Source organism: Chaetodon trifascialis, chromosome 12 (genome assembly GCF_039877785.1).
Source record: "Chaetodon trifascialis isolate fChaTrf1 chromosome 12, fChaTrf1.hap1, whole genome shotgun sequence".
Lineage (NCBI taxonomy): Eukaryota > Metazoa > Chordata > Actinopteri > Chaetodontiformes > Chaetodontidae > Chaetodon > Chaetodon trifascialis.
Genome location: NC_092067.1, coordinates 14,472,738 through 14,703,691, shown reverse-complemented (window position 1 = coordinate 14,703,691; position 230,954 = coordinate 14,472,738). Strand labels below are relative to the sequence as shown.

General features: G+C 41.5%; 15 protein-coding genes across 27 annotated transcripts; 9 read left to right on the top strand and 6 right to left on the bottom strand.

Annotated features, from left to right (window-relative positions):
- The first annotated feature begins 251 nt into the window (after window positions 1–251).
- On the top strand, window positions 252–14,142 carry LOC139339956 (glutamate decarboxylase 1). 3 transcript variants are annotated; one of them, XM_070975429.1, is made up of 17 exons: window positions 252–780; window positions 1,781–1,869; window positions 3,554–3,616; window positions 4,695–4,850; window positions 5,243–5,485; window positions 5,657–5,747; window positions 8,213–8,325; window positions 8,955–9,070; window positions 9,768–9,847; window positions 9,931–9,985; window positions 10,392–10,508; window positions 10,606–10,670; window positions 11,156–11,234; window positions 11,366–11,515; window positions 11,620–11,727; window positions 12,054–12,143; window positions 12,276–14,142. In XM_070975429.1, exons 2-17 carry the CDS (start codon window positions 1,794–1,796, stop codon window positions 12,447–12,449), a joined length of 1,776 nt encoding a protein of 591 aa, XP_070831530.1. In that variant the 5' UTR covers window positions 252–780; window positions 1,781–1,793; the 3' UTR covers window positions 12,450–14,142. The 3 variants fall into 3 exon arrangements, with proteins under 3 accessions (XP_070831530.1, XP_070831529.1, XP_070831531.1); XM_070975428.1 differs by having other exon boundaries at window positions 273–780; window positions 1,707–1,869; XM_070975430.1 differs by having other exon boundaries at window positions 279–635; window positions 1,714–1,869.
- Window positions 14,143–20,357: 6,215 nt separating this feature from the next.
- LOC139340756 (Golgi reassembly-stacking protein 2-like) lies at window positions 20,358–28,172 on the top strand. The gene is made up of 10 exons (XM_070976715.1): window positions 20,358–20,544; window positions 23,682–23,762; window positions 23,876–24,079; window positions 24,275–24,361; window positions 24,446–24,576; window positions 24,745–24,874; window positions 24,970–25,102; window positions 25,313–25,396; window positions 25,518–25,634; window positions 26,670–28,172. Exons 1-10 carry the CDS (start codon window positions 20,482–20,484, stop codon window positions 26,894–26,896), a joined length of 1,257 nt encoding a protein of 418 aa, XP_070832816.1. The 5' UTR covers window positions 20,358–20,481; the 3' UTR covers window positions 26,897–28,172.
- Window positions 28,173–28,535: 363 nt separating this feature from the next.
- On the bottom strand, window positions 28,536–41,811 carry tlk1a (tousled-like kinase 1a). The gene is given in 23 exon segments (XM_070975735.1): window positions 28,536–29,597; window positions 29,715–29,822; window positions 29,905–30,016; window positions 30,462–30,597; window positions 30,715–30,884; window positions 31,003–31,092; window positions 31,308–31,399; window positions 31,498–31,579; window positions 31,808–31,905; window positions 32,434–32,500; window positions 32,723–32,911; window positions 33,695–33,831; window positions 33,916–34,026; window positions 34,204–34,296; window positions 34,406–34,492; window positions 34,586–34,681; window positions 34,863–34,906; window positions 35,008–35,083; window positions 36,912–36,983; window positions 37,097–37,218; window positions 41,638–41,680; window positions 41,682–41,714; window positions 41,716–41,811. Coding segments are annotated over 23 exon segments (2,286 nt in total). The 5' UTR covers window positions 41,773–41,811; the 3' UTR covers window positions 28,536–29,426.
- Window positions 41,812–43,041: 1,230 nt separating this feature from the next.
- mettl8 (methyltransferase 8, methylcytidine) lies at window positions 43,042–48,042 on the bottom strand. The gene is made up of 10 exons (XM_070976548.1): window positions 47,932–48,042; window positions 46,979–47,135; window positions 46,634–46,725; window positions 46,199–46,539; window positions 45,991–46,040; window positions 45,084–45,144; window positions 44,185–44,324; window positions 43,851–43,957; window positions 43,650–43,715; window positions 43,042–43,316 (listed from the first exon to the last, which is right to left on the bottom strand). Exons 2-10 carry the CDS (start codon window positions 47,128–47,130, stop codon window positions 43,162–43,164), a joined length of 1,164 nt encoding a protein of 387 aa, XP_070832649.1. The 5' UTR covers window positions 47,131–47,135; window positions 47,932–48,042; the 3' UTR covers window positions 43,042–43,161.
- Window positions 47,550–53,382, top strand: dcaf17 (ddb1 and cul4 associated factor 17). The gene is made up of 14 exons (XM_070976547.1): window positions 47,550–48,153; window positions 48,237–48,340; window positions 48,543–48,633; window positions 48,737–48,873; window positions 48,974–49,052; window positions 49,488–49,577; window positions 49,665–49,772; window positions 49,927–50,029; window positions 50,442–50,584; window positions 51,447–51,556; window positions 51,679–51,766; window positions 51,951–52,034; window positions 52,756–52,911; window positions 52,997–53,382. The coding sequence occupies exons 1-14, from the start codon at window positions 47,905–47,907 to the stop codon at window positions 53,102–53,104; spliced, it is 1,650 nt and encodes a 549-aa protein (XP_070832648.1). The 5' UTR covers window positions 47,550–47,904; the 3' UTR covers window positions 53,105–53,382.
- A 978-nt stretch (window positions 53,383–54,360) lies between these two features.
- Window positions 54,361–56,617, top strand: cybrd1 (cytochrome b reductase 1). The gene is made up of 4 exons (XM_070976118.1): window positions 54,361–54,616; window positions 55,153–55,361; window positions 55,680–55,834; window positions 55,949–56,617. The coding sequence occupies exons 1-4, from the start codon at window positions 54,430–54,432 to the stop codon at window positions 56,226–56,228; spliced, it is 831 nt and encodes a 276-aa protein (XP_070832219.1). The 5' UTR covers window positions 54,361–54,429; the 3' UTR covers window positions 56,229–56,617.
- Window positions 56,618–56,984: 367 nt separating this feature from the next.
- LOC139340571 (dynein, cytoplasmic 1, intermediate chain 2a) lies at window positions 56,985–74,769 on the top strand. Of its 3 annotated transcripts, none has more exons than XM_070976479.1 (17): window positions 56,985–57,072; window positions 58,106–58,223; window positions 59,121–59,235; window positions 60,587–60,674; window positions 61,775–61,834; window positions 62,195–62,310; window positions 66,602–66,688; window positions 66,837–66,999; window positions 67,099–67,198; window positions 68,055–68,180; window positions 70,229–70,375; window positions 70,461–70,574; window positions 71,078–71,211; window positions 72,211–72,355; window positions 73,089–73,229; window positions 73,376–73,501; window positions 73,799–74,769. In XM_070976479.1, the coding sequence occupies exons 2-17, from the start codon at window positions 58,116–58,118 to the stop codon at window positions 73,910–73,912; spliced, it is 1,884 nt and encodes a 627-aa protein (XP_070832580.1). In that variant the 5' UTR covers window positions 56,985–57,072; window positions 58,106–58,115; the 3' UTR covers window positions 73,913–74,769. The 3 variants fall into 3 exon arrangements, with proteins under 3 accessions (XP_070832580.1, XP_070832579.1, XP_070832581.1); XM_070976478.1 differs by having other exon boundaries at window positions 57,006–57,072; window positions 61,775–61,864; XM_070976480.1 differs by lacking the exon at window positions 61,775–61,834 and having other exon boundaries at window positions 57,006–57,072.
- LOC139340570 (electrogenic aspartate/glutamate antiporter SLC25A12, mitochondrial-like) lies at window positions 74,721–109,128 on the bottom strand. Of its 4 annotated transcripts, none has more exons than XM_070976473.1 (18): window positions 108,846–109,128; window positions 108,337–108,390; window positions 105,912–106,054; window positions 103,944–104,059; window positions 103,035–103,174; window positions 99,712–99,858; window positions 98,811–98,949; window positions 97,314–97,407; window positions 96,125–96,209; window positions 94,828–94,909; window positions 93,594–93,752; window positions 92,575–92,627; window positions 92,278–92,358; window positions 89,939–90,079; window positions 76,093–76,231; window positions 75,653–75,811; window positions 75,405–75,495; window positions 74,721–75,317 (listed from the first exon to the last, which is right to left on the bottom strand). In XM_070976473.1, the coding sequence occupies exons 1-18, from the start codon at window positions 108,855–108,857 to the stop codon at window positions 75,110–75,112; spliced, it is 2,043 nt and encodes a 680-aa protein (XP_070832574.1). In that variant the 5' UTR covers window positions 108,858–109,128; the 3' UTR covers window positions 74,721–75,109. The 4 variants fall into 4 exon arrangements, with proteins under 4 accessions (XP_070832574.1, XP_070832576.1, XP_070832575.1 ...); XM_070976475.1 differs by having other exon boundaries at window positions 108,632–108,872; XM_070976474.1 differs by having other exon boundaries at window positions 108,765–108,869.
- Window positions 109,129–111,377: 2,249 nt separating this feature from the next.
- Window positions 111,378–127,646, top strand: hat1 (histone acetyltransferase 1). The gene is made up of 11 exons (XM_070976472.1): window positions 111,378–111,532; window positions 112,632–112,703; window positions 113,063–113,138; window positions 116,143–116,263; window positions 120,210–120,386; window positions 120,555–120,676; window positions 121,264–121,368; window positions 121,755–121,861; window positions 122,427–122,578; window positions 123,255–123,371; window positions 127,007–127,646. Exons 1-11 carry the CDS (start codon window positions 111,526–111,528, stop codon window positions 127,175–127,177), a joined length of 1,227 nt encoding a protein of 408 aa, XP_070832573.1. The 5' UTR covers window positions 111,378–111,525; the 3' UTR covers window positions 127,178–127,646.
- A 21,802-nt stretch (window positions 127,647–149,448) lies between these two features.
- dlx1a (distal-less homeobox 1a) lies at window positions 149,449–153,876 on the top strand. Its single transcript, XM_070975896.1, has 4 exons — window positions 149,449–149,681; window positions 151,087–151,679; window positions 151,974–152,173; window positions 152,615–153,876. Exons 2-4 carry the CDS (start codon window positions 151,370–151,372, stop codon window positions 152,864–152,866), a joined length of 762 nt encoding a protein of 253 aa, XP_070831997.1. The 5' UTR covers window positions 149,449–149,681; window positions 151,087–151,369; the 3' UTR covers window positions 152,867–153,876.
- A 5,060-nt stretch (window positions 153,877–158,936) lies between these two features.
- dlx2a (distal-less homeobox 2a) lies at window positions 158,937–161,321 on the bottom strand. Its single transcript, XM_070976001.1, has 3 exons — window positions 160,687–161,321; window positions 160,075–160,259; window positions 158,937–159,929 (listed from the first exon to the last, which is right to left on the bottom strand). Exons 1-3 carry the CDS (start codon window positions 161,003–161,005, stop codon window positions 159,606–159,608), a joined length of 828 nt encoding a protein of 275 aa, XP_070832102.1. The 5' UTR covers window positions 161,006–161,321; the 3' UTR covers window positions 158,937–159,605.
- A 10,382-nt stretch (window positions 161,322–171,703) lies between these two features.
- Window positions 171,704–190,319, top strand: itga6a (integrin, alpha 6a). Of its 3 annotated transcripts, XM_070976244.1 has the most exons (26): window positions 171,704–171,925; window positions 180,258–180,382; window positions 180,523–180,602; window positions 180,708–180,969; window positions 181,145–181,276; window positions 181,971–182,184; window positions 182,388–182,581; window positions 182,669–182,763; window positions 183,101–183,228; window positions 183,313–183,402; window positions 183,487–183,548; window positions 183,632–183,801; window positions 184,202–184,345; window positions 184,444–184,559; window positions 185,114–185,276; window positions 186,079–186,165; window positions 186,256–186,335; window positions 186,445–186,522; window positions 186,612–186,714; window positions 186,804–186,980; window positions 187,097–187,186; window positions 187,269–187,376; window positions 187,468–187,566; window positions 188,106–188,231; window positions 188,753–188,880; window positions 189,942–190,077. In XM_070976244.1, the coding sequence occupies exons 1-25, from the start codon at window positions 171,735–171,737 to the stop codon at window positions 188,858–188,860; spliced, it is 3,222 nt and encodes a 1,073-aa protein (XP_070832345.1). In that variant the 5' UTR covers window positions 171,704–171,734; the 3' UTR covers window positions 188,861–188,880; window positions 189,942–190,077. The 3 variants fall into 3 exon arrangements, with proteins under 3 accessions (XP_070832345.1, XP_070832344.1, XP_070832343.1); XM_070976243.1 differs by lacking the exon at window positions 188,753–188,880 and having other exon boundaries at window positions 187,100–187,186; window positions 189,942–190,319; XM_070976242.1 differs by lacking the exon at window positions 188,753–188,880 and having other exon boundaries at window positions 189,942–190,319.
- Window positions 190,307–193,764, bottom strand: nup62l (nucleoporin 62 like). Its single transcript, XM_070976245.1, has 2 exons — window positions 191,852–193,764; window positions 190,307–191,733 (listed from the first exon to the last, which is right to left on the bottom strand). The coding sequence occupies exons 1-2, from the start codon at window positions 193,472–193,474 to the stop codon at window positions 191,575–191,577; spliced, it is 1,782 nt and encodes a 593-aa protein (XP_070832346.1). The 5' UTR covers window positions 193,475–193,764; the 3' UTR covers window positions 190,307–191,574.
- A 773-nt stretch (window positions 193,765–194,537) lies between these two features.
- pdk1 (pyruvate dehydrogenase kinase, isozyme 1) lies at window positions 194,538–200,637 on the top strand. 2 transcript variants are annotated; one of them, XM_070976247.1, is made up of 12 exons: window positions 194,538–195,025; window positions 195,456–195,597; window positions 195,686–195,757; window positions 195,844–196,028; window positions 196,777–196,872; window positions 196,994–197,071; window positions 197,208–197,284; window positions 197,377–197,475; window positions 197,591–197,701; window positions 197,924–198,037; window positions 198,132–198,316; window positions 198,485–200,637. In XM_070976247.1, exons 1-11 carry the CDS (start codon window positions 194,917–194,919, stop codon window positions 198,270–198,272), a joined length of 1,224 nt encoding a protein of 407 aa, XP_070832348.1. In that variant the 5' UTR covers window positions 194,538–194,916; the 3' UTR covers window positions 198,273–198,316; window positions 198,485–200,637. The 2 variants fall into 2 exon arrangements, with proteins under 2 accessions (XP_070832348.1, XP_070832347.1); XM_070976246.1 differs by having other exon boundaries at window positions 198,132–200,637.
- On the bottom strand, window positions 200,218–224,305 carry ppp1r9ala (protein phosphatase 1 regulatory subunit 9A-like A). 3 transcript variants are annotated; one of them, XM_070976238.1, is made up of 20 exons: window positions 224,131–224,305; window positions 221,518–223,613; window positions 211,899–212,031; window positions 211,596–211,716; window positions 211,108–211,212; window positions 210,664–210,799; window positions 209,556–209,714; window positions 209,356–209,409; window positions 208,739–208,968; window positions 207,188–207,284; window positions 206,955–207,081; window positions 206,648–206,799; window positions 205,991–206,315; window positions 205,847–205,904; window positions 205,693–205,764; window positions 205,206–205,407; window positions 204,516–204,560; window positions 203,472–203,588; window positions 202,293–202,481; window positions 200,218–201,483 (listed from the first exon to the last, which is right to left on the bottom strand). In XM_070976238.1, exons 2-20 carry the CDS (start codon window positions 223,444–223,446, stop codon window positions 201,325–201,327), a joined length of 4,410 nt encoding a protein of 1,469 aa, XP_070832339.1. In that variant the 5' UTR covers window positions 223,447–223,613; window positions 224,131–224,305; the 3' UTR covers window positions 200,218–201,324. The 3 variants fall into 3 exon arrangements, with proteins under 3 accessions (XP_070832339.1, XP_070832340.1, XP_070832341.1); XM_070976239.1 differs by lacking the exon at window positions 204,516–204,560 and having other exon boundaries at window positions 224,131–224,281; XM_070976240.1 differs by lacking the exons at window positions 203,472–203,588; window positions 204,516–204,560 and having other exon boundaries at window positions 224,131–224,281.
- Between the last annotated feature and the right edge of the window lie 6,649 nt (window positions 224,306–230,954).

The following is a 230,954-nucleotide window of genomic DNA, read 5'->3' as shown; positions in this document are numbered from 1 at the left end:
TCAAGCCCCATCCTGTCTGCACAAGAAGTGGCAAAATAAGGCGCATACTCCTGATTTAATCCCAATTAGCGATGAGATTATCTGCAAATGTGTTTACTAATCTGGCAAAATCAGTCACGGGATTGGAGTAATAGAAATAAATAAACTAATGAAAGCAATTAAGAGAATTTAGGCTCGTGATTGTGACGCTTTCTCCATTGTTGTCCTCTTGGTTTTTTTTGTTGTTTTTTTTTTAATTTCCCCACAAGAACAAAACCAGCGATCCACCCCACACCCCCACCCCACGGATGCTGATCCCTCCTCACGTAATGTGTTGCTAGAGCAAACTTCAAGTTCATGTTCGTGACCAGGATTCAAACCAGAGCTATATAGATCCGGAGACAATCAGCACTTCCAAAAAGTCATACTTTAGGGGCCGAAAGCGACGCCATTCAGTGTCCGACCTGCAGACAGCCTGCAGACGGGTCTGCTCCACAGATATGCAGCACCGGTGGAGGTAGTAGGTACTCGCCGTGACTCATTCGTGCGCAATGACAATAAACAGACAAGGCTCGCTTTAAATATCAGCAAATCAAACCCACTTCAACAACAGCAAGGTCACCTTGTATGGGATCTAGCGGAGAACTGGAGCTCAGGTCTGTTTTCTTCTTCCTCTTTTTCTTGGAGTGTACCAAAGAGCGCAGCAGTCGCTCCTCCAGGACTTAATTTGGTGCTAAATTCACTTTTTTTTCTTTTCTTTTTTGGACTGCACCTGTTCTTTCCTGGACCAACATAATCACGGTGAGTGGCTTTATTCATCTGTGGGGCGGGTTAAGGAGTCCAAACTGAACGAACTCTTCCTTATTGTCGTTGGAGATGCTCTAACAGGTGTTTTATAAGGTTTACTCCCTGCAAAATACCACATTCAAGTAACATGATCTGCCTGTTTGGATATGAATTTGCATGTGTGCACAAGCTGTTTGTGTTGCACAGGTTTAACGATCATTTAGCCTTTAATGACAGGCTGGTGCTTTGGAAACAGTGATGCACGTCGTCCTTCTCTACAACCTGCATCACGGTCAACAATGAAATTATCACCTTGGACTGATAGCTGTTTGTCAGGCAAGTTAGTGAAGCCAAAGCAGGCTTCTGATGACCGAATGTGTCAAAGTAGAAATTTAATAAACTAGAACATAATCTTCCCTTTTTAGGCTTTTGTTTGCATTTTTCTGTTTTTATTGCGCGTGGCCTTACCTCCAGATGTTCCATATGTGTGCCAGTTTTGATGATGCGACAGCTTTGTTTTTCATAACCTTGGCTACACCAATTAGGGATGTGCTGTTTATGATGAAGATGATAAACATGAAGCTGTGTGGCGGCTGGTCCCCATCATCCATCCTGAGCAGGATCAGGGTATGATGCTGAAATAATGTGCTCCTGTCAGTGGTCAGCAAACGGTTAAAGCAGGTGCTGGAGGCTTGATTTTAAAATCTGTCATAACTGAACTTGTCATCCGCGATTTCTTGTTTTTCTCTTCGAGCCTCGTGTGGACTAATTGAATCTCAACTTGTGTGAGACAGGCTGTGTCCTTGTCGTCTACAGGTCTGTGTCGCCAACTTGAGCATCTCTTTAACTGTAATGAGCAGGAGGCAGATGTTAGAAAACTAGGCGCTCTGTGGCTTGTTTCCCTTCCCCTGCCAGTGAGCCTTACTTTTCCTCTCTCATAGTGTTAAGAGAGATTTTGGGGGGCATTTAAGAAAAAAAAGTGACCAGGCTTTTTGAGGTGAAGACTTTGGCACAGGGTCTCGGGAGTGATGGCGGCGTCTGCACCCTCCTCCTCTGGCGGCGAACCGGATCCCAACTCGACAAATTTACGACCACCGGGCTCAAGTAAGGTCCATCACAGATAAAATGCTATTTCACGTGTGCTATTTACTTTGTGGGCAATGCCATTAATCATTTTCATCGAGGGAGAGGGGGGGGGGGGGGGGGGGGGAGAAAAAATCCGCTGCCATTTGAGAGGGCTTCCTTCGCCACAAATCACCGCTGCATTTCATTCACCATACGGACCTCCCGGCATCTGCGTGACAGACGAATGCTGCTGTCAAAAACTGATGTCCTCTGCAAACATTACACTGAAGGCAATTAGCCTGGAAAACAAGCCCGAGGCTGCACCGGGGCATCTTATCAGAAAGGCTGGAAATGCTTCAAATGTCTCTATATTTATTGGCAAACAATTAAAATTATTATTAGCATTATTAGTATTAGCATTATTATTATTATTATTAAGGGTGGTGTGTTCATGCATTCATGTTCTTTTTCTTTATTTTTTTTATTGGTTTGGCTAAATGTGTTCTGGCTGAATAAAGTGCCTGCATGGAAAAGCATGGAAAATTGCCCCTGAAGTGGCTGTTAATTCAGCCATACTAAATTGCCCCTAATGGCACACTTAAGCATTGTAGCCTTCATGAAGGGGGCAGTGTGGAAACCATACAGCCACCACAGTCCTTTCATTGTCAGCTGGTAGCAAAACTGAGTCTGATTCACCCAGTGAATACGGGTCTAAAATTAGGTTACATGCGCAGATGCGCTCCTGATACCGAGATATTGTTGAATTTTTACCTTTTGAAAATCCAAATCTCATGCATTTCTGCACAGTGCAAACACGAACCTTTTCTACACACTAATGTTTCATTTAAATATTGGGAGGGCTTTGCATGTATGTGGTGAAAAGCAGTGATTATTATTATTATTATTATTATTATTATTATTATTATTATTATTATTATTATTAATAGGCCCATGCAGAAATTGCCTTGCCTAGGAAGCCCAAGCTGCTGCACATGTATAGTCTGGTCTGAATGCTACGTGTCAGCACCTATGCTCTTGTTTCTTTCTTTCTTTTTTCCTTCTTTCTTTTTTTTTTCTTTTTTTCTTTTTTGGTCGTGTCTTTGTTGTCCATCTCATCATCTCCTCTGGCTCGGAGAAAATCATTGCGAGGACTGACTTAAAGTGCGTCCAATGAGCTGAGCAGGGCAATGATTTATCTAATGATCCAAAGCAAGGGTTAAATTGGGATGTGGGAACCCTCCCACCCCTCCTCCCTTAAATTGCTGCTTTTGAGGATTTCGTCTATGCTTCCCATCCAAGGTGCCCCATCCCCTCTCTGGCTGGAAGCCCTTGATAACGCAGTAATTCTCTATCTGTCACCGGCCAGCCGCTTCATGTCTACTGATGCTCGCATTTTAACCAGCATCTTTTCACTCAATTAGATCTTTAAGGCTGGCGTGGATCCAAACGGCTAATTAATTTGAAGTCCTTGCTTAGGTCATGAACGGTGACATAGAGTGGAAATAGGCTAATCCAGATCCAGGGGCCCGGGGAAGGCGGGTTAATGTTTAAATAATCCCAAGACGCCCAATGATAGCTATTTTTATTTCAGCTTAACATCACTCGACCTCATACGTCTCTCCATTTATTTCCAACATTAAATTGCTCAAGATAAAAATGGACACTGGAGCTTGATTATTTTAGGCTGGGAGGCCCTCTAATCGGTGTGTTAAAATCATTTCAGGCTATGACGCATGGTGTGGAGTTGCACATGGGTGTACAAGAAAATTGGGAATGAAGATATGTGGTAAGTTCGCGTTTTTTCCTATATTTTTTTAATACAACTATGCAAATATTCCTGAATTGTCAGGGAGAGATCAAACGTGCATGGTTTTTAGTTTCCGCAGGCATGACTGAAGGCTGTGGCCTGCATCATTTCAGTCGCGGCTCAATGGGAAACCACGGATCTCCATCGAAACAAAGATTCACCATTCACGATTAACTCCTATTATTAAATTTCCATCACTACCGATCTTGGTAATTTAAACAAAATGGGTGGGGGGGGGGGGGGGGGGGGGGGGGGACATCAAGTGCTAAAGCCACCCATTTACCCCTTGAAATTAAAGAAGGAATTATGCAGAATGGATTTCCACATTGAGAGTCTGTTTCAGGCTCATGGCACACTAACCAAAGACGGACCGACTGCTCCCATGATGCTGAATGTCTCGCTCCAGTGCACAGTACAATTTTCTGGTATTTTTGACCGACACGTTCTGCTGCGTTCACTGAGGCCATTTAATTACCAAGGACCATGAAGCTGCAAAACACAATGGGGAAAAAAACTGCATTCATGTTGGCTTAATATCAGAGGAAAAACAGCAGGTTTAGTGTCTCAGAAGTAGCTTGTTGCACAAATTTCAGATCAGGTTCCTGTAGAGATGTATTTCCCCCACTAGGATTTACTGCTAAATTCAAATCTGTTATCAAACGTGCGTCGGTGCTGCATTGTTATCGGCTTCCACACTGAAGCGCACGCTGTCGGAGGAGCTTTAGTAAGAATTTACAGCCGCTCCATGACAGCGATTTGTTTGTGCTTGGCTGGAGTTTGGCTGCTGATGTCACTGAACCTCCCACAGGGTCCTCCGCCCATAAATAGGACTCCCTGTGCAGGATGGGACTCTTCTCTAATAAAAAATAAAAAGGGGAAAGTGGAGTGGAGATTCTTGGAGAAAGACACAGGGAGGAGATAAAAGACAAGACATGGGAGAAGAGAATTAGTGGGCCTGGTTGAATTAAATAAAAAAAAAAAAAAAAAGCTGCAGTTCTCGACATGTATGCGAAGTGTAATCACGCTGCGGACTCCTCTTCTTCTTGTAAACGTTTAGGATTTTTGCAGAAGAACAACAGCCTGGAGGAGAGGAGCAGGATTGTGAGCTCCTTCAAGGAGCGCGCAGCCAAGAACCTGCTGTCCTGCGATAACATCGGCGGAGGGGCGCGTTTCAGCCGCACGGAGACCGACTTCTCCAACCTGTACGCCAGAGGTAGGCTCGGCGGGGGGGGGGGGGGGGGGGGGGGTACTGGACGCGGATGAAATGGGTTTATACTTTAAAATTAAATATGATGCACTTAAGAGAAAATATAAAACAGAAAACTCTGAGAGATCCACACCTTGTGTGGACATTTTAATCACCAAACGTGGAAATAGAGTAACGCTATGGAAATAAATGAAAGTAGCCGAAATGATACGCTGATGAATCAGACTGCTAATGCCACCCAATGCGAAAATAATTCTCTGGGTCATTATATTGCATTTGTTGGGTGCTGTCCTTAGTGTTGTTTTTAACCCAACTCTTGAAGAAATAAATTGTAACTAAGACCCTTTAAGATAATTCCCAGCATGGGAGTAACTTAATGGATGAGTTTTATTTTCTAGATTTGCTGCCTGCCAAGAATGGAGAGGAGCAGACCATGCAGTTCTTGCTGGAGGTTGTGGAAATCCTCACCAACTATGTCCGGAAGACCTTTGACAGGTCCACCAAGGTCCTGGACTTCCACCACCCTCACCAGCTGCTGGAGGGCATGGAGGGCTTCAACCTGGAGCTCTCTGACCAGCCCGAGTCTCTGGAGCAGATCCTGGTGGACTGCAGGGACACCCTGAAATATGGAGTGAGAACAGGTGAGAACAAAGAGGCCTGAAGGCTCAGCAGGGCCTGCTGCAATCAATAACTCTCATTAGCTTACATGCCAGTGTAATGATTACAGATAAGCTATTTTCTCTCTCAGACTCTTGAATGATGAATTGTTTGCTGGGAATTATGTTGCTTTGTTGTCTCCTTATCAATTGCAGGTCACCCCAGGTTCTTTAACCAGCTATCCACTGGATTAGACATTGTTGGGTTGGCAGGAGAGTGGCTTACCTCTACAGCCAACACTAACATGTGAGTAATGTGATACCCTGGTGAGTTAAGTTTTTAGATAATCTTTGCCTTCCCTAAACAGCCATGCAGATAATAGGAGGTAAAAGCAATAAAAATTAGATCCAGTTTGGAAGTCATTAGGTTCATTTTATTCTACTTTTGAAAAGCTTTTATGTATTTAAAGGGCCTCTGTAGAACTGAGTTAGAGGAATACTTGAAGTGACACACAGTAATTACTGTCTGTGGCTGAAGAATACCCTGCACGCACTAACTGATTGCCAATCAGGCAAGAACATAAAAAGCACAAAGGAAGACATTTGTACAGCTACTCCCCACAGTATTGTTAGTGTTGGCCTGTGCTCAGGCTGTGGTCACGTAATTCAGCCCTGCAGGCAAACTAAATTGCATATTGATTCGCATTCACAGTTTACATGCTGTCTTTGTTTCATCTAATGCTAGTTCCTGTGATGTAACAATGCCAAAAGGGGACATGGCGTGCCCCTCGGACCATCTGTGCCCTGTATGAACAGCCATCACTGGGACTCAGCAATGAGTTTTGCAATACATCCTTTCTTTTGCTTTCCAGGACTCTGTCTCAGACAGGTGTTTGCAGGGTGATTGTACTTAATCACATTTAATTGTACTACAGGTCTAGCTCAGTGTACGATGATGAGATAAAACTCAGCCAGAGCTCTACAATACCTCTTCTCCTCCACCGTTTTTTCCATTCCCATTCTTGTAAACCGTGAAGTCAAAGTAAAACTTTTTTGACTTTTCCAACTTGAACACTTTGGGAAGTAAAACCAACATGCAGCATCACAATGGAATCACTCGGTGTGGATGACAGTATGAAGATATGTCCATAATGCCGATAAATCCAGAAATTCTTATAAATAGATAGAAGACTATCAATACATCATTTACTAATGCTTTATAGATTAGATATAAGCCAATAATAAGAACAAATGATGGGTTGCTAGATTGTGAACAATCCCTTTGATTGATTGAACTGTATGGTCATTCACCACCTGGAAAAGACATTGAAAAGATGTGGCCCAAACCTGCTTTATTAACAACTCATTAAGGATGGATTAATGGATCACGAACATTTATAACTGCATTATCCCCAAAAAGAGCATCAACACCAGAGAAGGGTTTTTTTTAATTTCTTATTTAAAGATCATAATTGATCTAAAAGGCAGGTGTAAATTATTTACTAACCCTTACTGAAGTGATTATTTACAGCCTCTAAAATCTATGTGAAGGTTGCCTTATTGGAAAGTGGGACCAATGATTTCTACTGTGATATGTGAGGATTTTGAGAGAGTAACAGAGGGTTCAGGTCTCACACCAGTTTGAACCTTTATTACAAAGCTCTGCTACAGATCTTAAACTTATATTAACCTGTTTCCAGCCTGGCTCAGCCATCAGTCTGTCTTCCACAGCCCTTCTCAACACTGTAGCCAGCTTGTGTGTTATTGGCGACATCAGCGAGGATGATTTGAACCAGAGGGTGGAGGTTGCTTACATACTTGTAATTTACCTTTATTAATTACTCCATCAACCCTAATTACCCCTGGCAGATATTGACTGACACTAATAGACTGACAATCACATCCAGGTCTTACATAATCAGAACGAGTGAGCGTTGCCTGCATGAATGAATGCGATGAAATTAATGTGCGACATCTGCGAAGTGGCATCTGACTTGTTTATTTTTTCCCCGTCCTTATTACTGTATGCTGAAGATGCTGAGGGGCACAATGCGACATTCTGTAATGTTCCACTGATTCATTTACTTTCTTTGCATGAATAGACAGATACTTATGTAATTAGAAGAATATTGGTCAGGAGAAGATGGATGAGCCCGCCTGTGCCGCAATTCCAAATCGACTGTGCTTTTCTCTGAGGCAGAGGGGTTTTTAATGTGCTTTGATGATGTGGAAAAAATTATATACTTGAGAGGATAAAACATGGGAAAACAAAGCTACATCGAGAATATTAAAGGCGCCTGAAACAACTTTGTTTTGTGAGTGAAACAGCAGATCATTGTTGTTATTCCTCCAGTGTTTTTAATAATGCTAATCCCATTAAAAATACATTGTTCATATTGTGAGTATTGCTGTATCAATGAGAGTGAGACTGTGTCCTTTCACTGCAGCAAAAGGCCATTTCTAAAACAATAAGATGCCATTGAGGTGTGACTGTGTACATAACGAGAGCTCAGTAACCATGCTGTACAATTAAAGTATACAAATGCATGGTGTTAAATATCAGTCTATTTTATATTGATCCCATCAGTCCCTCCTGCAGTCTGTAAGTTGAATGGAGTTTTACTTAAATGAAATTATTTATGTACCATTGTCCAATTAACACACACACACACACACACACAAAAAAAAAACAAAACAAGAGAAAGAGTGAAAGAGAGCTTCACTTTGCTTTTATCACATATTAAACTGTTTTTTCATTCTGCTTTGTTCCAGGTTTACCTATGAGATCGCCCCTGTCTTTGTGCTCATGGAGCAGCTGACACTGAAAAAGATGAGGGAGATCATTGGCTGGCCTGATGGAGAGGGTGATGGCATATTTTCTCCAGGTGAGAGCCAAACCAATGATTGAACAGGGACTCAATAACTCAAAGCCCTGACGCAAACATGTCAGACTTCATGTCGTGTTTCATCGTATACCACTAGATGTTGCTTTTAGCTTGTGCTTCTGAATCTGTGTTTTTCACTCCTAAAACATCTAATGTGGTCTCCAATGGTGGAAGAAATACTCAGTATCAATATCACAGTGTAAAAATATTCTTTTATTCATTCAGAAGTTTGCCAGAAGTGTTACCATCAAAATAAAGTAGTCATTATGCAGAATGCAGCATTTCAAAATAATATCAATAATATTGTAGGATTATAGTCATTGATACCTTCATTTGTAATGATCACTTAAATGTTGCATCCTGTAAAGGTGAAGCTAATTTTAATCACCTTAAATACTGCTATAATAATGCATCATCATTTATTTGGCGATTACATTTTGTATAAATAATCTGAATCTGCAAAGTAACTCAGGCCATCAAATAAATGTATTGTAGTAAAAGTAAAATCTTGCGTTCAGAATATGTGTAGTACAAGTATAAAGTACCATAAAACAGATGTATTCAAGTGGAGTACCTCAAATGTGATCTTAACTGCAGTTTTTACTCTCTACCACTGCTGGTTTCTGCAGGAGGAGCAATCTCCAACATGTACAGTGTGATGATTGCCAGATACAAGTTCTTCCCTGAAGTCAAGACCAAAGGCATGGCAGCTGCACCCAGACTGGTCCTCTTCACCTCAGAGCATGTTAGTCTGTCTCTGTATTCCTGATCATTGTTATCCGACCATTCAAGCACCTTTATCATCATAGTTTGACAAGTAATATCAGTATTTTAAATGTAAAATCCAAACCTGAACCAACCAGTTCAGGTTAGACTGTTAAACTGTATAACAGAAGTGGACGTAGCCACCGTCACTGATTGGTTTATGGACCATCGTTTTGAAGCCTCGAGTTTGGCATTTTGGCTGCTGCCATCTTGGTCTTTTGGAGCCAGAGGTGACCATATTTGGATAAGAGGATGAGGCTGAGGAGGTGGATCTGTCTGTGAATCAGAGAAGGCTATGTGCGGCATCCTGATTGGCAGGTCTCTATGGTCACGACTTGTCAGTCACAAGGTAGCCATGCCCTAAAGCATACCCAAATACCTAATGGGACCATGGTTTACAAAATGAGCATCATGCTGTACTGAAGAGGACTTGACACCAGTGTTTGAGACCATAAACTCATTAGGAAACTGTTTAATGAGGTAATAATTTAAGTGATAAGTAGGCTCATTTTCTCATAAGCTTACATACAATCAGGCTTCTTTTTACAACCAGTGGAGTTGCCCCCTGCTGGTGGGTGCAGGTTTGAGACATTTGGCTTCATGTTTCAGACCCAGAGGCTTTGTCCACTTTTTTCATCCAGTCTATGATTGTGACTGATCAGCATCTGTTCTTGCAGAGCCACTATTCCATCAAGAAAGCCAGCGCAGCTCTGGGCTTCGGGACAGAGAACCTGATCCTTTTGAACACAGATGAGAGGTTTGCTTTGCGCTTGACTTACACGCAGACAGTCTGGTAAAAGATGAAATATCCGCGTGACTTCTGTATGTCTTCTTTTCCAGAGGCCGAGTCATCCCGGCTGATTTGGAAGCCAAAGTAATAGAGGCCAAGCAAAAGGTGAATGTCTGCAAGAATGACTCAGGCATCAACTTGTTTATTTGCTTCTTTTAGTGACTCCACAAAAAGAGAAACACTCGCCTGAGCTGTGGAGTTTACTGGTAGCAAGAGAAACACAGCAGAGATGTTATTTCAGTCAGGTTAATGCTTCTGGCTGCTCACACGTGATGCTGCTCCAGTTTAAAGTACCTCTCCTGGAAGTAATTCTTCGCTGGCAAAGTGATGTGCAGAATAGGAAACAGAATAAAAAGCACTCTCTGTCCAAACAGAGAGTGCATTATTAGAGAAATGTGTTTCAGCTCATCTTTTTGATGTCAACAATAACAATGCGAGAATCAACGTTACAACTTGAATTCAGCCCAGAATCATACAAATATCTTCTTTCCCCAATGTTTTTGGTTTGCAGGGGTATGTCCCGATGTTTGTCAATGCCACCGCTGGTACCACCGTCTACGGAGCCTTTGATCCCATCAATGAAATCGCAGACATCTGTGAAAAGTACAATATGTGGCTTCATGTGGACGTAAGACAATACTGAAACTCTTTAAAGCCCCATCTCTTTAGCTTCTGTTATAGACATTATCATCCTTACTGTTATATCTGTGCTGTGTTCTGTGCAGGGTGCATGGGGAGGAGGTTTGCTCATGTCCAGGAAACACAGGCACAAGCTGAATGGAGTGGAGAGGTGAAAGAACTTAATAGATAAACATGTAAAAGCTGTTGTGTAATGTCTTCTTTGGCTTTGTAGGAGCTTTCTTAAGTCTGAGAAAATAACCCTGATCACATCATCAGGGTTGTTGTAAACCTAGTGATGTCATCGGGATTATATATATATATATACTGTATATGTATATATGTTAGACAGTAAAGAAGTTAAAAGGCAAACAACAGGGGCTTTGTGGCTCATAGCTGGCATCATGACACACAAGGGCATCCCAGTTACACCCTGTCTTCATACAATACTAAATTACTGGAGTGGCCCTTTAAAGTCTGGGCCAGATCGGTGTACACAACCACAGATGTTTCAAATGATATCTTTCCAACGACTCATGTGACAGTTTCTTCTATAAAACTGAAAAGTTCAGTGTCTTCTTAGATTACCACTTCTGTTCCTAGGCTTGATACACACACACTCACAGAGCTGTGTTTACTGTTTCAATATCTGTGCAGGGCCAACTCAGTCACCTGGAACCCTCATAAAATGATGGGAGTGCCGCTGCAGTGCTCTGCCATTCTGGTCAGGGAGAGGGTGAGTCTGTTTTTCAGTTGCCTGCTGCACATGATACCACTCCTGCACACACAATATAGACACAGACAACTGTTTTCTGCGGGTGTTTGCTCACCTTCCTGTTTCCTTCACTGACACTCTGTCCATTGCAGGGATTATTACAAGGCTGCAACTCCATGTGTGCTGGTTACCTGTTCCAGCCAGATAAACAGTATGACGTTACATATGACACTGGTGACAAGGCCATACAGTGCGGACGCCATGTCGATATCTTCAAATTCTGGCTTATGTGGAAGGCGAAGGTATGTATTTTATCTGCTGTTTTCTTCTAAAACTGCTATGAACCGTGCTGCCATATCTAGAGTGCGATGGTAACAACTCCTTCTTCTTTCAATCTTCCTAAAAGGGAACAATAGGATTTGAACAGCACATTGACAAGTGCCTGGATCTGTCCGCGTACCTCTACAATAAAATAAAAAACAGAGAGGGCTACGAGATGGTGTTCAACGGAGAGGTGAGAGCTATGTTTCCACACACAGCTTCATCCACTGCACTGAAATATCAGGTAAATATAAACCAGAATTCATAGCATCGTCAAGACAATCAGCTGGAGCAACAAAGAAAAACTACGCTATTCTTATCTGAGCTTTTCCGATTTACAGAACACCTGCTTGTCTTTTGTGATAAATGACTGCAAAAATAAATTTGATATCTTAACTCGGTTTTAGGATCGATTGGGTCATTTTGCATTGCTGACAAGTTGACAAGAAAAGCTGAAATTACAGAAGGCAGTTTTTATGGGCACTCATTACAAATGTTGTTCCCATTTTCTCTTATCAGCCGCAGCACACTAATGTGTGTTTCTGGTACCTGCCACCGAGCTTGCGCGACTTGCCTGACGGTGAAGAGAGGCGGGAGAGGCTGCACAAGGTAATGACTCATCAATCTGCTTCTTAAGCCACGTTTGGACTTCTCCTGCCCTCTTAGATTGAGGGACTCACACAGTAAAATCATGGACAACTGTGTGTGCATATGCTCATTACTGTATGTTTTCTGCAACAGGTGGCCCCAAAGATCAAGGCAATGATGATGGAGTCTGGGACTACGATGGTGGGCTACCAGCCCCAAGGTGACAAGGTGAACTTCTTCCGCATGGTCATCTCCAACCCCGCTGCCACCAGGTCAGACATCGACTTCCTGATCGAGGAGATCGAGCGACTGGGGAATGACTTGTAAGAGCCACACCTAAACCCTTTCTCTGCCCAAACGTTGGCCTTTGCAGACTCTGAAGGGCCTTGAGCTTGGCTTCATGTCCCTTTTGTCTCCTAAAGATGTTGAAGTTTTTGCTTACAGATCTTTTCTGGCAATGCACAACAAATAATATGCCATGTGTGTCCCGTCTCTGTCTCTTCTGTCTTTAGCAGCGATGACATACTTTCAAAACATTTGCACACAAGGTTATCCGAGTGAAAAAAGGACATAGGTCAAAACTAGAGAGAATCACAAAAGCACACTGGTATTCTTGCCAAAGTGTACGTTAAGTGGAAATAAGCCTGAAATAAGATTAACACTGCTTACTTTTCATGTAAATATGAAAGAGCAAGAGTATCTGAGCACTTGAATGATTCTTTCTGTAGCAGCTATAAAGAAAACGTCATTTTACTGTTGTACTATATGAAGCTCAGTATTAAAAACAGAATGAGATGAAAATATTTTTTCACACATAACAAATGACGATGTAGAGAACCTTATTGCATTGACATAAACAGTATAAATGTAAAATATACGTATACAGTATATATATATGATGTACTGACTGTTGGTGCTCCATGTTGTCAATGTAACTATCAAGCCAGATGCACCGCCACATCGTACCCTCGCTGTTATTCCCCTTTGATATTACGTAGGTGGAACTATATAACACAGTCATTGTAACAAGCACTGTACTTGATTGCTGTGTTTTTAGAGATTTTTGTGTAGACTGTGTATATTATTGTTACATTGCCTTTGTGCCAAATGTGTCCTAGTTTTACAGTGAGAAAATCCTACACGTAAATCGACCATACGGTATAGTATGTAATAGAGAAATCATTTTATTATATCCAGAGATTATAATTTTGAATAGTTCTGCTGTTCTGTTCCATTTCTAATGTATCCTCCTTCCTATTTGGAAACTCTGCTGTATAATATCACAATGTTTTGAATAACATTGAAGTCTTTCAGTGTATTTGTGAACCAAAGAAGGGTTGAGTTACCTTTATGAACATGTACACGGCCCTTGTTCTCCCTTAAGGATGGATCCAGATGTTTATATAAGAATACTTAACTTACCGCCCTAAACTTTAGTGCAATCTATGTTGTGTAACTGTGCAATGTCCTTGTGATTCACTGACTGAATGTTGTCGAGACACCTGGCTATATGTGGGAGGCATGACTGGCAGTGCGGCTGCTACTGCCGGTGCTTTGTTAATGATAAAAAGCACAATGCTAAACCATGATCATGGGGCAGCTTTTATCCTATGGACATATGATTGTCTATATTCTAATCGTGTTAAGTGGAGTAAAACTAGAATATGCAAAATTTATTTGTCTTGCTTACTATAGACACATTTCTGTTGAGAAAAACAATGTGAGAAACTGGGATTATTTATCATTAAGACTTCTGCTTGAACAATGAAATGCACAGTGTTTGCTACTGTAATAAGATTTATTGAACAATTGTACATTCCTGAATTAGTGGGATGAAATATCCCTTGTTAAATTCAATGTAGGCACTTTAACTTCACGCCATCGTTTGCAGAGTGTTACTGTTGTAGCCACAGCATTAATAAAGACATGAGCTGTAGAACATCTGTGGGCACAATTTTTTGCAGTTTGTAAAAGGACATTTGAACTTTACAAATAAATACTGTATGTGTGGCGAACAACACTGGAAGACTAAACTCTAATATTTTTTTCTTTTCGTTCGAGCTCATTAATACCCAATAGATAGAAGCATATTAGCTTACGTGGGCTGATGTCAAAATGCAGGAAATACCTCACATGAAGAATTTTTATTACACCAAAAAGGGAAATATTTCATGTTTTATATATTATTCAGGGCATGCATGAGCAATGTGTATTCCCTTTGTTCTCACAGACAAAGAAATGTATAACACTGTGCACACTGTTGTAACTTTGGGGCCACTTAGATGGCAGAGAAAAATCCAAATACACTACTCACATTATATTTTAGAGGAGTAGAGCTGCCAAGAAAGAACTGCCAGCAGTAATCATAGACAGGGAGCATCCAGGCAGCTGCTGTATTTGAACGTGTTTTACAGCTGAGGTCTGAGATCCAAAACAGAAGTAGTGTCCTGCAATGGAGTCATGTCATCAGTGCAAAATCACATCTATTGGCGATTCTCATAAAATTAGGAGAGGTCAAGTATCAAGGTGATAAAACAATGTTTGTTTTTTTGAGTCTCTGGGATCCCAAACAGACAGTGTTCATCAGTCACTGCCAAAGACAGGTTGAGTTCATCAAGACGCTGACAGTAAACAGATCTGTGCTGGCATCCAGTCTTTAGACAAATATATGCAAAATATGTAGGGAAAAATAGAGTGTGGTGGAATATGTAAAGCTCTACAGGGAGAGACGTGTCTGAGCAAATGTGCATGTTTTCCTTTTCTCCTTTCTTTTTTCTCGTACATCATTTCAATGCACCTGGCTGTCACCAGCCATCGGTCAGATTAATCACCCTGGAGGGACTTTTTATTGGCCGATCATCTCACAGCTGAGCTTTCATGAGCACCCCCCCCCCCCCACCCCCCACCCCTGCCAATTCCTTCGCTCCTATCATTACTCACACTTTTAAGATATTTATCATAAAACGCATTAGACTGTGCTCTCTTAACATTTTTTTTCCAAGGCGCCTATTTCAAGGCTCTGCCCGGCTGCGTTTTATTTCGACACAGCCGTAGAGGGACTGGCTGTTGCAGTGGCTCTCCCCCCCATCCTCCACCAGGCAGACGCTGCTTCTTTGTTTCATGCTTCAGTGCAGCAATCATTACGGACCCGGTGTCACTGGCTGCTTTGTAAAGTTACAGGGAACAGAGGATTAAAGGAATATCTACTCATATAATGGGGTAATAGAAATAATAACCCTTGACTCCTTGCCACATCTAAAGGGAGGGGGACCTTTTTGGAGGGGGGTTGTTATTTGCTCTAAGGACATTGAAGGTTAAACGTGCCAAAGTGTAATGATATGGCTAATTTGGAAGCAGGTGTTGGAGAATCTTATTATGGTTGAATGCAAATGAAACCTACATCACTGTTTAGCAACTGGCAAGACATGAATGAAAGTCGGTAACATAACCACTGAACCAGTCACTTCATACAAATATCAGTATGATGCAAATCATCTCAGACAAACATGTATATATATTGGTAAATAAAGTATAAAGAGAATAGGTTTGTAGCTGATTTAGGCTATGACATTAATATCCAGTAGTCGGTCAAGGTGTTTGTCACTTTAATCCATAACCAGTATCTCCATCAATTCTAATTACAAGCGTAATTAAACTTTGATCAAGAGGAGATCAGGCCAGTAATATAATAAGGTGCTGGAGCAGTTCTGTTGTTGCAGTAGCTCCGTCTCGTGAGGGTGGGTGGGCTGGCTCTGAACACCAGACTGTGAAACACTTAATGTCTGTCTCTGCACTAGTCTGTTCACCCTCCATTACACACCTGGCGTGCACACACACACACACACACACACACACACACACACACACACACACACACACACACACACACACACACACACACACACACACAAAGGATTCAACACCCATTAGAATACTGAAACGAAGGCCATCAGATTTACTGGGCTCATTGCATTGCACTTTTCTTCTTGTGTGTTAATTGTATTTGTATTCTGGACATTTTTTTTTTCAGCTAAGAAAAGTTTCCTCTCTCTCTCTCTCTCTCTCTCTCTCTCTCTCTCTCTCTCTCGCTCTCTCTCTCACACACACACACACACACACGCACACACGCACACACGGTAGGTCGCTCACCCGTCCATCCTTTCTCAGCTGTGTTACTCCTCTCTCTTATATATCCATGAATCTTGTCAGTGGTTTCCTGATGTGCCAAATATATCTCCCGCCCCTGGGAATCACTGCCACATTAGCTTCCTGATAGATACTGACATTCCCATTGTGTAAGGCAAGTCTAATGAAATGATGATGATGATATTGACTGCAGGCTGCTTTCCAGCCCTCCCCCACCCCCCCCACCTCTTCTTCTCCACACATGCAGCCTTGGCCACAATTTTGCCTGAAAACCTTATTTACTTAACAACATGGGCATCATTTTTGCCCTTGTTCTATTTCGAGGACTATAATGATGCGTTCTTGTGCTGCAAAAGGTGTTTATGTGCCTCTACAATCTGTCCATTTTGTTCTTAAATTCCAGCCAAATAGCGAGCGTGCTTGACATTAAAAAACTGTGATAACAGAATCAATTGCAACACCTTAAGGCCCCCGACTTCTAAAGTAATTATAATGGCTTACACTTATCTAAATAGCCTCCTCTTATTGACTGCGTGTCCACGGCTTGATTAATCTTGGCAGAAAGTAAATTTTAAGCAGGAGATTAATAGTCCAGAGACTGTAACTTGCGTGTCTCCATGACTGGGGAGTGTAAACCTAATGTGGCGCTTGTTAAAGTTGAAAGGCTGCTAGTAAATGTCTCTGTTGGGCATTTTCTAATGGAATAAGCATGAGCCTGGGAGCAATTACACCGCAGCTAACCAAGTCTCTGTCTGGTGATTGCTATCATGCATGCTAAATGAACAAAGCAACCTCTAGCACATGTCAGTAATCTAGTGCTCTATGGACCTTCAAGCATGGTCTGCTGTTTTCTGCAGGATGACTAACAGTGAGCAATTTGTTCTCCCCTGACTAGGAACTATGGAGCAGGACTGGAAACGTGTGTCAGCTGTTGCTGAAATTAAAATGATAAACAACAACAATAATGATGCCATAACTACTTGTGCTGGTGTTTGACTGTGCTGCTCTGTCATCTTAACACAGGCTTTTCTAATTCACTGAACATTTTATCTCTGCGTCCCAGCACGACGGACTACATTATGTCAGCACAGAGCATGTATTTATCAGACAACCCTTTCATCCTGCGAGAAATGACCTCTCACAGACGCACGACATTAGGCAACTAACGCTGACAACAACAGCTTCTGATGTTTGAAGCTGTGGCTTTGCTTACTGTGTAGAAATGCAGCGTGTGAGTGAGGGGGCCACAGCGGATAGGTATTCATCAAATTATGGACGTTTTAATTTCTGGCCACTTGTTTGTTAATGTCTTTCTCGCCTCCTCAGACTTGCTATCTGCGGTGGAAACGCCTGAACAAAAGTGTTTTCCAGCTTTAGTTGTAAATTCCTTGGAGGACTGAAGCAGTATAAATCTGAGAGAGCTATCCAGAGCAGTGATCGCAGAGTTTTAAGGCGTCAGCAAGCTTCTGCTGAAACACAGAGTTTATTTATCTGCTTCTTGAAGGAGCAAGTGTCACCATATAAAGTATATTTCTCACTGGTGGTAAATAATAGATCTAAAGATCTGCTACAGTCAGGAACAATGAATGAGTTTTAAACATTTGGGTTACAGCTAATGACTGTTTTTACTATCGATTTTTTGATCACTCATTTAGCTCATTAAACACTAGAAAATATCGGGAAATGAACACTGTGATTTACAAGAACCCAATATGATATATTGAAATAGATTTTTTTTCTTAGCCAGCACTCCAACACCCAGAGATATTCAACTAACTGTAATGAATGACAGGGAAAAGCAGCAAATCCTCACACTGGAGAAGCTGTAACCATCAAATGTTTAGTATTTTTGCGTGAACATAAATGATTAATCGATCATCAAATTAGCTGACAATTAATTTTCTGCTCACTAATTGATTAAATCACCAATTACTTCAGTTCTCTATATATCCTTTATTTAACCAGGTAAAAGCCTCATTGAGATTAAAATCTCTTTTCCAAGAGTGACCTGGCCAAGAAGGCAGCCCAACAACATTATCACAAAAAAACCCAAAAAAACAAATACAACAATATGAACAGACATAAAACAACTGTTAAACACAAGGGTACAGGTCAGTAATGATAATCAAATAATAATAATAACAGCAATGTCTTTATGTTAATATTATGAAGAGAAAAGCAGTCCTGCAATTCATAAAGCAGGACAGAAATTCTTACTATATCAAGGACCAGGCCTAAATACAGAATTAGTTAAGATGGCAGTAGTGACATTCACAATTTGACTTCCTCTGATGGCTTTTGAAACCACACTTGAATGTGCTCAACTTAAAATATGGAAACACCATAAAGGAGTCATGCAACTGGTCTTGTAAAATGCAGCCACATTTATGTCGCTGTTGACGTCTACGCTCCACTGGAACTGAAAGGATATTTGAGAAGAATATTTTGCTTTTCTTCAAATGTGGAGAAAGGATGAAATATCCTCATCAAACAGCCCTGAGCCCCTTTATGTGGAGGTAAAACATAAATATGTGTTGTGTCAGTATCTCCAGAGATGTTGGTGCAATTTTATGCTGAATAATTGCGGTTGTAGTGCTGATGCAAGAACCAACCACCCTGTTAACTGACATGTTATTCATGTTGTGCACGTCTTGTTTACACACTGATCCCTTTGCTATGTCAAATAGTTGCTGTTAAAATACTTATTTTTGGTTTGTATTTGTCTTCTAAGACTCGCCAGTTTGAAAAGTCATATCAATTTGGTGACTTTCAGACTTGTTTTAAGATATTTCTTCTAATTTACAGTCAAATTACTAAGAATTGTGTTTCTCTTCCTCTGTCAGCGCTTGCCTATTTTAAAAAGGGGACAAAGGGTAAAATAATAACAATAATGGTCATTATTCTAAAGAGATTGCATGAATCACAATGTTGGTTCAGACCACAATGTCATGTAGAAAATCATCTTGTCAGAATAAATAAGGCCAGTGCTTGGTCTCCCCTCTTGAAACATGCATTTGAAGCTGAAGGTATCGTCCAGCGCAGCCTGCAGAGAGATGAAATCAAGGTGAGCTCCAGCGGACACATAGACTGACAGGATAACTGATGATTGATGAGGAGAATCACAATGCCGAGCAGGTTTCTTTCAAATTATTTGATAAGAGCTGCTGCATTACAGAGATATGCAGCAACATATACATGAATCTACTCCTTGAGCCCGTGTTCTTTATAGCACTGATGATGTCTCTCATTATCACTGTTTGATCAAAGAGACAATTCTGTTCTGTCACATCTTCCCTGGCTCTCATTTTTGATGTGATTTTACAATCAAATCAAAAGCAGCTGAGGTCAGAATTTAAAAAAAAAACAAAAAAAACAACAACACCTTTTAAAATACAGCTGAGGTTATCACTCATATTGCACCGCTATGTTAATGGTTATAGATGCTGACAGGAAGTTACAGGCTAAGAGGCTCATTACTCATCTTCCATCTTCTTCTCAGATCTCAACTTTTGACCTGGTGAAATCCCAGAGTACAAAAGAAAAACAAAACAGTCATATACAAACAGTGCATATGACTTCCAATTTGCCTGAAGACAAATCTCCAAACAAGCCTTGGTGCACAGTGTATGCCACCTCCAAGACTCTGCTAAGTACTGTGCGCACAACAGATCACACACATTATTATTATTATTATTATTATTATTATTATTATTATTATTATTATTATTAGCACTTTGTATACCTAGAGATGAACCAGTGCTGGATTAACACTACCTGGAAGCAGGGTTTCTTTCTTTCTTTAGAAATATGCACTGTTTAACCTAATAATTGATATTCTTAGTTAAAATTGTATCGTATTTCTTGGCTTCTCGTGCCAATATGCAAAAATTGCAAGAACACATGCAGTAATACTGGGGCATTTGGGGGCCCTGAGGCAGTTTGATGATCCAGCCTTGCAAAATACTTTACTGTTTTTTTTTTCCTTTTTTTTTTTTTTTTTTTTTTCTAAACCTGGATGATTATTAAGTGAATTTAAAGCCTTGCAGCCGAAATTCCTTCTGTCATCACTGAGCCGCCACTGACAATGACACCAGAGCGGAAGTGCTGAGAACCAGGAACCGCAGGAAAACACAGCACTGATGATGATCTGCTGGACGGTCACCTGCTAAATCCCACAGCTAGCCCACCCTGACAGACACACATTCGTGGAAACATGGGGGGGTCCCAGAGCGTCCAGATACCAGGTGGAGGAACTGAAGGCTACCACGTCCTCAGGGTAAGAGCGGCTTTCATGGGCAGCGCTTTTACCTGTGAAGGCTGTCTGTGAGAGAGACCTCCTGTTAGCTGCGGGGAGACTCAGGAGGAGCTAGCCAGCGTTTTACTTAGCAAATGCCACAGCTAAATTTTGATATTTATGTTTTCATTGAATGGAAGTTATGTGAGAAGGCGTCGGGGTCATTGGAGTAATATGTCACCCACACAGCTCATCGTCTGACGCACCGAGCTACCTGTTCACCGTGAGCGGCTACAGCTAACGTAGCTGTCAACATGTCTGAATGAACGCTCCTGTTTGCTGTGTTGTAGTTTAGTCGGTGTTCTGGACCACACTAATTTTAATTATACTGAAACTGCGTTTGTCATTTCATGCAGTGACTTAGTTAAATTGTCGGGTGTTTTTCAGAAGTGGATTTGGATTTACATGACTCGACTTGGTTAATGAGCATCAAACTGATGCTTTTTCTTGTCGGTGTTGTCCCTGAACGCCTCACGGAGCTTTCAGTCGAAATCCATGAAACTCAAACGCAAAGTGGCTGCTGCCAGAATAACCGGTGAGGCTGCTTACTGCACATACCTCATGAGAATGGGTGTGTGCCTTCTTTTTTTTGAATAAGCATGTAATCTTTTCTCAGCCTAACCCTTGTCATTCATTGATTTTTATTTATTTAAAAATAATGAAAAGCGCTCTTGACATTTCCCTAAAGCCAAAGTTGAAATATGCCCGTTATTGTTAGTTACTTGTTTTGTCCTTGTTGAGCTCTGTGTCTTTCCTCCTATGCAAGTACACTGATTACAGTCTTTAAATCGGGGTCAAATTCCTCATATGTGCACACATACTTAAAATGGCTAAAAAAAAAAAAAAAAAAAAAAGTCTTGCAACAAAGTTTGTCCTTATTTTATAAGAGTTTTCACCTCTCAACAGTCCCAAACCTTCATATTTTGAAGTTATTGTCATAGAAGTCTATGAAAGTCAGCAAATATTCTCATTTGAGAACCTGGAGCCTGTAAATTTTGGACATTTCTGTTAAAAAAAATACTCAAATTTAGGGACCCATTGATCTGTTCCGCTGGATTGTTATTTACAGACTTTATTAATATTAAGTATATTAAGGGATCAGGTATTGGGAGATACAGTGTCTTTGTCAGTGTAATTTTAAGAATACTGTATTGACACTGTCATTTCTATTAATTCAGTCAAGGCGGGCCACAGTATAGTCACAAGACTCATGTTAGGTTACATAAAGGTGTGAGTTCACTGCAGCTTGGAATACAGATTTTAAATGTAGGACAAAAAGAGGACTAGTGTCGTATCATGAGAGGAAAAAGTTTAGGTGCAGTTCTACTAAAATTGGCAATGTTTATTTTATGTATTTGTTTTGATTAATTTGTGGCATCAGCACACACATCAGCAACAGCAAACTTTCCCCTTTTCTTTTTGAAATCAGACGGGTAAAGGGAGCATTTTTCTCTCCTGGCTGCTCTTGATATTCTCTAGTTTTGTTGATTGTCAGGATTTTAAAAGCATGCATTAAAAGCAGTATTATATACACTTCCACATGTGTGAGGCTTAGGCCTCATCATTCTGTAGATATATAAATCTTTATTAGTGTCTTGTTCCCTCAGGTAGGGATTGGAATTGATCATTGACACCAGTGCCATGATCGATTCTGCTTATCTGTCCAATTCTTTATTGATTCCCAATCCTGATTCCTGATGAGTTTTCTGTGTGGAAAAAGTAGGCCAACATCAGCGTCAGTGCAACAGTTTTATTATCTAGAGTCTGAACACACAAACAAAGGATGTGTGCGACCGCTGTTTAATGTGTTTAAGTCTATGTGCAGCCATTACAAAGATGTCACCATGGATAACACACTCAGTGGCTACTTCATTAGGTACACCTTTGTGATAGTGGGTTGGGCCTCCTGTCCTCAGAACAGGCAGAATTCTTCATGACATGGACTCAACAAGGTGCTGGAAACACTGCTTTGAGATTCTGGTCCATGCTGAAATGCCAGACATGCTGCCAATACTCATTCTGTTCTTCAGATTTATAAAGCCGTGTGTTCACCTGATTCTGTTTCATTAATCTCAGTCATTGTGGAACTGGAGGCATGTGCACAAACCTAGTTTCCATTCCCACAAATAGATGTAGAATTGCCTTATGCCTGTTTGCATATCAGTACTTTTGCCACGCAGCCACTCATTAGACCGTATAAGGAGAGGAACGGCAAAGAAGTTCTCCAGCAGCAGCAGAACAGCTGCCGTGAGGCACGGCTGTGTCTATTTATATTTACAGTGGCCACACCACTAATTCATCTCATGTACCTGTAAACATTACCATGGTAATATCTCAGTCATCATTATTGAATAGAAGAAGGATGATCAATAATGAATTTATAGAGCTCGTATTTAAACGGACTCCACAAAGTGCTTCATAATTCAGGATACAATTAAAAAATACTCAACAGCGGTAAGTGTTGGCTCAGATGTAAATAAAAAGAATAATAAAATTCAGCATTTGATACACGTTTCACATAACACGCGGAAATAGAAACACCAACAGTGAAACAACCTAAGCAGACAATATTTTACTATAAGGTGACATGTCTCACTTTATAGTTCATGTTCATTTCATCATATCACCTGCAGCTGTGTCTAGAAAACTGTATGTAAACCTGGTCTGCAGTATGACATGTACACACACACACACACACACACACACACACACACACACACACACACACACACACACACACACACACACACACACACACACACACACACACCACACACACACACACACACACTGCACTTAGAAACACCCGTTAGGAAAGGCATGTTTTTTGTGCACACACATCATTTATACATTGGGCCTCTGGTGACTGTGGGGGCCACTGGAGACACTGAACTCCTGCTTTGTGTGCTATCCTGCTGGAAGTAGGCATTAGAAGATGGGTAGTCTGTTTCCTGAAACGCTGACACAAGGCACGATGGATCCATGGGCTCATGTTGTAGACATTGAATTAAGATCCTGCCATCTGCATGTTGCAGATAATGAGATTCATTAGACCTGGTGACATTTTTTCTAGTCGTCTGCTGCTGACGGTCTTATCTTTATGATTCTGCTTTATACAGGTACAAGAGAATTCCCCTGGTCACCATGCCGGGCTGGAGCCATTCTTTGATTTCATCATTTCCATTTGTGACACTAGACTGGTAAGTTCGCTATAATAGAACCAGCTGTAGCTATCGGACCTGCTGCTTCGATAAGTCTCATATAGTCTCATGAGTGTTAGGACGGGTGATTTGAATGTCTTCATCTCTTGCAGAACAAGGACAATGACACCCTCAAAGAGCTGCTGAAGATGAACGTGGAGAGGCCCACTAAGATGCTGTTGTACAGTAGCAAGACCCTGGCAGTGAGGGAGACGACGGTCATACCCAGCAACATGTGGGGTGGCCAGGGGCTCCTGGGGGTCAGCATTCGCTTCTGCAGCTTTGAAGGAGTCAATGAGAACGTTTGGCATGTCTTGGTGAGTGTGCCGGTCAGACGCTGAAACATCCTGTACGGTTCTGACATGCATGCAGTGCAGATATGATTTTTGGATGTGTAATCATTCATGTGCTCCAAACTCTAAATTGTTCATTAGACGTAAGAGCACAGACTTGTAGTTTTTTAGAAGTTGCTGCTGTCACCTAATATGTTTATACATGCTGTCTGAGTCCAGGATGTGGAGCCAGACTCTCCTGCAGCCCTGGCTGGTTTGAGGGCCCACACTGACTACATTATAGGAGCCGACACCATCATGGACGAGGTGCTTGCTTTCACTGATTCGTAGTGACGTCCACTTGAAGTTGGCACCAGGCTGACCTGCCATGTGTCTCTGCTCCTTCGACAGAGTGAAGATCTGTTCTCCATCGTTGAAACCTATGAAGGGAAGGAGCTCAAGCTGTATGTTTACAACACAGATACAGACAACTGCCGCGAGGTGCTCATCAGTCCAAACTGTGACTGGGGTGGAGAGGGCAGGTATGGCAGTCATCGAGGTGTCATCTACCTGAATCTGTTAAATGCTGTTGATGCTGTCATGGCTATTACAACACATCACTTCCCAAAGCTGATTTTGTAAAGTTGCCATTTCACATCATCTTAAAGGCTATTTGGACATTTGCCCTCACAGTGTTTCTGTCTCCTCAGTCTAGGATGTGGCATTGGCTATGGCTACCTGCACAGGATACCTACACTGCCACCTGCAGAGGGCAAGAGCATCGTCCTCCCTGCACAGACTCCCAGTGAAGCGGCTCCTTCATCTGATGGCTTCACAGAGGTAAGTCAGCGACTCACCACACAAAAACATTCTTTCAATGTCGTTTGAATTCCCGATGCGAACATTTATTGATTCGAGGTAATTTTGGTTACCAGGTCCATCTCTCTGCTGTCATTCCAACCGTTCCAGTTGCTGCGTCGTCTTCTGCATCGACTGGATTAGAGCAGTCTCTCGCCGGCTTGTCGGTCAGCTGCAGCCCGACCGCTGTCATTAGCAGTCTGCAGACAGGTGCGTTATCATCTCTGACTATTAAAAATATCTCGTCTGGCTTGATGTGAGGGTGTATGTGACGTAGCTTTGCAGATAAAGCAAAATATATGTGGAAAATGTGAAGAATAAAAACAATAAAACAACAAAATAGACAAAAAACAGTACAAGCCAAAAGATGCCTTCGTACCTCTGTTCATCATTGTTCTGTTTTGTTAATGATTCTTTCAGGAGTTCCTTCTGTCCCGCTGACCAGCCCAGTGTCCTCCTCACACAGCGTTCCCCTGTCTGCCAATCCTGCTGCCACACTACCAGGTTAGTAGAAGTTGTCGCTCCTCAGGTGTGGTGCCAAAGCCAGCTGCTCTGAAAGCCAAACTGGCCTGAGACCAGGCTGCTCACTCTGCTGCGTCTGATATATATTACATTTGTTGGACAGGTTTAATGCCTTTACCGGGACATCTTCCACCCTTTCCTAATTTACCTAATCTAAATATCGCCTTGCCAGACGTGGGCCAAGTGTTACCACCTGGAGTGGGTGGATTACAACGTGCAGGTATTGTTTTTTGTTCTCTGGAGAGTGTTTGGATTACTTGTAAATAATCATAGAATTATCATAACATATAATCAATAAGCAACATTATGTCACAGTTTTACCTTAAAATAACAGCTTCAAAATCATGTTGATAGTACACTGATTTATAACAGGGAGAATGGGGCCTCTTTCATTCTCACTCTGAGCCTGAATGTCTGTTCTTGCAGTATGTAACTTGGATTGAGTGGATACGATCTCCTGCGAGAAGTGTGTAATGCTTCATGGCAGTACGTCACACACCACCAGCTATGGCTGTTCAGCTAAGAAGCTAGTTCCTAGTATTCTCATTACACCTCTATCATTTTTCCAACCTACTCTGTGCTTACGTGTCTCCTGTGAAATATGACAGCAGCTGTAGCTCGGAAAAAGCAATATGGAGGACTGAATTCGATGAATTTACTGTTTATCAGACCACAAACGAGACAAGAATCAGGTTGGAAATACGATAGACTGCAGAGCAGAGTGTTTCTGGGAGCCAGGTCTCACTGATTACTGTACAAAAACAATAATTTTATAACTTCATTCACTGATTTCGGTGAAACTGGGTAATATTTTATGTCGAAAAATAACTGTTTTATTGAGTTTCTAGATGGACAGATGTTTCAACTTATAGTAACTGCTAACTGTAGCTGCTAGCTATTGCTAATTAGCAATAATTGCTTGTGTAGCCAAAACACAATGCATTTTATTTCTCATATCCTTTGATCAACTATTAAAAACACATCAATGAGCCACAGATGCTGTGTGACATTCCTGTCATAGAGATGTTCATGGATACTTTAAATTAATTAAATTAATCCCACATACACTGTTCTGCTGCGGTAAATACTCAAAGTTGAAGGAATCGAAACTCCGCATGTTGAATTATTTCAAGAAATACATCATTTACTTTTGCTTGAGAAACACTTGCTTAAAACTACAGTGCCCAGCTCAACGAAGGCTTTAAAGACACATGCAGTTGTAGGTAACAGTTTTTGTTTGTGTTGTGCTTCACAGGTCCTCCACCTGTCACTCTGCCAGGTGCACTCTCCGGTGTAACTCTGCCGCCATCTAACTTGGTTTATCCTCCTTTCACTGCTCATGCAGCTCATGCTGTTACACAGGATACCACATTTCCCCCCTGCAGCATCCAAATGAACAGAACACTGACTAAAACCCCCATCCCATCATCAGTGACCACCTGTGAATCAGTAAACATCACAATGACTGCAGACTCCTCATAGCAGAGAGCACCAGTTAAGGTCATCAGTCTGGTCTCACATCTTTGCACAATGTAGTCAGTCTGTTAGCTGTTAGCTCAGTTGACAAACTGCTCCTACACACCGTTAGGATTGTTGTTCGCATCTCGAGGATACTTCATTGATTGTCTTTTTACATGCAAGTTTTCCTGTGAATGTGTGATGCAGCTCATCTTAAAAGCAGTTTGTTGATGGCAAGAAAAGGAAAATTACAGGAATCATTCAAGCCTTTCAGCAGAGTTCAGATAGACACTCTGTAACAGCACAGTTTTTAAACAGCTCATAACTCATCATAGGAATAGATGTGTTAACAAACTATGCTGGCTTTTTGAACTTGGCTCAAAAACAAAATGTACAATACATGGGAAACAGGTTACTTTTAAGTGTGCAAGTCAGAATCTTTGAATCTTTTTTTAATGGTCAAACTACAATGGTTGTGGTAGGATTTCTTTGAACTGAACTTCTTTTGCATTTCCCCTGGTCCACAGAACAGTTAGCGCGTTGGTCTGGTCCACTTCATTTATAATACACTCCTTGTTTAGAGAAACTTTTTGCAGAGAGACAATGTGACACTTAACATTATGTATTTATTGCTCATTTCAAAGGCCGAGCTCTGACAGTGAAGAGCCACTAACTGCATGTGAGCACAGCTGCAGCTATTCTACCGTCTTGGTTGACAGGGTTGTGAATATGGTCATTGCTTGGCCCTTGTGGTTGAATCTAAGATGCTAGTGATATTGTTCCTGTTAATAATAGCCATGAAAATTTTAAGCCTGCACTTCCTCTACCAGATATGTGAGGTGTACACCACCCCACAGGAGAGGTTCAGGGACACAGTTGAACTTCAACAGTTAGCCAGCACAACCATGTCAGTTAACTGCACATACACACAACCCTTGCATGCAGTTAGTGTTGCACCCGTTATAGTGTGTCACAACCAAAGCACAGTCATGGCTACAGACACAATCACAGCTTCTCTCTCAATCAGCCTTGGCAGCAGTTTTAGAAAGCTATAGGCTAGACTTGTACCTGAGCCAGCCACAGCCGAGGGTGCACCCAGATGCTGTGGTCACAACTGGCAAGTCTGTTACATACTATGTGATGTTAAATCATAGTGCAGCTCAGCCTACCTCTAGGGAGCAGGGGAAATGCAAAACTCATTGCAAGGGGCAAAGCAGAAGAATAAATAATAAAAAAAAAACTTTCAGGGGCTCCATAAACTACTTAAGGTCTTCAGGGGAAGATGGGCAGTAACTTATAATACTGGGGCTTTTCCTTTAACAAAGCAAGTTTGCCTTCTGCAGTGTGGTAGTCATATAAAATGGTTTTGGTTTTGTACAAAAAAATAGTTTGTACACTGAAATATTAACTTGATTAAACTGATGTATTTTCACTATCTCAGCCTCTGCTTTGTATTTTTAAGCTCATCTAAAGTGGTTTGTGTCATGAGCATCCTTGGTACAGCCTGCAGTACCAAACAGAGCCACTGAGTGGCAGTATAATCTCAGAGAATGCAGACTAATGCCAGCAGACTGCACCTTCAAGTTGAAGGTGTGTGTCATCAGGTTGTAAGTATGGATGTTAACTGTAGAATGAACAGACGGATATAATCTACAGGACCATTCACTGGGAGAGAAAAACATTTCCTGGCATTTATTATTCACTCTTCGCAGAACTGTACAATTTGTACCCGAAGTGGAACACAGAGCCCTTGAAAAAGTAAGAGCAACAAAGCAGCAAAATGAAACACTCCAGGAGACTAGTTTTACATGGGGAAATTTTAACTTTGTACACGTTACTGCTGCAGTTCAAAATTTGAAAATTCACCTGTACAGCATATACAGTTTCCAATTTATCTGTTAATTAATATTCCTGCATAGGATTTTATACATTGTCATTTTTCTACATTTGGTTACTTTGTGCATTAAACATTAAGAACGCTGCCCCCAACCTAAATGTCACTAGATGCCACTTGTATGCTACACATTACATTCTCATGGCTAAGTAACTCAAATTAAAGCCTAACATTGGTGAAAACAAAACATTTAGCCAAATCAATAGTGAAATATTTGTAGTTCTATATAACGATGACTGTCCTCTCCTCACAGTAAATTTACTTCTAGCAGCTGAATCATTTGCACCCTGGCAGGACCATGTTATTTAATCTAAACGGCGGGCTGCCAAGTCTCCCTTCGGCCCTTTAAGGCTTTATCCATCTGCAACATCTGAACAGAACGTTCAGTCACATTTTCTTCAAGGTACGTTGTCAGTTTCAGTGCTTTTGTCGGGCCCTCAAACGATCCTTTTTAAAAACATCCCTCCATTGATCAAGCCCTGGTAAACAAGTAGAAGCCTGGCACAGGTCAGGAGGCCAGGTGAGATCTCCCCACCAGTGTCCTGCTCTTCCTGTTGCCAGCTGTTCCTTCTCCCACGAGCCCGGAGCTCTGCAGGTGGGGAGCAACTTGGTCAGTTTGCCTTTGTTTGTTTGTTTTTTTTTTGTCACAGTACAAGGCTGTCAGTATGAGATGATACTGGAAGAGGCAAGTCCCGAGCCAGCAGCACTCATCTGCAGATTTCCAGAGGAGCTTGACCTCCGCATGTGAGGGAGCAGGTAGGGGTCGCTTCCCATCTGGTGAACGTCGATGCGGTCCTCCTTCCTGTATGCCAGGCAACGCCTTATGAAGGCCTGAAGGGGGAGGAATAGTATCAAAAATTGAATTAGTGTTTCATACATTTTTTCTTTGGTAATTCATGAGTTATTTTTAAAATGGCCACATTTATTTTTTTATGCAAGTTCACCCACCTTTGCTTCATTGCTGGCAACAGGCTTGACAGGGAACTGAACATCGGTAGCTTTCAGTATGGTGTTCTCCTGCAGGATGTCCTGTTGTGACTGGTTGTGGCCAAAAGGCTGAAAAAGGAGGAGCAGTGCTTACTCGTTACGCAATAAATTACAGTAGTATTTAAGGGTAGAATCTATATTGCCTTCCTACCTTCCTTCCATAGAGACACTGAAAAAAGATAATGCCCACAGACCACACGTCCACCTTGTTGGAGATCTTTGGAGGTTCTTTACCAACCACAAAACATTCAGGAGGCAAGTACCTGGCCAGAACACAAAAACAGGTCATTTAGTGTCTGCGCTAGCAGTCTGTTACTTTCATGTAGAGTGGTGGGAAGTAACTGTACATTTACTCAGACATTTTTTATATTGATTTTAAATATAAAAAGATTTGACTAGTCTATAAAATATGATGCAGATTTGCAGAGATTGAACAACCACACAATACATGAAAGTTAACCTTGGCTCCAACGCAACCAACTACATCATTAAAGTACTTCTTACATATTAATGACAATACTGACAAAGAATGTTTTACATAACCAGTACTTTTCCTTATAGTATTTATTGATAATACTTTTACTTGGAGTATTTCTATAGTCTAACATTACCATTTTTATTTAAGTAAATGATCTCAGCCATTCTTAAATCTCTATCCATGTCCTTATACTTCAGTGATGTCTGTATATGTGGGACATTTCTTCTCACCAATAGGTCCCTGCACCCTGTGATGTCAAGTCCATCCCGTCTACGCCATAGTTGTCATCATCCATGATTTTGGACAAACCAAAGTCAGTGATTTTGATTTCCCCACAGGCTGTGCCGTCCACCAACAAGATGTTGCCTTGAAATCAAACGAAAAAAAATTAGCACCAGAGAAGCATTAGCATTATAGTATGCTATAACTGATATTTTCTTTAGCTGGTGTGATGAGACTCATCATTCCTAGACATAAGTTTACCTGGCTTAAGGTCATAATGAATGATGGGGGGTTTGATTTCATTCAGGTATTTTAGTGCGTTCACAATTTGCATGACTATGGACCGTGCCTCCTTCTCAGACATTAGCTTATGCTGTTTCAAGTAGAAATCCAAGTCATTGCCTTCGCAGTACTCCATGACAGTGCAAAACCTATTCAATGGAAAGGAAAAAAAAAAAAAAAAAGGTCAGAATTATAGTCCACATCTAAAAGAAGCCAACTGAAAAGTGCTGAAAATGCATGAACACGTATTTCTTGGAGTGCACTAACGTGTCTGTGTCCAGTGAGAAGTAGTCGTAAAGTTTCACGATTCGGGGGTGGTCCAGCTCCTTGTGTATTCTGTACTCTCGACAAGCATGCCTGTGGAGAGGAAGGTAATTATGCATCTGCTAGCAACCAAAGCCTGAAGATGCAGGTGCTGTATTCTGCACTGAAAGCCTGGCAATGGGGCTTATGGAGGGGAATAACAATACGCTGAGAGTGAAGGGCATCAGAACAGCGTCAACGTCACAACATTTGAAACACATATCATAGCACACTGCACAGGAGACATATTTCCACACGTGCCAACATACTTGTGATAGTTCTCCTTTTTCTCTTCTCTCCAGTTCTTGTTAAGTTGGTGGATTTTCACAGCAGCATATCGTTGCTCAATCAAGTCAAACGCCTGCAAAATGCACAAACACACAAACAGTTTACACTTGAAAAGCAACACTTGCTAAGAAGATCTAATTTTGAAAGTTTTGTCATCAGAATATCATGTACCTTATAAACTTCACTAAAGCCCCCTCGTCCTAGAAGGTGTAGGAGCAGATATCGTTCATTCAGCGTTGGGTGATCTTTAAATCTTTGGGTTAAAAAAAACACAAAAAAACAATCAAAATTACAGATATGTGTCAAAGACAGATTCTTCCATTAGCTTTGCTATGCCAATGCATGTACAAAAACACAAAGAAAGCCTCATCCAGTGGACAGTTACTTAATTTCAGCACTATGGATGAGGATACTGGCCTTGCATGTACATCATGTACCAATGTCAATGCAGTAACTGTCAAAGAAATTGATTCAGACTCACTGTGAGCTGTCTTCATTATTTATTCTCTTCAGCTCCCGAATGTGAAGGTTGCGCACTCTCTCCAGACGCTCCAGCTCCGCCTGGATCTCAGCTTCTTCCTATAAATGATTCAAGCACACAAACACACACAAAGAACTTCTGAGCTCTGACTACAAGGAGAAAAGCTCATCAAAACCCACTTGTACACAGCTGACTAGTTCTGTATTAAATATTAACGGTTGACTTGGTACGGAGTCTGTCAGGGGCTGCCTGTGATGCTTATTCATCGGGAAAACAATGAATACATCGAAAAACTACAGGCTCACTCCATCCTTGGGGTGATTCACACAAAGGGAACAGCGTTCAGCTCAGGAAACAGGAGAATCAGGCTGAATATGTTCAATTATCCTCATATAGAAGACAAAGATTTGCTACATCTAATAATTTACTGACTGCAATTAGGTTTTAACTTCTAAACTATGTAAAGGCACCTGTTACCCTGATTACACACTGGGTCCTGGATAAATTCAGTAACTTATGAAATCTATTATATTGATGCCTGCACTACACAGGAATACAAATTCCACACTGAACAACTGAAAAATTGTTGTAATGAATTGTTGCTGCAGGTTCAGCATTGGACAAACCTTCTTGAGATGTCCAAGTCGCAGTTTGAAGATCTCTTCCTGTTCGTGGTACTCTGCTAGTGTCAGCCTGATGAGAGATATGGAAAAAAGCATTTGCCTTTGTCAACAGCATCTCCATGTTTACTTGGATTTGTATACACAACTATTCACCTACTGTGTTTTCTGTCCTATTAAACTCACTTAAAGCAGATGACACAACAATAAAGAACTGTATCAAAGAAAACTACAGTGAACGTTATATGGGAGTGGCTGCTGGGATATCTGTGATTTACACAAGGCCTGGACTTACAGCTGAGGTAGACTGGGTTTTACAAAGGGATCACTTTCTGCTCCGTTCACTGCCTTGGTTTTGCGTTGCTTTGGCTCAGAGTTTGTGGTTGGTGCTTGGGAGTTGCTAGAGGATGGAGGTTTCCTCTTGGCTAGAAGTTTTCTCTGTCTCTCAATGTCTTCTCTCTGCTGGTTTATCCACTCTTGCTGTCTGCAGATGGAAAGCAGTACTTTTTGTTAGATGAGATTAGAACCATTTCTTAACCTACAGTAATCTTATCAAAACACTTAATTTAACGGCATGCTTAAGATGATGGGAATCAAGACTTATGAATTACCTGTAAAACCAAAGCTCTACTGCTAAACTAGTATCTTACTTGATCATCATCTGAATCATGAACAGGTTCCCACACAGGCAAAAAATAAGAAAGGTGTGCCCTAATCACAGCTCAGTCATAAAATCAAAGACACACTGCAGAGCACCTCTGCTGCATAGCTCCTGACAGCATGTCGGCAAAGTGGCAATCACACAAGATGGTAGAGGAAGTGGTGCAGGAGCTTAGTCTGGTTCAGGAGTAGTTTAGCTGAACTCATTCAACAGTGGAGTTGAGATAATTGGAGAGAATAGGAATTACACATTCACACATACTGAGAAAGCTGAGAGAGCGATAGGCTGCTATTCACTGTGAATTGGACGTGGCATTGCAGCCCAATGCTGCCTCTCTGAGCTACAGAGATTTTAAAAAGGCGTCCAGTTGCACTACAGGGGAAAGCTGAGAAAAGCTCCACTCTATGCAAATGTCCTCTGGTGCAAAGTGACAGACATTCAGGCAAAGCAAAGAAAAAAAAAAAAAAAGAAGCTGCTTCTGTGCAGATGTTTCTGAGAAGAGTGTTCCTTTAAGGATAAAGGTTAAAAACGAAAAACACATTAACACAAAAAAAAAGTAAAACAACATCATGATCAATAAGACACAATCTCACTAAAAGCTCTTACTTGACAAGGTTTTGGAAGGCATAGCCGTCAGTCCACTGTTCTGTGAATGAGGCTCCATGTCTCACTGTAGTGAAATGGCCTAAACGAAGTCTATCCTGCATGCTCTTCTCCCGACAGGCCTGCTTCTCCTGGGTGCTCTGAACAACAGTGCAAAACATAGGTTTGCATGCAGGTTTGCAGAAAATGTTCAGTGTTCTGGAGGGGTTGGGAATAACATTTACCTTTTCTATGAGCAACTTCTTGCTCATGGTGATGCATTTATTCAAGCGTTCCTTGTACTTTTCAAGTAATTTTTGTTGTTCATCTATCTGTCTCCTGAGATCACAGTTTGCCTATGAAGCAGAAAAAAAACTTTAATCAGCAGCTGGACAACTCATATTACTCTCCCATTCCACCAATTGTTACAAATGTTGTTTATATGGTTGAAAGACAAGACAAATTAAGGTTTGTAAAGTGACATCACAGGCCAGTCAAGTCCTTCTTCAAGATAGTAAACAGTAAGATCTTACCCTTAGCAAATCATCTATTCTCCCCTCCTTCTTCTCAAGGTCTAGATTCTTAGTGCTTTCAAGGGCAGCCAACTTCAACACTGTAAGGTCAGTCTAGAGTGGAAAACAACAAAAGAAGACGTTTAAAAACTTCAGCAGCAATCTCAAACACATTTAAGAGCAATTACAAATGGTGTCCGGTGTATCTGCGGCCCCCCCTCACCTGAACAAGTTTGACTGCTAGTTGCTTTGGATGCGTCATGTGGTCCCCAAAAGACAGACTAGTAGGAGATGAGCTATTTTGTCTAACCTGCAACAGAAGAGAGCCCTTCTTTCATGACAGTGCGACAGCACATGGAGCAGCAGAGCAGAGATTTGGAGTGCAAAGCTTGGCGTGACTTACGGCTGTGCCCTGAGCAGAGTGGGAATGTGAGTTCTGGGGCGATCGAATCACTGGTGGGAGACCTCTGACTGGACTGGACCCGTTTCCTGCCTGGAACTAAAAAGTTAATAGAGGGAAAGTGACGTCAGTGCCGAACATTTGATATCAGCAGACTCACCAGTGGCTTTCACAGTTCTGTTATTTCAGAGACAGGAAATGGATTACGCCTCGGATGTTGAAAGACTAATACAGCACACATCATTCGCTCATCACTTCTGACAACAAATTGAAAACTTACATCAAAATAATCACTTATTTTGGGTCCTCGCACAATTGATTTCCCTGTGAGGGGGAAAAGATGGAAAAGAGTGTTATTAAAATATTTCAAAGAAACACAGCGAGCAAGAGCCAATATATAACCAGTTGAGCACGACAACGCTCACCTTGGCTGCTCTCTGATTGGATCTCAGGTTTCCTTTTTCTGCCCCTGGTTGTTTCAGACTGTTTCTTCTCTGGGGTCTGAAAGAGAAATTTGATTTACTAATGCTTTACAAAACAATTGCTATATAAAAACACTGGCTGTGTGAAGCTACCTGTGGGGATCGTCTAAACAAATCCACATTTATTTTTCAAAAAAACTTGACAACGAACAGAAGTTCAATATTTTTTATACAACACTGAATCAAATGACTAAATGTAAATGTGGAAATACTGCTGAAAATCTCCATGACAGATTTTACTTGTGTAGTTGCTCTCATTGCAGTTTCATCTTGTTTTTCAGCAACACTCCAATCTTAAATGACCACTGATGTTATTTCTAGTCAATTAGATCTACAGTTATCAAAATAAGAAATGACAATAAATAAGGGAATAAATAAATGCTTATAAAATGAGGTTTACAACAATTTCTTTGTTGCTTTCAATCTCCATCAAAACAGTGATACTTTGTTCGACATCATCACTTATCCTAGATGAATCACTGCAAACTACAGTCATGAGCTATGCTAACCACAGTGGTGGAAAATACCAACAGCAATAACCCTTATGAGGATAGAAATCTTTTTTCAGATCTGATCCCCACCAAGTGAGATCCGGATCAGTGTCTTAATACAAATAAACTCTTGTTGGGGAAAAAAAGGTCCATGAGAATCTTAAAAGGAGTGAGCAAGAAATAATGAACAAATAACAAACCGGTCACAAACCTATATTATCGTCATAACCTTCAAACCTCCATTTATCAAAACAACTACCACTTCAGACACTTTATGACCACCAAACTGAACCAACTTTGTCATTTTCTTTGTGCATTTGCCAAAAGGTGCTGGTCTGATCTGAGTTGTCCCTTGAGTATAATAGGAACAGTGTCATTAGGTAATGCTGAGCAACAGCAGTTTCCTTTTTTTCATAAAATAGTCCAGTTAATTCAGCTGGTCAAAATATTTAATTAAAAATGCTGCAAAAATATATGTTACTGCAGCCTTGGATGACATTCAGACAAATAACAGCACTACTACAAAACAAGACAAGGGGCTGCAGCGGTGTGGATGTGGATGTGGAACATAAAATATGAACATGGAAATCCAGTTTAAAGGCGTATTAAATACCAGGATGCAGCATGGTAGTTGGCATCCCACGCTGCACCAATGCTGTGGTCTTAGTGAAATTAATGAGGAAGCCTTTGTTGGTCTGAATGTAGTCTTGCACACTACCCAATGGGGAGGTTTAGGTCTGCTAAATTCACAGGTGGGGGGTCCCAAAATATAGCGAAGTGGCCAAGCACTTGATTTGTCATAGTGTCTGGATGATGGTGGGTCATGATATCCATTAGGTATCACCCAAAAAACAGGACCTGGTTTACATAAACCCTTAACAACCAACACAAATGACTATCATGACCATTTACACGAAATGCGATTTTTAAAATATGAACCTGTTTGAGATTCATGAAAAAAAACAAAAAACACACAAACAGCTTTGTCTCATGATCGTAATACAAATAAGGTTACCATCAGAGTAAGCATATGTTGACTATTTTAGGAATGGCATTGTTATTGACACAGCAGACATATCGCATACGCACCTCAGTCAATATGACTCAGGTAATTTATGACACACACAACAACCCTTTACATATTGGTCTACTTTCCCACTGAGGAAAACTCATCTGATAGGCCACTGTCACTCATTAAATGGGCTCAGACTCAGTGCTACAGCAATGAGCAAGCGTATGAATGGACCATTAATGTCAACATGTTTATTCATATAATCAATTGACTCAGTTCTAATAATGATTCATCTGATTACTGTAGTCCAAGTAAATGTAGTTAGTGTCAATAGGTTAGTATACCTCTGATTCCTTGTCACTTAAGGATCCGAGGCTTCCAAAACTGTGATTTGAACATTCATTATTGGTCAAACCCTGAAAAAAAAAAAAACGGAGATCATTTTAGGATGAGACTCAATTTCAGCAATAAAAGCAGTATTTTGACCAATAATGTACAAACAGTGACACTGCTAAATATAATCACTCACTTTGGTTCCCCCGCTTGTGCTGCCAGTGCTGCCCCCTGTGCTGCCGCTGACCCCACCCATAAAGCGTGCCTCCAGCAGCTCCTGTCTCCGGGGGTCCAGGCTGTGCAGCTCCTCCATGGTGCCTGGGCAGATTAGCAACAATTCACAGTATGTCTCAGTAATTCAACAATCAGCTTAATTGAAGCCTTTGAAAGCCCACTCAAGAGCAGATGACAAAGCAGCAATGCTCTTCAGAGCTATGATAAATTTAATTTATTTACTGTAACTACATATACAATCTCACACCTTGACAGGTGATAATATTTGAGTCAAGACCAGAATATAGGCCAAGACCAAATTTATGTCATATGGGATTTATCCAAGACAGGTTTCACTGTACATTTGTGTCGCACGGAGAAAATACGCAAGATTTTCATTATGAATGCTCCTGTTATTACTACTGTCTACTAATAGCAGCTTAAGACTACTGAAAAAAACAAAAAAAAAAAACTCAAAATACAGAGTAGAAGTGCGGAAGTAACAGACATGTCTGTGCTGCAAACACTATCATCCTCAGAGTCCAAGAGCAATGTTTCGACTGCTAGGCACTGTGCTGTGCTGCTGTGGGACTGTTACGTGAGCTCCCTGGGCTTCAGTGTTGCTGCAGACTCAGAGGGATCTGCCCACTAAACCTGTGCTTTAATGAGACAACCATTTTGAATCTGCAAAGAAACAGATACAAGTACAGGCAAACACAGAGAGAAATTCCTCTTAATAACAAAGTACAAAAACATAGCAGCTAGGAATAGAGCCAACCTGCAGTCAAACAAAGATAAGTCAAATGATGAATGTGCACCAAGTATAGACAAACATACTAACTCTTAACATCCATTTAAAGCCACACAAACAGACCAATCAACTACAACAGCAGCATACAGTATAGGGTTAGTCTTCACCTCCCAAAATTGCCACATACCAGTAGATGGAATGAGAAATGCAGAAGGTGAAAGACACCAAATGGACTAAAGAAGACATTCAAAATTACTATCTAATCCTAACTAAACATATATGTGACTTCAGCTGAATGTGAGGGTGGGGAGGGATCAGTTAATTTAAGCAGAGCTCCAGGGAACCAGCACAGAAATGGCTGACAATGAAACCAAGTCTTTTTACATGGAGGGAGACAATACTTGTAAATTAATGAGCAGCTCAGAGAACCACATTCTGATTACATCATGTTTATTATTTAAAAACCACTGATCCAATAAATGCTCTCAATAAAGTACAAGTTCCGGAAAGACAAACACTGCTTGCATGTAATGACAACTTCTTTGTTTACATATGCAAATTAATAAAAGAATCACACATACAAAGTTTCGCATCTTAAAATGATCAACAATCTAAGTTTAGAATCAATTTAGGCCCAGAGTTGTAGGGTCCGACTGATGGTGAATGATAATAAACAAGCCTTAAAAAAGCTAAACAAAAGGCCATTCATTATGTCCTCTAAAACAAAACACGCTATGCTCTTAAGCCAGACATTACAATGCCATTGGCCGGCACCAGGTCCACTTCAATGTGCAACATGAAGCCATTACATACCTGTAATGCTTCATTACAGGTATGATACAGCTGACTCACTCAATACCAACTTGTGACCACTTTCCAGATCAGCACAAGAAAGATGAAGTAGGTGTTAAAACAAAAAGGAAAAAATGGCTCATGAATCAAATTACCTCCAGTCAATCCATTAGCCACAAAACAAGCTGCAAATACATTCATACTTCAGAGTTAAAAAAAAAAAAAAAAATTCCACTAAGTTCTTAAACCATTTTGTGTGTGTGTAGATGTGTGGTTAACTCATGTTCTTTTTATCAGTGTACTAATAACAACCTTACAGAACAATCACAGGCTCATTCCAGCAGCAGACCAAAAAAAAAACAACAAAAACCAGCACGTCATATTTTTACATAACCACCATGGTGACAGTTATGGACAAATTTTAGATTAAGTTTAGGATCTGACAGAATGACTGATGACTCAATTGGTCACACAGGAATAACCTTAACAGTGCCACATGGGATGAAAACTGGCAAATTGAAAACACAGTTATTGATACGGCCATGATTACAAGTGATTCTCAGTACATCATATGAAGTTGTGCACTGAAATGCAATCAAGTGCTAAGTCTAGCAGCACAGAAGCAAAGGAAATGTAGGCCACGTTCAGTACTTGTCTGACTGGAATTCAATTATCAGATGCATCTAACTGTCTACGGATGAGAACAAAGCTTCATATTTATGATCTGGATGTAGGATATAACTGAACTTAAAATAAAAATTCTATAGTAAACTGAAAGACACTTCCCTGGATAAAGTATCCTAAATTGTTTATCATAACCTTTTTTTGTTAATCACTTACCACAAAAGCAGTTATATAATTTTCTGACATTGTAAACTAACCTTTGCTAAGACACTGCTCCCTGATTACATCTAAAGATCACATTAACAGCCACTGCCTTAGAGACACTAAGAGACACCTTAGGTTAAAAAAAATTAATAGGACAAATCTTAGTAACAGTCACGCAACATTTGGGACCATTTCATCTTCCTAAAGCAAATGAGAGACAACAAAATAGCTTGTCACATTTCCCATGAAGGGTCTGTGACTACTAATCAAACTTGTGGTTCATTTTGCCTAAGAAGTCATCCACCACAGCCATCATCAGTTAGAGTGGCATCTGCACTGAAAACAAAACAAAAATCTGAAAAAAATATGCAAAGCATGTGACTTTGCATCTTGCCATTAACCAGGCAAGGTTATTTTGCTATGAGTGAATAGAGCAGTACAAAATATTTAGCCCTTTAATCACCAAGACAGACAGAGACAAGCCTTCTCACTTTGTTTCCAAACAGTTTTACTAGCAAGTATAACTCATGTAGTGAATAAATGACTGGTGTGTTCAGTGTTTACCGTTTTATCCTGACTACAGGCACTGCAATAATCCTCTAAAAATCATAGCCTTAATGAGAAACTGTGGCTTTAAAAGCCTTCCTACCGCTGCTATTCAAACCAATCTTGGTCCTTCTGAGATGGATCAAAAACAGTATCTCACATTTCACCCTGAATGTTCAAGCCAGTTTCACATCATAAATACAAATAAGCTGTGTGGTGTTTCAATCATGAAGGCCTCAGTGCATAACTATTATCTATATTCAAGCCCCTGCAGGAACAAGTGGTTGAACCCTTACAACTCTTGCTGTGGATGTCATTTTAACTCTGTGCTGCTCAGTCAGCAGTGACCACCTGTTTATGGCAGACACTTGGAAAATGTTAAAAAATCTCCATGAACAGTTTTGGATTTCTTCCCCCTAGATTCACTCATTGGCAACTTAAGCTAATAATAATAATAATATATATAATAATAACAATAATAATAACACACACAACAACAACAGTCTCACAAGTCTCCAGTATTTCTAAGTATTATACTGATGTGATGTGGGCAGCCATCACTGATTAACGCCAATCAATGAACACAACACCGACAATATAAAGAAATGGAGAAGCTACCCTAATGTCCAAGGCTACGTTTAAGTTCGCCATAATTACAATATCCAGTACAAACTACTAGAGATGCAAGGAGGCGTGATTATCACAGGTTATGTGCCAACTACTTCTGATCACCCAGAATGACTAAATAAGCATCAATCATTTGAATGCGTGTTATTGTTAGCATGCAAACTGCACAGCCCAAAGCAGCCTGTATTCCATGGGTGGCCCTTCAGTTTTGTTGGGACATCTAGCGTTTCACGAACACTGAGCTCTTTCCTCCAAGTTAGTAATACTAAAAGGTCAAACAAGGCTACCTACCATGCAATGCAGCAACGTTAGCATCTATAGCAAATGGCCATCTTACAGACCACAACTACACTTAATGTTAGATTTATAGATGCTGTCATGTTTAAAGCCGATCTCAGACCACTCTGTACCGCTAATATGATGATTAACGTCAGTTACACTGATAATGTGAACAGCATTTGTCGGGAACCACCACCGTCAACGCACAAAGGATTGCTAACAGTGCGATGCACACTTAACTTGTGCAGTACTTGCCACCAATCCAGCGATATAACGTTAACCATCATAAAAAATGCTTGATCTCTTTCCCTGCATTTACTGATCCGTCTTTTGCATCCATCTGTAACTTGACTGGTGTTTGCTCTTATAACGGCAGCAGCATGCTTAAACACGGATGCACCGAGTACAGCGGTAACCTTTCTGCTCTCGTAAAGGTTTATCGCCATTATGCACGTATTTGTCTTGAGGTTACTTCACTGGCCTGAGCACAGAATGACGGTCCTGTGTCCTCAGTGCTACTAGCTAGCCACACAGGCTCAATTGACTTTGGAGCTGACGCGTTACTGTAACGTTAGCTAGCAAGCAGGTTTCGCCACCAAGATTTGCTCGGTCATTTAAATACAATTTCCTTTCGTTCTTCCCAAAATGACCTAAACGAGCAGGAAGAAAAGACACATACGTCTTAAAACGTTTCACGATACCTTCCTGGGCCTTCACCACAGCCGTGGTTTGTTGCTGAAAACACAGTCCGTGTTGGGGACGTGGAGAGCTGGGACCAAAGATGGCGTCCCCTCCAAACTTCCACTACTTTGGACACTCATCAAGCTACTTTTCATGTGTTGGCACAGCAGCGCACACGGTTAATCTTTCACATAATATGAAATTCGCCAGCTGGCATCACACACTTGGTTTTACATGGGCACAGTGAGTGTAAATGAATGAAAACGTCTAATTATTATCTGTTTTTAGGGCACGAACCTCTTCACACCTCAGCACTGCGTCCTGGCTCCAGGGCCACCTCTCCGTCTTCAAGTGGTTGCCTATGAAACGTCACGCATCGTGTGCAAAATTCTTATCGCGAGGGCGATACATGAGGGAACCATCCAGACATAAAGACTACTTTGACATTATACACGCTGAACTCTGCACAAGCGCGTTTTACATACGAGTAAGAGACTTTAATCAAAGGAAATTATGATGTCTGTCCTTTTCTTTTGAAGAAATTAGATAACTGTTAGACTATTAAAAAAGGTCATGGATGCCCATTTCAGCCAAGAAGTCAATTTTGACTTAGTGAGTCAAAAATATGATATTTAATCATAACTATAAAACTGTAAGTCGCAATTTTTAACTAAGTCAAAATCACAAAGTCAAACATATGATTTTGATCCATTTCATAATTTAGAATCTTACCATTTCGACTTATTTAGTCACTATCTTTACTTACCATCTCATAATTTGACTTATCATGAGTATTTTTATCTTGCAAAAACTGTCAGTGGTGGAATGTAGCTGAGTACATTTACACAAGTATTGTACTGAAGCACAAATCCAAGGTACTTGTACTTTACTTGAGTATTTCTGTTTAATGAAACTTCATGGTTATTCTCATGATTTACTACTCAACATCTCAGATATTGTACTTTTTACTTCACTGCATCTGCCTGACCGTGTTAGCTACTTGTTACCTTTCAGGTTACAAGTTTTCATACCCTTCCTGTCCAGTAAAAGCTATGCATCTCGATATACAGGCTGCCATGTGTTCCTTTAGGGGATGAGAAACTTCTCCTACTTAAGATAAATAAATATTTAATTTTATGGGGTATTTTCAGCGTGGTATTGATACTTTTACTGAAGAATCTGTGTACTTCTTGCACCACTGAAAACTGTCATCGAGCTTCCCCCCTCTGTGATATGTAGTCAAACTTAGAGATGAAAATAAGGAAACACTCATGTTATTCCAATCTTAACCAGCCATTTTTAAAGTTTAATTCATTTTGGCTGTATTTCCATCATGGACCTAAAGAAGTTACTCATACTCATCTCATGGATATCATTACAGTGATCTACAGTACACAAAACCAGGTAACACCAGAGCTTTGTTTGATATGTTTTTATTGCATACAGTCTTGTTGTTGTACACTCCTTCGGTAATGAATGAATGAATGATAAGCAAAGTATAAAAAAGTCCTATAGCTCCAAAGCAGGCTGTGCATGGTGGCTTGTTAAGATGCCGAAGTTGGATATAATTTCCTATACTTGCCCTGCATCCAAACCCGATGCATTGCAACTTTCTTTCCTCTGTTCACTTGGAGTCGTCTGTCTTCCAGATTCTGAATTTCTTCCAGTCCAGCATTGGAAAACAAATCATGAACTTCTTCTGTAAAAGTATGTATAGTAACACTGTCAGTAAGCAGAGCTGTAGCCAGGATTTCTGAAATACTGAGCTCATACCTCCAAGTCCCCTCTTCCTTAGAAACATATTTAGCATTTATTTGTCTTTCAAGAGTAAATCATAAATATACCATATCAACCTATTCTAGTACCCCAAAAACCCACCTAAGATGAATTTAACCCACCCAGGTTCCTAAAATGTCCAAATTCCAAGATAAAATGGCAACAAGACCCCAGTGTCTTCAGTGGCAGCTACGGTCCTGTCAGCAACTATTTACTCAATGTGGAAGAGAATGCGCATCTCATGGTTCACAATTACCTTTAGTGAAAAAGTACACACAGGTTCCATCTCCACGAGTGTAGAAATTCTCTGATAAGCACCGTCCTGATTGTGACAGATTAAAAGATAAAAATGACTAAGAATGAAATTTATTAAACTGTCAGCAACAACAAACAGGAAACACTGCAGACACATCAAACTATATACAGAATATACAACAAATGGAGGCTGGAGGCTCACCCTTCTTAAACCTGAGTTGTGAGAAGTCGTATCTCCCATAATCACGGAAGAGGAAAATCCCTCCATGTTTCAGGTATGTAGACAGTCGGTTCACGACTCCTTGAATTCTGTCAATGGATGGAACAATAGTCTTGACCAATAGGATTACAGCAAATGAGTATCCAAGTAACCATGAACTAAATATATGCAGGCTCTGTGGGAATATATTCATTCATGACATTCAAACAAAGCCTGGGGAAAGTGAAAGTGGGTTTGGGGCATTATAGGGGTTGTGGAGGGTCTGCCAGGTGAGAAATGATGTCAAGCTGTCCTTTGTCTTATAACCTTCACCTACCGGTCAGGATGAATAGAGGAAAGCACAAAGACTGCCAGAATAACATCCAGGCTGTGAGGAGGGAAAGGAAAGGAGGCCATCTCCTCACAAATGTCATGGACAAAGGCATGACACACTGAGTCATCGTAGTCTGGGTGGTCCTACATGAGGAGAATAAACAGCTAAGGCACACAAAGTCTGATTCCTAATGGTAGCTCAGATACAGATTTGGGTAGCTGGTCAGTGTTTGTGCTGCAACCATATATAACATTTAACTCTAATCAACTGATTTCCAATTTCTGTCTTGCCATCACTTCTCTATCATATTGAATGTGTCTTAAATATTGTAATGGCACTGCGACTTTGACATGTTATCATGTACATGTACAGTATCAATACATTTTTAAATAAAAAAATATATATATTCAGAGACCGCATTTCACACAGGCCTAGACATTAATTTAAACTCTTTTGACAGAAATCCATTATTTCTAATAAGACACATCTATTTTGTTCAATCTTTGGACAGTTTGGCTTTATGCTCTTCATCTACAGAGTTAGAGTTATTCTGCAGTACTTTTAAGTGCTGTATTATTCTGGAAAGCTCAAAGACTGATGACAGCTTTACAATGAATTAATTAAGTTGTTACTTCATCAGATATTAATGTAATCTGTCTCAATATTTTAGCAGTCTATGACATGGTGGACTTGATCATAATCTGATATGACTGTAAATACCCTCAACATATTGTCTAGATGACATAAGTGCTGTAACAGCATCACTGCTAGTTTGAATTGGACATTATAAAGCTTTGGTTGTCTTAAAATATAAGTGATATCAGTAAACATTCCTTTGAAGAAATGCATTAACCACAATACACATATTAACACACATACAAAACAACATTAGAAAGGCTTACCTTGACCAGCTGAATGGCACATGGAGAGAAGTCACAACAGTATAAAAAGGCATCCGTTTCTCTGTGAAACAGCCACAGCCATTGTTAGGACTGGTTCATCATCATAAATACAGCACAACTGTGTGATGAAGCATCAGAAATCTTTAGCTAAGAAAGCAGACAGGCTTTTTTCACAGAAAACATTCTGACGTCACAGCAGGAAAAGAAAAGCTCTGAAAAATAAAACGAATGATGGCAGAATTTCATCTTGCTGCTTGTACATGCTGGTTCACTGTCATGATTTACTGGTACACTTGACTAGAACAGGGCTGTCGTTAAAGGGTATGATAATTTGAAGCAGGGTTATATGAGGTACTTATCAGTCAGTGTACTACCTACAGTAGATGGCGGTTGGCACACCATCAGACAGCACTTTGCACTGAGAACTGAAGCCGTTAATATTGCTCTCTCCAAAGCCACAGTCCAAACCAAACTCCTTCGACAAAAACAGTCATATTACCTCGCAGAACACCTCAGGTGGAGGTCTACGCTGCCTTGATCTATTAGTTTGTTAGTGTTATAATGTGACTCCAAACTAGCTCTTTAAAACGTGAAAGTTCTAAATGTTTCTACTGTTATAAGTAACACCTGTGATTTACCAACTATGACAAGTCAAAATGTTTGAAAAATATCTATTCGGAAGTATTTTGTTATGGAAAAGCCCATTAATACCTAATCAAATGCTTTGTTGCATCTCAAATTCAGTAAATTCACTGAACTACACAAAAGCAGTCAGTAACAGCACAAAGAATGCAGCACATTTCACGCTGTGGTAGAAATCCTGCTCCTGCTCCACAGAAGTCAAAAAATGTTACAGCATATTATTCAAGATGAGCCAGAGTCTTGTGCGAGTTGGGAATTTACTTACTTAATGGAATTAACGATGGGAAATACACTGTTTCCTACTCCACATCCAACCTGTGAAGAGGAAATATAATTTGTTGATTTTTCTGTCTGGTGAAACATGGAAAAGCAAACACTTCAATATAGCAACTATAAACTCACTGCTTTTTACATCACAACAAATGGTCTGCATGCAATAACCTATATTAAAACACGTGAACAGTTTTGAAAACCTCCAAGATCCTGAAAGACGCATGCTGGCCAGGGAAAGTAGCTGTCTGTGCGGCAGCTTCATCTTTTTCTAGTCGAGGCTCCTGATGGTCAGAGGTGTCTGGACTTCTGTGGTGGTTTGCGGGGCCGTTGTGTTGCTGGTGCGTGGTCTCTGTGTCTGTGCTGGATCCAGTAGGTGGTGCCTGTTGATCAGCCAGGCTCATGTTTGTGGCTTGGCTTTCTGCACCTGCAGGAAGCAGTTCTGGGAATTCTAAAAACAGCCACTTGCGGTCTTTAAAGAACTTATCCTGGTGCATCCCATAAAACTTGTCCCAGTATTGCCAAGCCTCACTGTCAAATTTACCTGTGTGTGGAGGAGATATTAGAATATTAAACTGTACGCATGATGTGAGGTTTGGAAACTTGTAAAAACATTTTTTGCTGGAGTACTTTCTTGCCTTGTTCCTTAAATGGAATTTTCACACAGGAATTTTCTTCCGCCTTTTGCCGTGCGTTTTCTTTATCCTCTTCTGTCCATTGTACATGATCCCTAAAATATAAAGCATCACAAAAGCAACTGTGAATACATCTGTTCAACTATAGTAACTCACAAACTGTATCAAATAAAGAAAATCAGCACAATAACAATAACACAGTTGCGTTTAACTTCATCAGAAAGCTCGTAACTTAATTTCAGCTCTGTTGTTAAAGGTAGATGCACCAACACTGTCATCCTCCTATCTCCATAAAAAGCATCCACAAATGAGCGACAGATTAAAGTTTCACTACAGTACTTCACTGACCACATGTTGTGTTTAAAGATGTCATCAGGATTGGTCAGAAATCGTGAACCCAGTGGAGCTGAAGGTCTTCCTCCTGTGCTCTTTGATCTTGAAGACAATCTGCTGAAAACTTCAGCCGCTTTGGCCAAAGAGGAGCTCCGCAGTTTATGCATTTACTCTGTAAAAATGCAGGAACAGTTGAATACATTTGACAATGCTTTGACGCTGCATCCATGGCTTTAAATGCTGCTGTTTCATGCCAGCAAAGTAACAAGAACTTGACCAAAGAGCAGCATGTTATGTCTCTATTTTAAAAAATACAGTTTGAATATTTCAGTCAGGGTAAACATCATATAGCTTCTACAAGCCAAGAGAGCTGCTACAAGCCAAGACATGGAATAAATAAATAAATGAATAGAAAACCAGTACGATCAGTTTTCCGACCTTAAAGCGACTTTGAGTGAAATTAAAAGGAGGAAACTAAAAGTTGAATGGTTTATAGAGTACGTGTTACATCCATGGTCCGACTATCAGGGTTGAGAGGAGGGCGCTCACGTTCCAAGCTGGATGCCGTGTGCGTAATTCTTTCAGTAGAAGAAGACGCCAGTGAAGACTACAAACATGGTGCTGGATAGGGGAGCTAGCATTGGCAGCTAACTAATGCAACACCGGTGAAAATACGACATTACTGCCCACCAGCTGTTAACGACAGGTATTAATTCTGTGTTTCTCATACCCGGACAACTGCCCAGTTCAACTAACGCTGCGTCATATAAAACGAACTGGGTACGACTTTAGAACAGAAGTGAACGAGTCATTGGGGTCCTCTGGCTCAACGGGCGCTGACTTCAGTCATGCTAGCTGTTAACTTTTCGTGTTAGCTAACTTTAAAGCTAGAGAGGAGGTTCACTAGTCTCAGACAAGATGGAGCTCAGAGAAGGGTTGTAATGTTATCGAAACCATATCGCCCTTACCCTGCTTCGGCCGTGGTCCCGGGGTCAGCTCAGGTTGTTGCCTCTTGTGATGATACCACAGCGTCCTCTTGTAGAGAGAAGTGTCACCTGCTGATGGCGCCGTGCCGGAGAAAAAGAGCCGTGAATGCCACTGAGCTGCTGACCTGGAGGAGTAGAGGAATCACAGATGCTGGGACTATTGTCAGACACAATATGAAGGTCCTCAGGGCTCTCCTCCTCCAGGTAATGGAAAAGATGATGCGTTTAGGTATTAATAATAATACTAATAATAATATACTGTCATGCTTATTTTTGTTATGTTGTAGGACAACAGAGATTTCATTAAAGTATGGAGCAAGACCTCAAAATCCACAATAATGTATGAGAATGGTAAAATCTACTTTGAAAATTACCAGAACTGCTACAGCTGGTGAGTATGAATAATTGGCTTATTTACGGTCTTCATGGCGCATATGTTAGTAATTAATAACGTGGAGCTACAGATAAATTGCAAAATCTTTAAAACTGACATGTAAAAGTCACATAGTCAAGTAATGCACACAGTATTATCTGTTCCTGACAAAATCACAATCTGAGAGTCAGTAGTGAGTGACTAAATCTTCTGGTTTCAGTGTTCATTCAGAGCCTCACTTTCTATACAAGTTGCCCAAAAGGTCTAAATTGGAGAAATTTGAAGATGCCTTGCTGTGTCAGAGCCCACTTGTAAGTGACACTAAAAACCTTTTTTGAATTAACACTGAACTGGTAGTGACCAGATGTTAACAACCCAGGCTCTGAATGATGTTTTCATTTGTCTTATTGACAGGACAAAACATTAGCATCCCCCTCTGATCACAAAGCCAGCCTCGTGGCTTTGACAGCCAATAACTGGCTGTGTCGCCTGTCAGCTGAAACGGGAGAAGAGCTGCAGAGAGTTTACCTCTCCTCAAACCATAAATTCAGGTATCATCTAGTTCTCTGTTCTTTGAGTGATACACACGAGTCGGTTTTCAGTCCATTAAAAATTGTACTAACAAACAGTACTTTGTCTTGTATTTGGCAGGTATCTCGGCTGGGATGTTTCTCAAGAGATGTTTTATGTTAAATCTGTTCAAAACAAAGAAATACCTTTAGCACGGCAGGTGAGGTCAATCTTGTCAGGACACTTTCTAAAGGAGAATAATGCCTGGGATCTTGCTGTACGTGGAGTTTCTTCAGTTCATGTATTTTGATGGTTGTATTGCAGAAATCAAGGAAAACAAATGTGACAGTCAAGGAATTTAGATATCACTAGTTAAGGGTTTATGATTTCCATTGTCAGATAATCTGTTGACTACTCTTTAGACCAATCGACTGATTATTTAGTCATTGCAATATCCCAGTGCTCAAGTTTACATCTTCTAATTACTTTTGTTCAACCAACAGTTGAAGTTTCGCATTCCTGCTTAAGAAATGACTAAACTGTTTCTCATGAATTTTCTGTGGATCGATTAATCAGCTTTTCATTTCACTGCTTGTCCCAGGATGGGATCCCCGATATGAAGAGATGACTTTCTTTTCTTTTCTTTAACTCACAGGCAGGTGTCACTCAGAGTACAGTGATGCACCTGGCCATCTTTCATGTTTTCCCCTTGCAAATTGTGGGAATTCTGGAGATCAACAAAAAGGTAAGCAGATATTTTTGTAAAAAAAAAATTTAAATGTGCCTGCAGGAGTCATATGTTACTTCTAAAATGCAAATCTTATTCTTTCAGGTATTTGGAAATGGTGTTACCGATGTTGTTCTGTCTCAAGGTGTCCTCGTGGTGTCTTACAGCAACAAGTCAGTGAAGCTGTACAGCTTTGAGCACATTGTCCAAAGGGTACGTGATTTTTATCCAAAATAAATCCCCGCACAATATTGAGCAAGCTGTATATTTTATTTAATCAGGGTTTTAAACATTGCATTAGAAATAAATATGTTGAAAATTATGTACCTGAGAATATTTAGATATTGAGTATTTTATTATCCTTCAGTACTTGACTGAGAAGTTAACGCTCGGAAAGCAGAGCTCACTTCTTGGAGGCAAAACAGTGGGAGATGTCCCGTTTGGTATTCCAGTAAATATCCAGATCACAGGTGAGTCTGTTTTTCACCCTGTTTACACCTGTTTTTCCTTATCCAGAGAATGTGTCAGGCATGAAAGGGCTCTTTGAGTCCAGAGCTGTTGTATCATTGTGTTAAAGATTGCGGTAGACCGGGGCGCCCCTATAGCTCAGTTGGTAGGGTGTGCACCCCATGTACTGAGGCTGTCAGTCCCCTGCAGTGGCCGCAGGCTTGACTCCCACCTGTGGCTCATTTTCTGCATGTCGTCCCGTCTCTCTGCCCCCTTTCCTGTTGTACCGTCACCTGTCTATCATAAAGGCTTAAAAGCCCAGAAAACTAATTTAAAAAAAAGATTGCAGTAGACCTACTTGGCCACTGTGAGCAGGAATGTTTTTCATTTTTCATTGCAAAGTGAAAATTGTAATTTTTTTTTGTTGTTGCACAGATTGCCCTCCAGTGCTTTTTGAGGTGTCGTGCTCTAATAACAGTATCCAGATTGGAGGCTACCCATGGCACTACATCTACACACCACCGCACAAAAATCACAAGGGGACTCACCACATCTGTTCACTCAAGGACAGTACTCTGGTAAGTTTAAAGAATCCTCTTTAACCATAGACTAAAACATGACATTTCAATAAATATTTGGTCTTTTTAGTACAACATGCAACATGTGTTTGGTTATAATAGATAAATATTGCCAATCTTGTTTTGTGAAAGACTTCACTGTCACCAAAATGGCCAGAGCCTATTGAAAGTGTCAGTGTAAGAAGGGCCACAGATGTCTGTGACAGTCTTTGTATTCAGCTGCTGGACAGAGCAGGACAGAACCAAACTTAATCACATATTCAAAACCGCACAAAACACTTCAACTACTTTTGGGCAGAGCTGTGCTGCTACTACAGCACAAGCTTCTCTTTTTTTAAGATTACTCCAGATTTAGTTTATTTGACCACACTGCTCACATTTATTTCTTACCAAAGACAACTGTCTGCAACTGAGGCTGCATGATAAATTGTGTGGAAAAACAGTAAATCATATTTAAGCCACCACAGTTTCCAAAACACAAGAAAATGCAGTTCTGTTTGCCCTGATCAGTGCCCGCAGGGCCTGCGATACTGGTAAAAATACTGCAGTGTAAAAGAGAAATGTGTAGTTTAGAAACCCTTGAAGCTCTAAATCACCCAAAGCAGCCTTTTACACAACCATATTTTAAGACTACAGTGGTTAAGCCGTACACTAACAATAGAGTTTGGGTGGAGTATCCCTTTTTAATAAGTCAAATTTTGCCTTTTACATAATGGTGAATGCACAATGTGTTGATGCTTTGCATTTTTTTCTTCTTCTGTTCTACAGATAGTTATGGTACTATGTACAATTTGCTATAGAATTAATGATGCATGTCTTAGTTAATGAGTTAAAAGGATACTTTGTCATTTAATGACACTAGGCAACAAATGGAATACAGAACATGAACTGCTGCTCTTTAGAGAGTGACGGGATCTTCTTCCACCCTGACGACTCGGGAAGGATCATTCATGTTGGACCCACTGTCATAAAGTGAGTACTACAGTCAGCCTTTACATAACAAAATGAAGACTGCAAGGACGAGATGGTCTGTGTGGAGCCCCTGTCGTTTGAGTATATATGTAGAGTACATTTTTATTTTTATTTTCTCCAAGTGTCCTGAAAATCCTCAGTGAACTGAACACTGGCTTGCCATCAAAGGTAGCTGAGGATTATTCTATGGTGACCCATCGAAACAACACTGTAAGTGTCATTCTTATTTACCTACTCGGCCTACTATGTGTTGTACTCACTACAGCTTTAGTTTCAGCCTCATGTATGCGTCACAGGTTCACTGTGACATTGATGGGAAATGAAATGTTATAACTTGGTTTACTCAGTCTTGGCGCAGTTAAAATTTGGTGTTCCTGCTTTCCATTAACTGCAGCCTACCTCACAAGTCACTGTCACCTCATCAGGCCGCACAGTGAAGAGAAGATTTCATCAGCTGGATGATGACCCAGATCAAGAGGTACCGACGTGATTACACTTTAATCGTTGATCCAGTATCTTTGCATAGAAAATACTTACTGTGCTGATGTAAAAAAAAGAGGTTAAGTTGTATGTGTGACCCGTTTTTAAAATTTTAAAGTAGGAACCGATGTCATAGACACAGAGTGGAAGCTGGAAAGTTTTGAGAGACAAACCAACACATTGCTATGTTAATGCTTTGTTCAAATACCCAGACCACCATACTCCTTACAAAGCCAGAAAAAGATTTAGTATGTCCCAATGCATCGTATGTCACATGCAGTATGCTACAAATACCAGGGTACCCTACATGCATTTTGCAGAGTGCAAACCAGCATGCTTTTCTGACTATTCTGAGCCACATTTCTCAGCACTGTGGAAGATACATCAAATTGATTGAGTTGCCGAGAGCAGTTAGATTTGCTGCTACAGACTGCAACAGTTGTATATGCAAGAGGGTCAAAGTTCAAGGCGCAGTGTTTTAAAGAAGTAGCATGTCCCAATTATATGCATATTGCATGCAACAATTTGTAATTTGTAACTGCAGCTGCAGGATGTACTAAAGGTAAAAAGAAAAAGTTTGCAATTTGGAAAGCAGTTAGAATGCTCAGCTGCCGTGTAGCTGCTCTTTATGGTGAATGTCGGGCTCATGTCTGTACATACGTTGGTGTACGGTCTGCATTGCACTGTTGTTCACAACAATGAGCCTTTTCAATTCACAGACTTTCCGTATGGTGGAATATGAGGATGAGCTGGACCTTTTGGCAGTAGTGGTCACTAACGGTGAGGAGGGGGAAGGGCGAGCTCACATCCGCCTGTACGACAACCAGCACGGACGGTTACTACGGACGGTAGATCTGGTTGAACCTTGGGATGAGGTGAGTGACTGTAGATGACTGTACCAACGTTAAGCAGAAGTGTCTGTATATACGGATTCATGTTTGCTCTCATGTTCTGTTTCAGACTTATCGACATGAGCTGTTCTTTGACAAAGACACCATTGTTCATATTGAACAAAAGAACACCAACTTCTGCTGCCACGTTTACAAACTCAAGGCTGCCAGAAAATAAGTGACACTAAAGTGAGTTTTTATATCTTTATGCTCCTTTTTTACTTTTAAAGACTCTGTACATATTTGTGTCCAACTTGTGTTTTTTTAACAGCTTTTCTTTGAAACTTAAAGTGCTGTTTTCCACATTTGGATCATTGTATAATTATTTCTTTGTGTGAATTACACTTGATAATCAAGTCTCTGTTCTGTATTGCTGTTAACCATGTCCTGTCTCACACCGATGAACATTTTTTACACTGTTTCTCCTAAATTAAAATGTTATATTTTTCAAAGTTGCTCTGTTTTTCCGCCTCCTACTGTGTTTCCATTATGCTCATCTAAATATTAAGATAATTGAAAGTTGCTTCCATGTGAGCGGGCAGCAGAAAGCCCACTGAGCCAGATCTGGACTCACTGAAGCAACATGTGATTGCTCTCTTTGATAGCAAGGGAATACCTGTGGATAGCAATGATACTGAGGCATGTCTTCCTCTCCCTCTAAAATGAAATGAGTGAGGAACCTGTCATCATGTCATGTGATCAAAATTTAACATTACTGGCTACATCCTTTCACAACCAACAGTTTAAACATGCTAGTTTGTTCCACAAATGAGGTGATGCGACCTCTGTGTTCATTTCTTATTGCAGGTTTTGTAGACCCGTTTATATCTGCTGTAAAGTTGGGCAGTTTAATATGGGGGTCTGTGGGGATTGACTGGCTTTTGATACCAGTCTGAAGTGGCCATTCAAGGACCTGCAGTTTTTGGCACATCTACAGTATCAGCCCTAGAGACTGCGGCTTGGTTTAATCTTTAATCAGCTGTATTTCATAAACTGATCATATGTGGGTTATTTCTGTAAAATCTTAACTGCAAGTGTCAAATAAATGTAGTAGAGTAAAAAAAAAGTACATTTCCCTCTGAAAGGTAGTGGAGTAGAAGTATAAGGTAGGTGAGGTAAAGTACAAGCACCTGCAAGCTGTACTTAAGTGCAATACTTTAGTATTAGTACTTAGCCTACTTTCCACCACTGGGGGTCTGTTAGGCACACTTTCATATAAACTAGTTTCCTGCACAGCCTGGTTCACTAACTCCCACCTGAAGCTCAGACTGCAGACTGGAAGACTTCACCGCAGCCTGTAAACATGTTTGACAGACATGGCGCAGTAACTAAAACATCTCTTCTCGAAGTGGTCTCAGACTTTTCTGTAACCACTAAAGTGACGAAAGCTCCTTCCTCCAAACACTTGCACGCCTCTGGGTCATGTGACATCGGTCCGTCCTCAGCAGACACTACTACAAACCTCACTCCGGGCGAGTCGTGCCGTCTCGCTGCTGTTCACTGATGGAGGGTCTGAAACGGTTCCTGGTCGCGCTGTGCGCCGCCGCCGCCGCCGGGCTGGTCTCCATAACATTCGTGCTAATATGGGTTCTCCATTATAAAGAAGGTTTAGCCTGGGATGGAGGACTGGCCGAGTTCAACTGGCATCCTGTTTTAATAGTCATCGGGTTTATTTTCTTGCAAGGAATGGGTGAGAGGAGTCTTTCTTCTTCTTCTTCTTGTTTTTTTTAACAATCATAATGGCATTTGCGCGTTGACTTTGGAGGAATGTAAACAGCTCTAGGAAAGTCGCGCAAATCAAAGTTACACAAGGCTTCTTGGGGGTGGGTGGGGTGAGGGAGGTAACCTATGAGTGCGGAATTATCAAAACTGAACTTCCACTGAAACTGTGGGCATTAAAAACTGTCACTTTCAGCTTGGATCGTAAAGTGTGGCAACCATAAATAAGGATGTGTGCGTAAATGATGAGTTTAGTTTGATAATACGGCTTTAAGTCCACATCAGCACACTTTTGGCACATGGCAGGTATTCCTCACTTGACTTTATGGCCTAAAAAGTAATGCATGTACTGGTGATGACAATAATAATGGCCACAGTACCTCACTTTAACAGTGTAATGGCAGATTAAACCTGTTTTTTTGTGTTTAATGCTGTCAAGATTTAAAAAGGCACCATAGCTGCATGAAGAATTGTTTGGATGAATCACACTGATGCCCTCTTTTGCAGCCATCATCGTCTACAGACTCCCCTGGACCTGGCAGTGCAGCAAACTAATGATGAAGTTCATCCATGCAGGCTTGAACGTACTTGCCTTCATTCTTGCTGTTATCGCTATGGTGGCAGTTTTTGACTTCCACAATGCTGCCAAAATCCCCAACATGTACAGTCTGCACAGCTGGCTGGGCCTGACAGCAGTTATGCTGTATTGTCTACAGGTAAATAAGCTATTTATTTTCAATGAGTTGAAGTCAAGGATAGTAAAGAAAGGCTCCTAGTTTTGTGGTGCAATATTAATATTGCAAAACATAGTACAGGGTTTGACATTTTGCACTAGATCATTATTAATCTGTACTCAGCATAATACATACAGAGGTGGGAAAGTTTGTCTGACACGTGTGATATTGAGATTCTCCTTAAAAACACCAAAAGAGCAATAACCTGTCACTTTTCTGAAACACAAAGTCATAGTGAACAACAGACTTGATTAGTACAATATCTGACACGTGGATGCTTATTTCTCCCTCACTGAGCAGCTTGTTCTCGGAGTTGGCATGTATTTGATACCAATTACACCAGTATCCTGGAGAGCAGCGTTTATGCCCCTCCATGTCTACGGTGGTCTTCTACTCTTTACCAGTGTCATAGCTGTGGCACTCATGGGCATCACAGAAAAACTAATTTTTGGCCTGTAAGTATAAAAAAAATAAATGTAGGCTTGTAAAAGCCATGAACCCAGAAGTATTATGTTAGTATGCTGCCTTACTGTGGGTTTAACATTATGTTTTTGTACCTCATCACTAAGGAGCAACCCAAAGTACAAGGACTCCCCCCCAGAGGCAGTTTTTGTGAACATTCTCGGAGTCCTCCTAGTGCTTTTTGGAGCTCTTATCCTCTGGATTGCCACTCGAACGTCTTGGAAACGCCCCAGTGACCAGATCTTGCATACCCTGCATACCAATGGGGGAGGTGAGGACAACACCAAAGTCGGTCCGGCCCTGTGTCAGCCATCTGATGGAAATGATGCTGAGGCCTGTGGGGATGTCAGGCGGAGGAGTACCAAACTAGATGATCAGGCTAACTGATTACAGTATTAGTGATTCAGAGCTGATAGGGTCTCTAGTGCTGAATGTATGTACACCCAGTCTACACTGACAAGAGAAAGTCAAAATGAAGAAATCTAGTTTGCTGAGCTTTCCATATATAGCTTTCTCTCTTGCACCTTAAGGTATTTAGATTGATGGCATTTAGAGCATCTTGTTATTGTCTGTATCATTAATCGCTGTAAGTGCATATAAATAATGGTGAACTACTTCATAAAAAGATCCAGTTGATGCAGGAATACACTTTATTGACATACACTGTAGAAGTAATCATGACAGATTTTCTATACTCTTATTTGTATTCTGATATCTGAGTTTTCTAAATGTGTTCAGAACCTACCTATATTTTACAATAAATATCTGCAACTTCTAAATAGTATCTTACAGTCCTTCTATATTTAGAAACGTTAATGTTCTAATTATTGACTGCAGATGAGGAATCATATTAATGTAATAGGACAGAGTCATATATTATGAGCAGCAATTTATCATTGTTGTTGTTGTTATCACAATAACCATGAGTGCTCTGGGTTCCTTTTGCTTTTCTAGATTAATGTCTTTCAGAGATAATGTTTTCATTATGAACCACTAACATTAAGCAACAAATCCGAAGACTTATTAAGACTCATTAAGGCTGCCTTTTGATTTTAGCCAAGATCAAAACTGACCATTGAACAATTGATTTCAGATGGCAGCAGCACAGCCACGTCAAAGCTAAATGCGTCTTTTTGTCCCTTCCCAGTTTCTGTAGTTGGGCTGGCAGTCCGTTTGTTTTGGCTGTTATTGGTTATAGGCATTTGCTGTCAGGTGGAGAACCTGCTTTAAGGTTTGTAACGTTAATGTACATCACAACGTCACGTTAGTTGTTGTACCGCACACTTATAGCATTTTTTGGCATTTGTCGCTGTGTTAGTAGCCCAACTTTCTTTGTTCACTGTGCGGTCAGCAGAGTTGAAAGCGCATGACAGCATTTCAGGTCCGGTTCACTGTTAGCTAGGTGCTAACAAACAAAGCTACCGCTACATCTCTAGCCATAAAGTGGTGGGTTGGATTGTGCAAGTCACATTTTCTACGACCCGAAAAAACATGTTATCGAAGAAATGATCTTATTCTAACATTATGCGGAATCTTTGTAAATGTAATGAAATCAGGTGGAAGGTTGACTAAGCTAGCTCTGTAGACAGTTAAAACAAGGAAGGCTAACGTTAGCAGCGCCAGAGGCCGGTTTGACGCTTATGTTTCGTGTTTTGTATGAAACTGCTCTGTAATAACGACACATGTAACCATGGTGCTGACTTTCAGTCTGAAAGTATAACGCTATATTACAAGCGATTTAAGGCCAGAGAAAAGTAGCAGAGACGGACAGGCTAACCTCTGTTAAGCTAACCGGGTGTGAACACTTGAACCAACGGTAGGGTGGGGCTCTCCGTTCGCTAGCCGGCAATGGCTGCTCAACCTGGTTCTGTTTTAACCGAATTACATGTAGCTGACAAATAATCTGTTTGTTTATAAACAGGTAAATCTTAAACTCACTCGGTTTCAGAGAAGGCAGACAGCCCTGTTGGATGATCACTTTAACTTAGCATACTGCTAGGTGAAGTTTGGTCTAGGTAGCTGTCTCCATGGCTGCCGATGGTACTGAAGCTGAGAGCATCGGGAGAAGTTTGGCTTTTAAAGACAGTTTTGAAAGCACTGCATTCATTTGTCAGTGGACTGTACAAATAGAATGAACAAGAGACCACGAGGATACCCACGATGTTTGACTTTTGTTTAACACACTTAAGCCTTAAGGGTCCCATCTTTTCAGTGTTTTCCTAATGGAACTCAAGCACTAACTAAAATGTGTTATTTGTATACAGCTGCTGCACCATGTCTGACAAAAGTGAGCTGAAAGCAGAGCTTGAAAGGAAGAAGCAGCGCTTGGCACAAATCAGAGAGGAGAAGAAAAGGAAGGAGGAGGAGCGCAAGAAGAAAGAGGTATGTTTAACTGTTTGTCAGTGTTTTTAATATCCACTCATACTGAATACAAGAATGAATATGGATGATAAACAAAACCATCACTGGTCCAGTTTGAGTATTGCAAAAACATTTTTTTCTATTTAAATGCAAATCTTCTCCCTACATTTAATTTTTGTGAGGATTTTTAGTTCAGATTCTGCTGGAAATCATTGATATCCACTACTTGCATTTGATTTAAGTTTAAGAAAACCGGACAGTTGATGGTTACGTTGACAGACAGACACAACACATTGCAAGGGTTCCTCTCAGAAAGTTCACCTGCTGATCTTAAAATAAGTCAGTCATCTTTAAGTGTGTGCACGTGTTCACCTCTCTTGTGAATGAGATGCAAGTTGACATTTTATTGGACATTATTATTATTATTTTAATTTTCACAATCATAATTCTGTCATCAAGGATTTCAGATATATATATGTTTACAGTTTAAGGTTATTAGGAGAATTGTTTTTTCAGTTAATTTTTAGTAAACTCAATATATGGATATGCTTAATTTAATCATAATCTAGTAATAACAAAATAATCCGAGTAAAATGAGTTTTGTTCTCTGTTGTAATATCTTACTGGTGCGTCTTTTGTACTTGTTTTTCATAACGTACCACAGTGACAAGTATTATACAGTTTCTACCAAGATAAGAAAATCAGCCAAGCCTTGACATCTCAAACAGAGGTGACTGCATGTGCAGTTACCAGCAGGAGTAATGTCATTGAACAGGGAAAGCTTCTAAAACCTTTCCACCTACTGTTTTGGTCTGGAAATGGTAGAAACGTGCAACAGTGACACTCTCTTGTCCTATATCAACTTAATGTGGATATTTAGAGGTTGTATTAATGGGTGTGGCATTGCTGTGTTTCTAGGCGGACCAGTTGAAAGATGCTGCACTTCACCAGGATGATTCTGATCTGGAGAAAAAAAGACGTGAGACTGAGGCTCTCCTTCAGAGCATGGGCATAGCCTCAGATGTTCCTGTTGGTATGTTTTATGTTACTATGTTATTGTATATGGTCTGTTTTGAATCAATATTTTTTCAGTGTGTTGGCTGTTTGCTAGAGTTTGTGGGTATTCACATTCATACTGGATAAACAGCGTTTTATTCTACTAAAGTCGATACAGTAGGATAATGACAACATACATATTTTTTATGGCCAAATAGTGGACTGTTATTTACTGGCCAACTCGGTCACCTGACCTCAGTCCAGCTGATCATGTGTTTGAATTTTTAAAGACCAGAATGAAAGCAAAAACCTCAGAAGTGAGCAAGAGGTGAATATGGCTGTGGCAGCCTTCAGACTATGAATATATGAGCAACCAAATATTAGATGTAATGACTTTAATTGTGTGTCCTGTTGCCTTCTGTTCCCAGCTTTCATGTGAGGATGCAAACACCCTCACATGAAAGCTGGAAGTTAGCATTTTAACCCTTTCATGAGGTCAAAATGTACCGTAGTAATTTCAGATTCAATGTGCTGGAGTACAGAGCCAAAGCAATAAAAGTACATCACTGTCCTAATAAGCTGCCACCGAAAGATTTGCTTTTCAGGAGCTTTACTAATTAAATGTCATGAGGATAAAACTAAATGGTGAGCTCACTAAGTGGAAAGGGGCAAAAACATGTATTCAGTATGCAGGAGGGCCTTTCATAAGTAGCCTGTCAAATATGAGGCTTAAGATTTAAAGGTTTTCTAATATTTCTAGTAAATTTCAGAAAATTGTCCATAAATACATGCACTGCACGAGGCAAGCACCAATAACAGAAACATTGTTTTAAAATGTTACAGTTAACACTGTGTCCACGGTGGAACTGTTAGAGCACCGTCACGTTGCTAACAGCAGGTGGCAGAAGAGATCCACAAGAAAATCTGTAAAAGTCTAACAGGATGGAAACCAAACTTGAAACAGAAATTAAAAAAAAAAAAGTTATAGTTTTGTGTATTTTTTAATTGTGTGTCTGCTTTACGTGCTATTGCATTTAATCAAACTGTAATTTAATAAAGATAAAGCCAGTGTAATTGCATTAAGTAAAGCTTCTTTTCCTAAAGGCATTGAGCTTGCCCCAGCTTGTCATTTACAGACTGGTTTGTACTTTAAATTGAACTTGCTTTGCTACTAATTTCAAGGCTTTACACACATGCTCGCTAACATGTAGCTGTCAGGAAATCTACATCAAGACGGCATTCATCCAGCATTCATCCAGCATTCATCCAGCATTTGAAACAATGAAGCTGCCACTGCAACATGGATGCATTTGTACTCTGTCCTCTGCTGTGAATAGCTTAGTGTCTGTACATTGTAACAGATGATTATTGTCTGTCTTACTATGTAGTCCCTCCTCCCATGTCTCCCACTACCAAATCGGGGGGCACACCAAGTGATGCAGGGAGCCAAGACTCTGATGGAGCCGTGGGACCCAGGTACACACACACGAACACGTGCGCGCACACACAGTCAAACAAAAGTGTTAGAAACGAATGTTTTGCCCTGCTTCAAGTACAGTATATTACAAGTGTGGAAACGATGCCAACAGCCCAATTTAGGAAGAATTAAGGGCGATTTCCCCACCCAGGGCAGAATCTTTAATCCTTTATTGGTCTCTATATGTATTGTCAAAAGGTTCTTTTTGTCCTCTCAACTGTAACAGCTATGCTAATGCCAGCGAGAATGGGATTTCAGTGTCCTCGTCACAGCTTCTCAAGCCACTTAGACAGCAGATGTGTTGTAGAGAAAATTAATTAAGAAGTATTATGAATATTGCTTTGAAAATGTGGGTCTGTTTTTGCTTTGTATGCTTTGCATCTCTTTCAACTCCAGGCAAAAGCTTTCTATGTTTAAAGCATGGCTACATTAAGAACTGAGCTAAAATCTTTTCTTATTTCTCATACCAGTACAGTGAATGATGACGAGTTTATGCCAACTGAGTGCATGTTTATTTAATCTGTGTGTCGTTGAATTAGGGCGATTCTAAATTAACAATAAAACAGCAGGCTGCTGTGATGCCTCAGGGACTTCTTAACCCCTAATTAGAGCCCCTTCCCTGGGCTGAAATTCAAGCTCCCCCAGTGTCCCATCAGGCCCAGGGAGCTGTTCTCCCAACCTGTTGAGTCATTTCCCTCACCAGCATGGCCATTTCCTACACACATGGAGGTCATGTTTTCTCCCTGAGGGTTCTCTCCCTCCCTCCCTCTCTGTCGACACAACACTCAGAGGCTTTTGGTGTGACACAGTTCAGACTGTATCAGCCCCTCAGGCTGCACATTACACCCCGTGTCATCCCACTCCTGAGGACTCGTGCATCCATGCATTTTAAGCAGATGCATTCTTCCACCTCTGAGGCTGGTTCAAGCTTGATTTGAAGTGGAAAACATCCCAGAAAGGATCCAGCTTTAAGAGTGTTTTGATAAGCTCAGATCCAATCAGCATGTTGTGTGCCATAATGCTAACTTTATTTCTTCTCCTCATTTGTGCTTGCTTGTCTCTCTCACTAATGCTGCCATGTTGCTGTGACACTAACCAGGACTCTGCACTGGGACTCTGACCCGTCCACTCTTCAACTTCACTCTGATTCTGAGCTGGGGTACTGGACACTCTCTTCTCTCCTTTCCTGGTCATTTTCCCTTCTCTCAATCTATGGCATGATTACTTTGTCTTTCAAAGTCATTATTCAGTTAATGAAAGTCCAGCATGTAAGAGTGGTCAGGCAAAACCTTTTCAATGAACTCACACTGGTTGTGTAACTAATCTGAAGTCATTTCATGAAGCTCTCATTTACTTACTTTGATCGGCACAAAATTCCATCTGCAGGGAGGTGAAAATTATTACAAAAACAGATGAGAACAGTTACAGTACAGTGTTTTGTGTTTTTTTCTTGTTAAAATCATTACTGCTTTGTAGTGATGTTGAGCTGTGCAAAGTTTGAGTTGTTATGTGCTTTTAGGCGTGGAACTGTGAAGCTGGGAATGGCCAAAATCACACAGGTGGACTTCCCTCCACGTGAAACTGTGTCCTACACAAAAGAGACACAGACACCTGTCATGACTCAACAAAAAGAAGGTGATTCTTACATATTATTATACAGGTCAACCTTGAATGGGCTGTATGAATGGTGTGATTAATATGTGGAGGCGTAGAGAGTTTTACAAAAACTGAGTGTGTGGAGTGTACAAGTGGGTACCAGAAGTGAACAAGTGGAAGAGATTTGATGGGAGATGAAAGTAAAGGGGGAAAAATGAGGCTTGGGGAACATAAAAACTCAAAGGAGAGATTAAATACAGGCAAGCCCTGCTCCTCTGAACCTCACAACCAACTCCAATTCGGCATAATTAACAAGCAGGATGAGACAACCGGTGACAGGAAAGAGAAATGCGATTGGGGAGGCAGATATGAAGCAACTGCGTTCTGCCTCTGAAGCATGTCGATATGTATGTAATCGCCGCACTGGAGCTTTCAGGCCAAAGAGGGTATTTGGGCTACTACTAACATCCAAATGTTGACCACATGTCCCATAAAATATGCAATATTTGTGGGTGTGCGTGTTCTTGGTTGATTTATGTAATGACAGATGGCGGATAATGCGCTCGGCTGAAGTCCTGATTAGGTTTTACGTTCTGCATTCTGATTTTGTTTTGGTCCAGAGAGATACGAGAGCCACAGATCCTACAAAACCTCCAACTGTTGGAGCGAGTCTGCCCGTTTTTAAGCTCCATTTCTTTGCATCAGCTAATGTTTTAAGCATCCTTAAAAGCCTTGTTAGGATTTTAAACAGTGTCCAGGTATTTGGTTGTTGTCCCATCAGGTGATGTGTAGAAAATCCTGAAGTGGCAAGCAGCGTGAGGAAGATGAAATTGTGTGATTTTGTGGAAAACTATGAGCAGAAGTAGTGAAGGATGAAGAGCATCCCCTGTTCCTCATCGCTCTTTACTCTGGACTCTACTGGGCATTGTAAAACTGTGTTAAACAATGATGGTTTCTGCCAGCTGTTCAACACGAGGCCCCCCTTCCCCTCTCTGCCACTATGTAATCATTTCATCAACTCCCTCGCTTCCCTGTCTTCTCCCTTCACCGAACAGGCACATAACAAAACACACTCAGTGACATTGTGCATTTTCACACCATCACTTCTGGCACTCGATGAGACGGCATCCCCTTCCCAGCTTGCTCCCCTTGGCGCATTTTTTGATGTGTGGGGTGGCGTCGGGCCTGTTCTCTGATTGAGCGATTTATCATGTTGTCAAAAGGAGGTAACGGCGCAGCACTCTCAAGGTCAGCAGGCGGTGGCATTAGAGGGAGCGGCTGCCGTGTCCTGGCTGCTGCAAACCGAGGGTTCCCACAGTGTCTGCAAGACATCTCAGAGAAAGAGTGAGCGATTTAAGATTTTAACATCACCCGCCCTGTTGACCCAAAGAAAAGCCCCTGAGCGGTCAAGGAGAACACATCTTCGGGTTATTTGTTTGTTATTAATGGGGACGGTTTTGAATCATTCCCCCTCACAAGATCAACTGGACAGTCTTTGTTAGCCTCGTGTGCCCTCTTAGATAATAATTCTGACATTAATTCATCCACAGCTTTTATTTGCAAGGAGGTTTGTGAGCCTGGGACACCGCAGTGGCATTCTTCTGTCGGTGGTCTCAGGAAATTGTTTTTAATTTAAGCCATCAGATTGGTGAATTTCCATGCTGCTGCTGCAGTATTCCCAGACTGCACTAGTAGGTAATATGCAGCATCAGTATGCACTCCTCAACAAGAGGCTGTAATTATGGAGTAAGATATTGTTGGAGGTTGGGGGGTGGTGGTGGGGTGTGTGTGGAGTGGTTGGTCTGCTGCAGCGTTTTAAAAGGCTTGTCAGGAATATGAGTATGTGGAGCAGTTCAGTAAATCTAATATTTAATTGAATGTGATTGTTTTAATCACTCTGAATTCAGAGGCAGGTCAAAACTTTTAATCACAAAAGCCCTTAATGGCCTTCTTGTGTGAAGTGCCACTTGTAATTGTGGTCAGCTTTTATGCACTTGATGATTAGTACTGTTAAATATCTATTGTATCCCTCTGTCATACAGCCACTAATCATTTGAACAGAAAACTTGAAATATTCCCCTTTTTTCCTTCGTGTATGGAGTATTTGCACCTTAGAGGATCTTTTTTTGTTCTCAATCTCATTTAGCGATATTATGAGTTTTTATCTCTGACAGGCATTTTGTTTTAAGGAGGAGGGTTTTTTTTTTGGCGGTTTTGGATCTCTGCTCACCTGTTTGAGATCTTTAGGCCTCAGTGTCACTAGAGAAGAAGCGGAAACACCTCCTGTTTCAAAGAAGTCCTGATCAGGGTGAGCAGATTGACAGAAGTCTGACTGCTGATGTCTTTGTTTTTATTTGCCTTGCAGCAATTTTCAGTTTGCTGTTCTACCACAAATGTTGATGCTGTAGCACATGAAAAGATTGATCTCAAATTTTGAAGAGCACTATGTTAACTGCAGCTAGGAAGGAAGACGTGATGGTGCATGTATGCGTGTGTGGTGGTGGGTGTATGTATTCTTGGCCTTTATACGGCAGAGAAAAGCCCTGCTGCACGTGCTGAAGTCAGCATGGACATATAGAAAGTGGAAGACACCTGCAGCGGAGAGCAAAGGTCATTTAGTTTTGCACTTGTACATCTCTGGCTGCATACTGTGTTTGCGTTAATATATTGTCCATTGACTAAGACCTGTGATTACCCCCCCCCCCCCCTCCTGTCCAGCTCCCCTCCCCAAAAAAGCTTTTATTTCTTAAGTGGTACAAAAGCCATAATTGGGCCTGCTTTGAGAGGAGGTGTCAGTGTATGGGACATCGGTGATCCGGGTGAATTCTGTTAAATGCAACCCCCCACCCCCACCCCACCCTTGCTAGGCGCTACTACCCCCCTACACATCCCCAGCGGGGTCACCAGGATCACTAGCTTTTCTCCAAATGGCCATTTTGGCTGGCAGGTGCATTATACCCTTTATTTTCAGATTGTCTGTCCGCTCCTAATGCCTGGCAGGTTGATTGCTCTGGCTGCCTCACCAGGGAAAGGGCTGACGAGCACGGCCGGGACTAGCTGAAAGACAGTGATTACTGTTTTCCTTTAAGCCTGATTGAGGCCCTTGAAAGGAAAGATTTTAACCTTGTCCTGTTGGTTGCAGCGTATGGCCGTACATTGAAATGGCTTGTGTCATCAACCCAGTTCTGTAAACTCATCAGTGCACTCAATAACCTTCTTCCCAAAACCTCCATCCCAGCAAGGGGATAGATCACTTCATGGAAAGTGACAGATGACATTATCATTTAGATTATCTCGGTAGGAAGGAAATTCTGGCGTGCGGCGCTGTCATCTTAGATTAACTATAAGGCTCATACCAAGATAAGTGCCAGGAGGAACCAGGCGAGTATTTCCCCTCTCCTCATGAATCTGTTTTGTCCTGCTTTTGCTATTTATTTTTTACATTGAAAGCATAGGCTGTATACCGTCTCTTGGAGATGTGTTTTGAAAAATCGTGTTCATCTTCTTTGAGGTAGAACCGGTGTGCAGTTTGCCAGCTGGTCTGGTCTGTATTTTGTTGTACATTCTCTGAGGTTGAATAGGAGTTGCAGGACCCCCTGCTAGGATGGTAATTGCACAGGCTTGCTGTTCAGGGAGAAGCTTGTCTTGGGGCAGCCAGGCGGAAAACCTCTGTGCCATCCCCATGCCACCTCTGAAGAGATCAAGACAATCCCGGCATCACCATCTGCTTTTGCACCATGCCGTCATCTGGCCAGACCAATGGGATGGGCCCCGGGCAGCTGCTCCACACCCTCTGCTCCGCTGCCCCGTGGCCTAGAAGGGGGCGACCTGCTACCGGGACACAGAGGAAATGGCTACACTGACAGCTAGACCCTCTATTGAATGGCTGGAGTCTCATTAACAGTTGGGAAAGACAGGGGTCCCTATGACAACAAGACACCCGCTGCGCTGTGTCCCTTTAACACAAATGACAAACTTCCCTGCTTTAGAGGAGCAGGTTCTTTTTGAAAGGCGACATTGTGCTGACAAACCAAACAAATGCAAGGCGGAGATTGCCGTGCCCATAATCACTCAGTGGAGCTTTTTTATATTGAGAAAAGAAAATAATGGCGGTGGAAGATGTAGTGACCAGAAGGTATGAAGCGTCTGTATGGAGGCATGATCGCTTGTTGTGTGAAAGTTGTTGCTTTGAATTTGATTTGATTTCCTGTTCACAATTGAAGTTTTGACAAATACGATATCATAGCCAAAGTTATTTTCCAGTTTCTTGCATTAGAAGTATTTTGAGGTGTGGTGTATGCAACGTAACAGTTCACTTTCTGATCAACAGAGGAAGAAGAAGAGGAAGAAATCGCTCCACCTCAACCAGTAAGCGAGACTCAGACTGAGAAGCCGGACCAGAAAGAGGAGGAGGAAGGTACTCCACTGCCACTGTTATTATAGTATCTGCTGAGTATGAAGAGGTTTCTGTTCCTGTAAAGCAGTGCATCACATTCCCTATCATAACACCAATGAACAGAAGGGATCCCCACCACATTTCAGTGTGTTTGTGTTTCTCTGTGTAGCACCCCCCCACGAGCTGACAGAGGAGGAAAAACTCCAGATCCTGCACTCTGAGGAGTTTGTGAATTTCTTTGACCACAGCACTCGCATCATTGAGCGGGCTCTATCAGAGCACGTGGACCTCTTCTTTGACTACAGCGGCCGTGACCTGGAGGAGAAGGAGGGGTAATAATTGGACAACTGGTGTTTTTTTTTTTTTTTTTTACTTGTAATTGGTTTTTGAAGAAGTGTTTGTATTGATTTGTGGCGCTTTGTTTTCCCCAGTGAAATCCAGGCCGGAGCAAAGCTCTCACTCAACAGGCAGTTTCTGGACGAGCGCTGGTCTAAACATCGTGTCGTCACCTGCCTGGACTGGTCCCCCCAGGTCTTTTTCTTCTTTTTTTTTAAATAACTTTTTGTAATTTAAACCAACAGTTGGACAGCCTTTAGAAGTAGTTTGCCACGATCAATATGTCAATCCTGAAATCCTGTTTCTGTGCGAAAATACAAGTAATCTGTGCATAAATGTTGCTAATTGGCTGTTGAAACAACTTAGCTTTGCACAGCCATAATGCTTTATGATTACATAGCTTGAGTTTGACAGCATTTACTTTTAGCCACAAGTCCCTCTGGAAAAGTAAGTTATGTCCCACACAAATTGTCACTTAGTCGGAGGCCGTAATGATTTGTTTCCTCTGGTGTCTAAGGTCATTTCATGCATGATTCTGCAACGACTTCTGACAGTGATTGAACACCAACGCTTTGTTAACAGTATTTACTTGCTCAGAGCGATACCCATACGCTTGTGATTTGAAATAATGAATTCACAAACTGTAAATCTCAGATCAGGTATTAGAAGCAGCAGAGGTTAATGGTTTGTTTACATCTGTGTAGCGTTTCTGTAGTCGTCGGCTGCCTGTGTTTTTAATACACGCTTCAGTGAGGTTAGATTTTCGATTCTCAATGAGCTGCTCTGTTTCAGTCTTCCACTGTTCCTCTGTAGCTTTTGGTTGAAATTATGAAAGGAAATAAAAACGTAATTTACCGAAGTTCTTGAGGGGGTAGGGCAAATTAAACGAGCCATAAATCTTGAGGAAAGGGTTACTCATTCTTTTAGGCATTCAGCAGCACCGCACTGGGCAGGCGAGGCCTGTCCACATGGAGCCAGGCCTGGGGGGCATGTCTGCCTCCCCCTTGCATTCATTTTGGCTGATTTTTTTTTTCTTTCTTTCTGTCACCAGTATCCTGAGCTCCTGGTTGCCTCATACAACAACAACGAGGACGCTCCTCATGAGCCAGACGGCGTGGCCTTAGTGTGGAACATGAAGTACAAGAAGGCGACACCGGAGTACGTCTTCCACTGTCAGGTACTCAAAGCCAAACACCTCAGCTTCATTCTCCTGCCCCTCCCCGCCTTCTTCCTCACTGGTGGCTTCTTCCATGACAAGCATGTAGCACCGCCAACCAACCCCTGTTTGCTCACCCCTCTCTCCTCCTCCTCTGCCCTCGCACCCCTCACCCTCCTGTCTCCATGCACATTGTGAGTTCAGCGTACTGGCATCCACCTCCACCACATCTATCCACAAACACATGTTCATGAGGCGCCGGAGAAGACCTGTGGTGCAGGAGCTGAATGGAATCTGAGCACTGCAGCAGGATTAAGTGTGTGGGGCAGGGCTGGTTATCATATGCATCTAAACAAGGGCCCTGTGTTCAGACGAGCGAGCAGGGAGAGCAGCACAGCTCCTCCGCTCTGCCCGGCCTTATTATAATGCCTGCCCTCAGGCTCCTTCACCAAGACAAGTTGAGTAGAACCACATGTTGTTGCCTGGAGAGCGGATGTAGATGCAGGCGCATTTCTCCGATGAATAAAACTGAACAGAAGTGTGAACGCAGTTTTTCTCTGTGCCTCCAAGTCGGCTCATAATGAGATATTCCTGAGCCCTGCATCAAGAAAAGTTCCCTTTCGAAAAAACAAAACACAGAGGTGAGATTGTGATTGGTGTAGGAATGAGTACATGTAGACCACCTAAAAACCAAACTGGAATAATAGAATTCATGAATGTCATAATCTTTTTTCACCAGCCACGGGGTTTGTTTGGTTTGCACTGTGAGAGCGGAGTGATTGGAGATGTTTGAATGTGTGCTGGGACAGAGGGAACATGCACAGAGCAGCTCTATAACTTTGAGATGAAGCAGGGAAACAACAGGTTCAAGTTGATGCTTTCCATGCTCTGATTATTGGCAGCTTGGAATAGAATTTGAGTGTTGCTGATATCAGACTTGGTTTGACACAGTTTTGCCTTGTGGTCAGTTACCTCAGTGGAAAATTCCCTGCTTATTATTATATTGTTAAGTGTTTTTACTGGTCTGTGGAAATGAATGCAGTTCTTATTGTTCTGAACGTAAAAGCCATTTCAGAGAAGATACATATGCTCAGAAAGAGCCAGTTTATTAGGTACCCCTAGTACCTACACAGTCCTGCAGTAATGCAGTTTGTGATAGTGTCGATTATATCATGTTACACTGGCAGGTGTTTCTATTATTTTGTCTTCCCTTCTATCAGTGATGTAATGTATTTGTTGTATGTATTAATTTGTTTTCATTGGGTTTATTGTAGGACACTAGTTTCAGCTGGCTGTACCTAATGAACCGGTAACTGAGTGTAAAAATCGTGATCTATTTTTATATAATAACAAAAGATTTAAAGGCATACTATGAAGGAACTGTCAATGACTGTTTTCACTCCATGCCACCTGAGGCGCTTTGCTTCTAACTGCAAGCTGCTATTGTGGTGACGTTACATTTGTTGTAATGGAAAGGCTAACTAAGCTAACCGCCGACACCTACCTGTCTGACAGAAAACAGGCCAACCCTGCATCACTCGTCATCCTCATCCTCTTCTTCAGTGCTTGCCAGCGAGTTAAAGCCAACCCCAGATTATTTCTCGTTTTGGAACGAGCTGTGTCCGCTTGGCGTTTCGCCTCGCTCTATATGCATTTTCTCTGTGCTGTCTGCCATTTTCAGAGCTTCGTCTTGGATGCATGCTGCTTACGGTCAAGCACCTGGTTGTCACCTTTTTGGAAAGTGTTGACCTTGCCTGTGCGCCATTATTGGCTGGGGGCTACTCAGGAAAATCCTGCATAGTATATCTTTAAAGACATTAAGCCAGCCCTACCACACAGATTTCGCGTTATTCAGTCCGGTGTGGGTCTGGATCTTCGAGGTGCACGTGCAGGACATCTAGGCCCAACGTCCGGGTCTGGATGCATTCTTGCTTCTTTGATTGGATGTGACACAGCAGTACATCTGTAGTCTAGTCTAGTGCTGTCTCACTATAAACACGCACTTTTTCATCAGTAGAGAAACTAAACATTGTCTATCCTCTTCTCTGGTTTTTGCCTCTTTCTGACAGTCTGCTGTTATGTCAACTGCGTTTTCCAAGTTCCACCCGAACGTTGTGGTGGGGGGCACGTACTCAGGGCAGATTGTCCTGTGGGACAACAGGAGCAACAAGAGGACCCCCGTGCAGAGGACTCCGCTGTCAGCAGCAGCACATACGGTACACTGAACTACTGACACAGTGGGCTGGTGCTTTATTTTTGATACAGCAGAGGAGTAAAATGTCTCCCTGGTTGTCTTTGCAGCACCCAGTTTACTGTGTGAATGTGGTCGGCACCCAGAACGCCAACAACCTGATAAGCATCTCCACTGATGGCAAGATGTGCTCCTGGAGTCTGGACATGCTCTCTCAGCCACAGGTGACTTATATGTGTGTATATGTGTGACAGTTTTCTCCCGTGGGTGGTCAGAGGAATATTTCTGAATTACATAAACGACTCAGGATTAAAGATTTAACCATAAAATATTAAGTGTGAGCTCTCAGCTTCGTTTTTGCATTTTGTCTCCTTGGTCTCACATTCCGCTCGCTTCCTGTCCCTCCCATGTCAAACATTTTGGCCGGACTCGTTCGTTTTAGCATTCCAGTTTGGTATTTCCCCCGGCTTTACCCTTATTTTTTCTTCAACTCATTTTTCACTTTGAAGGAAATTAACTTTGCTAGCTGTGTCATTTCATCTGCACTGCCAAGACCTCAATGTCAAGCTTCAATTTTTTATAAAGTGCTAGTTGAATTTAGATTATACATTAATAAACTGTCAGGTGATTTTTATAGGTTGTGCTTGGCAGAGTGTGTGTTAACATAAAGCCTGAGCAGGGAGCTTGTTAAGGATGTTGTTCCATGCTGCCTCCCTCCCCTCCACAGGACAGCATGGAGCTGGTGTTCAAGCAGTCCAAAGCTGTAGCTGTCACCTCCATGTCTTTCCCTCTCGGAGATGTCAACAATTTCGTGGTGGGCAGCGAGGACGGCTCCGTCTACATGTCATGTCGTCATGGAAGGTGCGTTCACAAGGAGCCGCGGTCCCCGGGCGTCCCTCCCGAACACCGCCAGGAAACTAAGGCAGCTTGTTAGGCCCACCTAGTACCGAGTGTCAAATAAATATAGCCCACTCACTTCCCAGTGCAACGCAAATCCAACACTTGATCTCCCGCTGTTTGAGGTTTCACTCCTGCCCAGTCATCCTGTTTTTCTTTTCCGCTTGTCAGTTGTGTTTGTAAAGGTCGTTCAACATAAACAGGGCACACATGCAGGGGAAACAAATCATTCTTTCCTTGTCCTTTTTTTTCCCCCCTCAGTATGTTTCTGTGGGTGAGAGAGTTTGTTTACAGTCAGTCGTCCTGGGGAGAATTAAAACTGCAGTTCATCCCACAATGTTCTCATTTAAGAGGCCGGGACTTCTCTCACAGTGGATGTTTCCTCTGGTAAAGAAGCAAAGAAATGTGGCTTAAATCCGAGCGGCCACAGAGTAGCGCGCTAGCTCTGTGCTAAATGTCCTGCAGTATGCCCAGAGACCGCAGAGAGGGGATAGCTGCTAGGCTTTGCACAGCAGAATCACCTCTGTAATTGGGGGAATAATTTTCCACCTCATTTACAATGGTATGATACTCTCATCGCAGTTAATAATGCATAAGCATCACTCACGCTGAGTATTTACCTCTCTACGTTAATTATCAGAGCCTCAGTTGGTTAACAGCTCTGCAACATGTGGTTGATGGGTTGCAGGCACTTTTGCCACCCTGCTGGTAATCACATGATCTAAGTAAAGGATTAATGTGAATATGTCCAGCAGAGGTCCACCTGTGCCCAGACAGACTGCGAGCTGTTAACCGTTTGGTTTGTTCCCTTCATGCAATGCACAGATACATATATTCAAGTTTGATTACGACTGAAGGCCGTTACTCAACATCTGCTGCTGTGGGAATTAAACGTGTCATGCTCGATTGAATCTCCCAGTGCCTTTTGCACTTACTCCCCCACTTGATCTGTGTGCTCCACAGCAAAGCGGGTATCAGTGAGATGTTTGAAGGCCACCATGGGCCCATCACAGGGATCAACTGCCACACAGCTCCAGGGCCGCTGGACTTCTCCCACCTGTTTGTCACCTCCTCCTTCGACTGGACTGTCAAGCTGTGGAGCACCAAGGTACGGGCGAGATGTGGGTTGCATTTTTAAAGGTGCAAGAAAACCTCAGGATCGTTCAGTGGTTAGAAAAAGTTTCCTCCCCCTGTGTGTTTTGTGTCTCTCTTTCACTTCACTTCAGTCATTCGTGGTAATAATGTTTCTTTTTATATTGATTTTCAAGCGACGTACTTCTGTTAAAGGGCTATTGATTGAATTTGAAGCCAGACAAGCAACACAGTCACTAGACACTCTTAAGATAAAAGAACTCATTTGTTACCTCAAATTAAAGAGTGAAAAGCCCCAAAGCTCTGTGAGGCTCTAATCCACTTTGTAAAGATAACCAAATTGTAAGAGATAAAAGTTGAGGTCCAATTCTTAGTTTTTTAACCCTGAGCAGGCATGGTGAAGCAGAGTCCAAATGTTGGTGTCAGCGTAAATGTTTCTTTAATAGTTAGCACTGGCACAAGGTGCACCCTCGTCGTTTGGACAGTATTACACTATCGCACCCTGAACCTGTGAACATATCAAACACACAGCTTGATCCATAGCACCTGCTGCTGTTTGAATATGAGCTGACAGAGATTCAGCGTCAAACCCTCTGCCTGCACGGCATTTAAACAGGTTTGCATGCCCTTATTGCAGTGGAGCACAGCGAGTGCTAACATGCTAACGTTTAGTAAATGATCTTCACCGTGCTCCTCATCAGATTAAAAATAAATATTTAAATAAAGGGTTTTTTTTTATCTCTCTGCAGAACAACAAGCCCCTCTACTCATTTGAAGATAACTCAGATTATGTGTATGACGTCATGTGGTCTCCAACTCACCCTGCTCTGTTTGCGTGTGTGGATGGTGTGGGCCATCTCGACCTGTGGAACCTCAACAATGACACCGAGGTACGACGGGTTCCTACACACACATTCCACAGCACACACACATCTCATCACAACTATTTCAAATCTATCAATCAATCTGCCATTTATCAAAGCAGCATGGAGGTTTCCACTCTTTTAACTGGTATTTTCTGGTGTTACCGTTTCAGGTTCCAACCGCCAGCATCACAGTAGAGGGTAACCCGGCCCTCAACAGGGTCAAATGGGCTCACTCTGGCAGAGAAATCGCCGTGGGAGACTCCGACGGACGAGTTTGTGTGTATGAAGTTGGAGAGGTGAGCAGGCATGACTCAGCTTTGTACCAGTAAATTTCTCTTGACTCCTCTGCATTTTTTAGCGTAATCGCTGAAGCATGTTGTTGCAGACATGATTCTGCCTCTTAGCTGCTTTAATTTTTACTGTAATGATTAACTGAACAACAGAACAGAGTATGAGTGTCTTGTGGATTAAATTCAAACTATTTGTCACGGTTTGAGTATGTAATGAAGCCATTGTCTGTAAATTTGTGGATAGACCATTACCTGTGTTTGAAATGCGAGTCATGCCTCTGTTGTGTGCCTCCCGTCCTTCAGCAAACTGCGGTTCCACGAAACGACGAGTGGACCCGTTTCGTTCGCACACTGGCAGAGATCAACGAGAACAGGGACGACGCAGAGGAGCTGGCAGCTCAGCGCCTGGCTGCCTGATCTGCTCGCCGTGGATGAGATGTTTAAGGGACCAGTGGCGCACTTGTTAATGCCAGCCCCCATTTTTGATGGAAGAAAAAGATGAGATGACAACATGACTGGAGGTAAAGATGAAGTTTGGGTCAGAAAGAAGTACGGACATCTCTTGATTTCTTACACTTTGTTATTTGGGACAACTCTGCCTTCTCGGTTAGCTGGACCGTCACCAGTCTTCCCTGGAATAACACAAGCGACAGGGCTATCAACCTCAGACACTAACATGAAGCCATATTCACAAACACAAACCATTTGTCCTTTCTCCAACCAGATGCCTTAAACTTTAATTTGTATCGTGATTGTCAAAAATCCCACCTGTCTTCATTTAGGCCATGTGAACACCAGCCTTAATTTTGAGTTTTTCAACCCTAATAGGTGCTCCACTCCACATAATCATGAAGAACACTCATAGCTGAGTTTTAGGTCCATCAAAGCTGTAGTAAAGCAATCACACCTTTAAACACACAGGAATGTAAACTAACTGTAGCCCATGTTGTCATCCCTCTTCCTTTTAGACTTGATAACCTAAATACGTGTTTGTAAAATACTGTCCAAAATCCAAATGTCTTTCTACTTCTATATTCTATACTGCATCAGTTTTCACTTAATCAGCATTGCTGGTTAGACTTGAGATAGTTGGAAGTTTCCTCAATGCCTAAGATGATCATGCATGCTGTAACCGCACAGGATCTGAACAGAGATTGTTTTCGTGAAGAATCTCAAACCCTGGTGTCAAAACTGAGAATGTACTTTTCACACAGTAGAAACAAACAGTTTGAATGATTTATTTCAATAAAATACAATAAATACATTTAAATTATTTCCAGAGTCCCTGGTCATGATTTCAAAATGAACACTTTTGAAAACATCTGTACATCGTCGCATTTCTGAAATTGAACTGACACATGCACACCAAAGCTATTGCACACCAGAAAATGCAGTTACAATCATTCGTAATGCCATAATGTCCCTCTGTAGAGAAGTACAATATGTACAGTAAAGTTGTGCAAGCTATGCAAAGAAAACGCAATAAAGCCATACTCATGCAGCATTCAAAGTAAGACAACCGTTCAAATGCATTTAATTGAAACGTGGTTCAACTTTGGGGAAACATAATGACCGGAGGAGCATGCAGCCCTCACAGTCACGATGAGGGATGCCTTATGAAGCCTGTGGCTGCATTATGGACTCCGCTGCTTTGATTGTCTCCTTTCCAGAAGGCTTGAACTTGGGCAGGTGCAGACCAAACTTTCTCTCCACGCCAGCAAAGGTTACAGCAGCCAGATGGTAGCCGCCTACGTGGTCGGCAGTCACTGAAGGAAGGTCTTTGACCATGGGTTTAGGGATGGGCTCAGAGCCAGCAGGACGGCTGAGGAGAGAGTTAGATCAGGGCAAGACGCACTTCTGGAAACTGACAAAAGGTACATACTTGAGCAAACAGACTTAATGTACTTACTGTCCTCCAAAGTCAACGTAGAACCATCTCTGCAACAGTTCATAGGTCACCAGGGTTACACCAAACTGCGGTGAAGATCTGAAGACGCGAGCTAATGGAAGAGTGTTTGAAAATTACCATGTGGGATTTAATATTTCTGCCATGCCTTCTGGACAATTACAGCCACCACAGCGAGCCCCATTTCCCAGTCATGAAACCACTTATAGGGCTGTAAGTGAGTGTGTGTATGTGTGTGCGCGTGCATTTACCTCCTGCACCCTTCCAAAATGCCCTGAAACCTTCCTCCTTGAGGATCTTCCTGAAGCAGTCGATGACTCCGCTGTATGTCGTCTGGCCAGCTCGGGCCGCCACCTGGAGCCTGGTCTTGATGACATCAGCAGGGGTCACCAGCGAAGCCGCCGGTATACCTTAGGAGACATTTCACAACAGACGTAATGAAGCGCTTTCGCTATGCACAGATAGTGTCACATTGTGACATCCCTGCCGCAGCATCACGCAGGGCTTGAGATGGGTATAGATGTATAGTGTGATAAGACAAAACACTGTATACACAGCCGGGGTACTGTGAGATCAATGGACGGAGAAAACACGAACGAGTAGGAAATCAAAAGGCATTTCATGGGGAAGAAAATGTGATAAATCCCTCAATTAAAATGCAGCTTATGGCTGTTGCTTTCCAGATGTTTACCTGCAATAGCTCCAGCAGTGAGCAGCTGCAGTGGCCCCAGCCTTCCTTCCTCATCTGCCAGTTTCCCCTTAGTGTGGGCATAAACAGGGAAGTAGATGGCAGAGAAGGGGATGTCACGCAGGAAGCAAGCTTTGGCTCCCTAACAGAAAAAAAAGAGATCATTTTAACATACACACACACACACACACACACACACACACACACACACACACACACACAGCCTTGTCTTTGTTACGTTGTAAGGACACAAGACAAGAACATGCAATGTGGGATCCACCCTTTCTGAAGGTTGTACAGCACTGAAAAAAATCAGGCAGTATCCTGTAGTGGATACCAACACAGCTGTCACTTCAAATTATCAATCAGACAAAGTAAATTCCTTCACCTGACCAGATCCAGCCGTGTGGGGACTTGTCAGGGTTTTAGTCATAAGTGGGGTCAATATACACACTGTCTGGGTTTTCTGTCTTTGTGGGTTTAACACACAGTCAGGTTAAACTTACTTTGTGGAACATGACATTCATCTGCTGGAGCCTGGTAAGTTATGAAAAAATTAAGGTTCTTAGGTTAAGTATTTGGAATTCAATACAATATTGATTAAGTCTTAAGAACTATTTGTGCTACTACAGTATTATTATATTGTTAGTCTTTTAACCTGCTGTGGTCAATTGTGTAAATAGTAAACTTTTAACAGCCATACATGCCAACCACTGTCTTGTCATTATGTTCTGAGCATTAAAACCTTACTATAGATTAGAGCTCTGGGATATAATTCATGATTAGAATTTGCTTCAATACGAAACCTTGTATTAAGAACTCATAAAAGGTATCACGATTTAAAGTCGTCATTATTACAGGACAAAAGTCCCAAGACTTTGTAACAACATCAGTCTCATAAAAGTATTATTAATGAAAACTGTCAGACCAAGGTTCTTCAGACTCTCTACACACGTGTTGCTGTATTACCAGTACAGTCCTGTATTTTTTAATTTTGCTGAATTTAACAGATTGCTCCACAACTTAGGTTGTTGGATGAATCTTAAACATCAAAATCTTTATTTACACTTTTGTATTCAATTATTAAAATGTTAAAAGTCTTGAACAAAAATACCAGAGCGCAGGTTTGACCAAACAACAATAAAACAAACAATAACAACAATAAAACACTTATCACAGTCGCTTTTCCCAGGGACACGACATGAAGTGATGAAGAACATCATGTGCTTCAACAGCACGGACATCCTCTTTCTCCCACATTCTTAAAAGTTTGGCGACCTGTAAAACATTCGATAAAAAAGTATAAACATTTGTATTTCTCCATGATAGTGTTTTTTGAGGAACAAAGGCCAAGGACAAATTAGGGGGTTCTTGTGTGGATGCAATACTGTCCATAGTATAAAGTGGAAGGGATCCATAGACAGACACAATATGTTCAGTTTTGTGTTTTTTAATAGGTCTTTTAGCCCTGATTCCATTTCCTCCCATTGTGTGCAATCCACAAACAGAAGGAAAACAAGTGGAATGAAGGGCAATCAATGAGAGAGAGCTGCAAACAGCTGTTTTTACACACCTCCTCTGCTGATTTTGATGCTCTGATTAATAAAAGTAAATACCTAATCCCTTGTTTGTAATGACAGCTTTGGTTAGTTTTAACAGTGAGCACTTGTGAAACTGCCCAATGTGGTCGAGGCACTGTGGATTTTTGATGCATTCCGAGAGTTTTTGTCTACACCTGAACTGCCAGAACAACAGTCTCCTGATTTACAAATTAAGCACAAACGATGCTTTATCGGTTAGTCGGTGCAAATGGAGGTGGATAGGCTTGCTATGTGCAAATGTTTCTTTATTGAAAACAACAACGTGTAGTGTTTTATTTCACACTAACATTCTCACTTTGAGCAGTCATTCACATTTGAAGCAAAACCTCAATAAGCCTCAGAGGAGGCACTGGCAGTCAATTGTCCAACCTGAAGAATAAGTTTAACATCATTTCAACTCAACTACAATGACTACAGGCAGATACAAAAGACAAAATGTTGAAATGGTTCCTGTATCTGACTCATAATCATTCTTACTTTTGAAACTTTCAAGTTGGCTCTGATTTCTGTCATAAATATGTCCCCTAACTGGAACCTCCTCACTCAAGAACAAGTAAAGGTGAAGTCTGGCAGGATAAACTGACCTGTGACCAACTGCTGCTTTGACTAATAAAAGGCAAACTGACCTCAGATTCAAGGACATGTGTCATACATGGAGTTTTTTAAGTTTATAGACAAAAATGAAATGAATGTAATTAAATATGCACAATATTATTCACTTGGCGTGGACCCCACAACTACATGAGACCTGACAAGTGTGTGTGAGAGGTGTGTCTAAAAGCCCAAAGACTGGACCTCACAACTACAAGAGACCTGACAAGTGTGTCTGCGAGAGACTGAACTACATTAAAAGACCAAAACCAGCATGTGCTTACACTGACCTTAACACAGCCAAAATGTACCTTCAAGTGCAAACACTTCAACAATTAAAAGCTTAAAAACTAAAGTAATAACAACCAAAGGACATGTAACACAATTCAGACAAAAATCTGTACCTGCATCTGGGAGCATGGAGATCCCTGAGGGGCTTGTTCGGCAGATGTGGAGAGTTCAGCCTCAGAGGAGGCACTGGCAGTCAACTGTCCAACCTGAAGAATAAGTTTAACATCATTTCAACTCAACTACAATGACTACAGACAGATACAAAAGACAAAATGTTGAAATGTTTCCTGTATCTGACTCATAATCATTCTTACTTTTGAAACTTTCAAGTTGGCTCTGATTTCTGTCATAAATATGTCCCCTAACTGGAACCTCCTCACTCAAGAACAAGTAAAGGTGAAGTCTGGCAGGATAAACTGACCTGTGACCAACTGCTGCTTTGACTAGTAGAAGGCAAACTGACCTCAGATTCAAGGACATGTGTCATACATGGAGTTTTTTAAGTTTATGGACACAAAAATGAAATGAATGTAATTAAATATGCACAATATTATTCACTTGGCGTGGACCCCACAACTACAAGAGACCTGACAAGTGTGTGTGAGAGGTGTGTCTAAAAGCCCAAAGACTGGACCCCACAACTACAAGAGACCTGACAAGTGTGTCTGCGAGAGACTGAACTACATTAAAAGACCAAAACCAGCATGTGCTTACACTGACCTTAACACAGCCAAAATGTACCTTCAAGTGCACACACTTCAACAATTAAAAGCTTAAAAACTAAAGTAATAACAACCAAAGGACATGTAAAACAATTCAGACAAAAATCTGTACCTGCATCTGGGAGCATGGAGATCCCTGAGGGGCTTGTTCGGCAGATGTGGAGAGTTCAGCCTCAGAGGAGGCACTGGCAGTCAACTGTCCAACCTGAAGAATAAGTTTAACACCATTTCAACTCAACTACAATGACTACAGACAGATACAAAAGACAAAATGTTGAAATGTTTCCTGTATCTGACTCATAATCATTCTTACTTTTGATACTTTCAAGTTGGCTCTGATTTCTGTCATAAATACGTCCCCTAACTGGAACCTCCTCACTCAAGAACAAGTAAAGGTGAAGTCTGGCAGGATAAACTGACCTGTGACCAACTGCTGCTTTGACTAATAAAAGGCAAACTGACCTCAGATTCAAGGACAAGTGTCATACATGGAGTTTTTTAAGTTTATGGACACAAAAATGAAATGAATGTAATTAAATATGCACAATATTATTCACTTGGCGTGGACCCCACAACTACATGAGACCTGACAAGTGTGTGTGCAAGAGGTGTTTCTAAAAGCCCAAAGACTGGACCCCACAACTACAAGAGACCTGACAAGTGTGTGTGCGAGAGGTGTTTCTAAAAGCCCAAAGACTGGACCCCACAACTACATGAGACCTGACAAGTGTGTCTGCGAGAGACTGAACTACATTAAATGACCAAAACCAGCATGTGCTTACACTGACCTTAACACAGCCAAAATGTACCTTCAAGTGCACACACTTCAACAATTATTCATAGAGAAACAGCTTAAAAACTAAAGTAAGAGCAACTTAAAGACATGTAACACAATTCAGACAAAAATCAGTACCTGCATTTTGGAGCATGGAGATCCCTGAGGGGCCTCTTCGGCAGATGTGGAGAGTTCAGCCTCAGAGGAGGCACTGGCAGTCAACTGTCCAACCTGAAGAATAAGTTTAACATCATTTCAACTCAACTACAATGACTACAGGCAGAACAAAAGACAAAATGTTGAAATGTTTCCTGTATCTGACTCATAATCATTCTTACTTTTGAAACTTTCAAGTTGGCTCTGATTTCTGTCATAAATATGTCCCCTAACTGGAACCTCCTCACTCAAGAACAAGTAAAGGTGAAGTCTGGCAGGATAAACTGACCTGTGACCAACTGCTGCTTTGACTAGTAGAAGGCAAACTGACCTCAGATTCAAGGACATGTGTCATACATGGAGTTTTTTAAGTTTATAGACACAAAAATGAAATGAATGTAATTAAATATGCACAATATTATTCACTTGGCGTGGACCCCACAACTACATGAGACCTGACAAGTGTGTGTGCGAGAGGTGTGTCTAACAGCCCAAAGACTGGACCCCACAACTACAAGAGACCTGACAAGTGTGTCTGCGAGAGACTGAACTACATTAAATGACCAAAACCAGCATGTGCTTACACTGACCTTAACACAGCCAAAATGTACCTTCAAGTGCAAACACTTCAACAATTAAAAGCTTAAAAACTAAAGTAAGAACAACCAAAAGACATGTAAAACAATTCAGACAAAAATCTGTACCTGCATCTGGGAGCATGGAGATCCCTGAGGGGCTTGTTCGGCAGATGTGGAGAGTTCAGCCTCAGAGGAGGCACTGGCAGTCAACTGTCCAACCTGAAGAATAAGTTTAACACCATTTCAACTCAACTACAATGACTACAGACAGATACAAAAGACAAAATGTTGAAATGTTTCCTGTATCTGACTCATAATCATTCTTACTTTTGATACTTTCAAGTTGGCTCTGATTTCTGTCATAAATATGTCCCCTAACTGGAACCTCCTCACTCAAGAACAAGTAAAGGTGAAGTCTGGCAGGATAAACTGACCTGTGACCAACTGCTGCTTTGACTAATAAAAGGCAAACTGACCTCAGATTCAAGGACATGTGTCATACATGGAGTTTTTTAAGTTTATGGACACAAAAATGAAATGAATGTAATTAAATATGCACAATATTATTCACTTGGCGTGGACCCCACAACTACATGAGACCTGACAAGTGTGTGTGCAAGAGGTGTTTCTAAAAGCCCAAAGACTGGACCCCACAACTACATGAGACCTGACAAGTGTGTGTGCGAGAGGTGTTTCTAAAAGCCCAAAGACTGGACCCCACAACTACATGAGACCTGACAAGTGTGTCTGCGAGAGACTGAACTACATTAAATGACCAAAACCAGCATGTGCTTACACTGACCTTAACACAGCCAAAATGTACCTTCAAGTGCACACACTTCAACAATTATTCATAGAGAAACAGCTTAAAAACTAAAGTAAGAGCAACTTAAAGACATGTAACACAATTCAGACAAAAATCAGTACCTGCATTTTGGAGCATGGAGATCCCTGAGGGGCCTCTTCGGCAGATGTGGAGAGTTCAGCCTCAGAGGAGGCACTGGCAGTCAACTGTCCAACCTGAAGAATAAGTTTAACATCATTTCAACTCAACTACAATGACTACAGGCAGATACAAAAGACAAAATGTTGAAATGTTTCCTGTATCTGACTCATAATCATTCTTACTTTTGAAACTTTCAAGTTGGCTCTGATTTCTGTCATAAATATGTCCCCTAACTGGAACCTCCTCACTCAAGAACAAGTAAAGGTGAAGTCTGGCAGGATAAACTGACCTGTGACCAACTGCTGCTTTGACTAATAAAAGGCAAACTGACCTCAGATTCAAGGACATGTGTCATACATGGAGTTTTTTAAGTTTATGGACACAAAAATGAAATGAATGTAATTAAATATGCACAATATTATTCACTTGGCGTGGACCCCACAACTACATGAGACCTGACAAGTGTGTGTGAGAGGTGTGTCTAAAAGCCCAAAGACTGGACCCCACAACTACAAGAGACCTGACAAGTGTGTCTGCGAGAGACTGAACTACATTAAAAGACCAAAACCAGCATGTGCTTACACTGACCTTAACACAGCCAAAATGTACCTTCAAGTGCACACACTTCAACAATTATTCATAGAGAAACAGCTTAAAAACTAAAGTAAGAGCAACTTAAAGACATGTAACACAATTCAGACAAAAATCAGTACCTGCATCTGGGAGCATGGAGATCCCTGAGGGGCCTCTTCGGCAGATGTGGAGAGTTCAGCCTCAGAGGAGGCACTGGCAGTCAACTGTCCAACCTGAAGAATAAGTTTAACATCATTTCAACTCAACTACAATGACTACAGACAGATACAAAAGACAAAATGTTGAAATGTTTCCTGTATCTGACTCATAATCATTCTTACTTTTGAAACTTTCAAGTTGGCTCTGATTTCTGTCATAAATATGTCCCCTAACTGGAACCTCCTCACTCAAGAACAAGTAAAGGTGAAGTCTGGCAGGATAAACTGACCTGTGACCAACTGCTGCTTTGACTAGTAGAAGGCAAACTGACCTCAGATTCAAGGACATGTGTCATACATGGAGTTTTTTAAGTTTATGGACACAAAAATGAAATGAATGTAATTAAATATGCACAATATTATTCACTTGGCGTGGACCCCACAACTACATGAGACCTGACAAGTGTGTCTGCGAGAGACTGAACTACATTAAAAGACCAAAACCAGCATATGCTTACACTGACCTTAACACAGCCAAAATGTACCTTCAAGTGCACACACTTCAACAATTATTCATAGAGAAACAGCTTAAAAACTAAAGTAAGAGCAACTTAAAGACATGTAAAACAATTCAGACAAAAATCAGTACCTGCATTTTGGAGCAAGGAGATCCCTGAGGGGCCTGTTCGGCAGATGTGGAGAGTTCAGCCTCAGAGGAGGCACTGGCAGTCAACTGTCCAACCTGAAGAATAAGTTTAACATCATTTCAACTCAACTACAATGACTACAGGCAGAACAAAAGATAATAAGTAGTTCATGGAGAGAAAAGTGACAGTAATGTAACTGCATGTGTACAATATTATAGGGCTGCAACTAACAATTATTTTCATCATCAATTAATCGATGTTGATTATTTTCTCAATTAACTGATTAGTTGCTTGGTCCATAAAGTGTCAGTTGTTTTTTTTCTAATTTAATAATCATTTAATTATCGATAATTATCGATTGACCGATTTAGCATTGCAGCTGTACAATACTATTCCCTTGGTGTGTACTCCACAACTACAAGACACCGACAAGTGTGTGAGAGAGGTGAAGTTAAGGTAAATAAACCTTTTACTACATTGTATAGAGCAGGCATCTCAAACTCATTCCACAAAGGGCCGTGTGGCTGCAGGTTTTTCCTCCAACCAATCAAGAGGATGCAGTCTGACCAATCAGCTGTCTGAAGACTGAGATCAGCTCATGAAATGAGTCAAGTCTGGTGTGCTGCTGCTTGGTTGAAGAAAACCTTCAGCCACTCGGCCCTTTGTGGAATGAGTTTGAGACCTGTGGTATAGAGTAACCTTTACCCGAGAGTGCAATGCTATCCTGAACCAGGCAAAACTTAAAATAATGTTCACATTCATGCCAATATGCACCGTCAACAATCTCTCTTCCACTCGAAGAGAGTGGAGTCAAAATTAATGTTGCTGCCAATCATTGACCCATCTCAGGGCCTAAGAATAATAATGATAATAATCAAATAATTCTTGAAATGTATTATCTGGAAATCATTTTAGCTTTGTTTTTTTTTTCTATAAAAAAAAACAGTGGATACTGGCATCTAAAGGGTTAAAATCCCCAAAATATAATTAATATTTGATATGTATATTTCAGGCCGAAGTAGTTGAAAAATATTGAATCATCTAAAGTGGAAGAAAATATGAATATGTTTTTACAGCAGTTTTTGGGAAGTTGACATTTTTTTTGTCATTATGGACAAATGCATTAGTTTATTGAAGGACCTCTTTATTAATAAATCAGCCGCAGGGCCGTCAAAAATAAGCTGGCCTGTCTCGTTGTCAAGCCACACTTTCACCATTAATTTCATGTCAAATCAGAATGAATCCCTCCTTGAGTTACATTAATCACACACTTGTTTAGTGTTTTATTAATTGAAGCAATGATGAAACTGACCATACTAACCACCGTTTTAACCTGACACGTGCCAGCAGCGACCACACTGTTAGCCAATTAGCCAGCTAGCCAATTAGCCAGCTAGCTTGACCTCGGTAGCATAACGTAGCTGTCCCTCCAGTTGGCTTACTAACTGTTTGAAAACGTAACCACCTCTGTTACTAGCAAGAAATGATAACTGTGGTAATTCACTCGTATCTTAATGTTCACGTAGCACAACTTACCTTTTCACAGACACTTGTCCCAGCCATCCGCACACACCAACACGCCCACGTAAATTGCTTCTCTCCACGTTAGCTCCTCACGTGAGTCGGGTCAAGGAGCACTTGTTTTGTATAGTGAGCACATCCTGTAAGGGTGGTAATGCTGTCGTCTGTAGGACTCCGCCGTCCGCCAACGCAATCTTATGAGGGGCCGTGCAAGCCATAATTCATTCAGGCCCTCTCACGTACTGTCCTTTCACAGACACATATTTTTACTCTCACATTAATTTATTTTCATTCTTACACCAACACATTTTTATTTTCATATTTATATATTTTTACCCCGCGACCCCAAAAGAGATAAGCGGCATAAAAAATGGATGGATGGATTTATATATTTTTACTCACACATTCATACATTTTACTCTCATATTCATATATTTTCACTCACTCCATATATTTTACTCTCATATTCATATATTTTCACCGACACATTCATACATTTTGAAAGCTGAATTCATGTTGTTTCACCATTTACTATAACATGTTTCTTCATTTAGAACCATGGCAATCATCATCATCATCATCATCATCATCATCATTATGTTAAGAAAAAATAATTCAATTCAATCTTAATATTGAATTAATTAAGAACTCTCTCTGTTTCCTGGTGGTTTGTGTGGCTCCAGTTCGAACCCTTGTCCATAACACTCATATTTAGATATTTTCACTCACAAATTCATACATTTTGCTCTCATGCACATGTGGCCAATGTATATTTAATATTTTGAATAATATATGTATATAAGAAGAAGATGTATGTATGTGTGAGGGACAGAGTATAATAGAAAAGGAAGTACAGTGGAAATGGAAGGCAGGTCATTTTATCGCACTTTGATTGACTGAGAAGTTAGACCAGGGTCATGTTCAGGTCAGATCAGCATGGACAGGAGAGATGAGGCTGCAGCAGGCCATTGGGGTTTTAAGAAATATTTTATCTTCCCCTGAGACTGTCACATCTTTGTCCTTGTCCATTGAGTGCCAGAGAACAGGCTCATCTGCACCTAACATTACTCGCAGCGCAGTGGAAAGTGAGATGAGAGAACTTTTCAGGCCTCACAACTCCCAAGTCGCTTCAGCGGGCCAAGTGGCTAACATTACACTCGGCCAAACTGGAGGATTGCGGCAGTCTTTACTATATCAGACTCAGCAACACTTTGGCAACTGGAGCTCCCAGGCAAGGAAGAGGTGAGAACAATGTACATGGCAGCTTAACAGGAAGTTATCAACCTACTGACTGTAAATCCTAAATCTAAGTTTGCTAATTTAGCAACACACTTTGGCACCACAGTCAATGTTGCAGTATTAGTTAATGTTTTCAAAAAACATGTCCATAGTAAAAAATAATAAGGGTTAATTAAAAAATTAATCAAATGACAGAAAATATTGGAAGCTATTTTGTATTTATAAGCTGACCATAAGAGGGGTGTTGATTTGTTAGTTTTTAACAGGGGGGATGGTCCAGTGGGATTTTGTTACAGAGGTGGCTTGGCCTGTTGGTGTATTGCAGAACAAACACTATATTATAGCAATATTATAGGAATACTACAGGAAGCAGTGTGTAAATGATCCTCTCACTCTTCTGCAAATACATGTTGCTATTTGTCATTTTCAGGATGAAGGTGACACTAGGATAGACTATATAGACTACAATATAGTATAGACTTAAGTATTTATAGTACATAGGCTAATTTAGAGAATATTATAGATCCGAGATGAACAGAACGGCCGAACTGAGAGAAAAGGGCGCAATCACAAATCCGTCTACTACTACAGGGCCATGGATTTATCAATACACAGCACAGGTAGGCTACTGATCTTCCAGAGCCATGGTCAGGGTCATAGATTCTAACTTGCACAAAACTCAGTCAGATAAAGGATGAGTCAGCAGACTAGACTGACATGTTCAACTAAACAACCCCTCTGCCCCTGCACTCTGCCCACTACTAGGGGACGGAGAGGTGAGATGGCAGGTTACAAGGGGGAGGCATTGTGGTAATTTTGTTAACAAGTGGGATGGCATCCCCCCTCATCATCCCTCAAATTGCCGACTAAATGATGCTCTCTCTCTCTCTCCCTCTGAGGTTACATTACTTTTGACTGAATATCCTTTATTAATGTATGTAGCAGTAGCTACATTACCCGAGGAAAGCACTGGTTAAGGTTACTGTTATTTTGGTTAATAGATTTAAGTTGATGAGCTTAATCTTGCTAGAAAAGGTCAGTTAAAGGCTTTGTTGTGTATGAGTCAGTACTACAGCATTGTAGAGCAGGTGAGGATGGACATGGCTGACACTCTTGTGTATTTTAAGTTAAGGCTATTCCTGCATTACCTCCAACTTGGTACCATTGCGTTGTGTAAAGTGTAGCAAATTACCCTCTAAGAAAGACTAACAAGGGTATAAGAATGGAAAATAAAGATGCATTGTTCTTCTAATAACTAATAATTCTAATAACAGTGATATGGCTTCACCCTAGATTGCAGTACAGTTTTCGTCTAATGAGCAGCAAATTACCCTGTAATAAGGTGAAACTATGTTGAATAAAAACCCATTCAGTGTAGTATCTGATTGTTTTATAAGCTGTGTCTGGTATATATTGTAGTTGCTTATATTGTATAAATAGCATAGGCCCTCAAGCTATGTTGGTGGCATTAAATGTGGTGTTTAAATATATTTGGTTGTACTGTGGCTAATTTGGATTGAGTAAAATACAGAAGCAGGCTCAGTCATTCCATATCAGAATATTGTCAGAACTACAGACCATTGTCACATTGTTCAGCCCTAAGTGATGGTAACATTAGCAACTCTTATTGCCTTATTTCAAGTAAAAACAGTATTATTTTAGCTTGTTGTAGGAGAGCCTTTTATGCTTTCTACATCTATGTTCTTGTTCATGTTCTTGTTTTGATAGGAGTTACGGTTAAGTCAGCATAAGCCCAAATGTGAGACTAGTGCAGAGGCAGAAAATGGCTGTTTTCCCTCCACGTTTCTGTCTGCCCCTGTCTATCTGACTGGGGGGCCCCTATCGTCAATGGCAACCACCTCAAGTTGCTGTGGCAACCTCTGAGCCTCAGTCCTTCTCTGAGCACTCCTCTGCCACACTCACAAACACATATGTAGCTTCAGCTGCAGCTATGTGGCTGATTCAAATGATCAACTCGTCATCAAGCTCTGCAGTGGCTTGATAACGAGCCACTAATCTTATCTTACTATTACTGGTGAGTTTGAAATGGTAGTAATGTAATGAGTGATATTGTTCTGTTAGCATTAGCCACAATGCTAACAGCGGCTAATGCTAACATGAGGTCCTATGAACTTGTTGGTGCATACAGGTTTGACTTTTCATATCAGGTTGTTGTGCTAATATGCTAATGATTAGCATGCTAATGCTAACATGCTAACCTACAGTAAAATGATTCTTAAATGCATTCTAATGGTGTTTGAGATCTTTTCAATATGCTATTTGACATGCTAATGTTAGCTTGGCATTAGCCGCTTTTAGCATTGTCATAATTTACACACTCCGGCAGTAGCCCCCATGGTCCTTTCGAAATTTCCCCAGGGAAATTAACATCAGGATAAGATGAGCAAGCCTTGCACGTGTATTTCCTGGTTTGAGGATGACTAATTGTAATTTGGCTGCTTGAGCATGCTCAGTAAGCCGAGTGTGTGTGAAAAGTGTGCTTGTGCATTACCGGCCTCAACCACTAGAGGCCGATACTGAGTTACTTCTGCTAAGCACACTTAAGCACACTGTGTTGGTAAAAGTGCATTGTGAGGTCATGCCTGAAAACTTTACAGGGCATTATTTTGACCTTCTTTTCACTGAATTAGCTGTTATCGTTGTGGGGTCCAGGATTTTGGACCCCACAAAGATTTTGGACCCCACACTGTGACTGTGCTGTCAGGTGCTGGACCCCACCATGTGATAAAGACAAACACACACACACACACACACACACACACACACACACACACATGCCTCACAGGCAGAGGCAGTGGTTGAGGTTTGTCTGGGGGATTAAGTGAAGCTGTCTTATTCAACCTACAGGGGGGCTTTACTGTTGATGATGGAGTCAAAGAGCCCCAGGCAGAGAGAAATCCATCACACGCACACACGCACACACACACACACACACACACACACACACACACACACACACACACACACACACACACACACACACACACACACACACACACACACACACACACACACACACACACACACAGAGCACTGCTGCGGACTCCGGTGTGGCTGGCTTCTTCTGCCAAGAGGAAGTCAGCTTTTTTTCTCTTTTCTTTAACAAGCCACACACTGTCTGCTACTCATTAAAATATGGAGTATGAACACATGACTCGAGCTGTGAGCAAACCCACAAGGATCTGGAAAGGAGCGGTAGCAAAGCATAATCCTTCACTAATTTGCTGTTGGTTGTTGGCCGCGGCTCCTTCTGCATGTTTAACACAGTCTTAGAAAATTGCAAACAGTCAGCAAAAGGACTGTTTGATCTTCAATTTTCTGATCCTGATCTCCATTACGTCTGTGTACACATACAAATGTTTGTTCAAATACAGTAGTATTTCATCTGTGCATCGTTACAGGGAAAAAATCAAATCATATGTTAATATACAGCAGTGGAAAGTAAAGTACATTCCCTAATTCACTATGTTGTATTTGAGTATTTCCTTCTATGCTACTTTACTCTCTTATTTCACAACATTTAAGAGGGAAATATTGTACTCCACTATATTTGACAGGCAGATTAGGATTTTCTTGCTTTTTAAAGCTTTTTAAGTGAATGCACCATAAATACCAATCCAATTACATAATTTATAATAATGTAACACTGAAATTATTTTGCATGGAGGACCTTTTCCTTCTGACTGTTACGCTGTGGTCTTGAGCTGAATTGTTTAGTCGATTAATCACTTAGTTGCAGCTTAATTTGTCAAATCTGTCATTTGATTATTTTAATTATTATTCAAATTATTTCCATGAACACACACGCAAAATTCCTGAGTTCCACCTTAACTGTGAGGATCTAAAGACACCTTTCTTCCACCAAACTCTTCCATTATTATTACATACACTGAAGTGAGCAATAAATAAACTCCCCCATGTTGTTCGTGTTGTATCTTAGGAACATAAGAGCACCTTTCACTGCCCTTGCACGACACTTATCAGAGGTTGATGCTGCAGACGTCATGGTGCTGCAGAGGTGTTGACCTACCTTGTAGAGGCCAAAGAAGCCCAGGTCTCTCACAACACTCAGGGCACTGACCCTGGGGCCTGTGGTGATCTCTCCAGCCACCTGCAGACGGATCTTAACGATCTCCAGAGGATTGGTGAAAATCACCTGGGAAGCTCCAGCCTGCAGGATGCAAGAAGAAAAAAAGAAAACGGCTGACGAGTGGTTTATATGCACAGATGTAGGTTTCTGAGATTGACAGGTCACGCATCTGAGGGGTGAACTTAAGGTGGAGATGTAATGATGTGTAAGCATTTCTCCCTGGTAGGAGTTTTCCAATTATCTCGGTAAACTTCAGCACAATACGATACTTTTTCCCCTGATCTAGTAAGAGAATGGCCTTGACAGGAGGAGGAAAAGGCAGGCATTGATAGAAGAACAACTGGGGTCAGAACAGAGCAGACATAGGGTGAGTAGAAGCCCCGGCTCATGGTTGAGAGGCTCTGACCCTGGCACCGGCCCTCTGCCCCCTCGCCTCCCCTCAGGCACCTCCTATGGCAGGGTGAGCGGCCCAGCCTGGCCTCACCCCCGCACACTTCCCCAATTCACCCCAATTCCCAGGGGAGAGCGCTGAATCACCCAGTCCGGGCAAGCAGTGCCCTAAAGGCACAGCACCCTCTGACTCAGGCACATTTATCACCCTCCCCAAATCTAATCAGGCCCCAGGATGGCTGCTGGTGACATTCAGGGCAGGGGTCTTATCTGTAAACATCCGAGCAAAGGTCTAAAAAAAGCTCTGGCACATTCAGTCATTTTCAAAGCAGAGGGGGAATATCCGCTGCTCTGAAGATTGATGCATTCACCCCGTCTCTTTTATCTTCTTCAGTTCTCTCCTCTGATGGGAGCGATAATCTAGAAAACCGTCAGATTAACCAGACTTTTAACTTCCATAAAATGACACAAGGAGTCGTCTGATTCACAGAAAGTATGACTCTCGCGGGCCCACAGGCCGCGGACGGGGCGTATCCACAGCGGTTAACATTGTGTACTGGAAACATCCTTGTTGTCCTGTGTTGAGACCTGCTTTGTGACCACGCCTCGGGTATGGACCGCGTTGTCAAACTCAATCACGCAGAGCTAGACCCTGCTTCATCCAGGACCCTCCAGGGCCTCTTCCTACAATTACACCCTGACAGGGGTCACGACCCCGCAGACCCCGCTCCTCTGCGAGCAACCTGCGGGCTCTGCTGCATAGCCCGCCTGTTTCACTTCAACACAGGAATTACATCTTTAATCTGGGGTTCAACTCAAAACATGTTATAGTATTTAATTTTTTTTTTTAAATTCCAGTTTAGAGGTAACTCTTGTATTCGGGGAGTCCACCTACTGCAGGACACCAAAAGATGAGCTGACATGAGAAGCTGAAAACTTACTATTTTTTAAATGAGAAGCATATGCTTTTAATAAATTACCACAATTAATCAGAATTCCCCATAATTAACAAAAAAAAAGTTTAAAACGCATCTTTGGCTGAAAAACAGAAGTTCAGTTTTTCAGTGAGAACTTTGTGAAGTTCCATCATGAACAAATATACTAAACTTTTACTCTTTGTTTTATGTGTGTAGCGGTGGAATGTAATTAAGTACATCTTGTTAAGTACAAATATGAGGCCATAAAGTACTTCCCATTCATGCTGATGTTACAGCTTTTACATACAAAGTAAAACTACCCAATGATACATGAAACAGCAAAATGCTATATACACATTAATGCATCTGTAATAATCCAATGTAATAGTGCAGCACTCGCAGGGAGTATTTTTCTGCATTATGACAGTTGTTATTCATCATACTTTAAGTACATTTTGCTACTTAGTACTTTAACTTTAAGTGACATTTGCCATGCAGGCCATTTTCTTGTAATATTATCATTAATATTTTTATATTGCAGTATATAGTCATTAGATTTTGTCTGCTAACATGCAGCTATGTAGCCCTGTAGGTAACGTTTATATCATATGAAACATCCAAAGGGCAGTGTGAGTGTGTGTGTGTGTGTGTGTGTGTGTGTTTTGATTTCTCTTTTGCTTATTGATGAACTAAAATATTCATCCATCCATCTAAGTGAACAAGCTGGATTTTTACTTAAAGCTCACATATTTTGGCACATATGTGTTTTAATAAACCAGCTCATGATAAACTAATAGGGTCTATTGAGCATTTAAACACAACAGTATATTAGTAAAAGACATCATTTCTAACACATGCCCACATTAATTACCTTAAATCATGTATATTTTGCACCATCTTTCAGGTGCTCCTTTACTTGGTTTTGGGTTCATCTACACATTGAATTTAAAAGATCTCTAAAGTGATGCTTACACATCCACCAGCGAGAATCTCTGCAGGCAGAGGGATGGTATCATCTTGTGTGGTGAACTTGTCTCTGACAAAATCATTCACCTAAAAAAAAAAGGGAAGAGGAAGACATGAAGGAAAAAGGCAGATGAGACACAATCCCAATCTCGATGGCAGGGCATTAATGTTAACTTGTGGTTGCAGTCACATCTTGATTGCGAAGAGTGCGTTTCTTCCGCGCTCCATGCATGTTTTTCATTCACAGTGAATCATTCAGAGCAACTTTTTGAACACTCTGAGCTACACAGTGGAATGACTTGCCGTGAGTTTGATAGCTTTCTCCGGGGCAACGCCAATGAGCTGCGGGAGGAGACCTGCAAAATATTATTCATAGATACCATTAGAATACCTGACACAGAGATAGACAAAGTCTGGCTTGAAATGAATGCACATTTTTTATCTCTGCTGAATGAATACATCCACTGACAGCTAGAACAATGTAAGCTGCAGGGTTCTTGTGCGCGTAAAACAAACCCATAAATATTTACAGATGTGGCTGATATATCTGCTGCGCCAAAACACAAAGGTCCCATTGAAACTGAACAAAAGTCCTAAAATATGACACTGCTGGTGCGTATGGGATCAGCATTGTTCGGCCTGATCCCACTGATGGTGGGGAACAGAGAGAGCTGTGTGGTCATGGACAAGATCGTGGGGGAGGAGGGGGGAGTCTGGGTGCTACGGTGGCGATAACCGCCATACTGTTTCACCGCCTGTCCTTCATCAAGCCAGATAAACTTCTGAAGGAGCTGCTGAGTGACTGCTGCTGGTACGCGGCCACAAAACAGCCGAGCGTGTCTGTCTCAGAGTCAATCACCCTCTTATCATGTGCGAGAGAGGAGGAAGGAAGGAAGGTAGGAAGGAAGGCAGAGGAGAGCAGATCAGAGCAACAAGGAGCTGCAGTGGAGGAGCTAGCAGTAGATGGCAGTCTTGACTTCCTACATATGAACAGCCTGAGGGTAGAAGTGTTGTATATCACAAGCCTTCAGCACCATTATCACCATCGGCGCAGGGGCAGATCAGACACTGCTACTACATGAATTCTGCTGGTCATTTTCCTCGGGGAGCTCTCTCCCAGGTACTGAGGTAATGAAAACGCGACCCCTGGGTGTTGCTTTACTCACGGGGAGGGCAAAGGTGTCTGGTATCAATTAGCAAACCATGCTGCTGGTATTAGCACTCTGACAAACCCTAATGCTTTCCCATCACATGGTTTGTTTGTGGGCTCGCGCACAGATTTCAGGTCCTCTCCACGTGCTGTAAAATATGTGAAGGGTTACCTCTGTAGAAGCCGAAGAAGCCCTCGTAACGGAGCACTTTCTTCGCGCAGTCGAAGCTGTTTTTGTACATCAGCTCTCCTACAAAGGAGCCGGTGGAGCGCTGGTTCTGCATGCGTGTCTTCACCAGGTCGATGGGGTACACAGCCGTGGCACCGGTGGCTACAAAACACACACATTTATCACTGCTTTTTTTTAATTATGTAAAGTTTATAAGCTTGTATGTTATTTCAAGTCCAAACCTAAAGACAATCAGTTCATTATCACATATGATGAAGGAAATCAACAAATCCTCACGTGAGAAGCTGAAACTGGTGAAAGTTTTGCCTTTTTACTTCAATCAAAGTTATTTTTTTAACGAATTCACTCATTTTCTATTGATCAGCTAATCGATTAACTGATTGTTTCAGCTCCAGAATAGAATTTTTGAGCTCTTGGTGCATACGAGGCCGAGTGCCTTACACATTTGAGTTGTGCAATAAGAATGATGCAGACATGTTTCGGGGGTTGTTTAATGATCACTGAGGAATAAACTGTGTTTGTGTAAAAACTATATAAAAAAAAAAACAACTGTCATTAAGCTCAAAGTAGGAAGTCTGATGAACTGGGGAGGCAACGCTGCAGCAAGCTGCGCTAAACTTCTGCTCTCAGCTTTACTTCCCGTGTCTTGTCTGACATCAAAGGCTACTGTAATGACTCTTCTCTGGAACATGCAAACAGCTCGGCCAGCACCGCGGCCGGGTGAGAAACAGCTCATTATCGCCACAAAGACATGGCGGTTTCACCAAGACCCTCGTGAAATACATCTCTCTTGGACTCCTGCCTGAATTGGTCTTTGCGTGTTTGTGGAGAGCACACGCACTCACTCACACACACACACACACACACACACACACACACACACACACACACACACACACACACACACACAGGGTCCCAGTGTGTTCCTATCTGCGGGGCAGTTATGTCAGACGTTCCTTGTATCAGTTCCTTCCAGTGTAATTAGACAGGAGATTCCAGAGAGTGCGGTTCCGGAAGATTTGTGTCATTCCAAAGCTCCGACTCCCAACGACAGCCTGGAGCCACCGGTGGCACGGCAGCACAATGCCGGAGCCTCACATCACAACCCCTCTCCCTGCAGCACAATGGCCGGCCCCGGGGCCTCAGCGTGCCAGTCTGGCCGGCTAAGGTTACCCCTCAGGCGGGCCGGGGGCTCCGCTGCAGACATGTCACTCACCTCCAGCGATTGAGCCCAGAGAAAACCTGTAGGCAGACTCTGCAGCCTGGAGCCAGATGGGCCGAGACGATTCGTGAACGTGCTGTGTGGAAGAAAAAGACACCGGCGGTCAAATAATCTGGAGAAAGACATGAAGGGGGGTCAGAACACTAACCATGAATCGGCTATTAAACTATAGCGAACCAGATACATTGAGGAAAGGAAAATGCTACTCAACGGCAGAGGAAGGCGATGGAATGTGGACATGTCATATAACGTCTGATTCATCATCAGTCGGTATTAAATGTCACAGACAGACCAGCTCTGGATAAATGACTGTGTGAACCTATTGCTTGAGTTTTCCTCACATGCTACACGTGGGAGGCTTAAAGCTAAAGGTCTTCTTTTATTTTCAGTATAATTTCTCTCTTATCTACTTGATCTCTGGATTGGTGTTTGATGTTGAAAGCGGAGCCCCTTTTGTTTTCACTGTGGTGCAGTGGAACAGATTAGCCCCACAAGTCTTTTCCATGTACAGATAAGTATCTACATGAATATTACACAGTCCGTGTGAGACTCTGCTAAAGCGTGTGTGTGTGTGCAGGTTGAGGCGAGTAACTTCTCCAGACCAGATGAGAAGGGAGCGGGGCAGATCAGTCTTTTCCTCTTCCCAGATGCTTCCAGCGAGGGGGTTGCATGCTAACAAGATCGAGGTCTTGATCAAAGGGTTTAAACAATTAGCCTACTTCCACTAAAGGGCAGGCCTGAGAATTGCAGCATCCCCCCCAAAGGAATCAAATTCCAGACCTCTGAGCACGAGTCCCAGGAGCATGAGTGGCCTGAAAGCTCTGACCACAGCCTGATATAGAGCCATGTTATCCGGTGGAGGCAGGAACTATTTTGTTCTCCCGCATCCACCTTGACTCCCACTCCCCTCCCACCATTAGCAGACTCTGCTAAAGGCTCCTAAAACTCCTCAAGCCTCACACTGATAAAAGCCTCTTATTAGCTTCTCAGATGTGTGATTGTAGCTGACGTGTATGTGCAGCTATACTGAATAAAATGGGGAGAGCCTTTCATGGAGAGGAGCAACGCAACAATCCATTCCTCCTCTATAACTATAATTGGTGTACTTTTATCTGGGAGTTTAAGTAATGCACTTCACAAGGGAGGAAAAACATGGGCACTCTCCTAATTCAGTGACTGTACATTCTCCCTTTTTCACTCCTTTCTCAGACGGAAGCAGAGGGAGAAGAGGAAAAGGCTTTGATAAAAGGCAGGAGGATGTAAGGTGTATTAGAGGAGTCAATCAGGCTACCTGTCTGTGGGCCTCTGCTTGGTGGTATGGCATGGCTCCTTCCTCCAGAGGGGCTATCCTCTCGATGTCTGCATGGTTCAGCCGCCTTAACACACAACAGCAGGGGAGTGGGGGAGTCAGGCCAGGAAAAAGCAGAGAGCTCGGCATCTACTGCTAGCAGCAGCCAGTGATGTAAGATTTTCCACAGACCTTTTACTGGCATATAACTTGAAGTTACTGCAACTTTAATTTAAGATTATATAAACAGCAGACAAACAAAGGTGGATGAGTGCCCGTGGCCCAGCAAATAAATGAAAGTGTTTTGTTACGAAATGTTTGAGACACAAATATTCCCCACTGGAAGCCATGTTTTATGTTTGTCTTGTAAATCAGCCAGTGGAGCCACTGTTGTTAAACTGAGTGAGCAATAACTTTATCTTTATAGCCAATAAACAGACCTGTAACAGATTTATTCCATTCATGGTGGAATAAAAAATAACACGGTTTTGTATAAATGTTTTGAATGCACTTGGTGGATTTGAGGAGCAGCAGCAGAACCTACCTGGATGACTGAGTGGACAAAAGTAGAAGAGCAAACTTTCATTTCTTTAATTAAAGTGCAGGTTGACTTTGCTTCATTTCCGCCACTTTCTACACATTCATTTCTCTTTCGTCATTTTGTCTCGTCTGTTTATAAGCTGTCAAACTGTTTTAGGCCACGTGCATGCATCATTTTGTCAGTATGAACTTAGCTATAAGTCAGACCTCTCATTTTGTCAGTTTAACAAAGTATTAAGGTGCCAGGAACCCAAAACACAGGAAAAATTACAAGGGCGCCTGTAAAAACGTCACTCAAATTATTATTATAGAGTTATAGGTTACAAAAAATATTGTTTAACTATTTATGCACATAAATACAACAGAAAAATGTGGGAAATAAAACTATAAAAGAGTCTATTCACATCTTATTGCCTGTAAATAAATGAAAATATTATTTATTCCCATTTTTAAAACTTCCTTTCAAATGTTTTATGGTGTACAGACATAACTGAGACACTGCATGAACGCCCCACATCAGCACATTCCACTGGCTGTCTCAGCTTCTCACACATGAATAAAGCTATGTTACTGCACATAAAACATGTTCAGTGCATTCTCAGAGGCTCAGATGGACTCCAGAGGGTTCAAACAGAGGAATTCACACTCTTACCCGGAGTGAGAGTGGAGACCAACGAGCTGGTACAGGATGTCAATCTCCATCGGGGTGATTTGACCAAACTTATTTGCAGCATGAACAAACTCCTCTGCAATGAAGAGGAGAAATGAAACAATGCAAACAGGACCTCAGTCAATGGAAGCTACATTAAAGTCAAACAGGAAGCTGAGGGGAATCCACACCAGGTATTTTCTAAAGCAGCCTTGTATCAAATAGTATTTGCAAATACTGTTGCTTTATTGTTTTATATTATATATATATTATAATTATTATTATTATTATTGTTATTTATTGGGAATGCTTGGTGCTAAATGCGATATACGGAGAAAAGACTTTAAACCATTAAATCAATTCTGCCCAGGAGTACACTAACTGAGCATGCAATCTCTCAGCAGCGCCCTGCATCACTCTTTTATATGTGCTTTATATTCACTTCTTTACTGTTGCCTGCTGAGATGCTCCATTACCATCAGGTGGTCTCTCTCAAAGGAAACCTAATGGTAGTTGTTGAAGAAGGGAAAAGAGTTTGTTATTCACTTCCCCCACAAAGAACTTCCTGTCGGGTCCAACCATTGCAACCTTCTCTTACAAGCCTGCTTCTCTGATCTCGAGCACTGGGATGACGCAGAGTACCAGTCAAAGTTTGGACACACCTTCTCATTCAAACCTGTGAATTAACACATATAGAATTGTGCAGTGAGCAAAAAAAGTGTGAAATAAAGCTAAATATGTTCTATTTTTTTAGATTCTTCCCATTAGCCAGTTTTTGCTTTCCCTTCACTCTGTGGTCCAACTCATCCCAAACCATCTCTGTTGGCGTCAGGTTGGGTGACTGTGGAGACCAGGTCTGTCCCTTGAACTCTGTGAAGCATTTATGTGGCCTCTAACCTGAGGTGCTGTTAACTGGCTGGTAACTGTAATGAACTTTTCCTCTGCAGCAGACGTAACTCTTGGTCTTCCTTTCCTGTGGCGCTTCTCATGAGAGCTAGTTTCATGTTTTTAAAAAAACAAAGAAAAATCATTGGATGAGAAGGTGCATCCAAACTTTGGACTAGTGCTTTTCTGTGACTGATAGCAGATCTGTAAGCGTTTGCTTTACACTTAAAACTCACCCACCTGATATGTTTTGACACGTGTCAAAAGAATTATTTGCAAATACTATTAGCCCAAAGTCTTTTCTAGAAGGAGGGAAACCATGGAGAGAAAGGAGAGGAAGAGGCTACAGTTTGTATCTCGATGGGAAACACAATTGGGAGCAGATGTGATTGACAGGACAGGTATCAGTTACACAGGTCTACATGTGGGAGGTGATCTGACAACCAGGTTAAAAATGATCATTTACCTGAGCAACTTAGTGCTACAGTTAAGTTCCCTGTGTGTTCACTCACACCGGTCTGTCAAGAAAGTTGAAACATGATCGCACAGCTACATTTCACATATGAAACGCACACATGACTCATTTCGGTGACGCCAGGCTCTTCTCAGGTGTACCTTTGGTAATGAGTGTGTCTCTGTGCGTGCCGGCGAGGGTGCTGTAAATCTTGCGCACCAGCTCCATGTTGTTGAGAAGGGCGTTGAAGGCATTGAAGTAGGAGAAGCTCACCATGTGGGAGGTGCTGCCTCCTGCAGCCTGGAGAAAGATCCAAAGTCTGTCATTGCTTCTGCAGAGGAAGGCTTCAGATCAATCTTATTACATTCTCTCAAATCCTCCTTGCTCTGTTGAATGACTGCAGTGCTTGAAAATAGAAATCATTCGCATGGATGTCAACTGTAGACTCACTGATCGAACCTTTTACTGTCTCATTTTCAACCTGCAATAGCTGATTTCTTTGGCCACCAGGGGGCAGCAGCAAGCAGGTATAAACACATAATTGACATATTCTCACCTTTAAAGTTAATATGTAAACTTGTTGGCAAACAGCTGCTTATTTATACAGCTAGCAGTTATAGAGAACATCAGTGTTTGTAGCCACCTGATGAATATAAGGCCAGTATTCACGCTCTTTTAGCTCTGTTTTTGGTCTCTACCAGCTCCTGAGGAAAATACTTTGCTCTTTAACTGCTAAATGCTCCAATAAGTTCACCAGTTAACATAGTCTGTCTGGTGTTTGGTGCGGAGCAGGTAGCATACAGTGGCTTTTTAGAGCTTTTTCACTGAAAACAGCTGCCTGCTGCAACCAAAAACGACCCTGCGAGCAGTGAAAGTGAACCAAAACAATGATTTTGTGCCTGGACCGCCAAACAATGGAGTGAAACTTGTTTCGAAGCTCCATAAAGCTGAGGGGAGCTGCACATTCAGGTGGTGATTCTCTGTAGGTGCGACATTTTGAGCATAAACCTTTTGATTGTAGCCAATTTCAATGTTCAGTGTTGAACTTTTTCTTAAACTCACAGAAACCAGGTTCTCCTCTACAAATGGAGTCAGCATGTGGTGTCTGATGGTGGCCATGATGTCGCTGAAGTCCAAGGCAGTGATTGTGCCACTTTTGCTCTTGTCTTTTTGTGCGAACGCCTGGCGGGCATGCTCCAACTGCAGCTCCTGCAGTAACACACGCAGGGAGAGGAGGTCAAGCTGTTAGCTGACAAAAGATGCAAAGAATGTGTTCCTGTGATGAGGAGCATCGCATTACAAGGGAGCACAGAAACAGAACTTTGCAGGATGAAAGTATAATAATGTCAGTGTTGGACAGATGTGAAAGGCAGATGTGACAGTGTCAGACACTGGCTTTTGTAATCACCGCTGTCTCTCTGGAGACTAATGGAAACCATGTCCTGAGAAGTCTGATCCCGGCGCTGAGCCGAGCGGACGGCGAGACGGCCAGCAGGTGTGTCCACAGGAAGGTGATTCAATATGACAACCATGCAATCAGATGGGGGTGCAGGGGGGGGCTGACCCCGGGTCAATGTCTGCTGTCAAAGCTCATCACATATAACCAGAGGATCACAGAGCAACGTCACTGCAATTTTCAGCTGTAACTTCATCTTTACACTCTGGTTCTGATAACCTAATCAGTGGATTGTTGCTGAAGATTAATTGGCACAATGTTGGATGATTATATTGTTGAAAACTCGTGATGATACGATGCAAACATTAGACTTTTCAAGCAGACAAAAGCTCGACCTTGTCTGCACTCACTGAAGTCCAGCCAAATACTGCAACAACCACAAGGTGGCAGAGCCAAGACTCAAATCTAAAACCAAATCTACACACTGACCTGTGCTTTTCTGTATGTGAAGTCGTACTCAGTTAGAGGAAATAAAACATGCTTGGACCTGACAGAAAAACAAGGCAATAATAATGATAGATGTAAATGAAATCCCGCACACACAAGAGTCTTTGGTGGAACGGTGGGAAGCCCTCGTCTAGTATGATAGACCACAAAGTGCTCTGAGGGATCCCACACTGCAGCCCAGCCTGTCTAACTCTCGGACCACCCAGCTTCTGCCTTAGACCACAGCCCTCGACTCCAAACCAGGTTCCTCCCTGACCGTACTGCTGCTGCGTAACAGCACACAGACTTTAACAGCACAGAGGTCTCAGTGAGGTTCAGGCGGCGACCAATAAAGCAAAACAACAACGTGAAGTGTCTTAATGGCGCACTGGGCTACCGCAAACCACGAGGACAGCTGAAGAGATGAAACACTAAAAGATGCAACTCCACACCGCAACCCCATTATCTTAAGAGATCATTTATGGCATGTGGTTCACGTTACGTCATTGTCATTTGCCCCTCAGCGGGATAAAAATCCCTCGCCACAGGATGAAGATGATCATTACGAATGGTTTCACATTTATTGATGCACACTTTCTAAGATGTTGGAGGAGAAAAAAAGCTGAAAAAACATTCTGTGTGCTGTTTTGTAGCATATAATGTTGCATTTACATAAAAAAATGATTATCTGTAGCTCTTATGAGCTGAAGGGCAATAAATTTACACTGCGCTGTACGATCATGACAAGACAAAGCAATTAAAAGTGAGACTATGCAACGTTTAAATGCAGACAAAGCACAGTCTTTCTCATTCAAATGAAATGTTAGATTAATGAGAAAGCATTTAAAACAAATCTTCACTTGCATTCGTGGTTTGGCTGCTATGGTCTACTTTTCCTCACTTGGTCGGGTGCAACCAGTGGTGGGAAATCGTGGGTGAAAGTCACATCTGTGCCACCAAGCAAGCGTTACAGGCAGTGGGTTCGTGACATCCGGTCTCGACTGGGGTTTGTTTTCATTTCGTTTCTTGTTTCAGTTCCAGGTTTTGCTCTAATACAAGTTGCGGAAAGCAGCATTAAAGGAGAAGTCCAGCATTTTGGTAAATACACTTATTCGTTTTCTTGCCCAGAGTTAAATAAGAAAATCAATACGACTCTGACCATTATGTTAATGATAATAAAGGTGGAGCTGGAGCCCGTTAGCTTAGCATAGCACAAAGACTTCTACAGGGCATTATGTGTGACTATTTTTTGTGCGGTGACTTTCTGGATTCGTGTGGTTCCACCAGGCAACCAGCAGAGACTCCAGGAAGTCACTGCACCTGTCCAAGAAATAATCTGTCATATAAACCCCACAAATTGTTGTTTTTACTCTTTTTATACCAATTAAACAAAAGAAATAGGCCTGCAACTAATGATTATTTGTGTGTTCAGTTAATCTGTTCATTGTTTTCTCAGTTAATCATTTGCTCTATTTAATGTCAGAATATATTTTAAAATGTTTATCACTGTTACCTACAGCATGAGGTGACATCGTCAAATGTCTGACCAAAATATCCAAAAACAATCAATTCAATTTCAAGCCAAATTGAGTCAGTTTCTTTTGGACTCAAGAGAATTTGGGGATTTTTGATTTTTTTTTTTTTTTTTTTTTTTTACAAAAAAATGACTGAAACTATTAATTATCCAATCAGCCTCTGATGAATATACACTAATTTGCTAGTTACAACTTCGATTCCAAAGAAAGCTTAATGCTGTGTAAAATGTAAATAAAAACAGAACGCCCTCATTTGCAGGCAAACTGCGTTCACCAACAAGTTTCACAAAATGTTCCTTAGTCCATATAGTAATCTCCATCCTCGCTTGTGAGTGACTGAGCCTTTCCAGGATGCCCCTTTCATACCCAATCATGATATTATCACCTGTCACCAATGAACCTGTTTACCTGTGGAATGTTCCAAACAGGTGTTTTTGGAGCATTCCACATCTGTCCCAGTTTTCCCACTTTAACTGCTCCTGTCCCAACTTGTTTGAAACATGTTGCTGCATCGAATTCAGATTAAACATATATTTACAATAATCAGTGAAGCTGATGGGGTAAAATATGAAATATATTGTCTTCGTGCAGTTTTCAGTTGAGTATATGTCAAAAAGAATTAGAAATTAAAATTACACATGATCTATTTCATTTATGTTTTACACAATGTCTCAACTTTTGGAAACAGTGCTGTTATTTATGAGCTTTAAAGGTGCTGGTGGGCAATTTTTTTTTTTTTCGTTACCTGCAGCAGAGCCAGGTTAGCCATTCCCCTGTTTGTCATCTTCATGCTAAGCTAACCAGCTGCTGGTGGAAGCTTTATATTTAGGGTACAGACATGAGAGTGGTATCAGTCTCCTCATCTGACTCTCAGCAGCAAAGCGAATACGTACATTTCCCAATTTCTTTCTTTTACTGTACATATCAGACTGCTTGTCTGTGTTTATCATGCAGCTCACTGTTTCTACCTGCAGAAACTGGGTGAACTCTGTGTAGCTGAGGTTCTTGTTTCTTTCATGGCCGAAGTGTAGCCTGATGAACTCACAGTCCCAGTTGAAGGGAATGTGGTGATGAACTGTGGTCTGGCTGAAGATGTCGCGTACATTCTCTGAAAGAGTGAGACACGAGTGAGCAGTAACAAGAGACAGAGGGAAAAACATGCAAGATGCAATTCGAACATCCATCTCACACCCTCATTCCATTTGTAGTGAACCTCGTTAAAGTAGAGGAAAGAGTCCATTTGGACGGTGAAGCAGAATAGGCTGTTTGACAGTCCCACTCCTTTTACATTTTAAGGGTTTTGAGTCCATCCAGGAAATTTTCAGTATAAGCACCACTCTCAATTTCAGTCGCCTTTATGGAGGCCCATTGCACAGAGAGCGCATAGCAGCAGCTTCTTTGTAAGGCTCTGCATCTCTTGGTTTCTGACAGGCTGGATTCATTTCCCCTCTTGTCAGACGGAGCTGGTTATAATGTGATCTTCCACACAGCCCGCTTGCTGTGCTGCCTTGAGATGAGACTTTAAGAATACAAGCTGCCAGCATATGCAATGCATAAAAAAGACATGGCTACTGCTTTATTGACTGCACATGCTTTAGCAAGAATACTACTTGCGACAATGTTTAAGGTTACACTCAAACGCACCACTTTCTATCAGAGTCGTTTTCTGTGACTTATCCATTAAAACTAGCACAAACAGCACCTTAAATACCTGTCATTACCTGCAGGAAGTCAACAGCTTTAGTCACACAGAGTTAATCTAATATTACGGTGTTTAAACTACATTGCATGTACACAACATGATGCTTAGTCTCCTGTAGGTGAGCATGACGTACACTCCCACACCAGCATGCTGATATTAACCACCATGTACATACCAAACGAGATGTTCCCTGTGCCAGTCTTGTCAAACAACTGAAAGGCAACTATGAACAGGGCATCTGGGGCACATAGTACTGATTCAAAGGCCAGAAACTCCTGGAAAGAGATCAGTCTGTTTGGACAAGAAAGAAAGAGTGCTATCTGAACAAAGGAGGTATGTATCTTCGACAAAGGCTACAGTGCATCACAGCCTATCCTGGAAAAATAAAACACATTAAACACAGAGAAGCACACTGACTGACTGAAGGACAGAAAGAAAATGCAGTAATGTGGCACTAAACCTATTTTCCAGCTAAGCTTCAACATTTTTTCTTGAAACAGCATTTGACAAAACAGTTTTCATCAACAACAAGGTCCATTTAGTAGCTGCTTTCCGAGCTTTCACTCATATCACATGATCTTCATCAGCAAATGGAGTCTGCCCAGCTGTCATAGAAATAGTAGACGTTCAAATTTCCATTTTTTTCTGAGCACTTAAAGGACTTCCTTCCATGTTGTCTGAAAAGCTGAGCTGCAAAGTGCGTTCTATTATATTATATATTTTCTAACCTCTTTACATGTACTATTATTAATAATAAATTAGAATGAAATTTGAAGCTCAACTTTTAAGCGAGTGTCGACAAGAAGTTGTTAATATGCTCTGAATAAAAATATGGCAATTTGAATATCTAAGGGCCTATCTAAGCTATTTTTTTTTCAATCTTCAGCTGTTCATGAGACATAGTGGACGTCTACCTGCTGCTCTAAGCTCTAACTAAAGATGAATATACATGCAGCTGAAATCAGATACTGCAGACATGTTCTGGCTAACCATACTGGATTTGGGGACTATTAACCTGTTAACTCTGCAAACATCATTCTGATAAATCAATAACAATCTTTTTGGTAGGGTTAGGGTTTTCATCAGTTTCACAACACATGCACTGCATTAAGAAAAATAATGCAAATAAAGACAACACAACCAAATACAGAAACAAACAACCAAATACATGAAACACAAATAAATCAAGAAAACACAACAAAACACAATGAAATATAGAAAATACAACTAAATAAAGAAAAGACAACCATATACAGAAAACTAATCAAATACAGAAAACATAACAAAATCAAGAAAATACAATAAAGAAAACACAAGCAAATGAAGAAAGGCTGCAAGTAGCACATACAACAATTGAAACTGTTTCCAGGGGACGCCTAAAGTGATGAACACAGCTGGGACACGCTTGTTGTTGCCATGGTTTGAGACTCATGACGTCGAAGTCAGCTATCCATAAGTCCATATCCATAAGGCCTCAGGGCCACCGTACATAAAAACTACATTTAGCTGGTTCTAAATGGATGGAAGTAAAGGGGGGAAATTAGATTTTACATTCTGACCAAGTCACCAATTTATTATTGCAGTAAATGTACAGAAATGTATGAAACAAAATCAGGAATATATCATCAGAACTGTAATGACATAAAGCAAGCACATGTAACACAACATAATCGTCACGTAACGGCTCAGAAGGCACTGTTGTGCACTTCTGTCAGTTCAGACTGACACGGTTGTTGTCTTGTGTAATAATGCCCATTCATGTCATGTAGTATTGTGTTGACAGCATGTAATCTGCAAATTCATGTTTCAATTGGGTCTTACATTGCTCTCAGGACAACACATTCTGCAAAGTAATATATACTTTCATGTACATTTAAAAGTGAACAACTGCTGAAAAATGAATGACAGTCAGCGTGCAAAGAAATACCAAGAGGCTCTTTATTCTGGACTAAAAAAACTATTAATGATGTCGTAAAAGAGCTGACACTAGGAATTAGAGCTTGGAAATTCAAAATTAGGTCTACAAAACAGTTAAGGAAGAACAGACAAAGAGGAATCACCATTAGTGCACATGGATTAACATATCACAACATCAACCGAGGACTTCCACAGCAACGTTGCTTACTTCACTGCCTGCACTCACCCATCCTTAGTGGTGTCAGCCACTCCAGCTATCAGCTCCACCGTTTTGGGATTATGCTGAGGCTGTGTATGCAAACCCAGGTAACTCTGCACAAAGTCCCTGGGGGTCATGTAATGCTCTCCATCGTCCACCACGCTGGCATACTGCAGAGGAGACGCAGACAGAGCTGTAAACAATGCGGATGTTCAATGTCTCATAACGTGTGGATCCAGATTAGGAATCGGTAGGATAGAATTCCCATTGTGTGCATAGAAAGAAAATGAGTGCTGAATGCAACGAGACAAAAACAACCAATACTAAATCAACACGTCTGTTTTTTCTGCAGCTTTCTTGATTGGTGTCTCTTTTCTTTGTGAAAACAAGGTCTTTGTGTGCAGTTTTCTATAGCAGCACATATGGTTTGCAGTTTACTGGCCCTACACAGTAATTTACATTTATACAATGCTTTGCTGAATCCCATCATGACAAAAAGTATTGAAAAGCATCAGGCCCTTTCAAATCATTGCATTTCTTTGACTTCATGTAACACAGAGATCTCCTCGCTCTAGATACAACCACATCTGTCTCATGGAGAGACGAGGAAGATACACGATAACGTTTAAAAAGAAACATATCAGATACAAATTGGTCCAGTACGGATGGTGCATGCTGTCCCATGCACTTGAACAAATATATCCTACAATGTACTGCATATAAAAACTATGTTCATGGGTAGTGTTTCGTGATAGGCGAAGGGCGTGTAACTGCTCTAACCTTTGTTTAAGTGCTGCTCAGAGCCAGGCTCTCGTTTCAGGAACACCCTGTTCACACTCCGACACTTACACAATCACATCTGGAAGTTGCCCAGCAGTCTGTTGGCCACTGAGCAGCTCCACTGGAGCATTTTAGGGTTCAGGGTCTTGCTGGAAGTGCACCTGTGGCATGAACAAGTGCTGCTCTTTCCAATCACAAGCCCATTTCTCTGACCTTTAGGCCACTACTAAAAAAACTCATGCCATATGTCATTTTATGTTGATATAGCTTGTGGATGTGGTATGAAAATTCATTTTAGTTTTAAGATGCTTGTGGTAAACTGACCCCGGCCGTTTTTGGTTCAGACTGAAGAAGAGCAATATACACCTCTATTTGTGGCCTTATTTTTCTTGGGTATTTGAAAGATTGTTTGTCAAATGAACTCTAATGAGTTTTCTATTCACAAAATTCGGTCCTGGCCTGAAAGTGCGATTTAATTCATCAGTGATATAATAAATTATCAGAAAATTCAAGTGAGTAGCCATTCATAGACAAAGTAAGCAAATGAGAATGTTTATTCTGGCTAATCTAGTGATTCAATGGCTAAAAAAAAAAAAAAAAATCAATGAATTAATGCAAAAAGTCCTGTCAGACTGATATCACCAAAAATCAGTCCTCAATGATTTGCAGTGGCCTGAATATCCAGAGGCTTAAGATCAGCAGTTCAAACATTTCAGTCACCTCACGGCATATCATCCTAACCCCCAAATTTAATTTAAACTGAACACCTTAATCAATAAACATCACCTTGCAGACATTTCACTTGACCAAGATGAAACATGCACAGCTAGTGCAGCGCTCTGCTGAAGCTGCGATCTCAGCCTTTAAGACGTAAGGTCATTTTTAGAGCCCGGGTTGGGTTTCAAGTTGGAGCAGAGATAGCTCTGGAAACACAAGCACCACATGAACTGGCATCAGAAAGGCCACGCTCGTGGGTCTGAGCCAAGCTCGGATAGAGAGAGCATGAGATAAACAGAGAAAGAGTGTAGGAGGAGACGTTCACGCCAAGTGTTTTCAGGGCAACAATTCAATGCACTCTGCTGAATTAATGTTTTAAGTGAAAATAAATTCCAAGTAATTTATTGCCACATTACTCCATCACATGATTGTGTATCCATTCACCCTCACAGTAGGCCTCAAGTAGTTCGTAATCAAATTATACAGGCAGTCAGAATGAGCTTCCGGTAATTAACTCTTCCACCTGAATATGCATTAGAAATTACATAGCCCTCTTATAGTGGAGTCAAGAGATGTGGAGGGACCATAAGGTGACTTGTACCTCAAACAGACTCCCCTCTATCAGGAACAAGTTTGTACTCCAAACAAGACCTGTGGGGGTAAACAAACCTGCACGCTAAAGCCAGGGATTCGTGTCTTTGAGGGGTAACTTGCACATTTCGATGCAAAACTCGTGCTGAAGACCGAGACACACACATGGAGATCCTCTGCTGAAGCAGGTCCAAAATTAGTTGAAGTATCTGTGTGACCTTTGTTGAACTATGTATCCCAGTGGACACCACACAGAAAACTACTCACTGACTGCAACACCTTTGTGGACTTGTAACACACAGCTTCTGGATGTGTTTGTGTGTTGCCATGCAGGATAATGCTGCAAATGATCTGTGAGTCTTACCTTTAGAAAAATAGTCTTCAAGTCATGGGGGTCGGCTCTTTTTGTTGCTTGCACCTAGAACACACAAGTTGGTATTAAAATAAAAGTCAGATTATAACAATGCTGCCTTCATTTAAGGCTACTAAGGGTACTATGCCAACCAATAAAAGTGAAGTTCAAGCTGTCACTGATTTTTACGCAGTCGGCTGAGCAGGATCGATCACACACGACCGGAACAACAACTATCCTACGACAGCATGCATGTGAAAACCCTGCCTTCGTTAAAACCGCTTCAAGCCACATCTCTGATACACACATGCAACAGAGGAAAGAAATCACAGATGTCTCTGCGAGGCCGGCAGAGATGCGCCTATGCAAAGATGCAGAAATAAAGGAAAGGCGGACTCCGACGCATCTAAGACAAGAGCTTTAAACCCACGCGTCCGCACCGACATGCTGTCCTCCGCGCCGGACAAGCCGCCTGACCGCCTGTAAAATTAATATCTGATAAGAAATATTGACGGAGTCACCTTGACCGCCATGCTGGGTGTGACGTCAGCTGCAGTGGACTAGCGCACGCGCTGGGCATCGGGATGACAGCGGGCATGACAGAGGAGCCGAGGTCTGAGGCGATGGAGTATATTTAGCCAAGCGTCGTCCTCTTAATGTCTGCAGGGCGGTGGGTCCGCCGAGGAGCCGAGGAAGAGATGGTCCGGACATATCAATTCTGGCAGCAGACGCGTTTTCTGCGTTTCCTGTCCGGCTGGGTCACGCGAGGACGCGTCCAGTGTGCCTGCACGCAGGAGCCAGCACAATATGCAACCTGTGACAACCTCTGGAGTCAAGCCGAGGGATGTAATGGTACATAAAAGGCTGTAACCACGAATATGTAGCTTCATAAAGCGAATGTGCATCCATAAGTTTTTAATGTAGGCTATGGATTGATTGTTTAATCTATAAAATATCACAAATAACGATTTTTTTTCCAAAAGAATATCCTATAATCCAATTCAGCTGTACCAATACCACAATTCATGACTTCAAAATCCTACTTAAGTTAAAGTGCAGAGGTTAGCTATTATCACTAAAATGTACTCAAGGTATCAAAAGTAAGTAAGTATTTATAGAAAAATTGTCCCTGTCACTGATATACTAGGCTATTACATAGGCCTGTGACATTATTAGATTACAAATACTGATGCATCAGTGTGTAAATAGTATTTTAAAGGTGGCTAAGGTGGAGCTAGTTTTAACTACTTTACTATCAGGTAGTTCGGTCTGGAGGTTCCCAACCAAGAGGTTGGGTCTGGATAAAGGGTCAAATGATAAATCTGAGGGGTTGTTAGATGCTGGTTGAAAAGAAGAAAAAAATAGGTTCTGTCACACAAATGTATATTGATGTATATTGGAGTTTTATATTTGTTTTATGTAAAATATTTGCTAACTCTTTGGGCCATGTCATTTCGCGTTCTGCATGTATTCCTGAACATGTTTCACAAATTCCTGTACATTTACTATGTATTAACAATAAACTGGTGATTTGGTCAAAATGTAAAATCAAATTTTCGCCCCTTGACTTTCATCTATTTAGAACCAGCTATATTCAGCTTTTCTGTACACTGGCCCTGAGGACTAATGGATATGGACGTAAGGATAGCTGACTTCAATAACATCATGTGTCACACACCATGGTAACAACAAGTGTGTCCCAGCTGTATTCATCTTTTTGTGTCCCCTGGAAACAGTTTCCATTATCTTGCAATACTCAAGAACTCAGAACTTAAACCCTGGTTTTTATATTATTCATGGTTGCCATTTTTCCATCTACAGCCATTCAGTGTATTCACATTCTGTGAATAACTCTATACAGTAGGCTTCATTTTAAGTGGCGGGGTCCACCATTCCCTGCAGGATTCAGTTTGCCTTCATGTGCACAGGGTGTCACAGGAGAGCATGCAGCACATTAGCCTCACTGTTGGCTGTTAATGATCCCAATGCCATAACAGAACTGTTTTAAGTTACTGCTAATGCAAACTGAACATTACTGCCACTGCTTCACATTGAAAGAGTTCAACTGGAGACACATGAGGATGCTTTTATTGTGAAGCAGCAACAGATATTAATGCTCTAACTACAGGCCACACAATGCCCAGCAAAACCTCCAGGACATCCATGACACTGATTGACCCAGTTCAAACAAACACTCACACCAGAGGACCGGCTGTACCAAAACTGTTTAACACAACAACACTGTATTTCCTTCCTCCATTGTGGGATCTTCTCATTCCCTGCATTTAAAGGGAAAAAAAAGTCCAAATAGTAGTTTGAAGATCAGAGATCAAGCAGCATGTATTGCCTCCATGCAGACAAAATTTGTTGCCTAAGGATTTTAAAAGGTGTGGTGTTGTTCAGGAAAGGGATAATCTAGTGCTGACAGTGTCGTAGAGGTAAAATTACAGTGGCTTAAACATGACTGGGTAGGTCATTCATTGTGCACCTGGAGGACAGAATAGCTGAGGCTGGGATGATAGCACAGCATCACCCGGGCTCAGAGGGATGCTCAGAATTGTACTTTCCCCCAGAGTCTCAATTTCTGTTTATTGAGATATTGCTGTAGTCTAACCTAACCATGAATGACAAGTTTCTCTAGATCACATTTTATCCAGAATGTGTCATTTATCCCATATTTTTCTAACAATCTGGTGGCCATGTGATGCCGTATGAGTTCCACTCCTAATGTTTCCATTTCACTTGAATTTTTTTTAATGGTATGAGACAGTAGTTGTTGTTATGTCTGTGAAGTTTCTTGTTAGGCAGCGTATTGGCTGACTTGTAGACAACATATATATTTGCAATAAGCAAACACTGGCTATATCAGCTTTTCAGTCAAACGCTAGCTCTAGAAGACATCACTTAAGCCTCTATGTCACTGTGGTGGACAGTTTTCTTTGATTTTACAGACTAACTGCTACAACAAGCTAAGATTTTCGATTAAGTTACTAGGAAAAATATAAATCGGTGTATATTCGGTAATTATTTATTCAAAGATATTCACTTTATAGATTTCACAATATGCAGTGACGGCCGTTACGTTGAAATCTACAGGAGCCGTTAAAAAAAAACCACATCCTGTTTCTACACGGACCCGGAAGTCATCCTGATTCCGCGGGTCTTTTGGGACAACACAGCTCCGCACAACAGTGCACAGAAATGGCGGGTAAGTGACTAAACGCTGTCATGCTGTAATACTACGTACGTCGTTTCAATGTGTATTCACCGACAGTGAACGACAGTCCTGCTTTAAACCGGCTGGATTTGTAAAGTGGCTTGCGACATGTTCAAAACATACCGAGCTAAGCTAACGTTGCATTGCAAAGGCAGCAGTAAGGGCCTGCCTACTAACGTTAGTTAGTTAGCATGCTATCAGGCTATCATAGCGTATAGTTTGTTTGTGTGTTTATGTAACCAATGTGCGGATGGATACTGATGTACCTACGTCCAATTTGATGCTTATATCCACATAACGTCACGTAACTTAACTGCTAACGACTGATGTTGCCTCCGTTGATAGGAAGACCCGACTTTAACTTGCATTTTGAGCACATATGGTTGTCCATCTTGATAGATATTTTCGACACGCTTAGTTTTAAAGGATCAAACTGCTTGTTCATCCTCATGTACTAGCTAAAATTGTCAGATGACAGGATCTGTACTTAGGCATCAGGTTGTTGACCTCAGCTCACGTTCCTTTATTGAGCGCACAGGTGAGGCTAATGTAACAACAGGTTCAGGTTAAAGGGGTCCACGAACATTGTGATTGGTCATCGTCGGCAGCTTTTTCATTTTGCATGTTTCTGCTGGCAGAAGAGGTTGTTCTTAACATCAGGCATGAAAGTATATCTTTACCATTGCTGTCTAATCAAGTTGAATCGGCACTGTTGTATAAATGATTTTCAATGCCAGAGTAATTTATTACTGGACCAGCAAAGCACTCGTCAAACGTCACCGTGTCCTCATTTCCGTGTTTTTATTTATATCAGAATCTAAATACATTTATATTATCTGCGCCTGGTTGTTTCAGAGTGATATCCAACTAGCAAAAATGTGTGATGCATCAAGCTGCAGCTAAAGTGATTATTTGAAAGGAGTAACTTTAATTTGCAAGAAACCTGCTCAAATGTTATTGTGCAGCAAGACACAGATCAGTTGAACTCTCCAGATTAAAGAGTAGAAAAACGGGTCTGTAGAAATAAATAATGTTAAAAGCTGATAACAAAACCTCTAATATCTCAGCATTTGATTTATGTGTTCCACAGGAGTAAATACCATGGAGAAGAAACTGGCAGAATACAAATGTGACACCAATGAAGCTATATCCTTGAAGCTGGGTATGTTTGTTTTTGCTTTATTGTACACTTCTTGTCAGTGAATATGAGAGCAGATGTACATGTCCTGACAATGTCTTGTGGTCTTAATTTCTATTTTCTCACGTAAATTGTTTGAAGCTTGGGGTGCCCCTATAGCTCAGCTGGTAGGGTGTGCGCCCCATGCATTGAGGCTGCCAGTCCTCTGCAGTGGGCGCAGGCTTGACTCCCACGTTCGGCTCATTTGCTGCGTGTCGTCCCCTCTCTCTGCCCCCCTTCCTGTCGTCCCTTCAGCTGTCGCTATCATAAAGGCTAAAAAGCCCCCCCCCAAAGAAAAATGAATAAAATAAAATTGTATGAACCTTGTCGTCTTTTACTCTCAGTTCGCTTCCCAGAAGATGTCGATGATGACGGCACCACATTCCACCCCGAGTACAGCCATCAGCTTTTTGGAGACGAGTGAGTACATTTGGTCACCATAACTTTTCTGTAGTGATACAGAAACACAGTTTTTCCCATTCTAAGAAGGGACTTATTAGTTGCTTGGCATCAACTAATTTGCAAAATCGAGGTGCTGCAAACTGAGGGATCTACTTAAGCTGGAAACCTCGGCGAAAAATTTGATATATGATATATATAAATATGATCAAATGTGAGCAAAAAAGTGACATCTGATCATGTGTGGTTACAACAGCCAGATGTTTTACAAATTCAGTCAACCAATCAATCCAGAGCGCAGACTTCTTAACCCGTCAGATATTGTCATTATCAGGACAGACATGAACTATTCTAAGATGAGAAACCTTTTAAGATCCATTTGAAACCTGGCAGCTTCACTGTGAAGAGACTTTAAGGACCTTTTCACACCTGAAAACCTGAACCAAGAAAAGAAAAGAACTAAGAAAGTCATCACCAAAAGTCAGTTAAGTATTTGGCTTCCTCCTCTCCCTGTGTGCTACCCCAGCTCATTTTGTTTTGTTGTGTTGTTTTTCCTCTTTCTGTTTCTGACGATAGCCTGGCAGAACTTCCCGTAATTTGTCCAATGCATCCAAAAAGAAAAAAAAAAACAAAAACGTTTTCACACTACAAACGAACAGAATCATGGTTCAAACAGGCATCCCATAGTGTGAAAGTGGGTAAGGTGCTGCACAGCATCACAGGGCTCATCTGTTGTTCACCAAGAAATAATTACACTGTGTAACTCTCATATTATATAATATCATCAATCATATTATCAAATTATCACTTGATAATTCTAATTATTTTTGCATTTCTGTTAAAACAAACAAGATGATGACTAGCGAGTTTCAGAGGTGTAGGTAGGTAGGTATATTTTATTACTTTGGACAGAGTTGGACTAGCTGACTCCTCCTGGCCTCCAGTCTTTATGCTAAGGTAGCTGCCGTGTCCTATCTTCACCTCTCTGTCTAACACTGAGACATGACATTTATATTCTTCTCAATTCACTCTTGGAAAGAAAGTATGTTTCCCAAAATGTTGAACTATTCCTTTTAAACATGCGCATATTATGCATTAGTAATATTAAAAAGGCCATTGCACTGTTCACGCACAATGTGCTTGTCATGGAATAGCTGAGGCGCTTTTTGTTCGCTTTGTTGAGCTCAGCTGACTGAGCCCTGCCAGACCAAATGTTAGGTGGCTTGGTGAAGCTGGGGATTTTCATTCAGAAACCGTATGCCTCCACACCAGAGTTTCTGAGCTTTAAGCATCTGCCTTTCCCTGTAACCTGCTGATCCCATTGAGTATTTACAGAAAACTGGGCCACTGCATTTGTAACCCTCGGAGCGAGCCTGCCAGCACTACAGATGTTCTGTTTTCACTCATGTTTTAAATATGATTCAGTCATCTGATTTATTCAGATGTTCTATTATCTCACTCCAGTTTTAAGTAATTTTAATACTGAGTCCCTGCCAATACCAAGCCTGCTTCACGGTTAGTTTTGTAGCTGATGCAGGGACATTTGAAGAGCTCAAAACATATGAACATGAACAAAGGTCTGTCTTGCATGCTATTTCAGCCTCACAAAAGCAGCAAAGAGTCACATTATAACCCTCATGTGATGCACAAAGACGCACTGCTATTGAACCTGAGCAGGACTTCCATTATTGGCAGTGACACCTGTGTCTGTGTGTGAAGGCTTACAGTAGCATGTTGTTATGCTCTAAATTGCATTTCCAAATTAGTCAAAACTAGGATTGGTTATTTTTGCACATGCTGCAATCAGCTCAAAGGGAACTCAGTAATTGGGGCATTAATTATTTCAGCAAGCGTAATTGCTAGTAAAGCTCAATCACACAGTTGCATAATGATCAAATCTATTTTTCCATAAACTGCAAGTGATGTAGTGGTGAAAGAAACAATGTAACACAGTGGAATAAGTGGCCAGACCTACAGTAAGCATTAATTATCTACTCCAGATGTATGTTTGATACATTCCATTAAATAAGAATAATCAGATGCTTGTTGTTGACCCCCTGATATGAATTTATCCCATACTTATGGGTGCACAAAAACTTTTTTTTTTCTTTAGTCAGGTTACTCATGTGAGTAGCAGAAGATGGTGTTTGAGACTCACGCCATACATAACGTGGTCTTAAATAAACGCATTCCTCGCTGTCCTCTTGGTGTATTCCTCACTGTCCCCTGCTTCAGCCTCCTGCATGGCACATGATGAACATGCACCTCAGAGACCCTGGTTGAGTCTCAGATTAGCCATCCCCTTCCGCGTGTCAGCAGCTGACCTAGGGTCACATGTCTCTGTGGTCATCTTTGACAGGTGAATGTGCACCAGGCCTGAGAGACAAGTGTGTGGCAGATGAGACCTATACTTGTTTTTCATTGAGTTGTAAAAAAAACCCATCTCCTGTGCTGCACTGCTCAGTGTAAAAGACCAACGTGTTAATGTTAGAGTCTGGATTGCTTGTATTTGATATGTGGCCCAAGTCATGCTCAGAGGACACCGCTAAGTGTTGTCCCTGCTTGTTTTAAGTGCATCCATCCTCTGCCAGTGGAGTCTGTGGAGATGCAAGGTGGTTCTTGTGATGTCTTCTGATACTTCAAAGAGCGGAAAGCCAAAATTCAGCAGACTGCACTTTTACTCCCCATGCATAGTTTGTGCAATGCTCTGCATTATTGGAGTTTCCCTTTCACGTGAATAACATGCACCTCAGGCATTCATTCCCAGCCGCTTCAATAAAGCATAATCCTCAGCATAGGAAAGCATACTGTAAACTTGCATGTTGAGCCTTATGAAATGTGCAACTGGACGTTATACATGTCTGGTTTCTGTCAGGCGTGTGTGCCTGTTATGTGCATCCCTGCCTATACTGCGCAGTAGATAAAAGAGCTATTTTATAGTTTTCTGTTTGCAGGTCACTGTCCTAGTTTAAAAAATATATAACGCTGCTCAGATTTTTTTGTGATACTGTCATTTTGTCTGCAGTGAGGTCGCTTTTGGATACAAAGGCCTTCAGATACAGCTCTTCTACGCTGCTGGAAACCTGAGCACCCTCTTCAAAGTGAAATACTCCTCAAAGGTCACTGAGGTGTTTGATTGTGTTGAGGTAAGATCTGCATTTCTTTATTCCTTTCATTGAGAAGTTTGAACACTCGTAAATGTGACTTGTGTTGTGGCAGAATCACTGCTTGCTAAACTTAGCAGCCATTTTCTTGTATTGTGATGATGATGATGTGTTGATGAACAACCATATTGTGTTGATTGTTGGGCTGCAACGATTATCATTATTATAGTTATTATTAGTACTAGTCGTAGTAATAGTTACAATGCCGTAAACGGAATTAAAAAGGTTTTATTTCCCCTTCTACTTTTGTTTTTGGTTTGAAAAACTAATTTATTATATTTTCACAAAATATGAGCAAATGCACATGTTATGATAACCACCAATTTTCATACCATGGTATGAAATGGTACACCACTGCAGACCCGATTGTCTGCCAGTATAAACAAAACATGCACAATAATCAAGTTGTTACCAAAACACTTTGTTTCCTTGTTAAAAAATAATGTTTTTATCCAAAGCTGCTCCATCTTGCTTTAAAGAGGGGTATTATGGAAAGCAAGAATCGTCTTGTCTTTTGTTCATTAGTGATGTGTTTAAGTGCTGTTGTATCATGAAGCTGGTACCAACTCTTTGAGGTGACCTTTGTGCACATTTAAAACATGATATTATTGAGAGCTCCTGCCACATGTTTACTCATTTTGTGCTCATTTTTCACTACAAAATGTAAGTCTTGCACCTTTATGGAAGCTACACAATCATGGCTAGAAGCAGGGAGAACTCAAGCATGTCTTTGTGCGTTATGTAATGCAGTTGTAATGCCATAACTCCTAAAAAAAGGTGTATTTCTTAGATAATCTTTTGATCATGTTAATATAGAGTAAAGACTTGTTTTTACCATTAAAGAGTGTTTTTCTTATGATGATGGTTCAGCATTATGAAAAAGGGGGGAGGGATTATTTAAAGGGCAAGTCGTTTAAAGGTGTTGCAGCATGCGTGGAGTATTTTGAGTGTAGCTTTACAAATGTTAGTCTAGATACCCACTGACTCATGTGATTAGTGTTTTTAGAAAACTAACAGCAGGCTGCAACAAAAGTGAAAATGGAGCAGGAGTTTTGCAAAATGAAAAAACTCTGCAGTACAAAGTCTGACAATAGTCACCCATGGTAATCTGGAGTTGTGTAAATCAAACTAACTTATACAGACAAATACTCAGCAGCTTGACTGAGTGTGTTTTTTTTTTTTCCAGAATTGCAATCAAATATTCTTTTAAGATAGTAGATACGTAGTCTTGCGCTACGTTTTTGGTGCAGCTTTTGGTACCATAATGTTGTTTCTTCACTTGCTGAAGTTACTCAGAGCCTCTGTGGGTGGTGACATTATTCATGTGAGAGATCTCCTGTTTTGTTAGACTAAATCTCAGCCCACCATGGCCCCGAGTGCCAGTGCACTAATCCTACTCCTCCCTGTCGGAAGAGAGGGGTTTTAAAAGGTTTTGTACGTGGGGTCTAACATGAGACATTGATATTTTTTGGAGGTTTGTGTGATTGAGTCAGCAGGAGGAGTAATGTGACACGGTTGGATATCTTGTTCTTACATTTCCAGGGCTGAATTGTTGCTCAAGTCATCAGCAGTCAGAGTCTTTGTGGTTTAATATCTGTGATCTGATCTTCAATAGGTTTCAGCTTTTAGTGTGAGACAACCCTTTTCATGTAATGATTAATACATTCATTAATTCTGTTACTCAGCTAATAACTTCAGATTTAATGTTTTTCGCGAGTAGCTCTGCTTAGTATGAAACACTTTCCGTTTTTTTTTTTTTGTTCTTTTCTTTTTTTTTTAATTCCCAGACATAAGAATTTACATATCAACAGCCAGTATTTGGACAGAAACGGACAGTAAAGCGAAACGCTCGTCGTGGTCGCTCCTTCTCTCAGACTTCACAAAAGGCCTCTGGCAGCTTTGAATATTTCCTGAAACTGTCAATGCAGCAAACACGTCAAAAACAAATACATGAATTAGCCAGGGCCCCTATTGAGGTCAGGTGATTCAACTCTGGGGACATCTGTCCTGTCTGGAAACAGCAGGGGCTCCCGTGCTGGACAATGTGGCCTTCAACTGGTGGTAGTGGGAGCAGTGGCATTGCTTCTGCGGATGCACTCAAATTATAAATAGCCCTACACGACAGCAATGGGTCCTTCCAGTATGAGCGCCACACATTACTTTCATCTCTGGTAACTCCCAAAAAAAAGAAGAAGAAAAAAAAAAGCCATGGCAACAAATTCACTGTGTTTAAACCTAAAGAGAGCCATTAGACTTTTCAGGAGCATAGTTTGAAGCTGATATTCAAACTGAAATGTGGTGGATGGCTGGCTGGCTGGCTTAGTGTCTGTGTGTGCCACTACTTAGTGTTCAGCGTTGACCCCTGAGTGTTCACCTTGTTAAGGGTTTGAGTGCAGCTGGTGTAGAGGTAGAGAGTGAGGGGAGCAGCAGAGTTCAGGCTGCATCTGAAGAGTGTTTGTCTCTGAGTGCATGCGGATGGTCGGGGTACGGTGCAGCTGGTGAGGGACGAGGGGAGGCAGGGATGGAGTTTATGCAGCTGCCACGTTGATACAAGACTCTCATCAAAAATCACCTTCTCCCCTTTAAATCGGCCAAAAACACAGTGCTGCTGGACTTCTCTCAGAACATGCTGATTTTAGTGCCAGACCTTTGGTGCTCATGGGCTGGAAGCTGCCGAACGCTCGTGATAGTTATATATAATTATTTCGGTTCCATTCATAATCAATGTGGATGTGTAAGTATGCTTTAACTTCAAAATTCAAGTCGATACTTAACAAATGATTATAAACAGAAAAAATGGCTGCAGGTTTTTGTGCGTGGCGTGGTCTTTGGAGTAGATTAAACAGATGAAATAATACCAACACAACAAATTAGATAGTTTGTACTCCCTTTGTGCTTATTGTTAGAAATCAAAGACATTAACAAAATGCTCTAAAGGAACATTATTAAGTTATATTCATGCCAAACTAAGGCATCTATTCTGGAAGGCTGTGCAATTTAGTGTCTAGTATGTAGGAGAGTGCCTGGGACAAAGGGACTTGTTTGTCCATGGCCTTTTAAGTATGGTCCTTGTTCCTTAGAAATGTGGCTGAACAATTACAATGGTTAAGAGGCATTCAGCTGCAGGTGCATTACTTCCAGTTAGATATTAGCTGATGTCTGAAAGAGGGGGAATTAGCAGTATGTTGTATTAGCCTTTTGTAGTGCATTTTGCTCAGACCTTCTTCATTTCCCAGTTTTCAATGCTGAGCAGCAAGGGTCTCTTTGCTGAAATAATGCCCATCACACATGTAAATGGTGTGAAAGGGCTGCTTAGCAAAGTGTTCTCATGTCAATCCTTGTGGAAATGGATACAATGCAAACATTACAGCTGAACTAACCACAGGTTGCACTGAGTAAAAAGTCCAAGGGTAGGGCCCCTTTGTCTCTGAGGCGCTTTGAAAATGCAGGGGCAAATTCATTTGATTGGGTTCACTTGGCAGGATTAGAGGAGAGGCCTCTATTATGGATGCCCAAAGGTTTGTTAAGTTGAGATCAATTCATAAGATTTTATTTCCCAGTGAGAAGCAGAAATGCGTTTATTGTGGCAACTTCATCACATATTCATGGTTTAACATAAGTAGTAAATGTACTGATTTAAGTGGTCTTTTCAGCAGGCGGGGAGGAGGGTGCTGCCGTGGTCTCTGCTCAGCTGACAGTTTTAATTGCCTAATGGTTTTCTTTTCATTGGCACAAAACATGTATGCTTCCACTTTTATTCATTTATTTTTTTTAGCTTACTCACAAACATTTATATGAACATACAATCTATGGAAAAAAAAAACCAAAACGTATTTTATGAGAAATCCCTCGCTGGTCACGTTTATGGACTTTCATCATCCCGATCTGTTTGTTGCATTGCTGAATTTCTCCACGTTCTGTTACCCAGCCGGACGATGTTGAAGGGAAGATCCGGGAAATCGTTCCTGCTGGGTTCACCTCAAACACTGATGACTTCATCTCACTGCTGGAGAAGGAGGCCAATTTCAAGCCCTTCGGCACCCTGCTTCACACGTACACAGTCCACAGCGAGGAGGCAGGAGAACTCACGTACCAGATTCACAAGGTACAAACATCACTCACCGCCTCCCCAAAGCAATCTGGGAAGATGTTGATATCCGTGTTTTTGTTTGTTAGTTTTTTTTTACTTTTTATCGTTGTTATGTCTTAATGGTGGGGACAAGATTTAACTGTAGGCTATATTGGACATTTGTTTTTGCCGTATTTGCTCCAGGCTGATATCACCTGCCCGGGATTCCAAGAGTATCACGAGCGCCTGCAGACCTTCCTCATGTGGTTCATAGAGACTGCCAGCTTCATCGACGCAGACGACGATCGTTGGGACTTCTTTCTTGTGTGAGTGCCCTCCTTAATTGACATCATACACCCACCCCCGCACCCCCGCACCCACTCCTACCCTTAAGCCTTTATTGTGTCATTGAAAAACAAAGCCCCCCTTTGTGGCGCTTGTGACCAATTACCAGGCCAGTTTGATTATATTTCCTCCGTAGGAGAATTGTTGATCAGGCAAGAGCTTCCTTTGTGCCAAAAGCCCTTTTCAGATTTTTCAGGGGCAAGAGCTGAATTGAATACTGTTGTCTTTTGAAACACTGAACAATGTCTTAACAGTAAAAAGAGCTTCTGCCAGTGTTTTCTTTACCCTGGCAACTATTAATACTGACAATGGGGAAAATGGACTGAAGTGATTTTGAGGAGCTCAGTCCCTCCTCCAACCCCTTCTCTTCCTCTAAGTTGCAGTACTCCAATTAAGTGCATAATGTATTCAGGTTGTAGCAGGTGTACCAATCGGGGCCTGGCTGCTCTAACATGCTGACGTCGGGGCGGGGGCCAGAGGGGTGGGCACGAGAACAGAGAGGCTAAAATGGACCCTGCATGGGAGTGTGCCTGTAATTGACCTGTTTGCCTTTGTGTTTTATCTGCAGATTTGAAAAGTACAATAAAGATGGGGAGACTCTCTACGCAACTGTTGGCTACATGACAGTTTATAATTACTACGTGTACCCAGACAAAACCCGACCACGTGTAAGGTAATTGCTGGGGCAGCACGTGCCTTCCCATTCTTTTGTATGAAAAAGGAGTGGAAAATTATACATTTCTTTATCCTCTTCCCAAAGAGCCCAAATTACTGGCTTATATAGCCAACCATTCAACCAGATTTTGTTTCATTACTAAACCAGGGTGATTTGTATCTGAAAACAACTTTATAGATAAGCTTTTGATGTGATTTGATTTGTTGCATTGATGGATCAGGATAACAATCTATTATTTCTTTCTTTGAATCAAAGATTGTCTGTTCCTGCTCAGAATTACTTCTCAGACGACTAGATAGATGTGTTTTGTGAATAATTTTGAGCAAACCTGTCTCCTCATTGGCTCCACGTTTGCATGTATGTCTGCTTTTTTAACTAAACAGCCAAATGTTGATCCTGCCTCCGTTCCAAGGAGAGGGGCATGGAGCTCAGCTTCTGGAGGCAGTGCACAGATTTTACTGCAGCCTGCCCAAAGTACAAGACATCACAGGTGAGCGTCTGATTGTTTTATTTTAACAGCTTTTGCTGTGTTGAGAGAAGGTGCCGATCAACATTTTAATCTGAGATTGTGTCACCCACAAACAGCTTAAATGATTTTTCTTGGTGGATCCAGGGGGTGAGTTCATTTGGAGGGCTGGCTTGTATACCAGAATGTGCTGAGGCTCTATTGAAACTAGTTGGATCAAAATCGTTGCTTTGCATGGAGACAGAGGATGAATACTAAAGAGGCATCTCAGCTTTTTTCCTTTGAGAGAGTCCTTTTCAAGGCAGAACATTCCTGCAAATAGTTTGTCTGGCCTTGAGGAATATTTTTCCTTTGCTGCATACAAGTAACACCTTGAAAAGATTCAAAGTATGTCTATCTGTCTTCTTTTTTTTCTTGTTATTGTTGTAAGCCCAAAAATCCTGTCCTGACACACTTAGGCATACTCACTGACCACTGATTAGCAGTAACATGTACTGAGCTGAGCCATGTTTATCGGGTTTATTGCAAATATTTGAAAATATCAGCCCTGTTAAGTCATTTTAATTGTGATAATGGTGTCTGCCATCAGCTGAAGACCCCTCTGAGAACTACGTGAAGCTGAGAGACTATGTGCTGGTCAAGCTTTGTCAAGGCCTGCCGTCCTTTGCTACAGACAAGCTGCACCTTGGCTTCTCAGAGGACATGGTCAAAGAGGCACAAGACAAGCTGAAAATTAACAAGGTGCTGTATGAGGCTGCTACTGATGATTGTCTTTCTGTAAAATGTCAGAAAACCTTTTTGTTTGTTAACTAACCCACTGATGGACCAATCGTTTTAACACTTGCGCTGAACATTCAAGGTCTTTAACATTATGACCCTAGCTTGAAGTTTCACAGTATGTTTGAGTGTAAAGGTAGCTGACTTTAAGGGCTATGTGACAAGAAAGTGAGTGTTTCAGATATTTACAAGGCCTGCAGTAGGAACAGGCCTTCACTGTTCATTTGGATAAAGATAAAGATAAGTTTTTCCTCTTTTGTGTACATCTGTACTTTCACACTGAGATTAATCCAACCATTCTCTTGTCATCGGGTACAGTAAGGATTTAGTTAAGATCTTATTTCACCTTTGCCCTCTTTCTCCAGTTGCCTTACAAAACCTTCAGTTTTCCCATGTTTGCTTTGCCCTAAATGGTGTTTGATTCTATGTTAGTTCGTGTAGCTGGTTACTACAGAGCCCAATCTGTGATGTAAAACATGGTGGCTTTGCGCTTCTTGGAACAGTTAACCAGAGGCCTGATTTATCATAGGCCCTGAATAGCTAATGACTTCTTGTTGCCATTGTGCTGGAAAATGTATTTGATTCCTGAAGAGACTTGTATGAAAATAATTAAATGAAAAAATCGATTCTTTTTCCACAGAAACATGCACGGCGAGTGTACGAAATCCTGCGCCTGAGAGCAACAGACATGAGTGACGAAGACAAAGCAAGAGAGTTCCGCCTGGAGGTGAAGAAGAGGCTATATGGACCATACAGGGTGAGGTTTTAATCATCATCGGCGTGAAGAGGGTCAAAAAAAGGTGCATGCTGAATGACTGAAATGCTGGATTGTTTCCTGATTTATTCAGAAATAAGTCTGTCAACTTGTCTCTGTTGCTGTCAAACAGGAATCCAGTGTGCAGTCTTCTACCTTTTGTTAGCATAACATTACAGCATTCAGTGTAGGAAGCAAAGTGGCCCATGTACAGCACAGTCTTGATCGGCTTCGAGCTCCGTATTGTCACTGTTTATTATGTTACCTTTTAAAACAGCGGAAAAATTGATCTTCAATCCTCTGAAAATTGATAGATTACCAGTGCTGTATTGTTGCAGCCACAATAGGGCACACCAGGCGTCTGTGGTTTTGCTGCTGCTGGAGCTTTTTTCTATTCAGACACATGTCATTAGTCAGGATTTGCATTTCTTTGGGAGAAATAATTTTCATGAAAGTGTGTTTGAAGCAATTTGTCAAAAAGCTGCTACTATTCAGAGTTTTGCAGCTTAGTGTTGCAGCACCAGCAAAACAGCGCAATTTTATAAAATCATTTTTTTTGTTATTTTCTCATGTTTTTCGAGGCTTGTTTTATTTGGCTTGCAGAGATTTAGTGTAAAACATTTAATTGGTGAGCAGAATATCATTAGCTTCTCTGATTCTGTTTCACCAGACTTGTTGGAAACTCTGAGCAGATCAGTGTGCACTCAGAGGAACACCCTACATCCTGTTTGCTCGTGACATCTTATGTTTGAGCCGCTCGCTGAGACTTTGCATACCAGCCATTACAGAATTTTCTGTCAGCAGGGAAACCGCATGTCACAGAAAAGGCAGAATCTGACGTGGAAAAGACCTATGTGGTGAAGCAGGAAGTAGGAATTTCTTGGGAGAGTGGCAAGAAAAGATCTGGTGGCCAGATGCAGAGCGGTTTTCCTTCCCCGAGGAGATTTAGCGTGTAGTTATTTGAATGGCAGAAGCCGCTGCTCTGTGAATGTGAGGGGGATTATGCATTTCTGCTCTTACCCCAAGTCCCCAGTGACCAGCCTGCAAGCATGTGTGTGTAGGATTTTTCAAGCAGCAGCTTGCACTCTGATTTCACTACAGATGTTTATACCACAGCCCAGTAAGACACAGGACAACTAGTGGCTTCATTAATTGTTAAAGAATTGTTAAAGTGTTATATGTCAAGTGTAATTACGCTTAATATATTATGATAAGTGTTATTATTGCTTTAAAGATCAGGAATAAGCCATTAATAACTTTTAGTTTGCCAGGAACATTGCCTGGTCAATATCCTTAAGTTGCATAATGTACCTTTTCTTGTTTAACTAGCTCTTAAATGCATCATGCAGAAAGATCCTTTAATGGGCAGCTCAGCCACTAAGCAGCCACACAGCATGTTGACCAAAACTGTTATTAGAGGATGAGGATGATGTTCCATTTTTCTCTTATTGTCATCACAAATCCTATGAAACCTGATGGAGCTTGATCTTCTCTGTCACGTACCATCATTGACTTCCAGAAGCTACTAAAAACATTAGCAGTAAGCCACAACGTAGCAAAGGTTCACATTCTGTCCTTACAATGAACATGGCTACTTGAAGTGCCCACCTGTTTCTTTTCCCTCAGTACCATCACCACGTTTACTTTTAGAAACAGGTTTAATATTTCTCGTAAAGTCAATATTACTCTCATTCTGAAGTCTTGGACTGTCCAACTAGTGGACTGTTGATTGAATATTTATGTAGAAATTAAACCACAGCATTGGTAACCTGTAAGTCTATGTAGGTTGAACACTTGTACGTGCATGACACGATAAATAACATAACTCACTAAAGGCATTAATGAAGGGTTGTAGGTTTCTCTTTCTGTTAAGCCACAAAGATGAATGATAGAGGCACAACCTGGCAGCCTAATGGCTGTTACGTTATATCTGTAAAGCATTAATTTACCATTTACTAACATTATTAAAGTCATTGTTTTTTTTAGCTTTTGTTTGTTTTTAAACAAGCCAAAAAGTTGTGACGCTGTGTCAAACGTAAATAAAAACAGAACATAAGCATTTGCAAACTGGCTGATATTGACATCTTGTCTCGAGGAATCAAAGTGCACAAAACAGGAAGTCATTTTGAAAGAGAACAACTCTGACATTTTGAGGAGTTATTGATCTTGAATATGTTATCCATTTTTGTGTGTTGCAGAAGCTCGAAAGGCAAACAAAAGCTGAGATCATTTCAGTGACACACCATTGGTGCACTATGGGCTGAGGTTTCAGAAATAATAACAGAGTCAGAGCTCAATAGAGGAGTAGCACTCCATGACCACACAGCGCCTGTTTACAGTGACAATGGCGCTGCCCTGTACAAAGATTACAGTACAACTGGCAATACAGAAGAGCAGCCAGAGCCGGAGGACAGCTCTGTCCACTCAGAATGGGTGTTACACCGAATATTTACCTATTTATTTACATGTGTGGCTGCATCAAATTCAGAATAAGCAAATATCTAGTCTGACAGTGGTTAATACTTGGACGGCAGTGATTTGGATGCGCAGAGGCAGATCAGCAACAATGTTTCCTGAGGTCATTGGGTGTTTCAGGTCTTATAACATCATACACCTTTGCTCAAGTGGCCTAGCCAAGGTTGATGAGACCTTGGCTTGTGTCCCAGCAGCATTGGCGCACAGATCACTTGTCCTCATACAAAGCCATCTGGAGGCCCCCTCTGCAGCCTCCATGGTGGACAGGGTGCCTTTCCTTTTGTGAGCGGCTGGTAACGCCTCTACAGTCCTCTTCACTGGGCTCACGCTTCCAGCCTCTACTCTGGCACTGGTCCATCAGCTCCTGATACTTGGACCGCTTCCACCCTTTTTCCTTTTTCATAAAAACCTCCCAGGGAACTGTCAGCTCTGATTTTGTATTCCCAGATGTGACTCGAAGTTTTATGAACTAGTTCGGGATGAAGTTCTTGATCCTACAGGGTACATGGTGTCAGTTTGTGGGTGGTGGCTCTAATATGTTCAATAGAGAATGCCATTTTTCTGAACCGACGTGTCCATATAGGCAGTCTGAGAGAAGCTCCGTCATCCCTCTTTGTTGGACACTGAGGACAATCTTCCTCTCCACTCTGAGAAGGGAGATGGATCTGAATTTCTCCAGCTTAGTTGAGTTCTCTTCCTCAGGTACCCAGAACACCCTCTGCCTGCCTTCACTAGTCTGCTACACTCGGATCAGTCGCAAACTTCTCTCTTCTCTTCAGGTGCTACATTGAAATGTCTTGCCAGAGTCCAAAACTGTTGCAGTAGTTAGATCTTGTCTGCTTTTCAGTCCATGGTGTAATTGGATCTGGTGGTCCTGCCCTCTTCTACATGTGATAAGACCCGTTGTCGCAAGCAATAATATCCAGACGTGGAATTAACTATTAATAGAGTTCATATTTTCTGCCGATTGTAACTGCTGATCTGTCCTGTTAGATTATGAAAACACCCAAACTCCAACCAAAGAAGCTCTGGTAAAAGATTGCATATATGGCTTTAGGAATAATGAGTATTCCCACCATAAGCACTGAACAATATACAGAAATCTCATTTCAGACATGTTCAGTATCTCACATGTCTATTTTTATGCTCTTAATATTGTGCAGAAGAATAAGAGGGAGCTGGCGAAGATGAGGAAGTGCCTGCGGCCGGAGGAGCTGGTGTCCCACATGGCTCAGATGGACACTCAGATGCAGCATGAAGAGCTGGAGAAGAGTTATCAGGTCGTTGTGGAAGACTACAGGAGAATCATTGAGAGGCTTGCGTCACAGGCCTGATAAGACTCTGAGATGCTGCTGGCCCAATGCCCACCTTGTCAACATACAGGTGGTCTGTCCTGTCTGTACAAAGCCCACATCACCACAGACTTTAGCTGCAACAAAGAAGAGAAATCACTGTTATAATTAAAGAGCGTTACAGATTTATTGTGGCTGAGACAGGTGAGAGGTTGCAGTGATGAAGACCTGTCTGTTCCCCAGCTGATGTTGATGGTTGATACAGTAGAGGAGAATGGTGCAGCTGGAGGGTGAGACTTCCTGTTTTTCCCATGTTGTGTATTCACATTGTGTGAGATTAACTGATATGTAATATTTCACAGGTGATCGGAGGTCCACTGTCCTGCAGAGAAACCCTGCGTGTTCTCCATTGTAGACATTTTTTTAAGATCTTTTGTCAAAACAGTTCCCAGTGTGTGTTTGAAGCACTTCATACTGAAAATAAAAAAAATGGTTTTGTATATTGCTCAAATGATGATTCTTAATTGTGGTGAAAGAAAAAACTTTTTGTCATTTAGGTTTTTATTCAAACATTACAACAAAAATATTAAGATTTTAATATAATATTCTAAAAAGGAGACAAGAAAACAAGACTATAAAAAAGTAATAATATCAATAAACAGCTATGTGAAAATAAAAGTCAGTCAGTTAGAACAACTTACAAGTCTACAGTCACGCTAGCATCTTTGTGAGGTTCAGCTAACTGCTCAGATCCCTGCTAACTTGCTCAAAAAGATAATTCTAGCATGTTGAGAGCAGGTATAATTATCTTATTTTAGTGTATTAGCATGTGAATATTTTTTAAATCGGCACAAATCACAATTCTGAGGCTGATAGCAAATGTCATTTGTTTTGCAGATTTTTTGTCTTCTCAAAGTATTGAACACTACTGGAAGATTTTGCCTGATTTTTGCTAAATGAAAGGTCAGGGGTTCAAAGGTTTTAGAATTCATCCTCTGGGAACCATGAATGTCTTTACAAATGACACAGGAATCCACCCAGTAGATATTTCAATGACATAAATGAATGAAAGTGACCTGTTCTATATGGAAAGTGCCTTGAGATTACTTATGTTGTGATTTGATGCTATATAAAAATTGAATCACAGTGCTGGATGAAATGTCAAGATCACCAAAAATGAGTAGGATTCATCCTGAGGGGGCCATGAATATCTAGTAAGTTTCACGTCTATCTATCAAACAGACATTTCACTCTTACACGAGAGGGTTAACCTGGTGGTGGCGCTATAGGAAAACGTAGGGGTCACCATAGAATAACATGGCTGCCACTGGACAGTCACATAAATGAGGCGTGTTATAACAAGGATGCAATATATAGATATTCATATAGAATAAGCTATAGATCAGATGGCCTGATTAGTGCTTTTTCCAGTAAGCTTTGTATATATTTTAGCCATTTTCAGGATGTCATTTTGTCCAGGCTCCCTCTCGTGTCTAATGCAACTTCTGATTGCTGCTGATGTTGAGTGTTACGCTAATGAGTATTATGGTTTTCAATTGAAAACCTTTGTGCCACTGTATTGCTCCCGCTTATGCAGATCACGGTGATGAATACCCATCATACTTTATGATACTTTAGCACATTGTCACTAAATGAAGGCTGCCAGGTCAATTTTCAATTTTTTTCCCCCCTCTCCACATGAAACAAGACAAAACCTTGGAACCCTTCACATCTCTAATTCAGATTGATTGAATCCACTCGTGGCCACAAGGGGCCTCATCTCACTGTAGTTTTCTCTGCTTTTTCTGCTGTGAGTGCACATTTCACATTGCACTGCACGAGCTCAGCCGACTGACCTGCTCACAGGGAAGTGGCATTATTGTTTAGTAGGCGCGCGAGCCTATGTGCAGTCTCATTAATTCCACCAGCGGCACATGACTGTAATAGAGTCATCATCGGGCTTTTATGTAGCTTGTTGATACTGTCACATATCTGGTTCACCAGGAGAACATACTAGTGTGCATGCGGGCAGGCTGGACGATCTGCAGGCCTCTGTGCAGTTGTCAGAGGGCTGTGAAAGCCAGTTTGCTCCGTCAGACCACACAGTTGAGTTTACACAAGCTTAATCATTCCCATTGTTCACGCTAAGTCTATCCTGGGACTTCCTGTCCCCCTGCACCTGTCTGCTAACCCTCAAAAGTATACATGAGATTGTTTGATTTAAAGGAAAAGCTTGGCATTTTGGGAAATATGCTTGTTTGCTTTCTTGCTTTCAGAGTTAGCCCAGCAAGAAATAGTCCAGCACGTGATCGCTAAAAGCGTCCTTTTTGCGGTTTTACACTTTCTTTACTTTACACAACATGTTAATTAGAGGCCAACACGCTTCATGAGAACTGTCGGATGGTTGAACAGCTTTAGAAAAGCTCGAGCTCCGACACCTTGAGGTGCTGGTAAGTGGATTTTATTACCTACAGGCCAGTCTGGTGGCTCCCTTAAATATGTTGCACCACACTGCTCAAAGCATTTAGAAATCTGCTTGATTTGTTTTTCTATTCTGTTCTTTTCTATTTTGATAATTGATTATTTGTTTCACTAAATTTTTCAAGCAAAAATGTAACATAACAGATTTTTTCTTACGTCTTGAAATTTACTTACTTGTTGCATCTTGATCATGAGGTTGTGTGTTAAAAATGGTCTCTTCCAGTATTTTAAATGCTATTAAAGTATTTTTATTTTAACATGTTAGGTTCATATATAAAAAACAAAGTTATGTCCAGGCTGAGAAGTGCAATTTCAACACGTGCAGCTTATACCCCCTTTTGCTGCTGATTAGCCATTCAGATGCAGCGAATTGAAATCTAAAGAAGGCAGTGCACTTTCTTCTGCAGTCGAGGCTATTACAGTGGATCCAGCAGTGGGCCCTCAGTTGCTGAGCTATTGTAAAGGGGACACACTCTGTTTATTGTGTCGGTGTGGAGATGTGGGAGGTTGATTTATGTCTGAAAGTGTCAAGAGTTTCATTCTCCTCTCTCACTTTTCATATTTCACAATAAAAAAGGGGGAGGAACACCCATTACCGCTCACATTTCCTCGCTTTTCCCTATCATGTTTGAGCGCGTTTAATCATGCAAATAATTGCATGTAACTTACATTAAAGCAGGCAGAAAGTCCTAATGCCATTATCCGGTGAAATGACTACAACAGTATCAAGCTTGACTTGAATATTTGGTTTCACCTGTTGGCATTTCTGCTACTGTTACCTTATGGCGCCTCCACATCTCCCCACTGAGGCAGACAGGCAGGGAGTTTTGGACCAGAGCCCAGCTGTACTGAAGGACCTGCTGAACATGATACCTGTGTGGAGGAGCTCCAGCGTCTTAGCCCCAGGTTCCCAGGAGAGAGCCATGCAGGAAAGTTGGAGTCCCCCTCCAACCCCCTCCACCCTCCCACCATCACTGCTTTTCTTATCGTGTTCCCGTTTCTTTTGTGCTCCTTGCTTACCCACATACCCCGAGGCTACTGAGCCCCCTCTTCACCGTCAGTGAACCTGGCCAGTCCCTTTTCTCTGCTAAATGAGTCCTCTTTAAGATAATGTTTGATGCGCTGACAGCCAGAACCAAAACAGTGTAAAAGAAACCGAGTTTGACATCTTTTAATTGTGCGTCAGAAAGCAGAGATTGTGGTTTCTTGGACTGCTTTCAGATCATGCTGCTGATATGGTAATTTGCTCAAGTGAAGGATGTGATGAAAGTGGTGGTGTTGATAGTTTAGTAGTAGAGGTCCCTGGAGTCCAGTCTGCTGGTTCCCCTCTGCATAAACATGCCATGACTCCTCCAGCAGTGCATAGTTGAACAGTATTTTTTATTTTTTTTCAGTAAATCACCTTCGTTGTCACCAAATATAAAAAAAAAGCAACTGCAAAGGTTTTATTTTCAACAAAATGTTTTCACACAGGAAATTAACTTCAATCTCCTGCAATAAACAGACACAAGTGGACATTGTGATTTAGAATAAATGGCAGATGTGCATGAAGTCCTGGGTGCCAGTTTTTTTTTTTTTTTTTCTTTTTCTATATTCATGGTAACTGATTTCCATCTGTGCACGACCAGAGCTTGTGGTTGTGATTGCATCTGTCGGTTAAATGATTTGGGATCATGGTACACTTCAAATTGAGCGGATTTCTATTCAGATGACATAAAAATAGATCAGTGAGTGTACATAAAGCACTGGATTTTGTTATCGTGATTGACAGCGAGTGAACAGCCGCGTGACAAGACTTGTTATTTTTGTCACAAGTGATGCATGTTTGTAGAAATAATCCTTCATTACAGGCCGATAAAGACGATGCAGCTTAATGAAAAGCTTAATTCATGTTGTCCTTTTTACTTTCCCCTCTTTCTCTCTGTTGTGCTTTTTTTAATCGACTTGAACAAATTCAAATGACCTTATGCTATTTGAGTCATCACACTACGTGTAATCATCAATGACTGGAACCTGCTGTGCCATTTGGTTTTCATTTACTGTATTTACTATGTGCAGTGCTAAAATATGACATCTACCAGGAAGTTGGGCTGTTTGTTGAAAACCCATGGAGGACTAATTTTCCATGTGTGCTTTGAATAAAAATTAGTTGTGAGTTATTATTAACGGGAAACATTCATGTGTCAGTGCACAGCACAGCATGGAGGATTTCATTGTGAAGTTATTTCTGTAAAACATCAACAGAAAACATGAACAGTGGGCTTTTTGTTTTGATCTGCACATGAATGGCCTTCTTGACTAGCTGTTATTTCTTTAACACTGACTTTTTCTTGTACTGCAGACCCTGCCTGCGTATTAATCTCTTAAATGAGCCGTGCTGTGGAGTTGGATGAACATGTGCTTCTCTAGATGTAGTTTTCTAATTAAAACTGTCCCATTAGGCTGTAATTGGTGCTATCTGAGGCTGGGACCGAGCTGTATGGGAGGGGAGCGAGAAGTCAGACCGAGATGGTATCTCGGCCCGGGAGACAGGAAGCCTCTGTGTAATCTTGTCAGGTTGGAGATGGAGGCTGCGATCGAGCCGACTGGACTGAACTCTGCTTGTCTGCAGCCGCTGCTGCAGCTTCAGAGTGAGTGCGCTGAACTGCTGTGAACTCTTCATTGCCTCCATTTCACCTGGTTGTTTACATGTTGGAATATTTTCAACTGTGGATATAAGGAGAGTGTAGCGTTATGGATTTGACCAGCGTATACAATGAATATATGAAGGGATGTGTGGTTAGTTTATGTCAAAATTTAAAGGGGGGTGGCTTGATGGAATAAGAACAGAAGCTGAACATGTGAAGACAGGTTGTTTATCTGCTGCATCTCTGGGAACAAAAGTCCAGTCAGATTATGTGAAGTTTTAAACTCTCTTTATATGTGATGTTCTCAATTTCAGCTGCTGTCCCAGAATCACAAGAAGTTACTGAAATGTTATTTGGCTGAAGGGCAAACAGACAGGGAACTTTATCCATTTTATACTGAACAATTGAAGTAATAGACGAAGACAACGTCTGCTCAGGAGGAGCGATTTTCTTCTCAGTTCCATTGAGGACAAAATCACAATCGGTAGCGAAGGCCATTCGGATGAATTAAACAAATCCACATGAGGAGTATTTTTACTACAACAACACAGTAATGAATATGGTGGTGGGGGTGTATGTGACCTACAACAGAATGAGAAATGCTCAGTAAACCTTAACCGTACGCAAGAATCAGGGGATAGTGAGAAGGCTGCTATTAAATTACACATATGTCACTCACAATATGATAACAAAACACTCCCAGGACCCCGGCCTGAAACGCTGCAAAGCTCTCACACTGTTTTTTCCAGCTAAACCCAAGCTTACTAAGTAAATAGGAATGCTGCACACAGACACACACTGACATTTGCCAGATGCTCGGTGCTAATTAGGGCCAAGTATTCCCCCCTCATATGGAGTGTGTGAGAAACCATAAGTGCACCGCTGGCCGACCTGTAGGACCTGACTGGGGCGGAGCTCCGTGTTTGTACTCTGAACGCCTGAACATAACAAACTCACTGTTGTTATTCGGAGCAGGAATTTGTTATTTTGGTTTTCATAGAAGGGGAAACAAATGAATTCCAGTTTTCTTTGATGGAAGTTTCAATTTGTGACTAAGAACTCTGTTAATTTGGAACCCAAATAAACAATGCAAAATGTGTTTTAGTCATAAACATGAGTGCAGTGAAGCCTAGGATCTCCCAGAAGCTCCAGTTAGATGCATGAGCAGATATTGCTCAGCCTCTTGACAGCCATTCAACTTACTCACAGTCTTGTAGTCTAGTGCTGCCTGTGTTGAGCCACAGAAAAATGCAGGTGCTGAGAAGGAAAATGATTTTGCCTTGTTGCTATTTTCAGCAGTTCACCGGCGGCACATGATCCTTTTCAGGTATGATGTTCATCATTTATCATCTAGCCTCCACGTTTTCAAATCAAAGCCACCACACCACTCTCAAATATAATCTACCCACATCCAAAGACCAGTCTCCTGCATAGTAACCCACTCTGCAAAGCCTTCTCCAACCCCAAAATGGTGGTGGAGGGGCACTAAGCAGGAAGTGAAAGGAGACCTGAAAGCTCCAGCCACCCACAGACCCACCCCTCCACCCCACCCCACCCTGCTCTCCCAGGCTGCAGCGTGGCTCTGTGTCCTGGCTCCTGTCCAGCTTTTGGTGCAGTGATGTTGAGGGTCACGGTTTGCATCTGACCCCGGGTCTGCATGTTGGATGTTGTTATTATTAGTGCTCTGTTCCCCCTCCCGGGCAGGCAGTCCCCAAAGCAGGAGGAACTGCCGGGCTCTGGAGAGGCTCTAGACCTGGAGAACAGCTGTGCGGGTTAGAGGCTGCTGGGGCCCCCACGGTCCCCTGAGAGCACTGCTGCACCGGCCCGCCAGGAGGTACAACTGTTTTTTATACAGACCTACTGCACCACCTCCTAATACAGTGCTGCACGGCGGGACTGAGGCATGTTACTGGATACACTGTCAAATGTACAGTGCATGATAGCAGACAATATGAAATATAATATATAATAAATGACAACAGACTTTAATCTAAAAGATTCTGACAATACATACTTTGAAAAACACAATTTTATTAACCCTGGAAGATTTAGCGTTTACCATGGTATGGTTCCCTGTGACCCCTTAAAATGAAGCAGTGTGTACTTGGGACAACTGATCTCAAGTTTTTCCCTCACAGCGAGCGTTAAATGTCAGCAGTTTAATGACAGAATGATTTTTGCTTCTCAGATTGTTTTATTTGAAGGACTTTCAGAGGCCAGAGGAGGTGAAAGTATCCAGTATTTCAAAGAAAAAAGCAAAGTTACAAAAAGTCCAAAAAAAAACTTTACGTAGCTGTTTTTTGTTCCATTTTGTTCCCCCTCTGATGTACTTTGGGACTCATTTGGGGATCCTGACCCCCAGCACAGTCTCACGGCAGTTTGTGAAATAGTCTGAAAATTTAATCTACAGGATAGAATTTTTCTTTTTTTCCGTATTGGTATATATTTGAATTTGAATTATTTTTTGTACCTGTACCATGTCTAGCATCACTCTCATTTTAAATATACAACATCTGGTTAGACTTTCAAAATAAAAGCTTGTTGAGAAACATTTCAGGTGATGGTTGTAAGTTGGGTAGGTTTAGGCAAAAAACAAAACTACTTGATTAGGTTTCAGAAAGATTATGTCTGGGTTAACATAACTACTTCCTTAAAACAATCAACAGTGACTATTGTGTTCAGACAGGAATTGAACCCTGGTCGATGCCCCCCCCCCCAACCAACCCCCTTTAACAACATTCTCGCTCTGTATACTACAATCATCCTTATTAGCTTGAAAGTCCTGCTGAGTGTCAAAACAAAGATGGAACATTCCTCTCACAATTTTGGGATAGAGGGGAAAATTTGTGCATTCATTGTGATGAAGTGCTTTGATTTGCCTAATTAGCCAATAACTTGACTGATCTTGTGATATTAAATGAAACCACCATCATAGAGGTTTTTATCCGTATCATCCAGCCCTCACAACTAAGTTGATCCACGACCTCTCTGAACATTTTGAGCCAAAGGTTCATTAGTGTTTATTGGAGCCCTCTTTTATCGTAACAGGTGCTCCTGTCAGTGTGTGTGTGAATTCCCTGAATTTCTACATGTGAATGATGTGACTGTATCTCTGTGTTCTGGGTATGATACAGTGCTCGTGTTGCAGCCATATTTTATATTTGTTTAAGCCATCATTTTCTTTGTGAATTGCATCCATAGGTGGGCAGAGGGTATTTAAAAGTCTACCTCACCTCTTTCTACCATCTTAATTCCGCCTATTCTTGGCATTTCTCAAGGGGGGCCTTCTAACTGTGTAAATAACTCTGGAAATTGCATGTGGCCTTTGACTGTCTCTGTAATTGCGAGACTCTTGCAGTATTTAGCTTGGCAGTCTGAGAGGTTAACCCCTGAGGGCTGGAGGCCTGGGGCTCTCTGTCTGACTGGCAGAGGTCTCCTCAAAGCCCCACTTGTTCACCTCCCAGCCCAGGCAGCTCTAAGCCACCGCTGATCCTCTTCTAGATGAGAGAGAGAGAGTGGGAGGCTGTTGCATTCAGCCGAGGCTGAGGCTCTGCAGGGTAAAGCCTGGAGTGTAACAGGGCCACACAGACACACCCGGCTTGCCCTGGTTGCACCTGGGCAATCAGTGGCGCTTGTAGCCATTTAATGCTGGTGTTCTCTTGTCATCTCTGCAAGAAAGCACCAGCACCAGCCTCAGGTTTTAGCCATAATCAGGTTATATGGACACTGCTGCAGTAAGTGCTTGATCAATTTCTCCAAAATTCCCATGAAAATGTAAATGTGGACTGTTCCTGTATAATGATGTGCAGATGGATGCACTTAGTTTGGTTATACTGAATGAGTGTTTGATGCAATGGTGCACTTAAATGCCAATTTAGCAATTTATACAATGGATCACTATTAATTTACAAAATTGCTCATTACAAAGCCTCAAAATGCACTTGGCTGAAAATAATAGAGTCAGATTAGAAAGATAATATTCCACCATGGCCAAAAATAGTGTTACGTTAAACTGATTTGATCTTAGTCTGACTCACTGGATGTAGATTGTGGGTATTAGCCTGCCATTGGCCAGCTGAAATAGGCCTTTCCGTTATCTGTATGTTAGCATTTTCAAAATCCCTGTTGCTATGAGAAACAACAACAGCCTCTGAGCAAGCAACCAACATGCTGAATAATGCTAAAAATGACAAGTTAACCTGACCTGGTCGCTAATGGTATGAACATAAACAAGCTAGCTGTTGCATGTTCTTTTGCAGGGACTTTGCCAGGTCTCGCCTCCTTACATGCAAAGGTTCCACCAAAACAAGTCCCCCCCTCAACATGTTTTGCAAAGGCACCATCATTGCATCCTGGGCTTAGCACCGCCCAAGACGATTGTGATTGGTTTAAATAAATACAAACAAGATAGATCATTTTATTCCCCTATACCAGAATGATGATGGGTGCAGCCAGACCTTTCTCCAGGGCTGGCACAGTGCTGTGGAGATAGGTCTGGCTATGCAAGACTAATGTGATCTTACTTCTGCACATTAATCCTGTATTTTGAAGGGTTCCACATCCATGACACTGTTGATTTTGAAGCTTTCATCTCAGAAGAATTCGGGGTCGAGTTGGGGACTTGGGCAGAAGGTGCTTTCTAACCTGTCTGCACTGATTGATGATGTTGACGTATGAAATGGTCTGTAAAGATGCAGCCTCTTGTGGAGTCATAGCAGAAACTGTAGAGAAAAGACAACATGTGCAGTTTCTTCCTTGGATTCCCACATTGTTCTCGCCAGCTCTGCTCCCCCTGGGCCTCGAGAATGACTCTCTACACCCCAGACAAAAGTACACAGGCAGAAAAGAAATATCAAGGCACAAAAGCCCTTTATGTAATGCTGTCAAGTTGCATTGATTTTTTTTCCTGTATATTTGACAGACAACATAAAATCGTTGCTTCATGTCATGTCAAGCTGGGCCTCGGAGATCGCATCGGCTCTGCCAGTATCGTTCAATTCTCTGGTAGAAATGTTTCTTGGACAAGGCATTGTGGAGAGATGTTGACTGTGAGTAATTCATTTGTGTGAACTCGCTGCCTTTACACAGCAACACATATACAAACTACAGAAAGTCAACCTCGGATCTGAGTTAGTTTTGTGTCCAACTTAGGTTGTCTTGAATTTGACTTTGTACCCCTGACCACAATGCGTTTTGGAGTACAGTATCTGAGGCCTGGGTCTGTTTCATCAGTGGGACAGTGGATGAATGGATTCAGGGACTGGAGCAGGAATGGGTTGCTGGTTTGTCTCTAAGTTTCTGTGGAGGTACAGCAGCTGTGTAATCAGACCTAGCTCTGACCCTACCTGTCCGGACGTTCCTCCACACCCTCCGTCATGTCCATGTGTCACGCACACACTGATGAACCGCTGGTCGCGTGCAACCTCTGAGTTGGTCTGACCTGCAGTCTGATTTAGTGAGGATATGCTACCACTGCTGGAACTATTAGAGAATACAGTACATTATTCTTCTCCCTTAACATCCATCAGGGCTTTATTTGAACTCCCACTGATTTACTGTTGACCTGTGGCTGTTCAAGCTGTGCAATAAATAGACAGATAACAAGAACATCATAAAAACGCACGTCAGTACAATACTTTTTGAAGTCTTTCTTATCCTAGTTTCTACTTCTACTCCTTTATAATTCGTGCACTTTTTATTCCACTGCATTTATCTGACGGCTTTGCCAATCCAGATTTTGCATGCAAAACATACTATGTTGTCAACAAATAAAGGACATAGACAAAAGCATAGCTATAGACTAAATCACCCAGCAGTATATATAGTGGTTAACTGGACCAATAACAACATTAAAATGGTGTTTGCACATTAATGCATCAATAATCCTGACCCAGCTATGCAATATAACCAAAGCCAGAAGCAGTGATGAGAAAAGGGGTTTACCTGCACAACAGGTGTCTTTTTCGGGAAATTGTTTTAAAAAATTGTAACCATAACCCTTCATAATATTTAAAAAATCCAGGACGAAAACCCTGTAGGTCTTCCTATCAACAAACATTTCTACAAGTTTGTAGATATGAAATGTCAGTCAGTTATGCTGTTTGCACTAGTAATGTCTACATTAAAGTGAATATGACAAAATAAATTTGTGATATGGGTTGCGTAACCACACCAGAGTGCACAAACTTCACTAAAAGCCTAAAGCTGAAATGGCTGCTACTCTGCTACTCTGTTAAGCTAGTTAACATTAGCATGAATTTTCTAGGTTTTTCTCCTTCGTGACTGGATTTAGCCTCATTAAGTTATGTGGAATAACAAACTCAGTTGCCAAAATGTTGTTTTATTAAAACTGATTTTTTTCAGTTGCAGATAAATGGAAGAAATCAGTGTGTATTTTATTTTTGCTTAAGCTAACACTACCTTTGACTAGCTCGCCAGCTTTCATTATGTAGCATTCCAGTATTAGCTTTCTCGTTTGCTTTACAGCAAAGACCTGTTACTACTCCTGGTTTTTAGCTCAGTTTTGTAGTTACTACAAATTTTTATTTACCTGTTGTCGTTGAAATTATACATTTTTATGGTGTAATACTTTTTGAATGGTAAAGCGGGGTTTTCATTTTTTGATCAAGCTATGGTTCTAGTATAGAAGATGCACATTGTTTATCTAATGGCTGAGCTGAATGTGACACAGTAGACGAGGCAGCCAGTGTCAGACATGTGGATGCTCTGTGGTCCCTGTTGAAAACACTAAGCTCTGTATTTGCACTCCTCTTGCTGAGGGTAACAGCCTCTCCAGCCCAGGTTAGGAGTGGGGCTCCCTGCAGCTGCTGTCTCTGAGGCTGATTAGTGCTGTGATGAGCGAACAAGGGCCAGGGGAACCACGCACACACACACTCTGAAAGGGTTAAGCAGCCGGTTAGGGAGGAGACCTGCTCTGTGTCCAGGATGTTGAGTGCTGCAGCGCGATGGTGTGCTGTTACACTGCATGAGGCCTCGGCTCCACTTGGGTTCTGATTGGGCCTGTAAGATCACAGCAACCCCCTCTGCCAACCCCTTCCTCCCTGAGGGTTTCTCTCTCCACATCCTCCCTGCTGATTATCACCACTGCCAGAGCTGACTCTTGCACTCCAGCTGCTGTCCACACTCTGGCTCTGGGGCTAATTTAACCAGGCTGCATGGAGGGAGAAAACTTTCTCACACGGCCTGAAGAAGCAGAGCTGCTGCACAGCAAAGCTCCTCCCAGGCTATAGCTTGTTGCACTCTACAGAGACCTACATCAAGCTGCTGCTGCTGCTGCTGCTGCTGCTCACTACAAAAGATCCACTCTGCAAACACTACATGCCTTTCCATCAGGCTTTCCCTGAGTGGTGCGTTTGAACAATATCCAGAGCTACAAATGATCAGAACAAGGTCACCATCCTCTTTACATGGAAGTAGTTCATCAGCGCAAATAGACAGCAGAGGTTTCCCTGCAGACCAGCTTGTGTAGCTCTCTGCAGGTGTTTCCTCTGAGCAAAGTCAGGGCAGACTTGCTGCCTTCAGTGTCCAGAAGGTGACTCAACAGTCATCTTCAATGTGAAGCTCAACCCTTAAGCCCCTAATATTAAACACACATGCAATATCTCACTAGCTACTGTATATGAAAGCATTGCGTGCCTCAATCACAATACAACCATGAATAACAGAGGTGAATGATGCCTGAGCTGGGAAGATTGACACCTAAACGACTTCTTTTTCCATGAAAGACGACTGCGGCTGCAAAGTGAGTTTGAGTTTCTCCCTGAATTGCTATTTCTGCATTAGGGTTTTTCAAGTTATTGTTATTTGACATAAGCAAAGACTGAATAATTCACACAAACATCGTCATAAGACGGAGCTACGAAAACATCTATTTGACTTTGTGAGGCTGTGAGGGAGAAAAATATAGTAATTGGCCAGTCGAAGAAGTGACTTTGGAGCAGGACAAAAGAGGTGGATCTCAAAAAAGACGAGAATCACAATGAAGTGTTAGCCTTGAGATTTCTGACAGGATCTATTTTGAATTTAGGTGGCAGAAAATGTTCACTTACAATGAAATCTGACTTGTCAAATCCATAATTCATACCTAAATTATAGATTTTCGCCCTAAAAATACAGTTTATACTCATCATGGGAATTATCATGGTTTGCATTTGTATTTAATCCTGTGTGACAGTTAACAATTCAAACAATATGCACACCATAAACATTAGGTCTATCCGCAGCCCTGGAAAATATCCATAAGCTACTTGGACACATGCCAGCAGCTCTTGGAGTAAAGCCTTGTCTTACTTGTGAGCCTGTGCCAAAGCAGCATTATGCCAGTGTTGATGGGGAGAGTCCTCTGTCAGGCTGCGGGGCTCCAGTGTCTCTGAGCAGGGCCATCCTGGGTCGCAAAATTAGACAGAAAGGGCAAGACGCTGCTCCACAATCCCAGTATTCTCCCCCCACCACCACCAAACCCCACCATATTAAATGGGAGCATTGTGGTTGTGGACCTGCTCTCATCTTCATGTACACTTTCTTTTTTCTCCTTCTCCCAGTACATAATGACCCCAGACTATGTGACGACAGGCATTGTATCCGACTGGGCCGACTGCATAGAAATTAAAGATGAGGATCTGATTCAGAGGCAGCTGCAGGTCTCTTTCTGCTGTCACTGGGTGCAGCTATATTTAAGGTGTGTACTTTTATGTTTGCACATGTGCACGTGCGTAGTGTTAACATTTATGAAATCTCTTATTACTTTCTGATTCTGTACGTGGCCTCATGTTGTTGCAAACAGCACACCAGGTGGTCACAATTGATTAAATCAAATTTCTGCCCAGAGCAAGAATTCAATTATGGCATAAGACCTGTAATCTCATGCATTCGTGCCTTCACATGTAGAGCTGTGGAAATCATCATTATGATATATTTTGAAAATAAACCCCTGTAATTTGTGTCATTTTAGGCATGTTAGGAGGTGTTGCAGAGGTTGCACATGCACAATATTAGATGTGTATTGTGTTTGGGGTGCATGGATTGTGAATACAGATGTTGCCCGAGCACACACATGCATTAAATGCTCTGTCGAGGTATCAAGGAGAAAACAACCTGCACCATTTATTACAAAGAAAATCACACTTTCTATGTTTCTTCTCCTCCACAGAAATTTCCCTCCATCAGACTTCACAGTGAACAATGCGGCGACACTACACCTGACAGGTATTTAATCTCTTGGAGCCATTTTATCTGGGGATTCCCCTCTCTTTCAATTATGAAGTGCAATTGAGAAATCAAACCCAGGAGCACTGTTCGCTGGCAGAGGAGTTGTGAGAAGATCCCCTCCTTTTTTTCCTTTCATTTGACTGAAACGCTTCGAGAACTCACACGGCAAACACACAAGCGTTTGTGCACAACATGAGTCCTGAGACATTTCCATAAAGACATAGATGATGTCTTCCCTTCAGAAAGGTGATTGTGTCACGATGAGAAACAATACAGACACAGAGATGCTGCTTATATGTGGGGTTGTATTACTTACGGTGTCCTCCTGGAATACAGCAGAAATACTTGTCATACAAGAGCCTATTGTATGAAAATGTAATATGTTTTCAGTATCTTTTGTTAGGAGGTTGTTACTGTCTTAACATCTTTAATGTGACTGTAGAACTACTGTAGAAACTGATATTTTATTCACTTTTATTGGGGTTTTGGAAATTAATTCACACCTGATGCAGATATATTACGGGTATGAATTCATTAGTTCTTCTACAAAGTCACACTGACCACAGAGATAGCATCTTCGGTCTCAGAGGGCAATTAAAAAGAAATTAACTCAAATTGTGTCTAATTTTGTGTTGTCTGCTATTTTTCCCTGTTTATTTTGAGCGAGGTTTCATGGAAACTCCCACTTTTTAATTGCACCAAATGCTTATTTTAGATTTTTTTCCCCTGCCTTTCCTCTGGTCTGTAGATGCTATCAACAGTGATGTGAGTGTGGCTATTTCTGCCTTATACACAAACACATATATACTGATGTGGTGCATGTATAAATAATTCACATAGGTCAGGCTTTGATCCTCTGATACAGCCTCTCGGATTGCCAGCAGTGGCAGGAAAACCAGTAGATTGAAAATGAGGAATGCATCAAGGGGTGTGCTGTTTACTTGTAGCGCGGGCAGCTGGTTAGCCACCCCTCTGCTGTTTTACACCCCCCTCCCTTGCTTTTCAATTCCAGCCAGACCCCAGGCTCGGCTGCTAACTGGGGGCTGGAATATTGTGCACTGGGGATCAATGCGGCCCTGAGTGAAATGTCAACTGTGGCCCTGCGATGTGTCAGGCTGTGAGGGAGTTGTAATGGCTATTGATCCACTGTGCGCTTAATGCAGAGCTGCCCCACCACGATGCGAGCCAGCTGCAGCAGAAAGATATACGTATGAGATGAGCTAAAACTGAGAAAATAGAAAAGAAAGAGCCCACAGTTTTGTCCCCCTCCTTACATCCCTCCCTCTCTGGCTGCAGATTGATCTTCCTCTTCCTGCTGATTCTAACTGGGGTCTGTCATTATCTTACTCTGTCATTAGGGGCTCCATTGACAGCCTTGGCCTGTCTGTGTCACTCTATTGAGACAGCAACACTTTTCCCATGCAGTGTTCCCTACATTTATTAAAATCTCTGACAGCCTTGTCTTAGCTTTCTCCATAGATGGCTGAGCTTCAGGCAGCGGTGCAGCAGTGTAATTGGAAGACGAGGCTGCCTGTCCCTGGCTAGTAATATCTGTGAGGTACAGCTGTAGGTCAGACTGGTTTATATCAGACTGCTTGCTACGAAGAACAAAATCGGACCACCTTTGCCTGAGGGTCTGTGCCTCTGCTAGTATAAACCCTACATTTATGTCTGCATCCACGAATCACATGTGCATGAGCAAGAGTTTTCACACTGTCGCTGTTGGGGAAAAATAATGTTTCTAAACAAAGGACAGTATGGAAATGATGCACAAGGTTGGTTAGAAAAAGGGGAGGTTGTGTATTTTTTCCTTTTGGCTGAAGGGGAAGAACCCTAAAATTGTCCTATTTTAGCCTCAACATGTCAGCAGAGCAATAACAAACACACTATAATGGTGCATCCTGTTAACTGAACATTACAGCTTTCTTCAAACCAAAAGCTTTTGAATGAACCGTCATTATCTCTGTTGCTATATCAGGCGATGTTGTAAACTGATATGTATGAGAATAAATGAAATATCTGAGATGAGCAGAAGTTAAAAGACCCTCCCTTAATCTCCCAAAAATTCCCCTGCAAAAGAAAACATACATAGGCCTCCTTTCTCCCTCATAATTTCCATGCAGCCTTGTACCCCTTCAAGCTAAATAAACCTGTTTGTAAATATGATGAAATATCTCAACAGCTGCTGCAACTCAGAGAATTACTGTAGATTTAAGGAGCCAATTTAGCTCAGTGTCCAAATAACAATAAATATTCTGTTAGATTTCAACGTGGAACATGGGGACACAGCATAGGAAAGAGCCTGAAAGAAGCAACCCAAGCAGCCTTTCTCTTACACTCTTTGCATAACCTAAATTTCTGATCATATGATTATTGTTTTGTTGTACTCTTGCTCCCTGGACTATTACTGTAGAGACTTGACAACTTGAAAACATTTCTGGAGGCTGTCAGGAAGTGCACAGTGGGGTGCACCGCATTGAGATTGGCGGTTTGTGGGTATATGTGTGTGTGTATTTGTGTGCTACACAAAAGCTATGCTGAGTATAGGCTGGCCGTGGGACCAAGCTGCTTCTCCATGTTACAGGAGGCACAATCAGGTAGGACCAGGGGGTCTCTGGCTGTCTTGGCCCTGTAACACACAAGGCTGCTCAATGGGACGGAAGTTATTGGGGGGTTGGAGTGAAACTGATGACATGGTGTGTGACAGAGACTCATCATTTGAGTGTGATACAAGTATTTGAGCTGCAAGGCTGTAATGTTGCTCGGCTTGTCTGGAAAGATTTATTCCAGATTGCAGGGCCTGAGGGGTCAGTGGCCGTACATGTGGGAGGTTTGTCTGAAAAAAAAAGAAAAAAAAAGCACTTTTTGGGAGGGTGGTGGTGCTGGAAGGGGTTGTGGACATAATGAAACATTGTGCAAGAATCATTCAGTGGAGGGAGAAGAGAAAAATGATTAGTCTATGTATCTAACTGTCCTATCCATGTATTTATAAAGCAGTGCTGAACATTTTAATGATAGCGTAGAGTTCATTTAGTATTTGCTTTCATGCTGATGTACATATCTTGGACACTTCCTAGAATACAATGAATTTCTGTTTCCACACAGCTTGAGTTCACGGCTTCACTCCTGCCTGAGAGAAAGCAGCTTTTATTTATCTATTTATTTTTATTTTTTTTTGCAGAAGAAATGTTTAATCCAACACCCACTGTGAAAGGAAAAAAGTAATGCATATCTCACTATCTCGCCTGTCTCCTAGCGAGACGAAATTGAAATTTTAATGCATTTCAGAGTTTTTCCCCTGAATGGAGACGCTGATAGACACGGGGATGTCATATTTACAGTATGAACACCCATGCTTTAATGCACTCTACAATACTGCCATCTCCAAGTTCTCCTGAACAAAACATGTTCTGCTCTTGAAGATAAAGGAAAGGCAAAGAACAAAATTATTCCTCAAGCTTTCTATCAAGCTTCTGCATTCATGGCAAAGTCTAAAGGGCATGTCAGTCCTCCTGCCTCTGAGAGAGGTAATTATCCTTTTCCTGTCAGAGAACAACAAATGATAGCTGACTATTGGGGTGCATTTTCAGGAGCTGAAATTTGTCAGTTGGAAGGAGAAGGAGGTTTAATTTTCTGGCAGCTGCATATCTACTTTTATCATGTTTTTTTCACTGGTCATTTGTTGCATTTTTTTTCTTTTCACATGAGCTTGCATAGAGGTAGTGCTGCTTTTTTATGTCTGTGAGCTTCTGAGGGTGTATTTATGTGCCCGGCATTAACATACCTATTTATAGTCCTACACTTTCTTACAGTCATCTTTTTTTTCTGTTGTGACCATTTCACAGATTATATATTGTCCAAGTAATTTCCCTTTCAGCATCTGTGTTTTTTACCTTTCACAGAAAGCAGTGAATGGAGGGAAAATTATCACAATTACTCATATAATTGAGCCGTCTTTGTAGCAAGTGCAGCTTCAGTAGCCCTTTTTTTCCATCAGCCAAAATGGTTTCATTATATGGGTTTTTCATATTCCCTGACACAGGGCTCTGCTGAGGGCCTGGCGCGTGGATGAGATGCAGGATGAACAGAGCGAATCATTAAGGTCACAGTAGGAATAATTATCCCAGCTATGGAAAGAGCATCAGCCTTTATTCTCCCCCAGCACAAATGCAATGTCCACGGCTTAGAACTTTGTTACAAATGGAGTTTCCACCTTCCACTTATACAAAGAAGAGAGGGGGAGAGCAAGACTTGTATCAACATGACAATTTTCCATCATTAAGACTAATGACAGGCACAGACTGTGGGGATCAAGGGGAGCACAAAAAAGAGAGGCACATTCAGGTGTTGGCTGAGTGCTGACCTCCTTCCTGTCTTTGTTGGAGACTTAACTCTTAACAAAAACTAAAAAGAGGTTCCAGACTAAAGGCGCAGAGGCAGCTGAACGTCAAGCAGCCCAGCTCTCCATGGGCAAATGACTTAATTGGTAAATTTGCATGTTTCCCTTTGCAGGGAAATTAATTCAATAATACCTATGGTACATGTAAAGATAATAAATCATTGTTTTAGTGTTGGTGAAATAATTCCCCAGCTTATAGCTCTGTTGTATTCATTTTATTCCTGCATTCCGGCTCTTTTACGTCACTACACAACCAAGAGTTTATTACATTTCAATTATCCTTAAAATTGATTTTCTGGTCAGTTGATTTGATTCCCAGATCTTCTTTTAACAGGTGGGTTGCTGTAACATGTAGCAAGTATGAAGCATCAATGTGACACTAGTTTCTTTTACAGTTTAGCTGAATTAAGTAAAAGCCATATTTTTCCAAGTCCTTACTCCCCAGCCTTCACTCAGGTAATTGGTCATTTTGCAGCCAATTTTGGGCAGGTTGGATGCTTGCTGCCATGGCCTGACCCCTGCTGCTGCTGTAATGGGGACAGCATTTCTACCAGTTCACCGGGGGCTTTTCCACACAGCTTTCTGAGGAGAGAGCTGCTGTGACCACTGAAGGGGGAAAAAGGAGTTGAAATATGACTTCTCAGCTCTGCAATCACCAGCTCTAAGTCCTATTAGACATATGTTAATTATAGAGTCCTTCTTTTCCTCTGCAGAAGAACTATTTGCAGATTTCATTTGTTGGAAATAGAAGCGGTCCAAAAATGTCCATTTATGATCTGCTTTTGTATGTGAAAAGTAACAAGAAAAATAATTCATGAAGGAGGAAAAAAATGCAAGATAAAAAAAACAATAAAGCATCCAAAAGACAAAGAAAAAAAAAAAAAACGCTCTGTCCTGAATTAAATGCCACATTTGTTGGCTTTTTATGTCTATTATCCTTTAAGTCGTCCACAGAGCAACAAGTTTGGACTCCAAGGAGCATTTGGTCAGTACATCTTGAACTGATGTGATGCAGTTTCCTCGTCATCGTTGCCTAAAAACAAACAAAACAATAATTATTATCCTGCAAACAGTTCTGAAAACAATCGCCACCTTTTCATTGTTTCATTATATATTTTAGCAAAGAAAACATTTAAAATATCTTGGCTGTCAATAAAGGAAAAAACTCTGCTTTTAAGTGTGTGTTACATGCATAATGTGTGATCTGGATATGAACAAAAGAGCAGCAAAATTTGAAACAAACTTAAACAAGATTGGCAGCTTTTTTTAATTAAACAAATCCAAAGTTATTAATGTTTGCTTATGTTTATAAACATCAGCCAATTATCATAAATGAGTAACAGGAAAATGTTATAAATTTAGAAGTCAAATCATCAGGACAAACCTTTAATTTACATGGACAATAATGACTGATTGAGCCCCCCAAAATAAAAAAAAACCCATAATTCATTCTAATATGATTTCTGAAACAAGGAAGTGTGACCTCTCTTGCAGGTAATTTAATCAAGTATTAAAATTTGAGACAGTAAATTTGGTTTTGTCTTTCAAAAATAAATTGACTCCTTTAGTATCTTCTGAACACTATAAAAAATGTCTTAACATAATTTCATTTTCTCCCAGTGTCCTCCTGACCCATATGATAATGCAATCAATTAACCAGTATAACAATCTTGTTTCTCAGATATTCTGATTCACTTTTTTTGTTTGCGTGTAACTCAGTAAACAAAATCAATTCACATTTTGATGCCACATTGAACATGAAAATAGACATTGAATCGAGTTAATTGTAGTGCATCTAGTTTGCGTTCATTGACGCTGCAAATTACAGGATGGCAGCGAGCAGCAAAGCCAGAGAGGAAGCAGAACAAAAGGCAATTTCACTTGTTTGAGCCACTGTCCTTTAAAACGTGAAAGAAACCTTCAGATAGTGTAACATTTCTGCTGGAAGGCTCTCGTTAATTTACATTTGCATTTGTAGCTCAGGTGATGTGGTAATAATGTCAAAAATGGGCAGTTTCAGAAATGGTGAGCTACTTTATATTAAAAAACAGAAAAAAAGCATCACAGGGTGTGACAACAACTAGTTTTTTTTTGTTGCTACGAATTAGTATTTGAGATGGATATCCATGCATGATATTGAGTGCGTGCATCTATAAGTGACAGCATGTAAAAGTTGTGGAAATTGGTTGCAATGTCGATTTTCCTTTTCTCATTTGCAGACACAAACTCATCAGAAACGATCAATCTTAAGGGGGTGGGGGGTGGGGGGGTGTACATAAATACAAAAGACGTACACCTGCGTGTTGTAAAGCAGCATTTTGTCTCCATTAGGAAGGTGAATAAAACAGAACTCACAGTTGCCTGCACCCTGACAATAATTAATCACTGCTCACATGCAGAGCCTGCAGGGCGCGCGTGGAGCTGCGCCTTCACACAGCATGGACACACAGTTTACCAATGCACCGCGGTCGGGGTAATATTTGGTGGCTGTGAAAATGTGGGTTGGCATGGCAGTTGAAGAGGGCTTTCTATCACCGGACTGAAATGAAGTCTGTGACATCTTGGCCCGTTAGCGCCCACCCAACCCCCCCACCCCACCCCCCACCCCATTCGCGCGCGCCTCCTTCTGTCTCTCCACCTCTGCACTAACCCTCAGGTGAAGAGCAGCAGGTGTTAAAACACCCTCAGCCACAGAGCTACTCACTCCTAACGAGCTCAGCCTCCGCGCTCCATCCATGCATGGAGGACTTTTATTTTTAGTGTGGCTACTTAGAGCCCTGCTGCCATGCTGCAGGAAGGACCGCCGTGGCCTCCGCTGCCCTCCTGCCAGCGAGCGCAGGAGTCAAATTATAAATTAAAGTGGTAATATTATCACGCGCCTGCTCATCCTAATGACACCGGGGATGGCTTGAGAAAATCTCTCAAATGAATAGTTAATCCCTTAGGTTGCAAGTAAATCAACACTGTGTAAATGATTGATTCAGAAGAAGAAGAAAAAAGAAGAATATGATTTATTCAGCATTTCTGTTCAGCCCTGCTTCAGCAAAAAACCTATAATTATTATTGCCATTATTAATAGTACACTCGTGATGTTATTTTACAATTTTCTGCAAATTCTGCCTCTGTTCTGTTAATGGTTTTGCTCACAGCCGCGTGCCAGTTTGCAGATACTATAATCGTGGGAAAATAATGACAGTTATCAGTCGCACCCACCAAGTACCCATAAAAATCTGTCCTCTGTTCTGGAAGATGATAATTATTGGTTGTACTACCATTATCATTGTCGTTGTTGATAGAGGAAATCTTGAAGCATTTTTCGAAAGTAATTCCAGAGAAATCACTTCAAATTGGCCTATTTTAGGGGGGACAAGGGACCAGCTTTCGTTATAGCCTAATATTGCACAGAAATCTTTAAATTCAGGCATCCGCAGCCGCCTGGCACACTGTGGCACACGTGCCGTGATGTCAGCGCCTGCATTTTGATACCACATTTTGCAACTTGCTAGTTCTGTTTTGAGTTCAATTATGTAATTACACTGATAATCACAGTGACGGAATTTAACTGCCTTTAATTTGTTATTCAGGTGGAGATGGAGGGACCGCGGATGGAGCAGCCGGGCTGTGTTTCTGCTTTGCACAGACACAAGAACAAGAGCTGCAGCCTGCAAATGAATCCTAAAAAAATGAAGAGCTGCTGGAGACTATGTTCTTCTTCTTCTTCTTCTTCTTTCACCAAGTGCGTCCTGCGGAGGCTCTCTGACCCCGGATGGCGCGGCTTAATCTGCTTATTTTCCATCACATGATTTTTAAAGTAAGTGGATAGACGCTGCTTTTAGCTGCTGATTGAAATTATTATGATTTTTTTTTTAATTATTTGAAATTATATGATTTTTTCTCCTCAAATATAGCCTGGATAAAGTCATTTCCAGCTACAGCGCCGATCCTGTTTGAGCTTTGAGATGATCTAAACCTGCAGCTCAAGAAAAGCGTCTCCTATGTTTAGTCAGTCGTCAGTTCAATTAAATCAAATGTCCAGGGATAATTATTCTTGTTGGGCTGTGGGAGGCGGGCCGCACCCCCATCCTCACTTAGATTCATGCTAATCAAAGGTGCCAGTGTTTAACAGAGCTGTGACCATTAATTGATTGCGATAGAAGCTGCTAAAGTCGTTTGGAAATTGTTTAAATGCGATAAGAAAATAGGCCCGTGTGCGTTCACGGCTGTGTTATAAAACAGCTGGGTGGGAAACATTTTTGGAGCAAGAATTTTTAAGCAACAATTTCCCACCGTTATGCATCTGCATTAGCCTGTGTATTTTTATGCAGTAATTCAAAATAAAAAGTGTTTAAAGTTCTTTAAAAATAGACAGCTCGCTTTGCTTTCATTATTAATTGACCTGTCAATTCAAACATTTTATTTGCTTTATTGTATGTCGGCCTATCTATCTATCTATCTATCTATCTATCTATCTATCTATCTATCTATCTATCTATCTATCTATCTATCTATCTATCTATCTATCTATCTATCTATCTATCTATCTATCTATATCCAGGTGTTATAGAACATCATTAGGCCCGTACCTGAACCAGCCTCATTTGACAGAGCAGAACTGTTTTACCATCCCACTGCTGCCAGGTGTAACCGAGACCTCAAGCCACTGTTAAGTGTTAAATACATGACTAATTACAGACCTACTTATGAAAATTGAACAGTAGTGTTATGCTAATACACCTTCCTCCACAATGAGCATCAGGAGCTTTAATTAAAAAAAAGAAAAAGAAAAAAGAAAAAGCTTTAATCAAACTGGCCAGCAGACAGAGCAGCTTTAACGAGGCTGGAAATGTAACCTTAATAAATGACGTTTAGACGGCCATATGACAATCGGCACTTTAAATACAGCTTGACAAACCTCATTTACTGGAGCTGTGGAAGGCTGTGCTGCTATAAATGACAATGTTTTATTAAATATTACAAATCCTCCGCAAAAGTGGATCAGAAAAAGATGTTATCACCCTCTGACATCCAATATTATCAGTATGTGGTGTCCAAAATTGGTGCTGTTATTCTATTATTATTGATAATAATAATAATAATAATAATAATAATAATAATAATAATAATAATAATAATAATAATAATAATAATAATAATGAATCTTGACATGTCAAGAGGAAATAATATAAAGGTTTTGTGGTTTTCCTTGACTTTATCAGGTTCTTCGAACCCAGCCCCAGCGTCGCCAATCGGCTTCCCTCTTGGAGAGAGTGGACCAATCAGCGACAGTCTTTGATGAATATTCATGAGTCCGAGATTCAAACCTTTGAGCGAGTTTGTCTTGGTCCACAGCATCATACCTTGGACTTTTCACAGGCACAAACTACATTTTCTTATGAATGGAAAGAGAAAAAATCAGTTCGGCTTAAATTGGGACCCATCCTTCACTGAGATCATAGAAGGAAAACAACAAAAGCAAGACAAGGGGAGCCGCAAGAAGAGATGACAATGACCACAATTCCAGAAAGTCTTAATAGCCCTGCCTCAGGAAAAACCGTTTTCATGGAGTTTGGACCCCCGAGTCAACAAATGTCGCCGTCCTCCATGTCTCACGGACACTATCCCATGCACTGTTTACATTCAGCAGGTCATACCCAGCACGACAGCTACAGTCCAGCCACATCGTTCCCCAGATCTCTGGGCTATCCATACGTAAACTCCGTCGGCAGCCATTCCACCAGTCCATATCTCAGCACAGTACAGACCTACCAAAACAGCTCGGCACTCACACAGACGCGGTTAGAGGATGCAGGTAAGTGCGCGACAGCATCTTTGGATCTTAAATATCGACTTTCTGTATTGGCACGGCTCTCTGCTGTATAGCTGCAGTCCTCGCTGCATCGAAAAGGCGACCCAGATGTTGGAATTAGGCTTAGTAATTATTTATTGCGTAACGCCATAAACAATGTATGCAATTAAGGGTAATTATACCTAAAGTACAGCCTGTAAAACTTGCGCTGGAGTATTCATAGCTGCGCAGCACTGTTGGCTACAACTGCCTCCTCATTTTTCCGCTCTTCGCTTTGCTCTTTTCTGTCTCTCTCAGCGCCAGAAGCGGAGAAAAACACAGTGGTCGAAGGCGGAGAAGTGCGATTCAACGGGAAAGGCAAAAAGATCAGGAAACCAAGGACTATCTATTCGAGTTTACAACTTCAAGCTCTCAACAGGAGATTTCAACAAACTCAATATTTGGCGTTACCGGAGAGAGCTGAGCTGGCAGCGTCGCTGGGTCTCACTCAGACACAGGCAAGAGCAAGAAATACACACACATACACACACATACACACACACACACATAGCTTCACTCTGCAGCAGCACATCATCTCTTTTTCACTACAGCACTACGTTATTATCATTATTATTATTATTATCATCATCATCACTATCATTGTTATTATCATTATTAGCTACTCATGTGGAAAAACATTTGTCAAACAATATCATAATATTCTAAATCAAGGATTGATTTTGTTTCTCTTGATATTATCCTGTCATTCGTGCCTTACTATCAGTGACATCTTAATAATATCATAATCAAAGGCGCTATATTAATATTTAATTATTTTCTCTCTACTTCCTTTTGAAAGCATGCGTGCGTAAAACGCGCCCTGATGCTTTTAAAACTGTCCCACTCTTTCACTTCTGTTTGAACTCTTTTATCCAATCAACTTCCTTTTGTCTCTGCAGGTGAAGATTTGGTTTCAAAATAAACGCTCTAAATTCAAGAAACTGATGAAGCAAGGCGGGGGCACTATTGACGCCAACGCTTTAGCCACTGGCCGCGGACTGTCGAGCGGTTCTCCCTCGGTGGCACCTGTCTGGAGCTCGCCGACCACCGTGAAGACTTCAGTGGGGACAACCGGATCTTACATTCCCAGCTACACCTCATGGTATCCAACCACACACCAAGAGTCTATGCAACAGTCACAGCTCATGTGAACAGAGACCTCAGCCCTCGCCTCTGCCATGGCTCGTGTCTCGGGATGTTGAAGGGGCCCGCAGCCCGCTCAGCGCCGCCCGGCACTGATCGTCCACAACAACAACACGAACCCCGGAGTTTGCTGCCGCATGCCGCCAGCTGGCACAGCGGCCTCCTCATACCGGATGACGGCGAGCAAGGGATTCAAAGACTGAGAAAGGCACGCAATGCGCCCAAGGGCAACAAGTCCATGACAGTCAGCGGAAATCGTCGACAAATGGATCCTTTTATTGGCTGCTGTTTATCACTTTTGTGTCAGTTTCTTTCTTTTTCTTTTTTTAATCATATTTGTGTGAGTTATTCTGTTTATGAGAAAACACGTGTTTGTTTACGCCAGATGTCGGGCCCAAGGTGACGAAGACCTAAAATCAATCTGCATTCATTAACAGTGAAAGGTCGACAGGGGTGTTTCTTTAACCAAATAATAATGACTCCACGAGCAACCATCAGGCCGTCAATATGCTTACAGTCCATCCAACCACAGAGCATACTGTGCAAAGCCTCAACCTGCTACTATGTTGTTTATATGTGTTTGTTATTTAAGTTAAATTATTCAGAGGAGGTTTTTTCCGTTGAGGTCCGTCTGTGTTCATTTTGTAAGTGTGTGAAATAACAACACTGTGTTGTTAATGCTGCACTAACGCAAGCAGAGCTTTTCTATGCCGTGCCCCGATGTTATGTGAAAAATGTAAAAGGCCTGACAGTTTGCTGCTTGAGAAAAAAAAAATATCCTGAAGGTGAGCAGCTCATTTGTCACTGTATTTTGTACATAATTTTCAGATTTGTTTTCGTGCTGTACTGGATACGCTGTGAAACAGGGTTTTAGGCTTTCTGTATTCGTCGAGATGTGTTTAGTCAACATAGAAAATATTTAGTTTTGTATTGATCACTTTAATTTATTGATCTGTTTCTGAAGTTTATGTACATAATGTGCAAAGTTTCAAAAGCAGTAAAATAATGATTTAAATTATGTCAAGAAAGGTGTCTGATTCAAATCCCCTCCCTCCACCCTCCACCTCCACCTCCACCCTCCTCCCACGTGAAAAGAAAGGCTTCAGCAGGGTGCAGCTTTAATGTGAGCTGACACAAAGCAGTATCATGTTGGTTATTGTAGCAGACACCATGTGAGTGCGTTTGTGTGAGCTGCAAAAGGCTCGTCGTTTAGATTTATGGCCGTGTTTAGCGTTCAGCCTGCGTGGGTTTGTGCTGCTGCTGCTGCTGCTGCTGCTGCTGCTGCTGCTGCTCACTGGATGCAGATGTTGTCAAACCTCTGGAGCGACGGGAGAATTAGAAAAATGCATTTAAAAAACTCGATTAAACAAGATTTTCTCTGCACGAAGATACCTTTTGCATGTGGTTCAGCTACATTTTATGTGGTTAATGGAAAATACCAAAAGAACATTGGTTAAAAATGGCAGAAACCACTGGGAATCCTTTGTCCGGCTTGAGCTGCATAATTCATATGATTAACCGTCGCGGTGCGGGCGACCTGGATTCATTCAACATCGCTTATTTCTTTTCAGCTTTTCTTAAAGATAATTTTCCTTCTATTTGTCTTCCGACAATCCCTATTTTGCGACATGAATGGGGGAGATCAATTGTGTGTGTTAAGTGAATAATTGCGCAAGAGGCAGGTGCTGCAAAAAGACTGGATGAGTAAGCGGGACACAAGGCGGATTAGAGATCAGTGAAAGTGGAAAGTTCAAAGGCCGTCTTGTTCGGGGTTCACACTTTATTCATGTGCTGGAGTTACGCAATCTTGCAGTAAGCCTTTTGGGGGTCTTTTCGTACCCTAAAAAAAAAGGCTACTAGTTTGGTTAGAAATTAAAAAAAAAAAAAATGCGGCTGTGCTTGAATTTATTTTCCTCGCGGTGAATTTTTTAAGAAAATGCCTTAAATAAACTAAACCATCCCGGAATAAACCGCCCATTCAGGCTCCATTAACTCTGCACTGGTTATACATGGTAAAATAATAGTAATAATAATAATAATAATAATAATAATAATAATAATAATAAGAAGAAGAAGAAGAATATATAAGTTTAAAAAACAACAAAATTAATTTTCTGAATTGTTGACGTTTATATATGTGCACGAGAGGAAACGAGGGATGAAACAAAAGCGCAATTGTAAATGCGGGACTTGGAGCTGACGCTCTCCTCCTCCATCAGTATCTCCATCAGTATATAAATGTTTTGCAGTTACATTGACATATTTGATGCAGTTCGTGCGCTCAGCACAGCATCCCTTCAAGAGGCCAACAGGAGCCAAAGAGGTATACATGACATCATAACAGCACACTGAAATCAGGTCTGATTTTTTTAAATCTGTTGTTAAACATCAGGTCATCATAATGCTTTATTATTATTATTATTATTATTATTATTATTATTATTATTATTATTATTATTATTATTATTATTATTATTATTATACATTTTCCGTACGCCGTTTTGTTCCAATACAGCATCACACTTGTTTTGGACTGAAAAGAAAAATGCTCTGTCCTCATTTATCTACTGTCTGCTCCTCGTGCAACAACCCCTGCTTCCATCCTGTCTCTATTGTTATTTTAATACAAAACTCACATATGCAGTCCTTTGTGAACAAGCAACCTAAGTAGAGCAGGCCTATGTATATTTCGATACCATTAAGAAATAATATGAATTGTGCTGCTGCTGCTGTATATAGAGAACACAAATCTGCCTACCTAGCCTTAGAAAGGCGCAGCTGCACATCCAAGAGGGTCAGTGTTATTTCGCTGTATTCTCCCCTTGATTATACAAGCTGAGCCCATCAAACCCAGCATAATTACAGTAATTTCGCCCTTATTTATTCTAATGCAGTTTCCTATCTCTGAGGCAATTATGAGCATTTTTTTTCCCGCAAGGAGGATCTTTCCGCGTTGACAAAAGAGATAGTGCTCTGAAAGAAATGTGGTGCTGCAATAGAAAAAAAAAAAAAAAAAAAAAAAACGAAATAGGTGAGCTGCCATTTCGTCACTGTTCCCTTAGACTTAGCCAATGTATAAGGCTGGCAAATTGCTTGCAGGTGTACATCACGGAGTTGTCAATGCGAAGAGGCTTCAAAATTAGCAAAGCACAATGTGAGAGTAATGAGAGCAGCGACTGAATTAAAGAACAACTTGTGTGTCTCCCCTTCCTTACATTTCCTTTCGGTGTGAACAGCTTTCTGAGCTATAGGACTTTTTGCACAAAAGTCTTTGGTTGCACATTAAAAAGGCTACATTTGGAGATTTTCTTAAAAATGAAGTTACAGGGTAAAAAAAAAAGAAAGAAAAAGATTTTACTCTTAATTGGAGCCAGTCTTTGAAATAGTTTTATAGCATCAAAGAGTCAGCAACATTCAGCGATGTGACTGAGAGAGAGAAGAACAAATAAATGTTGCAAGCAAGGAGGGAAAAATGGCTGTAAATGATGCCTGTAAGGAGAATTAAGCCAATTTCCTGTTTTTAATGAACTCGAATGCATTCAGTCGTCTTTGAATGAATATTTAAGAAGTAAAAAAAATTCAACACGCACCTTTCAGCTTGAAAAGGAAGAGGCAAGCTCCCTCTCAGGACGCTCAGGAATCAGCATGGAGGCAGATGAGCAGCAGCAGCAGCAGCAGCAGCATCCTGCAGCACAGACGCAAGACGAGCGCTTAAATCCCACAAAATGCGTCCCGTCTGCTGGTCCAAGCCATAGCAGCAGAGTTCAGAATATCACTGAAAATGTCTGCTTTATTTCCCCTCTTTATAGCTGATGGGGGGAAAAATGTAGATTATTAGCATAAATGTTTACTCCTCATTACGCTGATGACATTGTGCACTCGAGATCTTGGTAATCTTTGGGGGAAATTATGAGTAATTTTTTAAAATTTAAAGCAGCAGTTACCATGCAATTCAGGCTAATTCTGCGTAGGCTCCACACGGATATAATTATCGTCGAGTCAAGATGTTAGGCTAAAAACTATGCATTGATATTCCCATTTATTATGTACATAGGACTTTGACAATGTTGATGCTTGAAATAGCGGGAAATTGTCTTGTGTAAAAAATAACACCCCATATTAGGACATCTAAAATTGCGAAGAATTATATAGTAATTGCAGGCTTTCAGATTTGAAAGCCAGAATGCTCAAACCAGAGCAAATGTGGATGAAATTACAGATCGGGGTATAAATTGGGATAGGAGGTATGGCATTTACAAGTTGCCTGGAGAAATGCAAAAGTATAAACCGCGGTTGCTCTGGAGCAGCAGAAAACATCCTTGTTATTTTATTCATTTTTTAGGGAGAAATCGATAAATATTCTATTCTTACTGAAGTATTATTCATAAATCAGTGCTTATTACCTCACAGCTGGTTGTATGAGTAAAGCCACACACAAGAGAATAGGAGAAAAACAGCTAATAGCTTAACTATTTTAGCCTCCGGTGCAGAGATCATGCAGTGTCATGATGCATGCACTTACACTCTCTGTACAATAACAGTATAGACAAATGAAATCTAAAAACACTCAGAGATATATAGGCCTGTACACGTGCAGATGTAAAGATGTGTTGGCGCACAGCACAGACATGCTGCATGTCTGGCATCTGATCCTGTCAGCTCTAGGGAGGAGGCTCCATCATGGAGATATAGCAGCCGCTGACAGGCTACAGTCCTAATTATGTACAAGGAAACGATCCCACTTTATGGCCCGTGGTCGTTTGAAGGGAAGCGTGTGGGATAGACAGTGACAATCATGAATGAGAACTAAGCGATAGGACCGTGTATTAATAATAAGCTACCACTCCATCTGCTGCAGTCAAAACAGTCCTGGTAAAATAGCTAAACTAAACTACAATAAAATGAGTTTTGGTGGCAGCGATAAATTTAGTTTTGGGACACATGCCTCTGTTTTCCATGAACCCTACAGGCCCTACATGATCCACTAATACAATGTAGGTCAATCTATCTTCAGAGATCAGAGGCTTCATTTGTGAGGCGTGAGAAATGTTTCCATGATGTTGTAGCTCCGGGCTGTCTTGGACCTAGTTCCTCTCTTTTTCTCTTGTTAGCCTGAGTTCATAAAACGTCTGGAAAGCAACTCTCTGACTCCACAGAGTCTGAGAAGCTTGTGCTCAGCTCATTCATACCCACCCTCATCTTCCCCTCTCGCATGCCAAGGCGTGTTGTTGTCTCGACTCCCCCTCCGCTGAGCCTGCGCTCCGGGCCTCTGCCTCTGCCTGTCCGCCGCAATGAGCCTCGGTTCGGCTAATCATCTGCTGACGGAGCCGGGTAAAAGAAATTTAACCCGAGACATTTAAGGGATTATTTTACGGTTGCCCACGCTTGTTGTTAGCATCCTAACGCCTTTGGAATTACAAACAACAAATTATTACTTTTAAGACATAGCTTTTAATCAGCGTATGGTCGGCTACCCTTAAACGTAAACGTCCGCCTAGTTTTACTTAAAGCTAAGTTAGTACTCAGGGGAGCTGCTAACGTGGTTGCTAGGCAACGCAACCAAAGGTTAGCATAATAAGCTAGGCTATTAATTATGTTAGCTCCAGGTGTGCGTGTATAAGGTTCTTTTCAACGAGTTTCAGTCCATTACAACAAAAATACAGGTAAGCAGCGTTTAAATAAATCACTGTAAAATGTTTGTAGCAGTCTGGATGCATTAGCCCTTGTAGGTTACTGTAATAGATAGTCGAATTTCCATCAACAGGTTAAATTGGTAAGTTAGCTCATATTAAGCGATGTTAACATCTTTCTGAAATCAAGCTAGCGTTAGTTGACGTGAAAAAAAGGTCATGCAGCACTCACCAAACATTACTTATATGCTTTAAAATAATATCAATGCAGGCATAGTTGTTTCAAGCTTCACATATAGGCCCACTGCAAAAAAAAAAAAAAAAAAAACAAATAGGCAAGCACAGGACAAATCCTCCCGTCATTCATAAATGGCTACGAGGAAAGAAATGGAGACATGCATATGCACAGAAAACATTTTATTTAAATAACGTCTGGCCATATATGAAACACTGCTAAAATAAATTAGACAAAAAAAGAAATACAATTAAGTGTGATACAAGTAAATCAGAGGGTGGGACAATCAGTAGCTTACGGTGGTTAATTAATGGATTCGCACCAATAGCATAAAGAAAGAGTCAAAGCGACATGGGCTATTAAAAAGGTGTGGTAAAATATTTACAAACGTGGATTCAGACACTTACCCCCCAGTTTATTCAAATCAACTCACGACATGAGGAATGGATAAAGGTAAACTGTTTTATCGCACAACAAAATGAGGTCATATTGAAAAAGGCACGATACAGTTATAACTTGTGCTACATTTGTGACGGGTTGTCCTGCGATGAATGTTTTATTTGCAGGAATGGCAAAAAAAGTGACGTCCGCGTAAAAGTAGGCTCGCGCCCAGGCTGTGATTGCTTTGGGTAATAGTGGTTCATTCATCCCTCGACATAAACAAAATAAATAAATACAAAAATAACTGTAGAAATCTGTGTCTACCATTTGCCAGCGCGACAACTGGCAAGGTCCATGAACCTGTCTGGCTCCATTGACTTATCCTAGATGCTTTTGCGTGTAAAGTTCGCATGGCGCACACACGAGGTCTGTAAAATGAAGGTATTGGCATTTTCTTTTTTTTTCACCAGTACAGTCCGATTTAAACCCGATGTTTCTGCTTCAGAATATCGTCCCAGCGCTTATGGCGGAGTTGTGGTGGTGCTGGACCAGAGGCTGCAGATGCGTCGTAGAGTTCGTGGTTGAATACCAGGAGTAGTTTGCCAAAAACGATGAAGGCGCAGTCGTGTTGGGAGGGCTGCTGCTCTGAGGTAAACTAGGGTTGACACTGTTCATTCTTTGAGTCTGTGGAAAGTCCCAGGCAGTAGTTGGTGGGGACGTGCAGGGGGGAGATTCACTGGAAGCAGCATGTTGCTCTGGGGGGATTTCTCCACTTTTCCACAACTTCTTGAACTTGGAGCGGCGGTTTTGGAACCAGATTTTGACCTGAGATAGAAACGGATACAAGCATAAAATTGATTAACCAATATTTCCCCACTCCAATGCCCATTTGACGGTTTTAATTTCTTTTCATATTAAACATAAAGTGATTACTGGACAGCAGGTGAGCCCGTGTCTTAGATGAACCCACCTGTGTTTGCGTAAGGCCCAGCGAGGCTGCCAGCTCGGCCCGTTCTGGTAGAGCCAAATACTGCGTCTTTTGAAACCTCCGTTGAAGTGCAGCCAGTTGGAAGCTGGAATAAATGGTTCGAGGTTTCCTGACCTTCTTTGGTTTTCCATTAACCATCCGGACTTCTGGCTCGCTCTCTTCTTTCTCTGAAGGAACATTCAAATATAATCGACGTTACGCATGAAGGGTATAGCAATTTGTTCCTTAGTTGCATAGGATTATTACGCACCGGCGTCAGTTTGTGTCCATGTTGCATATCTGTATGTATAGCCACTTTATATCCGTTTTTCAATTATTGTATGTACACCTAATAATTCACTTGATTTTATCAGATTTTTTTATTTATAATTTGGAGAGGAAAAAATGAAATTGTCAAAGTTTGCTTGAGAGTTGTGTTTAAAATAAATGAATCAAACATTCGCAATCAATGCTTTATTTGTGACCACATTCAGCGTTTGATTCAGCGTATCCCTCATACATTTCATACAGTTAGCCTATAGTTTTGAAGCTTGCTTCCAAGCACATTCATGAAATTAAACAATTTAAAAGAAACAAACTGAACAGCTTCCTTACCTGTATCGGCGGGAGCAGGAGAGGAGTTGGGGCCGTAGGAGCCGTATGCACCATAAGATGAGTTGAAACCAAGGTCGTACGACTTTGCGTTATATGGCACAGTGCTCGCGGCGCTGCCGTGGTACTGGTAAGAGCCGAGCTGGCCAAACGGAGACCCTGCGCAGTGGCCTGGCTGTTGGCTGTTGTAGTAGCTGCTGTCCGTCGCCGTGGACACTGGCAGAGTCGGAGACTCCTGTGATTTGTGCAAGCTGTGGTAACTGCTTGAGGTAATCTGGTTCGAATGCATATCAGTATTTAAGTTCTCAAAAACCCCGGTCATCTTCGTGTTGGAGCGGAGCAATCTCGTCACCTATGCGCAAAAATCGCCAAATTGCGAAACTGCAAGCTGAAAGCACGACTCGAATCTTGGACTGATGACACCTTTTCGTGAATCGAAACGCATCCCCGTGTAAACTGTGGCAAAATCAGCAGAAGGTGTGTCCCTCTCACAGTGGCCTGTGATTATCTGCTACGGTCGCTGGTGGGAGCGCATTTATGAGAGAGTGAGAGGGAGAGCTACTGTGTCTGAGGCAACCAATGAGTAAGAGCTGCATGACTGACTACTCCCCACCGCGTCCACCCTCCATTATTTGTTCAGGGCTGTCTGTCCCGGTTGTCTGCTGAAGAGTTTTCCTTCAAAGCATCTCAAAAGAATCAGAGAAAGGTACTGTGACCAAAAGCTGCAGGCCCCGTTCTGGTCTTGATCTTGTAACATAGGCTGAGTAATACATCTCTGCGCGCATTCGGCTGTGTGATCTAATGTGACTTCAACAGATGGATAACATGTACTGCACATCAGAAAAAGTCACCATTAAATTGGCGGTTGTAAATTGCCTCTTCATTTGAATTTTACGCTTGCCAGTACAGCATATATCCGTTTTCAGCACACGGTGCCCATTTTGGTGGAAAATGGTCTTTTCGATGTAGTTCTTGGTTATATTTCGGTCTAAACACTGCGTAACACTTTTATAAAACGAGTCAGGACCACACAGAGAAAGGGAGGGTCGGTCAAAGGGGCATTCAAAGGTGTTGATACAAAATCAAACCCTGTGAATGACGCTGAAGGTGGTGTTGGATACACTGCAGGAAATAGCTACAGCGCCCCCAGGTGTTGGAGATCGGACTTGAAGCCCCTTTTCCAATTGCATGTCCTTTTGGTTGCATTAGCGCACACCGGAGAGATGAACCGTCTTATTAACAACCTCCCTTCACAACTGTATGAAGAGGTCGACAGAGCTGCGGTTCACCACCCACTACAGCCTCACATTAGCACAAAGCGCTGGTTGTTACATCGTGGTACGTTTAGTTCTGGACTGGAGAAGTTCATGTGCTGTCAGAGTTGTTGAAGCGCGCCTGTTAATGACCACAAGATGGCAGCATAGTTCCTTTTATGAACACAAGCGGGTTTGTCAGTTCCCCATAACGACTGCATGTGTCCATCAAACCGACCTGCAAATTGTCGTTACCTTTTCTGTCGATCAGGGCGTCACTCAGCATCCCAGACCATGCAAAGAAGTACACGATATATGCATGGATACCAAAATATACAGGGTGCGACAAACCAAGCCAAAGCCAGAACAATAGCTTCATTCCTTCATGATGAACCTTATCTGTCTGTCTGTTCAAGACATGCTGAACTCTGGTAACTTTGAGGTTTTGAATTTGTTGCCATTTTGTCACCAATGTTCAAAATAAGAGACTACAGCCTCAGAAATTCTACATTTTAACTTCCACAAAGCTATAAGCTTTTTGTTGCTTTTTCACTGGAGTGAATTATTGATAAAGTGTGCAAAAGGGGTGATTGACTTGAATTGCTTGCTGGAGAGTTCACATTCCCTTTTGGATAGTAGCACTTCTTAAATCTCAACGATAAGCTGATGGTATATGTTGTTGAGGAGGGCAGAATCACTTATACACACCAAATCTTTACATTAACAAAAGACAAAACATCATGCTCAACTGAGTTTGACGTCACTCGTTTTAAGCAAAGAAAAGAACCAACTGGTAAAATTATTTGAAAAGACACCTTAAAGCGAATTTTAAAAAGAGGGTGGTCCAGATCAAAGCAGCTGTGGCAGAGTTTCCCTGACTTTTAGTTGCTAGGATGGGTCAAGCGCTTGAAATGCTGGATCCTACAATTCCCATGATGCAACTCCATCGTGCCTTTGACCCTCCCTGCCTGGTAAATGCCCAAATTGGCATTTCTAACACAGACTTTTTGGCTCCTCAAGGTCAAGCGGAGATACTTGGATGAGTTCACTGTAGTAATTTTGTCAGACTGAAGAAAGCTCTGCCAGAGCCACAGAAACCTCAGCTGTCCTCCCTACCCCGGGGAAACTAAGTCTCATGTGTAAAATTGTAGGAATTCCCCTTTTAATCTCTTTGGTTTGGGAAAGCCTTATCTTTCGGTGAATAATTATTCATTTTGATCCATTTCATTGCACATGTTGTTATCTTCCTTTATTCTGCCCATTTGTCAGTGAGGGGATGATGAGTTTTCTCTGGTGGCTGTGCTCCAGGACCCCTAGATCCAGTCCAGGGAGGCTTCTATCTGCCCATTGTTCCTCTGAAAGGGAAGCAATCCTCTCCCATCATGGGCCAGTGGGGCTGCATGTCACTGCTCATTAGTGGAGCACAGTCTCTGTATTCAGCTGCCCGACATCAGAGCCAGAATGAGCAAAAATTCTCAGAGTGTCACGTAGAGGCTGAAAAAAGACCAATTAATTATTCTCATAGTTAAAAGTGGAAGTCATGTGAGCAATTATCTTCTCTGTTCAGGATTCTTTTCATCAGAGCTCGGTTGATGAGGTTTATCTGATGGTCAGTAGATTTTGAAACCGTGAAAGTGCGTTTTATTTTCCTACATTACCATTTTCTGGGTAAAAAAATGCAATGCTTTTTCACTTTATAACTTTTCATACGTCTGTATTGTTTGCATTGGTGGGCTTTTGGGTATAAATTACCTTTATGTCATATACAGTAACTGTATGACCCTGTATGTTTTCTGATGGCAGTTCAGAGATGCTCAAGGGTAAAACATTCAGGCACTGCACAAGAAAAACAGCTTCTAAGTGGATTGAAAAAGTTTTAATATAGTGGTCAGAGAGGATTTCACAACATAGTTCTTATCAGACCTTTTCTTTCAACCTTTCATGAAATAGATGGCTGTTATTGACTCTCCAGTTCTTGACGGCCATGGCCAGTCGGTTGATTAGAATTTGGATGTTTTCTCTTCTGCTGCAGAGCAGCTGGTATAGTGGATCTTCCCAGTGTTCAGTGACATGAAAATCATGCCAAGTGACAGGACACAGATGTAAGCAGGTTTTATCATGCGTTCCAAATTCACATTTTTACAAGAGCTTCTCCTGATTTGGCCGTTAGCTCACCAGTCATACAGCTTTATGTACTCAGCATCTTCTACCAGTTCATATTGTCTTATCTTTGTTTACTATACCTATTAGTAAAAAAGTTCATATTGTCTTATCTTTGTTTATTCCAAGAGTAAAAAAAAGACAAAACTATGAGACACACTTTTCTTTGTCTTTACCTTAGCTATCAATTATTTAGCCTAATCCTAATCGAAATGCCCATCCATTATCTAATATTTCATCAGTTGGTTTAATTAATTACTCAGAGGTCAACATACTCATACTGTACCATGTTTAATCCCTCGCATACTAAACTGATGACTATTTAGTTTGAAGGAATACTGACATCTCATTAGAATGGTCTGATGGCAGGATTATTACCAGCTCAGTGGTCTGTCTGTGTGGACAGATGAGGAAAGGCAGGAGTTCCAGTCCAGTCTTTCATAATGAATATTTTATACTGGCTTATCTGACAACAGAAGAGAAAGGATAACAAAAGATGTCAATCTAGACATCATAATTCCTAATTTAAATAATTAATGATTGAATAAAGGTAATTTATCTTCGAACACAATTACTGTGCAAACCTAGGAATGAAGAACTAACTTTACCACCACTGAAGCTTAATGAGTGACGAAGCTGCAATACAAGGAACGTTACATATCATCACCACAGATCAAATTATTATAGGGATGACAGCTTCACATGATGGCAGCCAGCTTCATTGTTCTCTAAAGGGTTTGCCACAGGTGAGCTGGCTTCTGAGGCTCCGCCCATCCAGGAAGCAGAGAGACAGGTAGAACATGGTGAGAGTGGCAGGGGATTTTCTGCTTTTCTGTTTTTCATGAATATGTCTAAATTTCATGTGAAAAGTTGAGTTTAAAGGTCCAAAAATGTGACAAAGACAATGCTTGCTGACTCTAATGTATCTATTGTGAGTACAAATATGAACAGAACACACAAGGTAGAGAATCAAAAGTCAGCAAACAAGAAAACAGAGAGCATTGAGAAATTTCTCATGTATACAGTTTATAAAATAGTCTGTATAATTATAAGGCAGGTACTTAACATTGGATTACTGCCACTGTGTTTGCATTAGGTTGTGAAGAGCACAAACAAAATGGAAACACTAGCTGATATTGACATTTTGTCTTGAGGAATCAAAGTGCACAAAACAGGATGTCTCTGTGGAAGACAACAACCCTGACATTTTGAGGAGTTATTGATCTTGAGCATCTGTTATCTTGTTTTCTTGTGCTGCTGGAACTCAAACGCAAACACAAACAAAAGCTGAGATCATTTCAATGACACATCACGTGCACACTTCGGGCTGAGCTTTGAGACATGTTGATAGAAGTCAGAGCTGAGTGGAGGAGCAGCAAAAATCAATGTAGCACTCCATGAGCACACAGTGTTTGCAGTGACAGTGGTGCTGCCCTGTACAAAAATGACAGGACAGCAGGAAATACAGGACTGCAGCCAGGGCGGACATGCAGGAGAGTCTTAAATCTTAAATAAACCCGAAAAGATGTCTATTGTCATGTGTTCTTCATAATCCATTATGTGCAGAACAACTATAACAATGATGGTGTTTTAGTCATCTTTGCAGGAAAGTTGGCAGAAATAGACAAGAAGTTAACAGAGCACACACTACAGCAGAGACAAAGATTATGCTTGACACTAACGATCACATCTCATTTACTGTTAACATCACTCTGCAGCTTTTGGTTTTTGTCATGTAAGTCTCGTTTGCTCTTGTTGTGCAGTCTCTAGCTCTTGATTATTGGATGTAACAGATGCTCAAGAATAATGCCCAGGTCCTGACTGAGGATGCCTCTCTTTGATGCTTGGTGCCCCATATTTTACCAGAGATATTGACTAATTTTCAGATATTTTACTTTGTGAGAGTGAGTGAACCAAACAGACAGCTTAGTAAATTTTTAATAAAGGTACCCAGGAAAAAAAAAAAGAAGTACATTTTGCCATGCCTAATAATAGCACGTAAAGTCTTTTAAGTGTTTGATGGAGTATATTTTCACATGTGTGTTATATGTAATTTTCTGACATATTTCTAGTGAATATGATTTAATTTGCATTTAAATTTGTTGTAATCTATATAGCCATTAAAAGTGCACTAATTGTAAATGCATTATCATTTGGGCTAAAAATGCATGTAAAATAATGAAAATAACAGGTTACAACATACTGATAATACTGAAATAATTACATTTGCATTTAACCTCATGTCAAAACTTAAACTATACTCATCTGAAAGCATATTAAGTCCACTAAATAACACATAATAATATGACATTCTTACTTTTTAAAAATTTGGGAACAGTAAATGGATGTTAGATTGTTAACCATGATGTACTGAACTCAGAGCCCTGTTGTGTGTCATGCAGGCAGGTTTGTAGCTCAGCAGTGATTTGGCTGTCAGTGGATTCTCTTCACTGATCTCCTGCTGGGTCCATCGAAGCATTCATCACCTTGGCAACTCACCCTTTTAGTCAAATCACGTTACTACAAGTTTTTCAGCTTCGGCTTCAAAGTCTAAACACCTCCATGAAATGCTTCCAAAGCAATGGAGGTTTATCCAAAATGTTTTGAAGCATTAGCGCGAAACAGAGAGTGAGGAAGTAAAACGTGACTCTCGCAAACATGGAAATGATTCACCAAGTGTTTCTTGACCTCTCCGTCTGAAAGGTTGAGCTTTTACTATGCGGCTCCGGACGCGAGTGGAATTGAAGTTGGAAACCCTCAGCGTGGTGTTCATGATGGAGCATGTGTTTCCTTAGAATTAGCCATGGGCTTTTCCCCTGGACACAAGTTATTTTTAACAACAAAGGCTTTAATGACGAGCACAGGCAGGCAATAACAATTGGAGGGAAGTGTTCAGTTTTGAGTCCAGAGCAGATGTGTGGTTAAAGGTTTATGCTCCACAGCAGGACAATCGGTGTTAAAGACCACAGTTATGTTTGATCTGGCTACAGTCCACTGATAACGTGTATGATATACTACAATCTGCAATGTGCTCAGACACAGAAAGACAGAACATGATCCGTCTATTGCTGAAGTTGTAAAAAATACAGCCGTGTATAATAAAATCTTAGTCTAATTTTCATGCTTCATGCAGTTTGAAAAATGTCCACATCCTCTTGGGCTTATGAAAACCTCCACTGAAATTCAATGAAATAACTCTACATACTTCTTAATTCGCCACAAAAGGCTTCATTTCAGTCCCAAGTCAAGTAAATTCCCTGCCTGTTGTATAACATGATGGTCATCATACAATGATAATACATCCTGGAGGGAATTCCTTTGCTCTAAAGCAGAAATGGTTTTGTACTTTGCAGGGATAACAAAGGAATCCCCAGAATTTCCCTGTGTCATCTGCCCGGCCTGCCTGAGAAAGAATTCAGAGAGGTCTGAGAGGTCCCGCTCCCTTCATTGTTGATTCAGCGGCACACCCCCCACCCAGGAGCCATAAATGGAGGCAGCCCTTTGTGTGAGGGGAGTGGAGCAGATTTACTGTGGATGGTCTCCTTACAAAGGACCACGGCACTGTCACAACAGGACCGGGATCAGCTGCTCCCACTTTCACACAGTGTGATTTAACGCCATGCTTCACACAGGCACTGATGCAGACACAGCTTCTCCAGTCACTCAGCATCTGTGGAGCTCAACAGCAAAACACTGAGAGGTATCTTCTGCATTTCTGGATACTGTCACCACTAAGATGATTTTTCTCACTTACTTCTGCTCACTTTTCAGATTGGTAAAATTTACTGCTGACATCCAGTCTTGTAGGCCCAGAAATCCAGTATTTACCCCCTTATCTCTTAATTTCCCTCACTGGTGATGCTTTTTTTCTCATATTTTTGTCCGTGCCTTCACCCATTTTTGTGCAGAGTCAGACAAGCAATAATCTAATCCTAAAATTTTGAAATCAGCATGATATGTAATCAATTTCACATGCTTCTGTGTGCATAAATGTCATCATCAGTGGGGGTGCACGCAGACTTCAGTCATAGCATCCAGAGCCATCTGTTATAACTTTGCACTGTTCCATGTCTTGGCACACCAGCCAAAAAATGCCTGCACCAACTGTGCATTTTGGGCATGTTTCCTCGCCTCTCCAATAACACTGGGTTTGGTTTCCTCCACCAGTCTCTGTTATGTTGACTTAATTACTGTGAAACTCAAGGAGCTGTCCTTCTGTCTCCCCAGGGTTTGAGTTTCAGAGCTTCCTAAACTTGATCATTTCAGCATGAAGGTGGCAAATGAATGAGATCCAGCATTTAACACTGCTACCACTGACATGCATCTCTACCAAGGATGGCGTGAGTTGTCCAGATTGCAACAAGGATGTGAAATCCTCACACGACTCCTAAATCAGCATGAAATGTAATCAATCTGACATGCCTCTGTGTGCTGTATTAATGTCATTATCAATAAGACTGGGCCTAAACTGAAGTATTCCAGAAGTCCTCCACTCAAAGTAACAACATCCATCTGTTTGCATTACATTGTAGTCATCACCATGGTTTTAAGCCTTGGTACACCACAAAGCTGCATAGGCCAACTGTGCATTTGGGCCATGCTTCCTTGGCTCTCTGATAACTCTTCTTTGATAAAGAGGTACAGCAATATTCATCTTTAACAGGCCTAGTCAACCCTGTGGAGTAAAGCATGTGTGTGGGCATCATTAGGAGAGGGCTCTGGTTCTTTACCCACAAATGAAACTTAATATCTTCACCAGTGATTTGACCAGGAGGCCACACAGACCTTTCTCAAGTCAGCGTTCATTTTGTGAGTCCAAAGTGCAGCTAATCTGTGAAGAAAGGCCTCGTCACCTGCAGGGGTCCACCTGTTCGCCCTGCACCGTCTCTCCGGTTTCTCTGTTCCCACTGACCCGAGACAATACCAGGCCAGGCAGCTTCACCTCCTCTCACAGCTCATGTTACACAACCACCCAGGGCAAAAGTGGACATGAAAGTGCTGCTTGTGTGGTTGGGTGAAACCAGGTAAAGGCAGCTACACACCTTAGCACTCACAGGGACACACACGGATCACACAAAGCAAGCAATTGATTTATCAAACCTAACTGCATAAAAGATATGATCATTTGAGTCGTTTGTGTCATCAGCAGCACTCTGACCTGACAGAAATCAGCCGATACGAATTTACAGTTTTGCAAGCATGCACCGATGTACTTACATTTGTTTTTTCTCAGTACTGTATCTCATCTGAACCTATAAAAATAAATGCACTGCAAATTAGTATTTGTCCATACAAAAGCTTTTAATTCCTTCTGATTGGCTCGACAAGATTAACCTGAACTCACAAGAATAATGATGCAATCAGTGTCAATCAGCGTCTAATGCTTCATGATAATGAGGGATATCATTTTATCAGGTCATAATATTTTTATTATTATCAAACAATGGTTAATTCTACTGTATTAACATGAAATATTACACATACCTGATCCTGAATGTCTAGTACAGAGTAGCTGATTGTAATTCAGGCTTAAAGAGTATTTTAATCAAAATATTCTCAACTGTCAAAAGTAAAAGTGCTCGTTCTTTAAATTACATATTTTACATTGGTCACTTCCTAATTCTGAGGGGTCTTAGGATGATTAATGGGGTTCCCCAAGTACCACTACAGAAATTTCTTTCAATATTTTGGACTTTTTTTCTGTATATACTTGATTTTTAGTGAAATGTTGAATAATCCGATCTCTTTGGGATTTGAGCAGTTATTTAAATGGAAAAATCTGAAAAGTTTCGAGGGTATGTGTGTCTTTATGTAAAATCTTAATGTATTAAGATGAATGTGGATATAGGAGATCTTCCCCTGTGACGTGTTCAGATCTGATGCATCTGCTGCCAAACCCACAGCAGCAGAGATGCCATTCACCACATATCTTACACTAGAACCTCCCAAGTCATTTGCTACAATTAGGAATGTGGTTAAGAGAGTCATACCCCCCTTCAACCCCCCCACCCCACCACATCCTGCCAACACACACACACACACACACACACACACACACACACACACACACACACACACACACACACACACACACACACGAAGAGGGCCTTCTAACCTCAACAATGCCCACATTGTGTGGTGTTCTGTTGTGTAATTGTGGCCCAGTCAGGTTCAAACTTTACACCAGCATCAAACACCAGCAGATACACTAGGAGAGAAGTGAGTTGGCGATACAATGAAGCTGTTTCATGTTTCCTGCAGGTCTGGGTGATAACAAAGCTGCTGGCTCACATCGCTGCTGCTGCTGGTGGGTGGAAACCTCAAACCTCTTCAGTACCAGATTTCAGGGACTATGAAACAGATTCATGAAGAGAGTTTCTGAAGCTGCTGGTGAAAGAATTTGTTAAATGTTAATGATCATGCTATTTTCTAAAAGTCACCTAAACTACAAAGATCAGGCTCTGACGTGAAGTCAGTGTGGGGACGTCCTGAGGTGACTCTCACATGTTTCAGAGAGGCACCAAATCTTTTCTGTCTTGTGATTAGTTATTTATGCCATAGCAGGTGTTACGGATGAGAGCGTACATTAATATTTTATTCAGTTTTTCTTGGATGGATGATCAACCCCCAAACAGAAATATACAGTCCATGTTCACGTAGTTTTCTAAACTTATAAAGCAAGATAGTATTTTTCTAATGCCTTTTAATAGTGACTGAAATTCCAGCCCTTCCAAAGAGACAGGGACCTGCAGCAGTCTCCATGTCTGGCTGCATTTGGGAGGTTTATTTGTCCAGCTGACTCTAACACTTGCTGTTTATCTGCTTCCACTCAACTAAAATAGCAAAACAACCTTTGCTGCTTCATTTGTCTTCTTGTATGTTACTTGTAAAACTGACAGATACTAGACGTATGACCTTTCTTAGGTATATAAATATAAAACAATATGAAGGTATTACATGTCTGATTTTATGTCATTATGTTTATTGCAGGAGAGCGACATCAGGATTTCAAGACGGTTTGAAAAAAAAAAAATCACGTTTGTTTTTTCTTTTCGTTGTTTAAGTTTGATTCAGTTGAGTTCAGGGGCGATAGGCCTTTTCTACAGAAAACATTTTGGCATGCCGTAGCAGAAAAAGCACAGGTGTAAGTTATGACATTAATGATGGCTGCATTCCTTTTAGCTGCTTCAGTTTCAGGGTCCTGGTGTTGTTCATGCTGTCACACTGTCATGAAACAAACAAAACATAAGATAAGCAAAGATAATCAATTCATGGCTGAAGTGCATTTATCTATTTATTTAACTTTTTTAAATGCCTATGAGTGTGTTTACAGCTGTTCAACAACTGCTCTGAAAATTTAAAGATAAACTTTTTAAATATGTAGCCTACATGCAAATAAACCTCAAATGTATCTATGCTCAAAATTAGGCGACTGGTCCCTTTCCCCCAGTCCCTTTCCTCTACCCTGCGGCCCGCTTGTTGACCGGTGGGGGCGCCGCGGAGCAGGAGCGCACATCCCGGCATGGAGACAGACAGCTGCAGCCTTCAGTCACACTGCACCGGGCTGAACGGAGAGGAGCAGCGGGGTCAGCGGCTCTTAACTTTGGACCATACCAGACACATCTGGACCGCGCCGCGATGCTGCTGTTGCAGGGAGGACCCTCTGCTGCTTCTGCTGCACTTTTCTTTTACTCTTATTTTCTGGAGACTTCTCTGGTGCTCGCCTTCAACCTTGACACCGCTCATGTCATCAGGAAAGACGGGGACCCGGGGAGTCTGTTCGGCTTTTCTCTAGCCATGCACCGGCAGCTCAACCCAGATAAAAGAATGTGAGTGAAGTCTTTAACTGTACATCTCTTCTCTCATCTGTGCGGCTGTTGTTTAAAGGTGCAGCTCAGTGATGAGAGCACCTGACGGGGCAGGTTCACTTCATTTACTGACAGAAGTAAATCTTAACTTTTAAAGATCTTGAACCAAATCTCTTTCTGTCTAAAGTTAAAAACGATTTATCCTGAGAGGGAAACATCTTGTTCACATAAGGATCCTGCCTTTGCAGCATTAGTAAACTGGTTTTCATCCGGTGGTTGTGATGTCAGGCAACCTCTAAAAGTTACTTAAAAGTAACTCTAACAGTAACTAACCACCAAAGCCCATAGGATCTCATGTCGGATTATGCGTGTTTTTGTTCTAATTGTCAGTAGAGGTTGACTGACCCCCTGTGGTGCATTGAATACAAAACGGGAAGGAGCTTAAGGACAACAAGTGGATGAACAAAGGTTATAACTGTGATGCAAATGTGCCTCTAAGGTCAAACTGAGGGAGCACTGAGAGGAGAGCTGCAATGTTCCAACTGTTAGTCGATTAACTGGTTAGTTGATCAACTTTTCTCATTTTTAGAAGACTGTAAATTGAACATTGATGAAACTAAACAAGCAATTTGAATCTTTGGCATATTATTTTCTGACATGTGACTAATGACAGATTCATCGATAATGAACTTAAAAGTCAGTTTCAACACTCAATAGATGGTTGATGCTTACTCAACAAAACTTTTCTCAAAGATGATTGTTGTTTGTTGTTGTTTACATCAGTAATCTCAACTCAGAAGTTCCTCTACAGTGTGGACTGAGCAGGTGTTTTCCACTCAGCAGTTTTATATGTAAACTTTGATTTATGAACAAAGAAGTGAGTAATTGTAAAATACTGTTGATGCTACCATGCACAGGAAAATCATTTCCTCTGATCAGCCCTGAGGAGGCTGAAAAAACATCAGTGTAGTGAGCCCCGTCATCCTGCCACACAAAGTGTAACTGGGGTAAAGTGAGGAGAGGGGGTGGCGTGTCAAAGCCTGCAGGCTGAGGCTGCATGCAACAGCTACTGTGCTAAACTCTTAGCAGACTCTGCAGCAGCATGTTGAGCGAGGATGATAAGAAGCCCTGATAACAGGACTTGGAGAGAATTCCCAAAGATCACACAGATTAGTCTCGCGTGGAATTTTATCTAAGCATTGTTTTGACTTGTGCACAGGCCTGGCATGATGCATTGAATGAACTGGTCATGCAAAAGTGGAGGCTGTCTGTAAAATGCCAGAATCTCTTGTGCACAAAGAAACCTGCATCCTAAAAAGATTTTATTTGTCAGAGCTGACAAGTGTAAAGGGAGAAAAAGTCATAAAACTGAATCTAGTATTTGTTTGGCAAACAGGGGCTCAAAATGTGACACAGGACTGATAGTTTGTGTTTCAGCTTACATGCTGGTCTGTGAGGAAGCTGCTTCAAACAAACATGTGACACAAAATTCTGCTAACGCCTGCAAAAGCTGCTTTTTTGCAACAGAAACAGAACCATTGCATCATTTTTGTTCATTTTTGTGATTTGCTTAAGCTAGATTAAATTTTAAAGTGATTGAAAGCACCAGTGATTATTTGGCTGAAAGAAATTCATCAGCAACATCTGATAATCAATCAATGGTTTTACAAGGAAAATGAAGAAGGAAAGGAAGAAAGCACTTTATTAATCACACACACTGAGGTTGAACCTCTGCATTTGACCAATCCTGTATACACATAAGGGGCCTTGAGCGCATGCGCACGCGCGCGCACACACACACACACACACACACACTTGGAGCAGGAGCCGTAGGCAGCAGTAGTACTGTGCAGGTGAACGTTAGGCATTTATGTACTTTTCTCAAGGCACTGCAGTGTTGAAGTTTAGGCACTGTTCATTCACACATATTTTCTTCGGTCCAGGGGATTGAACCAGTGACTTTTTGGTCACAGTCCCTAAACATCGTTGGTTCTGACGTCTTTAATGTGAAGATTTACTGCGTTTTTTGTCCCATATGATAGAACACTGAACAACTATAAGCTTGAGTAATCCTGACTGTTATTATCATGATAATATAGAAAAATATTGAAAATGACCAAGGTGACACCATCAGATTTCTTGTGTTGTCTAACCAACAGTCCAAAACTAAAAAATATTAAGTTTATTATCACACTAGACAAAGAAAAACAATAGATCATCTGGATTAAGATGCTCAACTGAGAGAAGGTTTGGGCATTTTTGCTTAAAAACTGAAACGATTAGTTGATTAATCAAATAGTTTTTGTTTTCTGACTAGTGAGTAATCAACAAATTGTTTCAGCTCTACTGACATTGAATTGCTTAATTAATAAAATATAGAGTCTGTTGGTGTATCGAAATGATTGTAACTGAAGAGAGTATGGACTAACCAGCAGCTCCCCGGCTGTGATCTGAGCTCTAAATCCTCATGTGACCCTGAGGTAATCAGCCATGAGTCAAGAGAAAGTTCAGTAGAGCACACAGAAGTAGGTAATGAACAGCCCTGCCTAACGTGAAGCTGCGAGGCACACTGACCACTCCAAACTCACTGAAACCACACGTCAGCGATGGGTCACACACTCTGCATCTGTCTCTTTTGTTCTTATTGGAACCCATGTTTGATGACGATCAGCGGCAGCTGTGCAGCTCTACCAGCTATCACTGCGGGCATTGATATGATCATAGAAATCATATGTGAAGAGAGCAACGCTGGTCTTCACAGGGTCCTCTCTAAACACTGAATATTTTGGCGAGCAGCATGTGTGGCTAGATTGAATCCAACTGGCCTTTCATCTCCTCTGTGTTTCAGAGCTAAAACCCAAATCTTCCCCACTTCACTGCAATTTAAGAAACAGATCTTCTGGTGATTAAAGGAATTTGTTATTCATATAATTTACAACCATTAATGTTATTCATTCATTCATCTATTCATGTTGCTCCTCAAATGGGTTCATTGAAAGCACGACAGTGTTTATGGTGTTATAACGGCTTCCTTCTCATGTTGGTTACTGATGTGTTGAAGAAACAAGGAGATCCATGTTTCACCATCAGACTGAAACATTATGTGGTATCTTGCAAAGAGGCAATGGGATGCCTCCTCCATGAATAATGTGTCAGGTTAATGACGTGGATATAACATCCTATGAATGAAACCAGAGAAAATGGCCATCTGACTGGACATGCATGGCCATCTGTGCATGTGTAACCTGATAGATTAAACGCATCAGTGAATCATCATTCGAGACATTCCAGTCAAACTTAACACTGAATAAAGAAAGGGGTTGTGCAGTTTAGAAAAGGGTTAATGAACAGAGTTAAAACAAGTCAACTGGAAAACCTGCTTAAGCCTTTGTCTTAAAAACTTCTTCACTTAAAGTTGATCTGTGTTTGTAGCGAATATTCATGATTTCTTCCATGATGTGTCCCCAGCCAATCACAGGTCAGCACCAATCAGTGTGTGTATGTGTAAACTGAAACAGTTAGAACAGCTGCAGCAGTTCCTTGTGGCTTTGAGTGCACAGCTGTGGGATCACTGGGCCACATCTGTTAACAAAGAGCAGTGAGATCACTGTGTAAACCCACACCAGTCACTATGTGTTCCCATTTACACTGCACTGAAAGACATGCTGCATGATGGGATGTGGTTTCACACTGTAGCCTGGCTCATACTGGATTTTGGAGGCCCGTACAATATTGATAATAATGAGTTGGCTAATGTGGCTGTCCTGTATTTTAGGCTCTGTAGCTTTAGTAGAATCCCACTCTTGTCAGAACAGTTTGATGTTTTGAGTATAATGTCTTTAATCTACAGTATAATACATTCTAGGAGTCTATATTAGCACCTCAACCAGACATTGCATTCATTTCCGCTGCACAAAAGAAGATAAAATATGTAATTTTAGCCTTTTTCCCAACTGAAAAACTGGTTAAGGTCTCTGCTAGGCTGGTGTGTAGCATGCAAATGTCAATGTTATCCCTCAGCTACTTGCTAAATTCCACAACTGTCACTTTCCTGAGTCACTCTGCTGTCAACTTGGAGATGTTTTCAGAAAGTACAACTTCCACTTTTAATCTGAGTAGCTGTTAAAAGCATAGATGCGCAAGCTTTGAGGGGACAGATACTTGGACAGGTCTTTCATTCATACCCTGTCATTGATTAATCTGCTGATTATTTTCTCAATCGATTGATGATTTTATTTCTAAGATGTCAGAAAATAGTGACAAATGTCCATTGAAATTATAGCTTGATAGCCTGTTTTATTTGACAAACAGTCCAAAACCCCAAATGTTCTGTTTACTGTCATATATGACTAAAATCCCAATGCTTGAGAAGCAGGAACCCACAAATGTTTGGCATTTCTGCTTGAGAAATGACTAAAACTAATGAAAAAATTCCAATGATCAATTACTCGGTGCTGCTGTAAATCTAAACCAATCCCATTTAATGTATTGGTTCAATTCTGTGGTCATTTCTGAGGCAATAGATTGCAGTGATGGGATGGAAAATGCTTGTCATATAAAATAACAGTGTTGTCCACTTGTCTCTAGTGTTCTGCACTTGCTGCGATGCCTCTGATGAGACAGAAAATAGATTCTTTGTATTCTGCTTGACATCAAGTATCACCCAGTGACACATGTGAGGCTAAACTACCGCAGCTCAGAAGCTAAAATGTCAAACTGAAGCGAACTTTGTAAAGGCTCTTGTTTGCATTTGCATTTCACTGGACTTTGTTTGAAAAGAGGGTTCGCAGTTTGGTCTTCAGTCTCACATCAGACCTCCTCAGGAGAGTCCTTGTTTAGCAAATGAGGAGCCACAGGGCTGAGCCACAGATGAATAGGTGGACTACAGAAGGAACTGTAAAGGAGGAGAAAAGGGTGGAGAGGATTTCCTCTCCGTCCTACACAGTGAGCATGCTGGTCAGTTCACACATGATAGTGTAGCCTACCATCATGACTTGCACTATTTGCATTGTCCTGCATCCCTACAAATCACACGAAAGGATGTTTCATATGAAGATAAGGATCTTTGAATGTAGTCTGGCAAGTTTAGACCAAATTAATATGCCAGTATTCAATCTTATGAAGCCTGATTAGGCATTTTTTTTATTGGTCGGATAATCAGTTCATTAGCGGCCAGTAATCTGATGCCATTTTTACTGAGATATGGAGAGAGTAGAAGTTTTCAGAGATGGCAGAACTGTTTTAAATCTTTTAGCACAAGACAAAATCAAGCCTTAATTCGCATAAGAGCTTATGTTAAGCCTCAAGTTTTTAGTTAATAGTTTAACCGTTGAGTTTTCAAACAGCCGTAACACCCAGTCTCTTCAGTTCATATGCCTCATGATAATGTTCATGTTGTGCAGCTATAACAAGTCAGCTGAAAATATTAAAAATTCATCCAGAGAGAGCGGTTTTAGCTAACCCATGGAACTAACTTTAGCTTCATTATCACATTGAGAGATCGTTAGACTTTCAGTTCTCTGAATGCTGAGTCATTGAGTTGTTACATGGCCCTGACACCTGACACAAGCCATTTTTTTCTGGCTTTTTTTCAGTCAATTTCTTGCATTTTTCACCATTTTATGAACAACAACAACTGTAGTGGTAAATATGTCTCCATTATCACTGTATATTGTGTTTGTGCCATGCAAGAACAGAAAGTTTGACAGACGTAGCCGCAGTAAGTAAAAAGGGGATCAGCTAATAGATAAACAGAAGGTAACAAACTGCAAAACTTTGAGCTAAGTTGTGAAACTAACTTGTGAAAAACAGATGTGTATTCTGATAGCAAGAGTAGTGCATTTGTTTGTTTGTTTCTGTGATTTTTTTCTTAGTACAACCTCAGTACAGAATGAACTCAGGCAGGAAATATGACCCAACTGAAATAAGTTCTGGTTTTCTCTTTCCACCTCACTGGTCTTGCAAAATGCTGTAGCTTGCACTTTGACAATGTGTAAAAGGTTACAGATGCTGTCACCAAGTTGCTACCGTGTTTCAGAAGGACAGAAAACAATGTTGAATTTCAAAGGTACAGCAAGCTACAAATCTGTTGGTACAGGCTTCAATTATGTCCCAGTTGTTATCAACTATGTTCGTTTGACGCAAGACCAAAAAGACGTGATAATACATATGCATTAAAATCCTGTCAACAGTCTCGAAAGCGCAACTTTGCCTGCTATAACCAAATTAAATCATCCTTTACTCCATGATGCTCGGTGTCCATGCGTTCCTCTGTAATTGCCCTCAAGAGCATCTCCATCTTGTCCATGCCAGTGCTGTACTGATACAATTAACAAAAAATAATTCTAGACGCTCACAAAATTACATTATTACTTTTTTTTACTTGCAGATTGAATCAGGTCCTAAGTCACTGCTTATGTCAAATTGCAGATAGTTCACTAGAAATTCACAAATATTGTGACTTGAGTTCACATAAAATCGGATGAGAGATTCCTTTGAGTTTTGTCAGAGTCTACTACTGTGTGAAAGAAAGGTTGATGAACTCTTTTCATCAGATAAGTGTTGCTCATAATGTCATCTCAGTGGCTGCCGCCACCCTTGAAACACATCTTCCCTTCATGCTCGTTGAGGCTGTGTAAGGATGTGGCTTTAGAGGAGAAGCTGTGGTCAATGAACTATCGTTTGACAGAACACTGAACACTCTCCAAATTGTCTGCTTCACTGCTCCTTTGCCCTCTGCAGAATGTCAGTAGTCAGTAGTCAGTGGACAGTAGTCTATTGTCCGTACCATATTGTTTCTTATCACAAAATACAACAGCTCTTTGAGAGACTGATTGAACAGAAGCAGCTTTTCATAAGCAGAGCTGCTAAAATCATCCCTCCTGTGAATCTGCAGTATGTGCATTACCCAAAGATGTCGAGAAACAGCTTTCTGTCTGTAATGTTGATAATTTATCACTAATTAACAATTATTATTATGTGATAGTATCAGAGGGGTCAGAGCCTTTAAGGCCTTAAGTCAGTATCATCTTTTAAATCTTTTCTTTGAAACATACTTTTACTTAATTCCATCTTCTAATTGATTTAATCTTTTTATTTTTAGGTTTTATATTACTGGCATTGTCTTTTGTAAAAGTTCTCCATTTGATTTAATTTGACTTTATACTTGTTGCTTTTATCCTTCGAAGCATTTTGCGACTTGGGTTTTTGTCTGCCATCATCAACTCCCTTAGTCAGCTTAATAGAAACAGGAAATGACACAATGTGAGCAACATCTGACGTCCGTCAAACTTGTCATTGCAAGTTAAACTTACAAACAGAAAGCAAGATGTCTTTCTTAAGATTTACTATTTATTTTTATTCTCCAGGCTCTTTCTGGAGCCCTTTTCCCCATCACCACCGCAATTTCTTTTCATTTCTTTCCAGCTGTGAGCAGCCCTCCTACTCTTTTGTGCATTGCATTGTGGGAGAATTGCCATCCATCAACACTCAAAAGTCGACCGTGTTTGGTTTGCATTCTGGCTGTTTGGGTAGACCTCATGCTGTCACTTTTCCAGTCTGAACACACTAGTATGGATTTGGAACATGAGGGTACTTCTGTTATCCAATGGTTGTTATTGGCTTTAATTGTATTTTTGAAAAATTCCAGTCTGGTTTCAGGACTTACAGTATTGAATCTGACCTCCTTCTGGTTTTCCGCCCTTAACTTTGGCCTTAAACTGGTTTTCTTTGTGTTTATCCAACAGATCCTTCGCTGTCTCACGAAGAAACATTATGAGACATAGTAACTCCTCTTCAACCTTTATCCAGAGTCATTAACTTCTGACCTATAGCACTTCTATTTAGTCATTTTGCTTTTATATGATAGTGACAGTGTAGCTACAGACAGGAAACATGGGAAGAGAGAGAGGGGTGCAACAGCAATCCCCAGCCAGAAGTGATCCAGGTCTGCTGCGGTCATGTGGTTATTAGGCCGTAGTTGATCCTGACAATTGCAGTGATGTGGCAGCATAGCTACATGTGATTTCATAGGAGAAAAATAGTCATCTGACACAATTGTCAGCTTTGTTTGTTTTGTCACTTTGACAATCAGATGCAGAAATGAAAGTGGAGCCAATTCCTTTTTGCCAACAGCAACCACGATATCAGCATTTTAAGATGGCAGCCAGAAGCACCATTTTCAGCAGAAACTTGCATTCTCGCTGTTGCTGTGCCATCACTGTCACCGCTGATCTTCTCACACACATGTACTAAATTCAACAAGCTGCTGTCCTGGAGCTTTGAAATGTAGACAGTGATGAACTGAAGGTGTAGATGCAGATCAAGGTGATAACAATTTTGTGTTTTTCTTCAGGCTGTTGATCGGCGCGCCCAGAGCCAGAGCTTTGGGCAAACAGACGGCCAGCATCACAGGAGGCATTTATAAATGTGAAGTCACCCAATCCAATGATTGTGAGCGTGTTGTATTTGATAATGAAGGTGAGTTATCCATCCATCCATCCATCCATCCATCCATCCATCCATCCATCCATCCATCCATCCATCCATCCATCCATCCATCCATCCAAGAATGGATATCAGTACTCATATCTTTTTTCTGTGTTGTTAACTGTTGAAAGAGAACATACTCGTTGAGAACAAGGAGAATCAGTGGATGGGGGTGACGGTCCAGAGCCAGGGACCAGGGGGAAAGATTGTGGTGAGTCAAACTGAGTGTCAACATTCCCATTAAAGTTCAGCGCTGGTGTGGTCTTACCTGTCATGACGGTGTGAACTTAAACTGAGCCGTGTCTTGTGCTTTCAGACTTGTGCTCACCGCTATCAGAGGCGCTTGTATGTGAACACCCCTCAGGAGTCCCGGGACATCACCGGGCGCTGCTATGTCCTGAGTCAGGACCTGACCATCGACCCGTCCTCTGACGAGGACGGAGGTAACTGGAACTTCTGTGAGGGCAGAACCAGAGGCCACGAGATGTTTGGATCTTGCCAACAGGGTTTGTCGGCCACCTTCACCAAAGACTACCATTACGTGGTGTTTGGAGCACCAGGAGCTTACAACTGGAAAGGTAAGTAAACCTACATACTGCTTTACAGTATTGACGGTGATAATCAAGTTTTTTCATTTTGTTAAAACAAGTAATGTGATTTAGTTTTCTTACTATGAAAAATTATGAAAAAAATGAACATTTCTTGTTTACACCTGTTGACATCTCCTGCATTGTTCTCTCTCCTGCTCTTCAGGCATTGTACGGGTGGAGCAAAAGAACAACACTTTGCTAGAGATGGGGGTGTATGATGACGGCCCGTATGAGGTTGGAGATGAGCATCTCTTGAACCCTGAGCTTGTGCCTCTGCCTGCCAACAGCTACCTCGGTGAGTGTCTACCCACAAAGTACCTCTAGTTATTTTTGTCTGGCACTTATATCCTGTTGGTACGACGCTGTGTTGCACTTCCTCATCACTTCCTCTGTAGGTCTTTGCGTTGCTTACAAATGTGTTGTGTTATACTGTTTGGTTAATCTCATTTTACCTTGATTAGTGTTCATTGTTGTGTGAAAATCTTTTTTTTCAGTTTCATGTAATTTGAGATTTTAAAGACACATGATCAGAAGGGAAATTTGGAGAGAAACTAGACTTTTCACAGACGACTTTATGGCGTAAATAATGACATAATCAATCACTGCAACTGAGCCATCATTAAAGTTATTAGTTCCACCTGTGTTGTTCCTGCTAAAACAAGTCAAAATGCTTGTTGTGAAAAATGTCTTTAAGTCGAATTCATTTGGGAATGATTAAGAGACAAGAATGGAGTGACTTGGTGGCCTGGAGGTTGAGAGGCCGGTGTTGAACCACAGTGTCCCCAGTTTGTGTCAGGCCAGGAATCTTTGTTTGTGTGCAGACGTGTGGTTGTCTACACCTGACCAGGCTGACAATGGGAGTTACAACTGGAGACTGCAGAACAGTGGAGCTCACTATTTCCAAACTGGGGAACAAAATGGGTGAAAATGAAGTTGTTCTTCAGGGTAAAATAAGATATTTATGTCTTGCAACGTCTCTGACACATTAGGGTTCTCCCTCGATTCGGGACACAAAATCACCAGGAGTCTTGGCTTGACGGTGGTGGCCGGAGCACCCAGAGCCAATCACAGTGGAGCTGTGGTCCTGTTGAAGAAAGAGAGCGATGCCTCCGCCAGACTTTTGGTGGAGCACATCCTGTACGGGCCAGGACTTGCATCCTCCTTTGGATACGACGTGGCTGTAGTTGACCTGAATGGTGACGGGTAGGAAACATTTATTTATTCTGCTTTGTTTTTCAGTCACAAAATGAAGAAAAATAAACACAGACATAAAGACGTTAAGTTTTGAGATTTTGGGTAAGGGCCTGACTTCCCTTAAGACCACTTAATTTCAATGGTTTATTTCTTACCTGTTTTCTTTTCAGTGGACTTCACTTTATTTATGATGCCTCTCTCCTTTTCTCTAGATGGCAGGACATAGTTGTAGGAGCCCCTCAGTTCTACATGAAGGACAGAGATGTTGGCGGAGCTGTTTATGTCTACATCAACCAGGCAGGAAAGTGGGAAAGAATCACTCCTGTCAGTCTTAACGGAACCAAAGACTCCATGTTTGGACTGGCAGTGGAGAACATAGGAGACATCAATCAAGACTCATATGAAGGTAATTTAGCTCTTGTTTTGTAGCTTATTTATGTTGCTTTATATTATTAGTGTTGCTGTCAAGTAAACTGATTCCTTTCTCATGCAGACATTGCAGTTGGAGCTCCATATGATGATGGCGGTGTAGGAAAAGTCTACATTTATCATGGCTCTGCACAAGGAGTGAAAACCAGCCCGGCACAGGTTGGTTTTTGTGGAGCTTCGTTTCAAGCAACTGAAGTAACTCTAGTTATTAATTATACATCTATTCTGTGTCATGAAAGGGCCAAAATATGCATTTTTTTAACAGAACTGTGTGAAAAATGAAAGCGACATGGGTTGGAAGTAACGATTAACAGTGAGAAATAACTACGTGTGCAGCGGTGTGCACTCATCTGTGCGGCTGATCTGCTGTTAACAAGTCTTATAGTAACTCATTTTGGCTCCTGATACTAAAGAAGTAAATTTACAATGATATTTTATAAATTTGCAGAATTAAGTTTTGCTTTTTAAGTTTTCATTCTTTCTTAAATATTTTCAGATCCTATCAGGAAAGGAGCACAACATGAGACTATTTGGATATTCTCTGGCAGGGAACATGGACTTGGACAGTAACTCTTACCCAGACGTGGCTGTAGGCTCTCTGTCGGACACAGCTCTAATCTATAGGTAAGTGTTCCCTGACACACATTAGAAGTCCATTTAAACCCAACTGATTTCTATCACAACTTCATGTAACTACCTTTTGTTCAGGGCACGGCCAGTCATTAGCATCAGGAGAGATGTCAAAATATCTCCACAGGAAATTGACCTTACAATCAAAACTTGTGGTAACAGCATTTGGTAGGTGGTCTAACATTCATATATTTTAACAGACCTCATAAAACTCTGCTAGAAGCCTTAAAAAAATCACTTTTCTGTCCTTAGCTTCACTGTGGACGCATGCTTCACCTACAAAGCAAACCCTGCATCGTACAACCCAAAGCTGAGTAAGTGACATGTAAAAAATCCTTATTTTATAAATCCAAGGTCTATTCAGTTGATCTTACCTCTGCTTCCCTCTGTACTGCAGCTGTTAGCTATTCTGTCGAGGCGGACGGAGATCGCAGGAAACAGGGGCTGCCCTCCAGAGTGATGTTCATGAACAAATCCCGCTCTGAAGCAGACTACCACTTTAATGGCACCTTGGACCTCCGAGGCCAAAAACAGGAAACATGCATTAAGATAATAGCCAGACTGAAGGTAAAACATATCTGCCGCATAGTTAAATCACATCAGCAGGACACAGAGCAACAGTCAGGAACAGTTTGTCATCAGTTAGTTGGCACTCAATTAGATATTTCTTCTTCAACATTTTTGCATGGCAATCCTAAGATAATAGTTATGACTGCTTGAATCAGGCAGCACTGAGGAGATCCAGTCCAGACCAAAGCCAGCTTTGATAGAGACAGCAGTTAGAAATGCTCACAGGTATTACAGAAAATGTCTACAACAAAGGATCGCTTTACATTTTTTGAAAGTATAGTAACTTTAATAACAAAGGCAAAATATGATGTTAGCATTTTTTCAATATAACTAACACTGCTAATATCTATTAGCAATTACTGTGCTCCATACATGTGACTGTTTCTGATTTGCACAGGACAATATTAAGGACAAGATGCGCAGCATTCCCATCGAGGTGTCTGCAGAAATTGGGGGTATTAAACGACAGAAGACAAGGAACGGCCTCCCTCAACTCATGCCCATATTAGACTCCTCTCGACCGAGCAAAGATGTCATTGAGGTAAACACTCAGACTGCAACATTTATCGTGAAGTTAATGACAACATGTTCACAGTGGAGCAAAGTTTGTATGTGGCTCTGTTGTTGTTTGTTGTGCAGGTCAACTTTGTAAAAGAGGGATGTGGACGTGATCATATTTGCCGGAGTAACCTGAAGATGGAGTACAAGTTATACTACAAACAAAACAACCTAGACGTGTACTCCCCATTGCCCACGTGAGTGATTTTAACTCCTGTACGTTAAAGTGTGTTCTTATAGTCATCTTAAGAAGGTTAAATTAATCAATCAAATCTGCATTAGAGTATATTCTTATTGTCAACATTCAATGAAATGGCTTTGTGTAATGAGATTCAGTGAGAGTCAACACTGGTCTGCTGCAATTAGCTCTTTGTTTTGGTTTTTGGGCCTGCACAGAGACTGCATGGTGAAGTCTTTCTGCCTCAACAACCCACTGATATGAGACCATAACCAGAAAACAAGCTCAGACAGGTCTACAGTGTGATACCTGTCCAGCACACAACAGAAGAGAAACAGAGTATACAAACCAGAGCTAAAAGGCGACTGAATAGAATGCTTACATTAACCAGAAACGTGACTCTCATGCTGCTTTATCTGCGTGTGTGTTGCCCTGTGTCTGCTGGATGTGCAAGTAGGCAATGATTGGATAAAACATTCATGATAACAGCTTCATGAGTCAATTTTAACATATGAAAGCAACATACTGTAAAGCTCAGCCATAAGTGAGTTTTTAATGTTTGTGTATCTGCAGCAAGAAAAACATCCCTGTGTTTCATCTGAATTATGAGAGGAAGGACTTGGCTCTGTGGGTGACAGTCAACAACATGGATGGAGATGATGCTTACGAGGCGAAGCTGATGGGAACTTTTCCCGATATGCTGTCATATTCTGGAGTCCGCTCACTTCAAACAATGGTAAACAAGACTAGAAGTGCACAGCCGCACTAGCCTCAGCCTAATAACCACAGCTGAGCTTCGTCTGGCTCTACTGTCTTTTGTCAGTTTTACCTGTCTTTTATCTGTGCTTGTGGATGTTAGCATGGAAATGCTATCATTACCATGCTAACAGGCTATGACTTAGTATTGGATCTGGGTATTTTTGATAAAAGTGCCAATACGTTACTCAAGTTTCGCTTATAATACCAAAACGAGAATTTTTCTGACATTTTTAAAAGATACGTTTCTCTGCAAAACACTCTTTTCATAAAACAAGTGAAATTTACTGAACTATGCCTAAATAAAATAAGGTTTGAAAGGTTTTAATTTAAACAGGAACTCTGTGAAAATGTAATAAGTGTCGACTCGAGGCTCGGTGCGACAGTTAGCATATAAGAACTACAGTGTGTAAGTCCAGAGCAGGTTAGCATCATATCTGTGATACATGTTAGAATGCTATGCTAGCGTTAGTGAAGCTGAGACTGATTATCTTAAATTTTAGTATCGTTGTCGTGAAATAAACTGTTAAATGAGAGAAACCTTTGACCTACAGGTGGCGCAAGATGAAAAGTCTGTGAATCATGAATGTTATTACAAAATTTCATGGGAAACCACCCATTAGTTGTGGACATAAATCAGATTGACAGCCATTGTCATACATTTTAAAACTTTAAAACTCGGGCCAAAACCGATATATATATACTATTACTTTCTGACTTAATTGATTTTTGATTCGTAGTTTACTCCAGGTGTTCAAATTTTACAACATGTCCTCTTCCAGACGGAGAAGCCGATCATCTGCACTTCCAATCAGAACGGCTCTCAGGCAGAGTGTGAGCTGGGGAATCCTTTCAAGAGAGACTCAGTGGTACGTCTTGTCCTAAGTTTCACACGTTCATCCTGACTCTTAGCTCTTGTCCTTCAAATGTGACAGATGTTTTGCCATTTTTTGCCACAGACTGCATTTTACGTCATCCTGAGCACTGCAGGTATGACTCTGGACACCACGGAGATTGACATTGACCTGCAGCTCCAGACGTAAGTGCAGCTGCCTCATGTTCAGCTGTAGGTTATGTCCTGCACATGTACAGGAACATATAGATAAATAAAAGTATTGTACTACATTGATGTCATCTTTTTCTTTCAGGACAAGTGTGCAAGCAAATATTGTCCCTATTAGAGTACGGGCTAAAGTAATCATTGAGTTGCCATTGTCGGTCACTGGGTAAGTGTGCCACACCATTGTTTGACTATAATAAATCCACAGTGCCTCCAGCAGCATGTTAAATAAATATTTTTGCTTGTTTTCTACAGTGAAGCCAGTCCGAATCAGGTTTCTTTTGGGGGTGTTGTGAAAGGTGAAAGTGCCATGAAGACAGAAGAGGAGATCGGAAGTTTGATTAACTACACATTCAAAGTAAGTGTGTTGATCTGACCAGCTTCTTTATGTGATTATTAAATCAGTGCTGAAATAACCAAGTCTTAACATATTGACGTCTCCTTCAGATTAACGACTTGTGGAAGTCTTTGACGTCTTCTGTCAAAGCCTCGCTGCACATTCAGTGGCCCAAATGGAACAAAGATGGGAAATGGCTTCTGTACCTGGTGAAGATCACTGCTACGGGGCCGCAGGACATCCTCTGCTCTCCAGAGTCTGAAATCAGCTCTCTCAAACACATCCAGGTAGTATTTTTAAACCTTTATTTCCTGTAGTTCAGAACTGGCCAGAAGTCGGCCGTTAAAGCCAACCAGCACTGCTTAATTCCAGTCTGGATTAATGAGAAGAAATGTACTTTCAGCAGTCGTCTGCATCCAGGACCAAACGGGAAATTGCAGAAAGAAAAGCTGTTGGCAAGATGTCTTTACTGTCAGGCAAAAATAAAGTGTTGGTGAGTCTTTGTATGGATGTGCTCACATTCTTTTATGACGGTTTACATTGCTTTGATGTGTAATAGACTCTGTTCTTCCTAGACGTGTGACAAGGACATCAAATGTGTGGTGCTCAAGTGCCCCCTACAGGTTCTGGACGGTACAACAGTTGAGCTGAGGTCTCGTCTCTGGAACTCGACCTTTATTGAGGTAACACATCCTGTTTTAACTGTTTCCAGGTGTCTCATGTGTGATTTGCTACGACTGCCTTACCTGAGCAGCTGTTTTTGTTTTTACACAGGATTATGCCTCTCTTTCCTACTTACATATCGTTGTGAAGGCCTCGCTCGTCCTTCATACTCAGGCTAAAAACATGATCCTGAGAACTCCTGACACTGATGTAAGTAGCATCTAAGTACAAATTTGAGGTACTTGTACTTGACTTGAAAATTCACATTTTATGCAGCATTATACCTCTACTGAACTCAGTGGCAAATGTTGTACTTTTAACCCCACTACATTTGACACCTTCAGTTACTAGTTCATCTTTTAGATGACCTTTTTACATAACAGTACACAAATTGATCAAAAGGAGCTCAACCTGAAACATCTACAGCTGTAAAATGCAACATACACATTAATGCAGCACTAATATTGATCCAAAAACATCATACGCATTAGTAAAACACTGACAGTTACTATTTTCCTGCAGAATGAGTAATTCAAGTACATTTTGCTGATAATACTTACATACTTTTACATGAATAAGGTTCTGAGTGTAAGACCAGTAAAAACTTGTTGAGATGTATTTTCACAGTGTGGTACTGCAACTTTTACTTACATAAAGGATCTGAATACTTCCTCCATCTCTGCTGTTCACTATTGTGATCCTAACTCACCTGATCTCTCTGTTTTCCTGGCTTTGGTGTTTTATTCCAGGTGACAGTCACAGTGTCTCCAGAGAGCACCGTCGCGCAGCACAGCGGCGTTCCCTGGTGGATCATACTGGTCGCTGTTCTGGCAGGAATCTTGATTTTGGCTTTGTTGGTGTTTTTGCTCTGGAAGGTGAGTACAGGGACGTTACATCTTCATGTCACCCATGTTTGGCAATGTAGATGACACAGGATGAAAATAGGAGATATAGATGCACATTAAATATGAAGCGAGTGCTAGCAGCTGGTTTACTTAGCATAGCATAAAGACTGGAAACAGAGGGAAACAGCTAGTATGACTCAGTCTGAAAGTAACAAAATCAGCCCACCAGCACCTCTAAAACTCACCAATGAACACTTCATGTCTCTTTTTTATTCATCTGTACAAAAGTTTAAAAGACAATTCAACATATAATGGGAGCTGAAGAAACCTCCTATCAAGTCACCATGAAGTATTCAGCGGTGTAAAAGATCAAATATATGTGGCGTCAATGTGAGGATAAATATTAGAACTGGGTAAAGGTGGGCCCTAAAAGGCCATAAAATGTTACATTTTCTCTGGTGTTTTCCTGGAAGGAATCATAATGGCTACTGACTATCATTACTGCTTCGGTTTGTCCCTCTTAACACTTCACCACCCTTGCTCCCCCTCAGTGTGGTTTCTTCAAGAGAGCATCTAAAGACCAATACGATGCTGCATATCACAAGGCAGAGATCCATGTTCAGCCCTCTGACAAAGACAAACTCTCTGCTGAGGCCTGATTTATACTCTCTGACCAGGGGTAAAAAACAAGCTGTCGGCATGGAGTGTGATTACTGCAGTGACTAATGAACTCACTTTCCAGCTAAAGCAGCTGACTGAATGCAGAAAAATTCAAGCAGACACACATTGTACTGAACTGCTGAAGGAAAAGTTCGATGACATAAAAAACTTTATAGGCTTAATGCAACATAAAATAAGTTGAAACAGGGCTCTGTGTAAGAGCTGAAATGTGTGAAAAAGACCTGAATAGATAGTTAAAGTTTTTGAAGTGGGTTTTAGTACTTACCTTCAGTTGATTGTGGTGAGCACACCCCAGTTTGCAGAAGCAGCAGTACTGGCACAAAGCTCAGCTGCAACACATATTTTAGCCACCTAAAAAAAATCACTATCAGTGCAAGTGTATGCTGTATTTAGACTATTTTCACTGCTTTACCTTGCCGTCAGACAGCACTTTTCCACAGGAAACTTAAGTCATTATATCCATCTGTGTGCTCTTCATAGCCACCAGACTCCTTTGACAAAAACAATAATTTTACAGCTCTCATGTTCTATGAGGTAAAATTACCATTTTTGTCAAAGAAGTCTGGTGGCTTAGGAGAGAGCGATAAAACGGCTTCAGTTCCTACTCAGAATGGGCTGTCTGACGGCAAAGTAAAGCAGTGAAAATATTCTAAATATAGCGTTCACTTAAACTGATGATTTCTTTAGGTGGTTGAAATGTGTGTAGCAAGCCGACTTAAAAAAAAACCCCTAACTATCCATAGAAATTATTAAAGTTTCTGGTATTTCTACAATCTGTGTCTCTGAATTTTGCCAAGAAATCAATGCATTTTCTTACCAACAGGCTTCATGTTTTCCTCCCCAAAACCCCCTTTTTTGTTGTAATTGCTCTTTGCTCTGCAGGTGCTTTTGCTGGCATCGCTTTTACTGCTTGGCTGTTTGAAATGCCCCATTAAAAACTGCATAGCATGCTTCACATTCCTGCACATCTCTCCTCTGTTGTTTAGCGTAAGTGAATATTTGCCGACATTTATTAGTCTTTAATAAAATGTTGTGTTTTTCTGTAATCTCCCTTCCCAGTGTGGATTCTTCAAGCGCTCCAAACAAGATGACAGCGTCCCTCGTTACCACGCAGTGAGGATAAGAAAGGAAACTCCAGAGTATAAAGATGGAAAAGTCAAACTTGATCCTTTTGACAAAAAGCAGTGGATGACAACTTGGATTGACAATGAAAGTTACTCATGAGCAGTGTCGAACCACAAACACTGATTTTTTAAAAGAATTGTAGGCCGTCTTTTCAAGGAATTAGCTGGGTTCATATCCTCAAAGTTTTACACTGTATAGATGATGACATGTTTTTTGTAAGTTTTGTATATATTGAAATTCTTCTGCACACTGTATATTTATTTTTTGATAAAAATAATTTGATGCAGCCAAAGGTTTTTCAGTCTTGTGTCTGCCCTGGAGCAGAAAGTTTACTGTTTCAATGAGGTCGTACTGTCTCGCGAAAAGTCTATGCAAGGAAGGTACAGCCAGCTCAGTGTAATGTGAATGTAAACCAGTACATTTGTGGTGTTTTATGTCTAGTTTCACTACTTTCCAACAAGAAAAACTTCTGTCCTCTTTGGGCTGACACATAGGTACATAATCATTTCACAAGTAAAGGTGCACAAATGACCTCGACTGACCCTGAAGGTGAGTGGGGGTCTTTTCTCACATGTATTCTTAACCTCTGTTCAGGTAGCATCCACTGTGCTGTAGGTCATCACTGAAATAAGACTCTTTTTGTTCCATGAGGAATCCAAAGGGACAATGGCGAAAAGCAACTAAAATGTTTTATAGATTGAATTCAAAGTGAATGTCTCACTCGTTGAACTGTCAGATGTAATAAAAAATGCTTTAATGTTGATTGTTATGGTGCAGTTTCATTACTATTAATGCAGCCCATATAAAAGTAGAGCTGCAGCTAATGATTATTCTCCTTCTTTGTCACCTGCCGGACTGTTTTAATTGTTGGGAGAAATAAGAAATGCTCATCACAATCTCCTAAAGCCCAACGGGAATAGCTTGTTTTGTTTGACCAGTGGTCTCAACCCAAAGATATCCAGTTTACCATCACTTAAGACAAAAGCAGCAGATCCTCACACTTAAGCTGGACATGGATCATCAAAAGACTTAAAAAGGATCAGTCGATCATCAAAATAGTTGATTTGCTGCCAATCAACTAAACACTTGTTTTAGCTCAAAATAAGAGAAAAAAACTAATTCCATGTGCACCAAATATAGTGAGAGATGATCAAAACTTTGATGTAGTTAAAGGGTTTTTGGGGCACTGAATGTGTGAAGTTCTATCTGTATGACTAAAACACTGAAATAAAAGGCAGTAAAGCTTATTTGCTAACCAACTGAACAGAGCCTTACTCAAGACATTTATTTAATCATACTATTTAGAACAAGCATAGCATTAACATGGGAACAGGTTATCATTTTCACTACTCTATATAAAAGCTACTGCATTGAAAATATCACTCTTTATGGAACATTAAATGGATTTGTGATGAACGCTTTGGTTTTGCATCCAAAACATCTCAGCCCTTCAAAAAAAAAAGGCGTCCCTCGTTATGACTGTCAGAAAAAAAAAAACAAAACAAAAAAAACAATCCAAAGTTAGCATTATTTATGTCAATATGAGCGTCAACTTATTTATTCCAGATCAGTCAAACGTGAGGCGGAAGGTTTTCTCCTGCTCCTTGCGCTGGTTGTCACACAGTTTGGACACTTCCTCCACTCTTCTCTGCAGAAGAACTGAGTTCTGATCAATCCACTGAAGTGAATCCATGTGGGTGTTGAGAATTTTACAGATCTGCTGAAGCTGAGGGGGAAAAAAAGGAGAAAAACAAGGCAGGCGTTTGATTTAAATTGCAACAATAAATGCCAAAGCACTAAAAATATGTCAAGGGACGTTTCATTAAAGCTAGGTGTAATCTTACTGGGTCACTGGTATCTGCTGGGCCACTGGATGTGTTCAGGTGCTCGATGATCTCCTTCAGGTCCTGCGACATCCTCTTCAGCTGTGCATCCACGTTCTCAGCGAGCTTGTATGTTCTTTCACGTTCCTCGTCGGCGTTCTGCATGTAGATGGTTCCGCTTTGCTCTTTCACTGACTCCTCGAGTGGGCAGAGCAAGTCCTCCAGCTCCTTCTGCTGGGACAGGATGAAATCCAGCTCCTGGTTTAGCCTCCTCTGGTCCAGCTTCACCTTCTCCATCTCCTTATGCAGGGCTGTGATCTTCTCGCCGTTCTCCACCAGCATGCGGTCCCAGGCGTTCACCTGAGTAGCCTGCTGTAAGAAATGTCTCTCTTGGTCTTCAAGCTCAAGGCTCCACTTGTTGATGAGACCCTCTAGCTGGGCGTAGGTCATCACTGGGGGGGCAGTGGTTGTAGTGATTGTTGTGGCTGGAGCAGTTGCTGTGGTACTTGCAGTGGATACAGGTTTGAGCCCCAGTGTAAAGCCTGTAGCTACACCTGTTGTGGCAGCTGCAGTTGTGACAGCAGGGGCACTGGCAGGGGTGGCTGCTCCCAGAGGTTTCAGCATAAATGATAAACCTCCACCTGCTGCTGTGGTTGATGCAGGGACAGTGCTTGTTGCTGAAGGTGTGCCCAAAGTAAAGCCTGTACCTGCCGCGGTGGCAGTCGCAGGAGCAGCAGCTGTAGGGATAGGTGCAGCAAAGAGAGACGGGCCTGAGGCTGGAGCTACCTGGGTCACTGCAGGAGGAGCTGGGGTTGATGAGGGTTTAATCCCAAAGGTAAATCCTCCACCCTGACTTGCTGTGGGTGCAGCAGTGGAGGCCGCCTGGAGCTGGAGCTGGGGTTGGGGTTGGGGTTGGGACTGGAGCTGGGGTTGGGCTTGGGCTTGGGCTTGGGGTTGAGGTTGGGACTGGAGCTGGGGTTGGGGTTGGCTGCCCAAGCTGAGGTTAGAGGGAGCACTGGCACCAAAGCTGAAGCCCCCTCCTGGGGCAGGAGCAGTGGTCGCTGCTGTGGTCACCTGCACCTTTGTCGCTCCAAAGCTGAACCCCCCGAACGAGAGGCCACCGGATGCCGTCGTTGCTGCGGCTGTTGATGCTGCTGCAGTTGCTGCTGCTGCTGCTGCCGCTGCCGCTGCTGCCGCAGGGGGTTGGGGTTGGGGTTGAACTTGGGGTGCAGTGCCAAAGGCGAAGCCCCCTCCTGCAGGGACGGCAGCGGTGGTCTGTGCAGACAAACCCGTACCCAGGGTGAACCCTGACCCCGCAGCTGGAGCTACTGTGGAGCCTGAAGCCAGCCCTGTCGCGGTGGTTTGAGGAGCCGTACCCAGGCCGAATGTGGTGGTGGCGGCGGCGGGGGTCCCAAAAGAGAAGCCTCCGCCGGCTGGGGTGCTCTTCGCTGGGGTGCCAAAGCTGAAGGAGCCGGTAGGGTTGGAGGTGGCCTGAGTGGCAGTGCCGAAGGTGAAGCCCCCTCCAGAAGCGGCAGGTGTGGAGCCTGTCATCCCAAAGCTCGTTCCCGAGACGGCAGCCGTGGTCTTCTGAGCCCCGAAAGCGAAGCCCGTGGGGGCTTGCCCAAAGTTGAATCCGCCACTCATTTTAAATGTAACGTTATCAAAAAACAACCCACGTACAAAATGGTCACTTCCTCGCTGCGCCTCGCCGTGGCTTTTGGCGGGTCACAAATACGAGTTGGTTCAACTGAAAGTTCCGCGGAAACAGTTTCTCTCCTACGATGGTTTCCGATACGTTACCAGTTAAAACGGTCAATCATTGGTTTGTTATCGTTACCTTGTTCCTGACGGCGACCACAAACTAAAAACATATCCTTCACCAAAACGTGGCCTGCTACTTTCACTCCTTCAGACAGGCATCTCTGTAGCCGACTAAAGGAAATGACGACAGTTAGGACCAAAACCATTTGACCTGCGCCATGAGTGTTGTCTGCTGGCGCACAAATCCCGCCGCTGTTATAAGATTGACAGGTACGACGCCCAACCACCACCCTAAACAGACACAAACCGAAATTTGATTGCTACACCCCCCCCCCCCCCCCCCCCACCCCCCCACCCCCCCACATCTATCGAGATCTATGGAGGTGACGTTTTATCCGAAGAGGATGAGTTTGTATATTTAAAAGCTACGCCATGAACAGAGCATGAGCTGCTTGGCAACTACTGACTCAGTCAAAAGTATTTCGTACAAGCGTCTGCTAAACGACGTTGTTTCATACAATGATCCGATAAAATTACTCGCTCTCGATGTCAAATATGATAACACCCTTAAAAACAACCGCCTGTCACCGTGGCGGTTAAAATATACCAAAAAATGTAAAAGAAAAGTCACGAATTAATTGATTATCCTCAAGAATCCTTGTGAAGGGCACAAAAATTTATTTCACTGTAAATGTTTTGTTCATAATGGGTACAGTTTAAATTCTCAAATGTAATTTCTAAAAATCATTTTTTGCTAGAATCTAAAGGAAGCAAAACATTCAAGTGACACTTGAATACTGTTTCAGAAAGATTTAAAGCTCAATCAGATCTTTTCCGTTTCTTTGATTTGATTGATTTCTTTTTTATTCCCTTCCTTTTATATGAACTTAATCGAATTTGATCAACAAAGTCGAAAGGTGCTGACGTGTCTCCTCTTGACATAGTTGTGACTCTTTGGATCCGCTAGCTTGTCATGGAGCTGGGGAACCGCGCTGCCTGCTTGCTGTGTTGACATTTCTGCCACTAAGGATACAGCCATGAGCAACTGAATTAAAGGACGATTCAGAAACATTTTGCAATTATTGTGACTATGAATGCGCACGTTTCACCATATCACTCAGTAACAGAAGGTTAATTTTACGACTGTGGTAGCTGCTGAAGTTAGCATGGAAGCTAATGTCAACATAGATTAGCTAACGTGAACGCTAACTGCGTGGTTGTACTGCGGATGCCACCTGTGATCAAACTTAATAGGTACCGTTTCTGTCTGCAACACCTACTGAAAAACATCGTCCACCAAGCCAGCTGGTCTCCGACCTGTCAAGATGAGGATTTTAAGGTATCTGAGGAGCAGCGTGTCCATAGGAAAGGACATTGACTACTATTCCAAATTTTCACCTTCCCCTCTTTCAATGAAGCAGTTTCTGGATTTTGGTAAGAGGGTGTACACACATCACGAACACTAATGTCTCTGTGCTCACGTGTTATTTTGTATTAGCATTTTAAAGCAGTGGATCTCATCTTCTACTTGTGATCACTCAATGCAAAGTGCTTATTACCGCTCTTTGTAAACTGACTATATCATGCTGTAAAGTTATTGGGAAAAAAAATATTTAGAAGCTTTTGTCGATCAAATAGCCACACTGGATGTCTGTTTTTGGATAATCCAGCAAATAAAATAATTGACGGTAGTACCTGAAGGTTCTTCTTAACCTTAATTTTATTAATGCGGTTCTTCATGGTGTGCAGTGTCACTTCAGCCAACCGTGGGGGCATTTTTGCAACAACAACAACAACAACAACAACAACAATAATAATAATACAAGAGATCTGTGATGTTTCTGTGTGTATGTCCACCCCTCAGGCTCAGAAAATGCTTGTGAGAAAACATCATTCGCCTTCCTCAGGCAGGAATTACCTGTTCGGTTGGCAAACATCATGAAAGAGATCAACTTGCTGCCCGACAACTTGCTGAGGACTCCATCTGTCCGGTTGGTCCAGGGCTGGTATGCAGGCTGTCTTCTGTCTTTTATTGATTATTTCTCATATGACTCTGACACCTGTGAATAGACTGATGATTTTATTCCCGTGCAGGTACATGCAAAGTCTTCAGGAGATTCTTGAGTTCAAAGACAAAAATGCCAACGATGAAAAAGTCACATATGAGTAAGTGAACTAAAAGCGGACACTGTGCAGTTAAGCTTGTGGTTTTATTTCTTACGCCTTGCCATAATCGCTGTCTCTTCATCTAGTTTCACGGACGCCGTCATAAAGGTCAGAAATCGGCACAATGATGTCATTCCTACCATGGCTCAGGGAGTGGTGGAGTACAAGGAGACCTACGGCACGGACCCAGTCGTCAGCCAAAATGTTCAGTATTTTCTAGACCGTTTCTACATGAGCAGGATTTCCATCAGGATGTTGCTCAACCAGCACAGTGAGTAGATTCTCTTCTGCTTTAAGGGTGACTGGAACTAATAACAATAATAATAATGATGATGATGCTGTCGTTTGTCTGCTGGTGTTCTTGCTGTTCCACGCAGTGAGGACAAAGGAACAACATGAGGACACGATAAACAGAAAGAAAGCACAGAAACAAGATGCACAGGGTCATGATTAGATTATGAGAGAGAGCAGACCAAAGGGCGACACCACACACAGTCTGTGGTATGACAAGTCAACAATATGTTTCATGGAGTTACAAATGATAACATTCATAGATATTATATGAAATGGCAGCTGCTTTGTCTTTATGTTGAATGTCAAAGATGTAATAAGACTGGAAGAGGATTGACTTACAGGTAATACAACCCAGAATCTAAAAACGTGTACAACATAAATAAAACAGAATGTGATAATTTGCTGATCCTTTTTGACGTAAACTCAACTGAAAACAGCACGAAGACAATATATATAATGTTTGACCTTATCAACTTCATTGAATTTTGTAAATTCATTCTGAACATAGGGATGTAAAAAATGGCAAAAATGATCTGATTCCAGGTTCTCAGCTATGAGGATTTGCTCCTTTTCTTCATCTCATGTGATAGTAAATTGAATGTCTTTTGGTTTTGGACTGTTGGTCAGAAAAAGGAAGACATTTGAATGCGTCACTGTGGGCTCTGGGAAATTGTGACGGCCATTTTTCACCATTTTCAAAACCCCCCTGTGTGTTTTCATTGCAGCCCTCCTCTTCGGTGGGAAGGTGAAGGTCAACCCAGCGCATCCCAAACAGATCGGCAGTATTGATCCTCACTGTCGTGTCAGCGACGTGATCAGAGGTGAGAACGTCACAAACATTGTTATGAGGAACGTGCTGCGACAGCGTCGTCAAACATGTCGTCGGTCAGGTGTTCAGGTTTTTCTCGTGCTGCTTCCTGAAAACAAACCCCTTCCTTGTAGATGCCTACGAAAACGCAAGAAACCTCTGTGACCGGTACTACATGAACTCTCCTGAGCTGGTCCTGGAGGAGTTCAACGGTAAGAAAACACTTTTGTTTTTGCTCCTCTGAAGTACTTTACTGTGTATTACTGATGAATGAATAAATATGAAGTACGTGATTGAACCATATGCGATCAAATGTAGACTAATCTTTGCTTATATTTTTCCTGACAGTCAAAGAGCAGGGAAAACCCATCACAGTGGTGTATGTCCCGTCTCATTTGTATCATATGGTGTTTGAACTTTTTAAGGTAGGCCTTGCTTTTTGAACTTATAATTACACAGCTGGATCACTGAAACAGTTCGACATTGTCACACGTTGTCTTTCTCTCCTGTCCTGCAGAACGCCATGCGAGCCACCATGGAGTTGTACGGCGACGCTCTGGAGTATCCTTCCATCCATGCACAGGTCGCTCTGGGAACCGAAGATCTGACCGTCAAGGTAAAGCTGCACCGCGGCATCTCAGTCTGCGGTCACGACTGATGCGCTGTCTTTCGGCAGTGAAAACCAACAAGCCCCTCTGTGGTTTGTGTTGAGGCCTTATGTTCTTCTCCAGGTGAGCGATCGTGGAGGAGGCGTGCCGCTGCGTAAGATTGACCGGTTGTTCACCTACACCTACTCCACAGCTCCTCGGCCCAGCATCGACGGGTCCCTCGCCGCTCCTCTGGTCAGTGTTCCTGATGTGTGATCAACAGTGTGCGAGTCAATCTGAGCCCACTCAGCTCTCGACTTTACTCTCACAAACAGTCACTTCCTCTGACATTCTTTTGCCACATGTTCGTATGTGTTCAGAGCTAAAAACCAGTACGTATTATCAGTTTGTTGCAGGCTAACTCTTGTGTCTTGGTTGTGTTGAGGATGGAGAGATGAGCTCTTTGTTTCTGTCCAGGCTGGTTACGGCTACGGTCTGCCCATCTCTCGGCTGTATGCCCGCTACTTTCAAGGGGACCTGAAGCTGTACTCTCTGGAGGGTTATGGAACTGATGCAATCATCTACATTCGGGTAATTGAGATGTGTGTGTGTGTCTCACAGGGAAAGGGATAAAGCATGGATTATTTACATCCTGCTTTCACCTTATTCTCCCTCTCTTTGGCAGGCGCTCTCCACGGAGTCCATCGAGAGGCTCCCAGTGTACAACAAGTCAGCCTGGAAACACTACAAGACCATCCATGAGGCGGACGACTGGTGTGTCCCCAGCAAGGAGCCCAAGGACATGACAACGTTTCGCAGTTTCTAGATCTGAATGGCGGCAGTCCTGTGACAACATGTGCAAGAGATGAGGTGTGTGTGTGTGTAACAGTGACTAATGAGTTCAGAAAAAAAGAGAATAGAACAAAGTTTTAGTGTTGTGTATTTCATAAAGAACAATAGACTGAGGAGAGCACCAGCCCTCATTTTAAAGAAGCTACATGTTTCTACCTTCTCCTGCTGGTGTACTGTTGTAACCAGGACCAGATGCACCAGCTACATGTAAGTAAGTCCACCTTAAATGGTGCATTGAAGCTAGTTAGTCTGATACTAAAGGTGTGTCAGTGTTTGGTTGCACCACATAGATGTGAGGTTCATCTTAACTCCTCTGGCATGAAGTCCAAACTAGCCAAAATATTTGATATAGTTTTCACTTCCTGTAGCCAGCCAGCTCCATTCTTGATGCACTTTATGCAGTGTTTATTACTGTGTTGTCTCTTGTACCCAGATGTCTTTGAACACTACGCAATAACGAAGACAAAGCTAGCGTTAATCACCAAACGACGACAAACAGGTACATAAATGAGCACAAAGTGCTCTGATTAGATGTTAACTATGCAACCTTAAGTGATGAAACCGTTAACTATGACACAGGCTAATAAAACTGCACGATTAGACAGATGAAACTGTAACATTATAACAATCACATACTGATAGCCTGCGCTGGCAAAGTCTTATAGATGAGTAGTTTTTAATTCTAAAGTTATCTAACGTGATATATTTGCTTGCCAACACAATGACGTCAGTGTCAGATTTAGTCAGTGCTATGCTTTGTAATACCTTGTTGTTACTTATGTCTATATTGGAACTATTTCCACTGGTGCAACCCTTCAAACGTCAGCAGTGCGTAAAGAAATCAGGTTCAAACAAGGCTTTGAACTTACACGTAGCTGGTGCCGCCCAGTGGAGTAGAAAACCACACAGCTGCTGAAAGTAAAGAGCAACCAGTTTTTGAGGCAGATACTTTGAAACAACATATTGGCTCCCCCCCCCTTTTTTTTACATAATCACCTAAATTGGTCATTACGGGGACGCCCTGGTAGCTCACCTGGTGGAGCCTGGGCTCTTGGCTGCATGTCATCCCCTCTCGCCGTCACTCAAATAAAGCAGAAATGCCAAAAAAAAATCTTTAAGGTTCTCTCGTTGTAGAGCTGTGACGCTGTCCCTCGCTGACCTCTCCTTCAGTGCTCAGTTGTCACAGCATCAGTGTTTCTAGATTACCTCAAACATTTTGGCATATCTGTGCTGTGGTTTGTTACCAGCCAGCATGGAGGCAACGATAACAAGGCATCTGTGATGAGCTCTAAATGTGTTGTTTTTTTGATGCTCGTAGCGCAAATAAGATTCCTTTAAAGTCTTAAGTCTGTAGGGACGACTTGTCTTTACCTTTCTTTGAATCGCTTAGCTGCTTTTATTTGGCTGAAAGTTGAACTGTTACGTCTGCTCTGCTCATCTCCTCTGCTCGTGTGAAGTTTGATGCTTTTTAAGAAAAGGAAAACTTGTTACAGTTAGTTATGCTTGTTTTTAGTTTTAAGTTTCATTTGTTCAAACCGTTTCAATTAGGGCATTTCTTCCTCCGTTAGACGATGAGTATCAGCAACATGTGATCAAACGAGTATTTATGCATTTGCAACATATTTCATTTTTCTTCCTAAACTCAGTAAATGTGCAAAAAGGGTGCTGAGAATTTGAAACAAGATCAACTGTATTTTTGTGTCACAGTGTCAGAGCAAAGTACAGTATTCGGGTTGCTGTTAAAAAAGCTGTCACTCCTATTTCTCATGTTACAGTTGTGCTGTTATGGATCATGTTCAGTAAAAAAGAAACTTTTCAAACAGATTCTGATTTGTGTCTTAAGTGTCTCTGTAAGCAAAGTGGAGGTGGACGGATGATGGAAACTGATGCAAAGTAACTAAAGCAGTGAGGAAGCAAACAACGTGAAAATTAGTTTATTGATGCTGTTTGTACCAAGAACTGTTTCTCCGACTCGGATGGCGTGGAAAACGTGATTTTCTTGCAGTCCGACACGTCGTATTCGACACAGAACATGGAGTCATGCTCGGGAAGAAGAAAGGAAGCACTTCGGTTGGCTGTGAACAACTCATGGTTCAGCCCCACATTCATACGCGATGCCGCGCCCCCGACTCGGACAGGCCCTTGTCATGAGCACATCTTACCGCCCAGTGGAGCGGCGAGGTGTGCGTGTAGCAGACCTGCGTGCTGTGTGTGTATTTCCTGCACATGGAGCATCACGGTCCCATCTCAGCGCCACACAGCGAGTCAGGGCCAGCAGAAGCAGCATTCACCTCATCCCTACTTGATTTCTTTGTTGCTTTTCATTCAACAAAAAACAATGGCCAAGCTATTCTACTTAGTAGAAAAATTTAGATAGTATAAAATGAACAATGGTATTTAAGTAAAAAAAAAAAAAAGATATGCAGTTAATAGGCACATGTATAAAACTTATTTATACATTTAAAAACCTTGTCGCCCATTGAAGCTCAAAAGACAAATATAGTGCTTTTATCTGACCTGTACAATAACCGTTCCTGCAGAAAAAAAAGAGTTGTACATGGAAACAGGCAAGTTATACTAGCAAAAATATAAAATGCTGAAAAAAGCAGTATACATTTGACTTCCATCGGTATATGTGTGCATGATCTGCAACAAACTACATCACATCTGAAGACAGACTTCTTTCTAATTATAGCTTCGAGCTTTTTAGTGGTAAAAAAAATGTTAGGATTCCTTTTTGGTCACACACCCAACTTTCTTGACATTCCCCATCTTTCAGTTAAAATGGTTTGAGCTGAAATTTGTTAAGAGAAACAGCGAAGAGAAGAGACATGGGAGACACAGTATGAACACAAATCATAGCTGGCACCTCAGTCAGTTCACTTCTGGCAGTCTTGTTGGCGTTAACGCCGTGTGGCATGAATGTCATGGCACCAAAAGTATAAAAAAAAAAAAAACGGCTGCTCACAGGTCTGCTAGTGATGAACTTGATGAGCTGCATGAATTCAGAGTACAGAGCCGGTCCCTCAGCACACAGAGTCAGTGCTGACCGGGAGTCTCCCACTGCGTCGCACCTCCTTCTCTTTCTTCTCTCTTTGTTTCTCCAGCTTCTCCTGAGCCTTACGCAGGTCCTTCAGCTTTTTCTTGATCGTTGAACGGTCGCTCTGACTTGACACGCCGAGTGCCTGAAGGAAAACGTGCACAGATTTAAAGCAGAATAATGCTACAGTGCCAAAGCAGGGCTGCAAACCAATGATTATCAGCAATCATTCATTAATTAATGAGCTCATCTTCATTGTTATTCGCTATCATATAAGGCAAAGTAAAGTGGGAAATGTTGACATTTGAGAGGCTGGAGCAAGCACATTTTTGCTTGAAAGATTCATGTTAATGATTCATCAGTAATTATAACTATTGCTGCCAATGCATTTCTGCAGTGACAAATCGATTAAATGACTAATCGTTTCGGCTCTGGACCAAAGTTGCTGTGCAAGACGACTTAGTGTGACCTTTTCCAAACAAGCCCTTATGATTTTTGTGGTGGAGTAACTGTGAGAGATTTCACAGAACCAGAAAAGTATTTCCTTGACATGAATATGAAATATGTAACTATAATTTCAGCTTGATGAAAACACTGATTTAATCCAGCTCTGTTTTATAAAGGGACACAGATGAGCAGATTCTACATATGTACGATATGTAGTCTTGTCTTCTCATGTCCTTGATATTCATTTTCCCCTGACGGGGCAGAAGTCATACTGTGAAGTATGAATTGGGTGCCAGTCATTTTTAGCTGCAGCTATTGGTCACAAGGTGGCAGTCAAAGGCAGCAATCCTGATTACATAATGACTTCTTTGGCAATGAAAGGGGCCTTGTATGATGAAAACATTATTTAACTCTTAAACTATCATTCCATAATTATACAGGTCATTAAATTAAATTATTATCATTTTGACTTCTTTTTTTTTTATTCTATTTTTTTTTTTTTTTTACCTTCAACTTGTCACTGTCCAAATGCAAGAGCTGTTGGCCGTCCACTCCCTTTGCTGTGAATTCAGGTGTGTATTGGTCCATATTCATGCCCATCAACCAGTGACAGACCTGTTGATTGGTCCATTCAGAGACAGGTCGGTTCTGCCACTGATAGTCTTTTCCTGTTGTTACTGGTTCATCATCCAAAGTCTGCAGAGGACACAGATAATACGAACAGATATTAGAAAGCAAGTGCGCTGACATTTTAGACTTTCTGTTAAAATGATTTCAGTGGAGTTTTCTGAAAGTTTCTGTGCAGGATTCTGAAACTGAGTGGGTTCAACCATCTTGTGACTTTTAGTGTCCGACTGTGCTGTGTCATATGAAGGAAAAAGATGACTCATGTTTAGTGCATGGGAAAAAATACATGACAAAGACTATATATAACTGATGTCTGCCAGCAATGTGCAGCAGCCATATGAAGCCATCGATGAGTCTAATGCACAGCTAAGTGACAAATGAGATGCAGAGATTAATCACCACTTCAATAAAAGCTGTTTGAAATGAATTCATCTCGGTAGATGAATTTCTACAGGTGGGGAAGTTGCTGAAAAGCAGGGGGACCGAACTAAAAGGGTAAAGCCAGCTTGAGTATGCAGACAGCAAACAAAAACAACATGGAGTGCAAATTCTATTGAACCAAACTCTGCAGTGTACCAATTTCCCAAGATAGCACTAAGAAAACAAGCGTGCAACGACAGCAGAATCCCAATAATATTCTCAGATGCAGATGTGTGTCTTCATACTGTATGTTTGACTGAGAGAAACTACAATATTAGAGGAAAAAAAGATGCTGAACACCGGCAAGCAGGCAGCAGAGCAGTCAACATTGTTCTGTGGTCTGCCAAAGCTTGTAAAGAACATGAAGCGCTGGTTGACGGTTCTAACGGAGGCAAAAGTACAAACTATTAACATCACAGCTGACTTTAGAAAAGCTAAGCCACAAGACTTGTTTTAACACAAAACAGCTTTAACACACACACACACACATGCAGCTCTTTTGTATGCCCTCTGCATTCACAGTTTCATCTCAGCTATAAAAGGGGGGTGGCTCAAAGAACATGCTTGAGAATGTCCCCTTCAGCTGCATCAAGGCGTCCCACACGGCTTTTGTCACTGTGCAACAAGGAGAGCACTCACCTCGCTGGAAGAGAAGATTAAAGTGTGTGAGCGCCCAGACAGATTGGGTTCAGCGACTAACCCAGAGATGTCTGAACTGGGGCTGGCAGCGTTAGAATCATCTATGACTGAAAAACTCTGGAACAAGTGGAAACAAGGAACGCATTTACTAAAGCAACACATCAACAAACAACAGTTCTTTACTAGGAGAGGCAAACAACACTACAGGCATGAGGGTAAGTGCAGTGCTGTTTCCAAAAGGACGCAAATTATTATGATAAATGATTTTTAAACTGTGGCAGCGATCCAGGTCATTGATTTGAGCAGTGGGTGACTGATTTTCAACATGTGCAAGAAGGCAAAAGTGTCTACTACATAGCACAATACTGAAGGTGAGTGAACTAAAACCAATCCACCACCAAGACTACAACAACAACTTCTAGACTACAACAATGAACACTACTACTTCTAATGGAAAACACACACATATCAGGTATGGGGTAATGTTTTCAGCTCAGTCCATTAGATGCTACTATCATGAAGTATTTGTGACAAAGTGATCATTTTGCAAAATTAAACAGTGTCTGGTTTTATAGACATGAACACAAGTTAAATTTGGAATAAGAGAAATACTGTCCAGATCTGCAGGCTATTGCACCAACTGCATGTAAGTTCATGTGCAGTTTCCTTTTCAGTGTAGTATGAGAGTGTAGTATGAAAATCAGGCTGCACAATACAAGTTGGTCACACCGTAGCAGTTAGTGTTGACTTTATACGCAAATCTCTGATCAAATCCCTGATTAGCTGGTGCAACAAGGCCTAGAAGCTAATTTTGGCTTCATGTGCTTCCTCTAATACAAGCCACATGGCTTTCTGAAGGTGGATGAAAGGGAATTTAGATAAGAGTTTCTTATAACACTACCACATACCCATTACAAAAGAAACAGTGAATTATTCACAGGATGTGTTGAGGTGAGATATTACAAATCGCAGAACTACGTTTGTTAGTATCGCTCTACTGTGTTGTCTAAAAATCAGAGGTGAAACAAAATGTGTATACTGTACCAAATCTAACGAGCGACTGAATAAAGAGGACCAGGAGAGATTTGTCTGTTTAAAGAAAACACGGTTCAATGAGATAAATATCCAGGCAGCAAAGCACTGACAAATACTACCACAATGCACACACCAACAAACCCCAAACTAGTATTCATGTCTTCTCCTCGGTTCAGCCTGTGTCTTGAACTCATTAAACAGCATCGTGGGAACACAAGCCCAACCGCAGCCTGTATGACAGTAAGCCAGGCATTTCACTGGTTGCATTTGATGTGTCGCTATCTGCAAAGTCATTGAAAAGCCACCAAATCCTTCCCTGCTTGCTCTCTCTATTGGCTCACATATGGATCCAGTTATTGTAGCCTTTGCTGGAGCTTATTTGGAGAACTGGTCAATGGAAGGCACACGTCTAGAAAGAGCCTCTCATCATGTGTCTACTAGTTTTACCCTTTCAGTGAAGACAAAAATATATCGTGATGAAGGACGACAGATGATGACTGACAGCTGGCCAAGTCATCAGTGGTAAGAGCACAATGACTGAGAGGGGTCTGATTTGTGACACCACATGTGTTATATCTAAATATCATTTATGTCGCTTTAAATAATATATGACTAATATTTTATAATCATTGTGCTCGATCATAGCACTCTCTAAGTCCAACCTTTATTTTCACATAGAGTTCGATAAAGTTTACATACTTTATTCTTGCGGTCCTGGCTTTGCTCACTGCTGGTCTCAGCCGCAGCGTACGGCAGACTGCTGCTGGAAGATGAGGGCTCTCTGTCTCTGTCCCTCTCTTTGTCTCCGAACCAGGAGAAGGGCATACAGGTAGGGATGGAGGTCATTGAATCTGCAGGAGACAGGTTCCCTCCAGACTCCTCCAGTAACTCTGCAGACCCCCTAAGCATTGAAGAAAGAGAGAGAGGAAGAGTTATTCACATTCAGGCTTATACATGTGACACCTCAATACATGATATGTTGCATTAAAAAAGTGAATCATTAAATAATAACTATCAGATAAAGAGGGGAAAAAACAGACTGATATTTCCATCAATAATCCAGTAAAAAAAAAAAAAGAGAGATTTTGCCATCTATGTGTAGCACTTAGAGCAACATGTCAGGCGATGGATAACAGCAAGAAATGTCACCTTTAAATTGTTATAGTTCAGCTGTGCAGTAACGTACCTGCTGTCCAAAGATGCTCTCATCGCCTCCTTGTCATGTTTCTTTCCTTTGCCACCTGACTTCCGAAGGCCTCTGTTGATGACCAGTAACATTTTTTGTTAGTGTAAAAATGGCGGCTTAAAAACAAATGACAGTCATGACTAGGAAGACCTACCCAAAGTCTGGGAATCGTCTTTTCGGTTTTCCCGCTGATGAGGCCTCACTTAGCTCCTCTGAAATGAAACAATAATCATCCGGCTCAGTTAACAATGCAACAGAAAGCACTGTTCTGGCAGCCATCACATTTGGTCTAGCATACCTTTGAGCTCTTTGCCCTTGCCTTTGGACTCCCTCTTCTTGACATTGCGCATGAATCCGGAGGGGGAATGTGGAGACAAGGTGTCTTTGGGAGAGGACAAAGAAGGACTTCCGCTGCTTTCAACACTGTCGCCCAATGATGGCGACAAAGACGGGCTGCTGGAGAGCTCGGCCTTGTTCCTGGATCCATCTCTAGTCTCTCCTGGATCAGCTTTCTGTCCATTCCCAGGATAGCAGACAGGCACTGGGAGGGACAGGCTCTCCTGGATGGACCTCCTCCTCCTGGGAGATTCCTGCTCCTCCTGATCCTCCTCTTCTTCAGTTTCCTGTGGGACGCAATCTAATTATTTACAAGGACAATGCAAGGAAGAGGGAATAGAAGCCGTTTATATAACAGAGAGCTCCACTCCTCAGCTCTGACTGGCTTGGTTATGTACGCACACACTGTACATGACACACCTGTCACACTACTTTCATACTAAAATGAGGCTATAAATAAAATTCTTGGTGCAAGAGCAACATTGTGCTACTATTATAATAACTTTTAATTCGTCAAACATTTCTGCTTCATTATAAAAGTCCAAATCCAGTGATATGCTAACACATCACAGGACTTTGAAGCACTTTGCAGCGCATTAAACAGCTGCTGCTGGCTGACCTGAGAGTGACTTGACGTCACTGCGAGGCTCTCCTTAAGTTTGTTGCGTGATGGAGGCTGACGTTTGGCCTTCTGAGCCAGCAGGCCTTTAGCTTTGTGTGCACTGGTGTCCAAACGCTCAGTCTCAGGGACCACCTCGCTCCAATCTTGTTCTACGAGAGAGGAAAATCAATAATAAGAGACCATGCACAGCTTTAATTATTTACCAGGGTCATTGGAGTGTGGAGTGTTTGTGAATGTTTTACAGATTACACAATAAAAGTGTGACGTGAGTGTTTCCGTTTTAAATTCAAATAAACCTTTGTACCTAGTAGTGAGTCAACAGATTGCGTGCTGGTGACTGGGTCTTGGCTGCTTAATCTCTCGTCTGCTGCTGAATCCTGACCACTGTGGCACTCCACAACTGATGCCCCTCTGGACTCCAGAGCAGCTATCTGTGAACACAACAACACAGGCTCACTTCAGTGTCTCTCACAACTCTGCTGGGCTGTATAAGCATTTTTGTCTTCGTTCGTTTTTTCCCTTAAAGTGGAGTCTTACCCTATTCTGCAAGCTCTCCAGCTGCTCCTTGTACCACTTGTCTTTTTCATCTAGAATTTTTTTCAGCTCCTCCTCTTTCTTCACAAAGTCTATCTCTCTGGGGAGGAAACAAGGAAATGTGGTTTCCCATCAGTCCTTTAGCTTGTAAACATGTTTCAGTTTATCTCTAATCCACTGAATTCCCCCTGCAGATATTCTCCTTACAAAAATCCCAAAATGTAAAATCAGTTTATGTCTTGGTTTAACAATATAACTGGTGCTATTTGGGCCAAAAAGCAGAGTGAAAACATAAAAATATATTGGCACTGACAAGACAGAGAGGGCAAAATATATTGTTTTCATAATTTCATTCCCATAGACACAAATTATTCAATACAATAAACAAAGTAGTGAACCATGCTACACTCCCTTATCTCAGCCTCCTCCCATGATCCCTCTGAATTAAAGGGTCAGTTTACCCAAATCACAAAGAAAACATCCAGCGGTGTCAGTCCATGCAGACAGCTTTTGTTTCACTTCCCCAATTTCTAAGATATCCACCACCAGTGAATGTGAGTGGAATTTCATTTGTGCTGCTCAAACATTGAAAAATCCCACATTGTGGCCGTGTCTTTTCAGAAACAATGTTCTCATTACTCAGGATAATCTGCAAATTCAGAAAATGGCATCTGAAACTGATTAATGTCTGAGGTTTGCAGATTACTGTAAACATTTTTAAAAATGGTTTACAGTGAGGTCTGTGCACCGTTTTCATGGTTATTCTGAAGAGTAATAAGGACATTGTTTCTGGAAAAAGCTTTTCAAATGTACTTTTTCCCCACAAAAGGTTTCCATTAATGCATTGTATTGGTGTGATAGCAGGAATGTCAGAGACCACATCTCCAAACCTCAGCAGATAAAACCAGGACTACTGGCATTGCTACATACCACTAGGGGTACGTGAGAAAATGTGTTTTGTGATTTGGGTGAGCTGACCCTTTAACCCCATGCTCTGCAGTTCTTATTACCACTGAACTTTTTTTAACGACACAAGAAGCCCACTACATGTCATTTAGACATTATTCCCTCTCAAGTACACCAGTTTGACCTTCTCAAACTCCACTCTGCTTGCAGGCCCCTCAGGTCAACTGAACAATCACTCCTCTCCATTCCCTGCTCCTCGTTAAAGTCTGCTCAAACAAATATGTTCTAACAGACCGTGGAGGAGTCTACTTGTCCCCATTAGGTCTTCACTTTTACGTGAATTTTTAACTCCCATCTCCAGAATGTCTTTATAGAACAGCTTTTGGGTCTAAACAAATTTTATCTTGATTGCAGGATTGCTTATGTTTATCTAATCTAACGTGTTTCTGTGCAATTTGCCAATCATATTTTAACATTTCCGCATTCACTCTACCATGAATTAAGATCTAATAATTCCTGACCGTATTTTTAGTTTCCACATAAAATAATTTGTTGTTTTTGAATGTGTTGTATGAATAAATTGACAGCAGTAAACAACTGAATCCAACAGTATCAGCAACATTACAGTGTAACTCCAGACAAACTTACTTCTGCTGGTAGTCCTTGAGCAGTTTCTTGGCCTTGTTGTACTTCTTGTCCAGGGTCTCGTACTGGGACTGAGTCTCAGCTAATTGTTCATTCACACTCTTACACAGATCCTGGGCTTCCAGCCAGTAACTCTCCAACTTCAGGACTTTGTCGTTGTTATCCTCAATCTTTTGCTCCAATGCAGACTCCCTGGCATCCCACAATGATTTGTCCTCCTCAGACGACCTCAGCTGAACAGAGATGGTGTTAGTTTGGTAGGCTAAATTGAATTTTTTTTAGTAAGTGGGCCACTGGCCTAAAACAGTCAGTTGTTACTTGCTGTATTAAATTCAATTATATTTTTATTAAATAGAAATAACTCAGTCACACAGAAGCAAAAACACTGCTAAGAAAACAATATTGTCAAAGAACAAGAGGAGCCATATATATAGTATAATTACTGATGAAATGTACTCATTTAAATAATAAGTTTATGAAAGTCTATTTTCTGTTTTGGTTCCTTTCTTTAATGGTGAATGGCAATGCATTCATATTTACAATACCGCATATTTCTTTCTCTTGTATGTTATGTGAATATCTTAATAAAAAAGAAAATGGTGATTCCATCTTCATCATACCTTCTCCTTTAGTTGATTTATTTCAGCGGTGGCGATGCTGTGTTTGAGCTGCAGCTAAGGAAGAAAAAAAGGAAAATAAAAAATTGGGTTACACCCATTGCCTTGAGTCATTAATTATCTTTAACTGTCAAAACAAAATACTGAAACTTTGGTATATATTTTAAATCCCATAAGACTGAAAGTGATGATGTGGGTGTTACCTCTTTGAACTTGAAGGCCATCTGAGAGCTGTCCATGTTGGTTGGCATAAACAAAACCTCTGAATCAGGCAACTCAAACACCTCTGTGTTCCGCCCTGGAGAGAAGTTGGAGCCCAGAATCCTTTCATCTAGTCCGTCCTCCTCCTCATAGCGTTCCTCCTGAAATATGACATCACACATGGCATCACATACTGCAAACACCAACACACCCGACATGCTTCTGTACATGCTCAGCAACATACTCAGGATGTGTCAACAACACTCCCAGTAGCCCAGTGTCACCACAGACTGGAGAGAAATATTGTAACATCATAACCAAACATTGGTGGGCTGGCTCACAGGGAGGCAGTGGAGGAGTTTGGATATACAAGTCAGCAGCATCTAACACATTAACACGAGCAATATCCTCAGCGGTAAACAAGATTATCAACACACCTACTCACACACTTTGCATATCCACAGAGCCACTTGAAACAGTGTCCACTTAGTTTGCTTGTTCCAGTAAATCCCACGTATATTCTCTGCCCAGCCTCTCTATCGCAAAAACAGGGGCTTGTGGCTGCTTGAACTTCAAAAAGCAAACATTTCACAACTCTGGCAGACAGGCAGTGGTCGAATGATCACCCTCCAACAGAGCCGAATGGTGACACATGGCTTACTCACAGCCAGCTGCACCCTGTTCCTGGTTGAGCAGAGTGGGATGGGGCAGGGCATGGCAAGGGGGCTAATGTTGTGTTCATGTCATGCCGACATTATAGTAATTATGAGTTTCTGATTTGTAAATAGTGTCCACGTCAACATCTGAGACGTATTTATAACAGGGAACCTCAGATTTTTCCTGGAAGCTCCGACATATCGACCTTGGTACTTATGGAACTGCTTGAAAACCGGATAAATACGGACACCTCACATCAGCCAAAATCCACCGTTAAATATTGTCAATGCGGTTATTTAATCCTCACGACATATAGTATAATATATAATAATTGTACAACCATCTTGACAACGTCAACCTCGTGCTTTCACATTTATACCATCCATCCCTTATGACATGGGCACGGCATAACATTGAGCAGCGACTGGGCTTTCTCATGACCAGCTGACTCACCTCCTCTGTAGAGTGTTCATAGGGGTCATCCAAGTGATGCTGCTGTTGTTGCTGGTTCTTCTCCTGCTCTAGTGTCTCGCTTATGAGGCGGGCAACCTCACTTTGTGTCCCTGGCTTCTCCCGGCCAATCTGGAACCTGTTGTTTTAGAATGCAACATGTTAGTACGCCCTATAATGGAACAACTTATATGCTGCCCGGATGATGCAGTTTAGGCCAGATCCCTGTCATGTGTGTTTTATCATGTATGATAAATCATTAAGATGCAACGATACTTTGTGCTGCCGCTTTCACTTGAAAGAAAAAAAACACACCACAGGACTCAAACAAATTCAACTGTTGACCAGTTTTTCTAATTGAGATAACAGTGGCTCAGTCTTGTCAGCAACAAGAATCTTGTCCGTAAAGCTGTTTTTAGGGGCAGATGAGATGGACTGAGAGCTGACCTCACTGTGCCTTTGGTGTTCTTCAGCACGGTTGCAGCGAACAGCTGGGTGACGCCCACCAGGCTGATACCATCCACCTCCACTATCTGGTCATTCACCTGTATGCTAGGGTACAAAAGACAGTAATGACAAGGAGAAGTTTTCAAAGCACTTCCACATTGAGTTATGCACTGCCTTCAGCGTGGTAAAAAATACAGTAGTCTCAATGCAGCTGGCAATAAAACTAATCTAAAAATGCCTGGGAAACAGACGCAGTGAAGCTTTTTTCTTTAGCTTCCTTGGGAGGTTATTAATAAATGCAGTTGTTTGTGTCTTGTATGTCATTGGGCCCTGGGGTGGGGGTGGGACTGGGGGTGTGTGCAATTCCTAGAATGTAATGTTAAAAACAGTTGTAGTGGTGTAGTGTACAGTGAGTGCATGCCATGTTTCCGGTTGTATAGACATTAGCAGAGACTCCTGTAAAAGGAGGTTTCAGTGCTTAAACTCACCGTCCATCGTTCTCCGCTGCTCCTCGCTCCGTTATGGTTTTCACAAAAATGCCAAGTTTCTCCAGACCCTGGTCAGCTCCCACTCCCATTCCTATGATACTGATGCCAAGTCCATTGTCTCCTGAAAGCAGAGATATTGTGAAAATGTTAAAGAGTGAGTAGAATGAACAAAGGCTCAATTCTACATGTTTGTGCCCTTGATAGTTATGCATACAGATTAAGATCAGTAACTGTGTGAGTTAAATGTTTCTCACTGGCTTCTTATGACACATAAAAATCTACCTTCAGTGTTCCTTAATTCACCTTTCTCAATCTCCACAGGGAACACATCCATCTTTTCCACTCTCTTCTCCAGCTCGTATTCTGCAGATGCTGCGACAGGATCCACATCATCATTGCGCCGATCATACTCCTCATTGGAGAAGGTGCTGAAAACCTGTGTTGGTCAAAATATCAACAACATATCTTCAGTGCACCACCCTTTATGTCTTTTTCAAGTACTTAACCAACAGAAAGATTGATGTTGAGGGATATCTATGGGATCTGAACAAACCTAAGCATACTATTTTCACTTCTGAGTCACTATTATTTATCTTGGTGGGCTAAACAAAGACACATTGTTCATGTGAGAGAAACTGCACAAAGAGGGAGACTTGCACTCCCTTTATGAGGGAAATCATGGCATCGGTGCACTACTGAAGCACACTGTAACAGCTGCTGAGGGACAGCAAAGCCCTTTGATGATATTTGGACCACTGACTTTAAATTCAGTCCCTTATCAACTGTGGCTGCTGGTCTCACAGTAGTGTCTGACAGATTATGAAGCTGAATTTTCTTCACTTATCTAACTGCAAAGGCTATATCAACATGATTGCTAGTGATCTTTTGCATCTTCATCTCATTTTTGAACAGATGTAAATCAAGTGTCAGTGACAGTGAGGCAGAAAATGCACTCCCAAGGCATAGTCTTGAGGAATTTTAAGAAGTTGTGAACTTTGCAGGCAGACCTTTCAAAGCACTGGATGTGTCCCTGAGGCTGTCTTCTGGTTGGAATTATAAAGCAGAACATGAGCAGTGTGGAAAGTAGGGCACAGCTGGGGAGAGCTAAGCAGTGGATGTAGCAAAGATCAACGTTTGGAGGCGACAAGTGCTATCATCGACACAGTAAAAAAATCAAATAAAGAGCACTACAAAACAACTAATCCCTTAATTTACAGTTATCAGTTATTACCCAGTACTCTACACCAGCCTTAAGGGTTACTATACACAACAATTTTCAGGCAGAAAAAAGTGAAAAATGTTTATCACAGCTTTCCAGAGCCCAGGGTGTCATCTTTGAAGACCCCACATTGTCCAAACAGTCCAAAACCTGACAATGTTAAACTTAATAACAGCAGATTTTCATATTTAAAAAGTCCAGCCCCCGTAAATCTTTGGTATTTTTGCTTTAAAAATACTTCAATTATAATTGGTTAGCAAAATAGTTGCCAATCAATATTCTGTAAATTGACTAGTAGCTCTATTTAGCTGCACGCAAGATCTTGTAAATTCTCTTCAAACAGAAAGGAGTGCTGAGATTTCTGAGCAGATTCTGGCAAGTTTGACAAGTCCTGCAGGATCACTGATCTTGAGGTCTGACTGAGTAAAATAAACCAGCCATTTTACCTGACACGGTCCCAACAGAACATGGAGAGAAGAACCAGAGTGAGTTCCTTTATGAGAGACTAGTTTATAGATATAAAGCATTGTTGATAAAAAGCAGATTAGAGTTTAGCAGACTCCATCTGTGGCTAATGCCTGATTATGGGGATAAGCCCAACAGTGGGTCAGTAACACAAAACCCCTTGTTGGTCATCATTCATTGACCAAGAATCATCATTTGGCTGCACTGTTCTTATGAGAGGGGGATTGTAGTTTCAATGAATGCAGGCTTGTCACCTGGAAATTAAAAAAACAAAACAAAACTAGTAGTCTTAAAAAATGACATAATAGCTGTACATGCAGCCCTTTGCTGTAGATTATGTATATAGCCTTACTCAACACCAAAACACACAGAAATGGGCTTACTCGCAAATACTGTCATGTGGTGTGTAGCAACCTTGGATATCTCAGAGAAACTAATCCGTGTGACAAATGTTTGAGTTGTGCTCAGATATCGCTCCCATGATGTTGAATGTGCAACCGAGGTTACGGTAAACATAATAATAATAAAAAAAAAACTAATCTAAGACAAGGGGTGACAATTTACAAAGTAAAAAAGGAGTACTTCTACAGAATATAGGATTGAGAAATCTGCCATGACGATGTATGATGTAATCACAAAAGCATTTCCACTCTGGGCAACAGAATCTGAGGTCGAGATCCTGCAGCGTGTCAAGACTTGAAGAATCAACCACAGCGATTCCCTTCTCCCCCTGTCTTTCTGTCTCCTCACTGTGTAGCCTTTGGACGCAGCCCAAAGCAGCAAAGACAGTAAGCTTCCAGGATAACTCACTGAGCTCTCTGTTCACTTTGTCATAGTGAATTACTACGGCTATTTCTGTTTTACAACATCCTGCTGATTTTCTCACACATTAATTGGAGTGGAATTGTATTGTGCTATCTTGGAAACAAAACTGGCCTAGTACAGCTGCAGGTACATCTCTCCCGTCTCTCCTCTCTAACCAAATGAAAGAAGATTAAAGAACCTGAAGATTATGCACACTACTGCAGCTCTGTGGTACTGGCAGGAATGCTATTCATGGGGCCTCGACCCTCCATCAACCCAAGTAAGGCCTCCTTCTGAATCCTCCTCCTCCTTTTTATACGTGAACAAACTTACAACCACAGGTTGATATGACCAATATACTGTGCTGTTTTTCCCAGCAGAAGATAGGTGTTATCTTTATCATACAAAAGCAAGGCCACTGCACATAGCACTGAAGATAAGAAATTTTTTAAATAACAAACTAGCAACTCAAGACAGTTTTGTGCTGCTTGCATCTTTAAACCAGTTCTGCATGTCTCTGAACAATAAGTTTGAAAGAACTCCTATAAATAGTACTGAAAGCTTATCAAATTCTAATTTAGACAGTTAAAAATGGATTCACAGAACTAGAGCAGACAGAAATTTCATCAAGGATGAATGATGCTTTTTAGTTTAGACATTGGAGACTTTAGTAATTAAAGGTTGGAAATGTAGGTTAATAGAATATATGGAGCACCACTGCATCCATGGCCCTGGCATTAGCTGAGCAGCAGCAATTCAGATTGGCTTCTCCCCTCTAACCCCCCACCCCAGCGCCCATGTCTGACTTTGCTGTTGCCATGGACTCCCAGGCCTTTTTCGAACAATGTTCTGTTCTCTGCTGAAACCTAATCACTCAACCACTGTTTTCTTTGCAAGAAAGACAGAAATCAATCTCTTTATGAGCCTCTGCCTTACAAACAAGCTGTACACACAGCTCACTATTATCACTGTCTCCACTCATCAGACAAAACACCCATTTTCCTTTATTGTTCGGCACATGCCCAGTCCGCCATCAGCTCAAACCAAAACCCTCAACTGTTGATCAGGCAGACTGACCCCAACACATGAAACAAGAAACACCAAAAATCTAATAAGGCCTCAAAGGGCACGCAGAGAGCACAGACCCAGGCCAATCGTCCACTCTTCCATGATATGCAAATCTGCAATGCAACCGCAATAGTACAGTGGCTATATTTCCATAACTAGAATTATGTCAAAATATGTTTGTGGCAAGCTCAAGCCTCATCATCTCAGCTGTGCATTTATTATGTACTTCTAAACTGGAAATATTTCACATTCTTAACACGTAATTTATTGATATATGTTAAGAACGTGAAATATTTGTGCAACAATGTCAACTCAACCATTGTTAAATTTACTTATTTAACTGTATCATATCTTGCTTTTTCACCCATGCTTCCTACTATTGCACTATTCCTTGTACTGCTGTAACACTGGAAATTTCCTTGCGGTTGGATCAGTAAAGGATTCATTCATTTCTTATTTATGAAAAACAGAAGTTACATTTCTAAAGCCATAGGCATTGCAGTTGTACCAGTTCTCCCATGAAACCACTGTCCTGAGTGCTACATAATGACTGCTTTCTGTGTGAAATTTGAGCAACTACATGTGCCAGCTATCCCAGAGGATTAACAGTACCTATCAATGTGGATTGGGACATGAAGTCACCATATTTCATATGCTATGTTTTATCAGTATTGTATTTAACTACCATCAATTGGATTTTAAGGTGCGTGGCATTTATTCTGTCATGGCCAAACGGCCCCATCCCGTAATGCCAATGAAAGTGAAAAATAATTCCTGTATCAGCCCAGTGATTTGGATATTCTACAAAATTCAATGGGTTCTTCCTTGTTCCAGGCTGCATTCTTCCATAAAGTTTCATAAAAATTAAAAGTTATTTTTCCTTAATCCTGCTGACAAAAAGAATGACAAAATAAACGGAACTGAAAACATAACCTCCTTGGTGGACAAAGTAACTAACATTTTCTTTTAATGCCAATTTTTGCCCCTAAATTGTTACTGCTGTCACTGGGCTTGTGATGTGGGTCAGTAGACTGCTATACCATCATCATATTTCCATTCCCTCCCAAACTCCTAACAGTATGTGTGGGCTTTTCATCCATCTTCAACAACTGCAGTGGTCTGCTCTCTCTACGTGTACTCACACGCACAGATGTACACATGCCAACACCCAAACTGAAACCCTTCCCATCATTCCCTCATTCCCCTCCCCACAACAGAATACCAATGTGGGAAATGAGTCAGCAGCTGCGAGGAAAAGCAAACCAGAGAAATCTCTTGCCAGTGCAAAACGAGAGCTGACCACTGGATTGGTGAGCTCGTAATGTAAGCGGGCCTACAAAAAGACAACAAATCAAAACACGCTGTGAGAGCGAGCTGGGGCAGGGGTGGCAGCCTGGCGCAGATCACAGAGCAATTAGGGAAGAAGGCATGGGGCCCAGTTTTTAGATCCTGTGTAAACACACCAAGAAAAAGAGCAAAATATATATCCAGTACTTCCTGCCTCAGTGCCCTAGGAATTATTAACACTTGGTTAAGCTCACATTGATTGACTGTAACTGAAACAACAATGTTTATGCTTTAAGTGTTAATGTATGGCCTTCAGCACGAAGAGGTGGAGTCTGAGAAGAGCAGAGCGCCATAATGGAATCATATTTCCAAAGGACTGCAAACATAAACAGGTTGGACAGGTTTGTTTAGACATAGCCCACAAAACCTACTTTTGTCCTGTAAGGGTTGCAAAAATCTTAAATACACAATTATTGTTAAATTTCAGTGAAAACACACAGCACTCTACTAATGTGTTTGTCTGTAATCACATAATGAAAGGCAATCACAATCTGCCCAAAATTCAATCCATGCCAAATTGTCTAAAGAACAGCACTGAGCTGACTGCATTAGTATTCTGCCCCACTTTGTCAGATAGTCACCCACTTGCCCAGGTGGCTGGAGGGAACTCAGATACTACAAGGGGGTGGCCTGTCTGCTGGTTGCAGGAGGGTGGAGTCTAGCCAGACACATTCCTCTGGCCAACAGAAGACACATCTCATTTAGGAAATGGAAAGCATAACACTATGGGATGGGTTAGCTACAGGGACCAGAATCAAAACATGGACTATGCGCCCTTTTGCCTTTTGTGTCACCAATCACATGAAATACAGACAGAAGTTGAGGATCTTCACAAATATTAACTACAAAAGCATTTGGGTGGATTTAGATTTAATAACTTAGTAATTAGCTTTGCATAACACAAGTGAAGTATTTTGTGTATACTTTTTAATTCATACAGACAGAAGACTATACAATGTTTTCAAATGAATGCAGTTAAATTCCTCTAATTAAAAATGCTACATACTCATACTTTCTTTTCTTTTTGGTCAGAAAATTACCTTCAATTACCTTCATGCATTTGGGTGGATTTAGATTTAATAACTTAGTAATTAGCTTTGCATAACACAAGTGAAGTATTTTGTGTATACTTTTTAATTCATACAGACAGAAGACTATACAATGTTTTCAAATGAATGCAGTTAAATTCCTCTAATTAAAAATGCTACATACTCATACTTTCTTTTCTTTTTGGTCAGAAAATTACCTTCAATTACCTTCATGCATTTGGGTGGATTTAGATTTAATAACTTAGTAATTAGCTTTGCATAACACAAGTGAAGTATTTTGTGTATACTTTTTAATTCATACAGACAGAAGACTATACAATGTTTTCAAATGAATGCAGTTAAATTCCTCTAATTAAAAATGCTACATACTCATACTTTCTTTTCTTTTTGGTCAGAAAATTACCTTCATGATGCCCAAATTTAACTGCCAGTAATACATTTCAGATTACATTTCATTGGATTACGAACCTTAAATAGTGCAGCCCTTTAAGAGAATTAATTCTGAATCGAATTGTGACACAGAGAATCTGAATCAAATTGTAGGATTGCAAAAGATTCCCACCCCTAATAAAGAACAACAAACCCTCTGCCTTGCCAGAATGCATTATTGTCTAAACCTTGTACTGCAGTCGACACAGGTGAAATGTCTACAGATAGTGAAGTTTTACTGCAGGCATATCGGAAGCCAAACTGACAAAAGGACATTTATGCTTGAATAGTGACCGATGTGACCGTGTAATTATCAGACAGAACAAAGGAAAAAAATTGAATTCTTCAGTTGCAATGCACTCAACAATCCTTTACCACACCCTGTATGTTCAAGAAGGGACAATGTGTTCACGTAACCAATAACTGCTGGTGGTACTTCCTGTGACTCTGCGTGGGTGGGGCTAAGCAGCAGGTGCAGATCCTGGTTTCCGACATTTTCTTTTCTGTTAGAGACAACTGGTTTTTCAATCTTTTTCCAAATGTCGTCATATGCTACATCACACACAAAACACCAACACACCCTCTAGAGACGTGACTACCCTGAAAATATCTGCAGTCTTGTCCCCAAGCAGATTACATACAGGTACAGCAGAGCTGTTAATCATTGAGCACCTCTTGGCTTAAGAGGGAAAGTAAATTTCAGTAGATTCAAACCTGTGAACAACTTTACAAAAGTCTTCTGAGGTTTACAAGTTTTTCTGGATAAGCACCAGCCATGACACACAAATCTGATATTATAGAGGAAACAACCTCCTCACTAAAACCAAAGATTGTATTTAAAGCAGTGGTGCAATATTTCTACTGCTCCTACTGCCAGAGGGGATAGCAAACTTGTATACTGACACAGCAGCAATGGGAATGCAGCATTTCAATGCCCTACTAAAGTGTGACTCAGTGTAAACATATATGCAAAACAATCTTCTCACAAAACATAATGTAGAAAATAACTGCAGTGCTTTTTTTAACAACACCATGCAGTTATTTTAGCTTTTTTCTTTCTAACAATGCACATTTTGAGTACTCACAATGCAACTACAATTTTCAGAAAGAATCAGAAAGCCTTTATTAGCCCCCCAGAGGGGAAATTTCATAGTAAGTAAAATGCATTGAGCAACAATAACTATCCAATACTTAGCTTAACACAAGACTTTCACTTTTAGGAATTTTGAATTTAATGTGCATTAATCCTGACTTCCTCAATTGTGGCTGTTTCAACCCTGATAAGGGTGATACATGTTGAAAATGGATGTCTCTTTCACTTCACAGAGAGGACCTTTCTTCCACAAAGGACACCTCCTCTGTCAAAGTGACTCGGGTTACGTAGGGACCTAATCCGTTGTGGACCAGAAGCACAAAGCACTTCCTCTCTCCCAGTTAGCTACAACTCAAGTGCACTCAATCCCAGTGCCAGCTCTGACTAGCAGACTGTGGAGAATGATGCAGTGCTAGCAGGAGACTTTTGTTAGCCAGGTCACAGGTAAATTGGCTGAGGGACATCTGAGTGACTTAGCTGGCCAACATGAACTGCATGGTTTTAATCGGCGCACGTCATTGTTTTGACAAATCCCTCGTGTTCTTTAATGTTGGTTTCAGCCCTTTGTTCCAGGATCATCTGCTTCATTCATCGTATTTTTTTCATTGCTATGGGCATACTCACCTTTCACATTCTAACCATACTAGCACTGCACTTATTATTAGGGCAAGGTATGAAAAATTTGGACACAGCCTCTTCCAATAAGCCCTGGGGATGTACGGTGATACAAACTCACATATCAACAATTACAACCTTGTGCCAGCAAGTTATCCTTTGCATAAAGTTTCCCTCTCCCTCTGGGCAGTATGTGAACTGCTACATAGAGGAGACTGTCTACAGAGAGTCTGGTATATTGTGAACTACAAAGCTGTGTTTATCTCTGTCATAGCTCCACTTTGGGCAGAGGAGGCACACTGTTGTTTGTGTCCCCTCCACTCCAGGTCAGCTTCTAGTCCCCTCTCCCAGGACCCCCTGCCAGGAGGACTGGGACAGGGGGATCCACACCCTGAGATAACAGGCATTTTGAGGCCTGGATAAACACTGAGCTGTTCAGAACTATGTGGAACACACAGGACTGATTTGTTTTTCCCTGCTTTAGCAAAATGTTGTTTAGATATCACGATGGTGGAATATCTATGGTAGAAGATATCACCTCCACTTCCTCCACACCCATTAAACATCCACTAGCAATGTTTACGACACATGATGTGTGGCAATACCAAAAGAGGCGGCACCAGCTGGAAAATCAGTTTGGAGTACAAAACCATAAAGCGAATATCATGATATGAGACTATAGGAATTTTTGTTAGTGTAAAATTGCAGTATAATGCTGTATTTTCCTGGTCTTGAAGGCCACATCGCTTAACACAATTCTCCTAACTTACTTGACCTGTCAAGGGAGGATAAAATCAATTATCATGTATATTAGTGGGGTTAATTGTACACAGAACATTTGGTCAGACCATCCCTTAACACTGAACAGTTTATGAAAGGACCAAGTTAGACCTACTCAAAAACAGTCAAAGTCAGAAATATTGTGTTATTGGTCATTCTGTCAATCATCCAGCTCTACAAACTCACTGTAGGACTTCTATCCTCAGTGAAGACATGTTAGACCTCTCAATCATAAACACTAAAAACATGAGGGAATTCAGAGAAAAGAAAAAACAGAACGTGCCTCTCTGCTTCTCACAAAAGATTAATATCCTTAGACATTAAAAGGTGAAGCTAAAAACAGGAATTCCTCTGATAACACCAGATAACTTAACCACTGTCTGCACAAGAGATCATTTTGAAAATAAAACCCCTCAATTCCTTAAATCCATGTTGGAGAGAAGTGAAAAGTCTCTCATGAGTGTAACACATGATTCATGAACAGAGGGGAACCACTCTGAATGAGTAAAATTACCCGTGCAATGCAGTGACTCAGGGGTGCCCATTATTTTTTTTTTTTTTACTGTATGCTTTGAAGTTTTACATGTCTCTACCTCGCCACTGCTCCCGTTCAGCTGTGGTCCTGTTTTCACAAGCTCTTTTGCAATGTCAACAACATTTCCAAAAATACCACAAACAACGCTGCTCCCTCACGTCCCAAAATTCTCCTCTCCTCTGATCTCTTGCAGGGTTAATGCACCAGGAGGTGAACTTGTCAAACGACATGCCTTCCAAGTCACTAAGATTAAATAAACTATTGTTTAGATTTTCAGAGCTGTGACAAAGCCTGTCTGATGATACAGTGCAGCAGCTGTGACGTCAACATGCCCGACAAAAGCATTCATTCTCAGCCTCCACTAATTTGTCTTGCGTCTACAGGGAAACACCTAGGTCATACAGTTGCTGAATCAGGCAGACGGTGGTTTATAATGACAGTGTTGTGCATTATGTTTTAAGGTGCCTGGGCTGAGCAGCAATAGCTCAGATGTAAACAGCACAGCTCAAAAAACTTACCAGAATTGGGTCTGTGGAGAACATGATTTTCCTCTTTGAGGGAGGCTCCTCCTCATCCGACAGACCAGGGACCTCATAACAGTCGTCATACTCCCTATACATTTGATCTTCCTCCTCCTCCTCCTCCTCTTCCTCTTCCTCCTCCTCCTCCTCCTCCTCCCTGAGGACCTGGTCTACATCTCTGTCATCCACAAATGCTGCGTTCTCAATACCGTAGACTACTGGTGAGGCTCTGTCCAGGATGCTCTGGCCCACCTGCTCCTCCAGCTCACTTTCCTCCTCTGCTACCTCATCATCTTCCTCATGATTGGTGTTACAATCTTGACTCACGACTGAACTGTCTTCTCTTTTCTCCTCTTTCAACCTAAACTGATCACTGTCCTCCAAGACTCTACCTTCACCCACAGTGTCTGCTATCCTTTGCGCCTCTTTTGCAATGTGATGGGCAGGGTTACAGTTCTGTTTCTCTGGTGGAAAGGTTCTTTTCAGGTTTGTTGGTAGGCCTTTGGGGCTTTGCATCTTCGTCTCTGCAAACACATTATCTCCAACGTTTTCATCCTCCTCACTCTCAGAGGATTCATTCTGAACCACTACCAGTTCTGCACGTACCATGCCCACCCCCCTGGAGTTCAGTGATGACGTCTGGCTGGGTGGCTTGTCCCTGCTCGGACTGTCTACCACGCTGTCATTACTCCTGGCCTTTTCAGGGGATTTAGCCCTGTTGGTGTTCAGAAAACCACCAGCTGATGGAAGAGGCTGCTTCACATCCCTTGGGGGCAGACAATGTGGCTTGTCTTCATCCCCACCAACAGATGTCCTACTAAATCCATCACTGGATGACGAGGAGCGTTTGTAGCCATGACTAACTGGGGTTGTTTGCTCTGGTGAGATGGGTTTGTGAGTCGCATCAGTTGTTGGAGAAACAGATTTGTAGGCTGCGTTGGTAACTGGGAATGTTGGCTTAAGCCCCACACTAGTTCCAAAAGATGCTGATTTGTTTATGACACAAGCTGCCTGGGATGCATTTTTATTAGTGGCATCAGTCACAGGGGTAGAGTTAGTGGCTTCCTTGACAAGAGCAGTAGATTTGAGTAAGCTGTCCCTTGTTGGAGAGGTAGGAAGTAAGTGATCAGTGGTACTGTGCTGTTTGGTAGAGACCATTTCTCCTTTTGCAGCAGCTGTGTTTTTGTCCTCCGAATCATTCTCTGACATATAATTCTCCAACCTTTTGGACATAGGTCCTGCATTCAGTGACACTCTTGGCACATGCTTTTTCTCACTATCAGCCTTCTCATCTGTTCGACATTCAACTGTTGATGTAGGAGTTTGCTCTGATTTGATGGCAGTCTCGGAGGATCCGGATACTCTCCTTGTGCTCTTCCCTTCATCAGAGGCACTTCCGAGGGACAAACGAGTTACCACTCTGTTTGGAGACTGCTTTTCAGCTGCAGGCTGCTCTTTGATGCCCCTTTCAAAGAGTTTTCTGGTCACAGAAAACTTCTCTGCCAAAGCCACTTTATCAATCTCAACATCTTCCCCCTTGGGTGTTTTATCTATATTTTGTGATTCTGGACTTGTAGCACTGTTGTTGAAGTTAACTCTGGGAGTGTTGACTGGGAATTGCACCTTTGGTGGGGACACTTGGGGCACATCCGACTTAACAGTGACTTTCCCCTCCTGGCACTCCTGTTGCTGACCATCCATCTGTAGGAATATGTTCTTTATCTTGTTCACTCTGGTGCCAAACGGCCTCCCCCTTGAGTCCTCCCGGGTGTCACTGGAGCCATTTGCATATGATTTGGAGGCGCCTTCGCATTTTTGCCCATCAAAGGAGCATTTAATAGCGTGGAAGTCAGATTTGTATGCATTTCTATGAGGAGACGCGCTCCTCAGGGTCCTCTCGCCTCCTTTGCTTTCCGCTTTGATCATTTTTGCTTGTTTATGGCTGCAGCCCAATTAGAAAAGCCGGGTTTGGAGAGACTGTAGCTGACTGTTGGTAAACTACGATCCCTCAACTTTACGCAAGCGGTGCCATGGGTCCGGCGGAGCGTCTTTGGAGCACTGTTGTTTCAACTAAACACTCACAGCGAAGTCACCTAAAGAGAGAAACGGATAATAGAATATATAGATACAGGCACCGGATACAATTATTTCACTATGCCTAACGTTAATTCATTTGAAGTGTTAACACATAACTATATCTTTCTACATGCAAACATGCAAAAACAGCGTGAAAGCTAATGGTAAGTCAGAATATGAAGTAACGTAAAGTTAACTTGTTAATAAGCTCGAAAGTCAATGTTAGCGTTTCGATGCTTATCTGACTACTAGCGTTAGCTAACGTTAAACCAAAATGGTTAACCTTGAAAGTAACTTCAACCAGCAGCCAACTTTTACTGAAACTACTTAATTCAAGCGGTCGGACATGGCTGGGGTTGTTGGTAACTGCAGATAAAAAGGCGAAACAAAGTTAAACTCACTGGGCCAACAGCTCAGCATGAACGTTAGTCTCAACAATTCATTGTGGCATTTCAAGTGCGAGCCGTTGAAAACGTTAACCCTGTCTCCACTCACGGCACAGCGCAAAGGTAAATAACTTTGAAAGGCCCTCACCTCCAACTTGCTTCATCGTGTTCGGCGCCGAACGATCGCCCACAATGCCCCACTTTTACAGTATCAAACTTGTCCCTTCTTCTTGCTCACCGCCATCATTCCCCGCTCCAGCAGCGTTGTCCTGCCTCCTCCTTGCACTTCCAGACCTGTCGCGGGCTGCGCGCGCACACACACCAGTCTGTCTGCGTCGCGCGCCGTGACCGACGAGAACAGAGAGAATCGGGAGCGCGCGCACATTCCAGGACTGTAACCCACCACTCCGCTCCACCCCTCCCCTCTTTCTCCACAGTAGAGCACACAGACGAGAGGAGCTGGAGAGGAAAGGCGTGGGAAAGGGCTCACTCCATATTAAAGCGCACCTAGACATCTGCACGGGCACAAGTCCACACCTACTACACAAACAACTCACCAGACTTCAGTTACGCTGTGTTTGTGTTGCAACTAGGTCTGTAAAAGGCTTACAGTAGACATGGAGAGGGGCATTTGCTTGCAACCTTTCTTGTTATTATAAGAGCTTTGCATTAAAGGGACAGTCAGCTGACTTTACATACAAAGTTCAGTTCACTTGTCCCAAGAGCTCCTATTCAGTCTGTGAAAAAAATATATTCTATATGGTCTTCTTTGGTCCCGAAGGGGGTCCTGGTAGATCATCATGGTTATCTCGGTTCAGGCTTGAGACTTAAAACAGAAAATCTGCATTATAAACTGAGAGTGTGGGGTCTGAAAGGAATTTGCATTGAGGAGGCAGAAGGGGTCACATGAAAGATGGTACTGAGCTGAATTATGTAAACTGTAATTGTAAGGTCCACTGTTTGTTTTTTTTTAGCTTTTATAGCTTTTTATCTCGGCCCTCGCTGCCTCATTTTGTTTGTTTTTTTCTGTCTTTTTTCAATCCACCAACTTAGTGGAAGTGCAAACTGCTGGGGTACCTCTTGAGGATACTTTGCTGAAACAACAGTTTCCTAATGCTGTAACCCTTCTTATATGGGAAGTAGGTCTAGGCTTGGCCAAGGCTGGATTATCAACTGAACAGAGCAGGCATCAGCCACAGTGCCCCACACCCTCAGGGGCCCCAAAGCCCCTGGTCAGTAGGGTTTGGTTATCTGATTAATAGGCCTTTTTCATAGAAGACATACTGGCATGTCACATTCATAGCAGAGAACGCACAGTTGTAAATAATAAAATGAATGATGGCTGCTCTACATTTTGCTGCTTCAGTCTTGTAAATGCTTGCCCTTGGGGCTCCCTGACTGGTAAATCCAGCCATGACTTGGCACACCGGTGCACTTGCTGATGATAGTCAGATTATGAGGCTCCTTCCTTCAGGGAGTGGATCCTTAATCAAATCAAACAACCCCTCATAAGGTATGGCCTTGGTGTGGATGTTTAGTGACCAGTTCAACCAGAGCCAACCATTTTTTCTCATTTTTACTTTCAAGTCCCTTTAATAATCTTGTGACCTCATAGATTTATCTTAGGACCTCTTGCAGTCCTGATCCTCATTTTGGGAATCCCATGATCTTAAGTCTACATCTCCCTGAGTCACTCTTGTCAGGGGACCCAGAGCTCCAACTGCAGGAGAATCCCTTGGTGCCAGTAACCCACAACAAGGCAAAGCAAGTTTATTAGTATGTCACATTTCATAAACAAAGGCATGTCAAAGTACTTTATGTAACATATCAAAGACATTTAAGGTCCAGTGTGTACGATTTAGGGGCATCTATTGGCAGAAATGGAATATAATATTCATGATGATCTATTCATTAGTATGATCACCTGGAAAAAGGTGTTGTATTCTTGCTATTTTAGAATGAGCTCTTTATATCTGCAGTCTGCCATGTGAACACCAACATGTTTCTACAGCACTGACTTCCAGAGAGCTGCTTTGCATTTCAGCAGCCACAGTAGGTTTACAGGGTGTTTCAGGTGGTTGCAGTCTGCATCCTCACCACTAGATGCCACTAAATCCCATACACTGGTCCTTTAAACATTAAATGCAACATGGAACATCCATCCATCCATTATCTATACCGCCTATCCCTTTCGGGGTTGCGGGGGACTGGAGCCTATCCCAGCTACAATGGGCGAGAGGCGGGGTACACCCTGAACCGGTCGCCAGCCGATTGCAGGGCCACATACAAGGACAAACAAACATTCACACTCGCACTCACACCTACGGACAATTTAGAGTCACCAATTAACCTAATGAGCATGTTTTTGGTCTGTGGGAGGAAGCCGGAGTACCCGGAGAGAACCCACGCATGCACGGGAAGAACATGCAAACTTCACACAGAAAGGCACCGTCTGACCCGGGGATCGAACCGGCAACCTTCTTGCTGTGAGGCACGCGCACTACCTGCTGCGCCACCGTGCAGCCCACATGGAACATTAAAACACAAATTAAAGGATAAAAAACATTTAGAAAATAAAGATAAATATACAACAGCAATGCAGATAATGATGAGCGCTCAATGCTTGGTCAAAAGCAGTGGAGAACATACAGTTTGGACCTTGGTAGACTTTGGTTGACCTTTAAATCCAGTGTTATAGATTATGAGAGTTTCAGAAGCTCCGGGTCTTCATGTATATCAACACTACCATCTGAACTCTGCCTCATTAGTTGTATTCCACATTATAATATAGGACTAGTCTAATTTCTGAAAGTCACTTCATGTGCATGTTGTTGCCCAGTATTCTTTCACATTACACACTGTATAGCAGTTATTAATTAACACGTCATTTGGCCTCAATTAAACTAGGTCATCAACAGAAATCCTATACCCTAACATTTGCTCTGGTTGTGGAAAGCGTTTTGGGACATTTTCTAATTTTATTCTTTTAATTTCTAAGTAATTATGCTGAAAATATCCGTTAAAGTGATTTCACAGTACAGTGAAACATAAAGCATTTGGTTTTTACTAGCCGGTCATATTTAAAATCAGGTCCCTTCCCCAGAGAGCATGTTACTTCACAGTAATTATGCGGCTGCTTGATTCATAAAATAAAGAGATGCTGTTTTCATTGAGATCAGCTGCAAACTGTTGTCAGATTTCATTTCTGACTTATGAAAATGTTATCCAATTCAACTAAGACATGGATTCTAGATCAAGTTGGAGAAGATATCCTTGGATTTCCACTTGTACTGCAGGAATTATTATAATATTGTGAGTTTTAGGAAGACATCAATCAGGTGATAATGATAAAAGACCTCTTAGTGTGACATACAGTCAGGTTTTTACATGTTTAAAAACTGTATAGTTATGTTTGATCAAGTCTTCATACATTTTGAACACACAGTCTTTACTAACCATGTTTGCAACTAAACAGGAGGAGAATTATGTCATAAAATGCAAATAGGGAAGTAATTATTGATAAATACAAACCAGACTGCAGCAAGAGGCCTAAACAGATGGTGATCTATTTAGAAGGCATGTTTGTGAGCCTGTGAACATTTCAGTTGCCTAAAGTGTAATCCCATCTACATTTTTAATTGTACAAAACATGAAATATTGAACCTTCAACACTGTGTTTTTCTTCCAGAGATATCATTAAAATAATGCCTTGTTTTGGGCTTCTTCAGCCCATCGTATTAAAGTTGTAAATTTGAGTTTTAAAACATCCAGAGAGACGTCTTTGGAAAAGGTTCTCAGGCATTTCCTCTGGAGTTATCTGCCCTCACATTCCACTGAGGCATGGTTATCTGATATATGGAGGTTTATATAGCTTTTTGTAACCACTCACATAGTTTATGTAAGTGTTTGATTACACTGCGCATTATGACTTTCTTAACTGCTTTGTATTCATTTGTTTTATGTAAATCCACTGACCTTTGTGGGGATGTGAGTTTGCAGACTGGGAGTGAAAACGGTGTCAGTTATGGAGCACATCATTTTCTTTGGCTGTGGAATTTGTACTTTGCTCCTCTCAGGCAGACTCATCTCAAAATGTTAATGTGACAGGCACAAACAAAAACACTTCAATCGACGTTTGACCCTGAACATTCAGTATTTTAGACTTACATGAGTTCATGAGACTCCTTCATATCAGCAGTAGCAAACATCTTTCCAAATGCTCATCAGCATCTGAGATTATGCTGTGTGTGCACATAAGGACTGCATGTGTCTGTGTGTTCATCATTTCCAGCTTGCTGGATCATCTCCTAGCAACTGTGCGTCTGAAAAGCCATATATACACAATCAGTGGGCTCTCTCCCAGGGGTAACATGGCACGCCGCAGCCAAGCCAGTAGTCCCTATAGCAACCCCTCAAACAGCATCCAGTGAATAAGACAAACCAAATGGAAACAGGAGCAGGTGAAGAGCAGGTCAGAGAAGCCAGTGGAACCTTTGAGACAACGTCTCAGACTCTGTCCAGCCAGGCACAACTAATAGAAGAAAACTGCCTCAACACCTGCTGTTTTCCTTCTCACTGAAAACGGTGTGAAGCTTAAATATGGCCAGTGCCAGCGTTGTGTTTTTCAGCATGGAGAGCAGTTCCGCAGCCTTTTGTGACACATGATTGTTTGCACATTTGCTTGCACTGGATGAAAATATTGATTACATTCATATGTCTGGACAAGTGTGATTTAATGGTTTCTCTCATAAAAGTTGGAGTGCTTTGTGAACTTGTAGCTTATGAGAGGTAACAACATATCTGTAGTGGCAAAGTACTGCAGTACACATTGACATCTTCTTACTTTGTTATGTGTTGGTCTGCTGCTGCTGCTGCTGCTGTGAGTTGATGGTATGCAGCGTCACAGGAATGTGTGTTTTGTGTTGTGCATGCCCCGGCCTGAGCTCAGCGCCACTGTCTTAGCAAGAGAGGGGGAGATGATGTGATGAGAAGGGTCACTGCTCAACTTTCTGAATGATAGGATGAAGATGTGCACCTTAGATATGTGGGTGTGTTTATTCTTGACTTCAGGAAAAGTAAGGATGTATATATTTTGCTTCACTTGCCAGATTTCTCTTCCTTCTTTTGCTCTTTCTTGCCCTCCTTTGTGATCTAATGAGGAAACTGTAGAATGTTTTTCTGTATTCAGAATGACCCTGTGTTCCACTGTGCATTTGACAGTTAAAATACTTGGACTTTGACTGTAGTTGAGATATTTTGTCAAACCCCCATACAATTCATTTCAGGTGACCCGCAGAAAATCATGCAGAGAATACAAATGCATAAAATGTGAAAAATGAACAAAATAAACTAATAGAGGCAAAACATGGGATTACCACTTTTGTGAACATATTTTGCTGTGTACATTTCATGCTAAGAAACTGAATATTTCAGTGTCAGACGGGGGTCTTGGTTACAGTCCCAAACAATCACTTCAGTGTGCCTTCCGACCCTTTGCCAGGAGAACACTGCCATCTTGTGGCAGATGGAAGTACATGAGTTCAAAATGTTAAAATCTGCAAGCCCATCAAAAAAGAAAAGAAAGAAAAGACAAGAAAAGAAAGAAGTCACGATTTTAGTAAGTTCTGTTTATACTGTGAAAACAGCAGGAAATGTTTAACAATTCAGGCAAATGACAATTCAGTGTCATATGTAATATGTTGGATGCTTTGCTGATTCCTGTGTGGTTTGAAAACATCTGCAAATAAACCATCACTGGCAACCATTTTATTAGTAGTTTAACAATAGATTTCTTTAAAATACATCTGACACTACACAGCAACTAAAGTTATTAGTAATGGCACTTAAAGATGTGTTTTCCGTTAACATGGCAGAAACTGGCCTATATTTCCAATTATCGTTGGGTGAGAGACACATCAGTTGCTTATTTTCCATCTATTGTCAGACTTTTCCTTTTCAACATGGGCTTTTAATAAATCAAGCTTTCAAAATAAAAAGCATTTTTACTTTGGTCAGCTTACCTGTTGTGGGCAACCAGCCCTGTAGTCCTACATGATACATGAAACTGTGTTAAAACAAGGAAGTCCCATTTTATGTTTTGTGTTTCTGTGTTGTATATAATAATGAAAAAACCCTTTTTTTCTCGGAGTGACAGGAAAGAAAAAGTAACAAAAGGAGCATACACAGTGTTCTGCAGCTCTGAAGGCTTTGTGAAGCTGCACCGCTGAGCCTCGTTACTTCTGTCTCCATCGCAGTTTGTTGCCAAGGTAACAAAGAGCGACCAATGACCCTTTCATTATGTGGCCTCTTATCACAAAGCATAATTTTCTCATGGCCATTATGGAAATGTTCCCACTTTGCCAGAAGACAAGCCGTCAGTGCCTATATAAAGTGCTTTGGAGGCAGTTGCAGTCAGTTATACAAGCAGCCATTTAATCATAGACACAGATATATGCATGTGGTTTATGTCATTTTCTTGAGTCCCACTATATACATAAGCTGTCATGTGGATGCTCATGATGATAATGTGGATGTTATTCTGTAGGCCACCCATGAGGTCACCACCATGCCCTCTATCTCCCCTTTGCAGCAGTAATCTCCTGCGGTAGAGAGGCCACTCATTGTGCTGACTGGACACTTCATTCCAGGCACACGCACACACATGTCCTCCATCTGCAGACAGCTGCCAACTTGTTCAGTCGATGTATGCAGTCATGCAACAGGATGTTTCTCCTCCTCAGCCTCCACTCATGCTTTTTAAGATCATCAAGCAGTGGGAGTGAGATGGTTTTAGGTCGTGACAAAGGCAGAGCAAAGATTAGGTGCTATGAGTGGCTCATCGTGGGCCACATTTCACACTTTTGAGATGAACTGTGGAAAAATCAATGTTATCATTTCACAACTTATGTTCATGTATCAGGAACATTTTGCACCAGGCGAGACATTGTAACTCACAAATAACATTGAATTTGC

What these genes read in the sequence shown, in the direction of transcription:
- LOC139339956 (XM_070975429.1), top strand. Translation starts at nt 1,794, where the DNA reads ATGGCGGCGTCTGCACCCTCCTCCTCTGGCGGCGAACCGGATCCCAAC. An exon ending in GGCTTATGTGGAAGGCGAAG is followed by an intron (nt 11,516 to 11,619) that starts GTATGTATTTTA and finishes TCTTCCTAAAAG; the next exon opens with GGAACAATAGGATTTGAACA. An exon ending in AGATGGTGTTCAACGGAGAG is followed by an intron (nt 11,728 to 12,053) that starts GTGAGAGCTATG and finishes TTCTCTTATCAG; the next exon opens with CCGCAGCACACTAATGTGTG.
- LOC139340756 (XM_070976715.1), top strand. Translation starts at nt 20,482, where the DNA reads ATGGGGGGGTCCCAGAGCGTCCAGATACCAGGTGGAGGAACTGAAGGC. An exon ending in CATCTGATGGCTTCACAGAG is followed by an intron (nt 24,875 to 24,969) that starts GTAAGTCAGCGA and finishes TTTGGTTACCAG; the next exon opens with GTCCATCTCTCTGCTGTCAT. An exon ending in CATTAGCAGTCTGCAGACAG is followed by an intron (nt 25,103 to 25,312) that starts GTGCGTTATCAT and finishes TGATTCTTTCAG; the next exon opens with GAGTTCCTTCTGTCCCGCTG.
- mettl8 (XM_070976548.1), bottom strand. Translation starts at nt 47,130, where the DNA reads ATGCATAAACTGCGGAGCTCCTCTTTGGCCAAAGCGGCTGAAGTTTTC. An exon ending in TCCTCTATTCATCCTGACCG is followed by an intron (nt 43,958 to 44,184) that starts GTAGGTGAAGGT and finishes ATCCATTGACAG; the next exon opens with AATTCAAGGAGTCGTGAACC. An exon ending in ACAACTCAGGTTTAAGAAGG is followed by an intron (nt 43,716 to 43,850) that starts GTGAGCCTCCAG and finishes TGTCACAATCAG; the next exon opens with GACGGTGCTTATCAGAGAAT.
- dcaf17 (XM_070976547.1), top strand. Translation starts at nt 47,905, where the DNA reads ATGTTATCGAAACCATATCGCCCTTACCCTGCTTCGGCCGTGGTCCCG. An exon ending in TCCTCAAACCATAAATTCAG is followed by an intron (nt 48,874 to 48,973) that starts GTATCATCTAGT and finishes TGTATTTGGCAG; the next exon opens with GTATCTCGGCTGGGATGTTT. An exon ending in TTCTGGAGATCAACAAAAAG is followed by an intron (nt 49,578 to 49,664) that starts GTAAGCAGATAT and finishes TTATTCTTTCAG; the next exon opens with GTATTTGGAAATGGTGTTAC.
- cybrd1 (XM_070976118.1), top strand. Translation starts at nt 54,430, where the DNA reads ATGGAGGGTCTGAAACGGTTCCTGGTCGCGCTGTGCGCCGCCGCCGCC. An exon ending in TTATGCTGTATTGTCTACAG is followed by an intron (nt 55,362 to 55,679) that starts GTAAATAAGCTA and finishes CTCACTGAGCAG; the next exon opens with CTTGTTCTCGGAGTTGGCAT. An exon ending in GAAAAACTAATTTTTGGCCT is followed by an intron (nt 55,835 to 55,948) that starts GTAAGTATAAAA and finishes CTCATCACTAAG; the next exon opens with GAGCAACCCAAAGTACAAGG.
- LOC139340571 (XM_070976478.1), top strand. Translation starts at nt 58,116, where the DNA reads ATGTCTGACAAAAGTGAGCTGAAAGCAGAGCTTGAAAGGAAGAAGCAG. An exon ending in CCAGAAAGAGGAGGAGGAAG is followed by an intron (nt 66,689 to 66,836) that starts GTACTCCACTGC and finishes TTCTCTGTGTAG; the next exon opens with CACCCCCCCACGAGCTGACA. An exon ending in GACCTGGAGGAGAAGGAGGG is followed by an intron (nt 67,000 to 67,098) that starts GTAATAATTGGA and finishes TGTTTTCCCCAG; the next exon opens with TGAAATCCAGGCCGGAGCAA.
- LOC139340570 (XM_070976473.1), bottom strand. An exon ending in GGTCTCCACTCTCACTCCGG is followed by an intron (nt 96,210 to 97,313) that starts GTAAGAGTGTGA and finishes TTGTGTGTTAAG; the next exon opens with GCGGCTGAACCATGCAGACA. An exon ending in ATTTTGGAAGGGTGCAGGAG is followed by an intron (nt 75,496 to 75,652) that starts GTAAATGCACGC and finishes CTCTTCCATTAG; the next exon opens with CTCGCGTCTTCAGATCTTCA.
- hat1 (XM_070976472.1), top strand. An exon ending in AGGTGTTTGATTGTGTTGAG is followed by an intron (nt 116,264 to 120,209) that starts GTAAGATCTGCA and finishes TCTGTTACCCAG; the next exon opens with CCGGACGATGTTGAAGGGAA. An exon ending in TCACGTACCAGATTCACAAG is followed by an intron (nt 120,387 to 120,554) that starts GTACAAACATCA and finishes TATTTGCTCCAG; the next exon opens with GCTGATATCACCTGCCCGGG.
- dlx1a (XM_070975896.1), top strand. Translation starts at nt 151,370, where the DNA reads ATGACAATGACCACAATTCCAGAAAGTCTTAATAGCCCTGCCTCAGGA. An exon ending in GACGCGGTTAGAGGATGCAG is followed by an intron (nt 151,680 to 151,973) that starts GTAAGTGCGCGA and finishes TGTCTCTCTCAG; the next exon opens with CGCCAGAAGCGGAGAAAAAC. An exon ending in TGGGTCTCACTCAGACACAG is followed by an intron (nt 152,174 to 152,614) that starts GCAAGAGCAAGA and finishes TTGTCTCTGCAG; the next exon opens with GTGAAGATTTGGTTTCAAAA.
- dlx2a (XM_070976001.1), bottom strand. Translation starts at nt 161,005, where the DNA reads ATGACCGGGGTTTTTGAGAACTTAAATACTGATATGCATTCGAACCAG. An exon ending in TCCTGCTCCCGCCGATACAG is followed by an intron (nt 160,260 to 160,686) that starts GTAAGGAAGCTG and finishes ATGTTCCTTCAG; the next exon opens with AGAAAGAAGAGAGCGAGCCA. An exon ending in TGGGCCTTACGCAAACACAG is followed by an intron (nt 159,930 to 160,074) that starts GTGGGTTCATCT and finishes TTTCTATCTCAG; the next exon opens with GTCAAAATCTGGTTCCAAAA.
- itga6a (XM_070976242.1), top strand. Translation starts at nt 171,735, where the DNA reads ATGCTGCTGTTGCAGGGAGGACCCTCTGCTGCTTCTGCTGCACTTTTC. An exon ending in CAATCAAGACTCATATGAAG is followed by an intron (nt 182,582 to 182,668) that starts GTAATTTAGCTC and finishes TTTCTCATGCAG; the next exon opens with ACATTGCAGTTGGAGCTCCA. An exon ending in TCCGCTCACTTCAAACAATG is followed by an intron (nt 185,277 to 186,078) that starts GTAAACAAGACT and finishes GTCCTCTTCCAG; the next exon opens with ACGGAGAAGCCGATCATCTG.
- nup62l (XM_070976245.1), bottom strand. Translation starts at nt 193,474, where the DNA reads ATGAGTGGCGGATTCAACTTTGGGCAAGCCCCCACGGGCTTCGCTTTC. An exon ending in CAGCAGATACCAGTGACCCA is followed by an intron (nt 191,734 to 191,851) that starts GTAAGATTACAC and finishes TTTCCCCCTCAG; the next exon opens with CTTCAGCAGATCTGTAAAAT.
- pdk1 (XM_070976247.1), top strand. Translation starts at nt 194,917, where the DNA reads ATGAGGATTTTAAGGTATCTGAGGAGCAGCGTGTCCATAGGAAAGGAC. An exon ending in TGGTGTTTGAACTTTTTAAG is followed by an intron (nt 197,285 to 197,376) that starts GTAGGCCTTGCT and finishes CCTGTCCTGCAG; the next exon opens with AACGCCATGCGAGCCACCAT. An exon ending in CCGAAGATCTGACCGTCAAG is followed by an intron (nt 197,476 to 197,590) that starts GTAAAGCTGCAC and finishes GTTCTTCTCCAG; the next exon opens with GTGAGCGATCGTGGAGGAGG.
- ppp1r9ala (XM_070976238.1), bottom strand. Translation starts at nt 223,446, where the DNA reads ATGATCAAAGCGGAAAGCAAAGGAGGCGAGAGGACCCTGAGGAGCGCG. An exon ending in TCTCCACAGACCCAATTCTG is followed by an intron (nt 212,032 to 221,517) that starts GTAAGTTTTTTG and finishes TGACCAACACAG; the next exon opens with GTTTTCAGCACCTTCTCCAA. An exon ending in TCAGTCGCTCGTTAGATTTG is followed by an intron (nt 203,589 to 204,515) that starts GTACAGTATACA and finishes CACTTGTTCCAG; the next exon opens with AGTTTTTCAGTCATAGATGA.